This window comes from Camelus dromedarius, chromosome 16 (assembly GCF_036321535.1).
Source record: "Camelus dromedarius isolate mCamDro1 chromosome 16, mCamDro1.pat, whole genome shotgun sequence".
NCBI classification, from domain to species: Eukaryota; Metazoa; Chordata; class Mammalia; order Artiodactyla; family Camelidae; genus Camelus; species Camelus dromedarius.
In genome coordinates this window covers 21320792-21564584 of record NC_087451.1, presented here as the reverse complement: position 1 = coordinate 21564584, position 243793 = coordinate 21320792, and the positions used below count along the sequence as shown (strand labels likewise).

Here is a 243793-nt window from a genome sequence, read left to right as displayed (position 1 = left end):
TACACACACACACACACACACACACACACAGATAAACCACGTCAACAGAGCAGATGGATAGGGCCTGAATATAGGCCCTCAACAGACTGGGTGTTGCCCACCCTCACTGGGGAGGGTGACCTGCTTTACTCAGTGCGTTAGACAAATGACCCAGTTCCTGAGTTAGAGGAATCTCAGTCTTCCTCCTGTGTCCTCTCTACTGCTCACACAGAACACTCACAACACTTCTGGTCACCAACTATATATGTTTTTTTCCCCTACACCAACCGATTCTCCACAACACCAGCTGGGTGTCCTGCAATTTAACCCAATTCTGACGCTATCCACCTGGAGATAGTGTCAGATCCCTCAGGGTAAGGACTCTGTCCTGCAAGACTGCTCCCACCCTACATCAGGTGCCAAGTGACCGCACCTTAGACGCCAGTCACACATCCAGGTTGTCCTCTGTGCTCCTGACTGACTGGCTATAAACTGGACGTTCCCAAAACCGCCTCTCTGGGTTCAATTAATATACCAGAGCAGCTCACAGAACTCAGGGAAACTCTTACTTACGTTTACTAGTTTATTAAAGGGCATGAAAAGGACACAGATGAGCAGCAAGATGAAGGGCTACTAGGGTGAGGTCTGGGAGGGTCCCGAGCACAGGCGCGTCTGTCCCCACAGGGCTGGGGTGCCTGCCCCTCCTGGAGTGAATGCTGTTCACCAGCCTGGAGTGTCCCAAACCTCCTACAATTGGGATTTCATGGGGGCTTCCTCCGTGGGCATGATCAATCATTAACCCCATTTCCGGCATTTCCGGGCCCTCTTTCCTCTCTGGAGCCAGTGAGGGACTGAAAATTCCAAGTTTCTAATCATGGATGCGTCTTCCTTGTGACCAGACATCCAGAGCGCCACCTCGAGCCACCTCAGTGGAACAAGAGATGCCCAGTGCTCTTACCACTGAGGAATTCACAAGGGGTTTAGGAGCTCTATGCCAGAAGCCGGGTCCAGAGACCACTATGTATCTATGTTCTACTCTTTTCTACTCCCTCACCCAGGCCACTGAGTCGCACACTAATCTCCCCTGGAAACGCCCTCACAGACACACCCAGAATTAAAGCGTAGCCAAGTATCTGGGCTCCCCGTGACCCAGTCAAGTAGACGCATAAAGTCCACCACCACAGCGCCGAACGTCAGGGGAAGGTTAGGCAGACTGCGGTACCTTCACAGGACGCTGTCGTGTTCTGAGATCGCCTCTTTTTTCGGGCTCAGCTGGGCCTCCCCACGCGTCTCTCCATCCGGCTGCGGCTGACCTCGCCCAGTTCAGCCTCTCCCTCGGGCCTCCCCAGCATGCACCTGCTCTTTGCCCTCCGCCAGTGTAGCGGGATCTGAGGACACTCAGAAGAGAGACACACACGTGGGCAACCTGCACTGTTTAACTGGAAGAGCGCTGCTCTTACGCAAAGAAATGAGTAAAGAGTGATAGAAACACTCACACTCTTTAATCCAGGAATCCCACTTAATGTAAGTAAATGCTTTTAAAAAACGAAACAAAACCAGATAGAGTTAAAACTAGGACTACTACCACACTGCATAATGGATAGCAATTTAAAGTCCAACAGTATGTCATCAGTAATTTAAAACACAGTGAGTGCCGGCCATAAAAAAGAATAAAATAATGCCGTTTGCAGCAACACAATGGACCTAGAGGTTATCATATTAAGCAAAGGAAGTCAGACAAAGACAAACATCATTATATCACTCATATGTGGACTCTGAAAAAAAAATGATACAAATGAACTTACTTACAAACCAGAAACAGACTCACAGACATAGAAAACAAACTATGGTTACCAAAGGGGAAAAGGGTTGGGGGCAGGAATAAAGTAGGAGCTTGGATTAGCAGATACACACTACTATGTATAAAATAGATAAGCAACAAGGTCCTACTGTACAGCACAGGGAACTGAATTCAACATCTTGTAATAACCTATAATGGAAAAGAATATGAAAAAGAATAGATACGCATGTATGTATAAATCACTTGGCAGTACAGCTGAAACTAACACAACATTGTAGATCAACTGTATCACAATTAAAAAAATTAAATTCCCCTCCAAAAAATATAGTGGGTTCATATAAGATAGTACTGGGTAGCTTTAAAAAAAATATGTGATAAGATGAAATCTGGGGAAATTCTTCTGTTATAATGTGAAGTGAAAAGACTGGTTACATCTGTGTAAAAATTCACTAGCACAGGAGAAAAAACAAGACTGAGAAGAGAGACAAATTCTAGGAATTGTGTAAGACCCCTGCTGTTTCATAGGATGTTTTCTTCGGGACTGAAAACTTTCCCTAATGTTGTCACATTGGTTTTGCAATTAATAATTAAGAATGCTACCATCAGCAGCCATTACAACACGGTTAGTTTTGTGGCTTGAGACACTGAATGAAATGCATTTGAACACGGCCACTGCACGGCTGCCAGGCTTTGGACTGGAGGCCAGTGAGCCTGGCGCCCGCGGCTGGCCTGTCCTCTGCGGGGAGAACGTTTTCCCGCCGGCAGGCACAGCTGGAGCACAGAGAGACCGAGCCCAGCAGACAGTGTGTGTTTGTGCCTGTGAGTCGGTTGTGTCAAAGTACATTGTACTTCACGCCTCTATGCCTCCTGGCACCGAGAGACACACAGTTCCTTCCTTGCAACTTGCTCAAAGCTTTTGTTTTTGTTGTTGTCTAAATGCGGATGCCATCCCGAAATGTGGAGTTTTTCAATACCCAGAGGACACCAGCCGGCTCTGCTCCGAGCGTGCACTGAAGGAAAAGCGTCATTCTTGTTGCTTTCCATGCCGGAGTCTGCACCCCATGTTGTAGCTGAACGAAGCATCCAAGGACTGGATCCCACTACGGGCACTCATGTGAGGAGCAGCTCCAGGTGACGTCCTGATAAGCTGCCCTGAGCGCAAGATGGACCAAAAGCTGGCACTTGGAGCCCAGCTCACCAGCTCCAGCCCACGTGACTCAGACTGGAGCAGAAGGGGAGGTGGAGAGGGCTATCAAAATTCTCTAATCCTGCCTCCTGCACTTTGCACAAACCCTTTTATCTTCCCAACCCCATGAAGCTGTCAGCTCCCTGACCCCTGCAAGGATAACAGACTTTTCAGAGGGCAGCAGACGCCAGAATCATCTTCCACGCGTTGTCCTGCTTGCTGCCTGTCAGTGAGCGCCGCTTCCCAGTCCCACCACACAGGAACAGTGCCTGCTATGCGCCCTAATTTCCTGAGATAGGTGCTAATATTACCCCAGTGGACAGATGAGGACGCTGGAGCCCAGAGAATTTAAGTAACTGGGCCAACGTCAAAGTCAACAGCTGGTAAGCAGAGATGCGGGGACTCCATCCTGGGCCGTCTGACTCCGGAGGCCACTCTGTGGGCCCCGCTCTGCTGCCCACTGAGCCGATGTCCACCTGTAAGACCCGCATCTGCCTTCCAGAGTCAGACCCAAAAGGGGGGCTGACTCCACCTCCACATGCTAACAATTCAAATACCGGGACATCATCAGTTCCTCCACCGTATCGCCCTTCCTCTGCACAGCCCCACACCTGCCTGCCTTCCTCAGTCGCTAAGCGGCTTCCCCTGGCCACAGAGCCCTCAGCACACCAAGCCCTACATCTGCTCGGTCTCACCGCTTCACAGCTCAGCTGAGACTGATCAAGCAGAATCCCATTTGTTCTCAGGTGTAGAATTATTTCACACGGGGACCTCTGATGGCCAAGTCTCCCGAGGATAAACCAGGTGTAGAATTCTCCGTCGCCTCCATCCCAAACCCTCCATTAGGGGATCGGAGGGTCTGAGATCATTCAGAAAGGGAGGAGAGAGCCGTTGATGTGTTAGAATCAAATTTCTCAATCTGATTTTCAAAGAAGACTGGCTTTTTATTTCCCTGGAGACCTAATATAACCACCAAGCGAGGAGAAGCAAAAAAGGGAGTAATAATTTGCAAAGTTCCCAAGCAGGAAAGAAGACACTGCTATCTCGATTTTCCGTAGCGTCCCTGTGAACACTGGCACTTGGCAAAAGTAGGAAGGGTGGTTGTTTTGACTGGATAAACTACCAGATGCTGCTGATAAGCTCTGACTTACCAGTGGGAGCCTCTCTACTTGAAGGCAATGTTTATGTACAGTTTATTTTGCCTTTAATCTTACAGATTCCACTAATTTCCATTTAAGTCAGCACCTCTTCCCTTCATCCCATTCATTAAGGTTGTTTCATACATTTGCAATAACAATTCTTTTGTTATAGTCTGCATTCCACCCTGGGAGCCCCGGAAGGCTCAATGCTAAATGAATGTTTTAAATTTGCATATATTAAGATTACTCTTTGTATGTACTGTGAAGCTCTTTGAGTTTAGACAGATGTATGGTGCCACGGAGCCATCAGTACAACAGCATACAGAATATTCTCACCGTCCCAAAAATATCCTTGTGCTTCACCTCTTCCATCTCCCCTCCCCGAATCCTTCACAACCACGATCTGTTTGCAGCCTCATGGTTTTGCCTCTTCCAGAATGTCATCTATAACGATATGGTATACAGCCTTTCCAGATTAGCTTCTTTCACAGCAATACACATTTAAGATTCATCCATGCCTTTGTGAGCCTTAAGGGCTCACAGGGTTTTTTTCCCCCAGTTTTACTGAGGTATAATTGACAAATAAAAACTAGATCTATTTAAGATATACAACTTGAGGGAGGGTATAGCTCAAGTGGTAGAGCACGTGCTTAGCATGCACGAGGTCCTGGGTTCAATCCCCAGCACCTCCATGAAAGAAAGAAATAAGTAAACCTAATCACCTCCCCCTGCAAAAAAAAAAAAAAAAAAAAAAAAAAAAAAATTGGGGATAAGATATACAACTTCATGTTTTGATGTATGTACCCATCGTGAAATTATCACCATAATCAAGCTAATTAAAATATCCATCACCTCACATGGTTATCATTTTCTTTCTTTCTACTTTTGTGTGTATGTGAGGTGAAAACACTTAGGGTCTATTCTTTTAGCAAAATTTAAGTACGCAGTATAGTTTTAGCTATGGTCCTGTTGCTGCACATGAGATCTCCAGGACTTACTCATCTTGCATAACTGAAACTTTGTGTCTCTTGACCATCAGGTCCCTGATTCCCCCCTCATCCTAGCCGCTGGCAACCACATTCCATTCTCTGCTTCTATGAGTTTGATTATTTTAGATCACACACATAAGTGAGGACATTTGAGCAGTACTTGTCTTTCTGTGTCTGGCTTGTTTCACTTAACATAATGTCCTCCGGGCTCATCCATGTTTTTGCAAATGGCAACATTTCCTTCTTCTTTAAGGATGAATACTATTCCATTGCCCATGCATACCACATTTTCATCCATCCATTGACATTTGTTTCCATACCCTGGCTATCGTGAATAATACCACAATGAACATGGCAGTGCAGGTATCTCTTTGAGATACCAATTTTATTTCCTTTGGATGTATACTCAGGAGTGGGACTGTTGGCTCATCAGGTACTTTTATGTTTAATTTTTTGAGGAATCGTATACACCAACAAATTGGATAACCTGGAGGCAATGAATAAATTTCTAGAAACATACAACCTACCAAAACTGAATCAAAAAGAAATAGAAAACCTGAACAGACCAATAAACAGTAAGGAGATTAAATCACTGATCAAAAACCTCCCAGCTAAGAGTAGTCCAAGATGAAACAGCTTCACGGATGAATTCTATCAGACATTCAAAGAAGAAGTACTACCAATCCTTAAACTTTTCCAAAAAGGAGAACATTCTCTTTCCCAAGAGCCCAACCCACGCTGACTTTTTATTTCCCTTGGGGGGCTGGAGTGATGAGAACATCTTTTCCCCCAATTTTCAGAACTGTGTTTAGACAGAGCCCTTTCCCTGGAGAGCCGACCTTTGTTACCGAGAAGCCTCTCAGTGTGGTTTACAACCGCTCATCTCTCCCTCCTTCTGTGAGGGTCATGAGGGGGTCTTTGTTGGATACCCCCCTCCCCCCGCCATGAGAAATCTGGCAAAACCCCTAGGACGGCCCATGAAAGTAGGAGGGTCCCTAATACACTCAACCCCCAACAGCTCGTCAACTCTGTCGTTTAAATATTCCTCCCGGTCGATGGCTCATGACTTCTGTCCCAGCTGAGCAGATCTTAATTACTGTGTCTCCCTGGACATACCCGAGTCTCCAGGTTTGAGGATGGGACTTTGCCCTCAGACCTCAGCTCTCTGATGGATCCAAATCTATAATGAAGTCAGGTTTTTTTTTTTTTTTTTTTGGTCTATCTTTTTCTTATTTTGAGGATGACAGTGACACTTTGCAGGCTCTTTACATATTAGAGCTAAAAGTGGAAGTCTCTACACTATTTTTATACATCAACGAATCACTGTGAGTCACTAATCCACTTCTGTGCTTTTGGGATAAACACAATATGACCACAGAAGGCAAACGTAATGAATGTAAGTACAGTTGTCCCTCGGTATCTGTAGGGGACTAGTTCCAGGACTCCCCCGGACACCAAAATCTTCAGATGTTCAAGTCCCTTATATGAAATGGCATAGTATTTGATATAACCTACACACATCCTGCTGTATACTTTAAATCACCTCTAGATTCTTATAATACCTCGTACAATGTAAATATTATGCAAATAGTTGCTGGCATTCGGCAAATTCAAGTTTTGCGTTTTGGAACTTTCTGGAATTTTTTTCAAATATCTTCGGCCCACGGTTGGTTGGATCCACAGATGTGGAACCCATGCATACAGAAGGCTGACTGTAGTCACAAACACCAGGGAGCTACAGCGGTGGGATCACTTTACTCCACACGCAGCGATTTAGCGGATTTGGGCTGGGGCACACCCCCTTGCGGTGCTCACGCTGCCTTCAAGCTTTTAGTAACGTACAAAGGAACAGGATTTCTAAGAAAATCATAAATCACACACTTCCTTTTTGTGAAATACATGTTTTTCACAAATAAAAAAGGGTTGTTTTTTTTTCCCTTATTAAGTTTTCCTCTGAAACTGCCAAAACGTCTGTGGATGCTTGATAAAATCCTGGAAATTACACTGCGAGAGTCCTCACTGCATAGTCTCTGCTATTCTCCCTCGCAGCGCGGTGTCTTGTAAGTGAAGACTGCATTAAGGGGTTATTGCAAGAAGGCAAGGTGGTGGAGAATCAGGTGTTCGTTTACATATTCATTCACTTACTGTGTTATTATGAGGTTAGGCTGTATTCCAGATCCCCCAAGGCCCACATATACACCCCTTTGGAGGGGCACTGCACCTTATTATAAGTGTGACACCCTCTCTGTGTGTGTAGGGCTTACTGCAGAGGGAATTCATGTGTTCAAAGGTCTAACGAGCATTCCCTTTGCCTTCAAAGAGGATCACTTCTCTCTCTGGTTAAGCGTCAAAAAGTCATGATAATTGTGCCAACTGTGGCAAACTAACCAATCATTATTGGCCCAGCAGCCACTCATCACCAGCTCTCTTTACCACCATTTGTAGGAATCCCATGTCTTTTGAGAAAAATCAGCGCATATCATCAGCCTTCATTCCCCACCTGACTTCACGGGAAGAAGGGTTATTTCCTTTGCTAAAACTGGGCTCGGTGTTCTGTGAGCAAAACAGTGCACGGTCACTGGTTAGCATGGGGTTGGCTACCCTTTGCTCGGTGTGAGACGGGTATTTTCAAAGCCACTCACTTTCGAAGCTCCGCACTGGCCGTTGCCATCCTCACCCCTCATTCAAGTCTTCTTTTCACCTAGCTCTGCCCCACCCTTCACTTTTAGGGCAAAACGATATTGCTGGTATAAATCTATCTTTTTCTCTGGCTCTCAGCTTTCTTGAGGGAAGCGATGTAACTGCTTCTTATAACTCCAGTCTTTTTTGGATCAAGGAGAGAATGCGTTTTTAAGCTTGCCTATTAGTATAATGGGAATCTTTTGGTCCTGATTCATTTACTGAGAAGTTTAATTATGTTTGTCTCTATACATACATATATAAATGCATACATACACATGTGCATATATACACACATACACACGTACATACATACATACACACATACATACCCCCCACCCATTATGGTTGACACTGTGTCTTAAATGCATGATCTGAGTCTTCATTCTTAGGTCGTGCCCTCTGCAAAGTCATTGGGCAGAGTGAATGAGTCTAGTCTTTCTGTTCATCAAGCTGTGGGCCAGGGGATATATCAGGCAGAGGGAAGCAGATCCTTTTTATAATTTACCTTCCCAGAAAGCAACTGACAGAGCTGACTACATGTGGCCCTTAACGGACGGGTGACATCATGGAAACAAGCTGTGTAAATGGACCTCCCCCACTAGGACTAGGAGGAATGGGTTCTGGAAAAGCCAGGTAGTGATTTCAAATAATGAAGACATGGATGCATCTCTCTTTCTCATTTTTATCTGTACAAATAGACAAGCTGGATGCATGTCTGCCCACCAACGACAGCGTAAATTTAAGGGTATGTCTCTGCGCATTGATCTTGTTACAACGTCAACTACTGAAAGTGGTCTCGGTGGACGATTTGATAATCATCACCAAATCAAAAAAGAAAGCTGATGTCCATTGCTTTAAAATCAAAATCATTATCTTTGGTAGCTTTGTTACCATTTACTTGATTATCTCCAACGCTTTTATTCAAAATTCCAATAATGATTTACCTGTGTGTAATTTACAACGAATTTACCCTAGAGGCTCACCCTAAAGCTACATTGCTAAACATTTGACTGCTTTGGAGAAAATATATACTAGTAGTGAGGAAAAAATCAGTTTTATACAGACTTATTATAAAGCTATGATAATTAAGACAGATGGATATTTCCATAGGATACTCAAATAGAACAATGGAACAGAAAGACTAGAAACAAATCTACACTTGTAAGGAAACTTTATATGTAATAGTCATAGATTTGTGAATTAACAAAGGAAGATTATGAATTAAAAAATGGGGCTGGGCCTATTGATTTTTCATAGTTAAAAAATGAAATTGGAACTTCCCTCACATCACTCACGTAGATTGGCAGAAATCTGATGATGCCAAGTCTGCTGATGCCAAGGGTTGGTGAGGACAACAAATAGGACCGCTAAAACACTGCTGGTGGCATATTTTTTAATTGCTAAAAAAAAAGTTTTTTTCCTAGTGGATTTGAAGATGGGTGTGCCCTACAATCAGAAATTCCACTCCCTACCATCTGTCCTAGTGCAGTGGCTTGCCATCCTATCAGGCCAAATGTGTTCTTTTGACAATAAATCGTTTATAACACCCCTTTACTGGTCCTTATGAAATTCATAAATAATATAACTTATCTACACACATAATTTCAAAAAGTCATCATAAACTAGAGAGCCAAGGATCTGTTGTGAAGCAGACTAAACTGTGGCATGGTTTTTGAGCAGCTGATGGAGAATAAGAAGGAAGTTTTATTTTCCCCTCAGGGTGGGAACATTCTCCTTTGAGGGGCATTAAATCCCATGAAGAAGGAAAGATAATAATTCTAGAAGACGACTTGATTCTTCAATTAAAGAAATTTACAAAGTTATTAAAAAATCAACATGACGCCCCACTGTAATTTTAAAAGGAAATGGAGTATAATAAAATAATACGATTTCAGTATGGAGGTACTTTGTCTTTTTTAAAAGAAAATGTAATTTTTTTATGGTGGTAAAATATACATGGCATAGAATGTATCATTTTAACCATTTTCCGTGGCTCAGTTAAGTACATTCGCACGGTGGTGCAGCCATCACCACTGTCCATCTCCAGAACTTTTTCTTCTCTGTGATCTCAAACTCGGTACCCATTCAGCAGTAATTCTCTATTCCTCCCTCCTCCGGCCCCTGGCAACCACCCTTCTACTCTCTGGTCTCTATGAATCCGACTACTGTAGGTACCACAGGTAAGTGGACACACACAGGATGTATCCATTTAAGACTGGTTTATTGCATTTAGCAAGTTTCATACTGCAGCATGTCAGAATTCCCTTCCTTTTTAAGTTGGAATACTATTCCATTGTGTATCTATTCATCTATCGATGGGCACCTGAGTTGCTTTTATTTTTTCACTTTGTGAAAAACGCTGCTGTGAACATGGGTGTACAAATGTCTGTTTGAGTTCCTGCTTTCAGTTCTTTTAGGTATATACCCAGGAATGGAACTGCTGGATTATATGGTAATTCTATTTAATTTTTTTTTGAGGAACCAACACACCATTTTCTATCGTGGATGTATCATCTGACATCCCCACTGGCAATACACAAGGGTTCCGATTTCTCCATATTATCACCAACACTAATTTCCTGCTTCTTCGAATACAGCCGTCCTAATGGGCATGATGTGATGTCTCACCGTGGTTTGGATTTGCACTTCCCTAACGGTTAATGATGTCGAGCATCTTTTCATGTGCTTGTTGGTCTCTTCTTTGGAGAAATGTCTGTGCAGATGTCCTTTGCCCATTTTTAACAGGGTTGTTTGGTTACTGTTCTTGAGTTGTTGTTCTTTATATATTCTTATGATTATGATTTGCCGTCATATATGACTGCAAATATTTTCTCCCATTCCATGGGAAATGCTTAATCTTGACTAAGCAAATGCAGCAGTTACTCAGGCAGAGACTGACACAGGCATGTTGAATGGGCAGCTCAAATGCCACCAGGGGAATTGCTGCTGGTGACATGATTTTCCAAAATGGTGAATACCTGGTAATGTTCTGATGTTCTGAATCAAAGTGCTTCAAAACAAAACAAAACAAAAAAACTCCATGGAAGTTACATTCTTGGAAAACTCATTTAACTACGTAAAATACTTCGTGTTTTTATGTAAAATAGCATTATTTTCTAGATAATTATAAACCGATTTCTCACCTGAAGTTCAGGTTGGACACACCAAAGTCACATAAGATGTCAGGGCAAGTCTTTGCTTATAAGGGAGAGAGAGAAGTAATTATAAAGCCATGGGTGGGAATGACACCAATTTCCAGAATAGCGGCTCTCTTTGGGAGTAGGGGGTGGGCAGAAGGAGAATCAGATCAGGGGAGAGTGTACAGGGGTGTAAACTTTATTCCTAATATTTTATATCGTCAGCTGGGCAATAGCAACATGGAAATTTAATATGTAACTTACATCTTTTGTGTCTAAAATGTTTTTAAACAAAAAACAAGAACAAAGATTCACGTAGTCTCTGTTTTCAGAGAGACCTGGTTTTGAATCTTGCCTCTATTACTTACAAGCTGTGTAATGCTAAGTGAATCACTGCACTCCCCTAAACGTTAGTTTGCTTTTCTGTAAAATGGGTCAGAAAGTGTATAAAAATAGAAGTTACGGCCTAGAAATGCTATCAGGATACATTTAAAGCTCTTAGCCTACTGCCTTGTTCTAGAATAATTGCACCATTGTGCCAAAGAGGAATAACCTCTGTTTAACACATCTTATATAGTCTCTGTGATTTTTAATCAACAATCTTATTCTTCCGTCTGTCTGATCAGTGTCAAAAATACACATATCAGCCCTTAATGGAGGCACTGAATGGATGTACTCCAGTTACTTGTCCGATAACTCTCTGTTGTCCAAATCCTATCAAAATCCTGTTTATGAGAATAGATATTTGTGGGGGACTGCCTGAAGGACATGCTATTTGTCTGTTCTCTAGAAATGATCGGCTTCACCCTTGGATCATATCACACCATCTGAGAGCTGCGTATCTGGAGGGCATCATTCTGACTGTTGTCAGATTTACTTGAGGGGACTGAACTTGGCTTGCTGTTCCGACGTTGCCCTGCACTGAGGGATGCTGTACCCAGCACACTCTGCTCGTCTATTCATTGCCGGGATGAAGTCCAGGATGTTATTCTCACAATCAAAAAGTGTTTTCTTTACAAAGACCCAAGGGAGGAAATTTTTCTCAGGTCAGCAAGCTGAAACCCTTAAAGAACTGGTTTGTCTTTATCTTGTGGACAATATGGATCTTTTAACTGAGTCTATTTCTCTATTTACTTGAGTCTCCAGGAAATGTACCACCCAATCTGCAGCCCATCTCTGGTTTCTCTATAAAACCATTTGGCATACATCCCTGAGAAGTAGGTAAATTTACCCCTGGACTGTTTCTGACCCATATTATCTCTCTGTCCCAACATTTTCAATGATTTATTTTCCATGCATTTTCGGAAGCTGCCTTTTGTTTATGAAACAAGATAGGAAGAGAGAAAATGGAAAAATGAGGCTAGAATAAAGCTAAGTGGGGGCATAAATAAGTAATAAATCAAGTAGATAAAACTATGCGTTGTTTTTTTTTTCTATTTCCCAGGGCACCTCGCATTGAACTTTACAGCGAGTATATAGTTAGTAAATATTAGAGTTAAAAAAAAGATAAAATCTCTCAGCCTCCAGACCATTCTTTTCCCTGCTTGTGCATAGCTGTAAGATTGGGCTAGATACAAGAAAGGCTGGATTAACTCCTGAGAAGCAAAAGAGAACCCTCTGCCAACTTCTGAGTGATGTCTGAATGATGTCATTTCCCGAAGGAACGTCCTAGCCACTCCTCAAGGCTGACTGCAGTGCCATCTGATTTATGAAAACACCCCCAATTGTAAACAAATAGCTCTCTCTCCTCCAAACCCCTTCAGAACCTACTGTCTTTAAGCATTCATATAACCTACCTTGAGATACAGATTAAAAAAATAAATGACTGATAGATAGATGGCAGGTAGACAGATGCTTGGAAAGGGAAAAGACCACGTTTACTGATATTTCTTTGTGTTCATAAGCATATTAATAATCATATATTTGTTCAACATTTTTAAATAGGTAAATGAAAATATATTTCAATGATAGTTTTTTTGACAAATTTGCATTAAAACTCTGTTCACATGCAACAATACGAATGGTGTTCAAAGGCATTATGCTAAGTGAAAAAAACCAGACTCCAAAGGCCACATACTTTTGATTCCATTTGTATAAGATTCTTGCAAAAGTAGAACTATAAGGATAGAAAAAGATCAACGGTTACCAGGGACTGGGAGTGAGAGGGGGAGCTGACTACAGACGGGCGCAGGGGAATCTGAGGGATAATGGAACTCTTGTGTATTATGATTTTGTGGTAGAGGCTACATGACTAGATACACTTGTCAAAATACTCAGAACTCTACTCACCAAAGTGCGGATTTTACTGTTGTAAATTACGCATAAATTTAAAATAATGAGGAAAAAATTTTGTTGAGCATCTGCTGAAAGTACTAAGTAGATTTTTCATTTTCATTTATCTCGCAAGTTAATTCAGTTCACAGGCCATCTATACACATGCGGCCTCTTCCCTCTGTGCCCACAGGAGATACTGCTAATCAATTATGACACTTTTATCACTCTGAAGCAATACAAAGCGCCATGCAGAATCTTCAACAGAATACGCAGGCGGCCACCAACAATCTTTTAGAACTGACATGAGATGAAACCTGTTTGCTGCCTGGGACCCATGTCATCCCAAACAGGTACTATCATTTGCTTAGTTATGCCTACTCTAAGCGCAGGTGTAATGCTTTCAAAGAGTTAACTTATGACTAGCTTTGCCTTCTTTATCTTAATTTGATGAGTATTAAAAAAGAAAAAAAAAAACGGGACAAATATAAATGTCATCACAGAATCACATTTTGTAAGCTACATCGAAACATAATTTTCAGATAATGTGTCTCCAGCCATAAAAGTAGAGGATCAAATAACTTCAGGGTGTGATTGTGACACAAGGAAGGAGATTTAGGGAACCCAGGAAAGTTCTTCATTAAGAAGTGACTATTAATCTGAAGGCCACAGGAAGTAGAGGGGTTGGACATTCCAGACCCAGATCTTAAAATGGGAGAGAAGACATTTCTGGAAGAGGAGATCAAGATGGCAGAATCACCTCCTCCCACCAACACATCAAAAACACATCTACTTGCAGACTGACGTGGGAGAAAGTACAGAGACTTGGCCTACTAACGGAAGACCATCAGTGTTTAAGAAAAACTGTCCTAGAAACAGGGCAGCTCAAGCTCAGGCAGGGGAGGTAGGCGGGGACCATGACCCCATAATCCACTGAGGATTTTAAATATATCCTAAAAGCTCAGAAAAGCCATGAAATCAAGTCACATTATCATTAATACTCTGGGCCAACAGCCATGATAGCATTTTACACCTATCATTTGCCTATCACTTGGCATGCTGTGTTAACAGGGTATCTACATGGGTCTTCCCTGCTAGACCAAGAGATTCTGGCAGTCAGCAACTACATCTTATAAATTATTATGTCCCCAGGGTTTGAAGCATAGTAGGGACTCAATAAATATTTGTTGAATTGAAATAAACAAATACATAGCACTCCAAAGCCAAGTTCATATATGAATTCGCTGCTATGTCCCAAAGTACCGAGAGAGTCAAAGTTACAGCCGCATCTGCCTAAGGATAAACAGCCTTTGTGGAACTGTCAGAAATGCGTGCTGATCAGAACTACTGTGAGACTCTTCTGCCATGGCTCCAGCAACGTGGAGCAAAACAAAAGACAACGTGGAGATGAAATTGCAGGTTCCAAAGGATTATTTTTGGAATTCATTCAAAAGCCAAGACAGCCACAGCAAGAACACAACAACAGCCAACGAGCGATAAAATTTCCCCTCGATGGATCAGGAAGGAGTCAAAAAAGGCAATGGCAGCCCAAGAGCAGAGAATAAATCAAGGCAAACTTCTCAGAGAGGAAAAGGGACGGGGAGCAAGCGACTGAGTTTTCCAGAGAATGTGGCGATCTCTCACACTAAGCATTAGCAGACGGCAAAAAAGGGACAGAAGCTGCAGCAGACAGAAGTTACTGGAAGGTAATTGTAACAGGTTGACTCGTGTTCCCCACCCTTCTCCAAATTCTATTTCTTATAAAAAGGGGACGTTTAGACACAGTGGTTTTTGTGGACGGAAGACACCATGTGAACAGACATTAAGAGGAGACATCCAGCTACAGGCCAAGGAGAGAGGCCTGGAACAGATCCTTCCCTCTGCCTTCACAAGCAACCAACAGGGCTGATGCCCTGGTCTTGGACTTCCAGCCTCCAGAACTATGAGAAAACACATTTCTATGGTTTAAGCAGCTCAGTTTGTGGTACTTTGTTCTACTAGCCCTAGAAGACGAACACAGTAATCAACCAGAAAAATCCTTACTTACTGGAGGATTAAAAAAGTAAAGAAAAAAAAAAGTAGCTGCATTAGTAGATCAAGGGGCTAAGAGAGGTCTCCTCGGCTCCTATGTGCGTGAAGTACGCTTTTCTGGTAGAAATTCATTCACCAGAAACCACACGAGAGAACACTAAGGGAGATAAACACCAAAAAATCCTCCATCTAGGCATATTGTATTCAAAGTTCAGAAAGCCAAAGGCAGAGAGAAAATCTTGAAAGCATCCAGATCTATATTAAACAAGGAAGGGCATTGGTGAAGGAATAATTGAAGGCAAAACAAAATGTTGTATTTTTCTTATTCTTAATTTGATAACAAGATAGCTGCTCAAAGTAATGGGTGATTACAGAATATGGATAAGTGAGCTAAATGATAGTAATACCACAACGGGTGGAAGGGAGGAACTGGGAATGTTCTGTTCTAAGGCAGCTGCACTACATGTTAAGTGGTATGATGTTATTTGAAGGTGGTCTTCGGTTACTTAAAAATGTACATTGCAAACGCTAAGGCAACCACTAATTTTTTAAAAAGAAGCATAATTAATACGAGATAAGATAAGGTAAACTGGAATCATATAAAATGCTCAATAAAAACCAGACAGGCGAAAAAACAAAATAAAACAAAAATGAAAAGGAGAAAAAAGAAATGAAGAACAAAGGTAAGAAACAGAAAACAGTCGCAATCATGCCAGTCACTGAACTATATCAATAGTTATTTTAAATGTTAATGATCTAAAAACATCAATTAAAAGACAGACACTGTTGGAGTGAATAAAAAATAAGGGACACATTTTAAATATAAAGACACACGTAGGTTAAAAGTATAAAAATAATTATACACCACGACCTAGTGGGATTTCTTGTAGGTAAACAATGCTGGTGTAACATTTGAAAAGTAATCAGTGTAACTCAGCACATCAACAGAGTGAAAAAAAAAAAGAAAATCACATAAAATTTCAATTGACTCAGAAAAGCTTTTGACAGCACCTAAGTCTCATTCACGATAAAACAAACAAACCTCTCAGAAACCTAGGAATACAGGGAAGCCTCCTCAACTTGACAAAGAGCATCTACAAGGAATGCACAGCAAACACGGTAATGGTGAGAAAGCGAACACTTCTCCCTTCAGACGGAACACAAAGCAAGCGTGTCCTCTCTCACCGCTTCTGTTCAACACATACTGAAAGTACTGGCTAGTGAAAAATAAAGAAAAATAACAGAAGTAAATAACAGTATACAACTTTGGAAAGAAGAAATCGAACTGCCTTTGTTCACAGATGATATGACTGTGCGAAAAATTCCAAAGAATTAACAACAACAAAAAAACTCCTGGAACTAACAAGCCAGCATAGCAAGGTCACAGGATAAAATGCCAACATGCAAAAGTCAATTGCTTTCCTATATAACAGCAATGAATGAGCAGAATTTGAAATTAAAATCACAATACTATTTACAATAGCACTGAAAAAAGGAAATAATTGGATATGAATCTAAGAAAATGTGTATAAGACCTACATGTGGAAACTACAAAACTCTGATTGAAAGAAATCAAATAGCTAAATGAATGGAGGAATATTCCATGTTCATGGCTTGGAGGACTCAGTGCTGTTAAGAAGTCAAATTCTTCCCAACTTGATTTATAGATTCAACACAATCCCAGTCAAAATCCCTGGACTCACGTCTCTTACTTTGAGGCAATACTGCCAGTTGGGAATGAAGACATGGTAAGATGTTTCAAGGTCAGATTTATTCCTAAATCCTACCCATGATAATCATTGATTTACACAAATTAAAGCTATTATATAATCCCTACAGCAATAGGAAATGGAAACTTATCCTCTCTCCAACAAATCTTGAGTCTGTCAATCCTCCAGAGCTTCCTTGGTCAAGGTCAACACTTTACTCCGCTGCAGTTCTCTGCCCTCGTCTTATTTCTCTTTGCTGGTTCTTCCTATTCTCTCCGATCTCTCCGTATTGGAGAGCTCCAGGGTTCACACCTGGGTTTTCCGGTCTTCTCTGTATGTACCTACTCCCTTGTGGGCTCTTAGGATTCCAGAGCATTCAAAACTCATCCACGCATCCATCCAATCTGTATCTCTAGCAAGATCTCTCTTTTGAACTCCGATTTGCATCCTCAGCATCTCCTCTTGGAGATCCAATGCACGTCTCGCATTTACCATGTCCTGAACTGAAATGCTACCTTCCCCTCAAAAAACTGCTTCATCCACAAAGCAGTTCCCTGACTCAATACATGACAACTGCATCCTTTCGATTTTCTCGGGTCAAAAATCTGGCGCCATCCCTGACTGGACACTCTGAAACCCAGTATCTCGTCCTGCTGCTTGTAATGCTATAGCCCAAGAGTGACTCAGCTAATCCCCTCTTCCTTCAAGTCCTTGCTCAGATCGCCTTCCCCGTGAGCCCGTCCTGACCAGCCCTGTGCAGTGTTACGTCTACTCAAGCCACAGCCCCCAGCACTCTTGATCTCCTCTATGCCTCTGTTCTCTTCCTTCTTCTCAGGGCACTTACTAACTTCCAATATACACATAACTTTCTCATTTAATTATTTGCACAGTCTGTTTCTGCTGGGCAGAAGAATTTTCATCTGTTTTGTTCACGGGTACACCCTGAGCACATATACAGCAACTGGCGCCTGGGAAACAGCCCAGCAACAATTATAAACGTTAAAGGAATGTAATTATTTCTGTTTCTCAAATGAGATAATAAACTGCCGTTTGGCTAATAAGGAACTGGAGTCCCGGACATGCTGGCTTTCCAAATCTTGGTGCTTCCGACCGCTGTATTTGCCCCACCCTTGAGAGTCAGGGCGCTCCAAAACCGACCACACGTCAGAATCACCTGAGGAAATGGGGTGAGACACTAGGCCCCACTCTCAGCTTCATTCGGTCAGAGGTGGGGGTCCATGTGTCTGTATTTTCACTCTCCTAATGATGAATGTCAGGTTTGGGGACCACTGCTGCAGATCCTGCCCTCTTCTGCGGGCACGTTTTCCTTCCAGAATTCTTACACAGTTACGTGAGTGGGTCCGGGAACAGCTAATGCGTCAAGGCGGCTGCAGTTACGCGGTATGGTACGTGAACAAGCCATTCCATGTTCACCAGAAACTGAAGTCTCCCTTTGTGAACACAAAAGTTTTTTTTTTTAAGTAAATCATTTCAGATCTAAATCTTTCTGAAATGCAATGCCACTTTAAAAAAAAAAAGTGTGTTCAATGGATTTTAGCTTTTTTAAAAAATATATGTAATCTATGTTCTTCATTCTTCCTGGAACTTGCCATGTTCCTGGACAATTCCCACTCATCCTTTATGATTAAACCCCAAGGAGCCCCTCTCTTGGGAATCTTTCCCCAAATCCTGCAGATTGGGTGAGGCTCTCTCTCCCTCTGCTCCCACGACATTTCTGTGCCTTTTTATCATCACAACGATAAATAATATAATAAATGATCAACACATCTTGTTCCCCTACTTTTCCATAGTATCGTTAATAAGGACTATTTTTATTTCAAAAGACAGAACCCCATCTCTAGTTGGCTAAAGGAAAAAAGAGGATCGATTAGCTGTGGAATTGCAACGTTCCTGGGCAGATCTGTCACCTGGGGTCCAGGCGCTGCATTCTGCAGGCAGACTCGTCTCAACGCTCAATCCCTTCTCCCTTGAGCCAGCTTTGCTCTCAAGCAGGCTCTCCGCAAATGGAAGCAAGGATGGCTCTTGGAAGCTCCAGGCTTCCATCCTGCCTCTTAGCACTACTGACAGAAGGGAAACTCCTCAATGCCAAGAGTTCTAGAAAAAGTTCGAGGACTGACTCACTCTGGGACTGACTTGGGTCACGTTCCCTCCCTGAACCAATTACTGAAGCTTAGAAGAAGTGAAAAGTTACTCTGAAAAAACACCTGCCCAGCCCTGGAGCCAGGGAGTGGAAACAGTCCCTTCCTCCAAGTCCCTGGGGGCAGCGGGAGAGCCCCTCAGGAAGAAATGAGAGTGTGATCATCAAAATAGAGAGAAACAGACACGGTGCCAGCCACAAACAACAGCGGCCCAGTCCAACTGGGCACCTTGAGAGCAGCGGCCTTGCCTTCTTGCTCATCCACAAACCTTCACCTCCTAGCGTGGTACCAAGCAACACCCGAGGCAGCTCGTGTTTAATGGATCAGTCAGTGGAAGGAATGAACGCAGTCAGGGTGATCCTGAAATCCACCCCCCACGACCCTGTGCCATAAGACACGGGATGTGGGCTACCTGACTACATGGAACAGACACAAAGATGCTGTAATTTTGTGTCGCAGAGACATCATACTCAGCTCCAAACAGGACTACTGGTAAAAGCACTGTCAGCCCTTTAATTAGGTATCCCTGGAGACCAGGCCCGCGATGTTGCAGGATGACAGAGCCAACAGGAGGGGAAGTGGAAATGTCAGCCTCGTTAGTGGGGTTATTCACAGGAGGAGGGGCCCACCCAGGGCCCTGGTGAGTGTCAGAGGGCAGGTTCCTGCCAAGAAACTGAACAAAGTGTCAGAGACGGCAGCTGCAGGGCCTCGGGGGAGGCTGAGGGAGTTAAACTGAGGAGTCAGGCAGAGGCAGAGAGCAACACCTCCAGGGCAGACCCAGCCCCACCTCCCTCCACAACCCGCTGTGGGATCCTAAGCACTTTTTTCCAAGGTGATCCTGGATTGTGCATGTTGTGGTTATTGCTTATTTATTTCCCATTTATATTAATGTTCTCTTGTTATGTGCAACTTCTAACGATTACAGATTGGAGCCCTCTGACCAAGCAGAAGGACAGATGAAGGTGCTTTGTGAAATGCCATCCCCACCCGTCCCCGAAATCCTGCCAGCGCTCTCCCTCCTCTCTCTGTGCAGACGCCCCAACTGGGCCTCGCTGCCGGGGCCAGACTGCTGACCTGAGGCCCCCTCACTGCTCCCCATCACAAAGCAGAGGGCATGCCTGGTCACAGAGTCGCCAGAATGTTCAAGCTGAGGAGTATGTGGGCTCGCAGCAGGAAGAACAGGGTCTTAACCCAAGTCCTGAGTTCCCGTCCCTGCTCTGTCGCTAACCGGCCACAGGACCTTGGGCCAGTCAGCCCAAAGCCTCACTTCTCAGTTACATTTCTGTTAAAAAATCAAACAAAAACAAAAACATGAAGGATTCTGTATCTATCAAGTCCCTGCCGTGGCACTGATAGAAGCCATGGTAAGTGAATAAAGGCCCTTGCTGACAGGACCAGACCCGGATCTTCTGGGTAAGAAAGTTTTCGAGTTGTAGGAAACAGAATCCACCTCTGGCTAAATTAGGCTCAAGGGATATTGAGATTATGTGGTATTAAAGGGAGCTTGGAGCCAGGCTTGAGAATGGCAGAAACCGAAGCCGACCCAGAGCAGGGGTCCGGCACCACACCTGCCCCATAACCAGGGTGTCTGGCCAGGCCCCCGCCACTGGGATGCAGGGGGGACACCAGCCATTTTCAGGATTACTGTCTCTTTGCCAAGGAGGAATCACCTACTTGGCGTAGCCTGGGTCATGGGATGGCTGGACCCATTAAATTGTATAAACAACGAAGAAACAATCCCTCAAAAGCAATCAGAAGACCCTTGGGAATGGAAACAGATGCCAAGCATCAAGAAGACGTTAGTGAAGATGAGAGACAGAGGCTGCCTTTACAGGAGGAACTCCTCTCTCTCCACGAGTCTAGAATCCCAAAAGGTCTGGACCACATGTGCACCCACGGAGAGCTTTCAAGCCAACTCAGCCCCCAACCAATAGCTCTCCCGTTACCTGGTTCTCTACTGCCCTTGGCAGTTTTTCCATGAAGACCAAGAGTCCCTTGGTCATTACCTCCCCTCCAAGTAACCAAAGGAGAAATCTGCACCGTTAATGAGCTTAGCTGAGCAGACCTCACAGATGCCAAGTGGTCTACCAAGTTGCATTGACAAGTAATACATTAAAACGGTGGGACAGCCTCTCTGGAATTTGCAGATAGGGTGTCGGGTATAAGATCCAGGACTCAAATCAGTCCTCACAGGGGTCTTCTGCTTCTTAGTCCCCAAGCTAGTATCACTAGCCCCTGTCCCTGTGGCTGCCCCACATTCTCCATCTCCCCCACCCTCTCACTCCAAACTGTCCCCACTGCCCCCTGACACACACACCTTCACCTGCTTTCACAGTATTTTTCAGCCTCTCTGTTTGAACCCAGCATCAGTCCCTGAGGCTGAGCCAAGGACCTGCATCTCTGGGTTGATGAGAACAGACAGTCTCCTCCTCCCTCTCTCCACCCCCTGGTCTCCCAGGCTGCCCATGGCCCCTGCAGGTTAAGCAGAGAGGAGATTAGAAATTATCTAAATCACAACAATTCCCCGGCAGCTTTTGTATGATTGCAGGCTCTGGTGAACGAAACTGTCCAGCTGGGTAATTGAAGGCAATATATTCATTGAAATTCACATGCTTACAGTTATACTTAGCCCCTGGGTATCAGCAAAGCTGACCTGAAAGAGAATAAAAAGCCCCTTGCAGCATTCCAAGTAATCATTCCATACAGGCCCTTTGGGGCTTAACTCTCTGGTGGCTTTGACCTTCCACATTCCTGGTGCCTCTCAGCCGCTGCCAGCTGCCAGCTGGGCTGGCAGGGCTCACGCAGGATATGAAAATGAGACGCACCAACGCTGACATTCCCCTCCTCACAAAAGGCTTTGCCCAAAAGGTGTCAGCAACATGGCCTTAGTTTTCAGATTTCATTTTCTGTTCAGGAAGAGGAGGACTTTGATCAGCTGGTGAGTTCACTCTGAGTGACAGCTGCCGTTAGTAGCAGATGGGGCTCCAGCATAAGCACCTAGCACAGAAGAGCCGACCTGGGCAAGGTCACCCTGAGCTCTGCACCACTCCACTGAGACAAGCTGGGAAAATATGAGGCTCAGGGAGAGCGTGGGACACAGCACATACAGACAGACATGCCTTCTTTTCATGTAAAGCGGGATTCACACTGACCTTGCTCCTACTGAGTTACAGAATCACACAACCACTCGAGGTCATCAGAACCTATCTTCTACTAGACATTGGAATCCTCTTCCCGAGCCCCCATGATCTAAATCAGGGTTGAATTAGGTTTTAATTTATAGACATGTCCATTTTGGGTGCTTCCTGCAGTTGAAGTCTGGGAAGCCACACCTGGGTTCATCAGGAAAGGATGTCCTGTGGTGTCAGGCAAGGGCTCTGGCAGGAGCAGTCGCAATATTTCTGCAAGGTATTTGCTCCATCTGAGTTCAGCTGTCAGCAGTGTTGCATGATGACACCTCTTCCTGCTAAAGGGGCCTGGCCCCTGAAGCCACTAGAATGACACATGACAGGCAGAAACCAGCCTGAACAGAGAACTGTTAAGCTTTGTCGGCCCCTTGGCCGGCAACTTAGAAGTAAGTGATAGGACATCTCCAGTCCAAGGATCAGAAATATATTTTGACAAAGCTTTATGTAGGCACTATATCCCAAGTTTGGAGATATTTTCCTTTGAATCCCATCTAATAATCTCATCTTTCTATTATGGGGTTTTTAAAGTACCTTGCAGGAGATTATAGCACTGGAAAAGTCTGAATGGGTCCAGAATCTTGGCACTGAGACTAGTTTTTAGATCCATGCATAATCCTCCAAAACAAACAACAAAAGACAAGACAAACGCCAAGTGGCAAAAATCCTACTTACTAGGGGACCGTGAAAGTAAATATTGTGACATCAAAAGGAATGCAGACTAGAATCACTAGACAGCCCATCTGTACATAAGGAAATGCAGGCGTTTCTTGGGCAGCAACAGGATCTGACCTGAAGCAAAAAGACGAATGAAATGCTAGCCAGGGGAGACTTGACTTCCGACCCGTGCCCCTTAATGGGAGCCCAGGGTGGCTTGCCCCATCTCAGACCTAGTGGTCCCCAGGAAGGAGCACAGGCCCTGTGACTCGAGAGGTAAGAGGGTTCATGGGCTGCTATTTGAAACCACACCTTAATCTTGTTAATTGGACCTCTCAATTGGTAGTAAAGTCCATGCTTGCATTCCCTGCAATAAACTGGTTTGCAAAGTCAAACAGATTGTATAAATCCTATTTAAGGGAATTACAAGAACAAACTGATTTCAAGGACTTTAGACCATTAATCGTTGGAATAAAGATGGATACAACCAATTACCAGCGGGTTTCAGAGAGTTTCCACAGTGGCCCTCCAGGGTCTCCGCTTAGAAATTTGTTGTCAGTAATGAGAGTTGTGTGTACCTGAAACTTGGTATAAGAAGTTAAGGACTTTCAGATTAGTCTACCCCCCCACAACAGGGGGTTTATTCTGCTTTAAACAAGTCCAGTCTATAAACAAAACCTAGATCTATAAAGCAAATAACATACTCTAAGACAATTTGCTGTGGTAGTCCCGTGGACAGTAAAGTATCCTACTAAATCTAAAATTTGATTCTTTCCAAAAAATAGGCTTAAGGACACCTCCTTAGAAAGATGTCACAGAAAGTGACCTGTGTGTATGGGGCCGATTTATGTCAGCAAGTCTGGGACGTTCTACATGCGCTCTTGTGGGACCAGCCCAGGGAAGACGGAATCTGTGGGTTTTCGTGGTCAGTGGCTGCCCCTCGTTTCTATGGGAATGACAGCTCATCCCGCTGGCTGCTGACTGGAGTGTGCGTGTCTCTGTAGGAGGACTGATCCATTTATATATGTAACACGTTTGCAATGAGCACTTACTATGCACATAACACGTTTGTGTAAATGTGCATGACTATATACGCGTGGTGCATGGAGTCCGGGAAGTGAGCGCTGGTCTTTAGGGACTGATGGTGGAATCTTATGAATGTTTTTGGCCGACTGGCATCAATTTCTACTTCCTGACAACATACTAATTTCCTCTAGAGGAGGCACCTCTTTCCTCTTGGATTCATCCTGGAGGGCTGTACCCAGCACTGGTCAGGAACTGGGCCAGGCCAGTCAGGTGTTCCCTCCCCGAACTTAACTGAAAGTGATGGCAGCTCCGTGCCATTCGTGGACCCCTGTTGTGACCAGGTTCTCCCTCCCACAAAATGGTAGCTGTACTTGTGCCCTCTGCCTGCCGGTGTTGAGGGACCAGCTCCTCAGCCTTTCCTCCTTCTATGAATCCCTAATAGTCTTTCGATGTATTTCCTCCTGCTAACGTCAGCTACAGCCATGCTCTGCTGCTTGTGACCACATTGGGCTAGGTCTTGCCCCGCTGCCCCATGCTTCAAAAGCTTCCTCCAGCAGAGAGGTTAAGCCTCCCTCTCCCTGCATTTTCTAGCTGCCTAAAGTCACCTGATTTGAGCCTCCGTTCTTAGAGGAAACAATGTCCCTCCTCCTGGAAATTGATCCCTTCATGCAGTAAGGTGATCAACTCATCCAGGTGTGCTTGGCACACACCCAGTTTTAGCATTGGAAGTCCAGGGGTTCTGGGAACTCCCTCAGGCCCAGCTAACCTGGAGCTTTTCTCCCATCTCCTTCCATGTAGTGGTGGCCGATTTCTCCTCTCCAACAAATCATTCGACCTTTTGCTCTGACGACCCCCATTCTTCCCACTCTCTCAGACACATGATGGAGGTGCTGCTGAAACTCTGCATCTCCGGCCTTAAAGCTTCACCCTGTCTTCTCTCCAACACCTACAAGGGATTCAAGCAGAGATGCTCTGAGCTGACACCTCACACCCAGCACATTCCAGACTGAATCCATCCTCTGCTCACAAACACCGCTTCCCCGTGTGGGTGGGCACTGCCACCCTGGAAGCAATGTGACAGTAAATACTGAAGCTTTTAACATGCATGCCCCATTCAGAGACACACCTGAACATGTATACAGGAAGCAGGTCCAAGGGTGTTCATTACTTACGACGGTAAACATGGAAACTACCCAAAGGCATTTTGGTAGGAAGCAATGTAAAGGTAAACTGTGGTGGATGCCCACTATGGAATCCCAGGCCGCAATTAAAAAGAACAATCACTGTGAGCTCATAGAGCCTTACTAAATTAGGCCACTCTCCTAAACTCTTAAGTGTAAAGAGAAAGGCCTAGAAAACCTCTTATCCAAGTAACAGCAGCATGTGCACCGAAGAAGGGACTTGGGAGTGGTCAAGAATGACTCTAAAGCTTCCCTGTATGACACAGGGTATTTGCACTTATGATCTGAGCAATAAAACCCTATTTTAAAAAGGTGATTCTCCCATTCAGTTCCCCATAGCAGCTAATCTACCGTTCTTCCTTGATAGCTCAGACTCCGATCCACAGTGCTCATCTCCGACACTTCCCTTCCCTTTAGCGCTCCTCTGTAATCAGAGTTCTCAAGCCTCATCAAACCCTTCTTGAGATGGAGGTGGGGATCAATGTGCTGGAAATCGCTCTTAATAGGCAAATGTCACCTGAAAGGAAGAGCTGATTAAATGTGTAAACATGCAAATCAATAACCGATACCTTGGGTGGAACGAGTGTGTCCCATAGGCGCCTGCAGACTCCGCCTGAAAGAAGGGTGGCGGGTGGGAGACACTCAGAGCGGCAGCGCCTGCCCCTGCGCATCTGATGGGGTGGGGACGGGCTTCGGAAGGATAAAGGAGGAGGCGCTGGGGCTAAGTAAGCACGTGGAGGGAGAGGGTGCCTGAGTAAGAATCAGGAGGGTTTTTAAATCTCAGAGCAGAGCAAATAGTATCTGACTGGTGCGGTCCTAGATGCTGCCTCGTCTGACCCGCCACTGCGGACGCAGCCTGAAGGGAAGAGTTGTGACTTATTTCTCAGTGTCCCTAACACTTGGAAGGCCTTGCAAAGACAGTCTGTAATCATGGGGCGAGTGGCTAAAGTACACAGATAAGGAAACCCAGGTACAGGAGGTGCAGTCATTGGACTCGGCTCCCAGAGCAACAGAAGGTAGAGCCAGGAGTCACCCCAGGGGTCCCCACTCCGTGATCCAAGCCCCCACCCCACGCTGCTCCTCGCAGCCACTTCCCCTGGAGCTGCTGGCCTGTCTTCTACAGACAAATCCTTGGCAGGCACGAGGCACACCTGTGCAATATTTTTCCCTGCCCACTGCCCTAAGATTCACTGGTAAAGCATCAGTGTTCTCCACCCATCCAGGAGCCAAATACCAGGACTGCAGCCGCCCCCCACTCCCACTCCCAGCGGAGGGAAAGGACTGTGTGCTCTGTTTTGCTTTATCAGCATAGCATGAGAGACTTCCAGACTCCACAGGGCTCCCTCTGACTGCCTGCAAACTTTCCCAAGGGTCTCGGGGTGACAGGAAATTAGAAAGCATATTCATTCAATGAAATAAAATCGTCCCTCCCACCCTTTCTTCAGCTCTGATCTCCAGGCAGCGAGCAGAATAGAAGCTTTGTTTTGGGACCAGAGGCTTTGGCTCTGGGGGCAAGACTTACACAGATGCCCAAACGAAACACGGTGTGCTCAGCTGTTCCCCCTGCTTCTGAGCCCCACAAAGTCTCTCCTCTCGGAGCCCACAGAGAGATTCTCACTAGCCTTTAGGACCTTTCTTGTCCTAAGACGCCCTCCCTGCCTCCTCTCAAAGCCAAGTGCAATTTGGTCTGTCTGAGCACTGCCGAAGAAAACCCGTTTCTTCTGGAGGTGGGACCTATGTCCCTCACCGCTCGGCCCATCATGCAACTCACTCACATTTTTTGCGAGGTAGAAGCAGACACAATTTTTAAAAACCCTCCCATGATGTAAGAGCAGGAATCGCTGTGTTCTGCTGAATTCTGAAGAATGTAAGTCACCATGTAAAAGGCCCATTTCCTGCTTGGGAGTGGTGGCTTTGACACAGAGAGTCTACGCCTTTGCCTGCAGAGGGCAGATTCCCCTCCCAGGGACAGTGGAGACTCCAGACTGTCCCCAAGGACAAGAGGCTTCAGATCCTGCCCATCCCCCGCTTTGCTTCAGGGCAGGGCTTGGGGTGAACAGTGGTGAGGGAGAGAAGGACCTGCTCTGGGCAGAACTCGGCACTGGGCCAGGACATCCCAGCAGCGCCTGCTCCCGCTGCTGGTACCAGGTCTTAAAATTCAGTCCTCTGGGCTGCTGCCCACTGACACGCTCCCCACGCTGGCTCTCCTCCGAGGACACCCCTAGAAGTCCACCGGCACCCTCCTGCTTCCTGAACCCCCTCAATCTCCAGGGAGAAGCTCAGCTAAGGGCCCGGCAGAGCGCAGTCTGAAGGCACTAATGAAGGCTTCTCTGTAGGGCAACGGCAGCTTGGATACTGATTTAACACATACAGTCAGTATTTCAAGAAATCCAGGCTTCAGTATGAAGAAAGAAAAGAAAGAAAGAAAAGAAAGAAAAGAAAGAAAGAAAAGAAAGAAAAGAAAGAAAGAAAGAAAGAAAGAAAGAAAGAAAGAAAGAAAGAAAGAAAGAAAAGAAAGAAAGGAAAGAAAGAAAGAAAGAAAGAAAGAAAGAAAGAAAGAAAGAAAGAAAGAAAGAAAGGAAGAAAGAAAGAAAGGAAGGAAGGAAGGAAGGAAGAAAGAAAGAAGGAAAGAAGGAAAGAAAGAAGGAAAGAAGGAAAGAAGGAAAGAAAGAAAAGGAAAGGAAAGGAAAGGAAGGAAAAGGAAGAGGGAAGGAAAGAAAGAGGGAAGGAAGAAAGGAAGGGAAGAAATAGAAAGAAAAAAAAGGTAGCTTTCTTAATTTCTAGGCTGACTTTAATTCCTGACACTGAGCCCCCAGTCTTCCCTGGTGCAGGCATATAATATATTTCCTTTAGTGGGCAGGGCATAGCTCAGCAGTAGAGGGTGTGCTTAGCATGCACGAGGGCCTGGGTTCAGTCCCCAGAGCCTCTGACACAGGATGGAAGGGGGCAGGGCACAGTCACTCAAGGAACGACAGCAATTTAACACCAAAATGGTGGAAGATTCACCTCCTAGTTGGCCCTGAGGATCAAGAGATTTGACTTCTAGTAGACCTTGAGCTTCATTATGTGCTCACCGTAACAGCGGGATCAAATAACATGCCCGCAGGCGCCACGACAGCCCCAAGGCTAAAACCAAAAGGCCAAACAATGGGCAGTGGTCCAATTCCTGGTAACCTCAGCCCCTTCCCCAGGGCTGTTGGAATGCTCCCACCCGTAGGCCTGTGAAGCTACAGAGACCATAAAACCTGACAGCACCGCGCCTAGCGGCCTTTCCGCTCCCTCCCCTTTGGAGACGGCCCGCACTCTATGGAGCGTGTATCTACGTCTACTTTAGCCCGAGCACCCAGTTCCCACACCTCTTTCCTTGCCTTTCTCTTGCCTTCCACTCTATGCAGTATGTGACTCTCTAAATAAATCTACCTTTGCTCAACGGTGGCTCGCACTTGAAATCTTTCCTGCGTGAAGCCAAGGACCCACACTTGGTGGAGCGCGTCCCAGCGGCTCAGCTGAGACCTGGGACTCGGCCCTCCTCACGCCCCAGACCCGTTTTCCTGCATCACCTCCATTAAAATAAATAAATAAACCTAATTCCCTCCCCGACAAAATAAAAAATAAAATGAATTGTACAAAAAATAACATAAATGTTATTTTAAAAAAAAGAAGTCCCTTCAGCGGTTTTATTCCAATGTGGTTTTTTAAATTACATTTAAGGTCATTAACTCGTTCCCAGTCTGATTTAAAACCACACCAAAGCGACTCCCCTCTGTATTTTCTTTCTTCTAACTAACCGCAGCACCATCCGGCCACGCCAGCCACACCCGAGGCAACCAGTGGAGAGGTCATCTTCGCGACCGGCTGACTTTGCTGGGGATGAGAGGAAGCGGCTGACTTTGCTGGGGATGAGAGGAAGCGGCGAGTTGTGGTCTCCTGCCAGCTGACCGCTCCCTGGTCCTCTGTGCTCTCAGCACTGGCCAGAGGGCTGGCTCTGGCCACTGGAAGCCAGCGGGTTCTCCTAGGGAAGATTACTTCCCATGGTCCTGATCAGGCCGGACCCTGTATGGCCCAGAGTTCCCTTTCTATACTCACCACACTTCTGACACTAACCACCCAGCGCTAGCACAGACCCCCAAAAATTTATCACAAAGCCTCAAAAATGAAAGCCGTATGGTATTGGTCCTTGAATAGACAGGAAGACCAAAGTGATCAAAGTGGAAATCCAGCAACAGAAGAGTAAGCCTGTCCTACCTAACAGGAGGTTATGGCCACCAGGCACTTTGCGAATCGGTCCCCTGTTCCCTGGAGCCGCGCTCCTGCCCTCCTGGGGCAGGGCTCCAAGTGGGAAGTGAGGCATTGAATGCTGCGCGGACCTTCAGACCCGACTGATCCTAACCCTTTCATTTTAGAAATGAAGCAACTGAGATCCGAACATGGGAAGAGACTTGCTCCTCGTTCCATTACTGTTGGTGGCGAGGTGACGTTTCCAAGTACTAGTAAATATTCCACTTACACAAATACACCAGACACGTGGTAGAGCCCCTCCATGGTCATGCTTTTCTTTCTCAGAGTTGTCCCGGCTACTCTTTTGTCTTTTCTTTTTCCACATGAACTTTGCAATCAAAGGAGTTAATAAGTCGATTGACTTAGTTTGAATTCTGATCTTGAGCATGAAATCTGATCTCTCTTAACATTGACTCATCACCTGTAAGTGGAGATCGTGAGCTCATCTTGCGAGGTAACTGTGAGAATGATGTGAACTAATGCAGTGACAGGTCGTGCACAGAGCTGAGTGTGTGTTCGATGCTCAGTAAACAAGAGCTACTATGATTATTTCTTTGCTGTCCAAATAAACAAAGTCGAAATCACCCGGCATGCAGTTACAACTTCACCTAAAACCAAGTCACTTCCAAGACACAGTTTCCACATCTGCGTTGTATCCAAAAGCAGGACTTCTTGTTCCATCAAATGTGGATAAACGTGATGGCCGGGTAGAAACACTGAACTCTGGCGGAGAAACACTGAAACACTTTCGGCGGATGTGGTTGAAATTCCAGGCACAGGAGGAAGAGGCAGAAAATGGTCCCTGCATTTCCTCTTATTCAGAAAAACAAGAGCTAAAGCGGGAAGCTCAGCTCCTATTGTTGGGAGCAGCAGGGAATGTCAGGGGCTGTGTGTGCTGAATATATTTCTTGCGTATTATCTTGTAAAGAGTGGCAAATTTGGCTTCATAACAGGGAGATCAAGCATAGCAAATGTACTTAAATTCTTGGAGTGCATTAAGGAATCACACAGCCTTTCTATGTATTTCACCCCTGGAAAAGGATTTAATAACCTCTCTGCTGCGTTTTTTGAGTAAAAAGCAATGGAAAGAGAGTATGAGTGGATTTGATGAAATACAGCTTGTCGAGCACAGGACAGAGCTCATCTGGTTACTGTAAAAGCAGAAAATTGGCCACTCCTGTGAGTGAAGAGGCTGGTGTAGCTTAGGAACAAAGGTGGGTTGACCTATTGCCCTGTGGGGTCTTAACAGCGCCGCCTGTGGGCTCCAGCGCTCACTTGGACAGGGGCCACGGGACTGAGCACTGAGGGACGTCCTATTTCAACAGCAGGAATAAAGACAAATGTCTGATCTTGACTCGGAGCTGACTGCAGGGCACAGGTTGGGGGCCAGCCCACTGGCAGAGCTTAATGATTCTTTGATCACTGGGGCTTAGAATTTTTTAGGCTGTATAGGACTGTGCTGAACCCTGAAATCGTCTCCCAGTGAAAACCCACCATGACTGAAGCAGATTCACAATATCCGGCATGTCACTTTTGACCTCTCTCCAGATGAAGATGGGGTCTAAGGGTGTGAGAACCAGAAGGCAGGCAGACATGGGATACTGGCCCAGAGGAATCTTCACAGTGGCAAGCAAACGGCAGAACCTGATCCCCTGGGACCTCCTGCCAAACGTTTGCTGGAGCCTCCACCCTGACTCTCCAGTAGCAATACTGCCCCATTTAGGGAGGACACACTGCCCAAGCAGCCAGAGGTCAGGCGGCCCCGCATCACTGCCCCGGTCCCCCCTGAGTCCGTCCATTCTGACAGAGGGTCAGCTCCTCTACAGCTGGAAGACTCCAGGGTTAAAAAAAAAAAAAAGAAATCAGTTTCTATAACACTTTTGACAACATCTCCAGATTTGCAGGAATTTTCCACTTATGGGAGACTGGTTATTTAACTTGATGAAGGTTAATGGCTCAGGGGGCTTGAATCCGCCTAGATCAGTAGTTCACAGTCAAGACCATCCATTAGAAAATCCCGGGGAGCTTTTTAAAAATGTCAGTGTCTGCGGCACTCCCTCCGCCACTGGAGAGTCTGATTTCGAAGGCCTGGGGCGGGGCCCAAAGCATCCAGAGCTTTTGAAAGCTCGGCAGGTATTTTGTTTCCCATGTGCAACGGCCGGCTACAGACAGGGTGCCTGTGGAGGGAGGAAAGCATTTCTTGCCACATGTGTAAACACCAGCCCGTCAGTCCCTGAACTGCAGGGCCATGGAAATTTGTTTATTTTGCAGCTAATGAAGGAAAACAGACATTTCCTGAAATTTTACTTAGAAGCCCTGAGTGTCCTCATTTATTTAGAACCAACTAGTGATATTCAAGGGTCTAGCCTAAAAGTAAAGGCTGAGCACGGAGGAGGGAACATCCAAAAGGAGTTCTGCAGACGGCTAGGGAGGAGAGTTCAGTAGTTAACACGCTGTACCAGCCTCGTTACATCACTGGACTCAAAGCACAAACGGGGCCTCAGGACCGACCAGGAACCCTTCCGCGTTCCCAGGGCAGCGTGCTCTCCTGCTGTCCAGGCAGACTAGCTCAAGCAGCTTCTCCTGACTTTCCTCCTAATCTCTTGTCCATACCTTCTCTGACTGTCGCTTCCCTCCTCTCTTTCTGAACCTGAAATGCTGTGTTCTGCCCTCCTCCAAAGTCCAAATCGACTTAGACCACAATCAGCCGGGAACCGCGACATTAACTTTAGCAGCAGTAAGTCACAATGGGGACAGAAGCTTTGTTCTTAATCCATGAGAGTTACCGCTCCCCGACAGAAAATGCCTTCCAGTTCAACTGCAGCTCCCCTTCCCCCGGCTCTCCCCGGCTGTCCCCGTCACACACGAGGGAGGGAGGCAGGGCAGGGCTTCCGTGGCATGGAGGAAAAAGGATGCGCACAAACCAGGATCCAAGAGAGAAGCAAGGAGACCAGAGCACATAGGCAAATTCTCTCCACTTTTAGCATTTGGATAAGCTGCTCCTCCTTCCTGGAGAAGGTACAGCAGTGGTGCTGGAGAGAAGGATGGAGGTTTCCTTCCAATGAGAAGAGGGAGGAAGTGGTTCCCCCCTCCACCAGCCATTATGTTCACTGTGGTACGCCTGCAGGACTGCCTTGGGGGCGTGCAGAGGACAACCCCAAAGTGTTCCCTGGAGGAAGAGGAGCAAATTGCTGAGGGATTGGCCTGAGAAGAAAAGAACTTACTACTCTCCTTCCCAGGGCAAAATGGTGGTCCCATCTCCAGGTGGAGAGGATACACGAGACTCGCTAATAAGCAGTCAATTAATGCTTCTGGAGATGTTGTACCCATTAGCGAGATCAAGTGGAGAGAACTCCATCTATGCTTTGAGTTCAGTAGCCAAGGAAACGCACGCCCTCTATTCATGCAGCTCCAGAAACGACAACACTGGGGAGCTGAGGCAACTCCCAGGGACCCGAGTCCACCGCCACGAAGAGAAAGCCACCTTCACAGCATCTTCTGGCTGGCTATTCAGCAAGACTGCAGGACGAGTGGTTCTGCCTTTTTCTCCCCGCTTCAAAGCAGGCATAGTATTAACTAAACCCTTAATATGACCATTTGGGGCTTTAAATGGTTTAGTCATTCTTAAAGGAATGTTTCATTTTTCTGTTCCTAAATGACTCCTCTGGCTCAAAATTGAAACTGCCATGTAACTAAAACTACTCCTTTCCAGATGGGAGGGGAACTCTGGATTTTGACAGAAAGGAAACTGCCTAATTGTTCAGCAGAAAAAAAAAAAAAAACATAATTCTGTTCAGGCTTTCCCTTCCCCCTTTCTCTGCATCGTCAAGTAAGAGGCCTGAGCGGGTATTCAGCATGCTCCCTGTCAAAATGAAAGGGTCTTTGTCAGACTTTCCTCAAGGCTTCACATCCAGGGTCACCCCCTCCTCGATTCTGCTTCCTTCCCTGGCTCCGTCCCTCTGTTCTTTCTTTCTTTCTTTCCTTCTTTCTTCTGCCCTTTCAACAGTAATTTCTGAACCCCCGTGACGTGCCAGCCGCTGTGCTGAACCTGGTGATCCTACAGAGAATTTTCCCTGACCTCACGGAGGTTCAGTCTACAGACCAGAGATTCAGTTTCTCAGCAAATTCATCAAGGCCTCACTGCTGTCTCTTTCCTTAAGATGATGTGCATCCCGGCCCCGCAAACAACAGCAAACAAAACCAGGCAAACACGCAGTCTCCTCCCACAGATGAGAGCAAACCCTGGTGCAGGCTGAGTCGCGAGTCCCCATCACGCGGTGGCGGCAGGAGGGGTGGCGGTGCGGAGGGAAGGCAGGCCGCCGTCTCCAGAGCCCCTCTAAACCCCATTCTCTGCCCTGTGACTCCAGGCAAAGCGCAGCTGGCCTTGTGGGTGTGTCCTGAGACCCTGGCTGCAGTTGGCGGGCAGATGCCCCACCTCCTTTGTCACCTTTTCCCCCACCCCAGAGCCTTCCCGCCTACCTGCCTGCAGGACAACTGACTCTCCCACAGCCTCGAACCCCAGGCCACCCACTCACAGGCTGGTGTCCCAGCGCCGTTGTGCTGACACAGCTGCCACTGTCGGCTCATGTGCGCCCTGATCACAAGAAATCTTGGCGCTCACAGGACTAGCTGAGCCAGCTCTCCGTGAGTCGGTTTCTCAGTGCTCCGGAAATGTCACTGCAAATCTTCTGCCACGCTCCTCATTAGGCAAGGGACCCATTAGGGTGTTAATTGGGAAAAGCACCCGCTTTGCTCTCTCCTCACGCCTCTCTACCCCGGGCGACGTGAGAGCCCCTCCTCTCCCAGGCATCTCTGACAGCAGGGCTGAAACTACGCTGACACACGGACCCCGAAGAGCAGGTGAGCAAGGCCTCAGACACACACACAGCTGGAAAGACCGTCCTGGGATGGACTAGACCCAGACTCATGAGAGCAAGATGGCAGGACATCTGACCATGGACCAAACTCATCAAAAGTGTTTCTGAAGGTCTTGAGTTATATTTCAGTATTTCAAAAATCAGAGGGTTCCCCTTCAAATTTGAATTTCCAGTTTCCTTTGAAAACTCACGCCTGGGCAGGTGACAATGGCAATGGATTGGAGGAGAGCGGTCTTCTGCTCCCTGCTGACAGACACATGCTCTCGAGTCTGCCGCAGTCCCCACCCAGCCCTTTCACCCACTCCAGTGATCTGTCCGGCCCCTGCTTGCACTTAGCTTGCAGGTGCTAACTGCAGTTTTCAATTGCAGGGCTTGTCCTGACCCCTTGCAAGGCAGGATGCGAATAATAAGTTACTAATGGTGGTTAGAGCATCCGTATTTGCAAGTAATTTACTTTTAAACCAAATCACAGCAGCACCAAAGTTATCCTCGGAATAACTGTGTGTTATTCTCAGTCACTTGTTTTCTGATATGTTTTCTGGAGGGAGAGAGGAGAGGGGAGAGTTGAAGCCAAGATGCAGGCTGAGTACAGGTGTGTGAACATCATTTGTCTGTGTTACAACAGGAGCAGGGCTGAGACCTACAGGTACAGAGAAAGGGTCCCATTCCTTGGGTGAAGAACATTCCTAGCAGCCCTGGGGGGCAGGTGGGGCTGGCGGGTGGCCTCCCACGAGACAGCGCCAGGAGACGAGCGCAGCCAGTCCCACCACGTGAACCCAAGGCTGGAGTCCTGAGGGCTGGAGCACGGAGACTGCGCCATCTCACACGGGGCTGGGTCTGACCTTGTGCAGGCCCACTCCTGGTCTGTCTGAGATGTTGTCAAGCTCAGGTGAAGTTAAAAAGGAAAGACGGTGGGGGTTGAGAAAGCCATGTTGTGACTGTCTGCAAATTGAGGTCCTCGGGCAGGTGGAGATGGAGCAAAGACCCCTGTCTGGTTGTTGGCAGCCATCAAGTTCCCCTCCTGCCCAGCCCATTCTGTTCACCTCTCTGTCTCTCCTTCTCGGCCAGAGCTCTTTGAGAGAAGGGACAAACTTCTGTGTCTCTTTACAACCATCTGCCTCCCAGTCCTGTGAATAATTCTGGCTTCTTGTGAGCATCAGATCAATACAAACCCACTTTCCCAGCCTCATTTCCTGTAACTTTAACTCAGTAAATTTCAACTAACTCTTACTGCTGGTATGAGAGAGGTCTGCTGCTCCCCTTTGCAGCAAACTCCTTGAAAGAACAGTCTAGACTCACTGGCTCCAATTCCTCTTCTCCTTTTCTCTCTGAAACCCACTCCACTTAGGCTTTGCCCGCGTCAGAACATCAAAAATGTTCCAGTCAAGGTTATTGCTAAATCCAAAAGGCAGCAGAGAAAGTAGGCGGCAGCTGGTGGGGAACATGGAGCCAATAGATTTTTCTCATTAAGACAGAACTAGTTACAGTAGGTTTGTATACTATTGAAACAGTCCAGCAGAAAGGGGGAGAACATGATGCTGAAAAGAGGGGCGAGGACTGCTGGTGTGATGTCACAGACCAGAGGGGAGGGGACAGAAGTAATGTGCAAGGGCGTGAAGGCATAGAAGACGGTTCATCTATACACGTGGGCAGGGAGGCAGAGCATGCGGTGCGGGCGCCAGTGAGTGGGGGCCTTTGGTGCAGGGAGCCTGAGGAAACCCTCTTCATGTTGCTCACCTTCCCAGTGAGACAGGAAGCGAGTTCCTATCTGAGGGTGTGGATAGGTGAGGAAGTCTGGGAGATTTGGAGGGAAGGGGAGATGGTGTAAAATAGAATCTTGGAGAGAAGGAGAGTGAGTGAACTAGGGAAGTACGATATGACTGCTGGCAGCATTGAGTGTGTAGCTAAGCTTAAAAATGAAAGATTCAGCTCAGCTGTGACTGTGGTTTTTATTCAGCCGCCATGTTCAGCTGCACGGGTGCATGCACGGAGCAGGGACAGTAAAACAAAGCGAAGTGGCAAGGCTGTCAAGGGCACATTCGAGGGAGACAACGTTCAGCCACGGAATTTAAACCAGACAGGAGGGAAGTGGTAACATCAAGAGGGTATGGGCAGGGGGAAGTGGTTGGATCAACGGATTGAGTGTCCCCGCGAGACTGAAGGACGGCTAGCATCCAAAATTAGATGGAGCGGGTTGAAAGATAGGAGGCGGTGGTCATAGAGAGCTGCATGAAGTAGAGGTTACAGAAAGTTACGATCCCTGGTGATGACAAGGCCGTGAGAGGGAATGGCCAGAGGAGAGAGGGACATAAGCTCAGGAGAGAGGAATTTCAGGACTGAGAAAATCATCCAACAATACGTGAAAAGCACCAAGAATAAGAAGGCAGTAGGGTGTTGCAGAGAGTGAAACAGTCAACCAGGACACAAAACTGTCGAGAAAAGAGAGGTGAGGCCTGAGTTGTTGGCAGAGGTGAGCACTGCGGTGGGGCCTGACAGCAGAAGAGTAAAGCGGGGTCTTCATGAACGTGGAAGGAAGGCTGGTCTGCACGCAGACATGAGGATCCAGGAGGCCCAGAGGTATGACGGAGGGGACGGACGAGAAGACAGGCATCAGTGAGGCAGCTGCAGTGGAAACGGTCCTCAGCGAGAGCCAGGTTCCCAGAAGAGCAAGAGAGAGGCCCCCTCCCCTTGAGGAGACGCTCAGGAAACAGAGGGGTTTGCAGATTATGAACCAGGAATTCTGGAAGTCACGGCAGACAGCTTCCACAAGTTGGGGAGGAGTGGGAGATACAATAAAGATGGCGAGCATCTTTGGGGCTTTAAGGAGCAAATTTAACAGGATCTGGGGCTTTGTATATGGTGGACATGAACAGAGAAAGGAAAACACGAGATAAGTGTGAAGGACTCAAGGCAGTTGTAGTGAGGCCAAAAGTGTTGAAACCCAGAGAAGGATGGGTGTCTGGGGCTAACTCTGGATTCTGTCATCGGACACGAGGAGGTTTGGGGAAGCTAAGTCTCCCTCCAGAATCCGAAGTCTCCTTCCCAGTCCCTGTCGTTGGCTGACAGGTTTCCTGGGACGGTCAGGTCCTAGACGCAGTGCATGGGCTCACTCTGGACTCCTGTTGAGGGAGAGGGGAAGGTCAGGTCCTAGACGCGGTGCATGGGCTCGCTCTGGACTCCTGTTGAGGGAGAGGGGAAGGTCAGGTCCTAGACGCGGTGCATGGGCTCGCTCTGGACTCCTGTTGAGGGAGAGGGGAAGGTCAGGTCCTAGACGCGGTGCATGGGCTCGCTCTGGACTCCTGTTGAGGGAGAGGGGAAGGTCAGGTCCTAGACGCGGTGCATGGGCTTGCTCTGGACTCCTGCTGAGGGAGAGGGGAAGGTCAGGTCCTAGACGCGGTGCATGGGCTTGCTCTGGACTCCTGCTGAGGGAGAGGGGAAGGTCAGGTCCTAGACGCGGTGCATAGGGCTCACTCTGGACTCCTGTTGAGGGAGAGGGTTGCCTTGTCTCATTTTCCATGTTTGAAGAATGAGGCATAATCATAACTACTTCATAATGTTGTTATAAGAATAAATGCAAAAATAATGGATGTAAAAAGCTTGGCACATTTTAAAGTCTCTGATGGTTCTCCTTCCTCCCAATCATGACTGCATCAAGAAAAAATGTGCTATTTATTGACGTAAGAGTAATGTTTAGTGAGGACAATGCACAGATAAGTGGGGCCTGTGCTCAATGCCTACTTTTTCTAGGTATGCATTTGGAAAGCCTAACAGCTGGCCTCCATCCACAGGCTACTGTTCTCCAAATGGAAGCTAATCAAAGTGCCTGGGAGGAATTAATCAGTCTCTGTAGGACGGGTTAGGAACCCACACTTTCTAAGTGACATAAATCCCAACTGGTGGCTTTCTAAATCTTGTTGATTGATTGGGAAGCCAGTGAGGGGCCAGAGCCTGGCTGATGGCTCTGTATTGATCGTGGCTCTTAGCCAAGTTATTAAGTGTTTGGAGATAGGGGTTGTGTGGCAGAATCCCACATTCCCCCTCCCCCCTCTCCTTCCCCGGCATTTCAGCTGAAATCACAGCATTTCCCAAAAGGGTATTCGCTCTTGCAGACAAAGGGGCCGACTGCATTAAGCAAGACAGTCTTTAGTGCCAGATCAAATTTTCATGTGCTGCATGGGGTGCCTGGTCTCGTACTCAGAGCAGCTCCCCCCTCACTTAGAAATTCGAGAGCCGTGCAGGAGCCTGTGTGTCTTGGGCATTTTGAGGAAGAGCAAAGAAGTCACCTTCAGAAAGGACTCAGTGACTCTCTAGCCTCCGGGAGTGGAGAAATTAGGATGTACAAAATGCTGCACCCAGAAGTCCCTCTTTCTGGGTCAGGAGGAAATAAATGTATCTATGGGATTTCCCCCTGAACAGAGCCAGCTTCTGTCTACTTAGCATTGATAAAATCAGTATGTCTATCGGGAAATAAACGAAGGGACCCATATGCTTGAGTGGGAACAACGGCTCTGGATTGGCTTGGACATTTTCACACACAGTCTATCGGGTCTGGCCTCTGCACCCGTCTGTACAGCTAGCAGAGTCTCACATTTCTCCTCCTGATAAACCCCGCGAGCTTGTCATCTCGTCTCGTCAGATCTTTCTGGTTTATCTGGACAGAGGAGGCCAGACCCAGAGCCTCTTCCATAATTGCAGTGGGCCTGATGCCGAGACTAGCAGCGCTGTAGATGTGTCTTGCCCACGGGGTCTCCTCTTGGAGGGTGAGAACTACCCTGCAAGAAGACTCCTCTTTTCCTGAGTGTCAGTATGTGGGGGAAAGGTGAATGTGGGGCACACAGAGGGCTATGGATGGGACCCTGCCTCTTTGTTCCAGCTGGAAGACTCTTGACCTTCACATGAAGAGTGGTCACTTCTAGGTAAATCCCAACTCCTCCCTTCTCATGCTATGAGTCCAGCCCTTGGAGACACTTCACAGGCCCAGAGGAGAGTGAGAGGGAGGCGAAATATACTCAGGAAAATTCAGACTGAATAAGATGCAGGAGTTGAGACTTACAGAGGGTGGGATGTGGTGATAAAGCCTTAGCTATTTCAACTGTGCAGTCTGCCCTCTTGCTTCCTTTCTGCAGAATTCCCAGGTATTTATAGCCTCACAAGGCACAGGAATTAAGGGTCCTGGGGACAAAAATCCAGAAGGATTAAGTAACTGAGCCCAGAAGGGAAGAGAAGGCAACAAAAGCTTTCAGGACAGACAGCATTGAGCAGTGGATGCTCACTGTTGAGCGAATGCCCACCCCAACTTTCTCTCATGGTGGGTGGCCTAATTTCTGTTCTTATAAGAGAGTAAGGATTAAAAGAACAAAGATCTCCAGAGTGTCCACCTGCTGACAGGAGAGAGCCTTTCGGCAGGCAGAGGAGGGATACAGGAAGGTGTGGCAGAGCTGTGCCCTATCAGGAGGGGTTGTCGGAGGGCGTGGCACAGCTGTGCCCTATCAGGAGGGGTTGTTGGAGGGCGTGGCAGAGCTATGTCCTATCAGGAAGGGTTGATACCAAAGCCCTGAACAGCCTGAGTCTCCATGGGCCTGGTGCCTGCCAAGTCAGAACAACACCAAGGCAACCAGCCTGAGCACCTTGTCACCCAGGAAGGCATGGATGATGGTGCAGCTTAGAGGTTGCAGAGTGCTCCCTGCACCTGCCGGCCCAGCCCAAGCAGAGAGGAAAATGAGTAGAGCCCAGGCAAGGAGGCTCAGTGGAGGATGCAAAGGGAAAGAACCGTGTCCTTCATTTGTATTTTCTATATCCTCAGTGCTTATTAGCACACAACAGGCCTAATCCAATAGATGTAGTTAATCCCCAGCTCTGATGCTCTTTCTCTGTGTGTGTGTGAATGTGGGTAAGTCTTTAAACATCTGAGACCCAGTTTTTCCACCTATGCAATGGGGTTGGTATTTTCTGTATGTGGTTAAAGGCACATGACATAATATTCGCCATTTTAACCATTTCAGTGTACAATTCAATGGCATGTAGCACATTTACAGTACTGTACAATTGCCACCACCGTTTAGTTCCAGAACATTTCGTGGAAACCCCACACTTATTAAAAAGTCCTTCCCCATCCCTGCCCCCGCCAAGTCCCTGCAACGTCTAATGTGCCTTCTCTCTGGGGACTTGCCTATTCCTGATATTTCATGCAGATTAAGTCACACGATATGTGGCCATTGGAGTCTGGCTTCTTTCACTTGGAGATGGTCTCTGTTCATCGGTACCCTTTGTCACACCCTCACAATAAACTGGTAAACGGAAGTAGGTGTCTCGCTGAGTTCTGTGACCCATTCCAGCAAATTATCGAACCTGACGAGAAGGTCTTGGGAAGCCCTGATTTATAGCAGGTTGAGCAGAAGTATGAGAGACGAGCTGGGACTTGCAGTTGGTGTCCGACGCAGGGACAGTCTTGAGGGACTGAGCCCTGTGGAGTCTGCACTAACTCTGGGTGGTCGGTGTCAAGATTGTTTAACGTGAGGGAAGAACCAACCTAGTTGGTGTCAGAAATCTTTTGTGGGAAGGCACAGGGTTTTCCTTTTAAGCAGTATCTCACAATAAAAAAAAAAAATAGTGTGGGCTAGGACCCAGCAATATAGAGAACAAACTACTAATGTGCATGATGACATGGGTGCGCCAAAGAAGCCAGGCACAAAGGGATGGGCGGGGTCTGCTTACACGGACGGTTGCATTTATGTGACATTCTAGTGCCAATGATGTGGATCTCTGGTGACAGAAATCAGAGCGGCGATAGCTTGTGAGGCAAGGATTGACCGGATGGGGCACCAAGAATGCTCTGGCATGAAGGAAATGTTCTCTGTCTTGCTGGGGTGTTGGTTAAATGAGTAGATACTGTCATCCAAACTCATCAAAGTAGGAGGCTAAGATCTACCTGTGCATTCACTCTGCAAATTTCATCTGAGGAAAAGATAAAATGCAAAGAAAAAGAAAGAATTGGGGAGAAGCACATGATGGGGAGACATTTGACGTTTCCTTGAAGAAATGTCAGATTGCTAGTTGGTTACAAAGGATGAAGCCGCAGAGACACCGTCAAAAGTTTTCCTGCCTGTCTGCATAGTTTGTTTCCTTCCATTCTGTGTACGTGTCTAAGGCCATTCGACCTCTGTCGGTTTAATAACTGCTCCCTGCCATCGCAGGCCCTGGTGACCCGCTTCCACTCATTAGCAGAGGCCACAGAGGCTTATGCAAATCTGGTTCACAGCACATCAACCAGTTCCTGAAACACATCCGCCAGCACCACTCCGCAGTGATGGCAGATGGCATTCTGCTGATAAAAGCGCAAGACGTCAAGAAAGAAGCCGCCGAATTTTACATCACCCATCTAGGGATGTGTTAAATAAATAAGTGAATAACAATAACATCAACGGAAGGGAAACTTAAGTAGACAGGCCTTGATTTCCTATAAATTCCCCAGCAGTGGGAAAGGGAGATCAGGAAGAACGTCGTTTAAAAGCCAGTGCAAATGCACCTCCGACCCCGCACATCACGCCGAGGCCATGTGGGGAATGGCAATGCCTCCCTCCTGTCCTCTGAAGCAGCCCAGGGAAAGGCTGGAACAAACACCAGCTGCTTAGGCTCTGCTCCCCATCCTGTCCTCATCCTTGTGCTTTGCTCAAAAGCTGGAATCAAGATAATACCATGACCCTGTCTGTGAGAAAGGCTCAAATGGAAGTTGTTCTTATTAAAAAAAAAAAAAAAAAAAGACCATTTAAAATGAAAATGCAAACGTGAACTTTTTCACATGAAACCTACTAAACTGGCAGGCTTGCCTGGCTAAAAGGGCCAGAGCAGAGCGCCTGAGGACAGAAGACAACACAGGTGGAGGCTGGTCCTGAGTGAGAATCCCAGCCTCTTGGAGGTGAATTCCCACCCAGCGCCCTGTCTCCCGAGCCCACCTGCATGTCCTGGAGGCGTCTCCATGACACTCCAAGATGGAGCCATCATTGGCTTATTCCTGAACTAGCTAACCAGTTACATCAGTAGCTGATGCTTATAAAATATGACCTCTACTTCCAGGGATGACTGAAAATATATATATATATATTAGAGGAATTTCCAAGAATCAAGGCAACTTGAGCCCAGATATGTAACTGTACAGCTCTCTCCCACTCCATCCCATCCCTGGCCTCCCAAATTGCAATGACAGTTCTCAAAGAAATACCAAAGTATGGGGAGGTTACACCAGGAAGCTGAGAGAGAATGTCACCCACAGGCCATTCACTCAGTAAGTTGCAGGCACTGAACAAGGTGCCGTGCTGTATATCGTGAATGTTCAGATATTTCTGCCAAATGTAGAGCGAGCCTGGGCCTCATGGATGTGCCTTTGAATGGAGAGATGCTCTTCCTGAGATCATCTAATGAACAGTGATCCTGACACCCTGTCGTCTGCCATGAGCCTCCTGACAAGGAGCACGCAAACTTACACACGGAGTCTCTAACGGTTTTTGACTGTTTCACTTTAAAAAAATACATGAAAATAATTGAAAGCCCGGACTCAAACATGTATGTGTATACCCATGTTCACAGCAGTGTTATTCCAAAAAAAGTTTGTAAGGAATATCGGTTTGGAGGAGGGCCAATTAGCTCTGGGGGTGCCCCCACAGCACCATCTGGTCCTGCTGCCAGACATGTGAACAGGAACACGCAAATAGGGTATGTGTGTTATATGTTTGTTTTCGCTAATCTTGTCCAAACATGCATTTTACATTTTACATAGGAAGAATCTGAAGCCCAGATGTACTGAGCCATTTATCTACAAATATACAACTCGTTAATGGTGGAACTAGGGTAAGAATCCATTCCTCCTCCATTCCTCCCGCTTGCTGGCTTAGCTCTGTTCACCCCAAAGTGCTTTGTCCCACATGTAAATGACTCCCTGGGCCATTTCCCTCATCACCTGGTCACCGCACATAAGCATAAGCGTAAGTGGCACAGAATTAAAAAGGCACAACCTTGGGCAGCATAGGGATGCTCACAGTGGATGGGAGGCTGCTCGTGCAAACCAAGGACTGCAGAGGGCTGCCCACCTTCCTGAGGAATGCATCCGGAGAGCTCTGAAAATCCTCAAACTCGCCTGTACCATCCCTTTTTTTTTTTTTTTTAAGTACAGTTGATTTACAATCTTGTGTTAGTTTCAGGTGTACAGCAAAGTGATTCAGTTATAAATATATATTTGTATATATATTCTTTTTCAGATTCTTTTCCATTATAGGTTATTACAAGATATTGAATATAGTTCCCTGTGCTGCACAGTGGGTCCTTGTCGTTTACCTCTCACACATAGTAGTGTATCTGCTAATCCCAAATGCCCAATTTATCCCTCCCCGACTCTTCTTCCTCTTCTGGCAACATAAGTTTGTTTTCTATATCTGTGCATCTGTTTCTGTTTTGTAAATTAGTTCATTTGTATCATTTTTTTTAGATTCCACATATAAGTGATATCTCACTTTCCATCACATCACCCTGTTTTATTTTCTTCAGAGAATATACCACCACATGAAATTGTTTGTTTTCTTTATTTTTCCCCTCCCCTCATCCCCTTCCCAAAAGTACAATCCACGGAAACAGAACTTTTCCATTCACCACTTTATCTCCAACCTAGCATCGGGGCTAGCATGTAGTAGATGCTCAAAAAATATTTGCTGAATGAATGAATTAAAAAGCAATCCTGAAATGCAGAGGCTGGGCAGGTGACCAGACTCACTAACTTGCTAACTCATTCCTGCCCTCCCGGCACAGAGCACATCATACAGTCTCACACTTCAGCAGCCCCATCGATCGCTGCATGCCATGGCTCTTTGGGATAGGATGCATAAAGGAGGAGTCACTAGTGTTAACTCCTCAATGCCAAATATCTCCTACATTATATGGTTGAACGTCGCTCTAACGGCAATGTGGGCAAAAAAAATCCAAGACACAGAAATGCCAGTGAGTGAAAAGAAGTGGGGAGAAAGAAGGAAAGAAGCTCTGTGCAGCCTTGTGCCCTGAAGAAAGGACTGCCAACGTCCCTCTCACACAAGGAGAGAATCTCACTTAGCATAATTAACCGGGGAGGCCCATGGGAAACTGGTCCAGCCTGGGAGGCTCTGGCACCATCCTTTGCTCCGGCAGCTCCCAAAGCTGTCATCTGACTGAACAGGTTGAGGCCCACACACCCTCCCCGCTTCCCACTGCTCTTTTCCCCAGGAGGTGAGGGAGAACTTCAGTTTGTGCACGTTGATCCCATTACCACTCACTACACAGCTATTTCCTGGGGCAGGGAGATAATCCAATTCTGCTCCGTCTCAGCACACAAGCATAAAACCGTAATATATAACATATTGTGTCAGACACAGGCTCTCTCCAGCTCAGCATTCTGTCCCTGACACCAGGAGCAAGGAATATTTTGTGAGCATCTCTAAGACCTGCTTCATGTGACACAGACACCAAGTCCTGCTCTCTCTCTCCAAAGTCCCTTCGCTGTGAGCGACCATAAGATCATGTATATATTTTTCCGTGTGCTATACAGTATAACCTTATTTATCTAGCAAAAAACAAGTGACAATGAATATATATATATGTTCATGTATAAATGAAAAATTGTGTTCTACACTGGAATTTGACACAACATTGTAAGATGACTATAACTCAATAAATAAATAAACAAACAAATAAATAAATAAATAAACTTAAAAAAAAAAAAAAAGTCCCATCGTGTCCTGCTTCCTGCTCGTCCTCTCTCTCTGGACCACCTGTGTATCACCCTTCCTGGTTCCACTCAGCAGATGCCCACTGGCCTCTCACAGTGTTCCAGGATGTATGTTGGGAGCCTGAGATAAAAAGATGAATGAGTCATAGCCCCCGTACGATTCCACTGGACGGCAGAGGCAAGGACCACTTGACGAGAATAAGTGGGAAGTACTTAGGCGGTGGGGAGACAGGGACCCAGGGGACAGACCTTGAAAGAGGAGCAAAGCAGAGAGAAAAGGGAAAAGGATGAGGAAGAGGAGATATGGACACACTTGAGTATCAGGGAGGGAAGCCTGGGGGAGGCGAGGGAGAGAGAGAGAGCATATATGAGAGGGAATTACATTTTTCCTAGAGGAAAAAAACAGGGAGCGAAGGAGTCAGCGGTACTGCTAGAGAGGTTGACTTTGGCAATGAGAAATAACTCCTTCAAATAGAACCATGAAGGAAGCAAATATAGGTAAAAATATAGACAAATTTAGAAGAACAAGGGGCACCCATGAGCTAGATTGTCTCTGCTGGGCTCCACTTTCTCTGCAGAGCTCCAGCCGCCCCACGAGCTGGGAACGGGGAGGGTGACGGCAGGTTGGGTGGAGTGAGTGGAGGCCAGGGGCAGCCACTGAAGGGAAAGTTGGAGAAGGTCAACTAGAGATCATTAGAAGAGGACGGAGCAGTAGTGGCTGGCCAGCAAAGGCTGAGAAGCTCATGAATGTGTAATGGAACCAGTTCAGCATGGTTCTGTGATTCTTCCCTAGGACTGTCCAGCAGCCCTGGGCCAGGGAGAGGGAAAACAAGCAATTGGATTGACACAGCACTGGGGACAGAGAAGCAGCTGTGGAAGGAGGATGAGGAGGTAGGGGTGAGGAAGGCTTGGACGACAGTGCCCTCGAAGGGATGGGTGATTAAATCTAGCCAAAGAGGCAGAGACGGGCAAGGCCACGAGAGGTCTGATACCCTGCAAAGCCAGGTGTCAAATCTATACAGCACATATGTAGGCATAAGGCTTTGCATTAGCCAAGGTTTTCTAGAGAAACAGAACCAATTCCTTATAATAAGTCTCAATAGAAGGGATTGACTCATGCAATTATGGAACCCATGACCTGCCATCTTCAAGCTGGAGACCCAGGAAAACTGGTGCTGTGGTTCCATTCCAGGCCCAAAAGCCTGAGAACCAGGAGAGCCAGTGTGGTAAGCCCCAGCCCATCGCCAGGAGAAGACCAATGTCTCAGTTTAAGCAGCCATGCAGAGAGAAAAAAGGCAACCTTCCTCCACCTCTTTGTTCTTTTCAGGCCCATGACTCAATGGCCACCCACACTGGGGAGGGCCATCTGCTTTCCTGGGCCCACAGAATCAAATGCTAATCCCTTCTGGAAACACCCTCACAGGCAGAAATGATGTTTAACCAGACAGCCGGGCATCCCCATGGCCCGGTCAAGCTGGCACATGAGATTAAGCACTGCAGCTTGACAATACTGGCTCTTCTTGTAATCTCCGGCATGCGCGCACCAGGCATTAGCTACGGGCCTTACGTGCATGGTTTTATCTGCTCCTCTCTCACTTTACAGGGGAGTAACTACAGTTCTAAGAAGTTAGGTCACCCTGGACTTCATTAACCCCAAAGCTCATGCTCTTAACCATCTGGCCCAAGGCGGGTTGCAGTGCTGGATTTCTGAGCATGTGATTTTGCAGGCCGAGCCTTCCCAAGTGATGGACGAGGTCTAAGAGGCAGCAGTGGGTGTGGACTGCTGAAGTGGATGAAGTTGAGTCACCGAGGAAGGAAGAGCAATCTGTGACGGGACAGCTGAGTGGTTCTACAACAAGGATGCTGACGTCGTGCTGGGGACCAGAGTCAGGGACCACAGAGTCACAGGGAGGTTTAACTGCCCAGAAGGGCTCACATGAGGAAGAGCCAGCCTGAAGTCAATTGGAAAAAATTTTGCAAGGGCTGTGGAAACTCTGGAACTTGGCAAGAAGTGGCTCTCTCCCTCTGAAGTGTTCTCAGTGGGATCAGGGGCCCCCCAAGACCACCCTTAGGTTCAGTGATTCACCAGATGGACTCATGGAATTCAGGAAAGCTCTCATACTTACGGTGATGGTTGATGACAGTGAAAGGAGACGGAATTAAATCTGCAAAGGAAAGAGGTGCATAGGGCAGAGTCCAGGAGAAATCACACGTGACCTTCCAGCTGTCCCCTCTCAGTAGAGAAGCGCAGACAGGATGCAATTCTCCCCATAATGATGTATGATAGCACATATGAAGTATTGCCAGCCAGGGAAGCTTTCCTGGACCTTCATGTCCAGGGTTTCCCCTAGGGGTCACACAGGCATAAAATACCTGCGTGACTGACCTTAGCTACTCTGTCTCCAATGCTTCCGGAAGTCAAGCTGATCCAGCATGGCTCAGGACCCCAGGCAAACAAAGGCAGACATTCACTATAAATCACATTGTGGCCATAAACTATTTGGGGTGGCCCAAGGCCCCAGGTATACAAAAACACTTATCAAGCAGAATACTCCAAGGACTAAGATCAGCTCTCTGGTCAAGAGCCAGTCCTTTCTTTGGAATGTTCCAGACTGAAGCCCCCTGAGTTAACCCTTTACAGCACACCAGAACCAGAGATCGACAAATCAGATTTGTACTGCAAGAGACCCATTCAGGCCCAGAACACTTCAGAGACCTCCAGGAATCAAGGATGGCCCAGTCACTGGACAGAGAGCCTTTCATTTAAGCTAGAATGGAACCCTTTGAGTTTGGGGTTCTTGATGAGCTCAGTCTCTGAGGCTGATCCAAGGACTTTCCAACTCTAGATCCTTCTACGCTCTTTCTGAGCAAGGCTCAACTCTCTCAGTTAACATTAAAAGAAGTAAGCAAACAAGTAAACAGATCTCTCTAATTCCCAACCTTGGAAAACAAGTGAAAAAGAAGTCCCTGAGATCCATGAGGCCTCTGCAAACACACTGCAGTGAGGACCAGGAGATATCCTCCCTACACTGCGTGCTGGGGTCGTGTTCCTGGGAGCTCTGTGGATGGGACTCTCCCAGATCCAAACGCCAGGCCGAGGAAGCAACCAGGAAGCAGCCGTTGTGCTTTGGGCTAACTTTTCAGTGGGTTCACCAGACACAGCTGGGAAGGCCCTCCCTGTGGTCCTCGAGGGCACAGGAAGCAGCGACTATCACATTCTCCTGAGTGCACAGGCTTGTAAAGACATGAAATAGAGATGGAGACAGAGATACGGACAGAGAAAGAAACAGAGATAGAGATTAGAGTTGCTGTTTTTGTTAGCATAGCATTTCTACCATTTACTCGCATTCTGAAATGCCAGTTTTTTCACTTATGTGAAATTTTATTCTTTTTTTAATTGTAGTTGATTCACAATATTGTGTTAGTTTCAGGTGTACAACATGGTGATTCCGGTTTTTTTGGCAGATTATATTCCAATATAGGTTATTAAAAGATACTGGGTGTGCTTCTCTGTGCTGTCCAGCACATCCTTGTTGCGTACCTGTTTTATGCGTGGTGGTTTGAGTGGGGAAGCAAGCAAACGGATCCTTTATTGCTGGCTTTCTAGACCATGGACAGCACTCAGCTCATCCTCTTCCTGCTGTGGTCCCCCGACCCCCTTCAGATCTTAAATCAGATCAGTGCTCCCTGTTTATTACAATGGGTGGCCCTTTTGTGGAAAGACACCCCGTTATGGAGGAGGTCCATGAGAGTTCTCTGGTTACTCCGTTATTTCTACCTTCTGGGTGACAGACAGGCCAACAGTGAGGCTGTTCTATCCCAAATATCCTTGAGGAAGGTTGTTACAACAGTTAAGGACAAAATAAATAAATCCCCGCTCAGCATTCATGTTTCAAAGTAAACATTTGAACCCAAGGCAGAGGCGAATGCTTGAGAGAGAGGGATAGGGGAGTTCCAAAGCAGAGCCCATGAAGACCCAGGGCAGAAAGCTGATTTCCAAAGAAACAGGCAAAAAGGATTCATGATCAGTTACAGCCAGTTCTTACGATCATTCTTATTATATTAAAATCCCCTAGGGTAGAAAAAGGGGGAAATTATGAGTGGCCCTGAGTGGGGCTCCTGTCCTGCCCCTTTGAGGTCAAGTCTATGGATGGAGAAAAAACTTAAGGAACCACAGCTCACCTGCTGAGTGGGGTTTAGGAAGTGAACAGGGTCTAGGGATCCTCCACCCCCATCCTTCCACAGAGCCACAGTGATAAAGAAATTGACCCCAGGGTCTAGGGAAATGGGCCTGACCTCTCAGGCCCCACATAGTAAGGTAAGAGGCTGAATGCTTGTCATTCAGTCTTTGGGGCTGGTGGGCCCGAGTTGCTCCTGCTCAGCCTGTGGACATACAGAGTGACCTTTATGGACCAACCCCCAGGGAAAAGATGAGGGCTCAGACATCCCAAAGGAGGCCTACAAGGATAGGCAGTGACAAGCAGGGCCAATGAGAGTGAGGCCATATTGGCAGATGCGGAAGAGAAGCTGTGATGGCCCAGAACCAGACGCCACTCCCAATGCCTGGCCAACCCTCAGGTCTCCTGGAAAGGAGGTGCAATCATGGAGGAAAGAGGAAAGCAGGGAACTGTGAACTAACCAAGAAAACCTTGAATTGGTTACGTTTGTCCTGGAATGACTACAGTTGAATTTCTACAGATAGTGGCGTGAAGCTGGAGATAGAAACCAAATTTGATTATAGAAAAACAAAGAGCCTTATGCTTTATTTTGCAAACCTGAGTTGGAAGTCTACAGAATGAACACTTAACAATATTTTAAACTCCTGAGAGCTCAGAGATGTGAGGACAGGTACAGCGGTGGTAACAGCAGGAACAGCGGGCCATGTATAAATTTTTGTATATAAACATACAAATTTTTAATGCTGTGGACATAAATTCTAGTTTTTCCAAACCAAAACTGGGGGGGGGGGGTGCATTGTTCTGACCATGGAACATGTGTGAAAGGGGCTTCCCCCGAAAGTGTGAAATGTGTGTGTGTCTAGATCATCCTCTGTCTGTATCAGGAGTGCAGCCACTCCTGGCAGGTGACAGACAGAGCAACTGTACGTTTCACAAGAGGAGCTATGTGTGCCACTTCTGGGTATGTGAAGTAGACTGGGCCCCAAAATGTTGTGATGGCTGGAACAATTCAAGGATCAAGTTCAAAGTGCTTAGTACGACAAAGATTTTTGCACGGGGCCGTGCCTCCCTGACCAGCCCCTTGGGACTTCCGAGCTGCACTAGGGTCATGAGGACCACCAGCAGGCCTCGAAACCTGCCATGTTGTCTTGCCCCTGGGCCTTTGCACAAGCTACTCCCTTTGACTGAATGGACCTGGGTATCCCTATGCATCCTTCATGTCTCAGCTTGAACTTACCTCTTCCAGAAAGGCTTTCTGAATTTCCCCAAATCAGTTTCATTGCCCATGCCATGAAGTCCCAACGGCATCAGGAGCTTAGCCCAGGGGTAACACTTCACACGCTGTATTTAATTGCCTATTTACTTATCCATCTCCTCCACTAGACTGTCAGCTATTTAAGGACAAAGGCATGTCTTGGTCATTACCGTATCCCCAGAACCTAAAGCAGTGCCCAGCAATTACAAGGTGCTCTGTAAATACTCGCTGTTTGGACAGGGTTGATGACTAACGGGAAAGGGGTGATCTGGGCTATTTCAGACAATCTAAGCTGATTGGCCCACCTCCATTGGGGAAATGGCCCTAAGCAAATAAACATCAGAGTCGGAGAGTCGTGGCCAAAGAATTTTTCTTCACTTGTTCCCCAGGAGAAATGACTGCTTTGAGCAGCAGTGTTATAAACCTGGTTCTTAAAGGAAGAGAAACCTCTTGAGGCTGATAACTCAAATCAGCAGCTGAACAGCCACCCTCTCTCCAGTCTGTCTGTGCTTCTCCGATGAGGCAGAACCTCGGCCTCCCATCCCCAAGACAACTGTCCTCTCTGAGACTGGGTTTTTCGGGGTTCACTGTGTCGACACCCTCCGGGGTTCCCACTCTGCTCAGGGTCTTTTCTAGCGAGTGCCCTGAACAGAAAGGCTCATTTAGAATCTTCTCAGTGGGAGGCTCCATGCCAGGCCCTTCCACATAGGATTTAATCCTCACAAAACCGTTGTGAAATAAAACCGTTACCCTCAGATTTATGGAGGTGAAAACTCAGGTTCAGGGAGGCTGAATAACTTGCTCAAGACTTGCTTCCAGCTAGTCAGGGGCTGAGTTGTTCTTGGAGGGGGAAAAATAGCCTCTGCTACAAGACTGTTCAATTTTTACACTGCTGTCGCAAAAAATGCAAAACTCCACCCCCTGTTTCCGAAAGCTCTGGGTGACAATACACACACACACACACACACACACACACACACACACACAGCATGCAGAGTCCAGCAGGTGATAATTGGTGTTGTTACAGCACAGAAGAATGACAGGAGCTGTGAAATTCTCCACTATCCTGGGAAAGAACCAGGCATCTTTCTACTTTGATAACCACGGTATTCTCAAGCCAGTACCTCAAATAAGGTAAGAATTTAAGCAATAGTTTCCCATGCTTCTGATTTGAGTTTAAATTTTCCAGGAAGAGCAGAATATGTCAATTAGTTAGTTCTTTGGGTTTTTTTTTTTTTCAGAGATTATGTAAGTTGTTTACTCTCATAAATAGCCAGAAAGAGTCCAAGTGCTGCTCACTGGCCCGCACATCAATATTCCATGCACTCATTAATCATTCACAGATTACTTTATACTCTGCACATGCCCTCAAATGTCCCTTTACCCAGGTTGGGTAGATCAAGTTATAAACGCCAGAGCCCGAGTGAGAAGCAGACCCACACACATGGCCGAGCCCCAAGGAGCACGCCTGGAGGGGTGTCTGGTGACTCGGAGAGCATGTGCTCTGTCTGCAGGGGGCGCCATGACTCAACTCCAGCCAACGGCTGCCATGTGGGATCCTGGAGTCCTTGTGGCTGGGTCTTCTGATTTTCCAAAACAAACAAACCCATAAGTCTGGAATTCTACATGAAATTTCCTGATCTGTAAAACACTATGAGAGCCAAACAGCATATGCCTGTGGGTAATTTTCCATCCAGTCTGTGACCCCTGGATTCAGTCTACCCAGGACTGGACGAGCTCATCACAGTGGGACAGCACAGCCCATACACTCAAAGCAGACGCCGCGGCAGGTAAGGACAGGCAGCGTCGGGGACGACCCCAGGCGGGCTTTGTGTCTGATAAAGTCTTGAGCCTTAAGCCAAGGAGAAAAGGAACTATCTGTCCCTGAAGAAAATGACAACGCTTAACAAGTCCTCATGGTCTCAATTTTAACGTCTTTGGTAATTCTGCCGCAGTAGCATCCTTCCTGCTCGGGCAGTAAGAGACCTGGCTTTGGGAGCACTGGATGACACCTTTGTCCCCACTTGGGTGAGCTGAGCTACAAGCACAACTATTTACAAGCAGACAGTCACAGGGACAGAGCTGTGCCATGATGCCTGGTGCGATTCCGAGGAAATCTGACCGAGGGATTAAACAGGCTTCCAAAACGGAGTGTGAGGTGTTAGAAGAGGCTGGGCTGATGGGAAACTCACGTGTTGATCTCCGGAAGCACCTCTCGCTTCCTCAACAAGGATGCAGTGGGGCTGTCCGTGCACCAAGCACTACGCCAGACAGCAAGGGCACAGCCGTGCGCCACGCCAAGTGTCCACTGGCAGAAGCGAAGAGAGAGCCCCTGAGCTCGGTGCTGTTAAGGCAACACTGCCCTTAGCCCAGCCTCGCCCTTCCAGCAGCAGACCTGCAGGGAACCCCAGGGCTCCCTGCCCCTGACAACACCGCCCCTCCCGCCCTTCCGACCTGAGACACCAACAAGACGGATTCCATCCTCCTTTTTGTCTCTGCTGACATCTGCATAGGAAGTCCTAAGTCTTCGTAAACTCATCCCTCATCACCCTGCCGCTCATCCCTTAGACCTCTGTCCACCCCTAACCTGACTACCCCTGGCTCCCAAGTCCTCTCACTGGGTCCTCTGGAACTTGGGGTCCTTTATCAACAAAATCTTCAGTTGCATCTCTAAACATTTTCTCCACCTTTGTGTCCTAACAGAACCAGGAGCCTGTTCCTGAACAAGAAACGGAGTAGAGAATTAGTTTTCAAGATCGTAATATTGTTAGCAAAAACCAGCATGCACATTTACCATGTTCTAGGCACTGTTCCAAGCACTGTACGTGTATCGATTCCATTAATCTTCACCACAACCCCATAATTAAGCCCATTAGTGCCCCCATTTTCTGATGAGGAAACGTAGGCACAGAAAGGTTACTCAATTAGCCTGAGTTCACAGAGTTAACAAGCAGTGGAGCAGGAACACAGGATTTGAATCAAGGCAGTGGGACTCCAAAGCCCGCGCGTGGATCTGCTGCGACACACTGCATCACAGAATGGTCTTTGGTCAAAGAGGAGACAACTCCTAAAAGGGGTGGACAGGCCGCACGGGAGGCAGCGCTAGGAGGGGTCCAGGTCGGCTTGGGTCTAGAACTTGCCCCTGAGAAAATCTCAAAACTCCTGCTAAGGACACAGCTTCCTCTGCTGTCCTCTCAAGACGTGGCTTTTTTTTTTTTTCATTCCCATACGCCTTGTTCCCCTGGGCCCGAAGGCAGGGCAGGGACCCTCCTCGCTCTTCACTGGCCAGTCTTCTGTACCACTGCCCCCAGCAGTCCTGGTTCATGAAGGTCATGCTGCCGGACCCAGCGGTCCACTGCCCCTCCTGGCTGCAGTCGCCCACAGACCCTGGGGTGTTCCCTTCACTCGACGAGATCTGAGCGCCTGGCCCATCGTCGCTGACCTCTCCAACTACTTCAGCTCAGTAATGTCACTTTCCGTAGAGAGAACCCTTGCAACGCCCTGGACTTTCCGTTCCACGACCTCCTTCCTCTCTTTCCTTCTAACTCGTCCTAACTCAGTCACCCCCTCCGTTGGCCAGACCCGAGACCCTTCCATGCAGGTAACTCACTCCCCCACTGTCTTGATTCTAAGGAGCCTACTTTCCAACCACTATCACTTATCTTTAGTTCGCCAGTTCCAGGCATGACTGACCCCTCTACGCTGATCATTACCTAAACATCACAACCGAAATACGTTGACCATTACCACCTTTTTACTACCTCGCAGTTCCTTCATAGCCTCACATTTTTTCTTACGCTGCTCATGTTCAAATATGCATCATTGTCACTGCCCTCTAGCACATACTCGAAATCCTTTCTTCCTCTCTCCCTAATACTTACCTGAAAAAAAAAAACAACCCTTATAAAATTTCATTGTAACTAATCTTCATCTAAGCAACTGAACGTGTTCTGAAGAGACTTTCCCAGCCTCCCAGCCTCGGGGCATCTGGCCCATACACCCTGCCCTCCCTTGAGTTCCCATGAATGAATGGGAAAGCTCCTCTCTCTAAGGCCAGCCTCTCTGAATCCTATAGCTTCACTCTCTTTTCAACACCAAAGTCACTCATCAGTCATTCGCTTCCCTGGGTGGCTGGATTTTCCCTCTCCCCTTGCTCATTCCCACCAGCTGTATTTATACATGTGTAAACCCTTCCAGCCCCTCCAGTGCCTTCCAGCCCCAACCCCATTTCTCTGATCCCCTTAATAAGGTTGTTTCCGCTCTGAGATCCTCCCCTTTTTTCTTGAACCTGACCTTGCCCGAATTACTTCCCCATCACTCCACCAAAACAGTTCCGACCCAGGTCATCAATAACTTCTAGGTTACCAAATCTGACGATCAATTCTCAGTCCTCACCTAAGGTAACCTCAGAAACACTTGACAAAGGTCGCCCCTCCCTCCTCTCTGAAACCCCTTCATGACTTGCTTCCAGGATGCTCCTCTCTCTGGGTTTTCCTTTGGCATCACTGACTGCGCCCTCCTGCTCTTCTCTCCTGTTGTCTGCTCATACCAGACCTCTGAGCTTCCGAGGCCCTGGCCCGGCCCTCAGCTTTCTTTTATCCATCTACCTTCCTGTCTAGGGACCTCATCATCCAGGCTCATGGCATTTACACTGATGGCTTCCAGGTTTCTATCTCCTGCTGGACCTCTCCCCTGAATTCCAGATAGCTCAACTCAACTGTGTCTCAGTTGGATTTCTAACAGGCTCCTCAAGCTTTACATGAACAGAACCCAACTCCTGAGTCACCCTCAACACACACACACACACACACACGCACCCACACGCACCCGCACACACACAAGCGTCCTGCACAATCTCCAGTAACCAGTACCTCAAGCCTTCCATCCGAAACCTTGAAGTCATTCTTTCTATTTCTCTTTTCCTTACTCCCAACACTCAAACAGCAAATCCCATAGACTGTGTTGGAAAAGGAAGTCTCATACACATAGTCTTTTAACCTCCATATGGTCACGTAAGAATGAGCCTTGAGCCTGGAATACTTCCTTACCGAGAGATGGAGCCACACAGCCTGTGGCAGGCTTATCACCTTGAGTGGGAACATCTCTTCCTGTTTATGAACAATGACTGTTCTTTTGTTCCACTTAAGCGTATAAGTCAGTGGCCCTCAGGCACACCCTCTGCTGTCAGTATTTCCAACCACATGGGGGAGAGGTTAGGGTCCTTCCACTGTGGCACTCGATGGGTGTGTGACACAACTGCCCTGTGTCAGCTGCTTGGGAGGGAACCTGATCGCCGTGAGGGACTGACATACACAACTGGAGCTGATCTTGCTCTGTCTCTTCTCTATGTAAGTGAAGCTTTATTCCATCCAGTGCTTGACTGTGCTGTGTTTTCCTTGGTGACTCCAATACCAAGGTACACTGGGAAGAAGTGTTTGGAGTCCTCCCCTGGGAATGATAACTGGTGCCTGGGACTCTGCCCAACACTCTACCTTCACCATATGCAGAGCATCTGCTTCTTACCACCTTAGTCTAAGCCACTCTTACCTGCATTGTGCCATAGCAGGTCCCTGCCTCCACCTCTGCCCCCATGCCCCTCTGTTCACAGGGCAACCCGGAGAACCCTTGAGATGATCAGATCATCCCACCATTCTGCTCAAGAGTAGCTTCCTGCTGCACTCAGAATAATAGCCCGGGCCACCTGCTACCTCTCTGATTTCATTTTCCATCACTTTAGAGCTGGATCATTCTGAATCAGCAACAGTGGTCTCCTTACTGTTTCTTGGATCTACCAAGCATGTTCCAGCCTCACGTCCTTTCCATCCCCTCTTCCCAAAATGCTCTTCCTCCAGATCTTCATGAAGGGTTCCTCATTTTTTTTTTTCAGGCCTCTGCTTGAATGCCACCCAACCACCCTATTAAATAGTAGTAGTACCCTTTATCCCCATCCCTGGAACACGAATGGAAGTTCTAGGAGACAGGCCATGTGTGCAGGACTCAGAATAGTGCCCGCAATGCGTACAGGTGAGTTATAACTGCATGTGGTACGAATGATTCCTGTCCTCACGGAGCTTACATCCTAGTAACGCAGACAAATTTTGAACCATGGATGACATATAATTAATCACACTGCTGATAAGTGTTGCAAAGGGTAAGTACAGAATGAATTAAGGGTATATAACTAGCATGTTCAAAGTCCTGAGGTAAAAAGGAGACCCAAGTTATGTTAACTCCTTAAGGATCAGATTTGTGCCTTACTTACTTCTGTTTAAAAAAATACAGTATGGCATAGACATGCCCACAATAATTCGTCCTAGGAGTTTCCGTATTCTCAATCATTCACTTAACCAGATGGCTCAGCCTCGGGGAAGGTGGTAAAGGAAAGAGGAGACCCATGTGTCCAGCCCTGTGGTAGCACCGCATTTTCAGTGCTCCCAGATGTAACCATGTCCCCGTGGTATGCTCAGGCCCAGGAAATGTTAGACAAGAAGGCCTCCAGCCTCCTGCGTCTGGAATAAGCCTCCTCTATGTCAGCTCGAACATACAAGCAGACACAAGGGAGAAGAGGAATGGTCCCATTCCATCTGCAATATCAAAACCTCAAGAGTAGGAAGTATGGACCTTGTACAATAAAGCACCTAGTGAGAGCTTGATCAAGGATGGATGGATGGAAAAATGGACAGGTAGATGGGAGGAAGGATAGCAAATGGGAAAGTGTCGGATGGTCTGCTTTTTCCCCCACTCTGGTTCCCTGCCATGCCCTGTGGAACAAGAAGGAGGATTCAAGAAGAATGTACGTCAGCCTAGTGATCAGAGTCTCAGTTCCCACGTCTTGGAGTAGGAATACTAAGGAAAAGGACCTTATCTGCTCGCTCCAACCAGCATCATTTCTGCCTCTCCTTGAACCTCAGCTGGGGCATCATCTTGGGTTGACCTCCCAGAGGTTCCGGAGCTCAAAACTAGCTCATTATGCCACTGGTTGTCACATCCCTTGGACGAAATAAGGGAGCATGGGGGGAGCACTTACTCTGTGCCCCACAGGCTGATGTGTGTGTGATGCAGATCATCTCCTTTCATCTCACCCTCCTCACACCGTATAAAATAAAAATGTATCATGTCTAATTACAGATTAGGAAACAGAGAGTCACCAAAGATAAGCAACTTGCCCAAGGTCACAGCTACAATTTGACAAGACCAAGATTCAAACCCAGACCTGACCCTGGCTCGTTCCAGGTCACCACACCATGGCCCCAACAAGCAGCATCTCTGTGCCTGACAGTGTGTTACGCACTGAATACATTATCCCAGGTGACCTAGTCCTCACGTCAACTCTCAGCCACTTTTCCAGATTAAAAAAAGCGGAGTCTCAGAGAAGTACCTCGGAGTCACCTGCTCAAGGTCATGCTGTAAGTGAGTGGCACAGGTGGGTCTCACCGAGGGCTGTCTGCCATGTCAGACTTCCTCATTTTATAAAAGAAGAAGAAAAGAAAACCCCCCTCAAAGGTAAAGTGAATTGCTGATGGTCCACATCATTCATGAGTGAGAAACGTGGGGCCTGAATCCATGTTGCCACCCTCACAAGCGCATCGCGATGCCCTCCGAGAAGTGTGTCCCGTGTCCCGCTCCCAACCCCCGCACCCTGAGGGCAGAGCAGTTCAGGGACGCTTCCCTTGTTGATGCTGCCTGAGGCTGAGCCAGGCTCCCCCTGGGCAACCACCCTGGGCCAGTCCTCCCCCAGGACTGGGCCCAAGTCAGGCAGACATGGAGCCAGGAGAAGGTGGGGATTCCACTCTGCTTCTGGGTCACGCTCGTTTCCGATGAGACTATGCAAAGGCACCACCCAAGGCAGCACCATCGGCCGAGCACTCGACCCGGCAGGCGTGCTGGCCGGGGAGGGCCGAGTGTAAAATATCTGCTGGACGTGCCCCGCATTTATCTTGTTCTCTGCGCCCCAGAGGGTGCTATTTACTTTCTCACTGGAAGTGCAATTATTTAACGAGGTGCCGAAGCCTGGGAAGATTGCACATTTTAATCAAAGCACCAAAGGAGCGAGTCTAGATGACTTTACAAAATGTTTCTGAGGCGAGTTTTGCACAGCAATGTCTGGGTATCAGGTAATTAAGTGAAAAGGGAAATAACTTCCCAAGGGGTGTAAACAAACACACCAAGTCAGTCTCATTTCAGTGTTATGCTGAGTGGGGAAAATGGATTTCTGAGTGGACTGCAACCCAGGGCTCCTTTCTTCAATGTCAAGTCCGGCTTTGGGGTGTGGTGAGGTGGGAGGAGAGCCCGCGGGCTGGGCTGTGGGGCCACAGCACCTCCTGCAGGTTGAGGGAGGAAAAACAACCCTTGGAGAGAACTTTGTCACACGCCCTCCAGTTAAAGGAGACTGGGAAGCTTGCAGCCCTGAGAGGCAAAGTAACTTTCTCAAGGTCACATGGCACCCAGGGGCAGAGGGCTTTCTGATTCCCAGTCCTGTGTTACTTCTGGTCCACTGGGCCAGGGCTACCGAGATGTCAGCTATCAATAACAAAAAGAGTAATAATAACCACAGCTAACAGTGATAGCTGATGTGCATGCATGTGTGTGCCCCGTGCTATGCTTCGTGACTTGACTATTAACTCACTAAACTCTCCCAAGGGCCTCATGGAGACACCACTGGTATCCCCAGCTTAGAGGTGAGAAAGCAGAGGCAGAAAGAATTTAAGAAACCAGGCCAAAGTTACACGAGTAGAGAGTGTCGTAGGCACAGATTCCCCGACACACCATCTAGCTGAGCCTGGGCCAGGCCTGGGGTCCACCTCTCTGGGCGTCCAAATCCTTCCCCAGGTTCCTAAGCTGAGCCTAGGCCCCTCTGCGTCCAGGGCCCTGCTTCCAAATCTGCTGTCTCTGTTTGGGACCACAAAGATCCTGGTGAGAAATTCGTCTTTTTCTCAGTCCCCACAAAGACAAACAACAAAATCAGAACAAACAAGATGCAGGAGGCATCTGCGTGCACGCTGCAGACACCAGGGTCACAGCGTGGAACACCTCCCTGCAACCCACCGAAACCACTCATCAGACAGTCTCTGCAAAGGCCCAGGGGTTTTGGTTTTTTTTACACCGGTTTCTGACAGGGATTTCTTGCTCTTTTCTCCAACGTGTGTCTCAGCTGTGGTTTGCTGCCCCAGGTCTTACATCCTCCTCTTATTCCCCTCTCTTCTCTCCTTTTTCTCTCTCCTTCCACATGGAACAAAAACAAACAATTCCTTTCCTGGGACATCCACACCCTCGGGGTCTCACCTTCTGCCCTGAGCAGCTTATCAAGATATTTTCTTGGACAGAAGCAATTTCCTTCTCCGAGAGGGATTCTGGAACTAGCTGCTAAGAAAATTCATTATTCACTTTGTGACACCAATAAACATGAGGTTCTCCACTTGCATTTTTTAAGCTCACATATATATTTATTTGCACAGCATATGATTTCTATGTGATAACCCACCCTGGGAACCAGAGGAGTCAAGCTTACTCATCTATTGTGTCTTCCCTGACTTTCACCCCCAAGATCTCATCATGATGGAAATTTTATTTTGGCTGAGGCTGAAGGCTGTCCCCTCACCTACTGACCCCAACCTCTGAGGGTCACCTCTCTCGGACAGCACACACAGAAGCAGCCCCTCGAGGGTAGACACCTCTTCTGTTCAATTCTGCATCCTCAGAATCTAGAAGAGACTGCATCCAGAAGGCACTCATTCATTCATTCACTCATTCATCAAACATTTGTTCAGTATCTGCTATGCACCAAGGTCCTAATCTAGACTTTATAAATAGAGAATAAAGAATATGTAGTCCCTGAACTCAAGGGTGAGTATATATTGGAGGTTCTTAAAATTGGGGGTTAATGGGTTGCAGTGAGAAATTGGCCTGAGATCACCTTTCTAGAAAGTATGTGCATTTTTGCATACAGTCTTTGGTAGGTAGCTGCACTGGCCCCGACTCTTCACTTTTTTCTATATTATGCCTTTGGCCGTGTAACTTGGCAGGACCTTCCACCATGGATGGGGTGGGGTGACTTGCCCCACTACTTGGCTTTGAGCTCATCCTGAGACCCTGCTTTGACCCATGGGATGTTAGTGAGACTGACACAGCAGAAGCTTGAGGTGGGCTTACACTCTGGGGCGTGTTACTCTGCACACCCACCACCACCACAAGAAGGACAAGCCTGGACCAGCTTTCTGGTCCAGAAGGGAGATGAGAAACACGTGAGCAGAGCCCAGCTGCCCCAGCAAAGGCAACAGCTAGGTATCCCCCAGAGATTTAAACAAGCTCACTCAAGATGTGCTTTTCCCCCTGGGAGGTTTGCTAAACCCCTGGGAGAACCCTAGTTGACTCCAGACAGTTCAGTAAGAGTCACTTATTGGAGGAAACCACTGAGATTTTGTGGTTGTTTGTATCCTGTATTGTTGTGGCAGTTGATGGATAATTCAAGATTCTAAGGATTTTATGAACAGCCTAAAGGTTGGTAGATCCAAACAACCCAAGTTGAGAACCCTGGGTCTTCTAAGGGACAAGGTGAAGGACATGGGAATTACAGCACAGCGCATGAAACACCACAAAAGGGTACATCTAGGTGCTTGACGAGCCCCTGCCAAGGACCTGCTTTCACTAAGAGCTGATGTCCAATCTCAGATCTGAAGAGCAGGCAGCAGTTAGTCACTGAAGGGGACAGAAAGGGTCCCAGGGTCCCAGGAGTGGGAATTAGCACAAAAACCATGAGATGAGACAAAGCACGACCAGTTACTCATCTTGGTGGGACTGCAAACATTTAGTTGAGGTTCTTCAAAAATTGAGAGAGAAACCCTGAACACTTTCAATTTTTGAGGATGCTGATATATTAAAAGACAAAGATATGCTAAAGAAGAGTACAAAAATAGTGATATAATTTAAGTATTCTTCATGGAGCAAAGGAACAGTTTTAACATTGGGAGGAGCAAAGCACCGCTGTGTGAGCCTTATCTGGATGTACCACTAAATGCCTAAACACGCCTTCCATGAATGTGAGAGCTGGGCCTCACGGCCTTCCTGCCGCACCCCCACCCGACCCCAACCTCATCTAAAATAGAGGGTGTGAAGACAAAGGGGGAGTTAGTGAGAGTTGAGATTCAATATTTAAAGTGAATTAAAATGAAGTGAATAGTTTTCAGATGTCAACAAGAAGAAAATTCATCCTGGCTTAGTGAGGGTCCTCTCAAAAGGCCCCCTCATGGCTATAAACTGGAAAGCCCTCAACCCCAACTACAGGGCGTGGTGCATGGGCCCCATCTTGGCCATCTTGGTCACCAAGAGGCCCCAACCATCCTGCCGAGCCCTTCAGAATTGGTCCAAGCTGCTCACTTACCCCACCGCAAAGTAGAGTGACGGCGGTGTCGCACTGCCACCTAGTGGCCATGCCTGACAAGCCATGTTCTCCACCCCTGGGATGGATTGATAAGACCAGCCCAGAGGAGTCTTCTCCTTGGGCTTCGACTGACAGCGCTTAGAGTTTATATATATAAGAGTCAATATAAGTACCTGGCCCAGAGCCAGCTTATCACATAGTAACAGCAATTATTAATATCCTCATTATTATTGCCATGATGAGGCAGAAATATCTGAGTCTCTTTGAAATTAACTGGGCTGTGGGACCATGAAATTTCTGAAGACAGTTAAGAATCTAACTAGTGGTTACCAGTGGGCAGAGGGAGGGGGAGGGGATTATGAGGCAAAAGCTACTATGTATAAAATAAATAAGCTACAAGGCCATCTTGTACAACACAGGGAATATAGCCAATATTTTATAACTATACATGGAGTATGACCTCTAAAATTGTGAGTCACTATGTTGTACACTTGAAACTTATATAATATTGTACATCAACCATAACTCAAAAAAAAAAAAGATCCATTCCCCCTTTAATCATTCTGTAAACATGTACTAGACATTTAATATATGCCAGTTCTGTGCCGTGTAACTGGGACAGCATGAAGAAGATATGAAATGATGACAATATGGTCCCTACTGCAACACGTTTGCAGTCCTGGAGGAGAGGTAGGCACATAAACAGCCAGCTCTGCCATGCTGAGTAGAGATGCAGCCGAGAGCTGGCTATGGCAGCCAGAAGGGGCTGTGATTCATTGAGACGCCTGTGGTTTCCCCTGACTCTCACAATAAAACAGCGGTCCTTATCACAATCCTGGCCGCGGCTGCCTGTCGGTGCTGCGTCTGAGCCTCTCTCCAGCACCTTGGAGAGCTCCCAGCCTCGCATGGTTAATGGGAAACCTCTTGTCCTTGTGCAGCAGATGGAAGGCAGAGAGGTCTGAGGGCATCGTTTCTGGAGTCAAGGTTCAAGCCGGATGTCCTGGGCCAAGTTACTTAACCCCTCATCAGTGAAAAAGAGGCTGTTAATAGTAGCACCTGCCTCTCGGGATCGTTGTGAGAGCTGAATGAGTTGATAAAAGGCACTTAGTTTTTACATGCTTTTATTACCAACTGAGGTCTGCACAAATCCTCTTGACTCTTCATTAGATCTGGGTCCAATTTTGTAGTCTTTTGGGCATCTTCCATATTAAAGCTGGGTCCGACCCCATTTAACACTTAACTCTCATAGATGATCCAGCTCCCCGCATCCAACCATTTAGGGCCGTAGGAATGAGGGGTGTAAAGAGAGGCGCCTGGTCCCCTCCCTTCTTTCTCCTCTCCTTGAATTTTCTCCTCCATCATTCTGTGTGACCTGAATCCTAAATGGGCCTCTCACCAGCCTGTGCCCTGGAAGAAAGGAGAGGAGGAAGGAAGATTCCACTCACGTTACTCACACTTGACCCCAGGTGTGATGTGACAGGAGGAGAGGAACTGTGTCTGATTCATTTGATGCTGGTGGCCTCTGTGAGGGGAGGATCTTGGCAGAGCTGGTGTCCGTGGCTACTGTGGAAAGCTGTTCGGCCTCAGGCTGCCCATCGCAACTCCTTCTCAGAGGAAGTCTCTGAAGGCAAACCACGCAGCCCTCCGGCCCCAGTTCCTGCCTCCCCTCCCCCCACCTGCTCTACTGGGCATGAGCTCCCTTCAGGCAGGGGTCGTCCTGGTCACCGCCGTTCTGGCTATATGAGCCTCAGAGTCCTTGTCCTATTTTACGCTTCTCAGGAACAGGAAACAGGTGGCGTTAATGTCTCTGGGACAAAGTAACAAAAGGGACCTGCACATCTTCCGAAAGGAGCACGTGTGGCTTCTGGGAGGAGCGCACACCACCTGCAAGATCTTGCTTAAGGCTTCGGTGCTCAGAGAGGCTGCTTGCCTGCTCTTCCAATAAATATGCCTCTAAAAATGTGTTGGGGAGAAACTGATTTCTTTGTACCCCAATGAAGCAAAGTGAAGGGGAACAATTTATTAAAATGAGACTTTCTCTGTCTCAGGGTTGTGGCCAAGGCCCCCAAAGCTGAGAGCACTGGGTGCAGGGTAGGCCCACAGGTGCTGGGTCATCTCTTCAGGCCTGGCAAAGGGCATCACTGCCAAAAGCTACTTCTTCTGTCATCAGGCCACCATCCATCTTCAGGCCACGTGAGAGGAAGCCAGAAAAGGAGAGGAAGGCGATGAGGGCTTTGCAGAGAGTGCTGGTGAGCTGTGTGGGCTGCTCTCCACACACGGGTGAGGCAAAAGAGAAAGGTGCTTCGTGGCTTCCTCGAGACAGACAAAGGTTTTGGAAGAACTACTCGGGGTGCTGGATACATGCTTCCTTAAGCAGGGACACGAGGCAGTCTCAGGCTGTAAGTGTCTATAGTTAAGAGGTTAAGACTGACCAAAGGGGGCTGCCATGGGAACAAAGTGCACTTCCATGGAAGGTGGGACAAAAAGCACATGCTTAATGGTCCAGATGGAGGCCTGAAGGAAGGAGCCAGCCATGAATCTTCTAGAAAGAGACCTTGTCTGAAGATGGCAAGAATTTTTTAACAGGCAAAGTCTTTCTACGTCTAGTCTCATCACCAAATGTTCTATGGAAGCTCGAGACTGTTCAAGCCATGGAGAAAGGATGCAGATCAAGCCTAAACCAGGACAAAACGGTGGACGAAGAGCCTGGAGTTTTTATTTTAGACTGGGTTGGATTTTGCACGTGACAGGCTCTCAATATATGATGGAACAAAAGGTCCACACTTTATCACTGTTCCCGATCTGATGGTCCCTCTCAATGCACATGCCGATCACGGCTACTTTCCTCCTGGCAAGTCCTATGAAGTCTTCCATTTTACAGATGGAGAAACTGTTGTTCAGGAAGGTTCAATTACATGCCCAAGTTCATACAGATAAAAAGTAGCAGAGATGGAATCAAACCCAAGTCTGTTTGACTCCAAATCCCAGAATCTTTCCACCATGTAAACATTGCCACTGTGGGCTGCTACGGAGATGGGGAGTACAGTCAGTGTCTGAAATTTGAAATGCTCTCTCTTCTGAAATGCCAGATGGCTGCACCAAGAAGAAAGGCCAGCAGACTGTCTACTAAGATGTCTCATAAACTGCTATTCCTTACCTTTGGGAATTTTCCATGATCCTAGGTCTGATACAGACACCTGGACACTACAAATCTAAAGAGGGATCCATCTCTCAGTAGAGACACCTTAACCAAGCACAGAGCACTCATGTATAAAACCCAAATGCTTATTTCTTCACTCACCGTGAGAAATTACTGAACCTAAGACCTAAAAACTAAAATTCTGTAGGATTAGCCCATTCTTTCCCCAAAACCTGATGCCAAGAGAAGCCAAATCACAATCTGAGACTTGCTGGAATACCTGGAGCAGAATGAGGGGAATCTGATCGTCCAGCAGTGATCACTAGCTTTCTCCATCTCACAAGAGGGATGGTCTTGCCAATGGGACCTGAGACACTGCAAGTGTGTGCGCTCCACTCCACCCCCACTGCATGAGGACTTCCAGTTGCTGGTGAAGGCTCCCTCTTCCCTGGAGTGTGCTGGGATGAAAACTGGATATTTGCCTCCTGTACTCCCACATCTTTTTGCTTTCAGAGTTGGCCAGCGCTTCCTTTGATGGACACAACCTTTCTGATGGTAATGCATTCAGTCTGGTGACTGTGGAGCCTGCCTATCTGGGAGCTGTGCCTTCTCCTTCAGCTGACTTTGCATATCTTTACTGTGCTCCATTGTGTTATCCAAAGCTTAACTCCCAAAGGGCAGTCTTACTCCCTTCATTTCCAAATCCGGAAAGACAGACGTCTACTGCACCCCAGGATGACTGAGGGAAAGGTGGGTACAGTCTTTGTCTGAGGACCTTCTGTACCTGAATATTAGATTTTTTAAAGAAGGAAATAGCTTTAATTAAGGGACATACAAGCACTGGGTGCAGAGGACCCAAAAGGAAAGGATGAGTATTAACTCCCAAAAGCTTCATAAGGGCCTGCCTGGTTCTATGCTCAGGGCTTTGAATCAGCACAACAAGCTCGGGAAATAACTAGCAGTGCACCCATTTTACAGCTGAGAAAACAGAAAGTGAAGTGACTGCTAGTTTCGGGAGAGCTGGGATTTCTCCCCTGGCCTGTCTGACTCTGAGATTCCACTGGAAACACAAGAGTCAAAAAAAATAAACAAACTGCTAATGTATGTGAAGATGTTTTGGGAGCTGCTGATGAGGTTACACAGGGAAAGGAAAAGAAAACGAACCACACTTCCCTATCAGCAGGCTGCTTTTCCAGCGGAAACAGGAGTAATTTTCTAGAATGTTTTGCAAAGAGTCTCTGATATCTGAACTGGCTGCATGTCCACAGGGGCGTCACTGAAACCTAGCCAGATGGGGTCTTCCTGCTACAAACAAGCTTAGCAGCTCCTTCACTTAATCCCACCCTGAATCACTAGCGAGATGAGGTGAAGGGTTCCAAGCTCTTCAAACAGAAAAGAAAAAATGAATGTTTCCATCAGAGGCCCTGGGCTGTGGTCACCACCAGGCAGAGAGCTCAGCCACCCCTGTAGACAGAGAGTCTTTTAAAGGAGTCACGAGCCACTCAGGGGGCAGAGACAAAGCCTGTGGCAGGTCATGGCCAAGACGAAACCCACTGGGCATTCTCCCATTGCTCCCATCACTCAGGCCCTGGAAGCCGCTGTCCCGGCAGCTCCTCTTGGCAGCCCCCAACACATCCTGTATTTGGCTCCCTGACCCTGACCATTGTGAGAAAAGACAAACAAAAAGAAACCCTGGGGCGGCTCCCGCTTTAAGAGACAAAAAGACCCAAAACATGGGGAAAAGAAGCAAGGAGAGATTATACACTGTCATCATGACATAATGCTCATTTCTGATTCCTGGCAGGAAGTCACTTCTGCCATCAAGACAGAGTAAACCCTCCCTCACTTGGAAGCGTTTCTGGTGTATTCGCTTTGTGGTTCCAGCCTATCAAGATCTAGAAGGAGTGGGGAGGGTAAAAGCTCAGTGGTAGAGCACATGCTTAGCATGCACAAGGTCCTGGGTTCCATCCCCAGTACCTCCATTAAAAAAGAAATGAATTTAAAAAAAAAAGAAAGATCTGGAAGGAAAGGAAAAGAAAAAGAGGAGAAGTAAGGAGGCAAAGTAGGCATTTATCAAGTTTAAAAAAAATCTACATATTTGATTTCACTTAATCCTCTAAAGAATACTATGATTATCTGTATTTATGGAGAAGGAAACTGAAGCACAGAGAAATTAAACATGCACCCCCGGTCACAGACCTGGTAGGACTGGAACACAAGCCTGGAGGGGTGGGAAGTCCATACTCTTTTCACTGAAGCATAGATTTGGAAGATCTTTATATGTCCATCAGAGGAAGAAAAATTTACAAGGTTCTCATTTAGCACCAAAGTTTTCTAAGCCAAAATGAGCATTTTTAAAGAATGTCAGTATTTTGTTTCTATTTCATCAAGTTACATCTGGAAGGTGGAACGATGGCCACTCTGATATGTCCATGCCCTGCTCCCTGGAACCTGTGAGTCTTTAGGTTCCGTGGAAAAGAGGAATCAAGGTTGCAGAAGGAATTAAGGTTGCTAGTCGGTTGGCCTTGGGATAGGGAGATTAGCCTGACTTATCCAGGTGGGCCCAATGTAATCACAAGAGACCTTAAAAGTGGCAGAGGGAGCAGACGAGAGAGTCGGGGGCAGAGAGGTGAGAACAGAAGCCTTGCTGCCTTTGAAAAGGGGGAAAGAAGCCGGGAGACAAGGAATGTGGGCAGCGGCCTCTGGAAGTTAGACAAGGAAGTGGATTCTTTCCTGGGGCCACCAGGAGGAACGCAGCCCAGCCCATCCCTTGATTCTAGCTCAGCGACGCCAATGTCGACTTGAATTTCTAACCTTTAGAACCACAGGTAACAAAATCATACTGTTTTATGCCCCCACTTGCGGTGATTTGCTTCAGCAGCAATAGACAACTAACACAGCACGAGGAAACCAAATCATCATGCAAGAGGGTGCCGGCCCTTGTGGTGCAGGCCGGGAATCTTAGAAGCCGCCCTGGGCTCGAATCCCCGCCTGACCGTGGCTGCCCGGGACAGCCTGATACCTCCCTCTCACTCACAGCAGGATGTTCTTGCCAAGGAAAACTGAAATAGTCAAATCTGTTGGCTAAAATTCCATCTTAGTTAGGGATGGTTTGGTTGCATGGAACATATCCCTACTCACTGAAGCTTAAGTTAAAAAGGAATGTTATTTAGAAGCAGAGTGAGACTTACAGAACCAGAAAAATCAGTGGGTCTCACTCTCCCCTCCCTCATTTCCCCCCCCCCAGCCTTTCTATGCATATCTTATTTATTCTTCTTCTCTTCTCGCGGACACATTTGCTTACTTCCCTGTTGGTACCAGGCTTCGGCGTGGCCATTCCAAGTCAGTGGTCTCTGTCCCAGGGAACCTTCCAACTTTCCAGCTTGGTCCCCCCCACAGCCAACTGATTCAGTCTCCCCCAGCCCTTGCCCGAATGCTCAGAACACAGAGAAAGTGATAAGCCCAGCTCTAATCTGATATTGGACTGTATTCAGTCCAGTTGGTATTCAATTGGAAGATCAATCTGGTATTTACTCCTGACTCAGCCGTGGTCAGCAGGGACGGGCTGGGAGCAAAGGCACTTGCTACAAAGGCCTGTCACCTAAGAAGGCATCGGGGAGTAGGGAGGAAATGATTGGCATCTTCCGTATGTGTGTCTGCTAACTCTGGGGACAGCCTTATCTCTGGAAACAGAAATGCATCATTTCTGCAGCCTGAGCTGCCCTCCTCCCTGCCCAGGCCAAGCTGGGCCCCCATTTGAAATCGTGACAACTTTTCCTGTCCCTCTGTTCTCTGATTGACATACTGTCTTTTAATATATTAATCTATTCGACAGAGTTACATTCAAATGTTGCTGGTCTGGGAACAATTCTGTATCTTTCCAGTGACTTTGCATATTTCATAATTTAACTCTCAAAGGAAAAGAATGATTGCCCGGTTCTTGAAAGAAGGGGGACCTCACGGTGGGCCCTAAGTTCTGATGATTATAATCATTAATAATAATGATATGAATAATAACAAATACGTTTGAGGTTTCAGAGTTCAGAAAATGCAGCCCTTACAATAATACAATACAGTAGAGAAGACACGCGGTAAGACAGATTGTGAAAATGAGGCTCAGAGTGCTGAGACGTTCCAGCAGGGCCCCAGAGCTTTGTGGGATGATTTGAGCTCAAGAAAATAAGAATGAAGTAGCACCAGTTGCTCTACATTTGCTGTTTCTCATCCTCACATGGGCCCTTCCAGGTAAGACTTTACTAAAAGTCCCACAATTATGGGAGCCTCTGACTTGAAAGCCCAGCATGGTAGTCAAGGACCCCATCTGTGTCCATACATGACAGCCGAGCATACAACTTGGAATAAACCATACACGATTCCTGCCCTCAGGAAGCTGCAGTGTGGTAGGAGAGAGAAACGTAGGGAGTTTAAGTACAGGGCGCCAAGGGGGTGATCCTAGGAGCAGAAGCCCGGCCTGGGCCGCCAAGACAGCTGGCCTCCCCAGGAACTGGCGTTCACGTTGAGACCTGGAGGGAGGGCACAGCACGTGTAGGCGGAGAGGGGGTTTAGGGGCATCCTAGCCAGGGGCAGGACCCAAAGACAGGATGGCATGTCCGGGAACTGGAAGTTTCCCAGGGTGACTGGAACACAGAAAGCAAAGGCGTGAGAAGCCAAAAGTAGGCTAGAAAATTAGTCAGGGCCTTCGGGCCTGCTTAGGAATTTGGGGTTGTATCATAAAGTCAAGGGGAACCAGGGGGTGGGGGTTAACATGATACAAGACTGGAAGATTTGTGGGACATGAGGTCTAAGGGAGAAGAATGTCAGGTGACCATCAGGTTTATGGTTTGACCAACTGGGTGGACAGTAAAGCCACTAATAAAACATGGAGGGCACTGGAAGAGAAGCAGTTTGGGGAGGGTGCAGTGCGGGGAACAATGAATTCTGTCTGGGACACGTGGAGTCCGAGGTGGCCTGTGAGATGTCCAAGTGGAGGTGGCTAGTGGGCTGTTGGATACCTGGGTCTGGAAGAGTGGGTGGTAATTAAAGCAACGGAAGTGAAAGAAATGGCCTGGGGAAACCATGGGGCGTGAGGAGGGAAACGGGCTCAGGACAGCGGAGGGTTCCCTGAAGGGGATTCCAACGTCTCATGGTCGGGGGAGAGAGAAAGAAGCCCCCGTGAGACTGAGAAGGACCAGCCTGAGAGACGGGAGGGAAGCCAGGAGAGTCACGGCAAGGGGGTGGCTCAGAAAGAACAGAAATACTGTCTTTGACAAGCACCACCAAGGGGCCAGGGGAAATGGCTGACCAGAGTCCATTCAGACAATTTTTTTTATTGTGTTATATTTTTCATTAGTGTGTCTATTTCTCTATGACTGGAAGCTCCTTTGGTAAAGGTGTTTTCAAGCCTTTATTCCCAGCAATTAGCCCAGGAGCCTGGCATAAATTCTCAGCGACTGTTCGTTGAATGAATCAATCAATATGTCAGGGGCATTCAAAAATACTAAAAACTGCATCTGGATGAGAGAGACAACAAATCATGAGTCTTTAGTGATTTACAATAAATGGACAGGGAAGCAGACAGGACCTTTGGAAAGAAGAGCCATCTCACCGTTGTCCTTCCTGTGAGTGATTCAAGGATGGCTGACAGGGACTGCCCCACTTTAATTGCCATCAATTCTGTGACCACCATCTAAAGAGCGACTTGGTTGCTTGAAAACAATTTTATTTATGTGCTCTTAGTATTCAAATTGTATTTGCATAATTAAATCAAATTATCTCCAAAGTCAAGGTCATCTTCAGTCTAATCCTTGCCTGAATTATCCGAAGACTCAGCCATTAATGGGATTTTTTCCTGTTTATGAAACCCAAGTGCCACTGTGTGTATCAGTAGACACAGCCGGGGATCAATGCTGGACCCCAGCTGGCTAACCACTAAGATAGAGGTGGAAAACTCTAAATATCATTTTGCTTTTTGTTTGTTGGAAATGTAAACAGACAGCAATTCATAGCAAACGGGATGGGGATGGTCTTCTCTAAGTGCATGGTACCATCAGGGTTAGTACTTATACTGTGTAGCCATGGGCAAGTCAGAGGTACGGATGACTCAAAATGAAGGCCCTGGCAGTGATCCTATGACAGAGGCCCCTGCTGGACCAGACGTCAAGCCTTGGTTGATGAATGATGGGGGGTCCCGGTGAGGGAAACTGCAGCCAGAGCAACAGAGCAGCACTGGGCAAAGGGTGTGGGGGCGGCGGGGGGGGGGGGGGGCAGCGGCGCAGGTGTGTTTTGCCAGTCGGTATGGGAGTATTTCAGCATCTCAATAGCTGCAGCGGGTGTACCTCCTTGTACTTGCCGGCTACGAGCTGTAGGCAGCAGCCGAGGGTAAACCAGCTCGGGGTTTCACAGTCCTACCTATTTCACCGAAAAAGAAACTGAGGTTTAATGAGACAAAGTTTGGATCAAAGCCCATAAGCCAGCGTCAGGAGAACGGGCACTAAGAACTCAAATCTCTTAATGCAAATTAAAACCACAGTGAGGTATCACCTCACACCAGTCAGAATGGCCATCATTAAAAAGTCCACAGATGATAAATGCTGGAGAGGGTGTGGAGAAAAGGGAACCCTCCTACACTGCTGGTAGAAATGTAATTTGGTGCAACCATTATGGAAAACAGTATGAAGATTCCTCAAAATACTAAAAATAGGCTTACCACATAATCCAGCAATCCCACTCCTGGGCATATCCAGAGGAAACTCTAATTCAAAAAAAAAAAAATGCACCCCAATGTTCATAGCAGCACTATTTACAATAGCCAAGACATGGAAACAACCTAAATATCCATTGACAGATGGCTGGATAAAGAAGTTGTGGTAAATTTATACAATGGAATACTACTTAGCCATAAAAAAGAATAAAATAATGCCATTTGCAGCAACATGGATGACCCTGGAGATCGTCATTCTAAGTGAAGTAAGCCAGAAAGAGAAAGAAAAATACCATATGATATCACTTATATGTGGAATCTAAAAAAAAGAGAAACTTATTTACAAAACAGAAACAGACTCACAGACACAGAAAACAATCTTATGGTTACCAGAGGGGAAGGGGGCGGGAAGGGATAAATTGGGAATTCAAGATTTGCAGATACTAAATACTGTATATAAAATAGATAAACAACAAGTTTATATTGTTCAGCACAGGGAACTATATTCAATACCTTGTAGTAACCTATAATGAAAAAGAATATAAAAACGAATATATGTATGTATCTGCATGACTAAAACATGATGCTGTACACCAGAAACTGACACAACATCATAAACTGATTACACTTCAATTTAAAAAAAAGAACTCAAATCTCTTTTTTCCCAAACCTGATTTCGATTCTATGTTATCACCCCTAAATTTTCCCTAGAATTGTTATGAGACACAAATACTCGTTACGAATGAGTATACACAACCTGGATTTGTTCAGCAACAGTACTGGTACAGCGACAGCCGTAAGGTTAGGAAGAGGTGCCTGCCTCCGTGGAAAAGCTGTAATATTTTATTACGGAATTATGCATTCTCATGAAGGCTGTTTCAAGGTTCTCCCCGCAGACAAACTCTGAAATGTTCTCCCAGACAAACCCCACTGTGAGTGATCTGTTTCAACGCAAGGAGGACAGGAGGACCCATCTCCATGACTTTTTCACACACTTAATATTCTAGGCATGAGACACGATCACTAATCGCATGTTCTCACAAACTGGGTGGCAATTACTGCAGAGGTTGTCAGGCAGTCCTGAGGACGCTCACCTTATAAGATGTAGTTTTCATATTCTGTGGCAGCGGCTAGGAAAAGCAGCACATAATGACACCTTGTGGATGAGGCCCCTGCTAGTTATGCTTTAATTATTAACCCAACTCTACAGGCGAAGCAATAGGTGGTAATTTCGGTTCTTCACCGCCACTTAATTCTTGCTCCCTCAGCCACCAGGCTGGGGGACGCTTCAGAATATTTAAGGAGTTTGTTCTAGAATACATCCAGCTCCAATAGGCTCCCCTCTCCTGTGTGAGGCCTCCTTTCCCTGACACTCTGAGGCAGGGATGGGTTGGAGGGTGGTCAGGAAAAGGAGCGATGCGTCCTGGGAAAATGTCGTGATTAAGATGCACGTGAGAGACAGCAGTGGGCAGAAGTGGCCCGGGTGGGTCCGGCTCCGCAGGTGAGGCTGGTAGTGTGCCAAGCACCGTCTTCACACGATGTGGTTACCTCGTTCTCAGTCTTCTCAATTCCAGAAACTTGGGGGGAGGATGGAAAGGGTGGATCATCTGCTTGGATTGGGGGGATCTTCCTGGACGCCCCACTTAAGAAACAGGGATGTGGGTTCAAGGCTTCTGTGCTGAATATTTCTTCCCCTATTGCCTTTCCAGAGCTTTACTGGCCCTACAGAGCCACCCCATTCCCCTTAGAAAGCAAGTGGGATCTATTTAACTCTGATATGTCTCTGCCTCACCAGCCGTAGACCTAGTGGGGAGGATAAAACATGGTGGCAGAAGGAAAGAAGGGAGAGGTTGGGGAGATAGGGGCCCTACACTCCAAGACTTTCCCCAGAACCGCATGGTTGGGAAGGCAATCAACTTCAAAGGTGATTCAGGAAGCTGTGTAGAAGCCCAGTCTTCAAGGCTAGACGCCCCAGCCAGGATGGGGAGGTAAGGCTTAATTCTAAACCCAAATCAGTGGAGGTGCTGAGCTGCTGACGCTACAGTTAGTATTCAGTCAAAGTTGTTCTAAAAAGTGGGACAGGAGAGACATTTGCATTTGTGACCTTTGTGTATGTAAATATACACAAATGTGTATGTATTTAGCAAATGTGGTTCATTCTATACTTCTTACCATTTCGTAAACTACAGAGATTTTTTTTTCATTTAATGATACATCATGAACCTCTCTATATATCTATATTTATTTTGTTATTTTGTCATTTTGCAATTTAGTGTATGCATAGTCTTAAAATGTATTTCAATATATGCCTATTGTGGGACATTTATTTCAACTTTTCACTATAATACACCGGGGGGTTGAACATCCATCTCCTCCAACTGCCCTGATACGCTGTTGCAGTAACAGGACAGTCCCATGTATACAGGGGTTTGTTCTAGACTCTTCTGGGCCATTCATCCCTCAGCCTGCTAACACAGCATATTGTTTTCACTATGAGAACTTTGTGACGTATTTCTCAGCCCCTCCAAACCCGTGACTCTAATTTTAAAATTTCCAGGCTGTTTTTGTAACTTTTCTATTCCAGATGCATCTTTTTTTCTTTAGTTTGAAAAATTCCATGAAAAGTCCTGAGGATTCTTATTGGAATTTCTTTGTATGTATTGATTAAGTTGTTTAGGATCAACTTATAAACAGTATTGGGACGTCCCACCAGGAACACCGCATATTGCTGTTTATTCATGGCTCCCTTTGTGCCCTGAACTATTTTACATATTTTTCTTCATATCCACAGCCTGACATTTTCTAACTGGTTAGCTCTGATATATTAGAATGCTTTTGAATTTTTGAATTTTTGCTATTTTTATCCTCCTGGTTTTTTCTATTGGAGTGTTTATCTCTTTCATATTGGTTCATGTGTGAATTAGGCTTCCCCAGGTTCCAAAGAAGCAATGACTTCGGGTGATGGGGGTGAGACCATAAGAAACATAGAAACAGCCAAAGAGTTGGATCTTGTGGAGGAAAAGGAATGGACAGAGATTTCAAAATTCAAGGTCACTCAAATGACCCGATTAAATGCCCTTCCCGCAACTGTAGGTTCCAGTAATCACAGCCCACACACCACCAGTGTGGTGACTCAGACCCTCCCGACACCACCAGCCTTCCTTCCTCCTGGCTTTTTCCAACTTCCACCCGCCCACTATCAACTACTAAGTCTCTCTGTGTGTTTTACATCCATATTCTCCAAGAGAGAGGGCTAAGTGCTTTGTTTAATCATGAGCATCCCTGCTGAGGACATGAGACCCAGCTCCAAGTTGGTTCTCAGCCTACGGATGGGCTGCCCCAAAGCCAGCACTGGGACCGCAGCACAGGCTCCTGGTGCAGACCAGGGCTTCTCAGAGAGAAAGCACACACGGGTCATCAGGGTCGCTTCTTTAAATGCACAGTCTGATTCAGTAGGTGTGGGATGGGGCCTGAGACCCTGTAATTCTGACCAGTTCCCAGGCGGTGCTGTGATGCTGGCCCACGGCCCAGGGCTTAGAGCAGTTTCCCAGCCTGCGCAGCACTGACACTTGGGGCCAGACAATTCTTTGTTGTGGGGGCCGCCCTGTGCGTTGTAGGACGTTTAGCAGCACCCTGGGCTCTGCCCACTAGATGCGTGAAGTGCCTCCACCCCAACTGAAATAGCTCCTGAAACTGACAAATATTCACTGGGGAGCAAAACCGCCCACGCTGAGAGCACAGCGGACCAGGAGCAAGACACACCACTGGAAGGGGGCGTGTGCGACAGCGTCCTCAAGGGACGGCACAACATCCAGCTCGCAACTTGCTTGGCCGGTCCAAAGCATTTAACGAGAGCTTTTCACGTGTGAGGTGTTTTAACTCTGCTTGGCATATGCATTTCAAATATTTGCCCCTTTTTAATGGTCTGCCTTCTGCTTAAATGATACATTAGTCAAAAGGTTGGTATTTCCTTCTATTTAATCCTGTGACGTCTTAGCCATGAACTCTCAGCTATTTGGGAATATAGACTAGACCAGTATCCTCTAATAGGAAAAACAAAACAAACCCCTGCCAGTGTCTCCATTCAAGTCGCTTGAAAGTTACACCCCTTGCAGTAGCCCAACTGCAGAACTATTTTAAGGAAGCGTAGGAAGGGCCTTCTGCAGCACGCATCTTAGAGCGCACACTGTGATGACCGCCTGCTCCACCTGCACAGGTGAGCCCGGGGATACCACTTCACTGTCCATTAAATGCTACCTTTTCCCATCCCTCGCTCAGAAGAGCTGCAGAGATCAGATAAGCAGGGACCTTCTTAACCTACGTTGTCCAGTGCGGTGGACATTCGTGTTAGGCCGCTATTTAAAGTTAAATTAACTAAAATCAAACAAAATCAAAATTTTAGTTCTTCAGTCAGATTAGCCACCTTCTGTATACTCATAACCACACATGCTTAGTGGGTATGTGGTGGACAGCACACATAGAGGACTTCCCCATTATTGTAAGTTCCACGCCATCCCTGTTCTCAGTGATAACAGCTTCGTGCAAATAAGCAACAAGTTATATCATGATGGCCGCCATCCACACGTGGGTGGTTGGGCTCGTCACGCCACCATCCACACGTGGCCACACACCAGCGAGCACCAGCGTCCGGGACTGCCTAAGCACTCGCATTTCACCTGTGCACTGGAAGCAGTCACAAAAGCAATGAAAACATAATTAAAATCTTGAAAAATAGCAGCAAGGGTCAAATAATTACGGGCTCACTGCTTTCAATAAATGACACCGCCTGGACCACAAACAGACAGCTTCGTGAACCTTTTAATTACAACGGCAGAAAAAGATGCATATTATTTTCCTATAAAACTACTAGTTCAGATTAGCCATTTATAAAAAGTCATATCATCTTCTGGATTCTGACATCCTTTACTCATGTTCTGCAAGACTGGGACACAAGGCTGTGAGCTTCAGGAGAGCTGCCGCAGTTGGAACCCGGCTCAAGGTGCCGGTGCTCTGCGGTGATGTAAGGGAAGGACGGTCATGAATAACATGTCGTCCCCAGGGAGTTAGGAAAACAGTAACTGATGACAACAACAAGAATAATAATATCCAACATTTATTATGCATCAAGGCTTATGCTAAATGCTTAATATGCATTATTGCATTTACTCTTGCCAAAAAAGCAATAAGGTAGGTATTTGGCATCATTTGTAGATCTTATAGATTCAGAGACTAGGCTCAGAGAGGTTAAGTAACTTGCCTGAGGTCACTCAGCAAATAAATATCAGAGTCGAGGAGCCAACCCAAGTATGACTGAACTCCAGAGCCCAGGCTTCAAACTGGTCATGCCTCTTGTCCCCGATCAGCATGGTCGCAGATGGAGGAAGCCATTCCACCTGCTCCTGTGGGGAAGGACTGTTTGGGCCAGGGGTCTCACCCTCCCATTCTTCCCATCCTTGGCTATGTCCTGAGCCATGAGGGCCTCACACAGTGTGTCAGTTCCCCAGCCTATACCTCCAACTCCATCCACTCGCTTTTCCATTCCATGTGAAAATATCCCATGCAGGCCCTGGAAGCTGGCTCAAGGCTGCTTCAGCCCAAAATTCTGGGATCTCAAGTACCCAGAGTTTGATCTAGGAACAGAGAGGATGGGCCCTTGGCCCCACAGACATCCTTCCTTTCGGGGAGGGGCACAGCTAGAACAGGGCCGTGGAAGGATCCTCCTAACAGTTGTTTCTCAGAGCGGGGTCCAGCAGGGACACCGTCCCCGGGGAGCTTTTGAGAAATGCAAATTACCAGAACCCATCCCAGGCCAACTGAATCACAACTCTGGGCATGACCTGTGTTTTAACAAGCCCTCCAGTGATTCCAATGCTCCAATCAGAATTCTCGGAGCTTCTCCGAGGCCTGAGGACCCCGACCTAGGACGACTCTCGCTCTTGCGTGGCCCAGGGACCAGAAGCATCAGGACCACCTGGCAGCTTGTTGGCAATGCGAAGTCTGACCCCACCTGCTGCAGACCTGCTGAACCGGAGTGGACGGCGCCCAGCGATATTTGTTTCAACATCGTCTCCAGGTGATTCTTATCACAGGAAAGTTTGAGAAGCAAGGTTCTAAGGCAGGGCCTCTTCGTTTTCCCCCTCTTCACTGTTGTACTGTTAACATTTGCTTCTAGTCCGAAAGATAGAAACTCATCTCACATGGGCTTAAGGGAGAAAAGGGAATGTATTAGCTTCTGCAGCTGAAAAAACTTGTGAGAATGTAGCCCTGGCACCACTGGATCTAGCAGCAAACTACAGCCCGTGGGCCAAGCAGCCCACCGCCGGTTTGGGTAAATAACAGCTTTGTGGGGACACAGGCACACCATCCACGTGCACGTTGTCCAGGTCCGCTTTGCGCTACAACAGCACACCTGAGTAGCTGTGACAAATACTACATATTATTAAATGTACATAGAAAGCATCCCTTTATGTTCAATTAGTGAATTTCCTAGGGCAGATTTTTATAGCAATATTTGAAGCACTTTGCCCACCACCCTGGAGTATAGATTCCTAATTAGGGAGTATGGCATAAGAAGACATATACATTTTGTCTCTGTCCACAGTTCCTGACTCACAGCTCCTAAAAGCCTTGGGACTGGTAAGAGTGTCTTTTGCATGCTAATAAGATGACCAGTGGCTGGGGCCCCCGGGGTCTCCAGAAAGATCGCCATGATTAGAAGGTTGGAAGTCTAGTGCCGCTCCCTGACCTCCACGGAGGGGACAAGGGCTGGAGACTGAGTTTAACCACCAAGGGCCGGTGGCGATCTAAGCAATCATACCTACGAAATGGAACCTCCATAAAAACCCGGAAGTGCAGAGGTTCAGAGAGCTTCTGGGCTGGGGAACACACTGAGGTGCTGGGAAGGTGGGCGCCTGAGAGGGCAGGCAGACTCCGCCTGCCCCCCAGCAAGTCCCTGTTCCTCGCCCACGCGTCTCTGCCCCCGGCTGTGCCTGAATTGTATCCTTTGCAGTGAGCCACTAAACAGACGTACAGGCCTTCTGGGAGCTCTGGGAGCCATTCTAGCCAATTATTGAGCCTAAGGACGGAGTCATGGGTGACTAGTATCAGAATTACCTTGCACTGTCAGGACACCCAGGTGGGTACCCAGGGATCTGGAAAACATCTCAGAGAGCGCCCCAAACATTAATCTACGTTATTCCAGGAGTAATTACTTTGTAACTTATCTACATCTCACTGTTAATTCAGAAGTACTTGTTACAGACACTACAACAGCAGCCAAAGAACTTGTAACAATGATCCAAAGGTGCTGACACTGTTGAAGTCCATGTGAAGTCACGGGCACTGTTCTTATGTTAAACTTCTCCTCTGCATCTCCAAACCTACACTTTGGCGGGGGGTGATTTGTGGACATCGAGGGGAGAGCCAGATTTCACAGCAGAGTTGTGCAGGGAGGATCAGAGAGACCCCCCCCCACCAGACAACCACTAGATTCAGCATTATTTCAGGTACAGAAGTTTCTGGAGCCGGGGGGCCCCGCGGGATTACAAGCCATGCCCACAGCAGAAACTCGGCAAGAGCAGAAATCATAGGAAGGACTTCGAATTTCTTCAGGATTCTAGAAAACTCTAACCCAGATTTCAAGAAGCCGGGAGATCCAAGGTCATTTTAGGACTCTCAAAGGCAGTACCTACCTTTACATTTGGAGACTCCCAAGCTTACATCATATTAAACGAATTAAACTATACCCACATTGAACAGAATTTATACGTAATGATGTAAGTGTTGGATTGTGTTTTAGTAAACTCGGTGACTTCATGTCACCTTGGCAAAGATTTAATTCATATTTTCTTTCTGTGTTTTGAAGATTTTTTTTTAAACCTCAGTTCTTTCTGCAGGCAGGCCCCAGCAAATCCCGCAGAGCCCTGCCACAGGGGAAGGCCTGGCATGCGTCCATCCCACAAGGCAGCCCCCATCTGTCTGGACTGGATGGAAAGAGACGGTGTGTGAAAGTCACCAGCTTGGTGAAGGCAGGGGTCAGACTCCAAAGTTATGTCCCCTGTAACATTAGGGGGCACAAAGCGGGACATTGTAGCTACTTAATGTCATCATTATCCTTAGGCCAGGGGTTCAGGAGGCTACAAACACTGGCTGAAATTGTGTAGTTCATTTTGAGAACCTCACCAGGGACACTGGCTTGAGTCAAACAGGTCCACAGAGAAAATCAGTGGAAAGGACAAGAGAATGTCAATTAAAACCAGCCACTGGCTTTGCCGCACTGGATGGGGACTTTATGGGCTAAAGAGAAAATGTCCATCCTTTGGGGTTATAGTCCATTGCACAGTCCTCCTCAAAGTCCTTGGTGACATTACCAGCAAAACAAGTGACCTTGTTAATTAAATGGGTTAATACTCTCTCCACGCTTCCCTTAATGGCTATTCTGAGTTCCGGGAGAGGCATTCTCAAGCCAAACTGGGCACCCAGAGCCCCCAGTAATCCATGCCACCGTGAGCCCTGTATGCACAGGACGTGCTGCCCAGGCTTGCTTCCACCTCCAGAGGCCCCCACGTGAGCCCAGCCCCTAAGGACCCGGTCCCATTGCCTCTGTCCTCCAGCCCAGCCACAAATCCAGGAACGCCTTTACCATCATCTCCCTAGAGAAGATATTTAATTTTAATTTGAGCACATGCTCCACTTCCATTTTATTCACTGAGTACATATTATTTGAATACCTTTGATTCTGTTCCAAGAGCAAGAAACAAGCAGTAAACACGACAGACCAAAATCACGGCTCTGGGGGCCTTACGTTCACCATTTGGAGACTTTCTTCTACAACTTTGTTTGGCTGTGGTTTGTTTGTAAGAGAAAGTGTCCCCTTTTCTGTCATGTGCTACCCAGCATTTACCCCTGTTGAACTTAAAAATAGGGACCTTTCATCATTCAAATCTTTCTCCAGTGCCTAGGACAGTGGCTGACACAGAGAAGTTGCATCAATTAGGGACTGTATTCAGCTGTAACAGGGACCCGTCTCTCCAAAACACCCCGGTTTAAATCAGATGATTCTTTTTTGTTGTTGCTGTTCAGTTATTTAGCACAGCGGTGGGACGTGCAGGGTTGTCTCAGTGCCTCCACCGTCAAGGTCTGAGCCACCCTGCAGAACAGCCCAGCACTCATACGGTCAGTTACACATCTACCAGGGGACTCAGGAGTCCCGCTTCCAGGAAACAGAAACCTCTGGTTAACGCGAAAGCCCAGAAACCACTGCTTCTAGCAGTGCTACTCCTATTTGCCGAACACTGGGAACAGCGCAGACGCTCTTGCGCAGGTGAACGGTAACAACATGGGGCATCCACACGACGGACGAAGACTCAGCAATGAAAACGACAACATGACTGACACGTGGCACAAGCCTGAGGAGCCCTGGGGACATCACGCTGAGTGGAGGAAGCCAGTTTACACTGTGTGATTCTGTTCGTATGACAGCCTGGAAAAGGCAAAGTTACAGGGATGGAAAACCAGTCAGGGCCTGCCAGAGGAAAGGAAGGGTGGAGGAGGAAATGTTCTCCACCCTGATTATGCTGGTGGTTACACAAATCTACACAAGTGCTCTACGTTCTAAAACTGGGCATCAAGAGGAAAGACAAAAGCCCTTCTATCATGGAATCCCTTTTAAAACGCAGATATCCCTGGGAAGGGTTTCTGTGTCACCCAGATTGCATTCTGTAAGTGTTTTGAATTAGAAGAAAAAAAAAGTTAAGTGGTTCCCGACCTGGAAATCCTCTGTTCCCTCAAACGGGGAGTATTTACCTATAACACACACACGCCCTGTGTTGGTGGAGTTTTGAGGGGTGACCGGCAGCAGACTGGAGGCCTGGGGCGGACCCGGGCCGGACACAGGGAGGGGGAGGCAGCCAGCAGCAAAGGGGGAAGGAACCAGGGACTAGCCAAGCCGGGAGCCCCTCTCTCCAAGTAGGTCAGAGGGAAATGACTCCTGACAGAGGAGAGTAAAGGACTAGATCCTTCTGTTACCTGGGTCCGGGAGGAAGGGGCTGCCTTTTGACAGTTGTTTCTACCCATTTACCTGTCTCTCTCTCTCTCCCCCCTATGAGACTGTCAGCCCCAGAGGGCAGGGACAGATCTCATTCATCTTTGAATCACCCACATGCCCAGCCTGGCACATAGCAGGTAGTCACCAGTTTGTTGTATTAAAAAAGAAGAAGGAAGGAAGGAAGGGAGGTAGAGAGGGAGGAAAGGAAGAAGGAAGAAAGGAAGGGAAGGAAGAAATACACCTGATTCTTCCTGTGATGGTGAAACCACACATTACAGAAAGAAGCAAGATTTTCAGGGAACAGGGGGAAAGCCTGGGTCAGAGCCAACCCACATTCTGAACACCGGGAGCCAGGGGAAAGAGGTGCTGGTTTCTGCTGGCAAGCCTGGGGGTGGCTGAAACGCAGTGCCCAACACTGAGAGCTCTCTAGCGCTGACTCCGTTCCTGCGATGGGGAAGGGTCTCTGGAGAACCTGCTCCTGGGGCCTGGCAGGATCTGTGCCGTCCAGAGGAAGGGGCTCTTACCCCCAGATGAGGGAACTGACCAAGGCAGGGAGGCCCTTGGGCAGGCTATTACACAAGTCCACGCTAGACTTCACAAGACCCCATCCTAAATGCTGAATGCACGGGAAGAGCCTGCCATTTTAGCAGGAGAAACCAGGACACAGTCTACATACTAAGAGAAGAACTGTTAAACACACTAGATATGATTTCTTTGGGATCCTTTCCAGTTCCAAAAATTCTATAATACTAGTATAAGAAATAAAACACTTGGTTAGAACACATTCTACACATTTTAGACTGATTTCCTTATATACGTAACTGAATGCTTGGGGAATTCACAAAAGGAGAAACAGAAAACTTTATGCCTTCCTATGGTCTGTTCCCTCTGTCTCCTGCCCATCACCACCTCCGGCTCCACCCCCTCCATCATTCCTCCTTCTGGCTCCTAAATGCCCTTCAAGGCTCATCTTAGCCAGCACCTCCTTCAAGAAGCCTCTCCCTTCCTTCCAGCTGCCACTCCAGCCCAGTCTGTTTAAGATGGTCCTCCTCCGTATTCTCAAAGCGTAGCCCCGACACGCCTGTACTGAGGAGCTTTTCCTTCTGGATTGGAATTGTTGGTGTAGTTGCCCTTCTTCTGTCACATAAGTTGTACAGTTCATCGAGGCCACCTCTTAATTTCCGGGCCTAGCCTAGAACACACCTGGCATATCATAATATCCAGACCCACAATAAATATTTGATGAAGCAATGGATACATGAATGTTTCAAATGATTCAAAAGCTAGAAAGTCATCACTCTTTCAAATTTTGAAACTGCGGTGGCCATTTTTGAGAGACTGTATTTATCGGCACACGTTGTGATGTTGACTTTTCCAGCATCAAGTCCAGTGTTAATTACCCAGCCAGAGACAGAGACTCACTGAACTTCGGGTAGCAACACTACCTAAGTCTCACCGCTAGATGGCAACCGCACCCAAGGAGCAGGCGGCTCCTGCCCTCTGACCACACCTCGCCCGGGCCCTCCGACCCAGTCCTGCTCCTTCCAGGGACGCAAACCACCTGAGGAGGAGGGCAGGTCCTGGCAGATATTGATGGCCCTGGGAACCACATCCCAGAAAGATGCTCCTTCCTACTCTGCTCCATTCACTTGTTCTTGTAAAGGCCACTGCTCACTTCCTCCTTCATGTCCCCGGCTCGCCAACCCCCCAACCCCCCAAACCCCACATCACAGAAGTCTCATTGTTTACATGGGATTCCCCACGCAGGAATGGACCCACACCATCGGCTCAATTAATATGTTCTGACAAAGAAAAGGGAAGTTATCTCCTTGAGTTTCCTCCAAGGAAATAGGACGTGTTGAGGACTGTCATGCATGAGAAATAGAAGCAGACAAGGAGGAAGACTGACAGATGGACAAGGAAAAAGAGCATCTCAAGAGTCAAGAAGAGAAAAGCAGAGATGGAGGTGCCGGAGGAAACAGCTTTAAGAACACAGCTCTGGGCCCCATGTGGCTTAGAGAAGAGGGTGTTTGACCAGAGAGACAGGTGAGGGAGATGCTGGACTTCACCGAATTTCTCAAGAGGACCAAGGGGCCAGACTAGAAGAAAGACAGGGCTAGAGTCCTGTTTCCTTGGCCATGGCACCCAGGTGAAAAAGGAAGGGAGGCCAAGATTAACATGGGAGGGGTGGGGGCGGAAGGTGAGGGCCCTGTAAAACTAAAGGGCTTCTCCTGTCTTGGCGACCTGCCCCAAGATTAACATGGGAGGGGTGGGGGCGGAAGGTGAGGGCCCTGTAAAACTAAAGGGCTTCTCCTGTCTTGGCGACCTGCCCCAGCAGGACGGCTAAGAGGCGTACACAAAGTGAGGCCCCGCCTGTGTCACGGGGCCACTGCGAGAGCCCGATGGCACACAGGCAAAAGGCTTCTATAAGTTGCAAGGTGCCTTGTAACGTTCACTCGGCCATTTGTTCCACTTTGACCGGCGCCTCTGCCAAGGTCCTGTCCTGGGATTCCAGGCTACAGCAGAAGTCAAGACCCAGCCCTCACAGAAAAGAGGAAAATGTTAAATGACACCATTTACGATCGGCACTTGAGTCTAGGTCCCAATTCCCATTTCTCTAACAGGAAGCAGCCAGCCAGGTGCAGAACGTGGGTTCCCCAGGTCAGACGACCTGCCGTCTTCAGTAACTGAACCGCGTGAGCAGAGTCAGGGCGAGTGGCCGCTACACGGGAGATGAAGCTTGGGACACTTAGTGACTAAGAAAGAGTAGGGCTGGCACCTGTTAGGACCCTGCTTTGTGGAGACCTGACTGTCCAGCGATGTTTCCGAGGGATCAGGGATCTGTGAGTGTGGAGTGGGTGTTAACGTTCAGGACCATTTACATTTCAAGTAAGATTATGATGCCACTGTGGTTATTCTTTTAAAAAAGAGGAAGAGAAGAAGGAATTGCTTATCTGTTACAGAGATACACATCTCCACTTGCAAGGATTCCATAAAGAGACAGGATTTGCTCTAAAATACTTTAAAAATGTAGAAGGGTGACAAATGAAAAAGAATGAGCTTGGTCACCCTGTACACCGCCGGTGCGTGGACCAGCCGGGTACGGGGCGCAGAGCTGAGCCGGCGCAGCTGCGAGCCACAGGACGGGGAATTAGGGTGCTCTGATGGGGCGGGCCGGGAGCCATCCCCCAGCCGGGCCCAGGCCTGCCTTCTGCCCCCTCAATACAGCTGCAGCAGCAGCCCTGCCTCCTGGGACATTTGGAGCCTACTGTCCAGGGACGAAGCGGACTTCTCATGCCTCCTCCTCTGCCCTGCTGAGGAGGAGCCTGCAGACAGCACAGCTTCTGCCCTGGACACTTTCTCCTGGACCCAGATCACCCCCACCCCCCAATTTGTATATATGTTTATATATGTTCATATATACACATATGTGTACATATATACGTGGATATTATATACATACATACACCATACATTATATATACATTCTATTTAATGTAATCTATTAATTATATAATTATTATGCATTGTGATTCTGTAACATGTGAATTATATATTCGTATACAATATACGAATACATTATATGAATACGTGCGCATACTCACTAAGCACTTGCTATGTGCATTTTCTTATTCCAGCCTCACAAAAACTCTAAGGTAGCAGTTATCACATCCCCTTAGCAAATGAAGAAACTAAGGCTCAGAGAAGTTAAGTAATTTGTGCAAAGCCAGATGTGAGGATGGCAATACAGCTCACATCCCTGCCCGGTAGGGTTACGTCAGGGAATGAATGAAACTGTTATAAAGTACTTAGACTTGGGCCTGACTTGGAGGAAACGCTAAACACGGCTTTGTCTTACTGATGGCTGCAGCTACACCACGTGCCGCGCCCTGCAGAGGAAGCACGGGAATCTGAATGATGATCTGATTATTCGCGTCGCAAAATAACTCTCCCCAGGGCTTCTTCCCAGGCCAGGCCATTTGGTTTAACAAACCGATTTGATATGAAGGCAGAGGCGTCTACACCAGAGCAAGGAACGTCCTCAGAAGCCTCCAGTCAAGTTCCCTCAGACACTGACCCCTGAGCAGAGGGCAGAGGAAGAGCCCCTCGGCTCCACCTGCTCTCGGCAGCTCCGAGGACGGGCTGGCCCCTGGCTCTCCGTTCCTCTACCTTTTATCACCCGTCAACCTCTGCAGAGGCTTCCCAGCCGGGAAACCTCATGTTCATCTCACAAGATGCCGGAGCTGGACGAGCCCCTCTCCTGCCTTGGCCTTCCGCTGCCTGGGATCACTCCTGGGGGAGCCTCCTCGGTGGGCCACAGAGGAAGCCCCTCATGTACTGTTACCATGGCAAGGACCCTTCCTCACCCCGGGGCCACAGCCAGTGAGAAGGTGTGAGGAGGGCAGGGTCCGCCTGGCTTTCAGGATCTTAGGCAGTCTTGTTGGCTTCAGGGTACACACACCCCCAGCATCCTGAGAATGGGCAACTCACCACCTGACACCGAGTCCACAAGCACAATGCCGTCACTGTTCACAGAGGTGGAAACCCTGCCCCACCACTGCACGGACGTTCCACATTCTCTTCTTATCCCCATAAGTGACGTGAAAATGCACAGGGGCACAGTCAGGAGGCGGGAGAAGCAAGGGTGGACGTGCTGCTTTGCCCCCAGTTCAGAGATGTCTGGGCCTGGGCTGGGAGGACCCAATGTGCTCGGCTGACTTTCGGCTGTGGGTTCCTAGCATGCAGTCGCATGGGGTGCCCACCCGGAGGCATTGGAGTTCCCAGAGGTACTCCTGCCATGTTGGAGCCCAGGATGTTAAATAAGTCTACGCCCGCCCTCTCCAATGTCCAGAGCAGACGGGGCTCCCAGACCTCCTCGCCAAGGCCTGCACTGGACACAGCCAGCACGGTCTCTGAGTAATCCAGTTTTTGGCAACCCATCACCACCGCCATCACGAACACACACTCCACCAACCCAGGACCTCCAGGTCTCCTGATTTCTGAGGCTGGATCAGGAAAAGCAGCCCCGCCCGACACCAGCTTCATGCACATCTCACCAAAACTTGAAGACAGACCACAGAGAAGCTTTATTAATTTTTCACAAGATTCATCTAATAGAGGCTGAGCGGAGCTGAGCAAAAGCCACATGACATGAGATGAAGCTGCCTGTGCCAGAGGCCGGCAAAGGGTTAACCCATTAGCCCACATCCTGGTGAGCTCATCCCTCCGGAGCCTGCTCAGTGGCTGGGACTCGTTGCACACCGGCTCCTGGATGGGGCCAGGGAGGCCTCCTCCAGCCGGGATGAGGAACTGGAAAGGAAACTCATTGCCGGCTTCCTCCCGCTGCAAGCTGTGTGCGATTCCCAGGTCCCCCAACTTCCCTGGGGACGTCGAGGACAGTAAGTAAGGAGGGAATCATCCCTTGGTCCTTCCTCCCATTTTCTTGTAGGAACGAGCTGGTTTTAACTTCGCTTTAGAGTGTGTTGAGTCTTTGAACTCGAGTTGGGAGACAAATGTGCACGGCCACCGGCAAAGGGGAGGGGACTGTGCCTGGGGAGGGGAAGGGGTGAGCCAGCTGCCAGCAGGCCAGAGGGGACAGCCCAGTGAGAGTCGTGGCAGAGAGCGGCGGCGGGGAGGAAGGGGCTGCCCCGGCTCTGCACCTGCACGAGGGAAGCTGTGTGCAGGCGGCTGCCTCGGCCCTGCTGTAGAGCATCGAGGCTTCATCCTGCCCAGCCACTGATGGAAGGGGCTGGGCGGGGACCACCCTCACAAACGTTGACAGAGGCAGGAATGAAATGCAAGGCCACCTTCAGATGCCGGAGTGCATGGGCGGGACCTCAGTCCCAGACTGTCCTCCCGAGCATCCCAGACCAGACCTCAGCGTCTGCAGAGCCATCCCTCCCAGCGGCAGGTGTGGCAGGCGCCCGGGGCAGGTGCCAGGAAAACAAGTCGCAGCAGGCGGGCTGCGGCAGGCTCCATCTCGGAAAGGGGGAACAAGGCAGGCGCGTGTGAACCTGGACAAAACACGGAGGGCACACGTGTGCCACGGGGACCCCACATCCGGTAAAAGCAGACATTATCACCTGAGCTGTGTTTCCACCCTGTGACTGGGCAGGGCCTGGACGCCAGCTGCGCGGCGTGAATGGGGAGGTGAGGGGCACTGTCTCGGTGGAGTATGACCTTTGGAGAACTTCCTTTCCTAGAAGCACTGTGAGCAGGTGACAGACGGTGGCCGTGCCCCGGTGACAGCGGCAGCAGATTCAGAAACGCTCTGGCCTCTGCTTTATCAGCTCAGGCACCAGGCACTCAGCTTATCAGAGGGACGGGGTCACCAACGGAGTGTCTTGTTGTGGGGAGGGTCACGACAAGCAGTGACACTGAGTGGGGCACTGTGGGGACTCCAGTGGGGTGAGAGCAAGACCCTCCATGTCTCAGGAGTTCCACATACAAACCCACGCTGGGGTCTTTTGCAGGAGTCATCAATCCTATTTCCATCATTTGCATTTTGCACCTGCCCTTTCCTTTTCTCCCACCAGATGACCCTTCACCCGGGTCCACCCCCCCAGCCGTGGGACAATGGGTTTCACTGCTTGCAATTCCCAGAATAGTCCAGCTCCTATCAGGGGGGAAGCCTGAGAAGGGACAGATAACTCCAGGCCCAAGCACAGCAGGCCTCTTATAGTATCAGGGTTGCCAGATAGATTATAAGGATGCTAGTTAGATTGGAATTTCTCATAAACAACAAAGACATTTTTAGTATAAGGATGTCCTGGGCAATATTTGTAACATTCTTGTAAGACAAAAGCATTTGTCGTTTATTTGAAGCAAATTTAACTGGGCATCTTGTCATTTTATTGGCTAAATCTGGTGGTCTATTAATATTGATGGTGTTAAGTGAAGGGGAAAAGGCGGGCTCCATCCTCGAGCAAGCACAGTGCAGTAGAAAGACCAGGATTCGGGTCAGGCCGCTCTGAGCCTCGGGTTCCTCATCTGTAAAATGGGGATGATAAAGAGGGTCCCACCCAGGATTAAGAGATGCTCCACATGAGGAAGGTGGCAGGTGCCTGGCACTTGTGCTCCATTTGGATAACAGTGGTAGTGGCTCTGTGGCCACCCTGTCACAGGCCTCTTGCTGCTCTGCTGGCTGCTCAGGGCCCCCAGCTTCAGCCCCCATGTCCTCAGCAGCCCCGCCCAGCAGTACTAGGCCTCCCCCCTCACTCAAAGCAGCCACCACTGCAATTCTGTTCATGGCCAGTGTCCCCACTTCAAATGCTCTCTCTGCTTACTGTGCCTTCAGTTTAAAAAAACTCAAAACCTCAAAACCATCCCAAAGGGGAGCAGGACTGACTCAAACTCAGGCTCTGGAGCCAGACAGGCCCCAAAACTCCCCCTTGCTACCTTGGTTCTCTACTTGCCTGCTGAATAACTCTGGGCAAGTCACTTAACTCCTCTGATCCTCAGTTTCCTCACCTTCGAAATGGGGTAATAATCGTCTCCTCCTCAGCAACTTGTCGGGAGGATTAAATGAGGTGACGCAGGTAAAGTGCTCAGCACGGTTCCCAGCCCATAACAAGAGTCCGAGAAATGCAGTTATTATTATTGTACAGAAAATGTCACCCCTCCCCAAATGCACTCTCTGCCTCTTCCACTTTGAGTACCTTGGAGACTTCGGAAATGCCAGCCAGCAGGAGGCAACTAGTCTGGGTGAGGTGTCCGTCCATCAGAGACCAAGGAGTGGAGGGGAAGGGGAGAGGGTCAGAGGGTCCCCCGGCCCCTCACAGCTGCCTCCCGTGCCCCTGGGTAGCTACTCTCATCCCACTGCCCTCGCTCTAGGAGCAACGGGCCCGGTTGACAGTTGGATGGGAAGGAACGGCGGTGACGACATTACAACACTGAGCCTTCCTGCCCCAGCTCCCGTTTATTGAATCACTTAACACGTTTGGCGGCTCCTGAGCCCCAGCAAGGGGCTGAGCTACCAGCTGGAAAGCATGGGAAGAAGCCCCAGGCCCAGCCCTGCGAGGACTTGGAGGGAACAAAGAGCTTCCAGCTCTATTAAGACAGATGTGCATCTGGTCACCTCCAGGGCGATGGCTCACTTATTTCACTTTCAACCACCATCCCGTTAAGTGGTGCATTTCAGACATTCAAAAATCTACTGGCGGGAAAAGTCTGGTCCTTATCATCAAGTACACTCGCTGCTCGCCAGCTTGCACGATCCACACACCCCACCCAACCGTTGTTGTGGGGTGAATCTGTGAGTGCGTGAGAAAAAGCCAAAATGTTCCTGCCCGTCTGCACATCCTCTCCCTCTCATTCGAGACACCGGTTTACCTCATTTGTCAGAGATGCCACTGAGTGGGGAAATGCAGGCACCTGGAGCTCCTCCTTGGAGAGGGTTGTGGTCTTAGTCACGTCTGTAACTCTGCGTCTGGCAGAGGCTGCACGTAGGGGCCGCTCGGAGACTTCGCCGTGGTGTTGGTGAGGGCTGGCAGCTGAGCTCTGTTTAGCAATCTGGGGAGCACAAAGCCACAGCCAAACACTGAAAAATCTGCAGGCAGGGTCTGCAGTACCAATTACAAATACATGACAGATACGGAGGCCAGCTCCAACATGATTAAGAGACAGTCTCTTCTGGATAGAGTTGTTTGGCCGAGCAAACCCAGTCTTTGCTCTGTCCAGGGCCTCCTGGCTCCCGGAAAGTCTGTTTTCCTTCAAGGGAGGGTATCTTTCCAGAGACAAGACGAAAGTCTTGTTCTCTCTTTCCACTCTCTCTCCCGCCATCTCTCACTCCATCTCTCATCTCCACCTCCATCTCCACCTCTATCTGCACCTCCAACTCCATCTCCACATCCATCTCCACCTCCACCTCCTGTCCCTAAATCCCAGTTTCTCCAAGAAGCACCTCCTCTTTCTTTCAGGATCTCTTCTTACTCAGGATCAGTACTCAGTGTTTGCAGGCGACTTAGTGAGCCAGGGGACTCATCCCACAGATTTCCCTTTAACACCTCTGCCCTGCCCTGGGGTCACCGTACCTCCGCCCACACCGCTACTTTCCTTTTCTGGGGTAAAGCGTTTCCTGCTTACAGCCCCACCCTGGACCCCCATGTTCCACCACACGGCTTCAACCGTTATCAACGCTCTGTTATTCTCAGTTTCACTCTACTTCCACCTGCTCCTCAGCCTGACCTACTTGATGATGATGATGATGATGATGATGATGATGATGATGATGATGATGATGATGATTATTATTATTAAGATTTTTATAGTTCTTTTTTTGCAGGGTATAATTCAAGCACATTGCAATGAACAAATCTTAGTTTACCACATTAACAAATCCATCTCCCATATAATCCACACTGATATCAAGAGACAGAACATGTCCATCTGCCCCAGAAAATCCCAGTTAGTTCCTTCCCACCCAACAACCACTGTTTTGAGATTTGCACCTCAGATTAGTTCTCAGAAGGTTCTAGAATGTCAAATACATGGAACCATACACTATAGGTACTCACATCTGACTTCTTTTCACCCACCACATCTGTGAGACATCCATGCTGTGTATGTGTCAGAAATTTGCTCCCTTCTATTGCTTAGTGGTATCTCATTGTGTGAATGTACAGAATTTGTCTTTCCTTCTGGTCGGGGACATTTGGGCTGTTTTCTGGCTTGGGCTTGGGCTGCTATGAACAAAGCTGCTACGAATATTCTTAAACAAGTGTTTTGCGGATGGAGGTTGTCGCTTCTCTTGGACAAATAAATGTCTAGGAGCAGAACTGCCTTCAAAGGGTAGGTGTGTGCTTAACTACACAAGAAACTACCCAACCTTCTTCCAAAGCGGCGGTACCATTTCACGTCAGTGCACATCAGTGCACGAGAGCCCCGGTGTTTCCCCCTTCTCACCAACATTTGTGAGATGTTTAAATTTCAGCTGTTCTAGTGAGTGTGTGGCTGTATCTCCATGTGGTTTTAATTTGCATTTCCTATTAAATACTGATCTCAAGCCCCTTTTCATGGGTTTCTTGTTAATTTATTTGTCTTCCTTTGTAATGGGGATGAGTTTTAATTTTTTCCATATGAATACTCAGTTGTTCCAGCACCATTGATTGAAATGACTCTCTCTCCTTTCCCAGTGGGATTGTTTTGGTGTGTCTGTCAAAAATCAGCTGTCCTTGATTACTGTTTGGCTTGCTGGACTGGTTGCTTGGGACAGTGATCTGACTTCCAAAAAGTCTGACTTACAGACAGCAGAGCAGGCTGGCTTCCTGGGCTGGTTGCTGCCAGTTGTGGGTCGGAGTTCTGTTTTTATACATGTCTGGCCATTGTCTATTTGTGTATTCAGTTTCTCATTTATTACAAACATTTGCAAACGTATGCAAAAGTAGAGACCATAATATAATGAACTTCCACACATCCATCACCTGGATTTAATGATTTTTAACATTTTGCCGTATTTGATCTGGAGTTTGATGTTTTTGTGTGAATCATGGCATCAGGACATTTCATCCCTAAACGTTGTTTCAAGATGTATCTCTGTCTATAAAGACATTTTCTTCTGTGTCCACAATATTATAATCATACCAAACACAAATTTTAAATCCTTAGTGTCATCTAACTTTCAATCCAAATTCAAACTTCCCTGAAAGTATCCCAAAATGCCTTTCTACAATTGGTTCCTCCTAGTCAGAATCCAAAACAGGGACACACTGCGTTTAGTTATATTTTCAAATTAGCTTTATTTAGACTTTGTTTGCTCTTTTACGTAGGCACAGAAACATGGTCATATCATAGTTTTACAGCTCGAATAGTACACACCCACGAGCCGGCTGGAGCCAGACGGAGAGTCAGAACACGACAGCACCCCAAAAGTCTCCACCACGCCCCCCTTCCAGCCACTGCCCCCGCTGAAGGCATCCACTGTCCGAACCCCTAATAGCTTAGGTTGTCTTGCATGTTCTCGAATCTTACGGACGTGGAAGATGTATCTGGTTTCTTGGTCAGTGTGGGTTTGGGGTTCTCTCCTCGTTGCTGCGTGGCCCCAGACCAGGGCTCCCTCACGGTACCAGCCTGCGGCCTGCCCGTCCCGGGTCTGTGCTGCAGACACGTCTCCCCCGGCTACGTCTGCCTCCTGACACTCCAAACATGGCCTCCGGGGGAGAAGGACCCAGTCTCCCCTCTCACGTGGCTGCCCTGGGGCTGGGCCAACACTCAAATCCGTGGTCAGCGCGGGAAGCCGGGCGCCGCAGGCCATCCGCTGTCTCCTCCGGCCCAACCGCCCGGGGCCTCAGCCCTCGTCCTCCTCTGCATGTTGAGGGCAATAAAGGAAGGTGAATGTGTTCACCTTTTAGGGCCACTACCACAAATTTAGTCACGTAAAACAGTAGCAGTTTGTCCTCTCACAAGTTAAACAAATCAGGAGTCCGTCAGAGTCGGCTCCTTACGGGGTCAGTGTTCTGAGAAGAAGCCGTTCGGGGCCTCCCTCTCTCCTTGCTTCCTTGCCTTGTAGAGGTGTCACCCCCACATCTGCCTCCGTCTTCCCGTGGCCTTCCCCTCTGTGTGTCAAGCTTCCTTCTCCTTTCTCTTACAAGGACACTTGTCCCTGGACTCTTCTATCTGAGGATGAGCTTGGCTGGAGAGCCTCACCTTAATTACATCTGCAGAAACCCTTATTCCAAAGAAGGTCACATTCTCAGGTTCTGAGTGGACGATTCAGGGGCCCGCAGGCAGTGGGATCCTCTGAGGCATCCAAACCAAACCCCCGGGAACTGAGGGCCTGGAGGTATGTGCTTCTCTCTGGGCCAGCTCCCCAGGCATCATCCGGTCCCTCTCAGAACTGCAGCATCAGGGCCAAGTCCTTTGAGCACCTGCTGAGTGCTGGGGGTGTGCCGGGTGGAGGGTGAGCAAACCCAGCCTGGGCCAGGAAGGGGGAGAGTCGCAGAGGGCACAGGTCCTCCACTGGGTCAAGTCTGCCCCCAGAAGACACTAGGCAAGGTCTGGAGACATTTCTGATTATCGTGACTGGAGGGGGTTTGCTGCTGGCACACCGTGGGCAGGGGCAGGGATATCACTAAATGCCCGGCAGTGCTCAGGATGGCTCCCTGTAACGGAGAATTATTGGGCCCAGAATGTCCATAGTGCTGCTGTTGAGAAACCCTGGTATCAGAAGAAGAAAACAGGATCTTTTAGAATTTTAATAAAATGTGATAAAACTCATACTGCCCTCAACTGGTGATTTTCAGGAAACCTGGATTCTCAGAATTCAAGTTTGATTCACCACCTATGGATTTATCTAAAATAGTTTTAGAAGCCCCTCAGCCCGACTCCCTCATGTTACAGATGAGAAAACAGGGACCGAGAAAAAATAATTATAACAGCATCCGGGGCCATTTCTTAAACGCCCACAACGTGTCACACAACAAGGGAGGGTCTTGCGAAATTCAATAGTCGCCACAGCCCTGGGAGGCGGGCATGCTGTCACCCTCATTTCATATGTGTGACTAGGAGGTCTCAGGGCTTGAACAACCTGTCAAGGGCCCACAGCTTACAGGAGGCAAACTGGGTTCTCCTGGATCTTTCCGTCACACCAGACGCTGCAAGCAAGCTCAGTGACTTGCTGGAGCTGAGAAGCTTCGGTCATGGTGCCCATAGTGCTCCTGCCTCCTGCCGGGCGGGGCGGGGGCGGGGGAAGCACAGTGTTCAGCCTTGTTCAAGGGAGGAGAGGTGCTTCTCCTTCGGTTACTGCCTAGAAAATGAACCCCCGCCCCAACCATCCACCAGCCCAAGGGCTCACCGCTTCCTAAGTAAGTCAACTAAATGGAAGGCTCCCACTCTTTGGGATTTTGTGAGCTATTACAATTTACATAGATCGACAGATGATAGACAGAGAGTTAGATATAAAGATAGATAAATAGAGAGAAAGAGAAAGGGGGGGAGAATAAATAGACAGGCGTCTACATAGGATCACCAACTCTTTATCTCCACACGTACAGTTACAAACAAAACCAATGATCATCTTCCCTCATGATCATTTCATAAAATGAATATCCCAATGCCCCCCAAAGAGAAGGAAGGATATAATCTTGGAGTAAAAACAGTTTTTTTTAAAAAAATAAATGTAATGTTATGAAAAGCTGAAGTGTTCTTATTTCCCTATTGTAGACCAAATCACTATATAACTCCTTATCTACACCATTCCAGACTCAGTGAGAGGTTACTGTGCTGCAGGATGAAGCCCCAAAGTGAAAAACTCAGGCGTCCTCAGAGTTGAAGGGCCTTCAGGTCATCCTGACAAGCGTGGTCCAGTGCAATGAGCTTTGAGTCCAAAGACCTCAGCCTGGATCCCAACACAGCCACCTATGACATTGGGGGTGGCTTTGGCCACAATCCTTAACCTCACTGGGTCTCAGTCTCTACCCTTGTAAAGGGGAATGAACGAGTGACCTCCTTGCGGGGCCAAAGAGCTTGTGTTAGGTGCGTCCAGCAAGGCGCAGCTGGTCCCATTTCTCTCCCGCAGTCCAGGAAGCCATCACTCCTGCCTCCGTCTTGGCCACCCCACACCTAGATGGCAGCTCTCCCAGGAGCTGGTCCTTCCCCACACGCCCAGTTCTCCTGGGGCACAGCTGAGAATGTGCCTTCCTACTTCTCCATCACAACATCTCCAACATCTGAAGGCAGCAGGCACTTCTGCCCTCGGCCTCGCTGCCAAGTGGTGGCAACGGCCACTCAGAGAGACCACCCTGCTGAAGATGTCAAACCCCACACACAAGAAACCAGGTTGCAATAACCAATACAAGCTGCCTGGCTAGGATTTCACAGCACATGTTAGGATGCCTTCCCTACCCGCAGCCGGCCAGGGAAAAGGAAACATCACTTTAAAAATGACGACTTATGCAAATGCACCACGGGATCCACAGGCAAGCAGGGAGCACCTGTGAGCCTGTATTTACAAAAGCGTGTCCTCATATTTTCCAAAGTCTTTGGAAACAGGAATCCAAATGTCCTCTGTCTGGATGAGTGTAGGTGAATGGAAATACCCACAGCCTGAAGGTGTGGTGATTTTACAATTCCTATTTCCTCCCTGGGAAACAGGGGAGGGGTCTGTAACTGCTGGTTCTGGAAAGGGGCATAGGGAGGGTGCAAGTGCTGGTCCAGTGGTCCAGGCCTGAGCTGCCGTGATACGGTGCTTCACTTCACAGAGCCTCAGCCTTCTCATCTGTGAGATGGGACTAGTGCACTACTGTGAGGTTCAATATGATGGAGGAAGTGTTAAGTGCAGAGCCTGGCACGCTCACTCACACACACATATGCACACAGGCATGCTTGTGGACAACGTATCACCACTCTAACAGGCAAATGATACCACTTAAGGGGAGCTTGCAGTATGCTAGACATGGTTACAGCATTTTATATGTCTTAACTCATTTAACCCTTTTGAAACTCCTATAAGATAAGGAGTATTATTATCCCCATTTTATAGATAATAAAACTGCAGCACAGAGACGTCAAGTAACTCATTCAAGATCACACAGCTAGAAAGTGGTTGAGTCAGAAAATCTGACGCCATTTAATAAACTGTAGCTTTTATTTGTTTTTTTTTTAAGGGCATGACTGTTCTTTGTTTTAAATATTAAAAGCAGTTAATTAGAATGATATAATATTTCTCTCTCACAAGGAAAAAAAATACCAGCTTGAGTGGTTTCTTTTTTGTGTGGATCTCATCTGATTTTCCTTTTGGCTTCAGCACAAAAACCCTGTATTGCCTGCCACTGAGAGCCAGGACGGATGGATGCTGAGAACAGGAAGGGCGTGTGAGGATTCCTCCGGCTTCGCCCTTGCTTCTGTTGCTGGTACCAGGTGCCCAGTCCCAAGGAGCCGTGACGATGGAGGTGCTCCCCAAGGCCCTGGAGGTCGATGAGAAGTCTCCAGAATCCAAGGACCTGCTGCCCAGCCAGACTGCCAGCTCCCTGTGCATCAGCTCCAGGAGTGAGTCTGTCTGGACCACTGGCCCCCGGAGTAACTGGGAAATCTACCGCAAGCCCATCGTCATCATGTCCGTGGGTGGCGCCATCCTCCTCTTCGGTGTGGTCATCACCTGCCTGGCCTACACCCTGAAACTGGGTGAAAAGAGCCTTAACGTCCTAAAGATGATCGGGCCTGCCTTCCTGTCTCTGGGCCTCATGATGATGGTGTGTGGGCTGGTGTGGGTGCCCATCATCAAAAAGAAACAGAAGCAGAGACAGAAGTCAGTTTTCTTCCAGAACCTCAAGTCCTTCTTCCTGAACCGCTGATGGCAGCCTCACCCTCTGTCCTCCCCATCAACCTGCCACCTTGACCAGGAGGAGACCTGATGACCAACGTCGAACATCCCCAGCTCCTGAGGTGGTGAGGTTTGCCATTAAACTGACGCAGACAAACCCTTTTCTTCACTCCATGGGAAAGAGCGAGGTCAAGGCTGCGTCCGCTGCGCGGCTGGGGGCACTGCTGGATGAGCTCATTCAGTCTCTGTTATCACCGATGCTTCTCTTAGATCCTGACTGCAGTCATCGACTTTCACAGCTCTCATCCTGGCATCCTCGCCGGTGCATCCTGGTGTCACTCATCCAACTCTCTCTGCCAAGCGCTGTGCATGTTGGGAAATTCCTTGGGGTGGGCTATGCCCCAAGGACCTCCTGTTTACATATCTGAGTGCCTGAACTGGATTTGCTTACTTCTGTAACCCAAACTGACCAATGGAGGTCCTTCAAGGAGGGGAGGGAAGTTCTGACCATTGGGTTTGCCTGCCCCGGCTCTCCCTGTGGGCAAGATACTGACCTGCATTTCAAAAGACCAGATGAGTCACAAGTATCAAACATTCCAAAGAGTGGGCAGTGAAGGGCGGCCGGGGGAAAACACTTTCCAAGAAGGCACATTTTCCCCTGGAAATGGCTCTGGGAGTCGGCCAGTGAGGTACAGTATTTACACCAGAGGCAGTGGGGTGCACTATGGTGCCCAGTCCCCCCTTGACCTTCTAAGTCCTTCTGCATGGCTACTGTCCCCTCTGAACTTGACACTTCGCCAAACACAGGTGCACATTGCCCTGACTTCTTTCCTCCACCCCTTCTTCTACCCCACGATTCTAGAACAGCTTAGATGGAGCAGCTATGGAGGGATACTGTAAGATTTTTCTCTCCTTCACCTCCACCGAGGATCAAAACCAAGATGAAATTCCACATTTGAGTGCAACAAGTCTCTGTAGATTTCCAGAGATGGAATTTACTTTAGAAAACCCCAGCTTCTGCTCTCTCTGCCCCCTCCCACCAACACTCAGACATGTACTGAGGGCCCTGCTCGGGCCAGGCCCTGGGACGAGAGCAGGACAGACACGGCCCCTGCTCACCAGGTCACGGTCTCACCGTCCTTCTGCAGTGAGAGGCACAGCCAGGCCGACACGCAGTGGAACACCCCGTGCTGAGTACTTGCTGGGGAAATGAGGGTGGGGGTGGGAACGCGGAGGGGCATCTGCCCCAGACCTGGGAGAGGACAGAGGGAGTGCTGGAGGCTGGGCTGTCCAAACAGAACCAAAGGGGAAAGGAGAGCCAGCAAAGAGGGAAGGGCACGCCCCGCCTGTGCAGAGCTGGGAGGGAGGGGAGTGTGATAGTCAGGACACTGCGGAGCACCCTCCCTCCCTCCCGTGTTCCCTTGAGCCCCTCCCTAGGCCTGCCGTCCCCCTGCTTCCCCAAGTGCCTTAGTGCAGTTTCTTGGGGCTCGTCAAGGGCCTACTGGGGCCTGTGGCAAAGACTGTTAAGGGGTTTCCCAAGGGCCCACCACGCAGAGAGCACCTGTGAGGTACGTGCTCCCCAAGCCTGGGCTTCCTTCCTGCAGCCGCCAGAAGCCTTTAGGTGACAGACCAGAGGGTCCCCACCTGTCTGATAACAAGGGGAAAGGAAGTGTCCGCATCACGCTGGCTTGAGCTGACCCCCATCACTCCTCAGCCTTCTGCCCCGGCTCCCCCTCACCACAGCAAGCCCTCTCTCTCTAACAGACTTCCAGGCATCTCCATCCTTCATGGTGGTTCCATGTGCAGAGTCAGAGCCCCACCTTGTTCCCTCTGCATCAGGGGAAATTCTCATGGGACACCCCCTTCCCCATCCACCTAAGGAGCCAGCGCTTGGGGACCCTGTGGCTTTTGAGCTTCACCCGGAATGACCATATCTCTCACTCGGACAGCATGGCTGGGTCCTCTAGCCCGCCTGTCCCCTGCACACAGGTGGCCAGGACCAATCATGGGGACGCTGCAAATACTACATCGCTAACGGTGGCTCCAGGGCCTCAAGTCACTGGGCCTGCCGATCGTTTTCTTTCCTCTGACATGAATGCAGATTCCGTATCGGCCCTACAGTGTCACTCACATTCCTCGAGGCTTTCTTACCCAGGAGCAAATGGAGAGGACTCCCAGCTGGCTCACTGGGAATCCACAGTTTCCACGTCTCATTTCCTCTGCCCCGAAGCTTGCCGTCTGGGCACAGCTATGGGAGGAGGGCCCAGGTGGACGCTGCTCCTGTGTGTGTCGTGGAGCAGGGAAGTTTGGGGACGACATGACTGCAGGCGTGGAGGTCTGGAGTCACCTTGGAGTCTCCGGCAATCTCGCCCACAATCCCCGCTCCTTAAGCTAGTTTCTCAGCAAGAAAAAAAAGGAAAGCTCCCCAAGCCTCCTTCAGCCCCACTGGGATCTCCCAAATGAATGTGGACCAAGGAACACGCCAGCGTTACGCTGAGGGGCTTTTGCCAAAGACCATCGCCGCAGGGAAGCCTGAGAAATGGATGCAGCCCAGGTCAGATTCCGGGTAAAACCATGTTTCTGGATAAAAGCTTCCCCACCATGCCCCCTCTCATGCCTGTGGATGGGAGGTCAGGACCAGCATTCATGTGTCCAGCCAGCTGCATTGTATTATCCCACCCATCGCTGTTCTGTTTAGGAGAGCTCAATTTAATCTGAACGCTGAAAGAATTGACGGGATGTTGAATTATATTCTATTTAACAGTGTCTGCTGTGTTTTCATTCTGTTCCATCAGGAATTCCAGGTGGTACCACTAACTCATTCCTCTAAGAGGATGCCTCGGCACACCCCGTTCCATCACCACATGCCCTTCCCCTCAACGTGCTGTCTGGGAGGAAGACGACAGTGCGGGTGCCTCACAGGAGCTATGGCTCTAATCTGAGATGCTGACGGGGCAGACCGAGCAGAAGCTCCTGACTCTTTCCCTCCCCACAATTCTAGTATTGAGAGATGGAAAAAGAGCCTTCCTGAATGAATCAGTGGTCCAGGGTGAGGCAGGCAGGTACTCCGGGGTCAGCCAATATCCTTAGGAACTCTGGAGAACAGGCCCAAGATGGAGTGTCAGTCCAGCCCCCAGGACCTCTGTGGCCTCCTCTTTCCTTCTAAACCCTTCTTCTTGTCTCCTGGTCCAGCCTCTCTGCACCTCTAAGTCTTTAATCCTGACCCTCTCCCACCTGGCTCCCACCAGACTCACTGTGTCCTTGACTTCGCTCTAGCTTGCTCTGTTCTCAAAGGAAAAAGGGAGGATGGTTCTGGGTCTGGACAAGTGAGCAGTATTTTACTCAATCCCGGATTTCTGCAGCATTGCAGAGTCATGACACCCCATTCCCTCCTGTCCCCTAGACTCAGCCCGCCTTCATTGCTATCTCCAACCCTTAGAGACCAGAAATCCCTGGAAACTAAAACTCAGAGCCCCAGGTATGTCTAATATTAAGTGGTGCCAGGGAACTGCCTGATCACGCACCTGGCGAAGCTTCTGGGTAGCACCAACAGAGGCCATGGGGGCTTTGGGGTGGGGGGGGAGGGTGCGGGAGGGCTGTGAGAAGGGGTCGGGAGGAGAGGGGACAAGTGGCAGTTGGCAAGGACATGCTGGAGTGGTGTCTGAAGAGCAGAGGAAGCACCCGGGCTGAAAATAATGACACTTTCTTGGGTGCTTACCGCACATCAGGAACTGATCCAGGCACCTGAGGCACTAACTCACTTAATCCTTTGCAGAACCCAGTCTGAGGTACTATTATTACCATTTCACAGATGAGATAAGTGAGACATGGGGACACTGAGCTGGGACATCAGCCACAGTGAAAATCTAGGCGATCTGACCCCGGAGGCCACACCCATGACCCCCGCCCAATTCACTCTCCGAAGTCTCTGAGGGGCAGCGGAAGCCACCAGGGTCACCGTGCTGGGCTCCAGGCTGCAGGGCAGGGAAAGCAGGAGTGGAGCTAGGGTCAGTGGACAGGCAGGGAGAACAAAACAAGCAGGAACCTAGAATGCCAACCGGGAAAGCAGCCAGGAAAGAAGTCAGGTTCTGAGCGCCTCCTCAGTGCCAGGCACCATGCTCGGGGCCATCTGCATAGTCAGTGGTCAGAGGCGGGAACTCCCCCAGCACAAGGTGGCTCTGTCAGAGCAGGGTGGCCTTGGTACCCAGCACTGGGTGGCTCTGTCAGAGTAGGGTGGCCTCAGTAGAGTGAGCCTTCATCCCACATCTCACATCCCAGGCTCCTCTGCTGACCAGTGGGAGGATCTGGAACCAGCTGCCACTGGACTTGGACTGATCTTAAGAATAGAAGCCACAGCCAAGGACAGCAGAGCAGAAAGCTAGACGATTCCAACAGCACCGATGCCACCCAGGGAGCCACTGGGCTACCTAACCCCACCTCTTCCAGGAGACAAAAATAAAATCCTATCTTATTTAAGTCACCATTTGGGGGGTCTCTTGCCTGCAGCCAGATAGATTTCCTGTTTACCCAAGTGACAAGTCTGGGGAGAGAAAGAGTTCTCTTTGTCCTATAAGCCCAAACACTGTTTGATGAGATCCAGAAGTGACAGACTTAGAGCAAGGATGATCATCAGTAAGCTCCAAACCAAAGCAGTGTATTTGTCTTCAACCTCAAAGCATTCTCTACGTCTCTAAGAAGAAGGGAGAAGGAGGGTAACATAGTAGCAGAATGACCACGATGGTCCCAGACTTCCTGCCCTCCTGTCCCAGAGGCAGCAGGGACCTTCCTCGGACTGGGCATCCGGTGGTGCGTGCGGGAAAGAGTGGGGTTCACACAGGGCACCTGTCAGGCTCTGTGACCTATCAGGCCATCCCACCTATTCTAAGAGCTGAGGCTGGGATTGGTGGGAGAGGGTGATAAGAAAAGACTGAGTCTGGTGGAGGGCGGGGGGCGCGTCTAGCTCAGTCGTAGAGCGCGTGCCTAGCATGCACAAGGCCCTGGGTTCAATCCCAGTACCTTCTAAAACTAAAACCATTAAGGAGAGGAGACACCTGGATACTCGGTTCTCTTTCTCCCAGGTTTCAATCTCTACATTTGTCAAAATTAAAGTAACCTAAATTCACAAACACATAGGATTCTGTATTGGTTGGGGGCACAGACTCTGGAGACGGCCCACCTGGGCTCCCATCCCATCCGGGTCTTGCCAGGACTTTGACCCTGCTCAACTTACTTCACTACTGCATGTCTCCATCTGTGTTTGGGTCGGGGTGGGGGGGGAGGCCTAATTTATTTATTAAAATTTTTATTGACATAACACTGATTTATAATATTATATAAGTTCCATGTGTACAATCTTATATTTCTACCTCTGTACACCCTACAGCGTGCTTACCACCAAAAATTTAGTTCCCATTCATCACCCTACAGTTAATCCCCTGTACCCATTTCACCCTCCCCCCTGCCCCTTCCCCTCTGGTAACCATTACTCTGTTCTCTGTATCTACATGTTTGTTTTTGTTTATTCATTTATTTTGTTTTTGTTTGCTTATTTGTGTATGAGTTTTTTATGTTTCACATATGGATGAAATCATATAGTATTTCTCTTTCTCCAGCTGACTAATTTCACTTAGCACAAAACCCTTAAGGTCCATCTGTGTTGTTGCAAATGGCAGGACTTCATTTTTTATGTCTGGGTAGTATTCCATGGCACACATACCACATTTTATTTACCCATCCATCTGCTGATGGGCACTCAGGGTGCTCCTGTATCTTGGCTGTTGTAAATAGTGCCATGATGAGCATGGGGTGTAGATACCTTTTGGATTAGTGTTTTCATCCATACCCCCGTCCTCACAACTGCCAAAGGGGTTAATGAAAGTGCCTACTTTCCCCTGAGCACGAACTGGGATAATCCACACAAGGCTTTCCTGTACTGTCCTGAGCATTAGTTATTACGAATGTTAATGGACTGCACAAGGCAGTATATTCTCCCAAGCGGTTTGACACAAGGCAAGAAGGCAAGCCTGCACAACTAAGTGCGAGCTGGTTGGAAAAGGAGACTTTGGGGGCTGGGGGACTCGCTATGTATTGTGGCACCTGGCGAATGAGGCCCTGATGCCAGCCAACAGTATCATTCCCACATTTTTGACTCCTCCCTCCCCCTCTGCCTCACGATCAGTCTCAATCAATCATCAAAGCTTATAATTTCTACTTCCTTAATATCTGTCAGGGATGGCCACTCCTTCTGGGCCAGGGCAGCTCACTGTCCGGGAAAATTCATGTTTTCCTCCCATAGTGAGGAGTGAAGTGGCTGTCCCACCAGCTCCACATGTCCCAGGACCCCTGGTGTCCAGGTGTCAGCATGTGACGGGCTCACAGGAGCAGAAGCGGCACGTGACTCTGCTGGGCTGGGCCTGCCCTCCTCCTAGCTCTGTGCGGAGCCACCGTGTGCCAGGAGCCTGGGTCGGAGCCATCCAGGTAAGCGTCAGGGACTGAACGTTTGTGTCTCTCCAAAATTCATGTGTTGAAGCTATAACCCCCACTGTGACGGTCTGAGGGTCTTTGGCAGGTAACTAGGTTCAGATGAGGTCATGAGGGTGGAGCCCTGGTGATTGGATTAGCACGTTATAAAAGGAGGAAGAAACAGGAGACCCCTCCCTCCCCACGCCCACGTACCCAGGCAAGGCCATATGAGCACACGGCGAGAACCGAACCTGCCGGCACCTTGGCCTTGGACCTCTCTGCCTCCAGAACTGTGAGAGACGAATGTCCGTCGCTCAGGCCACCCTGTCTATGGAGTCTTGCTCCAGCCGCTCTAACTACTGCGACAGCAAGGAAAGCCCCAGGAAGACCACGGGCACCGCATTGGACTGGTCGACAAGCTCGAAATAAACTTCTGTTTTGTTTCACTAATGAAATGGTGGGGTTTGCCTGTCACAGCAGCGAGCACTGCCCCACTCACATGCCCTCTACTGTCACTGTCACTGGCTCCAGTGGTAAGCCGTCGTTCTGAGCACTTGACCAGCGAGCCAGTCTCCCCCTCTTCTCATTCTCCCCTAATCCATTCAGCACCCTTCACCAGGATGACCTTCTCCCCAAATGCAAAATCTCTGCAAGCCTTTTCCTTCCATATCATCATCTTTGCAAAGTCTGAGCTCCCCACCTGCCCTGTGAGGCCTCATCTCCCGCCACCCCCTCCCCAAGCTGAGCTCGAGGCCTGCGGAACGTCTGTCAGACCCTCATCCCCACCTTGCTCCCTGCAGCTCTGCTCTCCACCCAGCATGTTCTCCCCGCTGGGAACATCCTCCCTCTCCGCCCTGGTCTCAGCCTGTCTGACGCCCTGTCACTCCCTCTTCTCTTGTTTCCCATCACACTCTCTCCTTCCTCCAAACCGCTTAGGAGCCTGAATCACAACTGCCCAAGTTATCCAGCTCAAAAACTAACCACCTATTAACACGAAGCACTTACAGTCAGGAAAATCAGAGGCTTTGGCACTAAACAGACCTGAGTTTGAAATCTGACTCCACAAGCTAATTTCTAAACCATGTAATTTACTGCATTTCCATTTCAGACTTCCAGTTATGTGTGAGGATGATAATTACCCTCTTAGGTCCTTGTCTGGATTAAATAAGGAAACTGGAAGTGCTAATGGGGTGCAGTCACGTAGCAGGTGTTCAGTAAGAGGCAGGTAGTTATTATCTTTGTCACAGGAAGAGAGAATTTCAGGCTACAGCACAATGGAGGAATTCCCAAATCCTTGGCTAGACTAGACTTCTGCCTGAGTTTGTAAAACCGTATAGAGTCTTCCAGGTGGGGTCAAGGTATCTGACCTCAAACAAACAAACACAGCATTTTTGCAACTGAGGGCAGGGCTCTCCCTGTAGCATTACTGTAGTTCATAGAGAACTTCTTTCCAGAATAACTCACATGTGCACATTTTCACTTTGAATCCAGGTAAGAACCTCATAAAATCCAGGTAAGAACCCCAAGTGAATAACTGAGAAGAGCTGCCAAACACTCCACTGGTGCCCGTTCACTGGGAGAGGGAAGAAAATCTCCACGTCATTGCCCTTCCTGAGGGAGAGAGTGTGTTCCCTTCCAGGGACTGTTCAGAGGAACCAGACTGAGTGGCGCCCTGTGTGCGTGTGACCTGCAGTCAAGGCCAGGGCAACAGCTTTCAGGTCCAGCCCAACAAAAGGATGAAAGGGAGTGAGGCAGGTCCTGGGTAAGAAGAGACAGGCTGTGGTGCGTGTGGCCAGACGGGCTGTGGGAGCCCGAGCTGGGAGGAGGAAGGGGAGGCTGGACCAGGGAAGGGCATGGGATGGCTCACAAAGCCTTTTCCCATTTGGCCCGTGAAAGACAACATTGTCCCAGTCATCCATCCAACAAACAGCTAGTGAGCACCTCGGGAGTGCTGCCTGGGCGCTGGGGAGAAGGAAGGGAAGAAAACAGACACACAGTCCTGTTTTCTGGCGCTTTCCCCTAGAGAGGCAGACAGGCCATAACAAGGACATCATCCAATGCAGAAGATGGTGCTGGAGGGTGAGGGCTACGAAAGCAAGACACAGGGGAAGGGACGGTGTGGTCACAGCAGGCCCCTCGCAGTGGGGGTGGGTCAGGGTTGTGTTGAGATCTGAAGGAAGAGGAGGAAGTTCACAGCCCCAGTGCAGGTCTGGGGCTGAACATTCCCGCAGAGGGAGGAGGTGCAGGTGGTGGAGATGCCTTCACTCGTCCTCCCTATCTCCCCCCTCTCCCCACGGTGGTGGGGCTTCCACACCAACCCCGTCCTGAAGAGGACCTGGTGGGGACACCATGCCGCCTGACCCATAGCTTTGTTGGGCAGTGGCTTCCATTCTGCTTGTCCCCTGCTACTCTGGCTGCCCCTTCATCACATGGCCTCTCTGGCATCCTCTGCCTCCACCTGCCCATTCAGGCCCCCAACCCTCTGTGCTAGTCACCCCCTCCCCCAACCACCCCACGGCCCTTTCAAGAGACGGATGGTGTCATCCAATATGATAGCCACATCTGGCTACTTACACCTAAATTAAATAAAATTAAATATAACTAAACATTCAGTTCTTCAGCCACACTAGCCACATTTCAGATGCCCAATAATCACACGGGCCTAATTGCTACCATACCAGACAACACAGATTACACAGCATTTCCATCACTGCGGAAATTTCCACTGGACAGTGCTCCTCCATACTGACACAGCTGAGAATCCACTAAAGAACAGAATTCTTTAGACTGACTTACTCCCATATTATACATACAGGACACTATCTACCATAACACTACGTACTATATACTAGGCACTCTATTATATACATAGTTCCTATACTATATTCTTCTCATTGTCTTCCTGAACTTGGAAAAAAATTCTCCATTCTATTTTTTTTTCACTTTCAGTGTTTATCTTTACTTAGCTTTTCCTTTGTCCTACTTTCTTTGGTTCATATTGATTTTTTTGGTAATTTCTTATGATAGTAGCTTTTAAATAAAGCCTGTAAATTAAAATATTATAAAGTCTCAGTTATGCAAGATGAAAATGTTCCAGAGATCGTCTGTACAACCCTGTGCCTACAGTTAACAAGACTGTGTTGTACACGTAAACATCTGCTAAGAGTGGAGATCTCATGTTGTGTTCTTACCACAATAAAAAATGTCATTAATTTTTAGAATTAATAATTTATCATTTTAATTAATTAAACTATTATTTTGTCCTTCTAAGTCCTTAAATAACTATGCTTTGGCTATCACATCTGAAGTTCTGACATTTCAGTGGGATTTTAAATATCTCACTGTAAGGGCATTTTTTTTTCAAATCCTCCAAGCAAAGGCATTGCCCACCTGTTAGGTTTGCCCCCAGCTCTTCAGGGACCTGCCCTCAAGGCCGGCATCTCAGATCTGTGAGTCAGGCTCATCTCGAGGTCCCTGGAGTTCTGATTCTTGCTCCAGACTCCCTTATCTTTTTCTCCCTGCTCTCATTCATCCTACAGGTAAGAAATTCCCACACCATTTTCCTCTGGCCAGGCTCGGCCCCTCTGGGCCCACCTGCCCACAGCCCCAGCAGCCACAGGCTCAGGAAGACAAACAGCAGGTGCCCTGCAGAAGGTTGTGGGAAGACAAGGACATTCTCTCAGAGACACCCCCTCCACACCACCCAACTACACTTCAACTAAAAAAAAAAAGAAAAGAAAGAGAAGAAAAAGATAAGTGGTGACAGAAGATTCTAGCATCTAACCCAGCAGATCGCGTGGTGGTGATGCCTTAGGATTTACAGCTCTGACACGTCTTACTATGTGCCCAGCACTTAACTCAGAGCTGAATGCCAGCGGAAATAGATGGTGAAACTAAAAGGTGTGGGAAGCAAAAACTAGAAGCCCAGCAGACCACTTCCCCTGTGAGGTCAGACTTCAAGGTATTATCGTGGAGGCATTTTGCTTTGGAGGGAGTCGCGGGAGCACTACTTCCGCAGAAACAGGGGGGGAAGTAGGAGATGAAAGCTACGAAGGGACACTGAGTGGGTCTGGGCAGAGCTGGAGGAACTCTGGTGAAACACTCGCAGCTTTCCCAGTAGCTGGGAGTGGCTGGGAGTTGTAAAATGAATCGAGTCAACAAACAGTGGGTGCCGGGCTACAGAAGACGGCAGAGCTGCTGCCCGACTGAAATGGGTGCCCAGCCTAGTGAGGGAGATGCAAAACTCAACAAGTTACCTCCACAAATGTATCAGGTACTTTTAGAAAAGTCACTGTCCACTTCTTACCCACTTCTTACCCATTAGGATGGCTAAAGTTTTACTGGAACACAGCCACACCTCCTATATATATATATATGAAATATATGTATATATTTCCTATGGCCCCTTTGTTACAATGACAGAATGGAATGGTCGGAACAGAGACCTTAAGGCCCACAAAGGCTAAAATGTTTCATATCTGGCCCATTACAGAAAAGGTCTGAGAACCTCTGGGCTAGTTTAATTATACTGTTTCTTTTCAGTGTATATATTCTTAAATACTCATGGTCTATTATAAAACCGTGGTCAGTTTTCCACTCACAGTGGCAATGATTAATTGAGGTAAAAAGTTCATTTAAAGAAAAAATTAACAGAATAGTATAATATTAACAAACTAGTATAATAACACATTAACAAATTCATATAATATTCTGTAACAAATAATAGAAGTAGACCGCAGTGGTGGCAAAATCCAGGGGGTAGCACAAATGTAAGGTTTGATAAACACTGGATTCTGAGAGTAGGGGAAGTGGAGAGATTTGAGAATGACGAAGATAAAGAGCAGCTTCAGGAGAGATGAGAGACTGAGGACTGGACAAGCATTTCATGAGACTAAGGGTGGCACTGTAGCCATCAGGGTGGGCTCAGTACATCCTAATTGGACCTGGTGGGGTTCGGCAGGGCAGGGAGACAGGGAGCTGCAACCAGGTGAAGGCAAGACTGATAAAGAGGAGAGAATGATGGTGCAGGAGAGTCAGTGATGGGTCTCTTTCAATCTGGGGTTTTCCCTACAGAAGCATCATGGCAGAAAGAATGTAACAGGAGATGTTTGGTGACAACCACTCGGTGACTCCTATGTCACAGTGTTCAAGTTCTAAGCACTTTACACCTATGAACTCACTTAACCCTCACAGTAACCCTGTGAAATAAGGGATTGTTTTACCATGAGGCAATTGAGGCACAGAGAGGGCAAGTGACTTTCCCAAGGTCACACAGCTAATGAGAGGCACAGGCTGGTGTGGTTAGACCCGCTCAACATCTGACCCCTGCCACTCAGGCGGTGACTGAGCCTTGGTCATTCAAATAGTCAGGCCTGGAACTGTGACTCTGGGTCAGCTGAGCACTGGCTGGCCTGTTCCTGTCTCGGTCTTGCCTGGTCTTTAGGATTCAGGTCATGGAGAGGCTGTCATACTTGTGACATCACAGGGAGGTGACAGAGCGTGATGACTCTGCCAAGGGAGTGACAAGGTCTCACTTGCCAAGAGGAGGCTGAGCTGTAAGGGAGCAGCAGAAGCACAGACCTCTGAGCCACAGGGGTGGCGGCAGCCTGAGGAGCCTCAGAAGTGTTGGGGTCACTCAGGGCTCCCCACTTGTGGAGGAGGATGAGCACCTTGGGGGGCAGCCAGAGCCCCGGCAGCAAGAAGGCCCTGCACCTCAGCTTCTCCCCCTGTGACACAGGGAATGACCAAGGGCACTCGGTGTCCCTGGGGCTGAAGCCCCCTTCCAGGTGCCGGGTGGAATGGGGGGAGGTGGCGTTTAATAAGGTGCGGAGTTCATAATTATGTTTCGGAAAGCTTGGTTTGACAGTCTAAATTTTCTTTCTATCCACACTACAGCTAAAGCCAAAGGTGCTCCTGAAGCAAACAACTCCTTTAGCTACAGTTACAGGCTGAGTTGTGTTCCCCAAAACTCATATGTCGAAACCCTAACCCCTGCTTCCTCAGAATGAGACCTCGTTTGGAAACAGGGTCACTACAGATGCAAACAGTTATGATGAGGTCTTACTGGAGTAGTGGGGGCCCTATTCCAATATAATTGGTGCCCTTGGAAAGAGGGGACGTGCCCACGGGGAGAATGACACTTGAACATGAAGCGATGCATCTACAAGCCAGGGAATGACACAGACGGCCAGGAAACCGCCAGAAGCAGAAAGACGCACGGAACAGATCCTCCCCTGCGGCCCTCAGAGGGAACCCACCCTGCTGACACCCGGGTCTCCGACCTGTGGCCTCCAGAACTGGGGGGCAATCAATTTCTGTTGCTCAGGGCACCCAGTGTGGGGTTTTTCCTGCATTTTTCTCAGCTGATGGTCACCCTGTACACCCTAGAAGTGGCCTGTTGATATGACCACCCTGTTTCATACATAACGAGTCAGGACTGGATACAGTGTGCTGGAGACAGAAGGCAAACTGGAGCTAGTCAGTCTGGAAAACACACAGCCGGAGAAGCAGGTAAACATTTCCTGACTTTTCCCTGGAGTTGCCTTTTGGTCCACGCCCAGCCTACCGCAGACAGAGGCCACAAGTCCCCTCCCTCCCTGCTGTCCCCTCTCTGTCCTCTCAGTCTTTTTCATCGTTGCCCCTTTCCAGAGTCTGCCTTTATCCCGAAGGGCTGTGCTGAGCCTCACTGTAGGAAGCTCGGGTCCTGAGGTCTTCAGAGTGGAGAACCTACAAGACACACAAACCTTTACCTGCTGACACTGACCACAGCACCACTCCACAATCTACATCAACAAATTCTCTTCCATATCTTTTACATAAAACCCCCCGTCCCCACCCGCAAGAGTCGGGCAGAAGCAGGTAGGGGAGGAAACCCCCACCACACCACACGTCTCAGGAGCCTGGTAGGACTTGCCCAGGACTCGAGAGGCAGAACAAGGGCAGGACAGCCCCTCTGTGGGACCCACAGGCTCCTAGTCCTCTGACACGGCAAGTCCATCCAAGGGCGTCCTGACTCCTCCCCCCCGCGTCATCTGGTTGGCCCTAGCGACGACCTGTCCCGCTAGCAGTGATGTCACTATTTTGGTCAGGATCATTCCTGAGCCATGAAACAGTTAAGAAATATCCTGCCCCACTGGCTGCCGTGCTCATAAAGGGAGATCCACGTGTACTTCCGTGTGGCTCCAAACAGACGGGCAGCTCACTCATTTGTTCACACCCAGCTGGGAGAGAAGGAGGCAGCCAGCAGGACTGCCACCTTCCTGTGCACATCAGCCCCGGGAGAGCGGCTGGGCCCTCCTGCTCCTGCCTCCTGGGCAATGCTCCTGGGGAGGCCCTGGGGAAGATGCCACCCCGGGCGCTGCGCACTCTTCCTCGGCCTGGCCCTCCTGCTGGACACACTGGGCCTGGCCCTGCTGCTCGTGGGCATCTTCGCCCTCCTCGATTACTGGGACTTCCTGGTCTACACAGGGTCCGTGATCCTGGCTTTCAGCCTGCTGTTGTGGGTCATCTGGTATTCCCTCAACATCGAGGTGTCTCTTGACAAACTGGACTTGTAGCCTGGTCATGGGAAGAGGAGGAGGGACGCAGGCTTCCTGGGCAGTTGGAGGAGAAGGAGCATGCGGCCGCTCCCACCCAAAATGCCCCACCAGGGACCAGGTGAGTGCACGTGAAACCTGCCTGGAGGCACGGCCCGGGAGGCTGGAACTCAGTGAGGCTAAATGGGCCAGCAGCCTAAAGACTGCGCCCCAGCTGGGGGTCCTGAGAACCTGGGCTCCAGCTGGCCAGGAGAACGTGGGGCACATGTTTCTCCCCTGGGGACCCTTTTCCTTAAGGCAACTGGAAAGAGGGTCTCCACAGATCCTCTCACTTTTCTAGTCCACTACCAAGGGTCCTGCCGTGCAGAACAGGAAGTTATTCCCTTCAGGTTAAAACCTGGAGAAAAGAGCCCATCTGATTTTCTGCTGGGGAGAATCCTTGCTGAGGAGGAAAGACTTTAGCACTAGGAGAGGATGGAAAGTTCCCCAATGACTGCTTACACCCTTGCCTGCGAGCTGGCTGCTGCAGGAGGAAACAGAGCAGAACCACCCAGGATGGCCTTTCTCATTTGCTTCCTCCCTGCACCTGCCCAGGTGGGACATACTGGGGGGAGGTGGGGGGTGGTTCAGGACCTGCCTCCACCTCCACTCTCGGCGCCCCTGCCCCACCCTCCTCACGCACCCTCCCATGCAGCAGCAGCGCCCCAGGCTGGCCTGGGGGACCCAGAAGTCAAGAGACCACAGCTGACCATTTCATCCCGGCTGGGCCAATACGCAGCTGACTGCATGTAGCCAAGAAGGCAGATAATTGGAAGATATTCACATGGACATGGAACACAAAAGACAGAGTGGGTCTGGCCCTCACAGCCCTGAATGAGAGACGGGCAGCTCTCCCCAGGGGACTGAAACCAGAGTCCTGGTTGGTTTGGTCGTCACCCCCCTACCCGGTGGGCAGGGACCTGCTCTTTGGCACAGCCAGGCACTCCATTTTGAGGGTGAAAAGCAAAGGTCAATGCTGAGTTGAAAGGAGGAAATAATAATCGTGTATTTTCTCCGGGATTCCACCTGATCCTTGGAAGTGAGAGACAAGAGCAGCAATTTGAAGAGGTTTCAGTAGGGGAGGCAAAACCTGTCCCTGGCAGGTGACTAGGGCACCTGGGTCCGGCTCAAATCAGCACCACTTGTTTGCCAGTGACACTGCACAGGTTGTATCATGCTCTGGGCCTCGGTTTTCCCATCTGTAAAATGAGGATAGTATTACCTGCTCCTTCTGTTGCAACGGTCAAAAAGAGGTAAGGCATAAAAAGGCTCTTTGCCCATAACGTGCTTCTTACACATGCCAGGTGTTGTTACAAACATACCAAGGAGGGGGATAAACTGACCCAGAGTCCCAATTAGCTTGGTGTGCCTCAGATTGGTAGTGGTGGGGGTCTGTTTACACGTTGCAACATGAAACTTCAAAGCAAGAAGGGACCCCGTATTTGTTTGCTTATTCACGAAGACATGTCAGGCACTGTGCGAGGCACTGGGGACGCCTCAAAGAATAAGACACATGCAGTCTCTGTGCTCAGGGAGTTCCCATCAGGTGAGGGACAGACGTTGGCCGAATAGTTTGACTAAGAATGTAGGACAGCACTCAGGTAATGACTAGGAAGAAAAGGAACCTCGCTCCATGAGAAATGAATTCAGAAGGTGGAGTCTTAGAGACAGAGAGAGGCAATGGCTTGAGCAAAGGTCCTGGGGTAGCAGGAAATAAAATACAGCAGGGCAACTGAAAGGCAGAGGGCAAGTGCAGGAGAGGGTTAGGGCCCTGCAGCTGGGGGAGGCCAGACCAGGCAGGCCCTAAAAAACCCTCTTAAGGATTTTAGTCATTATTTTCAGAATAGTAAGAATCATTAAAGAGATGTAAGCAGGAGTGGGGACTTGACATAGTTTGATCTCTGTTTCCAAAAGACCACCTTGGTCAAGGCATGGGTGATGATGGGCATGGTCATGAGTTCAAGCCCATTTTGGGAGCTAAGGTACAAGGGGTTCCCAGGTCAGCCTCCCTGTCCTGCGCACCCTCCCTCATCAAACAGAAAGTAGGTCAACAGCCCAGAGCTGAAGAGCATAGGCCAAGACCCCGGCTGTCTGGTTTGAATCCAGTTTTGTCCTCCAGTGGCTATGGCCCCGGGGCAAGCGATGGCCTAGCCATGTCTCATGCCCTGGTTTCGAAATCTATAAAATGGAGAGGGGACCGATTACAGCCTCGGTTTTAAAGCTGAGGCTAAAATAGCCCCTACCTCATAAGGGTGTTGCAGAGACTAAGTTAATATGCTTACAGCACCCTTTGAGTGATGACCAGCAAAACACTGCATCAGCCCCGCCCAGCCGGTGGCTGGTCCACGACAGAGGGATGAGACCTTCCCCACACAGACTCCCTGAAGCATTACAAGCAGTGAGACTTCAAGCAAGTACAGCGTCGGGGCTTCTCAGTGAGTATGAGGGGCGGAGCCGGCCCAGAACACCAGACTTCTGTCTGGCTTGTGAGGACTTCAAAAGCGGTGGGTCCTTTGTAGTCTCCACTGAAAACAGTCATGCAATTATCACCTTCACCTTTTCAGTCCCCAGACTCCAAGTTCTACAGGACCCTACAGCCAGCAGGCCCTTTCATCCAGCTTTCACTCAGTCCCCGCATCCCCCACAATGTCTGGGGCTGGCCCGAGTGACACGTTACGGTGGGCTGGGACCTCCTCTTACAGGGGCTGCCTGTCACCCCCTGGGTGGCCCGAGGCAAGCCGTTTGAATTCTCCTTAGAGGAGGAGGTCTGGTCTCCAGGAGAGGTTTCAAACTGCTCTGAGAAGGCCGCTGGGGGCTGGGGCTGAGGGAGGGAGTGAGCAGGCAGGAGGCCAGCAGCCCCACCCGCCCCACCACACACAGACACACACACACACACACACACACACACACACACACACACACACACACACACACACACACACCCAGAGCCACTGGGTTTTCAGTATTAAAGTTTATACTGAATTTACACGTACGGCTTCATGTGAACACAAATGCTGATGCCAAAAGATATTTCTGAAACGACTAGACTCGACCCCCTTCCTTTCTATGACCTGGATCATATCTGTGATTTATGGGCAGTTTGTAACTGGCTCTGCCAGTTCCCTAAGTCTCGGAGTGGAGGGAAAGGAAGAGCCCCGCTCCCTGACCTCCGAGCCTCATGCTGCCGTTCCCAGCTAGCCCTCCAGAGTTCCGGGGGATGGGTTCGCTAGGAGCCCCCACCCCGCCCACCCCACCCACACCGGGGATCAGCACGTCACATCCCTGGCAAGAGTCAGGACGGGGCAGAGCCACCCGGTCACTAACCCTCCAAGGTCCCCCAGGAGTTTCAGGTCGAGTGGCTTGTTTTTACCACTCAACCATGTACCAAGCGATTTTATCGCTCAGTCACTGTTTTCTGAAGCTCTGTTTGCTCCAGGTTCTACTTGCCGGGCACGTCTTGCCGATGGAGGTAAGTCCTTGCAAAGGCAGGTGAGGACTCCTGTCCTTTTACAGGAGGGTGTGAGGCTCCCCTCCCCCAGCAGACACACACTTGCACACACATCCCTCCACGTACACACACCAGACTCCCTCGTCTGCACCTCATCAGCACTCCCAAAGCACGCACACCCTACCTGCACGCCCACCTCTCCCGCTGCCCCCCCACAGCCCACACACCCAACACGTCCACAATCCATCACAGATACCCTCTCCCCACACCCCTCACATACCCAGATTCCCCTCACCTACACCCCCACACATGCACATAAAAACCTCACACTCTTGTGGCTCCCCACCCCATCCACACTACTGACACACACACACACCCTCACAACCTGCCATGCACCTACCAGAAACACACACCCCTGGAGGCAAATACACACAAACATTCCCACGCCACCACAGTGAACGCCAAGGGGCACGGAAGGCCCCCAGCCCCCAGCCCTGGAGAGTTAACTTTCTCCAACACACGGGCTCTCCTCTCTGCCTCGGAGGGGCCAATCAGAGCAGAGCCAGGCAGATCGGCCCTGGGTCTGCGTGGACGGCCAAATGTTCTTCTAATCCCAGGAGGAGTTTTTAATCTAGAGGGAGCGATACAGCAAGTACACAATGCCTCCCAAAGTACACAGAACATGCATTCCACGAGGGAGGCACAGCCTCACACGGGGCTCTGAAAGCCCAGATAAGGAAGAGGTCCTCTGGCTTGGTGCCGGGGGCAGGGGGCCGGGGGGAGGGGCGTCAGATGTCTGGCCTGGGTCCTGAGCGACAGGTGAGACAGGCAGAGCTGGCCCCTGGCAAGAGCCGGCGGGAAGGACTGCGGAAAGGGAAGACAGAGAGTGGCCTGGAAAGGGTGGGCAGACAGACACGTGGGACCAGGTTGGCCGTGCTCATTGCTGAACTTGGAGGATGTTGAAAGCCAGATGAGGATTCTGACACTTGGAAAGCAAGGAGGAACTTTCAATGACTTTTTTGGACCAGAGAGCAACAGAGCACGGCCCTGCTTGAGGAAGAGGAACCGGGGCTCACATGCAGAATGGGTTGGGAGAAGAGGCCCGGAGACAGGGAGCCCATTTGAAAGTAGATGGCACGTGATAAGAGATCGAGCCAAAAGGAGGGCCACAGGGAGGAGGGAGAGGGACAGAGACAGCGTGAATGGAGGACAGAGGGGCCGGCAGACATCCTGGTCCCTGGCGGGGGATGGCAGAGCCAAAGGCTTCAGAAAGCACTGCCTCCCATGGAACAAGGGCGGTCCGGAGAAGGCACGGGTTTGCTTAAAATGAGGTGTTTTCCTTTGCACACACAGAGCTGGAGGTGCAAAAGGTATCTATGAGCAGAACTACCCAGCTGGTGTTGCATGGGCAGACTTTAAACTCAGAAGGGAGATCAGACGTGGAGGTGGAGGTAGAGCCTGGAGACTTGATGGGGGACGAGATTGTAGAGGGTGGGACGGTGAAGGGAAAACAGAAGAAAATGGGGCGTGGGGATGGGGAATGGCAGGAAGGCAAAAATTTACTGAAGGAGGCACTGCCCGTTATCCCACTGTACACCGTCAGCAATGCCGTGAGGAGAGCGTGATTATCACCACTACCATCATCATCATCATCATTATTATTATTATCGTTAGCACAATTCCCTTTCCACAGATAAGGAGATTACGTAACTTGCCCAGCATGGTGGAACTAGTGAGTAATGGAGCCGGGTTGTGAAACTAGGTGTATCCGCCCTGATTGCTCATCCCCCCTCCACCAGACCAGGGGCCGCCATGGCCCTTCCTGTCTTTCTGTAAGTCAGGCCTTGCTGGCTTGCTCCCTGGCGTCTACCTGCGCTGCCCTGAGCTGGGACGACAGGCTTGAGCGACTGCGGTGGAGGCTAGGTGGCCGGCAGGGCCCACAATATCTACTGTCAGGCCTCGTACAGAAGCAGTGCGCTGACCCCTGGCCTCGCCATGCTGGCCCCCCCGCAGGGGCCCAAGCTGGAACCTCGAGCCATGCCAGCTTTGGGGGCACCAGGAGGAGGAAAGCGGGCTGGGAGCCCACAGAGCATTTTGGCAGGAGGTGAAGAGGACAAGGAGGACGCCGTCCCAATAGTGGGGGGGACCAACCTTCAAACGCTTCGGAGTCGTACGGAAGGTTGCAGCCCAGGAAAGGTGATGGGACTTGGCAATGAGCCTGTCAGGGAGCAGGGGGAACAAAAACAGGACTCGGGCGACTTGTGGAGTGGCTGCTGAGATGCGTAAAAGGGCGCGTGCAGGTTAGTTCTCAGAATCAGTAGCCCGATGGCATGGCTGGTCTCAAGTGTGATTTCTCCAGAGGAGCAGATGCAGAAAACTAGGCAGAACGGCAAGTGGAGGGAAGGAAGCTGACAAGAAAAGAGGATGTTGAAATTACAGGTGGAGAAGTATATCTGGATCCACCCAGGGTGCAGGTTGGGGGCGGAGTCCAGAGCCCAGAGAGCAATAAGCTCTGCCTGCAAGGAAGGGTGGGGAACGGGAACGAAGATGTGCCGAGTGCCTCAGTATCTACTGGGCCAACCACTTATTTTCCTGACCTCATTCGATGCTTACAACTCCGTGGGGTAAGGGTTTGGATCCCCATTTACAGGTGAGGAAACTGAGTCTCACAGAGGTTTCATGGCTAGCCGACCGTCCCATGCTGTTGAAGGGCAGCAACAGAATTCAAACTTGAGTCCAGCGGACTCCAAGAACCAAGCAGGCCTGGGTTAACGCATTCGAATCCTGGCTGATTCATTCTGTCTTCCTGTATTCAGCACAGGTCCTGACTGATAGAGAAGCATCAGAGCAAGCAGGTGCCCTCTCTTGGCAGCACAGCCTGTAGCAGAACCCAGGAGGAATCAGCGGCTGTGAGGGAGGCTTTCAAAGCACCCACTGGGATGCCCAGGAACGGTCATGAGGGCCAGGCTTCTGGCGGATTCCAAGCTCCATCCAGACACCAGCATCCCTGCCCTGGGCCACGGACACCACTGCTGGCACCCAGCTGTTTGTGAGGGCCTGTTTATGAACAGCCCCTAATGTCCTCGCAGTGGGGCTCTGATGGCCATCACCCTGCTGTGGACTTGGGTGCCCAGCAAGAAGTCCCGTCTATCGCTGCTCCTCTTGTCAATGTCCCTGTAAAAATCTATTAGAACCAAGCACAAGAGTCCAAATGGGACCTCCCGCGAGCACATAGCAGCTGAACGGCTGCTCCTTCCGCTCTTCCGCTCTTTGGAGAGACTGTGTGAGCCCCTAGAGGCTCCGCCTCATCCATGCGGTATCATCCACGCGGCACGTGGTAGCGTTATTTGTACAGGCCGGCTGCAAACGCCAACGCTGAGCCAACGCGGGGCGCCGGAGGGCCCCCTCCCTGGGCCGCATGCACGGACCACCAATGCCGCCCACTGCTTGCTCAGCCGGGCCACGCTGAGGGACGGCTCAAAGGAGCTTTTAGTCAAATGAAACCCTCCAGGCATTTTCCTGACGAGCAAGCGAGGCTCCGCTGCGCAGTCCTCGTGTCTTTCATTCCTTGATCATAAGAGCAGGACTCTATTTTTATCTTAACTGCATGTGGTCAAGTGCAGCCTGAACCCTCCCGGGCTCATCATATGCGCCGGCGACCGTCACCTGTGCGTGGGCTGCTCTGCTCCTTTCTGTTTCCCCTGGCCTAATTTTGTACTTTTTATTTATATTTCACCCTGTTCGTATGTGTTTCTTATAAGCTGACTCAGATCTTTCACAGTGTGAGGTAGTTGCCTAAATTAAAAAAAAAAAGTTGATTGGCCTTTTGTCTTAAGATGACATAACCGATTTCTGAGTCTGCGTGGTTTCACAACTCCTTAACTCCCTGTTTCAGGGCATCTTCTCATCCGTTTAACCTGCCTCTGTGCAAGCCCTGGAATTCTGAATTCAGTACAGCACCTCCTGGGAAGAAAGGCACAGAGCCTGGTGGACTGGAGACAGTACATGGGTTAGCCTGACACTATGGAATCTTCTAGAAGGAAGCTCTGTGCTCAGCCACTGGCCTGGCTTCTCAGAATTAGGCTGGACTCAGAAACCTGATGAGATATCACGAAAGAACATTCTAGAGAAGGCATTAGGAAGATGAACAATTCCTTAGGAAAACACCTGTTGGAGGCCACAGAACTTCTCTTCATGAGATCAACAGAGCTGGTGTTTTCATTCTAGAAATAGAACAGGTTTCTGTTTCCTAGGCTGGAGACTAAACAGAATTATTGGCTTTCCCCCGCAAAGCAGCCATGTAATTCAGAATATGCAAATCTTGAAAAACTAGGATCACGCTCAGCCCAGAGCGGATGCTCACATCTGCGAGAGGCTGGAGGAGCTGAGGCTGGCAGAACAGCAGATTCCGACCTCCAACCTCACACTCACTCCAGGCAATCTTCCTCGTCACGTACGTCCCCCTCCTTTACTCTTTCTTCTGGTGGTTCTCGTGCAATGTAAATGCGTGTATGAGATGGTTCTCCATGCAGAGCACTTGCTCCAGTCCTGAAGTGTCTTCTGAATTAGAGGGCACGCTCCCGCAGGGTGGGCATCTAACCACTGCTCTGGAGAGTGTGTGCAGGGTAATTCTGTGATAGAGTAGGGGTGAAGTGAATGCAGTTTCAGCTGACTACCTGCTGGCCTTTGCATTAACCCTCTGGAATAAAAAGGAGGTCCACATGGGAGGGCCTCTCAGAATTTACCTTCCACCATCTGGGGACCCTGGTTAGGAGTCAGAGCTGAGAAGGCATACCCAGGCAATGCATGTGCTAAGTAGGGATGTTCCCTCGGGGCAAGGCTTGGTTTGCAACTGAGTGTCTGCTAGCGCGGTGCTCAGGGAGCCTGGATTGCACAGACTTAGAGGCTACAAGCTCAGACTCAACCTCAGAGATGGTGAGAGCAGCACGCTTCAAACTGTATGCAGACCACCTGGGGATCTTGTTACATGCAGATTATGGTTCAGTCATCCTGGGAGGGGTGAGACTCTGCACTTTCAACAAGCACCCAGGTGCTACCACTGCTGCTTAAAAAAAACCCCAAACTGTCCCTAAGACACTTTGAAGAATGGGATCTCAAACAACCCTGACATTTTAGAGATGAGGACCTGGAGCCTGCTGGGGAAGTGAGCTTCCCAAGTTCAAGCAGCTGAAGCAGATCCAGGACGGGTGCCCGGGCTCCAGGCTGCTGGTCAAGCCCTTGTTCCCTTCCAGCAGCTGCTGACTGGCTTGCCCTGAGCCCTGCTGAGCCTCAGGCAGAGCAAGCAAGCAGGGCAGCACCCGGGCAGATGAGGCACGCTCACACCGCAGGTGAGTCACGGACCAGCACGCCTCAGGCTTCAACCCGGCTGTGAGTGGTGCCTAGGAATGTGGTCCTGACCTGGCTTCCACGCTGCTCTGTGTTGCTGCAGACACCAGAGCCATGAGCCCACAAGCACCCATCACGTGAGGCAAGCGGGTTGAGGAGGGAGGAGGAAACAGGAGGGGCTGTGTTTCCACAGGCAGGGCTGCACAGGGCTGGGCTAGGTCTGATCCGGGCTGTCCTCCCAGAAAGTCCTCTCAACCGACCGGAGATGGGGAGCCTCCCACCGCTCTGCAGGACCATCTCCATGGCCCACCCCCGTATCTGTTCCCTTGAGAGACAGCTGGTCTTTTTCAGTGACCTGACTCAGATGACTCTGCCACATACAAGCTAAGTGACCTTGCAGCTGATCCCCGCCTATTAGGGGATAATAATAATGACACCACAATATTGAGGACAAAATGAGACTCAGCACTGGCCTTCTGAGACTCACTCTCTACTGCCTGGCCAGTACCTTCCAGTGTGCTGTTTCTCCTTTGTAGAAGTCAAAACATAAAGCTGTAAAGTTTAGGTCATCTCCTCAGATGTCTAACGATTCCAAACAGGACCTGTCATTTACAAGGCTCTTTACAGTCCAGTCTGTCACTATAATCAAGTCTACACTTCACACAACCTCGTCCCCAAGGTTTACTGCAGAGGGACCCACAGGGACCCACACAGCCCAGGGAGACGGGCATTCCAGTGGGAAGGGTAGGGCCATGTACCTGCAGCCCATCCCCCATCCATAGCCTTAAAGCCCCTCAGATTCAACTCATCTCTCCGTGAAATTACAGTGGAGTGGAGGAGGTAGGTCAGAAGCCAAGCCCACCAAGGTTGAGGCCAGCTCAGAAATGGATTTGCATGAGGGACTAAAGACCAGCCCTAAGGGGAAGAGAGGCAGACAGACAAGTGTGGCCCGGGAACAAACACTTAACACAGCCACACTCGCTTACTCCATCTCACAACTACTCCTATTTGTTCTCAGGGGAGAAGGGCTGTAGGAAGGATGAGGCAAGTTTGGGGGGAACACTGCATGAGACATTGGGTCCATACGTGATCACTTGCAAGCACCCAGCACAGGGTTGGGTTGTGTTAGTTCCCGGGAGACACAGTGGGATCTGGCAGAAAAGTGACACAGGAGGTGCGAATAGCTGATGGGACTTGTTTACCAGCTGAACTGGCCCTTCCAAGACTCCCAGATATTTCTTGGCAGGGCAGGCACAGAAGGGGGAGAGGGGCCAGCCAGGAAAACTCGGACAACGGTAAATCACTCCTTGTCAGGGACATTTGGGTGAAAGGTTCAGACAGCTAGAAACTGACGACCAGCCTGGGAATGGCAGGGTTTCACTGGGTGAGAGGTGCGTGTACGAGTCCCAGTCTAAACGTGGAAGGCCTTCACCGCAGCCACACGCCTCATCCCTTCCTTCCTTCCTTTAATCAACCGATACTCACCTCTGGCCCCACTCATCCTGGATCCCAAAGGCTGCCCCTCCTGAGAGATGACTCTTAGGAAAGGGGGCTGGAGGGGAGGTAGAGATCCCACAACCTCCCCACCCCCCATCACTGCACTGACCACACCGTGCTGGGCTGCGTGCCCCAAACTCCCTGAGAGAATCTACATACGGACTCTATGTTACAGGGCAACAACCTGGATGCTGAATTTGGCCAGAATCTGCTTCCATACCGAGGCAAGAAGCTCCTTGTCTTTCCTTCCTGCCTCTCCTTCGTCAAGCCCACCACTTCTGCATTAGCCCAGCCACTAAGCAGCCATTTCCTCCTCCCCGGCTTCACCTCCAAGCCACAGGCCTCGCCCAAGCGAGGAGGGCAAGGCCCTCTGGATTCTGTTCCCGGGAGTGGGTGGCCAGCACACACAGCCTCAGCTGGGATGTCCTCTCACCCTGACCCCATTCTTTTGACCGGCCCTCCTCGCTATCAGTCTGGGACCCTGGGGCCAAAGTTTCCAGAGTCCACATCCACCTCCCAACGGCAGCTCTCCAGCCCCTGCCCAGGGCCTTTCCTCCTGAAGAGTCCCGGCTCTGGCACTCAGCAGCCCCAGGCTTCTGCAGTCGCCAGGGACAATGAAGCAGGAATTCTCAACATGCAGCCCTGGGACCAGCAGGTCAGCCTCATCTGGGACTTCTTAGAAAGACAGATCCCAAGCCCTGGCTGGGTGACCAGCTCCTCCCAGCTTGCCTGCCTCCGTCCCGGGGATTTCTATCCCAGACCTGAAATGAGAGGCTCTGCAGGCGGGGCCCAGCAATCCTGCTCGCCAGGCCCTTGGCGGGGGGTGGGGTGGGGGCATTCTGATAGACTCTCAAGTCTGAGAACTTCTACGGGAAAGGAGCTTTGAAGCCGAACTTGTGCTTGGAGGCTGCCCTCCAGGTGCCCCATCTCCTCCACTGTCGCCCTGGGCACAGGACTGCAAACCCTGTCCACTGTCACATGGAGTCCTGGCCCGGCTGTGCCAGCCCCGGCGGCTCTGTCAGCTGTGAGGAACTCCTCATCCTGGCCAGCCCACGCTGTCCTGAATCACCTGCCATCCCTGTCCCTGGCCGGCAAGGGACTAGTTTTCCTCCTGTTTCTTCTGCATTTCAGTTTTCAAGAAACTCAAGTTTCCCACTGTTTAGGAAGAAAGTTAAGAGGGGGAGGCTACTGCAGCTGATGGACGAAAAAGGAGGGAAGAGGCAGGGGAAAAGTCCGGGGGAAAAAGAGTGGGAGGCATTGGGGGAGCGAGATGGTGGAGGAAAATTAAAGGAAGGCTGGGATGGGGCAGGGTGATGGAAAGTCATGGGAGAGAGAAACTCAGATGGGAGCAAATGCGAAAAAAGACTGTGGTTCTTGGACCAGCAGTAGCGGCCTCACCCGGAACCATGTTCTGCATGCAAATTCTTGATCTCACCCCATTCCTTCCCAACCAGAAACTCTGGGAGCTGAACCCATTTGCCTGCATTCTTGAATGTCTTCCCAGTAACTGGTGCGCTCTACAGCTTGAGAACCCCTGGGCTGAATTTCTCTGTAATTTAAGCAGGCACACTGCCCCTTGATCCCAGGTTCCGAGGTTTTCTGAATCTCTGCCTGGGGCATAGTGACTCAGAGGAGAGACTGGGATCCCCCAAGTGTAACTCACATCTACCACCTCTTGCTCTTGGCTTAATGACTCCCTGACTCTGCAGAGATGGGAAAACAGGGCTGTGACATCCCTTTCTCCTCTGTCACTCCCCCCTCTACCATGGGTACCACCAGCCTCTTGCAGCCTTTTCCTGGAAAGAGCCCTAAGGAGCCTCCGATCCTGTGTTACTGCTTCCCAGCCTATTCAATACCAAGACCCTCCTTTATCATTTTTCTCCCATTTCTCCCATACTGTTTTAAAATATGTTGTCTGCCAAAGAGACTAATCATTAAGGAATAATTAATTCATTTCCCCATGATTTATTTATCAAACACGTCCATAACTGGATATGTGGAATGCAGAAAACAGACGTATTATGGTTTCCATTAGAGTTTTTGAAACATTTACAGCACTCCATTTACAACCACCATGAACCCCTGGGGATCTTCTGGGGAAGAACAGATGAAACCAGAGATTCCAGATCTCAACTGCCAGGGTGAACAAAGGCAGAACCAGGAAACAGTAAAACAATAAACTGAGTGCTTGCAGGCTCTTAGCCCACTCAGGACTTTGCCCTTCTGTGGACGCCACCCTCCCTCCGTTTCTGGGTTTCCCCAAAGGGGATCTCATAGACTCCCAAACAAGCCGGGACTAACCCAGTGAGGACTGCGGGCCCGCGGCGGCTGCTGCTGCTCCCTCCTGCCCCCACTTCCCCAGTGTGACCCCATCTCCTGCAAACACCAGAGCCGGTCTTCAGTCTGCACTATTAAATACACCAGAGCCCCGACAAGATGCCAGGCTAACAGGGTCTGTGGCCGAGTAGGAGAGTCAGCCCCATACCCCTCGGTCAGAGCAGCCTCAAAGCCAAGCTGCTTGGGCCACAGTGCAATTCTAGCTGCTAGAGAATTGATTTCTCCCATTTTGGCCCACGGAGCACCTGCTCAGACAGAGATTCACGGCAGAGTGGAGCTGGGGGCAGGTCAAGTGATGGGTCCCTCTTCCCTTCCAATGACTAAGGCTTGGCTGCTGCTCCAGGCTGATGGGCCTGCCTCTTGTTTTCAGGACACTTGTCAACCAAGGCATCTCAAGGCCGAGGAGAGAAGGGACAGGACCGGGGATGGAGCCGGGATTTTCCTACTGAAATGAGAAATTTCTGGAAAACTTTTTATCTTTCAAATCAGTAGGAACGTTGCCATTTTATTCCACAGTAACTCTGTGCTTGTTCACTACTTTAAAACACGTTCCCAGATCTCCAAATAAAATGGGCAATGTTTGACCCGTGGGTTTGCTTTCCCCAGCACGATGACACAGCCCCTGGGGAGCCACGTAGCACGGGTGGGAAGGATCTCACTGTCCCGGGAGGCTCCTCCTCCAATCCCAGGTGCACGTCTGCCAGACAGCCAGGCCAGGCCAGCCGCGTCCAAAGGTCTCCACTGCAGATCAGGAAGCACCACGCTTGTCCAGGCCCGTGTTTCCATGGGAGAAAGATGAGGCCCCAGGTTGCTAAATGACTCAGCCAAGGCCACACCATCTGTAACTGACAGAGCCTGGACCAGAGCCCACGTCTTCTGACTCCCAACCCACGGCTCTTTCTGCCGTCCCATCTCCCTCCCTGGGTGAGGGCAAAGGACGGGCAGTGAAACAGGACCATCTCAAGGACTGAGCACCTGGTCAGCAAGCCAGGTAGCTCAGACTGTGTTCTGTGCCTCTTCTGGAAAATGGGAACATGACTGCAGCACTCTACACTCCAGAGGACTGTTTGAGATGGACTTTGGGGAACACTCAGAGGGGCTCTGGAAAGGTATGAACAAACTGGGGGGTGGCTCTTCCTGTGCTGGGAAAGCTTGGGTGAGGCTCCACTCACCTGTTTCCACACCCCAGTACACACGTGGGGTGAAGTGTGGGGCACACTGACCTGGCACAGGAACCACGTCCCCTCAGGCCGCGCCTCCAAAGCAAACAGAAGGCATCACGCAAGGCTCATGTGACCGCGCGGCTGGGCACGCCGTGGTCTTCGCCCGGGACTGCAGGAGCCACCACCCACCATGGAAACTGGTTCCTGAGATGATACCCTCTTATCATCCTTATCATCTACAGTCGATCTAAGCCAACTGCCAGGGGTCAGTTATTCAGGTGACCTTAAAGCAGCTGCCACAAGGGGTGGACGCTGACAACTCACCCGCCCGTGCCCTGTGCCACCAGTGATTCAAACAGGAAAGAGCCCTGATGAATGACAAACTTACTAATCAATGTTGTCCTGCATTAAATCTGTAATATTTTTATTTCCACTGTCCCTCGTCCCAAATTCCGCTTGGCCTGCTTGACGCGGTGGAGGTCTTGATGTTTTTTATGTATAACTTTTTTAATGAGTTTGGTAGAGCTGGTAGTGAACAGAAAAACAAAAAACAAAAACCTGTTTCCCCATAAACCGAGGAAGCTGACAGAACTCAGAGAAGGTCCGGAGATGGAATTAAAGTGTGAAAGCAAGAAAGGGTAACTGAAGAGGTGGATTGCTTGGAAGGGGTAGTGAAATGCTTCAGACCTGAGCCAAACAAGCCAGCTGAGTGGCCTGAGGCTGTGTGCTTGTCACTTACCTTATCCACACACAGATCCAACCCTGCCTTATAAATAGCTTTACACTTGAAGAGGTTTTGAATGTGTAGGAGGCGAGCAGATGGGAGGGGGTGGAGCTGAGGGAGGTAGAAAAGGAACCAAGTCATAAATCCAGAGTCCTCCCCCCGCCACTTCCAATTCCCTGGATCTTGGAGGCAGGGTGAGACTCACACAAGAGACATCCACAAACGGAACTTCAGCGATGGGGCTTTAATCTGGAGTGTAGTCCAGGAGTAAGCAAAATATAAAAACACCACGGTATGGTGGCAACCCCTCCAAAGTAGAAAGTTAATAACTGATTTCACCCTCATGCAAAGTATAGTGCAGTTTCCCCTCTTCGCTGCAGACACACACACACACTCACTTGTGGTCCCTCTCCTCTTGCTGGGGACCCTCCACCTGTCTCTACTTTCAACTGAGGTAGAGAGAGCTTTGTACTAGAAATCAGACCTGGGTTCTAGTTTTAACTCTGCAACTTGCTGGCCAAATGACTTTGTCATTACAGCTCCCCTGGAGATTCCAATTTCATCCGTGAAATGGGCTCTTGTAACCATCAAGTGAGATAATATAGACCGTAATAGCTAACATGGCGTGTTTGCCAGGTGCTAGCACTTTACATGGTTTCTCTCTGTAATAGTTATTATAACCCTGCAAGTTTGTTGTGATAGGTGATCCAGAGTGGTTGAGTCACGTATCCAAGATTATAGTTAGTAACAAGTAGTTGTCAGGCTGGAACCAAGCAATCTGACCTCAGAGCACTTTGAGGTCTACAGAGAACCCTGCAGCTGCAGGCGGGAGGTGGAAGGAGGTCTAAAGTCAGTGCTTCTGAAACTGTGGTCAGGGTCCTGCACTAGAAGGCAGGTTCTGTGATCCCTCCCCAGATCCCAGTATTACTGGCAGGAGCATCTGCATTTTAATAAGGTCCACTAGGTGGTTCTTACATACCCCGAAGTTTGAGACCCTCTGAGTTAAGAGTAAATCATCAAGTTACACTTCTGGCCAAGATGGAATCGCAGAGACTAGATGTACCCTACTATGTGAGACAACCAAAAACAAACAGAACAAGTGAAGTGACAGTTTTCAAGATGGTAGGCATCAGGCAATGAAAGGCAGTGATACACAAAAGATGGGAAACAGATGAGGTTAATCCAACAACTGTCCCATCTTGCTGTCTTAAGAGAGTTTACAGGCCCTGGTGCAGCAAGGAGAAATTCAAGTGAAGGCTGGCAGACTCCCAAAGTTAAGGAGAGGAAGGTGACAGTCCAAGGAGAACAAGACAACTAGACTTCAAAGAAAAGATCAGAGAGCTGCCCAGAGAGAGATTCGCAGAGGGTTCCAGCTGAGATCTCGGCAGAGTACTGATTGGCGTGTGTGTGTGTGTGTGTGTGTGTGTAGAAACTACCCAAGGCTGGGGGAGGAATCATCTAAGGAGATGAGAGGATACAATGCAAGGTATTCAACAGGGCTGAAGGGGGCCAGTCCCAACATGCCACTTTGAAAACTCAAAAAATTCATGCGCGAAGTAAAGTACTCAGAAGGGTTTTGCCTCAGTAGTGGAGGACAATAGTTCTAGACTAAGTGCTACTTTGATCTTGCATAATAAATTTACAAGCAAAACCCAGTAGGATCAAGTTATTTCCAAGTAATTTAACTGTGTCCCAGAGCTCCAAAATATTTATAGGAATGCAAAAATATTCAGCACCAAACAAGTTAAAATTCATAATGCCTGGCATCCAGTAACAGATTACCAGGTATGCAAAGAAACAGGAAAATATGACCCATGAGGAGGAGAAATACCATCCACAAGGAAAAAAAAAACTATATTAAGGTACATCATAATGAACTTGCTTAATACCAAGTGACAAAGAGAAAAACTTAAAACACCAGAGTAAAAAGATATGTAACAGAGAAACAAAGATACAGATGACAACAGGTTTCTCATCAAAAACGATACAAATGAGAAGACAGTGTAGCAACATCTTTAAAGGACTGAAGAAAAGAACCTGGAAGCCAAGACTTCTATACCCAGCAAAAATATCTTCTAAAACCAAAGACAAAGTAAAGATGTTTTCAGATACTCAAAAGCTGAAACACTCATCACAGGCAGCCCCATAATACAGGATATGATAAAAGTCCCTCAGGCAGAAGGAAAATTACACCAGATGGAAATACAGAGCCACACAAGGAACAAAGAAAATCAAAAAGGGGTAACTCTGTAGGGTTTTTTGGGTAAGATTTTTAACTTATTATTTAAATCTCCTTAAAAGATAATTAAGTGTTCATACAAAAATAATAATGTAAATAATACACATGAAAAATATGACAAAAATTGCACCAAGGCCAGAAGGAGACAAATCAAAGTACAATTATACTATACATGAAGTGGTATGACACAACTCCAAAGTAGATCTTTATAATGGACTTACAGTTAATAAGCCAGAGAAGAGATCAATGGAGTAATAAAATTATTCAATATTCCAAATATAAAGCAGAACAAAATAAAGCCAAAGAGAACAAAGAACAGATGGATCAAATAGAAAACAAATCATAAGGTGAAAAACTGAACCACATCAATAATTAAATTAATTGTAAATGGTTGAAACATTCCCAAGGCAGAAATTGTCAGATTTGATAAAAAACAAAACAAAACAAGATCCAAACATGCTGCCTACAAGAAATGTATTTTAAACATAAGGACACAAATATGTTAAAAGTAAAAGGAGGGGAAGATATTCCATGCTAATCCTATTCAAAGAGCAAACAATATGACCAGAGATAAAGAAGGTCATTTCATAGTGATAAAAGGATGAATTTATCAAGAAAATATAACAGTCCTAAACATTTATCACCTGATAACAAAGCTTCAAAAACTAATAGAACTGCAATGTTAAACAGACAAATGCACAGTGACAGTTCCAAGTTTCGACACAGTAACTGATAAAACAGGCAGCCAGGAAAATCCGCGAGGATATCCAACACCTGAGCAACATCACCTTTCTATTGGACCTTATCGGCGTTTACAGAACACTCCGCCTAACAACAACACACATTCTTCCCAAGTAAACGTGGAACATTTACTAAGACAAGCCATGTTCTGGGCCATGAAACAAGTGTCAGTAAATTTTAGATGGTTCCAGTTATACAAAGCATATTCTCTCTCCACAGTGGAATTAAATTAGAAACCAATTACACAAAGATGTCTAGAAAAATCTCCCAAAATTTGGAAACTAAATAATATACCTGTAAATAGTCCATGATTCAAAGGAAAAAATTAGAAACTGTTTTGAATTGAATAAAAATGACAGACACCATAGCAAAATTCGTGAGATGCAGCTAACGCAGAGCTTAGAGGGAACTTACAGTTCTCAGTTCTTATATTAGAAAAGAAGTTTTCAAATTAATATCCCAAACTCCCATCTTTTAAAAACCCAGCAAAATAAACCCAAATCAAGAAGAAGAGAAAAACTAAAGATCAGAGTAAAAGGATCACTGAAATATCAATTTTTTTAAAACGAAGAGATCAATGAAATCAAAAGCTGGTCCTTTGATAAATAAAATTCATAAACCTCTAGCCACAGGGTTCAGGGGAAAATGAAATAGACAAATTATCAATATTGTAAGCTATAAAGGTGACATACTTAAATTTTACAGATGTCAAAAGAATATGAAAGGAGTAATATGAACAATTTTATGCCAATAGATTTGACAAATTAAATGAAATGGACAAATTCCCTGAAAGACACTACAGCTACAAATGCTTACTCAGGAAACAACAGATACCAGAATAGCCTTCTATCTACTAAAGAAATTGTATTTGTAGTTAAAAACCTTCCAAGAAAGAAAATTCCTTTGCACTGAAAACCACAAAACATTGCTGAGAGAAATTACAGGAAGCCCAAGTAAATGGAAACATATGCCATATTTAAGGATCAGAAGATTTAATATTGTTAACATGTCAGTTTTCCCCAAACTAATCTATAGATTCAAACAATCCTAATCAAAATCCCAACAGGTATGTTTTTAATTGACAAATACACTCTAAAATTCACATGGAAATGGAAAAGACTTAGCATTACCTGATTTCCTGACTTGTTATAAAGCTATAATATGTGGTGTGGGCATCAAAAAAGATAATTAGATCAATACAACAGAACAGGGTCCAGAAATAGATCCACAAACATATTAAAACCTATTTTTTGTAAAGATACAAAGGCAATTCAGCCAGGAAAGGGTAGTCATTTCAATAAACGCTATTGGAATAACCAGATACCCACATCCAAAAAAAACGAACTTTGATCCATATCCCACACCTTATATAAAAATTAACTCAAATGGATCACAGATCTAAATATTATACCAAAAATCCTAAAATTTCTAAAAAAATGGAGAAAATCTTTGTGAACTTGGATTAGGCAAAAAGTTATTGAACACAGCAAAAGCACAACCCAAAGAGAAAAAACTTAATGAAAATTGGGTTTCTTCAAAATTTAAAACTTCTGCTCTGCCAAAGACATTGTTAAGAGAATTAAAAGATAAGACAAGGAGAAAATTTTGCAAATTATTTATCACATAAAGGACTTGCATCTAAAATATATAAAATACTCTCAAAACTTAACAAGAAGCAAGTAAACAACCCAAAATAGGCAAAAGACAGATACTTCACCAAAGAGGAAGGAAAATAAGTGCATGAAAAATGTTCAACATCATTATCCATTAATAGGTAAATTAAACGAAGTATTCCTAAAAAACACTAAGATAACTAAAATTAAAAAGACTGACTTTGCCAAATGTTACCAAGGATGTGAAGTAACTGTAACTCTCACGCATTGTTGATGGGAATGTAAAATGGTACAACCACTTCGGAAAACAGTTTGGCTGCTTCTTAAGTTAAACACACACCTATAATATGATCCGGCCATTCTAGTCCTAGGTTTTACCCAAGGGAGAAGAATGTACACATCCATACAAAGACTGGTACACAGATATTTATGGCATCTTTATTTGTAATAGCCAAAAACTGGGAACAGCTGAGATACCCATCATCCTTCAACAGGTGAATAGATACTGCTGCATATCCATACAGTGGAATAGTACTCTTCAGCAATAACGGATCACTGACACCGCCAGCAAGGATGCATCCCCAAATGATGATGCTGAGTGAAAGAAGCCTGATGTAAAAAAGTGCACATCATATGATTCCCTCCATAGAAAACTCAAGAAAATTAAAACTAAGTTAAAGGGAGCAGAAAATAGATCCCTGGAGGCAGGGCAGGAGAGAGAGATTTCAGAATTTAGCACAGGGATAAAGAGGTGAACTGCTAATACTTTACTCCCCAGTCCCGATTCCGTGGCAGCTGCTGCCAACTGATCATGATGCCTTCCTACACATACAGGCGTGGACAGCCCCGACCAACGCTCGTCTTGAGTCTTTCTCCTCGGGTCTTCCATCAGATAACTGAGCACTTGGGGTCGTCTGCGCTTCTGGCCCTCATTTCTTCATCCTCTCTGCCAAAACGTCAGACATGTCTGCCCAAGGGCCCAGCTCATCCCAGGTCTAGCTTGAGGTGGTCTGGGAAATGTCTGGGAAGTAGATCACTTCCCCCATCTTGCCCACCTCCCCTTGCTGTAGTTCCCAGCCTCCTAGAACAAGGGGGTTGCAGGAGGGACATGCTGGTAACAGCTGACTACTGGGATACACAACTGACGGGTGGGCGAAGTGAACTGTGGGGGCTCTCTGGGGAGATGCAATACGACTGCTTCGGTAAGCCCCACGACGGCAGGGATCATTGTCTGCTCGGTTCTTTGATCTATTCCACATACCTAGAACAATATTTGGCACATAGTAGATACTTAATAAATACTCACTGAAGGAATGAATGACAAACACTCTAAATTCTCCTTGTCTTTGTCCCTTCAAAACACCACTTGTTTTTTCCATTATTTTGTAGCTCTGTTTTTCCACTGAGAGCAGAGCTCAATCTAATATTTGTCCACAGCCTACTGTTGCATTGTAAGTGATTTCAAATCAGAGAAAATCTGGGGCCACTAGAGGCATCCTACTTGAAACATGAGGTCATGGCAGTGTGGAGTCTGGGGGAGACTGGGACAGCCTGAACAGCAAGTGCCAGTCATCTGAGTCCCAGGCTGGTCCAGGATGCTGCACATTGGATTTTGGGGAGTAGGACCCACAGATCTTTGAGTTTTGTTAGCGTATCAGTGACGTGTTTTTGTGATTATGGTTAAACTACATTAATGTTGTTTATAGATTTTAGAGAACTAAGGCAGAATATTTTATGAAAATTCGTCTTAGCTGCATAATGCTAATTACCTATTTATATGAGCTTCTTTACCTTTAACGTGGAATTACTATACACACAAAGAAACAGCACATACATTACATCTGTGTCAGGTGGATTCCAGGACTTTATTTGATTAGGAAACACTGTGAAGGATTTGGTCTCCTAAATGGCTTAAGCACTTGTCCATGACTTTAAGAGGCTTTGCCTAGAGCATTTCAAATCCCAGCCGACATTAGAATCACTTGGGGAGGTTTAAAAAATAGCCAGTGAAAAATGACATGATATCTGGGATTTGCTTAAAATGATCCAACACAAAAGAGTGGGGCAGGAAAGATGAAAGAGGGTCAATGAAACGCTGATAATCATTGGACCTGAGTGATGGAGGTTCATTTATACGATCATCTCTACTTATGTATGTTGGAAAATTACCTCCATAGAAAGATGTGTGGGAAGTTTCTTGGCATGGCTGTAAGAGTACTGGCTCCACTCAAGCAGACCTGGGGATGTGGACGTTTCAGTTACTGGACAATTTTATCTCTGCTTGCACACCTGCATTCCCTGCCGCCAAAACAGTTCTCAGTTGTTCTGTCTGTCTGTCTATCTATCTCTCCTTAGACCAACTGAATCAGAACCTCTGATGGAGGGAGGCCAGACAATCTAAGGTATCCAGGTGACTCTAAGGTGTAGCCTCTGTTGAGACCCACCAAGAAGGGAAAGTTTCTGAGGATGAACCTCAGGTCTATTTTTTTTTAGAATAAAACACGCTGCTTTGACATGTCTGTTGGGCACAGACTACATACAGGGAGGCCCGGGTGGCAATACTAATCACCACCACGTATGAGGGTTCTCATACGTGCCGCTGGGTGAGTTCCGTTATATACATAAACTCACGTACTCTTCACAGCTATCTTATGAAGAACTGAGGCTGGAAAAGGAGAAGTAGTTCTCCCAGGGTCAAAGGCTCCCAAGTGGCTGAGCTGGGATTCAATCCCTATGATCCAAAAGTCTCTCCACTCCAGCTTCTCTGAGTGTTGAGACAGAGGAATTCGGAGGTCCGTGGCTCTGAGACCATCGGCCATCTGTCCAGCCATTCTCTGTTTACTCAGCTCCTCAGTCGCCCTGGGATAACTCACGTCCTCACTCTTCTCCACTTTAGCCAGCGTGATTCCTTTCCCTCTGCTTCTCCAGGTTTCCCCATTCCTGCTTACAAATGTCCAAGACCAGTTACAAAAGGGTAGCATTCTGTTGCCCACACCCGCTTCAGGCACAGCTGTAAGAATCTGTCCTAGAAATGTTTTTCCTTTATTTAAACAACTTGTTCACCACATTCCACATGTCATGTTTATAGCCACGTATTTGGTCAGGTCTCAGAGCAATGTGATAACAATCAAACAGAGGTGAGTAACCGAAATTAATTCCGAAATAAGTCCTTGATGTCTAACATCCGCAGGTGTAAGATGTAAGATGACTACGGGGGAGGGTATAGCTCAGTGGCAGAGCACGTGCTCAGCATGCACAAGGTCCTGGGTTCAATCCCCAGCGCCTCCATTAAAAAAAAAGTAAGATGACTACAACATAAGGGCGAAGGGCAAAGGCATCTGATTGTGAGAAGGTGCCTACGTTCCAGTGGACGTGGTGCCACACTTATTCCAAGTAAACTGAGAAAAGGTAAGCATGGTGTATATATATATTATTATCCCTAGAAGCAACCACTAAGAACTATTTTAAAAGATATAGTCAGAAACACAAAAGAAAAATTAAAATGGAGTATTAAAAAAATACAAAAAGGCAGAAAAATGGAAAATGAGGAACAAAAAATAAAAGAGAACAAATAGACAATAAAATGGTAGACCTAAATCTAGTACACAAATCAAAAGAGATGGTGCCAATGGATTTTTAAAAATTATCCAACTGTATGCCACCTACAAGAAAGTCACTTCAAAGATGACCCTGGCACATTAAAAGTGAATAAATGGAAAAAGACGTACCATGCAGACATCACCAAATGAAAGCTGGAGTGGTACAGCGATGACAGACAAGGCAGCCTTCAGAGCAAAGACAAGCACCAGAGATGAGGAGGGACGGCACATCCTTGTAAGAGCGTCAGTTCACCAGAAGGCAGAGCAATCATAAACGTATACACGCCTAATAACAGAGCTTCAGAAATAGGATTTGGGACTTCATCAAAATTAAATACCCCCTCACTCCCAGTCTTCAGCTGCGCTCGCCTGGAGGCCCGCCCACTCCCCTTACTTGTTTCCAGGTGAAAGAATGCCTTCCAGACCCACGGCAACCATAAAGAGGCCCTCCCTCCAGGACAGGGAACACTGGGGGTAGCTGGGACCAGGTTGGAAATGGGAATAGAGGTGAGGTGGGGGAAGAGCCAGGAGACCCGGGCATTATGGGGTCCTAGCATTAAGATGTATTAAAAGCTCTCCAAGGTGATCTTCACGTGCAGTCAGGGTTAAGAAGCTTCCCTAGGTCAGAGGTCAGCAAACTTTTCCCATAAAAGGCCAGATATTAAACATACTAGGCTTTGCAGGCCACGTATAGTCTCTTTCATTTCCCCCTTCCCCTCCCCTCTCCTCCTCTTCTCTCCTTCTCCTCTTTCAACCTCTACAATCCTTTAAAAATGTGAAAACTCTCCTGGCCCGTGGGCAGTACAAAAGCAGGCTGTGGCTGGCTGACCCCATCCTAGGTCAACAATTGTCAAACATCAGTCCTTGGACCAGAGAAAAGCAGGGTCAGTGCCGTGCTGGAAAACTGGCTCTCGTAAACCCAAACCCTCATCTGCAGCGTTTGCCAATGTCCACGGTGTAAATGCTCCCACCGCGCCGTTTCAAGCCACCAATGCGATGTCCCTGAACCAGAGTCGTGAAGAAACGTGGGGAGTCGGTTCTCGCCAGCCGGGACCAGGCAGCTCCAGCACATCACCTAATGGGAGCCATCTCGGAAGCTGCTTAGCCAAGCGCCCCGGGAATTCTGGTGCTGCCAAGTCTGGGAGACACCGCTCTCGTTCTATGAGAAAACAACTTGCTGATTCATCCATTCAACAAACGTTTCTACAAGGCACTGTGCTAAACTCTGGGACCTGCAGGTGAGTAACACAGGTCCCCACCCTCAAGGAGGCCATAGTCTAGAGGGGACTTTCCAAGCGGGCACTTATAATATGCAGACAGACCAGGTGGTAAGTGTGTCCAGGTGCCACGACGGCACAAAGGAGGGGCACCTAACCTGGACTCCCGGGTCAGGGAAATGTCTGTTTGGGAAAATTATCCAAGACTTGGAAATAAGACAAAAAGATGACTGTGTGACCATTTAGAATGTTTTCTAAAAAGCCCACTGGAGGGTCACCATCACCTCTATGGGAATGTACCTTTGACAAATTCTTGATTAGTGCTCAGGCAGAAAATGAGAAGTTGACTTGCATAAAACTGATGAAAAGAGATGATTTTTTTTTCTGTACAGTAAATTAGAGATAAAAATTGACACTGAGACTTCCTAATTCCAGTATGATTAAGTCCTTTATACACCGCAGCTAGGAAGAACAACAGAGTGAAAGGAGCTGATCACCTTCTTTCCCTCTCACCCCTGACAGCATAAGACCTTGGCCATTTCTCGTGAACCTGCACCCCCAACAACACCCACATACCCTTGACTTTTGTTCTGCTGACATCTGAAGGTATGCGTGACCTTTGGGTTATGATAATGGTCTGAGAAAGCTGATGGTTTTCACCATGGAAAGGCTAACATAAACCTGGTAACCTTGGTGATCTTGCAATTTTTTCTTCAATTGTTCACAGTGTTCTATATTTGGCAAGCCAGCCCTTCTGAAGTCTAACTCCCTGACACCTTTGAAGGTAAACTTTTTCTTTCAAGTCCTAAACACTATCCTCTCTGAGTCTTTGACAGAAGATAACTCAAGGGATTACTTTTTAATTGCCCTGTTGGATATTAACCAGTTTTTTGCTGAATGGGCCCTTTGATGTCAGCATTCTTTTTTCCAATTGAGTGCATAAATCCCAATTTCTCATATTGCTAGTGAACCAGCTATTTTTCTTTCTGCTGATTCCTTCATGTATTATGTAGCTTCAGCTGTGTAACAAAACCCCAAACTGAGTGACTTCAAACAAGGGCCATTTATTTCACTCATGATTCTGAGTGTTGGTGGGGCAGTTCTGGTCTGGGATGGCGTGAGTGATCTCTACTAGACATGATTATGCACCTGGGGTTAGCTGGCAGAACACCTGGCACCTGAGGGATTCAGTGGCCTCAATGACATGTCAGGCAGGTCAGGGGATTAGCCAGCTACTGACCAGAGCAAGAGAGACACCTGGAACTGTGTCTCCCGTCACCCAGCAGGCCAGCCCAAGCTTTTTATATAGTAGCTGCTAGATTCCAAGAAAAGCAAGTGAGGGCCAGCACCAATATGCAAGTGCTTTTTGAGTCTCTACTTATATCACATTTGTTATCGTGTCATCGGTCAAAGCACATCACAGAGCGGGAAGGCACAGGTCCAGGGAGGTGTGGGTAAACTAGAGACCTTACTGTAACAGCCTATTGCACCTCACTCGTGAGCTGTATGCAAGTTAGGCGCATGCTAACAAACAACTCTGCTAGAGAATGGCACTTTACAGGGTGGAGAGATGGCCCAGGAGAACCCTGCAAAAAACCGGGGTCAGAGAAGTGAAGAGGCAGTGAAAGGAAGTGTGCTCCAGGCAGATGGAAGGGTACATGCAAAGTTGTAGAGGTGAGACAGCAAAGCCTGCTCCAGCCAGCAAGCTGCTCGCTGTGGCTGGGACAAAAAGCAAAGCTAGTGCATTGTGATCTGAAACATCTGTTTCATTCAGACGTACTTTTATTTAAACACAAAGAGGTAGGCTATCAGTGGCCAGACCACTGTAAGATGAAACTTTAACTTTTTGTTTTTGCTACTCCTCTCTGCCTTCTGAAAAGACCCGCGTGCCCTGGAGGAAGGGAGATCTGGTCTTTGGTGGGTTGAAGATCAGGTCTAAAGGGCCATCGTGGTCTACAATGAAAGAACTAGTACAGAGAAGGTCTTGCTTCTAGGGAAAGGAAGGATTGCTCAGAGACTTAAAAGGAGGGTTGAGGAAGAAGCGAAGAGAGGAAGGTGTTATAAGAGGGGACTGGCAGGAAGCTGGCTGTGATCCTGGAGAATCTGCCCAGGAAGGGGGAGAGCGTGCACCTGGGAAGAGGTAGGGATGGGGGAACCTGGCAAAGTACCACTGTGAAGGGCCTTGTTGTAGAGTCCAGAGCTGCACAGGCTCCCTGCCTCCACCCAGTCTCCACTCAAGCCATTGGGGCCAAGCAATTTCCCAGTGACCCTCACCTTAGTCCCTGTCTGAGTGCCTCATCTGGAAAATCCACTCTCTACGCCCACCCCACCCCACCCCACCAAGTTCCCATAAGCCTAAGAAAAGGACCACTGGGGACCTGGACTGCTAGAGAGACAGTGGATTAAGGGGCATCCCTTTCCTTCTGTATTTATTGTTTAGGGTCCAATGGAGTGAAGTAAGACTGCACAGAATGAGCCAAAGAATCCCCAGGCCTTTCCTATCATGGGAGATTTTACAGAGCATGGACCAGCTCAAACCCCTAGTCCCCTCCCTAGAGGCAATCATTGTAAACTGTTTCATGTGTGTTGTTCCAAAAGCTTTGTGTGTATTTACACCCACGGAGCCATAACATCCACAACTTTGTATTTCAGACATGTTTTCAAACAGTTAAAGAAACAGCAGAGGGAAAGACAAAACAGCCTAGGTTCTTATAAGAAAACCTATGAAAGCTGATGGCTGGGCTCTCTGAAAGGACTGAGTGGTTTTATGCAAAGTGACTGGTACCCAGGGGTTAGGTTCAAAGACAGCGGGGATGAGTGATGTAGCTTCATCTCCAAAGTCGCTCTGCCTTAACTGAAGACGTGTCAGCCAGCTCCTACAATTACCGCCTTGACACCTCCATCTCGCTCTCCTGATCACAGAGAGGAAAGGAAGCTAAAGTAACTTGCCAGGAATGGGCCCCTGGGAGAAGAAAATGAGATTCTCCCCCTTACATGCCAGGAATGGGGGGTGGGGGGAGGGTGCTGCATAGAAGCCCAGATTGACAGAAGAGGCATTCAAGAGCTAATTAAGTCTGCACAGGAGCCAAGCGGGCCTCTTCCTGGTTCACTGCCAGCAAGCAAAGCCTTTTGATGTTGCTCTGAAATCTGAGAGGGCAGAGCCAATCTGAGGCCCAGGCACGCAGGTTGATGTTACCAATGCCGGGACGGCCGGGAGAGGAGGAAGTTAAGGGACCTCTGGGCAGAATGAAAACCACCGTCCAGTTGTGCAAAGGCAGTGTGAGGGCATTTAAACTCTTATCTTGATACGGAAATGATAATGTCAGCAAATAATTTCACTGTAATCAAAGGGGGCCAAACGTCCCCAAATGAGACCCTGGAGGTCCACGCCATGGATCAGACACCACCTAGTGTCCGCTCCCGGAACTACAAGCACAGGTGTTAACTGGATTTGGCTACTTCAGCAAATCTTAATCACAGAGAAGCAACGGTCCATGCCCGCAGCCTTTTTTCACTACAGCCTTGCTGTAATCATACATTCACCTCTGGCCTCACTCTTTTGGTCTCTACAAATGGAAAATACAAATAATGCTAATAATATTTCCTTGCATTGGATAACCTTTCAGAATCTACAAAGCCCTTTCACATAACTGGCCTCAAGCCACCGGCAGGAGGTGGGCAGGAAGGTGTGTAATGATCCTCATCTTACCAGGGAAGGAAATGAAGGACCAGAAAGATACAGTAACCTGCTCAAGGTCAAAGACGATTTAACGAACCAGTGCGGCCACCTCTAAGTTCAGAGTGGTTTCCTCTGGTCGTCACTGAAGCCTCACGATGCACAGCTCACAGGAGAGTACGGGGGATAACACCTGGGCATCGGTACTCCATAAAGCTCCCCAGGGGAGGTGACGTGCAGCCAGGACTGAAAACCACTGTGTCCACAGGAGATAAAGCCAATCTGCTTCAGTCTCAAGAGAGCTGTCCGGCCACCAGGACACCGGACACATCAGATCTCAACTATCACAGAGGCAGAACCCAGAACTGCCTTTCTGATGCCTGTCTCCTCAACACGCAGACAGATCTGGACACACACACACAACACACATGGACACACAGGCACACACACACACGTATGACAACCTGACAATATGTAAGGGACACATTACGCTTTTCTGGATTAGGACTCGTCCTCTTTTCTAAATAATTCACACCTAAACCTAAACGGGGATGCCAGGTTTCTACAGCCCCTCCAGGATTGTGGCCCCCTTTTGCATTTACTGGACACTGTTCATCACAGAAATGAGAAATCAGAAAACCTCCCAAGCTCCAGCCCAACCCTGCTTTCTCTGCTCAGAGGACCACAACATCCAGAAAGGTCTCAGGTCAGCCTGTTCACCCCACCAGGAAGAGGCCACCCCCTAGAGCTGCCCACACAGAAAACTGGAACAACGGGATTTCCTGAACTGTGAGTGTCCCTTTGAGTAAGTCACGCAATGTTTTCCTTGCCTGGTGAAGACTGGGTTAAAGTCAAGTCTACAGTCAGATACCTGCCACCCTCCTCACCTGTCGGGCCACCCTGCACACCTGAATAGAAGCCAGTGATGCTGGCGTTGGGGTAGCTGTGTGTTCAAGTCTGGTCTCAACTCCATACCTGGGGCTAGGAGATAGCACCCCCACTGAGGCTTCAGGTCCCCTGGGCATAACTGCAGAGCATTCGTTCACTCATTCATTCAACAAATATTTACCAAGCCCTTGCTCTTTGCCAGGCTCTGGTATATATAACAGTGAACCAAACAGACAAAAATCCCTGTCCTGGTGGAGGCTGCATTCTAGTTGGATGGACAGACCGAAGACAAGATAAGAAAGAATATATGCACATATTAGCTAAGCATTGATGCTAATGGGAAAATAAGGTAAGAAAAGGGCAGGATGAAGTGTTGGAATTTAAGATGGATGGGAGAGACGGTGACATCCCAGGAAGGCATGAAGGCAGTGAGAGGGCAGCATGTGGGTACCTGGGAGAAGACGGGAACGGGCGACGCAAAGGTCCCGACGTGGCAGCAGGCTCGGGGAGCTCAACAAACAGCAAGGAGCTGAGTTCAGAAGGAGGAGAGAAAGTAGATTAGGGCCATGTCTACCTCGCAAGAGCTTTGGCTTTTACTCTGAGTGAGATGGGAGCCCTACCGAGGAGAAAGGGGACATGGAAAGGAAAGAAAAACAAATGGAAGATGAGAAATATAAAAGAGGTCTGTCTCTGAGCGCAAAGCAAAGGCGACAGGACATTAACACCCCCGATGGGCTTGCTCTTCCCTCCACAGCCTCCGTCTCCTCTGCTTGTCCTTCCTGGTTGACCAGGTGCCTCAGAAGGGCTGCGCAGGCGCTGCCTGTCACTCACTGTTGCAATGTTCCTAACTCCCCAGAAGGCAGCTGGTTCCTTCTGAAGCTGGGCGTGTCCCACGGGCTCAACCTTTCTCCTGGGGGCTGATTGCTGCTGGATGTTGGAAAGAAAAAGTCCCAGAAAGTAAGGGGGCTAAAGTATCTTTGCTGACGCAGCTGGAGTTCCAGGGTTTCACTATGCCTTGGAAGTTGGGTGTGGGAGACCAGGGAGGACCTCGCCCACACCAGCCTCTCATCAGGGCCTCGCCCAAGCCCCACAGCTGAGTGCCAATGTACCCGCTGGCCCCATCTCAGGGCCAAGAGAGAATCTGAGATCAGAAGGATAGCTCTGGGGCCTGACCCTCCTGACAGTGTCCCAGGTCCACTGACCCTTAATGTCCAGACCTAAACAGTTCTGAGGTCACCGGGCAGAAGGCAGGCAGGTGGGACCAACCACTGACCGAGGCCAGTACATCCGAATGGACCAGGGGGAGAGATAGATGCTTCCTCTCAAACTGCCCCACAAACTCTGGGTACCCCAGCTTGCCCCCACTCTTCCCATAGCCTGGCTCTGCGGGGGGCCAGAGCCCTGCTAAATTACTCAATACTATGAGGCTCTTCTGTCCTATGGGGAGCAGGGCTTCAAGTCTCCAGCAACCCCCTGACACTCACTGTAAGTTCTAACTCGGAAGAATGGACACTTTGCAAGGACTTGTTAATCAATGCACCTTGATACCTCTGCAACTATTCCAAAAGTATGGGCTTTGGAGTTAGTCTCAAATGGGACCAAATTCAGTACTGCTGCTGTGTGTCTTTGGGAAAGCTGCCTAACTACTCTGAGCTCAGTTTCCCTAGCCTGCAAAGTATGGAAGGTACAGAACTATTGAGGATGAAATGATATGTTCTGTATGTACAGTGCCTAGCGACAGAGCCCGGATGTGGCCGAGCCGTGCGTGACGCTGAGACTAGTGCAGGTGGTGGGACTCCGCAGACAGGGAGGCTGGGACCACCTGGGCATGCAGCTCTCTCACTGGCCTTCCCTAGATTCAGCCACGACAACTTCTGAGCCACCCAGTCCTGCCATGGCCAGGCCACACCTGCACCATGCCCAAGGTGCAGCTCGCCCAGGTGTGGCATCCCTGGACGAGGAGCCCTCTGTTCCAGAAGGTCACCGTTCCATAGCATCCTGCAGCTGAGCTAGGGGAGCGGAGGAGTCTAACGGGATTAGGTTAATGAGGTCGTGGCCAGGGTGGCCGCCTGTCTCTTAGGTGGCTGCATTTTCCAGCTGGTGATTAAGAGGCAGGCTCTGCAGGACTCAGGCTCATTACCATGTAATTGAATCGCCTCCCAGGCGCCAGCTGAGGCATGGAGAGGTTAAGTACATTTCCCCAGATCAGGGAGCCAGTCAGGCTGCCATCAGAGCTCCTTGGGGACAGTTCCGGGATGCTGGGAAGTGTCAGGCCCACTGGGGACAGTGCCTGAGCAAAAACCTCTTTCTGTCAACTGGTGGCAGCCCCAGCAGCTGCTCAGACAAGGACTACAGATGAAACGCCAGCCCCTTCTCTCAGCATCCACCCCACACTCAGCGCTGCCCCTGGGCCTCAGGCTCAAAGTGCAGGGCCCTGGAGGAGCCACGGGAAGAACCCTGGAGGTGGGGCAGCTGGACTGGGGTCCTTCAGCTGAGTTGCCGGGGACCAGGGCTGAGAGGAGTGAGAGGCAGCGTGACTAACTGGTTAGGGGCCAGGCTCTAAAACCCAACTCTAGCATTTACTAGCTGAGTGACCATGGGCAGGGTATTAACCTCTCTGTGCCTCAGTTTCCTCATCTGCAAAATGGCAATAATAGAATTACATATCTTACAGGTTTGCAGCAAACACTTGAAAAGTAACTGGCATAAAACTCTGTGCAGGTGCTTGTGGCTGGTCTCTCCCGGCTTCCGGGCTCCCGGGGGCTATGCCAGAGCAACAGCTCACAAGAATACAGGTGGCTTTCCATGCCTTTCTCAGAACTGAGCAGGCAGAGATCAGCAGCTTTAGCTGAACACACCCGGGACTCCATGCGGATGTGTAACAGGCACTTACTGTGTTCTAGACCCTGAGCTAGGTGTTTACTCATGAAGTCCAGCACACACTTCACGGCGTCCCAGGGGACGTGTTACATGGGAACAGGCTCAGAGACTCCAGGAGGAAAGGACCTTGCCCGGGTTCTCACACCCACAGCCAGCAAGGGAAGGGCCAAGGTTAGGACCCAGGGCTTCATGACTCCACCGCTCCTGCTCTTGCAGAGCACATCTCGTGACGCTTTAACTGACGAAGGTCTTGAGTTCCAGGAGAGAATCAATAGGCGGGCAGTGGAGGAGGCTCTTGTTCCTCCTGGTCGGGGGAGCACAGAGGTCTCGGGACAGGCACAGGGGCACTAGACACTGCTCATGTGCCATCTGTGGTTGCGCTGCTTTTCTTCCTTTCTTCTCTATTCAATTCTGACCCAGGCGGCTATGTCCTTTATCACACTGTCTGCATCGCTCTGTCTCTGGGTCGAGACTAAATCTGAAAAGGCATTCCAGAGGGATCATGACAGAGACATTAAGGCAAGCTGTCTTTAACGAGTGAAACCCTGGTTTGCAATGTGGTAAGTACGAAAAGCAAAAGGGATTTTTAAATTCCACAATTATTTAACACAAAGTTAAACCTTGTGCACTAACCTCCACACTACTGACATCTTGGGCCAGGAATTCTTTGTTCTGAGAAAGCCCTGTGCACTGCAGAATGTTTAGCAGCATCCCTGGTCTCTAGCTGCCAGGTGCCAGTAGCACACACCTCCCTTCCCACCACAAGCTGTAACAACCAAAAATGTTTTCACACACTGTCTAGTGTCCCCTGGGGGGCAACACCACCCAAGGCTGAGAACCACCATGCTAAACTGTAACTCTGCCATTACAGTTTATATGAGATAATGCAATTTACATAGTAGAACCCTGTAAGTTGTAAATTGTAACCCACTGCAACAAGATAAGAAAATTAAAGTGAGTTAGTTACATAAGGAAGTTAGTTCACTTCCTTGTGTAATATGACAAATTAGGTTTCAGATGGATTAAAGAACTCAAGTTTAAATAAACCAAAAAATTAAAAGATACGGATATTTATATCTGACCATGTGGTCTAAAAATTAACACCTTTAAATCAAAAACAGCATAAATAGAAGATAAAATTCAATGTGGCATATTCTTAATGACCCATAATGTATATGAATATATAACAGTCTATATTCTATATGACTCAAGGGATTAATAATCCTACAATAAAAGTAAATGTTACAAATGGGTAATAAAAGATACTGCCTTGGGAGAGGCAAAATAAAACGCAAAGAGCATGATGAACTGGATATGCACAAAAGAAGGAAGGTGAGTAGTTGACAAACTTTAAGATGTCTGCTATTTTTTGTATCCAAAAAATGTAAATTAAAGCAATTGCAATGTACCTTTGTCTATACAATTGACAAAAACTGGTTTTAAATAGCAACATCCGGTTATGAGGAGAGTATGCAGAACCTGGCTCTGCAGATGGGAATACACATGGTTTTATCTTCCCAAAGTGGAGTTTGGTTTTAAACTTGGCACATTTTTGACCCAAACATTTCACTTCCAGAAATTATCCAGAAAAAAAAAATTATGATTGTGCACAAGATGTTTCATCAAGATTGCTTTTCACAGTAGAGGCAGTTGGGTGCATCAGTGACGCTATATCCATAAAGATGAATGCTGTAAGTCTGTTAAGAGGATGTGCAGACAGTGTTTTCCAAACTGGCCTTTGCCAGTTCCAAGGGGTTGCCTGAGCTGCTTCAGCAGCTGCCTCTGGTTTGGGGGCGGGGTGGGGTGGAGTGCAGGGAGGGAGACTATAAGAGGGGAAGGGGGCCAGGGGACTGGGAAAGTCCCACTCCTATTCCAACCACTCCAGCTCCACTTCTATCTGCTTCACATATTAGGTTTATAGAAAAAGTCCCTTAAAGAACGCACCCCAGAGCTAAAAGGGTTTGCCTGGCGTTGTTGGAGAAGAGTGTCCTAGCAGAAAGTGCGTGGGTTTGGGGGTCAGATAGATCTTATAGTCCTTGTTCTGCCCCTAAACCAGCTGTGTGACCCTGGGCAAGATACTTTATCCCTCTGTGCTTCGGTTTCCTTATCTGTAAAGTAAGAATAATAATGGTACCTCTCTCACTGTTACTGTTGTGAGAACTGAGATAATAAATGTGAAGTGCACAGACCTAGCCCATGATAAACAACAATGAAGGGGAGCTATTATTTTTGTCTAATGAGATGTGGAAATGTTTACAGATACGCTGAACAAGGATCACACATACAAAGAAGAAATAATCACATGCATGCCAATGTATAATGGATTGTACGTGAGAAAATACGCACACTAGTGCTAAGGTTTGCTGGGGGTAGAATTACGGGTGGTTTAGAGTTACATGTTTTTGCTTCCTCTCCTAGAAAGTGCTTTTTTGGACTCCCAAGACCCCGCGTCGCTTTACGTGTAGGAGGGTCATCTGATGTGGACTCATATTTCTTCTCACAATGTTCCGACTGTCTAGACAGAGCTCGACTTCATCTTTAGCCTATTTGATAGGTAGGATTTATACCATCATCAGGACTCCTCTTATCTGCTAATTCTGGGCATTTGGGAGCTGATATATTGGTGTCAGGATGTGGGGATCATTAAATCCAGCTGAGAACTGGCTCATGGGAGCTGGTGGAGGATGCTGTGTATCGCAGGCAGCCAGCATCTCATAAGCCCCGAGGACAAATATCTCTGAAGTGGGGCACAGATGAGACAACCATCTCTCCTGCCTCTTTTGATATAAATGCTGCTGCTTATTATGGGATGTCCTGGATAATGCAACAGGAGAGGGCAGAACAGGAAGGAAATTTTAGCATGTGAGAAAGGGCACAGCCTACATAAAACTATCTCAGATTTATCTCTTTTGAGCTGTGCTGAGGCCAGGTTATCTGGCAGTCATCGAGAGGGCAGCGAAATGTCCAAAGACTCTCCAAATGGGTCTGACCCCTGTCATCGCCACCCCAGAAACACCACAGCTACTGATGGGAGTGCCTTTGTGTGTTTTGCAAGGAATTAGGGGGCTGAAAGGGCCTAGGTCACAGTGTCCGGGGGTTTGGCTGAGCTCTCCCGCAGAACTCTGATAGGATGGACACGTTCTGTATCTGTGCTGTCCAGAATGGTAGCAACTGGTGGTACGTGGGTAATGAGCATTTAAAGTGTGGCTCGTGGGACTTTGTGAATTTTTAATGTTATTTAAGTTCGATTAATTTATATTTAAATAGCCGTGTACATCTGTGTGGCTTACTGTACAGGAACCATACCACAATAAAGGTGTTAAAATAAATAAACAAATAAAAAAAATAGCCAGGTGAACCTCGGGGCTACTTCACTGGAAGGCTCAGCATAACGGCGAACAACACAAAGCCTGGACTCAGACCGCCTGGGTCTCAACTGCAGCTGCTCTCGCACCGACTTTGGACAAGCTGTCTAACCTCACTTTACTCATTCGTAAAATGGCGTGATGCTAGTGCCTAAGCTGCTTCTGAGAATCCCAGGAGTTGCTGTACGTGCTGAGTGCTCGCAGTAGCTCACAGGAAGTGTTACGGAAGTTCCTGGGCTGCATTTCCTCCACCTGCCCCTCCTGACCCGCTCTCTGCTCTTTACGTCCACCTCGGTCCTCCGGGAGGTTGGCCTTCATGGACCACGTCAGTGGCTCCCTTGCCCTCTGTGTTCCAGCTGGGTTCAGCCAGTGAGAAGGGCTGAGAGGAAGCTAGAGGGCGGGAGGAGAGAGAGGTCAGGTTGTTGATCCCCTGCCCCTCCCTGCGCGGTCACCATGCTGCGTCCCTCCGCTGAAGGCTGCGGCCGCTGTAGGGCCTCTCCCACAACGACCCTCTCCCGTTTCCAGTTTCAGCTCCATCTCCTGCCCCTCGGGCTCAGAGGCGGTAGGGATTTGCTCCTGGCTGCTTCACCAACTCTCTTAACTGGTTTTTCTTCATGCTGCCCCTGCCTTGGGAAACAGTCCCTGTAGTAAGCGCCTCTCAGTGCCTTCCACTTCCACCGGCGGTGCCTTCCACTTCCAGCCAGGCCTGCGGGTACCATTCTTGTTCCTACTGCTAGCATCTCGCTACCCCCACCACTACCTCGGGTGGTCTGCAGGTGCCCCTAGGCTGCCCCTGCTGATGGGCTTTCTCTCTCTGATGGACGCCTAAACCTTACTTGCTGGTTCCAGCTGGTTGGATGGTGGTCTCTAGAAGTGGGAAGACGATTGTCAGGGAAGGGGCGATGTGCTTTCTCCACAAGAATCCCCTCCCCCAGAGGACAAACAGATGCACTCTGCTAGCAAGCAAAGCCAGAGAACACTCTAATTGCTGCTGTTCAGTTCTGTGCATGGCAGTCGTGAAAGCCTGAATCCATTACCGTGTTCCAGTGGGAGCAGTATTCTCTCCACCCCACCAGCCTGCCTACTTGTCACACCCTTAACCACAGCCCTCACTGAGGACAGGCTGAGATTAACTCTGTCTCCCTAAGGAAGAAACACAAAATATGTCTCTGACGACCTCAGGACTCATTGGCTGGAAAGATGGCCAAGGTTGAGGGTTGGCCACTGGATGCTCAGGGTGAAGACCAAGGATGGACTTGAAAGAGGTGAGGATGAAGGCTGGAGTTGATCCACCGTATCAGCAAACATTTGATATTTGAGAGGCGCTGGTGTGTCTATGAGGGTTTGTACATGTAAGTCACAAAATAAATCAACTCTGGTTGATTTAAAGAGAAAAGTAATTAACTGAGAGGACATTGAGTGGGTGCCAGGATGGCCACAAACCAAGGAGAGCCAGGTTCTGGAAGTGGGCAGCTAAGAGGGAGGCTGGGCCAAAATCACACCAAAGATCAGGTCATGTGGCTTCTGCACCCGCATCCCGGCTTCCCCAGCTTGCTCTGCTGTGCTGCTGCCCCTGGGAACTGGATCTTGCAGGTGCCACCACCCAAACACATTCTCCCCTGTCCCTGCTTCTTTGGGTCACCAGCTCCTGGGTGAGGCTGCTTGGCTGAGTCTAAGCCACATGCCTGTGTCCCCCATGCCAGGCAGCTGGAAGGGCAGTACCGAGACCTTTTGGCTTCTGTGGGCAAGTAGGTTTTGTCTCCTATCAGGACAAGATGGCTGGGAATCCCCCAAACACAGGAAGGAGGTGGGATGCTGGGCAACCCTTCCCACTGGCAGTCCGTGAATGAATGGCACAGCCTGCAGCTTGGAGGAGCCAACGATGTCCAGACCAGAAAGTGTCAAACATTAACGCCAATGTGCATAACACAATGTGCTGGTGTGGATGCTAAGCAGATGCCGGAGACGTGACCAAGGTGCTCTGAGGGCACAGGGAGGCTCTGACCTAACACATCCAACACACGGGATGAGCTGAGTCTTGAAGAATGAGGGGAGGGGAGGCGGAGACGGGGGGGCTGGAGGGGAGGACAATTTGGGCAGAGGGAATGAGGTGAGAAAAAGCCCCAAAGTGGGAAGAAGGGATGCCGGGGAGGCAGGCAGGGCCCGGGTTGAAGGAGCCTTCCGTGCTGTTCCCAGGGAGTTCCGCCTGTTCCTTTCACCTGGTACTTTTCAAACAAATCATGACTCAGTGGAGAACAGTGAAGTCAGTTCCCTGGGTCCTGGCCAGAAGTTTTAAAAGTGATATAGAATAGAAACTCAGGTAAGCATCAACTCTTGAAATTTTTGTTTCGGTTTTATAATAAGCACATTATAAAAGCAGTCACAGTATAAGGTAACTTTCTTCCTGTGAGTCAAGGTCACAGAAGTCTGAAAGCCGTGCTTACAGGCAGAAAGGTGCTGTTTGAAGCTTTTTAAGGAGAGGAATGGTACGATCAGATCTGCAGTAAACAGAGATCCCTCTGCTGCTGGTTGGGTGTGGGCAAGACAGAGGACAGAGCCTTCAGGAAAAGGAAAGATGCTAAGGGCCTGAACCTCAGCAGTGCTCCTAGGAACGGGGGGAACAGCTACAGGCAAAGCAGAAGTTGGCACCGATTAGCTGGGGGCGTGGAGAAGGGGAGGGCTCCCCCGTGCCCAGTGTGGGTGACCAGGAGAAAGATCATGACATTACATTACCTGAACTGGGGAAGGGGCGGGGGTGGGCTCTCCCTGTGGGGGTGTTACCACACCGAACTTGGGTCCTCTCCCCCTGAAGCACAGCAAAACCAATCTACTGATACCAGGTTGTAGTGAAGGAAACAAAGCATTTATTGCAAGGTGCCAAGCAAGGAGTATGGGCAGCTACTGCTCAAAAGACCCCACCTCCCTGATGGCTCTCAGGGAAGGATTTTTAAAGGCAAGGTGACCCTTGATCAGCTCGTGGACAGTGTTCTGATTGGTTGGTGGTGAGGTAACTGGGTGGTAATTCGGGAGTCAACATCATTCTGCCGACCTCCCGGGCCCCCACCCTCGCTCCACCTTTTCCACTCTTCTCCCATCAGCCTTCTGGTTCCAGCCAGTCTGGGGTCTGTGTGCTGGTGGTCAGCACGCAGTTAACTTTTTTCACCAGGTGGGGTTTTAGTTTCTGCAAAACAACTCAAGGACATGGCTCGGGATAGTATCAACAGCCCTTGAGGATGAACTAAAAGTCCTTGACTTTGTGTTGTGGCTAAACTACTACTGTTTTGTCTTATTTGACTGCTTTCCTTTGTTTCTGCATTTTCTCACTTCTCTAATTATATTTGCTCTTTGGAACTCAGGGAAGGCCTAGGAGGCTAAAGCTTTTCTACAAACAAGAGGCAGAGCAGACAGTGGGCTTGTAGAGGGCTGGACTTGGTGAGGGGCCATTCAGGACTGCTCTTCCCAAGAGGCACAAAACTGGGCTCTGTACCCGCTCCCTCCAGGAGCCCTGGCATCTCTCTGCAACTGGACCTGGGCTCACTTCTGTCCTCTGGTGAGGCCATTTCAGTTTTGCCATGACAAATGCTGCCCTGGGTGATGAAGCCAAAGGGGTGACCAGAAGCCCTTCCCGGTTTGCAAAGCAATCTCATTCTGCCTCCAGAAGGCCTCCAACACGCCATGTTCTGTGCTCAGACAGGGGTTGTTTGGGGATCCGCCTTCCAGTGTGAGAGATGGGAATGTAAAGAGAGAAAACCACACTGCGAACAAAGGTTGGACCAAGGTGTAATCGAAGGGCACAGATCGTCAGGGAGAGGTGCCATCCAGAGTGCACCCTGTCTCAGGGGGCTGCTGGGAGGGAAAGCAGAGCCTCAGATGGAAGAAGAGGACGAAGGGGAAGAAGGGCATCTTGGACAGTCTTATTTACTCCTCACGGCAACCCTGAAAGGTAGTGTTGACGATCATCTCTGTTTACTAGATGAGGAAACTGAGGCTCAGAGAAGTTTCAGTAACTTACCCAAGGTCACACAGCAAAGACATGGCAAAGCGGAGGCTCAAAGTCCTCAGGAAGGAACCCATGCCCTGGCTGGGAGCATGGAAGTGACTAGACATCAGAGGGGGACTTTCACTACTGGGGTCTGCAGCAGAAGAGCTGACAGCCCTCTATTTACAGCAGCAACCATAATATCTTCACCCCTTCCCCATCTTAATTCCTATAATTTCTCCTTTACAGTAGGATCAGCCAACTGAGACAAACAATCATTCTGAGTTTCAAATAAGCACAACCCTGGTAGGTGAGAATTCTTTCCTAAGGCTTTTCTCAGTGCAAGACTTAGCCAGGGACACAAAGATAACCGCTCCTGTCCTCGTCCCCACCCCATCGCCCCCAAGATGTTCGAAACTACAAAGTGCTTCTTCCTTGGTAAATTTTCCTCTCTGCCATACTTTCTGCTGGATTGCAAGAGTGACCCAGAAATTTTTATCTTTGTGATTTAATTAAAAGGTGTTTGCTTGATGGTTAAGAAAGACAAGCTTCACCACTGTTCACACTTCTTCAGGTGTTCTTTTCCAGCCCTTTGAGGGATCCCCCTGCTGCCCAGGGCTGCCCAGCCCCAATGTGTGGGGACTGTGGGCTCTTCCAGAAAGGCAGCTGCAGAGCCCCCGACTGCCTGAATCAGGTCAGTACAACTTCCCGCTCCTGCGTTAAAAGAGCAAATGAGATGCAAATACCACTTGCTCTCTGGGGGGAAGGAAACTGCCTAAGCAGCAATGGTTTCCTTATTGGGTGGCTTTGAGCTCATGGGAGATGAAATAAGTGGAAAGAGTAAGCAGCAACTGTCTCCAGGGCGGTCCTTCCCCGCTAAGCCTTCAGTAGACAACCACAAACTCCTGGAAGTCGCCAAAGATCAGGGCTGTGGGCAGCTGCCCGAAACAGAGTCAGAAAGGAGGTTACCAGGCAGCGTCCTAAACAGACCGCTCCTGGATTATTCTTTGTCCGGGGTGATTCACACACCCTCACCCAGCTGCACACAGCCCCACCCAGCTGCAAATCAGCAGGTGCTGGAGGTGGGGAGATACAGCACGTCAGCTGGCCTGAACGGTCAAGGTCGAGCAAGTCCCAATTCCCAAGTCCCTGCTTCAGGCCTGGCGCTCAGGAGAGCACGTTGTTTAGAGAAGTGAAGGAGGGGTTTTGAGGACGTGCTGAGGCCAGCCACTTGGACCCGGTCAGAGAGCGCCTGGAGCCAGCCACTTGGGCTGTGACAGAAAGGGAGACAAAGCCTCGCCCCATCCAAGCCCTCTTTGCCTTTAGCAGTGGAAATGTGCTTGGGCATGTTCTTTGATTTCCTGAGCTCCACCTGAGACAGTCGCAGCTCTTCACGGGACTGAACTGTGCTAAGCGTCCCCCACACCTGAGGTCCCCCATGCCCCACCCGCACCATCACAGACCACCCACTCATTTCTCCTGCATGTTTATATTGTTCTATAGCTTTCCTGGGAGTGAGTGGTTTTCCCAGCCAAATAAAAAACGTCCTGGAGGTCAAGATCCATGTTTTAAACTCCACCCTCACACAGCATCTTAGACCAATGTCTCAGCAAATTTCATATTTCCAGAGATGTACACATATTAGTGTCCTGTTTAATATACATGGTAGAGGCACAACATATACGTGTTGAATGAATGAATGAATTTAGCCTCCGTGTAGCTCTTCCTGAGAAGGCAGAGCCAGAACACCTCCTCCCCAAGGTCTTTTCTCAGGGCCTTTGCAGCTCAGAGCTCTGACAGACCCACTGAAGAGGGCAGAGGCCAGTCTGCTGGCCCCCAGCAAAGACAGCCCACAGGGTGGCCAGGAGCTCCCGGGGCAAACACTCACACAATGTCCCACAATGAGCACGCAAGACCCTTTGTATCCTGTGCGCTTTGTCCACACCCAGTGCTGCCCCGGAGCTGCCGCAGGCCTGTGCCGTTGCCAGGGAAACGTCTCACTGAGCTTCCAGGGGACAGAGGACCTGTGGCCACCAGGGCTGAGAAGCCCGTGCCTGCTCCTCACCTGGACCATCACCTCTACTGAGGGCTTTCACCTGGTCCCACCAAGCTCTGGGTCGGGGAAGGTCAGGTGCCCACGTCCTCCCGGAAGGAAATGACGGCTGCCGTTCCCTTCCCCACGAGGAGAGAGCGGCGGGCACTCCGTCCTGTCCAGAGGGGAAAGGTGGCGGTGGAGGTGGTGGAGGTGAGATCACAGCCTCGGAGAGTCTGGGAGATGGTGGGTGGTGTTTGTCCCTTGGTGTGAAATCTCCAAGGGAAGCAGAGAAGTTCTTTTATTTTCCCTCTCTCCTTTCAGAGTCACCGAAGTCAGAGGTTCCCAACCAGGAGTAATCTCTGCCTCTCCGCCCCCTTGCAGACATTTGGTTGTGTCTAGAGACATTTTTGATTGTCATGACTGGGGGCTGCTACTGACGTCCAGTGAGTAAATACCTGGAATGGTGCTTAAATATCCCACAGCGCACAGGACAGCCCCACAACAAAGAATCAACCAATCCAAAATGTCAGCAGTGCCGAGAATGAGAAACTCTGAACTGAATGAATGAATGGACGCATGCAACTAACATCTGATTGCCATACAAGTTGTAGGCATCTGTCCCTGGAGATATCCTCTGTACTGTCTTGTGTGTCTCTCTCTCTGGGCCTACACAGACACACACATATCACCACAGTGAGGTGGGGCAGAGGTGAGGATGAGGTGGAGAAAGGGAGGAGAAGAGAACATTTACTGAGCGCCTACTCTGTGCCGGGAGCCACACCAGAGGGTAGGAATTCCTTAGAAAGCATAAAAATTCAAGAATGTGGGACTGCATTCCTACTCCTCAGGGTGAGAAAAGTTCAACCTCAGCCGTGTGAGAAGACCCTTTTCCCCTAAGTGACTTCATACAAGGATCCAAGGAGGCAGAGGGGTTCCACGGTGCTGCGTCTGCATCTGCCGTTTGACACACCGTCTGTCAGCAAACCCCACACCTTCGTCTGGCTGGCAAGCCCCGATTCTCCAGGATGGCTCAGAGGTGGCCTTCCGGGGAAAGGAGCCCCAACCATGGAGGTGCCCCTGCTGCCCCCCAACCTCCATGGGCACAGGTAGACAACACCCCCATCTGGGGGTTGCATGGCAGAGGTTCCTCCGCTTGCCCAAAGAGAAAACCTCAAGCCTCTCCCAGACATGGAGAAGAAAATAGTCTTTCCAACCGTCCTCCCCCTGCCAACGAGTCTCCACCTCTCAGACAAAACCTGGGAAACGTCTGCTTTCCTCCCTGAAGCACAAAACGTATTGCAGCCCGCTGAGGGGAAGCAGCCTCCGCTCAGAGCAGACGACCCACCATCCCTCTCACACGGGCACCAGACACTGCAGCCCTCAGGAAAGGACAGAACACAGAAAAAGATCTTCGCAGATCATCCCACCGCCGGGAATTTGATAACTATTAGTTCCTTCAATCCTCATGACAACCTACAGTGTGGGTATTATTATTCCCATTTACAGATGAGGAAACTGAGGCTGAAAGCATTGAGTGGACTTGCCTCTGGGTACTGTTGCAGGTTGGGTTCCCAGGAAGCAGACTCAGAGACCAGTTCTGTGTGCAGGATGTATACTAGGGACGGGAGCAGGACTGGGCAGCGGGAAAAGCTGAGCTGGCCCTCTGATGATGTTCCAAGGTTCACAGATGGAGCCAGGCCCAGGTGCACGTCGCAGCATCCTCCCCACCCTGGTCACCTGGCTCATGAAGGGGAGAGCTGGAACCGGGTGCCACATCCTTTCCCCTGCCATCACATCTACCTGCACGCCCTGATTACATGGGGGCTGAGGGGCTCCAGGAAAAGGACTCACATCCCCTCCCTGATTGGATTCTGCATTCTGTCTAATGCATTCTGGTGCAACGGGAACTGAAGGGTGAGAGAGGAGCTCAGCTGCGGGGGTGGGTGACAGGGCTGCAGGCCTGAGGAGGAGGCACAGCAGGGCCACTCTTCACACCCTCGGCCCCCCTCGGCCCCACTGGCCTCACTGCACTGTCACCCCGCCATCCTTGCAGACCCCCGCCAGCCACATCTCACCCCTGCAGGGCCCAGAACCTAGAACTTACAGAACCACAGGATTTCAGCACTGGGCAGAACCTCAGCAACCTACAGGGTTTTCTGCTGAGGAATTGAGACCCAGCGAGACCCCAGTGCACACAGCGGGTGCCAACGAAGTGTGAGTAACTCATCTGGGGACGCACAGCGAGTAGAAGCAGAGGTGTGACTGGAACCCAGGTCTCCCCACCCCCCGGTCCTCCATCGGGCCCCGCACTACACCCACCACCTGCGGCGCGAGACAGCCCGAGTGGGCACCACGCCTGTGCCGTCCTGTGTTTAGACTCCCATGCTCTCCAGACAGTCCCGATTCTTTCCCCACCTGCAAGTCTCTTCCTCCTCTTTGCTCTGAGAGTTCCCGTTCGTTTTTCAGACTTCCTCCTCCCCAGGAAGCTTTCCTGGACCCCCCAGGCCAGGGCAGTTCCCACCTCGGCCGCTTTTACTCTCTCCTGGCACTCTGGACTCCTCCGTCACACAAATCACTGCCGTTGTTAAGTCAGTCGATGGGCGATTGCTGATTCAATGTCTGTCTCATTAGAATATAAGCTCGATGACAGCATGGGCCAGAGCTGTCTTGTTCGCAGTGCACCCCCAGCACCAGAATGAATAAATCAACAAGTATGTTCAGTGCTTCTCTGTGCTCTTCTCCAAGTCCTCCATTTCTTAGCACAGTTGTCCTAATGCCTTCGACAAATGCATGATGCCTCAAAGGTACACAGTGAGACTTAATAAGCATCACCCTCCCCACCTGGTACCCACTCCCACTCCCACCCCCACCCCGGGCACCTAGTCCAAAGTCAAGCACTGGCGTGGACAAGCAACAGCAGTCTGCTGACTGATGGGGGCCTGCCGACCACCTGGCCTCCAGCACACCCCTGCTAGGAAAAGCCGTGGAGGATTCCCCTGCTTCCACAGAGACAGAGGGCAGGAGCCTGCGGCGGCTCTGGACCAGGGCCCCACACAGCAAGGAGGGGATGAGCTCAAATCACATTAACATGGCTCTCAGGAAACGCAGCTGAATTAAGGGTACAGTCACAGCGGCTGCCTCCCTTTAATAGGACACTAATGCTCATTCTGAGCAATTACTCTGTGTGCAATGGTTTCTTAATGTTCAGCTTCCGGAGCCCTGGGAGGAAAGGGCCCTGTGTTTCCAGTAACCAGTTCTCCACTGGCAAGGCAGCATGAGCTGGGGAAATGCCCTTCCTGGCCGGACCTGGGGACCCGTCCCAGAGAGCCTGGGGAAGGGGCTAGCGGCTGGCTTCCCTGACAAGGGGCCCTGCAAAGGGTGGGCCTATCCAGGCCAAGGGCTGAGGCAGGAAGGTCTCTGTGCCCCAGAGACCCCTGAGCCTTCTCTACTGCTCCCTGAGGGCTACCCAGCGCCCCAGAGCAGGGCCCTGTAAGTGCTCCTAACAGCATCCCGTGCTTCGCCTGGCATAGCACTCATCGTGCTTATTGTTTTGATTTTAATAGCATTTCCCCTTGTGATTATTAGAGCAATGTCTGTTCATTGCCAAAATAGGGCAAAGCGTAAAAGAAGAAAACAGATCACACTGCGCGGCACCCAGAGATCAGAGCGCTCTACCACATGTTGTTCTATGCACAGGCAAATATAAAGATCCATCAACACCATTTTTGAAAAACAGGGCCGATCATACCATCCACCTGCTTTCTAACAATAGGATGAACATATTTCATTGTCATCACTTATGTAGTTGTCTGCCTTTCCGGATGAGTTTTAGCCTCAGTGTGGGCAGGCCTTCCCATTTAGTTATCCTTAATAATAAAGGCGACTCTGCATCAAGCAGGTCAGTCTCCAGGCCTACCCCGCCCTTGGCCTGTCTAAGGACAAGTGCCCCAGCCACAGTCCTGAGGACGGGGTAGCTCTACTCCAGCATGTTGGGTTCAGCTGACCTCCCACCTCCAGGGAAAGGTGCACACCCATCTCAACTTTGCCAAGGCTGACTGGACAAGGGTGGTCAGGTGACCCGTGAGCAGCCAATCCCAGGCTGGCAAGCGACCCACGGCATGGCCTGGTACAGTAAGGGGAGCTGGACCAATCAAATGTTCTCTCTCAGGACTTTGATCAGATGATGATGCTCCTAGTGATGGGAGAAGAGCGGAAAAGGTGGAGAGAGGCGGGGGGCCGGGAGGTAGGCAGAATGATATAGAAGAGAAGAAACAGAGCAGTGGGGTGAGGAAGCCAGACAGGGGTATGGGAGGAGTGGACGGTGAAGTAGCTGAGTCCCTGTTAATGATGGACAGTTGCTGCGAAGCCCCAGCAATTCCTGCTTCTGCTGGAATCCCAGACCCACACTCCGCCCCCAAGCTCTGGGAATCACACCACACTGGGTCCTGGGATCAAGGACCCACCCCAGCCCTGTTCTGGGATTCTTGTCTTCTGCTTCTGCCTGTGGCATTCTTACAACAACCACTCCCCTCTCATCTCGTTTTACTCGTTTCTTGAGCTGTCCAGAGTGCTCTTTCTCCCAACCAAGCTCAGCGAACTGAATAAAATGTCTCACGTGGACTGAGCATCAGTACTAAAAACAAAGTTATGGGGCTGACAGAACTGCTTATTGAAGGGAATTCTGATCCTTCACTAGATTAGCTGTTTGCAACAGCTGCTTCATCTAACCCGGGTTTCCCACTCAGAGTTAAGGGCAGACACATGTATTGAGTGCCCTACCATGGAATGTTCCTTTTCTACATGTTTTACAGATATCTATTCCTTTAACACTCTCAACCCTATGAGCTAGTACTGTTTTCATATGGCTGCTTGCAGATGAAAAAATAAAAATGGTAGGAGGCATAGCTGGGATTTGAACCCATGCAGTCCAGTTCCAGAATCTGTGTTCTTAGGTGCTACATTTTACAGCATCTCAGTAAGGACTACCCTTTCTAATGTACCCTAAATCTGTAGTCGTTTCAAATATTTTTCTGGTTAATATACGACACAGATCCATAATATAAAAATGAACCACAGAGGGAAGGTATAGCTTAAGTGGTAGAGCGCATGCTTAGCACGCAGGAGGTCCTGGGTTCAATCCCCAGTACCTCCTCCAAATGTAAATAAATAAATAAACCTAATTACCTCCCCCTCATAAGAAAAAGAGAGAGAGAGAGAGAGAGAGAGAGAAAATGAACCATGGTGGAGCTGCTTCAGTTGAAAATGGGGTGGTTCCCTCTGTGTTGTAAGCATCAGATCCCCTTCTGTACCTCCGCAGTGGCCCTTGGAGAATCACCACCTCCCTCCTCCACGACAGGGAGTGTAGTCTGGAAATCTCCAGTGTGTGTGTTCGGGGTAGGGGAGGTGGGGGGAGAGAGGCTGAGCATCTGGACTGAGGGCTTGCAGGGGAGCTCTGCCCCCAACTCATTCTGTGATCCAGCAAGTCACGTCACCTCTCAGAGTTCAAGGTAACCACCACCAAGGGACCAAACTGTCTCTGCCCATCCCAGGATGCTACCAAACCTCTCTGGCAAATCATCTTCTGCTCAGGTAGTTCAGAATCTAATAAAGGAAAATGAAAGGAAGGAAGAAGCAAGCCTCACTCGGCCCCTAGCTCCCAGCTCACCAACTAAATGCAGAAGCAAAATAAAGTGACACCCACATCAGCTTGAACATCAGTCATCAGCTTGAACCCCTGGGATTACGTTCCTCAGATAGGAAGGGTTTCTTTCTCTCTCTCTCTCTCTCTCCCTCCCTTCCCCTCTCCTTCCCTCCCCCCATCTCTCTTCGTGCAGGTGTGTTTTCCTCAGTCTCCTCTGTCTTGCTGCTCTCTTTCAGGCATTTAAATTTTATCAGTCACAGTGATGACATTATCAACCAAGTCGGCGCTCAATATTTGTTGTATGATTGTACAACTTAAAACCCCCTTCCTAAATGAATCCTGATTCTTTCCAGAGACTATGATGTCTTAAAACACACTTAGAATGTAATTTGATTTTTAAAAGAGCAACAAGGCTGGTCTCCTCGCAGAGATCAAAGGCCTTACTTCCTGCAGGTGGTACAAAAGGCTGAATCTGTCTGCAGAGATAAGAAGGGCCGATATCCAAGCTGAACTAATTTCAGAGCGTGCCCAGTGGACTTCTGGTAAGTCTTTTAGCTGACTGCTGAAATGTATAATTGCCACCACTGGAAAGCTCTGTGCTCTGGGTGATGGTATGTGACGGTCATTTCAAAGAAATGCTCCCCAGACAGAAACAGGGAATCAGGAGCCAGTGAGGAAGGGGCATTAGGCAGGAGGACAGACTACTGACCGGGAAGTGGGGGCAGGCATTTCCGGGTCATGTGACACTCCAGCTTCCAGGTTGGCAAAGCAGCCTCTGACCCACACCCACAGGGAACCTGCCCAAGGGATTAAGGCTTTTTCCCCACTCTGACTCTCCAGTCTTTGGGACCAGAGTCGGGTCCTCCTTCACTAGTTCTGTCCTTTTTCTCCATCAGGGACCATCATCATGACCATGGAAATCATTCTGTGGGTGCACTTCCCAGGCCAGCCCTGGGCTAGATGTCACTCCACTTGTTCTTTGATCCTTGAAATCTTTATTGGCAAACTCTTGTTCCAGACTCTGTTTTAGGTGTTGGGGATACAGTGATGGGTAAAATATATAAAGTCTGTGTCCTCGTGGGGCTCACATTCAAGTAGGAAGAGAGATAATTTTAAAATGAGGAGATAAATACACAAGATCAAGTAATGAGAAGTGCTTAGAAGAAAAATAAAGCAGAGTAAAGGGACAGAAAGTGAAGATGGACAGAGGAGTGCAGTCTTTAGGAGAGGGTGCGATTTGAGAGACACCCAAAGGAAGTGAGAGATCAAACCACTGGAGGGGGAAGAACAGTCCAAGCAGAGGAAATAGCACGGGGAAAGGTGAGCGCTGCTCGGTTTGTTGGAGGAAGAGCTAGGAAGCCAGCAGGGATAGTGCGGAACAAGCAGGGGGCGAGAGGCAGGACACACAACCAGAGAGGCCATGGGCTGTGTAGGAAGGTCACAGACATGGGGCTTTATTCTGGCACTACTGGAGAGTTCAGAGATGGGGAGAATCTTGATCTTTTTTCTTTTCAAAGAATGGCTCTGGCTACTGTGGGGAGAACAGTTTAGGACAAGAGTGGCAGCTGAGGTACCAGGTGGGAGACGTTAGTGCCAGCCATGAGGGTGCAGAGGAGGGGCCCCACTGTGGATAGATCTCAAGAGTGGAAGCAACAGGATTTGTTGCCAAAGTAAGTATCAAAGAGAAAAATAAGTTGAGGATGATTCCAAGGATTTTAGCTCGAACAATGGAGAGGATCAGCACTATTTACAAACTGAAGACTCAGAGGAGGAGCCAGTGGGGAGGGATCAAGGGTTTGGCTTTGGACGGGTTTTCACACATGGGAGCTGGGTGTAGGGAGAGCAGAGAAGGCTGAAGACGGAGCCCAGGGGGTAGTTAAAAGTGCGACTGGGAAGAGGAGGAGGACTGGGCGAAGGAGGCTGAGGACTGGCCGGGGAGGCTGGGAGTGACTTAAAGGAGACTGGTGTTCCGTGCCTGAGGAAAGTAAGTGTTTCCAGGAGGTTCTGATCAGCTGTGTCAAAAGCCGCTGGTAAATGGGACAACAGAAAACGGGGATCGACCTTGGAATTGACAAGACAGGCCAGGAGAGGCATGCAGGGCTACATAACCAGGGAGTGGTGGGGACAGGACTGGAACGTGTATCTATTCAACCGTCAAAGTCATCACACCCCAGTCTTCCAGCCTCCTCACTCCTGAGGCTCCTGAGAAGGCAGCCTTGAATTTACTGCAGACGGGGTAGTGTCAGCATGCCGTCCTTCTAGAAAGTGGCTTGATCCAGTTCAAAGTATGAGCCTGGCATTTCATTTCCAGTGTTCTTACTCCTAAAACTTACTAGGCTTTTTCTTGGCTTAGCTTTAAGATGACATCTTGAAAATGTCATCGTTTCTAACTGGACTGTAGGTGAGCAAGTTTTGAAGGCTAAGTCTGCCACCCTTGATGCCTGGTAGGGGAGTGGCTGCTGTCTATTGTTCACATTCTTTTTTTGGGGGGGAGGGGAAGTAATTAGGTTTACTTTTAATGGAGGTACTGGGGATTGAACCTAGGACCTTGGACATGCTAAGCATGTGCTCTACCGCTGAGCTATACACTCCCCACTCTATTGTTCAGTCTCAAATTCTATAACCACTCTAGGAGAGGAGCCAGCCATCTCCTCTCCGAGGTTCTGCCAAGATTTAGTTCCAACCTTCCCCGCCCCTTCTCTGTGCCTATCATCCCCTTGAAATTAATGCAAAACAACGAGTAATTTTCTATTCCTGCATCTTTGGATTTTCTTATCTATTACATCAAACATTAGCTACTTTTGAAATAACTTTTTCAGCTTGTAATATTTTATTTAACATCTTGTTATGAACATTTTCAAACATAGAGCAAAGTTGAAAGTACTGTGCAGTCAACACCCATATACCACCACCTATAGTCTCCATTTACCTTTTTCTGCTTGCTTGATCCCACATCTCTCCACCCCTCTGTCCTTTATCAATTCGTCTTCTTTTTGATGCATTTTGAAGTCAGAGGCAGACGTTAGTACACTTCACCTCCAAACACTTTGATGTGTATATCATTAACTAGAGTTCAACATTGGCTTTTGAGTTTCTTTTTTGAGATAAAGTTTGCAAACAGAGCAATGAACACATCTCAGGCATACATATGCCAAATTTGGACAAATACATACACACCTGGGTAAGTGAAACCACTATCATAATACGGAACATCGTCCTCACCCCCAGAAAGTTCCCTCCCCAGTTGGTTCCCGCCCCCACCCCAGAGGCAATCGCTGATCTGATGTTTTTCACCATAGACGACTTTGCGTATTCTAGAATTTCACATAAATAGAATCCGGGAGCATGTACTCTCTGGGTCTGGCTTGTTAGGCTCAGCATGAGGGTTCTGCAATTCACCGATGGAACAGCGTGTTATTGGTAGCCTGCTTCCCTTTCTAGCTACTCGTATCCCACTGACTGTATCACAGACTGTTTCTCCATCCTCCTGCTTACTGCAGTGGTTATTTTAATAAAGGAAATTATTCTTCAATGAATTTCTAGTTAGGATGCTTCCCCCTTTCTGTTAAGCATTCACTCGTCATCTGGAGCAAACTGGAGCTGAGTCATGGCTGTTAAGAGCCTCGCCTGTGAAATCAGAACGTTCTGGGTTCCTAGTTCTGTTCCAGCTGTTCTGGAAGCTCTCGGGCCGATTACCTGGCCACACTGCACCTTACTTCTCACACCTGAACACTGGGAATGAAATTAAAGGGTGTGAGATGCTTATTGGTTTTAGAGCCCTGAGTTCATTCCTTTGCTCGCTCATGTCCGGCAGTTAACAGGTGCTTGCTATTCTGACTTTGCAAAGTGCTGGGAAAGCAGCGGGGAACAAAAACAGGTCCAGATCTCATGGGGCTTTCCATCCTGTGGGCTACAGACACCAAGCAATAATGGCACAGTTAACTTTAATTCCCATCACTATCAGTGCTGCAAGCGGAGCTCTGACGGCTGCTAGGGGCACGTAACAGAGTCGCTGGAGGAGCTGAGAGCGGTAGTGTGAGCAGAGTGAGGTCGGCAGAGGGGAGCCTTCCAGGCAGGAGTCCCCCGCAGAAGGGCCAGAAGGTGCTGTGCGCAGCAGGGGTTGGGGAAGGAAGGGGGCAGGGCATAAGTGGAGGTGGACAGGCTTTGCTTCACGGACAGTGTTCAAAATGTGGGGCTTTAACCTCAGAGCTGTTGGCAGCCAGGGTGGCTGCGCTAAGTTTCACGCCAGACTGTCAGGCCTGAGTCGTCTGTTTTGTTCACTGTTCATTCCTAAGTGCTCAGAATCCCCCGTGGCTGGATCAGTTTGAGGATGGTGGGGGAGGGAGTAAGAGGGGGACAGAGAAAGGGGGAGGGGGAGGGCGGAGTGCCTACAGCAGAGGGTTGAGGTGTGTGTCCTGCACAGGTCACAGGCTGTGATGCGGAGGTGGGAGGGAGGAAGCTCAGAGCCTGTTCGTGCCACCGTGACCAAATACCACAGGCCTGGTGTCTGGAGCAGCAGGAACACACTTTCTCACAGCCCTGGCCACGGCGAGTCCAAGAGGGAGGTGCCGCCAGGGTTGGTCTCTGGTGAAACCTCCCTTACTGGATTGTCAACGGCCAGCCTTCCGCCGGGTCCTCACATGGCCTTCCCACTGTGCGTGCACGGAGAGAGATCTGACACCTCTTCCTCTTCTTAAAGAACCCCAGCCCCATCACTCTTATGACTTCATTTGACTGTATTGACCTCCTTAAAGGCCCGTCTCCCAGGATAGTCACACTAGGGGTTAGAGCCACACTACAAGAGTGGGGTGGGGATTGGGGGGACGTAGGGAAACCAGCGGGAGGTTAGGGCAGAAATGCCGATGGCCCGGACTCAGTGTCGGCAATGACGGTGAAAGGACACTGGGCAGCGGAGTCTACCAGCCTCAGCCGTGGATGTAACGAGGAGTGAGGAGGGAGAAAGGTGTCAGGGTAAGTCCTGGGTTCCTGCAATGAGTGCAGTGAGTTGAATGGTGGCCCCTGAAAAGATGTGTCCGTGTCCCAAGCCCTGGAACCTGTGAACGTGGCCTTGTTCAGACAGAGGGTCCTGCAGATATAATTAAGTTGAGGCTCTCGTGGTGAGATGACCCTGCATTTCCCGGGGAGCTCTAAGTCCAATGACAAGTCTCCTTATAAGAGCCAGAGAGGAGAAGACACAGACACCGAGAAGGCCATGTGGAGGGACAGAGACTGCAGTGATGTGGCCACAAGGAGCCCCCAGAGCTGGGCGAGGCAAGAGAGGGTCCTCCCCAGAACCCTCAGCAGGGACACGCTGATTTTGAACTTCTGGTCTCAGAATGGTGCGAGAATAAATTTCTGTTGGTTTAAGTCACCCGTTCGGTGATCCTTTGCTAAGGCAGCCCAAGGCAACTAACACAAAGAGTCAATGAATAGGTGTCACTGCCGCTCTCGGAGGGAGGGGAGCTTGCGGGGGAGGTCCTGTGGGATTTAGAAATGCAGACTCTGAGATGACTTTAAGATGCCAAGGAGTGGAAGGGGCAGCAGCCGGGCTGCTCGGTAACTGAGAGCTCTTATCGCCACGCTTGTGGAGCGCTCCCACAGAAGTCATTGCTCCTCTTAAGCACGGCTGATTTTCCTGGAATCTCAGGACGGACACAGCAAAGCTCAGCTCTACCTCTGCAGCACCCCTGCTTGGACACAAATATTTCCTGGTACAAAGTTCTGTTTGTGCCACTTCACCTCAGGCTGATGGCAACTTCATACCCACCCAGAAAGTCCACATCACAACCACCCCGGGCGCCGAGGGCCGCAGGGCCCCTCTCGCCCTCCCTCCTCACAGGGCCTTTGGTAGTGAAAGTCCGCCATCTCATGGACACCCTCGGTTCTCAGACTGGTCCTAAATCAGAGTCAGGATTGGAGAGACAGAGACGGCAAAGTCATTTACCTTTTCCTACCTCTGAATACAGCTTCATCTAATCAAAAGTCAAGGTTTGGGTGGAAGAATCTTTCTGGTCTTAAAAATAGTAAGAAATAAGCATGATGGCATCAAAGCAGGCCCTGAAGGACTGCCTCTTCAGCCTCTGGTCTACGGATGACCCCTGAGGTCCTCCCTCTCCAGGCTATGGGGCAGGAGCAGCTGTTGAGTGAAATACTTCACTTTCACGGGTGGGACAGCTTTGGGCCTACCTCGCTCACTGCTGTCATAAACCCACAGGAAGCCTCTCTCCATGGGCTTGGAGAAGTTCAATTCAGACTCACGGGTCAGAGAGCTGGGGGTCTTTCTCAACCAATGTATGTAAAAAGCTAGTCTATGCTTCAGTTTCTTCATCCATTAAATGGGGGTAGCATCTAAAAACTGATCCGTTGTGGCCATGAAATGAGTTAATCTATACAAAGTGCTTAGAATACTGACTGACCCAGCAGGCTCAATACATGTCAACTATTACAGCCCCACCCAACAGCCAACCCAACTTCCAGCAATATGCTTACAACACTTCAGTGCCTCCCCACTCACTGTTGGATACCAGTGGTATTCAGGTGTGCCAGGTACTGTGGGAGAGGAATAAAAATAGGTAAGTCATAGTCCTGTCCCCCTGCAATCTGCACGATAGCCCTGGAGCATGAACAGCAGGGACACACGAAACAATCAGTGCAACGTGGACACTGAAAAGCGCTATTAACACAACAAAAGCCAAGCGTGAGGAGAAGCAGGAGAAGAGGGCTCCCATCCCCACCTGAGGAGATAAGGGAGCCGAGGCCACGTGAATGACTAAGCCCTGACCCTCCCTCGAGGGAAACCGCGTGGAGCAAAGGCAGCATGGAGGAGGGTCCCCACACGGGCAGATTTCCTCGATGAGTTCACCTGCCTCCTGTGGCCAGTTCTCAGCCACAAGGCCCAAACACTTAACTGTGTCATCATGTGGAGGGTACACTCGGTTTTTATTCCCCAAGCACAGCCTTGTTGGTTTTATCCCCTCAACGTGGCTCACTGGTGCTGCATCTTCCTGGTCTCCTGCAAGGACCTCAGAGCCAATCCTCGCTTCTTCTCTGGGCTCTCCCAGCCACGGCCCAAACACACCTTCCATCCTGTGAGCCCCCTGCTCTTCATCACACTCCGGAGAAAACCAGCCTCATCTGTCTCCACTCACCCCGGCCCTGGAGAGCTCAGGGCCTTCGCACACGCTCCTCTCTCCACCGTAAGCACAGTCCAGCCTGCTTCACCGCCCTTAGCCTGCACCCTTCAGGCCACACCTGAAAGTCACCTCCTCAGGAACTTTCTCAAAGCCCCTGGAAGAGGTCCAATTCCCCTCGTTTCATCCCCCTAGCAGTCCTGGCATTTCCTTCACAGCTGGAACCACAGTTACCTGTGGGGACCACGTGCCTGTCTGAGTGACTCCTGCGTGATCTCTGTCATAGGGCAAAGGCTGTGTTTCTGCTGCACACATGTCCTCAGGTACTGGCTCAGTGTCCAACACCCAGTGAGGCCTGGATGAGTGTTCAGTGAACGAATGAAATAAATGCTCGATGAGCATTTCTCCCTGACAAGGAGCACAGTGATGGAGAGACACACATGGAGGGTGCCTTGAACCCGTGTGTATTTCCCTACTGGGGCTGGAAGGGACAGCCAGGATTTTGAGGAACACTGCACCAGGTACCTTTCAGTGTCAGTTGTCAGAGTGAGCTTTAGGGCTTTCATGATATGGTCTAAGTTTTGCTAACAGAAGAAACCTGAGTCCTTCATGGAGACCAGATGAGTTTGGCGGAAATCAATCCCGTGGCGGTGAGGTGTGTATCTGATTCCAGAGGCCTCAGCCACAGGCTGTGCAGCCCAGGGAGAGTCCCTCTGCTGTCTAGTCCAAACTCCTCCCCACCCCAGTGCTTCCTGGACACAGACCAGCAGACGGAGAGGCGGGAACCTCTGCTGACCCGAGGAGTGGACAGAGGAAGGTGGATGGGGCAACGTCCAGCACAGGGCAGGATTCTGATAAAAGAAAGTTTCATACATTGAGATGTAGGGAAGTCATTACACATATACTAGAGTTAACTTGAATTTTATGCTAACTAAAGTAGCCTATTTGTGGCCCATCAAACGTACATTGTACATCTGCTTTAATTATTAAAGAAAAGGGCACATTGAATGCCCACGTTAAAAATAAAGATTAAAAGCCCCTCTTCCTGGGGCACCAGTGCTGGTCCTCCTTTGATAAGACTCCCTTCCCAGGTGCCAAGGCGGTGCTGACTTACCGTGTTTGTGCTGATGTGGGTGTTTTTCAAAACCTTGAAGAAATATAACCTTGACTTGTTTAATGTTCTTTGTTCTGACAAGATATAAAACTGTGCTGAACACCCTGCTTCTCCAGAGCAGTTTCTCCGAGTCGTCTGGGAAGCAGGCTTCCAGGCTAGTCCTCAGTTCAGCTCAAATAAAATTCTTTTCTGTTCTGATTATTGATTGTTTAGTGATTATTTTCATCCACAATTCTTATGCTGTCATCCCTGTCCCCAAACACTTCATCAGGTGGCCATCACCAACACCCAGGCTGGGGACACTGCCCAGAGAAGTTCCACTCACTGGTGACGACCCTCTGCAGACTGTCCACCGCTGCTCCCCGCCCAGGGCAGAGAGCACACCTGGCAGGCCAGCGTGGAGAGGGCTCCAAGCTAAGAGTCCACTGCAGAGAATGGCATTCTATCCATGTGTTCTCAGAAATATGCCCGGCTCCCTGACCAGGCTGCTGGTGCCAGCAGGTCAGCACGTGCTCCGCTCTGTCGGCAAGCCGGGTATGAGTTCCCGGGTCACAGCAAAGAAGGGGACTGAGCTGAAGCGCCTCCCAGCCATATCAGCCCCAGTGAGGATGGCCTGACCAGGGAAAGTGAGGGTCCTCATCCAGCGGGGCAGAGCACCCCTGGGGCCTGGGCTGGGCTAGGCGGCCCTGCCCTTGCCTCCTGGGTGGACATGACTGTGTGGGCTTTCCCGTCCCATCAATCCCCCTCTGCCAATGCTCTTCTTTTTGATAAGTTCACATCTTCATCAGCTCTCTCAGCCCTGTGGCCATGAGAGGCCACCTGAATCTTCGTGTGAGCTGTGTTGGTCTCCGTTCCATCTCTCAGCACTGGATGTATGACCCCACTCACAGGGAACAAGCAGGCACCTCTACTTCCAAGCTCTCGGAGGACACACGTCTGCACGCCGCCAGGCACTGTCAGGCTCTGGCAGAGACGTGAGTCCCCCTCGCCTGGCACCGGTGGCTCCAACTGCTTACACAACACTGTCACCGACCTGACCGCCTGGGGGTAGCCCAGCATGAGGAAGGCCCTTCGTGCCGCCCTTTCAGCAGCTGCAGCTTACGTCCCACAATCTCAACACATTCAGCCGAAAGGAAGCTTCTCTTCAATGGTCCGGCTAGTGTTAGCAGATCAAGCAATGATTTGGTACACACGTATCCTAAAATACTAATCCTTGTCGATCTGAAATTCCAGTGTAACTAGCATCCTGTATTTTGTCTGGTAACCTCACTCCAGCACAGGGCCTAGGACTGACGCTGGGAAATGGGGGTCACATACTATCCCAGACCCATTGCTGTGGTCAGGAGGATGGGTGAGGCCAACGGGCAGGCCAGGGTCACCAGCCTGTCTCTGGAAAGGGGGCAACATGTCAGCCCTCCTAGTATGCAGGCCCTGATGGGGAATTAATAAAATGGCCACATTTAGGCTAACAGATTGCTTATTCTTATGCTTGTCCTTAAAACGGTCAACTGACCTGACTGGCCAGTTGCTACTCACAGCTCCAGGCCTGTTGTTAAAATAAAACTATTAATTTTACTGTTTCTGCTTTATTCCAGTAATCAAAAGTAATAATCATACTTGGTTTCTGAGTTGTTCTCCAGGGAGAAGGTCACAGAACTGTAACCTTACAAGATAGGCTAAGTACCAAGAAGACCACGCCTTGGGCGCTTACGAGATAGAGACCAAAAAGGGGACAACCGCTAGCCTCTACAGAATTGGTCACCTGAGGCATCATGACGCCACTCTAAGTCTTATGATGAGAAAATGATTCTGTTGAATGTTTATTATTTGAGCTATGGCTATATAATCACCCTGCCCTATCCCCAGGAGGGTTCACAGTTGTGAAGGCACTAGTGTGCTGTGAGTCCCCTCTGCACGGCAAAGTAATAAAGCTGCCTCTTTTCGTCTAAGCTCAAAGACCCTGTCTCTGAGTTTCAATTTGGCTCGTCTGGGAGGGAGGCCGATCTTTCAGCAACACTGACAGTGGGAGATGGGATCCTTCCCCAATAGCTAGGATGCTGACTCTACAAGAGAAATGAACTGTGCACCAGCAAAAACAGCACCTGTCCACACAGTGACCAGGAGTGTCCCAGACAATGCTGAAAAATCTAATACTCCAGGGCGGTTGGATGGCACACAAGTTTCCAGAGCACTTTCACACCACCCCTTCCCTGCCGGCCATACCAGGGCTGGGTTGGCAGAGCAGGCATTATGAGCACTTCCTGTTCTACTTTGCTAGGGAGGCCATGATGAAGTTCCACAGACCGGGGGCCTTAAGTAACACATGCCCATTTTCTGACTGTAGTTCTGGAGGCTGGAAGGGCAAGATCAGGGTGTCAGCAGGGTTGGTCCCTCCTGAGGCCTCTCTCCTTGGCTTGCAGGTGGCCTTCCTCTCGCTGTCCTCACATGGTCTTTCCTCTGTGTCTAAATCTCCTTTGGGACACCAGTCTAACTGGCGAACAGCCCACCTACAGCACCTCATTTTAACCTAATTGCCTCTTTAAAGAACCTATCTCCAAAGCAAATACAGCTCCATTCTGAGGTCCTGGGTTTAAGGCACCAACATATGAATTTGGGGAGAAACAACTCAGACCAACACACCCTTCCCTCTCCCCCACGTCCCCAGATAAGACACAGGACAGTGAGGGTGGTGACGGCGTGTCCCCAGGCTCAGGGTGGATCTGGTGGTGGAACTCAGTGTGGAGCCTTATCCAACTCCACGCAGTGGCAGCCCCAGCTGAGCCTGCTGAACCCCGGTGGCCTTCACCCCCAGTGTGGCCGTGTTCACATGTGTGCCCGCTGGCCCGCTGGCCCGCTGCCAGCCAGCAAGCCCACCTTCATGGTCCCTGCACTGAGCACTGGGCCAGGCAATCAGGCAGAGGATGTTCTTGAAGTAAGCATTCTTTGAAAGGCATGAAACAGAGACAGAAAAAAAAAATTCCTGAAGAGTTTTAGGAGATTTAGCTAAAAGGAGAGGAGCTCAGGAGGAGCACAGGCTCCTGATCTGAAGTGATAAAGACTCTTTAGAACAGCAAAAGTGATGAGGCCTGTGGATGTGTAAATGAGCCCGGGGAAGAACTAATCAGGAGGGTAAATTACAAAACGGAAAAAGACTGTGAAACAAGTGGGGAGAATGGTGAGTATTTCAACCGCCTTTAGTTCATAAGAAATTCATGAGCAACGCGTGTGATTTTGTTGGTTTTGGTGGTGGGAAAGAATTGTAAATATGTATAATATGTAAATACCTTTGATAATAAAAGCCCATGAAAATAAACGAGCCTGTCTACAGAAAAGCTGTGAGCTGTATGAGATGCTAATATAACTGCCGTCACTCTAAGAAATTACCATAATGCTTACAGGGCTTCCAAAGTTCCAGCGCTTTGTAAAGAAATGCATAAACACCAACCAGAAAGCTAGCGAGCGCGCGCACACGCACAGGCACGGCTTTATTTTCCTCTTATTTCCTTCCTCCTTCCCTCCCTCCCTTTAATTTTCTCTAATTTGTTTAAAATGTGAGGTCAGTTGTCTTAGTGAAAACAGGTATTGGAGTTGCGCCTCTGCGGGTTCAAACACGGCTTCCCGCCCCCACAGACGAGCTGTGCGATGCTGGGCGCGCCATCCCCGCGCTCCGGGACTCGCTCTCCCCGTCGTGCAGTGGGGATGCGGACGCTTTCACCTCGCCACGTTTGGGGAGGGGGAGGGGGGTCCCACAGTCAGGACCCGTGTTTCCCTCCCGGCGTGAGCGGGCCAGCGGCCGCCGGATGGGCGAGGGCCTTCCGGGGGGCGGGGCGGGGCGGGGCGGGGCGGGGCGGCGGCGGCGGGAGGAGGGGCCGCGGCGTGAATCGGAGCCACCGGCGGACCCGCGCCCCGCCCGTCCCTTCCTGTCCCGTCCCGTCCGGTCCGCGCCGACCAAGCCATGGCGCCTGCGGCGGGAAGCTGGGCGCCGGGCCTGTGGCGCGCCTGCAACTGGCTCATGGGCGCCTTCTTCGCGCTGGCGGCCTACGTGCAGGTCAGCGCCCGGGCCGGGCGGCGGGAGTGGGGCCCCAGGCTCCCTCGGGCGTCGGGCTCCGAGCTCTGCCCCCAGGTGGAGGAGCGGTGTAGGCTAACCCGCTGGCGGGGTCGCAGGGGCGGGCCACATAGGGGGAAGGCGGGAATTAGAGTTGATGCTTCCGGAACCCCCGCTCCGTCCCCAGCTGGGACACACGTGTGTTCACATGACCCCTTTTGCTCATATGCTGGAAGGAGCTTGTTCAGCGAGAGACGCTTCGCAGGGACCTGGACAGAAAGAGCCCTGGCACCTTCCTAAACAGGCAGCCTGGGGACGAGGCTGAGCATGGCTCTCCTTATTCCTTGAGACAGGAGGGCCCTTATAAAAGCACCCATTCCAGGTTTGGCTCACCCTTTTCGGAGTCCCCGTGCAGTTCTTTACGAATAAATGTGGCTGTGTGTTCGAACCATATGCTGGGCTCAGCCAGACGCCCCTTCTCCCATCACCGTCACTAAACTATGTCTTACTCCTGCTGGTACCCTCTGTGCCTGTTGCAGCGTCTGGCAGTAACAAGTGACCGAAATGAGTAAAGAGCAGACTGGATACTGGAAGGGAACAGAACAGCCTGTCTACTAATTCTGTTTTGCATTCCAGGTGAATGATCCAGATGCAGAACTGTGGATGGTGAGTATGAGCTGCCTGCTGACATCTGAAAGAACTGTGGAACTGCACGAAACAGTTTTATCTATCTGCTTACCTCCCTACTTTGTGTACTTAAAAACTTAGAAATCAAATCCTTTGTAAGCTCTCTTTCCTCCAATATTAGGAGAGGAAGGATCATACTGATAATGTAGTGTGTGTGAGAGAGAGAATTCAGAATTTTCCATAGACATGGGGGCCTTTCAGCAGTATTCCCTCGGAATAAATGAGTCAACCAAGGACACTTTTCTCAAGACAGACTAGACCTTTGAGGTCAAGTGAACCAATCCTCTTGAATTTCTACCCAGAAACTCCAACATTTGACCAGAAAATGGCAGGCTTAATGTTTGTGGTTCTGCTAATTCAGTAAGCTATATTCATAAAAAGTAACTGAAGTCCATAAGACCTACAGCATACATTGAACCAATGATGACTGAACCATTTAGAGGAGGGGGAGATTGTTTCACACATTTTCTAAAATACCTGGATTTTGTTTCTGTCAATACAGATACATGAGACTGTAACAATATCACCAATTAGATGATTTAGGCTTTGGAATAATGTTGACTGTGTACAGAGTAGCAACAAGTGAAAGCATTTGGAATTATATTGTGAAATTCTAGTCATTTTTTTTAGTGCAGTAGAACCACATTCTGATAGTCTTATTGTCCATATTCACAAGCCCCTACATCAAATCAAACTGCCTCTTCCTCAGCACTCTGGTCCATACCCGACGCTCTAAATGTTATTTCCCTGAAGACAGGTCTCAAATATCCACCTTAATGTTGAATTTTCAAATGACTGCTCGATCTCTTGGCCTGTACATCACACTGGCTCCTCAAATACGCACCAGGTCTTATCCAGCATCTTCCCCTCGGAAACCCCCTCCTGCTCTTGACTCACCATTTCCATTATCAGTAGATTCATTCTAACTAGCATCAGGTTATAAAAATACAGAGCACCTCACAAGAAGTCCAGAGGCAGCTGCTTCATGGTCAGCAGTGTCATCAAGGACCTGGGCTTTCTGACTTCCTTCTCTGCCAGTCCTCAATGTGTAGGTGATATAGCTTCTCATGTTTACAGAATAGCTGCTGCAGCTCCGAACATCTCATTCCCAGACAAGAGCACATCAAGTAGGAAGAAATAGTTTAAAGGTTTGCTTTGTTCATGTGTTTAAAATACACTGAAATAAGATTTTAGACTCCTTAATCTATTGTTCACAGATATCTGATATATTTAAATGCACATTTAAAAATCTCTGCCAAACATTTCTGATGGAAAGCACAATTAAATATTGTATGGTGTGTAAGTGTTTAACTTCTCTCTGTCTCTCTTTCTTTCTCTCCGTAAGTAGCTAAGTCATGTAGTTTTTTGCTAGAGGAAAACCACCCCTTACTGTTCTAAGTGTGGTCCTTGGACCAACAGCAGCAGTGTCCCCTGGGTGCTTGTTAAAAAAGCAGAATCTTGGGCCCTACCCCAGACCTCCGGAATCAGATCTGCATTTTAATAAGAACTCCAGGTAATTCACATACACGTTAAAGTACCAGGACAGTCCTTGCAAATGTTGATATGATACTGGCTGATATTCCCATCATCATTAGGGACAGATTGGGAAAGAGGAACAGAGTCCGTAATCCAGATGCTTTCTCCCCCCAAGGTCAAGACAGCCATGTTTTCATAGTGACAGCAAATCACTTAAAATGTTCAGCTCTGACAACTTCCAAATAAACTAAAGGTTTCTAATTAAGCATCACAGCTGGTGTGGTTAAGCAGCTAAATTTCTGGGGAAGCCCTAAGGCTTCTTAACACCCCCTACTTGCCCCCTGCCCACGACACATAAGCAATCTTCCCAATTCCAAACCAACTTAGCAACAGTTTCCAAGATGAAGAGCCTGATCTTATTGGGCACACCTGAGCCACACATTTTTAGTAAACTTCCTGTGGTCCCACTCGTAGAGACGGAATGTTGGGCTGGATGGTCCATGGGGATGGACCCAGCAGGGCCATCTAGCTAATGAAGGCTGCTCCTGCCCTACTCTTCAAAGAGCATTTTTTGAAAAGTAGGGAGAGGCCATTTAGGCATGGATGTTGCTTGGGAGAGATTAGGAGGTAGTGTCTTGAGATCAAAACTCTGCTCAATGCCAGAGCTGAAGATGAGTTAAGTCTTTCCTGGAAGAGCCTATAGTCTAGGAGGAAGGCAGATAAAATTACAACCAGACACGCTAAGTACCAAAAAAAGCAAAGGTTACCACTTCCTCCACTGTTACTGAAACATAGTAGGTAAATCAGGGAGTGTGGCAGCCACTGATGTCATTTCTCTTTACTTCCTAAATACCTCTGAACATCTTCTGCATTGGGCATGCTCATAACCCACGTAATCTCCTTTCTGCTAACAGGTTGTGTATACGATTCCTGCAGTGCTCACCCTGCTTGTTGGACTTAACCCTCTTGTCACAGGTATGAACCTTGGATTCTGAATGGAGATACAGCAAATCAGATTTCCTTAGAATAATGAGAGTCTATCTGCCCAACTCCCAGGAGAAAAATGGAACACCCCATGCCTTTCTTCTCATTTCTGATAAAAGGCAGTGAATTCTAATCCAGATCATCCTCATCCATCTTCAGGAACACGTGATAAGGACTTGCCATACTGAGACAGTCTTCATAAACTTGGACCCCAGGGTCTCTCATGCTGACGTGGAACAGCAGTTATGCACTTTAGCCCATGAGAGAGAAGGGCTTCAGTCACCGCACTGATTTTTTAACCCACCAAGCTAATGAAGAATCAGCAATCAAACTGCTAACCTTGCGTCTCCATACTAGTGGTGATCAACGTCTATGTATTTTCTCTATACAAATCCTCTCAATACCACTCCCATCAGTCATTTCCTGATTTTGAATTCATTCAGCACCTATGTATATGAACTGCTGCTTCTGTATAATAACTGTCCATAATGTCTGTAACAAACCTCTAGATTTTTCATTGATACATGTTGCTCTCTTTAATCTCCCTGTGTACTGTCACAGAAACTCCAACAATCTCTTGCATGTTTTTATTTATCTTTTTTAAATTATTTTTTTTCTTGCTTTTTTTTTGGGGGGGTAATTAGGTTTCTTTCTTTCTTTTAGGGAGGTACTGGGGATTGAACTCATGACCTTGTGCATGCTAAGCATGCACTCTACCACTTGAGCTATATACCTACCACCCCCCTTGCATGCTTTTATATGTTTCCTCCTCCTAGGTTGTAAGCCCCTGAAAAGCAGGGTCATGTGTAACCCACCTTTGCCCAAGCCTAGCTTAAACATGGCCAGGAATATGGTGGGTACCCAGTGCTTGCTGAGTGACTGAATGGCTGTAAAACAGAGGCTTTATCATATATTTGTTTTGTAACCTGCTCCACAGACTCCTTACATATAAATCCCAGGTGAGTATACATATAAAAAATTCATTTAAAATAGCTTGTTTGTATTTCCACAAGCCACCTACCTCAATTAGGGGCAAAATGTAGCTGCTTCACCTTTTATGGCCCTAAAAACTCAATAAACCTTGGTTGGACAGTTTTATTCCATGAAATAATGTCTTATAACTGAAAAAAAAACCCAAACATTTTACATTGTTTACTAATATTCTCTTACTAATGGGGGCTCTTAGTCCTATAGGTTATTTTTCACTTTCTTTAAAACTGCTCCTCCTAGTGGGGCTTGAAAGCTCTCAGGGCTTTAAAACAAAGATAATGATTCCCACTTGGGTGAGGGAAACTCATGCCCTAGATGCATGGGCTCCTTGTACAGGCGCCTAGAACTCTGTTTACATGTTCAAGGTGTATCACTTAGGGCCCTGTTAGTTGCAAGCAAGGAAGAAACTCAATCAAGGGGCCTATAAGCTAAAAGGAGATAGACTGGGATCCCTCACTTTTAAGGCTCAGGGTGGTGCTGGCTTCAGGCACTGGTGGCAGCTCAGAACTTAAACCATCTACTGCACTTCAGTCCTGGGCTCCACGCGGAACTCTGCTGCTCAGAGGTCACATCTTCACCACGCTAGTTCCAACAGAATCTAGAATCAGCTTCCCCAATAGCTCCACAAAAGCTCACAATGCAGCTGTTGGCCCTGATTCATCATCTGTTCATCCTGAGACAAATCACTGTCACCGAGGAGATAGAATACATTGATTGACGTCACTAAGGCCCACTTGTCTGGGATACATGGACTGGGAGTGTGGGATTGGTGGATTTCCAGAGAAAATAAGGGTAGTTGTCATAGGGATGGGAGATGCTGACAAATGAAATAATGGATGTCTTCTTAAGTTTAAAAATACTGTTTTAACCTCTATGATGTCCCTCAAAACAAAACCCCCACCCCAGCCTTTTCTGAATGCTTTATCTGAAGGCAGATTACGGCAAAGCAAATGCAAAGAGATCATTTTTCTCTGGGATGTGATTCCACGGTTAACAGCACCAGGATATCTATTTTTAGGTAACTTCATTTGGAAGAGTGTCTCTGCAATACACATATTCTTTTGTATCGTGTGGACTGTCGGCTTGGCATACAACCTCTCACTTCATACAAAACAGAGCATCTTACACGAGGAAGAAGGCAGGTGAGCAGTGACTTCTGCTCTTTGGAAGGGGTGGGGAAGGAGTGAGAAAATCTGTTCCTTTACAATAGCTCATCTGTGCATGATGATGATTTTATTCCCCCAATGACGCCATGAGGAGGAAGATATTATCTTCTTTATAAGCTGAAGAAGCTGAGGAAGCGATGGAGCCAGGATTCAAACCCTGCACTGCCTACCACACTCCATGATCACTACTGCACATCACATATAAACGTCAGGCAGTTGGACCTTGGCCCCCTTGTAATGAGCAAGGATAGCATACAGTAACACTCAGTCCAGTCTAATGAGGTAAAAACTCCATCAGCATTTGGATTCAGTCCCATTCAAGCCAAAATCTTATCTACAAGAGTGATCAGCCACCTCAGAGGTCAACCTCTGCCAGCCTTGCCCTTGTGTGTCTCATGTCCTCTCCTCCCTTTGTCACGACCACTGGCTCTTGTTTTATCACCTCTTCCCTTGCTTCTTCCTACCCATGACTCCCTGGCCTCATGAACAGCCCTGTTCCTTTCCTTTCTGTCCCACTGCTAACATCTGTCAACACTGAGATTCAGAGACCTGTAGGTTAAGCACCACTGGTGAGGTGCTCCTATGTTACAGGCTCTAATCCTTGGAAAACTAGATCAGGTTAGCTCAGATGATGGGAGTGGAGACTAAAGGGTCTGAATCCCCTCCACCAACCTGAAGCCCATCAGGTGTGGTGAAATCAAAGTGGGGTTCCCAGTGGTACTTGGCCAAGTATGATTGTTTTCTACTCTACGGAAAAGATATGTCTTTTTAAGACACATTTCTAGCAGCACATACCTACCCCAAGATCATTAGACTGACTCATATTCCAAGTCACTCCTCTCCATCAAGACCCAGCCTCCTGCAGTATCTACTTAAATTACTGACTTGAGCTCAACCTGCCTAACACTGAGCCCTCTAAAACAATGTAGGGTGCCTGGTCAAATCTGGGGTTCTCTTCTCAGTCATAGTATTCCTCCCCGTGATGTGAAGTAGGTGATTTATCGATGTTTTTGTTGCTTTTCTGTTCACCTGTAAGTTGAGGAGCAGCCATTGAAGTTCGTATCAGCCTCATAAGATATAATTTATGTTCATATAGGGCTTTATTAAAGTGTCTGAAAAAGTAATTTATGAGGCATGGCCAGATTGAAAATATTCTGTAGATGCCGTGTATCTTGGAGGAAGTCATCTGAAAATCAGAAGCAAGTGTCAGGCAGAGAATGGAATGATGTGCAGTCCCTTGCAGCCAGTTCAAATATGAAATTTACGCTATTTCACAGGGAGCTGTTGGGGCTGGTGATTATCACAGCATGGATGAGCCTCTGCCAGACTGCATCAAAGTAAGTTTCCAACTCATCAGTTAAAATCAGATTGTGTTCAGGGTCGGTCAGATCAAGCAGGTGAGAATACTGACACACAAGTGTAAACAGAACTCTTTTCAAAGAAATCTTTCCTGTTACTAAGGCTTACAATAGGTGATTCAGTGTTTCATGATCACGCATACTTTTATGAATACCATAGTTTTCTGTGTGGCCCAGGGTAATCATAGGGAGTTGCCAGTCTAAAGGGTGTTCTTTAGGGAGCAGGAAAGTGATCTCAAAAGGAAGCTTGACGATTTAGGAAAGAGTGAACAGCCAACAAAATATAAAACTGTGGGGACATGTAAGTGACTGTTAACTTTATAAAACAATAATAGGTTTAAACATATAAAAATAAAAATACATGACAACTGTAGCATATACGTTGGAAGGGGATAAATGAAGCTCAAGTGTTCTAAGGTCCTTGAGTTATCTGGGAAGGGTAAAAGTACCAGTTTATATTAGACTTTGGTAAGTCAAGGATTCATGTGTGATCCTTACAGAGTAACCATTAAAAGGAAAGAAAATGAGTACAAGAAAGGAGAAGGGAAAAGGACATAGAACAGATGGGGAAAATAGGAAGATGTTAAGAAAAAGAATTAAATGCAAATAGATGAGAAATTACATTAAATGTAAATGTTCCAAATATTCCAATAAAGATTCAAAGATTTTTCAAAATGAATAAAAAGATTAAAAACCCAAGTAAATACCTGCTTACAAAAGGGAACCCTTAAATATACAGAAACAGAAAGACTGAAAGCCAAAAGACGGAGAAACCATACTATACAAACACCAACCAAACAAAAGCTGGTATAGATAAAGTAGACTTCAAGGTCAGCATTAGAGAAAAGGAGGACTTTTTTAGGTAATTAAAAAAATTATTGTTTTAATATTTTATTTTGAAATATTCAAACATATACAAAAGCAGAGAGACTAATATAATGAATCAGATGTACTCATCACCCAGCTTCAACAGTTACCATTATATATCCAATCTCCCTTCATCTATCACTGTCCTCTCCACACTTAGATTACTTTGAAATAAACCCCAGACGTATTGTTTTATATGTAAATATTTCAGTATGTATCTCTAAAAGATAAGCACTTAAAAAATAACCATCCTACCATCATCACACACAAAAAAATAAAACAACAGTAATTCTTCAGTATTAAGAGTTTTTCAGCCAGTGTTTACATTTCCACTGTTGTCTTATAAATGCTTGTTCCTCTGTGCTCTATATTTCATATAAATTGGTGGTAAGATCTAGAGGCTTGGCCAGATTCTGGTATTACCATCATCATCACTAAGCAAGACTACTTCATTGGTGGTGCTATGTACTTCCATCACAATGTACATAACACCTAGTAGCTACTTCTCTGTAATGTTAATATAAAATCTTTGATGATCATTGCCTAAATCCACTAAGTCATTTGAGTTGCAAAGTGGTGATACTCTAATTATATGATTCCTTGATTATCATCTAGAAAACTTCAATAAAGAGAAACTTCAACTTATTTGTTCTTCGACTATTCAGATAAAGATCGTAAGAGGAAAAGGAGTTGATTCTCTCCCTTCATTTGTCAGTTTTCAGAATAATGAGTTCTTCTTGCCAAGGCATCTTCCAAAAGTGACCAGTGAGTTTTGCTTATCTGCTGTTTTAATAGTACCATTATAAAGTCATAGGTTTCAACAAATTTGATGTTTTTCAGTTCATGGCAGCTATTGTCTTTACTGATGCTTAAACTGTCCCATCTTTGACCAGTAGCACTTGTTCAGGCTGGCTCCAGAATTCTGTCTGATATGACCCTAGTAAACTTTGATTGATTCCTTGCTTTCTGGATAACAAAATGTTCCAAGCTAAGGCTGTACATTTTATGGCCCAGACCTTGAATCAACCATTTTTCCTAAAGCCTTCATTACTTTTGGTAGGTAATGGTATTTAGAGGTCACATTCGGGGCACAAATGGTGCTCACTGCTATTGGGTTGGGTTCTTTTTAGTGAACAGAACTAAGAAATTCACATGTATGTGCATATGTATGTATATATGTGTGTATCATAAGTATATATGCACATAGGTATATATATTTGTATATGCCTATGTATTACATATACACTTAAAGATAAATATATATATTTAAAAAACATGTATATATATATTTAAGGATAAAATACCTTATGAGTTCATGTTAATCCTAGCAATTCAAATTTAGAAACACAAGTTTCAACCTTACCAGCAATCTTAAATCTGTATTTCCTTTTAATCATGTCAAAAAACTCTAGTCTCAGTGACCTCAGCATAACAACTCATTTGACCTATTCTACAATACAAACACAGTATCAGAATAACAAAAATATTACTGAAAACAGGTATTTTGTTTGTGTTGTTGTTAAGGAACATCTAAGAGATGTACATTAAAATTATTTGGAATTTGTTTACTCTGCTAATTCCACCAAGTGAATACACAGTTAAGTTCATTTATTTCATTTTACTTTCAATTTCTCAGGATATCTTTATTAATAATATAGTAATTTTGTTTTATAATTATGTAAAATGTCTACACAGTTCTAAAGTCAAATCTACAAAACAAAGTACATTCAAAGAACTCTAGCTTCTCTATCCTCCAGCCCTACGTCCTCCCTTTCTATGTAGGTGAAACTTTTTTTGAATTTCATGGTTTATCCTTCCATGGTTTCTTAACGGAGTGAATATATGCACTTACTATTATTCCTGCTTGTCTTAGATAAGCGGCAGCACATTAGTCACAACTGTATCCCTGATTTTCCCCTTACTACATCCTAGAGATCGTTCTGTGGTATATAAAGACTTTCCTTATTTCCTTATTTCACTGGTAGGTCCACAGCATATTCATCCAGTCCTCTACCATTCAGACTGTATCCAATCTTTTGCTATTAAAAATAGTGCCAACAGAGTGTATTGTCAAAATTTAAAATTTTTACTAATCAGATAGTTGAGAAATGGTAGTTTTCATTTGCATTTCTCTTATTAGGAGTAAAGGTGAGCATATTTTTCATATGATTGAGCCATTATCATTTCTTTTTCTATAAATGTGGTTCACCTCTGAGAAAGCTTTAACCAATTTCTAAGATTGTTGGTCTTCTGTGTTTTTAGAAGCTCTTTACATGCTATGGCTATTAACCCTTTGTCTGTGATATTAGCTGAAAAATTTTTTTGCAGTTTCTTACTGTCCTTTTACTTTGCTTATGCAAAGTATACTTTGCCATGAAAAAAAAATTTCTTTAATGTAACCGAATTTATCAATCTTTTCCCTAGCTTTTGGATCTGGAGTCATAGTTAGAGGGGAAAAAAGAAATTACACAGCAGTCTCACTCATGACCACAGATGGAAAAACTCTAAACAAAACATTAGCAAACCAATTCCTGCAACATATGACCTAACTACCAAGACGGGTTTATTCTAGGAATAGTTAGTTTAACATTCAAAAACCAACCAATGTTTTACACCACATTAACAGAGTAAGAGAAAATAAACTATTTTCTCAAGCTATACAGAAAGAGCACTTGATAAAATTCAACATCCATTCATGATAAAAGCTTGTAGAAAACAGATATACAAAGGAATTTACCCTGATAAACGATATCTACACCAAAGCATACTTAATGGTGAGCAGCTGAACACCTTCCCTCTGAGATCAGGAATGAGATGAGGTTAGCCACTGTTGCCACTTCTACTCAACGCTGTTCTGGCTCTTGTCAGTATAGTAACGCAAGAAAAAGAAATACAAGGCCCAAGGATTGGAAAGGAATAAGTAAGTTTTCCTTATTCACGATGACATGATTGCATATGTAAAAATCAAAAAGAATCTAAAAAGTTATTCACATAAGCATGATTGTTGGATACCAGGTCAGTATACTAAAATCAACTACATTTTTATTAGCAAGTAACAGAAAACGAAAAAACAAAAAGTTAACCATTTACCATAACATCAAAAAATCAATTCCCTAGGAATAAATCTAGCAGAGATATGCAAAATCTCTACACACAAAACTAGAAGACATTCTGGGAAAAATTAAAGACCTAAATATTAAAGAACACCTAAATAATTATCCTATAGCAGTACAGGATAAACCCATACTGACAAAAGGATTCATAAACTAATGAAACATAAAGTCTAGAAACAGATCCTTACATACGTAGACCCTTGCTTTACGACAATGGTGGCACTTCAGGATAGCAAAGAAAGGCAATCTTTTCAATAAATAGTGCTGGGTCAACTCAGTATCCACAGGGGAAAAAGTGAGACCACCCCTACACCTTACAACTTTCATAAAAATCAATTCTAGGTGGATTATAGCTCTAATGTGAAAGCAAAACAAGAAAACTTTTTAGAGAAAATTTAGTATCTTTAAGACCGTGGGAAGGAAAAGTTTTCTTAAATAGGACACAAAAAGCATTGGGAAAAGATCCATTTTAACATTGCTTAATCAACGACTTCAGTTCCTCCAAAGACATTGTTAATAAGTGAGTGGGAAAAGTGCAACACACATAAAAAACAAGGATTTGTAGTAAGAACATACAAAGACCTACAAGTAAGAGTTAGATTTCAATTTTTAAAAATTCAGGAAAAAGGGCTATACAAAAATGTAATGATGTGTTTTACCAAATGCAATCTTTATATTTGTTTCCGAAGTAATTAATAATTTTATTGGGTTTTTATGTATAATACTTTTTGTATCTTTGTAGGAACCCAGTTGGTGGAAGGATTCAGTTGGCTATTGCTGTGGCAGTTGCTCTCTTCCCACTGATCTCGTGGGTCTACATATACTTAAACAAGGAGATGCGGTCCTCCTGGCCAACTCACTGCAAGACAGTAATTTAAACACAGTGAAGAATCCTGTTCTTAAAATGAGTTTTCAATTTTTTATAAACATGGTTGTAACAAGCCAGTTTCCCTGGAGTTTATTTCAGGTAATCTGAGTTAATACTAGAGATGATTTAAAAAAAAAAATCCTAAGAACTTTTTAAGGCTGCCTACAACCCAGGACTGGATGGGACCAGTAAGAGAGACAGGCTATGACATCCTGCTGTGTCACAGTGCAGTGGGAAGGGCAGTAGAGCAAAAGTTAAGAAGTATGAATTGTAACTCAGCTTCATCATGATCCATGTGACTCTGGCAAATATATAAACCTCATGTAGATAATTCTTTATCTATAAAACATGATGGATATGAGACAGCTTACTTACACAGCTGCAAGGATTAAACTAGATGATATGAGACGCCTCTGAAGATATGAAGTGCTTACAAAGGGCTGCATGCAATAACATAGAGGGAAGCAGGGTTTGAGTAACACGACAGAAACAGCAGTGTTAAGAGAGGGCTGTACCCCGAAAGTAGGCTCATCATACTGAACTGGTACCCAGCCGTGAATTAAACGAGGACTCCAGGTGAACCAAATGAACAAGCATGTCTTGGAAAGAAAGAAAAGTTAGCTAGAATATAGGAATTTGGGGACAAAAAGAAGGAAATAGAAAATATTAATTACTTTGTAAATGAAAAAGACCAAAAGCTAGACACATATTTTGTAATGAATGTCAGAAGTAACCCTGGAGAGATTGTTCAGAGCTGTACAATCTGGTAGCCATCAGCCACTGCTGCATTGAGCACGTGAACCGTGCTTACTGAAGAAGTAGTTTTTACTTTCTTCCTTTTAATTTAAAAACATCAATTATTAGAAAACTTATGTGTGTCTGGAACACTTGTTTTAAGTCTGTTTGTAACATCTTGGATATGTGAATCTGCTTCTTCAAATGCAAATTTTATATCTAAATACAGACCAAGTATTTCCAATGAAAATTTAATGTCCAAATGGATGGATTATAAATATAAAATACATACTAGATTTTAAAGACTTAGTATAAAAAGAATGTAAAATATTTTTATATTGATTACACTTTGAAATAACATTTTAGATGTACTGGGGTAAATAAAATGTATTAAAATTAACTTTATCTGTTTCTATTTAGTTTTTAACATGTAACTGCAAAAATATTTCAAATTACTTATGAGGCTAACGTATTTCTGTTGGTCAGTGCTGTTTTAGAGTATCTGGATGGCAACTCTTTTACATATGCCAGCATCAAACTCCATAGTGAAGATAGTTTTGTGAGATTTAGGAAATATTCCACTCAAGAAGTATTAGTACCAACCATACATGAGGAGAGTGAAAATGAGTCTGGTAGTCTGTCTCTTTCTTTCTGTAGCCTTTAACATGATAGAGTATTCTCTCAGTAGTTGTTAAAGGAGGTATGTGTGTTTTTTGTTTTATACAGTGGCCACTGGACAGTCAGAAATTCTCAAGATTTGGATGAGGGTAAAGCGGAAAAAATCTAGTTGATATTTAAGCAATGAAAGTGAGATTTATTTTAAGGGTCAGTGAAATGCATATAAAGGATTTCAGTGTCCTGGTGTACGTTTAGCTTGCGTATTTGTGGTCTTTACACCTCCTTCAGCATAACTGTGAGTCAGACATGAAGACACAGACTCATCTGCAAAGTCAACACGGGAGCTAGACATCTTCCAAGCAATGATTGATTCTGTGCTTAAAAGACTGTACTGCAATTAAAAAAAAAAAAAGTAATGTTCAAGATATTCTCACAGCCTATCTGCACCTCCCGTATCACACTGAATTCTGTAAATATACACAGTTCCTTTTTTATCGCCATCAGCACATCAAATGCACTAATTTGGTAATGTACCACCTTTCGTAAAGAATATTACTGAAATTGCTTTCAAACTCTATTTTCCCATTGAATTTAAGTATTCACAGTAAGTTTAATAGTTCTATTGTGAAAACCTCTATCTTCCCAGGCCAGGAATCTTTTTCCTCCCCATTGTCACTCTTCCTCATCTGCCACTCATTATGCACTACCTGGACTGAAGCTCAAATTTCACCTTATATTTCCCAGCCCAGAAACCTGAGGGTTCCTCACTGTCTGACAAATTAAGTTCTGAGTTTGGACTTGTCATTCAAGGCTCTTCCTTTTTCTGCTTTATTTCTTACTGTTCCACCAGCACCGTTTGGTGAATCCTCATAGTTGTTACTTACAACTTCTAAACTCGCATATCCTATGATAGTGTGCTATTCTGTCTACTTGAAATGCACCTGCACACCTATTTAAACCATTTTCCTTCCTCTTCAAGACATCCCTAGTCCCTTCAAACAAAATTAAAGTCCTCCACCATGTACCTACAGTTCTTTCCTCACACATTTGTATCTAGGGTTGATTCTCTCTCTCACTCATGTAAAGTCAGTGAATGCAGGGAGTGCATTATAGTCGCCTCTGTGGTGGGCTGAATAATGGTCCCCAAAGATATCCAAGTCCTAATCCTCAGAACCTATGAAGATATAGGGTGACCTTCATATATCATGAAATGGACCTTCCAGGTGTGATTAAGGATCCTGAGATGGGGAGATTATCCCGTCTTATCTGGGTGGGCCCTCATGTAATCACAAGTTAAGGAAGGCAAAGGGGGATGTGACTACAAAGACAGAAGAGGAGAAAGGGATGTGACAACAAAGAAGAGATTTGAAAATGCTGTATCGTTGGCTTTGCGGATGGAGGAAGGGGGCCATGAGCCAAAGAATGGAAGACGCAGCTCCAGAAGCTGGAAAAGGCAAGGAAACAGGTTCTCCCCTCCAGCCCCCTGAGAGAGCATAGCACTGACAGCACCTTGATCTCAGCCCAGTGAGAACGAACTGTGAGAGAACAAATATATGCTGTGTCAAGCTACCAAGTTTGTGGTAATTTGTTACAGCAGCCAGAGGAAGCTAATACACCTCTATACTCCACAGTGCCCTGCTACTCAGCAGGCATGCTCATGTTGACCAGTACTGGTTTTTTATGTCTTCCTGTTTTTTAGGCCCTGAATCAAACTCTTCCTACATTTGAACAGTCTCCACTCACCACTGAGTGTTTCTGCAAATAAGCCTTAGGACATATGACAGCTGAGTTAAACATGTCCCATTTGTCTTTAAAGGAAGTCATAAATTCATTTATCTACTAGTGTCATATAGCACCAACTGGGAGCCCAGAGGGAAAGCTAGCAGGCACCCAACTGTACTGGCACTTGGTCCTGTGTTGGTTGGAATCACAAGAGGTCTGCATGGGAGACCACACGTTCACGTTTGTGAAGGGGCGGGGGGGGGATTTGTTCACCTGTGAAGTAATTGGCGATATTTTTCATTTACAAAATAGGACTATAAACCTATAAAAGTAAAAATATGATGGGTACTCTGAGCAAAAAACATCCAAAGCTCATTCACACAGCTGGGTAAATGGAAAAGTTTACCTGAGCTTATTTTTTTTATTATGTATATTAAGTTACATAACTAATACATTGAATGAATAAACTATTTGTAAAAAGTAAAAAAATCTCAGGTAAAGCTAAATACTGTCTATTTTGAGGACTATATCCCCCCCACCTCAGTCTCCCTGGTTTATTCATGCTACTTTCATTCATTTTCTTTCCAATTTTCAGCACAGGATATCCTATCTAAAAATGACATTTCAGAATATCTTATCAGCTAACACACACTGAAGCCAGTTATGGTTGTTTCTTATGCAAACAGAATACTAAACAATGAGACTTAGGATTCGGGGAGGGGAGTGGAACAAAACCACAAAGCTTAGTCATTCTCTTTCTATAAAAGTCAACAAAATAAAATCTGACTAAAAATGGAAAGCTTTCTCCTTCTTGTAATTCATAATTCTGTCTGGAACTCTGCCCTTCCCTTTCAACACCATTCTATCAGGATAGACATGAACTGTGCCAAAAGCCTGGCTGTCCGGAGCTGTTTCAATAACCCCTTCTATGTTGACGTGGTGCACACCAAAGGGATCCTCAGAGTAGCCACCATCATGCGTGTGACCGGCGAAGAAACACACCACACACTCGTGAGACCAAATGACTGCCAGGACGTCTCTGTAATTCCAGGCCAGGCACACACTGTCAGAGGCCGCGGGGTAAATGGGAAGATGGCCTGTTAGTTAAAGAGAAGAAGAGTTATGAGCCAATTAAGAAATAACTCTTTCACCAAAAAAAAAAAGAAAGAAAGAAAGAAAGAAAAAGGGTAAAAAATAGTACTCAGGAAAAAGAAAATGTGTATTGCTACTCATTATGGACCGAGATCAGAAAGAATCTACACATACATGAAAAACTAGATAATCTACAGCCACGTGTCTGGAGCATAAAGAAGGATGAGACAGTTCACGTCCAAGGGGAGAGAGGACACTGTACAGGAAGAAACCCTGAGATCCACGGCCTACAGAGTCTCACGATGCACAAATGCCACGGGAGACTAAGAGCATCCTGCGCAGGGCGGTCTGCAGAGGCAGCCCGAGACCAGGCAGATGCTGCACTGGAATCTGGTCTTGCTGACTTCCCTCAGGGTAACAGTGTTACACACACGGAAAGAGCCACTCCTAAGTAAAAGGACAGTTTAGGGATGGGCCAGCGAACTATATATCATTTATGTAGACAGTGTTTTATAAAGAACTGACTTATGCCACTTTAAACACCTCCATGAGATCAAGGCGGCCATAGCAATGTTGCAGACGTGAGAACTACGTTAAGGCCGGGAGCATTCACACTAGGTTCCACAGGGGATACGTGCAAGTGGAGCTGGGAGAATTTCAAATTCCTGATGACAAGACGCAGGTGACAAGACATCAGGCCACAGTTCCACTGTGAAGTACAGGTACGACAGCTCACTGGTCTTTCCTTCTTCCCATTAAATCACTGTCCTTTTTTCTGTCACTGTTTGTTTTTATTCTGAATATTTTTGCTCTGTTTAATATCTATTACTATATAATACAAGTAAAAAAAGGGGGATAACAGAGCACACGTATGCACACTCACACTCACATACACACTGACAACCACTCTTCAAGCTTTAAAAAGGGCTTGAATCATGAATCAAGTCCCTGTAGCATCCGACACAATTAGTCACTCCCTTCTTCTTGGAACACTTGGCTTCCAAGAACGTCACAACCCCCTTGTCTTCCCACAACCTCATTGCTTCTGATCCTCACTCTCCTTTGCGGCTTCCTCACTCCCCCAGTCCTAGCAGGAGGGCCAAATGCCTGGCACCTGGGCTTCAGTACTACTTCAGTATCGACAACTTATGGCTTGGTGAGCTCTTAGTAATTTCCGTAGTTTTAAGTATCATCTGTATTCTTTTGACTTCCACATTTATATACCCAGCCCAGACTTCCGAATTTCAGACTCATGTGTACGTACTGCTAACTCGACGTCTCTGCTGATGCAAATAAGCATCTGATATTTAACAGGCACCCGAAACTTCGTATTTTCAAAACTGAACTCCTGAACTCTTCACCCAAAATGCTAACTACTGCACTGCCCCGCGTCTCAGCGAACAGCAACTCTATGCTTCTAACTGCATGGCCAAAACTGGAGTAGGCCGAATACCTGAATTGCCAGAATGAAGGTGAAGAAGCAAACAGAAACAATAGAACATATCTACTGGCCATCTTAAACTCTGCTAAGGAAAACCCGAGGCACTCAGTTGTTACAGGTGTATTCACCCGGTGTCTCAGCAAACAGCAAAAGGGAAGAGGTAAGAGGCTGCTAGTGCAGACAGGTGCAGGGACAGAGTGAAGGGAGATGGGAAGAACGCGGGGAAGGTGGAGGGGGGCCTGGGATACAGAACACGGACTCCAGTCCCAGTAGCTGTATGATTTGAGCTATGCAGTTTAATCTCTTTGAATTAAAATTAAAATGTCTGACTCTATGATCTATAGGTCCCTTTTAACTCCAGTATCCTTTAAAGTAACAGGTACATCCTGGCAGTGGGAACTAAAATGCCGAGATGAGAGAAGTATCCCATTTTTGAGACCACTTATTCTAGAGCCAAATAGTGTCACAAGATGCCTGTAACCCCTGAGGGCACCTTAAATTTTCCAACCTTGAATGACAGACATTTGATATTCCAATGGCAGTAGCAACATCCCCATTCCATCTCATGTCCTCACCACATCAGTGAAAGATTAATAAGGAAAAACTACATTTATAGAAATAAAATTTTACATACTCAACTATCTGACTAGCCTGTCATTTTCAAAGGGTTTTCATGTTCATAACTTGGTGCAACATGGAGAAAACTGCAGTCTGTATGTTCAACATTTGTCCAGTCTCGGAGCTCATAGAAACAGGAGCCGGAATGGAATCCAGTCCCTGTGACCCTCAGTCCCAGCCCGTCCATCATGCCACACCCATTTTAAACAAGAGAACTAATCTCAGCCCCTAAACCAAGCACAACAGCCATACTGCAAATCCAAACTCAGTTCTTCATGTGTGCATGTGTGAGTGTGTTTGTCAGCACACGCACACATCTGCACGTAAGTATATTCTGAGCAACTCCAGATTCCTGTAATATCTGAAGGCAGTATGTTTGTGAAAAATGATTCTAAACAAAAATAATAAATTTTATTTCGTTACAATCACATGGTGGACACAGTTGTAGACCTGCTGGATGGCTCACACACACTCACCTCCTGTAACATCAGTTTTTTTCACCTGGGCAGCAGAGGCCTCTCCTTGGTGGCCACTGCACTCATAGGTAGGTCTCCTGAGGCTAGGATTTGGTCTGGGGCCTGGACGGCATTTTTCACTTAAATATTAGTACATAAATCGATCCCATTTGGGGAAATTCTACTTTGAAACGTAAAAGGCCAACTTACAGGCTCTAATATACGGCAAGATGTTTTTGTTACTTTATAATTCTTTCCTGAATCAAGCTTAAATGTTAATTTTATATTCAGATTGTTTTTCAATAAGAAATTTTAAACTAAGCATTCATTTTATAGAAAGGGGACACCACAGTATTAAATATTGGTAGTATGCTTTAAAACCTAACTAAACCTATTCTCTAAAATGCTAGTGTAACCAAATAATGTAAATACTTACTCACAATCACCACCTTTTCTTGGTTTCTGTCAGAGAATGTAAGAACTTCATTTAACCAGTTCAGCTGTTCTTGGCTGAATCCGCCATTAAACTGGACAAACTGGGGCTCAGAAAGTCCTGAAATGAATTCAGTATTTTAGACCCATCAAATGTCAGTTTTTCCCTCATTTGGGCATTCAAACTTAGCTACTCTGGGGACATATATATTTCTTTAGCAATATTTGGCAGCAATTGACTTAAAATAGGAGACCACAAGAATTTAGAGCAACATCAAGCACACTTTATCTTACTCCTAATCCTGACGCTCCTCTGCTACTTCCCTAGCCTTCCATTACGTTGAAAATAAAACAGACTGTTTACTATGTCCCCTGACTCACTACAAAATCACCTTTTACCCCACGGGCTCTTCTGTGTCCTTCAACAATGTCTCACTCTGCTTTGTGCCTCTGTATTTCCGTCTTGAATACTCTGCCCCACCCGCTCTTCTCAAGGATGACTGTCACTTAGGTTTCAGCTTCAATGCTTTTCTCCTTACAGAAGCTCTTTCTGGCCACCTAACTAAAATGGTACCCTTAGTCCTCTTCTATAATATTATTATTATTACTTTATTTTCTTGGTGGCATTAATCACTTATTTGTTTCATTTATCATCTGTCCTGCCCACTTTCTTCTCATTTCCCCGACTCCATCCATAAAAAAAGTGGTAGTCAGTACTGCCTACAGCTCTGAAGAAGCTGCCCTAGAAAAAGCGCCCGGCCCAGAACAGGCACTCAGGTATCTGTTAGATAAAGGAATCTTGAACCAACTGCCACCAATCCATGTGCCATGAGGCTTGTGAGAAATCCTGACCCTGAACAACACGACAATATACTTTTACCTTAATTGTCCATCTTCCTGCTGAATAAAAGGTAGCTGAAGAATTTAAAGACAATGTATTAGATTCTCAGCTCAAAGGAATAATTCACCTTGAGGACTATTCAATTCCGTATTTGGATTGTGCTCCCTCAGTATCTTCAGACACTGCTGGAATTTTGGAGAAGACTGGTCCACACCCAACACACTCATGTCATAAGCATCAAGTAAAATGAACCGGAATTTAGGGAACGGCACAAAATGATAAGCGTAATAACTCTCTGAAGGCATAGTCTCAGGATGACAGGCAATCTGGTCTTCTAGAAACCTTGTGTTAAGTTTGGAGTTTGTTAAGTAGTCTCTGCTGAAGTTATAGAATTCATGATTTCCCCACGTGTGATGAACTGGGACTTTCAGCGTTTGGAATGTGTTCAGAACAAGTTCCAGTGACTTTTCTGATGCTTTATACTGTGCATTATATCCATCGATGATGTCTCCAAGCTGAAGTACACAACAGGGTGGGCTGCTTTCTTTATTCCAGTGTTCGATAGCACACTGTAAGTGAAGAAGACTGTGCCTGTAGTACCTCCGTCTGCTCCCCTGGAAATTATAGCCGTCTTCTAAATCAGCATACTGAATGTCTGCTATAACGCCAAAGGAGAAGAGTTCTGAACTCTCACTTAGGGGTCCAGGATCAGGCTTATCATCCATAACCTCCAAAGTTTTCTAAATAAAGTGAAAAAGATAACTAAGTTATAAACATCTTAATTTTCTAACTGGACTGGAGAAAATGGCTAAATGAATATTAAACTCAACAGTCAATCCACTAGGTAGCTTGGTATAGAGAAAAGTGTATGGACTTTAGAGTCTGATGGTCTTAGGTCCAAATTGCCAAGTCCTAAAAATGCTTCAATTTTCTCATCTGTGAAATAGATGATAACCTCTGTTCTCAGAAGAGCAACAATTTACAAAAGGGTAATTTATTGATGAACAGCCCTTCTAATTTTAGTAAAGTCAAATACAAGTCTGATGTAATTTATCATTTTTAATAAATATACACCAGTTTTAAACACACACACACACATATGCACATCTTCCACAAACACCAAAATAATTCTATCAAAAGTTCAACATTTTGCAGGGGGTGGGCTGGAACTGAATATTACATGCATCTACTCTACTTTATACATCAGTTCCTGCTATGGGTATATTGTGTCGGGCTAGATCTTTTCTCTTTGCTGATGGGTAGGTCACCTGAAATAATCTTCTCATATTTTATATCTGAAATGACAGTGAGAGGCAAAAAATATACCATTTTACAATTTTAAACAAACAAAAAGTCCAACACAAAAACTATGATGTTGAGGTGACTATTTTCATTTCTGTGAGTAGTGGTTCCTGGTTCTTTAACAGGTGGATTCAAATTTGAATCAGCTCTTTAAATACCAAATATACACTCCCCTTCTCTGTAACCCAAACAGGAAATATGTAGTCTTTTTCCCTTATACAGGATCTCTGCCCTGCCTCAGTGGCCGACAAGTAAGTACACACAATTTAGACTTGAAAAAGCTATTATTTTATTAGATTGTTAACAATCTAAATTTATAATCATTTGTAATCTCTTAAAAGAGCCAAGAACACTAAAGACTAAAATCAAAATCAAAGGCCAAGATCCTAATTTATCAACCATTCATGTTAGAAAGGCTACAGTAATAAACTGTGCAGTGGTGTCTAGGTTTATTAAAACCTAGTTGTTTTTAAAAATTCATTTGGAATTTCTGAAATTACTTTCGACTCCTGTTCTCCAGTCGTGTGCCCAGTATTCCTACTGAGTTCATGTTAACCCTCTACGGACACGTGAAATCCCGCCACAGTGTGCGTATCAGAGGTGGAGGGGACAATTCTACGACTGGCCCTTAGGGCCAGACTTTGACATTTTTTGTGAATTAGGGGCCTCTTTTCACTCTAAAACTGTTGTCATTAATGACACACTTTCTATCTGATCTACCCAGTTATAAACTTAATTTCTCCCTTAATCTGGTTGGGTATAATTAGCCCTAAATAAACAGGTAAAAAAGCACCAGAAAAAGATGGAAATGCTGAAAAATGGCTTAGTATTCTTATACTGTTTTCCCCCCCAATTTGTTCATTTCTTCCTGCAGTCCCCACCTGAAAACCCCACTAAATACCAAGTCAGTTATTATGTATGAGGGTTAGCATAGATGAGATTATCTGATTTGAATGGTGAACTGAGATACAACTACATAAATACAAAACTCATCTAAGCTGAAAATCTCTCGTCTTACTAGGTTTCAATATTTGGAATTTCAAGTTTAAGTAAGGAGAATCAAACCAGAAGATAATTTAGCAAGTGTCTCACTGGAACACTATTACCAATGCTTAAGAGAAAACAGCTTCTGGGAACGGCTTTTATCCCCTGCCAGATAAGCTTGTTTTTCTCTCTAAACTCGGGGACTTTATACTGAAAGTATGTACTGTGGATCCCCTAGAGGGCATTTAGTCCCAATTAATTTGATCTTGTCCAGGAGACAGCTGTCATTCACTTCCTGTTCTGGTAACAGCACTCCAAGTCTCCCAATTCCTCACTCTCAGTTTGTGTGGTTTGACCTCAACCCCCAGCGCTGGCCTATAAAAGCCCAGTTTCCCTCGGGTCAGTTCGAGGTCAATAAGCGTCAGCTCTGGGACTTTTGTGGGAACTACTAGCAAAACTACAGGAACAACTCCTGCTAAACAGATAACTGTGTAGAGGTGCCGGGGGAAAAGTTAACTGAAAGAAACCCAACCGAGAAGAAACGAATGTGCATGATGGAAGGAAACCAAGTCCTGGAAACATTAGGTGAATACCTGGAATCGCCTGTCCCTGCCAGAACTTGTTCACTTAGTTCTGTAAGACAATAAAATCTCCTTTGAGTAAAGCCAAACTGAATCGGCTTTAAGATTTCTGTCACATGATTCCCAAAGCCCTGTCAGACAAACCTTCTGCTGAAACAGTTTAATTTAGGAAAACTCCAGGACATATGAAGATTTGCCAACTTTTTTTTTAAGTTAGACAATGTGCAGGGGCCACATGCTTCAAAGCAGTAACGTGTTCCAGAGTAGGAAAGAGATCCAAAATGCTCAATACATATAGCTTTTAAAGATAAGGTCAAGAATACAAAGTATGCAATTTTATTAAACAAAGAAATTATTTTGAAAAAACAGGGACATATTTATACTGTGATCTGTTAAAGGAAAGATAAAAGGCATGGGAGGAGAACAAGGCCATGTTCAAGGAAAGATAATTGGGATCAGGAATGAGTGAGTCAGGGCAAAAAGAACCAAGTGGGCAGGGAACCGACTCTCCTGACTAGTTCAGAGTCCTTTATGATACAGGGAAATGCCAGAGAGACTGACTGTGGTGGACAGAGAGATCAAAAACTCAGACACCTCCAATGGCAAGATTAGAACAAGCATTCCAATGCCACAGAACTTTTTCAAAATACTCCCCATCCTTCACCAAGTACACACAAGAAAGGAGATGAGTACAGGATAACTGTTGAAGCTCCTAATGGGTACATGAGGTCTATTATCTCTACTTCAAAGCATGTTTTTAAATGTCTATAATATAAAGTTTTTAAAAAGCATTCTGAAGTTTAGGGAAAATAAAGTCTAGAAGAATTAGAAGACCTAACGAAACAATCTGCTTTTGAAAAGAAAGCAAAATAGCAAGTTTTGAGAGAGTTTCGCCTGCACTACTTACAGATGCTAAGTCAGCCTAAGTCTCAGTGCAGAGGTATTATGATGAACTGCTGAAAGCTGTGAAACTAAAGGCCTGGAACTGATTGGAGTCCCAGTTTTTTCTAGAGCAAAACAACCCCCACCGCTTGTGAGATTTGACTGAGTTATAACACAGTGATCTACTTTGCATATCATAAAGCACTATATGCATGTTAAGAAAATTATTTTTAATTATATATCTGAAAATATATCTGCCTGTTGAACCTCAAGATGAACAAAACTACCATAATTTTTATAGACCAGGAAAATGTGGAAAACTTTACAAGACTTCCTCAAAAAATTCCTACAAAAAAGGTCATGGTGCAGGATAAACCGACAGCATTCTGTGAAAACCACATTAGGCATTAATGATTTTCAAGAAGGGAAAGAAGTACCCAGAGATGCTTACTTGCAGAAAACTTGCTACAAGATGATACAATAACACTTCTATAATAATTAAGACTGGCAGAAGGCTGAAGGTTCTTGTAGTAAGCCCTTAAGAATCTATGACGAACTTGTGAAGACAGACAGTCCTTCACACTACTGTCAAAGGAAAAAACTGTGACAGTCTAGACATTAGTAAGGAGAGACTTTGTTAAGAGGAACTATTGTAATAGATGCTCAAAACCTGAGACAAAAGTATCTCAGGGAAGGGATGGGTGAGCCAAGTTTTTATACACTGACCCCAAGGGACAGGTGGCTGTGGAAAGAGGAAGGGGCAGCCTTGAAACTCACTTGTACTAAATACTGCAGTAACAGGAAGGGTGAGGCAGGAAATATTTGGGGATAGGCACACTGTTGGGGGAAAGGGCCGGGAAGGTCCCACAAAGTCAGACCGAGCTGTCCTAGTCAAAACAGCCTAAAGTTATGTCAAGAACAAAATCTGATCAGCCTTGTCACTACTGATAGAACATCAGATATTATCTAAATTGGAAAATCAAAACAAAACTCGGGTGACCTTAGCGGTTTAAGAGTAGTAATAAAAGTGTGCCAACCCCAAAACAATGCAGGAGACTACAAATAAAGAGTTTATTTGGGATCTTAAGAACTGCATTCGGGAGAGACAGACTCAGGTAAAACTGAGTGTTCTGGGGAAGAGAAAGAGTCAGGGGCTCTTAAATACAAAAAGCCAGAGTTGCCTGGTGGGAACTGACTCTGATGTGAGTCAGGAAGTATCTGTCCTTAAAGAATCACGAATTATTCTAAGATAGGGGTCCAAGAAGTATCGAGTTTCTGGCACATTTCTGGAGAACTTCATTAGGACAGTAAGTGGTCAAAAGCTCAGATTCCATCCAGACTGAGACGTGCATCCTGCGTAAGTCACACGTCTTCAAGGGCCTCCCAGCCCCATTTCAGAGCTCTCTTAGCAATGCCAACACCATTCTGATTTTCCTTTCATAAGTGATAGGTTTACACCAGTGTTTTAGGTATCCTTTAACACTAAAGTTTTATGGGTCTATGATGTCAGGCTCAGATGTGCTGTTAGCAATTCATCCAATGTCTAGTTATAAAATACCTACTTTCAGTAAGGAACTGTTTTAGATGATAGTATTTTATTTAATATTATAAATTTAATATGAAAGAGCTGTATAAAAGTGCTCTGGTAAATAAAGGGTCAACCTATTTAAAGAAAAAAATCACTCTGGGAAATAAAACTTAACAGACCTGAAAACAACACTGAATTCAGTTTTAATTTTGTATGATGTGTGTCTGATCGGTTAACCTACAACTGAGCAAAGTGATGAGTGATAATTTTATATGTTCACTGCCTGACTAAGCAACTTACTTTTGTGTCTTTTTTGTCCATTTAAGGAATAACTTCCCCCTGGGGAAACAAGTGCACAGAAATAAGAGGGTACAAAAAAATCTTAACCATAGAAACTTCGTTTGATTAAAAACGATTCCAAGTGCCGAGCGAGCATTTACTTTGAGCAGATTTTCCAGAGAATTCCAACTCAATCAGGGCATCAAGAAACATGGGTAGTGACAGACTACAACCTTACTGCGTTAGAAAGCAGAGCAGCACACTGGCTAATTCTGCCAGTTCACAGAAAATACCATGTTCCAGCGCCACCATCACGGGGCACCAGTTGCTTCTGCCTGTCGGAGCACGCAGGAGTGGGATCCGAAGTTAAGGAAGAGCATCAGAAGGTGATTTTTTTTTCCTTTTTCTGTATTTTGCAACTCCACCAAGGAGGCAGGGAGGGAAAAGGCTAAGACTGCAGATGTTGAGACAGAAACAAGGCAAGACAGTATGAACACGAGTTAAACTTTCACAAGGAATGAAAAATAAACCGACGAATGTTCTCTGCCTCGTTAATAGAGAGGGCTTCTATAAATACAGGCATATATAGCTCATGCAGTTTACCCAAACAAGATAAGCAGCCCCGGACAGAGAACCCATCAGCAAACTTTCAACCACCAAACTGAAGGGGTCAGGGGCGTTGGGGGGCGGGGGGCATTTTAAGGAACTGGGGCCCAGGGACAGCAAGTGAAGGCTTGGGACATGACGCAGCAGAGACACTACTTCGTACAGCGTTGTTTATAATTATGTTCCTTATAACCTGGGAATTAACTGGAAGTTCAGGCAGTTCAGTCATACAAGCCCTTGTCACCCTAACACTCAGATCCTGGTCAGAAATGTTTTTATAAGTCAAACATTTCAAGCGCGAGGGGTCCGCTTCTTCGTTAGGGGTGAAGAGCGGTCAACGACCCAGCAATGCCCCTTGGCCGACCTCCAGCCTGGCCTGGCCGAGGGCGCCTGAGAAGGTGGGAACGCGGGCTGCCGCGTCCCGCCCGTCTCCAGGCGCTCTCTTCTGAGGCCGGGGGAGCCCTGTGGGGAAGGAGCGGCTGCAGTCGCCGAAGCCCTGGGCCCCGCGAGCGGCGCTCAGGCCCGCCGGGCCCAGGCCCCGCCACTCAGCCCGGCCCCGGAGGCTACCTCCTCCTGAGAGCCCTGCTGCCCACTCTGCCGCCCGCCCGCGCAGCTCCCGCCCAGCCCGGGCCGGGCCCGCCTCCCGCCGCGAGGAACCACCTACCGCGCGCCAGCTCCTCGGCGAACGGCTCTTGACTACCGGCTAGGGTACCGCGTCACCAAGGAGCGAAGCGGAAAGAACGGCTCCCCCTCACTTCCGGAGGAAGCGGAAACGGCGCCGGAAGCCGAGGGGCGGGTCAGAGGAGGCGCGGTCTCACAAGCTGATGGCGGGGCTGTTGCAGGCTCCCGGCCGGGTCATGCAGCTTCCGAGTCGCCAACTTTGGCGTCTCTTGCCTCGGGGACTCGGGGTTTGGGACCCGGGGGAGGGGACCGCGAGGGTTTTCCTGAGGCGACTCTGCGCGCGGCCAGAGGAGCCGTGGCGGGCCTCGGGGCTCGCTGGCCGCTACCTGAGGAGCCGGCCCCTCAGCACTGCGATGCCGCCACCGCCGGGGTCGTCGGGACCTGAGGCGAAGGGCAGCAGAGACCCCACACGCCCCTCGCAGCCCGGGGTGAGTGCACACCTGGAGCCCTGCCTTTGCTTGTCGGGGCTGTCAGTCAGCCCTGTGGCCTTCCCATCTCTTCCGGTAGTAACCTCAGAAACCGCTCGACCTGGCCTGAAGTTGTCCTCAATTCCTGTGTCCTCCTGGGTCACAGAATCTCATCCCACGTCTCCCTGGGTTTTAGTTAGCATTGCGCCGAGAAAATAAGTTTCAGGTGTTCTTAAGGACCTCCACCGTGAGTTTTCCGTGACTGAGTCAGAGCTTTTTTTTTTTTTTTTTTTTTTTTTTTTTTTGGTGTCAATTGACTCTCCCTTCAGAGGTTTAGTAAATATGTTGCAACTGAGCACAATGTGGGTTGTAGTTCGTGCTGGGCATGCTTTTCCTCTTTAGTTCTACTTCTGACCTCAAAAGAACTTAGAGCCACTACCCTCTAGTACTAGGTAAGAGAGTTGGTTTTTGGGGCTGGAGGAAAGTTAATGAGGTAAGCCTAGGTAGCGGGCATTTTACTTACCGTGGGATTTGGAAGAGTACAAAGAAGTTGTTGACTGGGGGGGGAAAAAGGCCCAGCCTAAAAGTTGAGAGTTATGCTTTATTTGGCAGACTTTCTGAGGACTTCAAGCCGGGGAGGCAGCCTCAGATAACTCTGAGGGACTGCTCCGAAGAGGTAAGGGAGGAGCCACGACATATAGGGAGTTTTGCAACAAAGACCAGGTAGTTAGAACATCAAAAGATTACTGTTAATTAAAACCACTGGCAGGGAGGGTATAGCTCAGTGGTAGAGTGCATGCTCATGTGTGAGGTCCTGGGTTCAATCCCCAGTACCTCTGTTTGAAGAAGAAAAAAAAAAAAAACAAAAAAACAATTACCTCCCCCACCAAAAACACAAAGTAGTTAAAGGAAATCAGAGAGCCCTAGTTAATGAACTTAGCACTTTTCTAAGTATGGGAAGATACAGAAGTATGGGCTCATTGAAAGCATTCCATTGATATGCACTTTAGCTATCTATGGCCAGTATCCTGTTCTTTCCCATTCTGAGTCCCCTCAGGGTGCACCATTGCGGGTGACAGCAGTGGTTGAGGGCTTGGCAGTGGGCAGCCCACTGTCTCCATCTTGAGGTCCCCTGGGCTCACTGTCTCGGGAGGCTGGAGTGGCTGATGTCTTTGCTGATACTGCAAGCAGCATTTTTCATTCACAAAGTAATGATGCAATTTGCAAAAGGTTCCACTTTTAGATCACTTCTACTTTGGCTTTGTTACTTCCTGAAGCCTAGTTGGGTTAACCTCTCAAATTTATTTGGTTTATTTCTACGTAGTCTCAATATCAGCACAAGCAAGTAATTAACTGGTTTTAAATCAGCCATTCGGATCAGGGTCACACGTACTAACAGTCACCGTACTTGAGCTTTGGGTCATTTTTTCACTTGAAAAGAAATTGACTTAGGGAACATTTCCTTGGAAATAAGTGCCTTCATGATTGTGTTAGGAGCCCAGATGCCACTGCAGCCACAGAAACTCTCGGTGTTTTCTCATCTCAAACATGAAACATTCTGCCCATTTAACGAGATCAGGGCCTGTGTATGGCTATATTTTAAACTAATGTAATAAATTTAGTATGACTAAATGTTTGCATCATTTTTATTTTTGAAATCTCTGCCCCAGTAGCCTGTTTCCTGGAAGTCTTTAGCCGTCACATTTGCTATTGGAGGAGCTTTACTGGCTGGAATGAAGTACTTCAAGAAAGAAAAGACAGAGAGTAAGTACATATCATCTGGTCAGCTCTGAATCAAATCCTTCCTGCCTATGGACTAGCATCTTTCTGTTGTTGTTCTTAAGCTTTTTAATCTTGAAATAATTTTAGATTTACAGGAGAGTTGTTAAAATGACAGAATTCTCATATATGTTTCTCTTACGTTCCCCTGATGTTAACATCTTATGTAACCACGGCTCATTTATCAAACTTCGAAATTAAAACTCATACAATACTATTCACTAAACTACTAACTTGACTTGGATGTCACCTGTTTTTCCATTGTCTTTTATTTGTTCAGGACAATACTGTCTAACATGAAAAGACATAGCGTGGACAGATTTGACTGTGGGTAGTGAGAAGTCCAGGGAGTACAAAGATGACTAAGGTGCAGTCCAGCCATTGACATGCACATGACAGTGAAACAGACACCGAAGTAAAGGATTTCACTCGATGAAGTTCTGCCAGGCCAGAGGGAAATTCACAGTCCTCAGAGGGCCAAAGGAAGGCAACGTACTGCAAACCACTGAGTATTAGGGAGGGACAGGCCAGAGGCTGTCCACGGATGATAGAGAGAGATGGGAGAACCTGGCTGGGATGCCAGGAACTGCTCTGGATTACCACTTGAAGTGTTTAGAAATTGTTTACAAGAACTTTATATTTTAGAGACTATTTCAGGACTTCTAAGATTTGTTTTAGAAGTTTCTAGTAAGTCTTTACAAAGTAGAACTTAATGTTTTGAGTCTTTAGAGAGTCTCTTTTGATGCCATTATACAAAAGACAATGTTTAAGTCTAGGGGTGAGAATTCATAGGCTTTAGAACCTTAGGAATATAAGATCCGTATTGATATATAGACGTATTTCTTTTGCGTAACAAGCAGTTTCACAATGAAACAAAACTGACAAACTAGGAAAGTAGTGGTACGGTTCTAGAAAACGCAAGCTTCTTTTGACTTTAGTTTGGGATTTCATCTTCAATTAATAACATTTTGTTGTGTAAGGAATTGTATTATGAAGTAGTATTTAAAAAGTGTACCCAAAGTGCTTCATCATCTCCAAATACTTTATTGTGTGTTTCAGTCATTTCCCTAAAAAGTCTTAGATCCTTTTAGTGGAGGATGGTATTTAGAAGTTAGGATATGAGCTCATTGCTATTGGAGTGTGTCTGCTCCTGGGTCCTTTCAGTGGACAGAGGTAGGAGTCTTCTCCTGGGTCCTCTCAGTGGACAGAGATAGGAAAGAGATGTCCATTTACAGCTACACTTATTTCTGTTTCTATATATATTGAAGCTGTAAGTTCATACTGTACCTCCCATTTTCCCCAATACCTCATGGTTCATCCTAGTTTTCTCTCTTTCCATTTTTCTAACTCCTTTTCCACTTGTAACTCTCTTATCTCAGTGTATTTACTTATTTGATCAGTCCCCTGTATGTAACTAAGTTTCCATCGCTGCTGTCCTCCCCGGTGCAGCTGCCCTCCTCAGCACACTCAGGCTCAGGCACCCACTGCCAGGCCGCCCGCCTCGCCCACTTGGGCTCAGACATTCTGCTCTACCGTTCGTTCCCCCTCCCTCCCTCATCGTGGCCACGCCTAATGGCTAAGGACTGAATTGTTCTGGAAGAGGAAGAAATATTTTTACCACTTTCTTTTCTTATAGTCTTTAATATATACAATAGAATTTTATTTTATTTTATTTTATTTTATTTTATTTTATTATTTTATTTTATTTTAATTTAATTTTATTTTATTGTTGTATACTTATTTTTTTTAAAGGTTTTTTAAGCTTCTTGAAAACTGAAGCTATTTCTTCCACATTTTGTGCCCTCAGTATAGTATGAACCATAGATCAGTCATTTGCATATTGGTGGTTAGATTCACTTTTTTTTTTTTTTGGTGTTTGTCTGTTTAAGAGCTGGAGAAGGAACGGCAGCGAAGCATTGGAAAGCCTTTACTTGGGGGCCCATTTTCCCTCACAACTCATACTGGAGAGCCCAAAACCGATAAGGACTACCTGGGTCAATGGGTATTGATTTATTTTGGTTTCACTCATTGCCCTGATATCTGTCCAGAAGAACTAGAAAAAATGATTCAAGTCGTGGATGAAATAGGTAAGAAAGCCATCTCTTACTATAAAAAGTACATGTTGACTTGATGTCCTTAATGTTACTATGCTTTTCATATTCTTACACTACTGTTAGTTGGAGGGTTGTAATTATTTTGTTTGTGAAAACGTAAGATCTCAGTATTAGATTTGTTAGCTGCTATGATTCCCTGGACTTTATTCTTTGCCAAAGGAAGCTTGGTTTTTGTGTGTGTGGTTTGTTTTTGTTTTTTGTTTTTTGTTTTTTATTTTTTATTTATTTATTTATTTATTTATTTATTTATTTATTTATTTATTTATTTATTTATTTAATGGAGGTACTGGGGATTGAACCCAGGACCTCATGTATGTTAAGCACGTGCTCTACCACTGAGTTATGTCCCTCCCCACAAAGGAAGGTTGTTTTGATGCTAAATGTTTAAAAACGTCAGTGTGGTCTGGGTCTCCCTTAACTCTGCTTTGTGTCCCTTCCTTTTTGTAGCCTTCCATCACTGACACTGCCATTGCCTTTTCCCCGGTGACTGATGGTTAGACTAGGAAATCTGTGGTATGGTCTATGATGTACATCCTTCCTAAAAAGAATTGCTCCAGGAAATTCAGTCCTTAATAGTTTACCTCTCCTTTGAGAAATGGTGGGAGGGAATCCTGCAAACATTGGATTGGATTAGGAGACAAGATATGCACCTGATATGATTTGAGTAACGCATGTATGCACCGGTGCAGGGATTTGGTAGAATATTTGTCTAATCGCACCACAGATGTGTATGGATCTGCTTTTCCCAGAGGCTGTCCCCTCCCCTGTCATCTGACATCAGTGTTAGATGTCCCTCTGTGTTGCTGTAGGGCACTCCCTCCCTACATGCTACCATAATTGCTATTTGTCTTTTCCCTTGGAATGTGAATGCTGACTAATGAGAGTTTTCTTTCAGATAGTATTCCAACTTTGCCAAACTTAACTCCTCTTTTCATCACAATCGACCCAGAGAGGGACACAAAAGAAGCCATCGCAAATTATGTGAAAGGTGTGTTCGATTAATAATGCTTCACATCTGTTTAGCTCTTAGAGTTTTTGAAAGATCAGCTCATTTGAACCTTGCAATGCCTTGTGAGATAGAGAGGACATGGTACGGTCACCAGTTTTACAGGTGGAGGGTAAGATAAGGCTCAGAATTGTGACTACGGCTGTTAAGTAAATAAATAAGAGGTCTCTCAATTCCTGGTGCAGGGCTCTTTTTAATTTTGTCACAGAGAAAGGGTTGAACTTGGCCTTCATGTATAACAAAGTAAAAGAGCCTTGACTTGAGAAGATGTATTTCTTCTGCCTCCAGCTTAGTACCTCATTCTCTCCTTTGTAAAATTAGGACAGACAGACATATGCCCTGAGGGTATGTTCATTGGGAGATTAAAGAAAAATTATTAAATATAAACATATTTTGAACTCAGCACATATATTGCAAATCAGAAATAATAATGATAAACATAATTATTAATGGAAGAATTTCATTTCCTCTCAATGTGCAGTTTAAAATCTTTTAGAAGTTACTTTTAAAAACTAAATTATGGTCGAATTAAAGGGTGAATATGTAAGTTCTTATGAGCTTGGGCAAGTTGCTTAAATTTCTGTGGATTCAGGTTTCTTCAGCTGAAAAACGTGACAAGAATACAATCTGATCAGACAGGTTTTATACTAGTGTGGGGAGCATGGGTGCTTAAAATTCGGGAGTTTGAATTTTAGTTGTGGCGAAATTGATTTGAGCTACTGGTCAGAAGGACTAATGAATAGTTTTCTATTTATTTTTATTATATAACACCTTCTGATTGCATATCCTCCAAAATTTTGAGTTATTTTAAAATGTGTTTTGAGTAAGACCTGCTGTATCTTTTAATTATTTAACACATGCTGAGAAAGAGTTGACATACAGTAGAGGACATATTTAAAGCGCAGTTTGTTACCTTTTAACACGTGTGTGCACTTGTGAGATGGTCACCACGGTCAGAGAGTGAACATATCCATCACCCCCAGCCAGCTCCTTGTGCCCTTGCTAATCCCTCCCTCATGTCCCTGCCCCGCACCCACCTCCTGTGTCCAGACAGCCACTGGTCTGCTTTCTTTCTATGTAGATTAGTTTGCATTTTCTAGAAGTTTATGTAAATGGAATTATATGATATGTTCCCTTTTTTTTAACGTCTTCCTTCAGCATAATTATGTTGAGATTCACCCATGTTACAGTGTGTCAATAATTCATTCATTTTTACTGCTGAGTAGTATCCCATTGGTGGACGTTGGAGTTATTCCCAGTCTTTGACTATTACCAATAAAGCTACTAAGAGCATATGTACAAGTCTTTGTGTGGACACAGGCTTTCCTTTCTCTTGAGTAAATACGTAGGGGTGGAGTGGCTGAGTCATGTGATAGGTGAATGTTTAACTTTTTAGGAAGCTGACAGACTTTTCCCAAAGTGGTCATACATTTTTACGTTCCCACTGGCAGTGTATGAGAGCTCCCACTCCTCCACATTCTTGCCACATTTGATAGGGTCAGCCTTTAATTTCAGCCACTTCAGCAGGTGTTTGGTGGGATCTCATTGTGGTTTTGATACGCATTTCCCTAACGACTTTTAATGTTAAGCATCCTTTCATGCCATTATTTGCCATCTGTTTGTCTTCTTTGGTAAATTGTCTTTTCACATCTTTTGCCCATTTTTATGGGGCTGTTTATTTCATTTTCACTTAACTTATTTGCTTCTTATTTATATTCTTTTTAACATTTTTTATTGATTTATAATAATTTTACAATGTTGTGTCAAATTCCAGTGTAAAATATTTTTATTTATTATTGTATTATTTAATTATCTTGCTTTGGCAGTGAGGGGGGAGGTAATTAGGTTTATTTAGTTTTAGAGGAGATACTGGGGATCTAACACTCATGCATGCTAAACATGCGCTCTACCACTTGAGCTATAACCCCCCCCCCGCTTCTTATTTATATTCTTGATACAGTCTTTTATCAGGTGTCTGATTTGCAATATTTCCTCCCAGTCTTTGGCTGGTCATGTCAACCACGTCTCTTGAAGAGCAGTTTCCCGTTGTGATGAAGTTCAGTTTATGAGCTTCTTCTTTTGCGGAAAATTCTTTTGTTTTGTATGTAAAAAATCTTCAACAGGAAAACAGTACCTAACCTGAGGTTACAACAGTTGGTTTTCTCATTGAAGTTGTAGTTTTTAGTATATATGAGCAGAATTTATATCCATGGTTTGCAGGCTTGTCAGAAATTTGGGCAATAGCATAGTTACTTTTGAAAGCACTAAAAAACAGGTATAACCCATTGGGTGATAAGTGATTTGCAGTTTAAATGCATGTCACTGGCAGTTACTTATTATCACACATTAACCGAACCGTAAACACCCGCAAATCCGTACCTGACAGAAATACCACAGCCTTACTGTAGTAATGTTATTTAACAGTGCATACCTGCATGGCTTGATGATGCGATCATTTCTAGTTGTATTTGGAGGGGAGGGAGATTTTAAAATACTCAGTTTTAGAAGAATCACTGCAGTTTCAACAGTGTTTTTAAAAGGTTTGGATGTGTAACTAATGCAGGCTTCATTCGCCTACCCTTCATTTACTCACAGTGGAAAAGAAAGACAAGCTATCTTGCTTTTCCAGTATCTGAGCAGTTTTTCAATTTAGAATGAATTAGTCCAAGGGAATGAAAATAGTCTTTATCTACCCTTGGAAGAAGGTTCTACTGTTAAATACTGGACTCTCAGCTCGCTAGTCTGATGAACCCAGGTATTCTAAGAGGCTTTCCCCGGCTTACTTACATAAATTCAAAAACTTAGCAGTAAATGCACACTGTGAGATTATTTGCTGGAAAACGAGATACAGGTATTTTGACCTGGTATGAACTAATTGTGAGCAGACTTTTTTCTCCTATGATACAATGGAAAGCTGTACTGCTTAATTCATAATAATATTTTTAAACTTAAGCACATCTCAGAACTACATCTAAGTATTTAAAAACAACTAAATTAACAAAAAATGTGATTTAAATAATTGGAATATATTCCCTCCAGCTCTTCACTAAATAGTCATGAGAGAATTTGATTTACACGTTACAAAGAACTAGCTTTTGGTTTCATTTCCCTTCTCTATTGATGTCGTTTTCAGTTTCATTGATTTCTACTGTAATTCTTTCCTTCTGTGTACTTCAGATGTTAATTTGCTCTTTTTCTAGATTCTAGATTTACTGATTTTAGATCTTATCTACTATATGCATTCAGTGCTATAAATTTCCCTCTTAAGCACTGTTTTTGCTGCAGTCCACAAATTTTGATAAGGTGTATTTACACTTTTGTTTTATTCAAAATATTTTTAAATTTCTCCTGAGATTCCTTTGACCTGTGTTTACTTAGAAATGTGTTTGATCTCTGTGTGTTTGGGGATCTTCCAGCTATCTTCCTGCTGTTGGTTTCTAACTTACTTCCAGTGTGATCTGTCTTGGTGGATGTGACATGTATTACATGGGAGAATTTTCATTTGTTGTATGTGAATTTCTTCCTTTGAAATGAAGAAATGTTTAGGAAGAAAGTGGAAATAGGGCTGCTTTATAACTGATACTGTTCTTTGAAGTAGAGATGGTTGTTTTGCTTGCTTCTTCTTTTTCACTGTGTTTCTCGTTTTTTATTTAGAGTTTTCTCCCAAACTGATTGGCTTGACTGGCACAAAAGAAGAGATCGATCAAGTGGCCAGAGCATTCAGGGTGTATTATAGCCCTGGCCCCAAGGACGAAGATGAGGACTACATAGTGAGTAAATGCTCAGCTTTCAGCCCCTGGTCCCAGACATTCATGTCTCTTTAAGTGATGACTGGCTTTAAAAATGAAATGAAAATGAAGGATAACCTGAGATTATGGCAAATTCTGTAGGAATTAGGAATGTTTAAAAGAATAGTAGAAGTATATATTTTTTAAAGGGTGATTGTTTAATTTCTATTCACTCTTCCCATGATTTAATTGCCTGTTTTTCTTTTCTGGTGACATGTAAAATTACAGGGCAATATGAAATCAGTGATACATTAGATTTAATAGAATATAGTAAAATCATTTGGGGGCAAAGCTTATTTTAGTTTATAAACATTGTATTGGTTCTGTCTGTCCCAGTGAAGAGGCATAAAAAATATGCTCCCTTTGAGAAGCAGTGTTAGGCCATGAGGAGCTGCATTTTTGTGTTGAATGAGTAAGAATTCTGAAAAGCAAGGGGAAAGAAAGCTATAGGCACATAGACTTTTTATAAGGTTTGTTTTCATATCAGCTGCATGCATTTGCATGATTTTTGTATTCAGTTGCATTTGTAACTGTTATGCTCCGCATAATTCATCATTTAATACATGCTTTTTAATGATGAGGAACAAATTCTGTGAGGTTGAACTTCTGCAGCTCTCATATTAAAGAACCATCTTTACATTCATCAGCACTGCTCTGGAGCCCTGAGCTCCTGCCCAAGCCATCTTCTTCCTCCTCTGGTCAGCAGTTTCACAGTGAAGCACCAACAAAGTGCGTAAGCACCGCCCCTGCCCGCCCCATTTCCTTCTCAGTATGGACGTTTTCTCCTGTCACATGAAGAGGTGACAGTGTGTTTTAGTGTTATTTCAGGTCTTTTCCTCACTGGTGCTCTAGTTTCTGTATAATATTGGTTGGACACAGTGATTAACCATCAGAGCCTTTTCAGCCCCAGAGCTGGTTTTGCAGAAAGAAAGATAGTCAGGACCCTGAGTCGTTGATCCACCGGCTGCTCCCAACCAAGAGTGATGTGCAGAGGGGCGTCTCACAGTGGTGCTTTGTCTCTATGGCCCAGTGTGGTTTCACCATCACCTTTGAACCTGGAGTACACTGTGTGTCCCTATAGCCTTTGGCCTAAATTAAAAGCTAGTTTCTGGTCCCTTTGCCTTAAGCCCATATGGTAATCTTAGTTTCTAGTTCTGGTGCCTCATAGACCTAGGGAAACTTGAATTCATGGGCGAAAAAGATGAGAAAAGTTGGCATTTTTCCTTATGCCCTAAGTTTAAGTAAGTCACTTAAACCCGACTGTCAAAGCAGCAGCTTGAGGAGGAGGGGGACAGAGCAGAGGGGAGCGGTGGCCGAGGGGACGCCGTGGGCAAAAAGAGCTTTGCAGACTTTACTCTCTGTATGAAAGAGCGCTGCATTGACTGGTTTTGAGTTTAACTTAGGATACTAGTTACAGCGGTTGGGTTAGTCAGTCTGACCTCCAGTGTTGAATTGTTTACATCCGTGCAGTGGTAAACTAGTAACAGTCCTTAGTCTTATGCTTGTATAGCTCATAATTCTTAATTCAAATTTTACAGATTAGACCAAACAGCCTACAGAACTCAAAGCATTCAGTTAATGTTACAAGAGATACTTTGCTGAAATCAAAGCACTGCTCACCACAGGAATGTGATTTGGGTCAGACTGCTGTCAGATACCCAGCTCTTCAACTGCCCCTCATGGTTTTTTATTTGAAATACTTGGAAACCTTTGATTGTGTAGCCTGCCTGGACTGGTTGGTCCTGACTTAGTAAGAGTATATCATTTTCTCATCTGACCATAACCAGTAAAGTATAGATAGGTGCCAGTGAGCTCATTAACATAAATCACAGGTTTGGGTGCTGGGATTTGTACTGAAAGGTAGTCATGCAGATAATCCAGAATATGGATATTAATTTTTTTAATCTTAAAAATTAAAATGCAAATACTTAAGTCTTATGGAGACTTCTTAGACCCTCTAGAACACATCCCAGGCCCCATTTTGAGAAATTACTGGTCTACTGCTATGACAATGTGTTGTTTCGATAAGAATCAGTGAGTTCATTCCTATACATTTCCTAAATCAACCAATAGAGGGAGACACTCTCCAGCTTCTTGGGTTTTTCAGTAGTATGACTTATGTCCCTCTAGGTCACAGATTCTCATCCACAAGATGGTATGGAAACTTAAGATTTAAGGACACGTAGGGAGTGAAGGAGTGCCTTAAAGACTGAGATGTAAAGGAATGAGGTTTTCTCAATCTCAAACAAAAGCAACGAAGATGAGCGTCTAGCCTTGAATGCTAGTGGAATCCACAGACCAGCGTGTGGGTAACCCGGGCGTGCCAGACTGTTAGGATTCTGCTGAAAGTTAACTGTGCACATCATTGCGTTATATGTATAATATTACAGTTTTGTGTTTAATAAGGAAATACTTTTGCAAAAGAGTACAAATAGTTCTGAAACCTACAAAAAGATGTTCAGTTTTAGTCATAAAAGAAACGTGAATTGTATAATGTGATGGCCAATTTTTTCACCTGTTAGATCAGAAAGGCCAAAAGTTAGAAATACATTGTCAAAATCAAATTTGGGAAAAGAGAAAACTCTACAGCATTGGAGTGAATTTGGGACAGCTGGCACTTTCACGCACTGTGGTGGGAGTTAAACTGATAGGCCTTCTTCAGAGGGCGGCTTGTCAGCATCATCGATATTTAGAGTGGAATGCTTTTTAGGTTGGAGACCCCGCTTTTTAGAATTTATCCTACAGATATAACCTGCAGCATTGTTTGTAAAAAGACTGAAAACCAAGCAACCATTTTTTTAAAGGCCGCTGTATATGTACTGATAGAGAACAATGCCTAGTGTGTTGCTAAGTGAGAAAACAAGTATGGTGTGTTGTTCCTTCTGTGTAAAAAGAAGTAGGTGGGTGCAGACATGCTGATATATGTGGGAGCGGGGTTCTTTGGAGGAATACAGAAGGGACTGGTAGCAGTGGTTCCCTTTGAGAACTGGGGGACTCGGAGTCCGGAAGGAGTGGAAGACTCATCGTCTGTGTACCCTGGATGTTCCTCTGTTCTTAGTTATGTGCATACATTACCTTCCCCAAAGGCAAAAATTACATCTGGATGTATGTGTACAAACTTGCACGGTAGAAACAGTGTCTCATGGCTCTCCAGCGTTCCTGACAGAGATGGTGGCAATGCGGTGATGTGAAAAGTTTGTGGACTTTGCAGTGGGGCAGGTCTAGGGTCAGAGCTTGCTCTGGCACTGACTAATTACATAACTTGCCCTTGAGCCTGTTTTGTCATTTGAAGGGGAGTACAGTACCCGTGTCCTGGGTTAAGGTAACACGTGAAAGAGCTTGTCAGCCCACGCTAGTTTCCCTTTCCTGTTCTGGGGATTGCTAGAACTTTGCATTAGAAACAGGTGGTGGTCTGCTCTGCCCACAACCCAAGTGGACACTGAGACATGACCACTGACTAGGCTGACAGATACAGGTAGAACAGTATTATGTATTAGAAAGTAATTTATACGAAGAACACTCATAAGTCCAGCACACACTGAAATTCTGGGTTTTGAAGGGGAGAGAGAACAGATAATAGAAAGAATAGAAAAAGGAAGAAATTGGGAGAGAGGAAGGTGTAAGCTACGAAGTAAGTCTTGATGAGACATCTGGAGACCTGATTCCAACTCTGTGTCAGACGACTGCAGAAATGCAGGTCCCCGTCCTCCTCCCTCAGTGAATTATTCTAAGACATGCGAAATCCCCAGCTGTCTGAGCCCTTTGGGTACACATTCTTTCCTTATGTGAGGAGGCAAGTGGCTCTTTGCATTTGCTGCCTCTTCGTGAATGGGTGTATAAAAGCACGATAACCTCACAGACGTATCAAGTGTATTCGAGTATGCTTGGGGATGTCTCCAGTTTGGTATGTGTGATCACATTCCTGTCTCTCTGTCTTGCCAAGTAGCAATCAAGCCTGGAATGAATTCCAAGGATTCCAAGTGCCAAGTCTTCTGCTCATTTAAAATTGGATTTGTAGAAGCTTGTAACTAAAAAAAGTCAATGTCTGATCTAAACTTTAGGTAGAGCTAGCAACATTTTAAGAACTTTGCCAGGAAAATGGTTAATGGATTTAAGGTGACTCCTAGGAGGTGGAGCGTTTATGACTTCTGAGGAATTTCCATGTGATTTGCTTCAGGTTCGACTTTTCAAAGTAGTTTAAATATTCCCCAGGGAGAACACTCATTTCCGTGTTTCCATTTGATATCAGGACTAAGTACTGTATTAGAAGATATATATATAGTGGTTAGTTTTCTGGCTTCCTTCTCATAAAACATGGTAAGCAGAATTTAGTCAGTAATGATTGATAACCAGTTCTTCTTAAAACATTAAAGAATATACCCAAGAACTTAATTAAAGTAATTTCTCACCAGCACTTTTAGTTCCATGTGATATCGCTATCTCTCTGTAACACGGTTAAGGGGTCAGATGAAATGTTCCACTCCTTCCCAAGCAGGCATTGCTGTTCCACGGGCACTGGCGGTTCTGTGAAGACCAGCCCCAGCCGTTTCTTAGACGTGTGTTCTTTTCTCAGAAATTGTGTGAATGAGTATGTTAAGGGTCGAACCAAAAGAATTCCAGGTTCTAGCTAACGTGTCAAGCAAGAGTTAGGGCAGATTTTGGTAACACCGAAGGTAACGTGTCACTGTGAATTTACTGTAAAAGGCTTAGGCCCATTCGGTAAATTGATGCTACAGAGGTTACTTCCCCATTCACATGAAGCCTCTTATCCTGCAGCGTTTCTTCAGTAAAATAAGCAACTTGTTCTGGTGATCTTTTTATCATCCCCCCTCCCCCGCCTTTTCTCTGCAGGTGGATCATACAATCATCATGTACTTGATTGGACCAGACGGTGAGTTTCTAGATTATTTCGGCCAGAACAAGAAGAATGCAGAGATCGCTGGTTCAATTGCTGCGCGCATGAGGGAACACAGGAGAAAGAGCTAGTGGCCAGGGCGGTGCGGCTGCGCAGGGTTCTCCTGCTAACGAGGAAGGAAGCTCTGTCTCCACCCCGGAGCCGGTATATACACACTTACACATGCAGCCTATTGAGTGGCCTTCGTACCACGAGAACAGCTGAGTTTTGGACAGGGTGTGTTACCCTTGGGTTCAGCCAGGATGGATTCTTGGAACTGTAAAGATTAGAACCAAAAGTCTCCCAAAAAGTCACGTTGAGACCAGAGGACCAAGTTACCATGAAGCCAGTGGAATGGACCTCGGGGAAGGACCCAGCCAGAAAAGGCACAGCCAGCACGTTTCCCCATGAGAACAGAGCCCTCTGATCGGCGTAGCTTCCTCTCCCGTGTCTTGGACCCTTGCTCAGAAAGGCTGTACTGCGTTCCCAGGAAGAGCATCACTTCCACAGCGCCCTTGCTTTCCTTTTTGAGTTCCTGGTGGTTGATAACAATCAGTTTAGGCTTTCTGACATTCGTAACCAATCTTTGCACTTGAAAGCACAAGTATGGTCTTCCCTGTTAATGAATCATTGTGTTCCCCTGTCAGCAGGTGCTGGTTTTACTAGTGGAGAGGATGTTGTTGGGCTGAACCATTAAATAAGTTTCCTTAGGGGTCTTTCATTTGATTTTTATCTAAATCCTGTGCCAGGCTTTCGGGGACCTGCCAGTGGACATGAGAGGATGTTGATCATGTGATACAGGGTACTTTCCTGCCTGTGCAGGATTGCGTTGGGTCTGAAATAAAAATGTGCTCAGTTTTGCAGCTTGGACGAGTGTGACCTTTCTCTTGGGTGCAAAAATGGCAGTACACGGCTTTCAGGGGCTGAGACCCCCAGACTTGAGGGGACAGGTAGGTGGGTGCTTGTTAAAGTGCAGGTTCCCAGGCCCTGAGATGGAGAAGGACACAGAGACCTGACTCACACCTGATGCCCCAGGGGCCTCTGTTGCAGCGGCCTGGGGACCGGGGTCAGGAAGTTGTTTTGTGGGGGACAGGTTTCAGTTAGGGTGAGTGGGGACCCAGCTCATTTTCCAGCACATGGATCCGTAAAGTGCTGGGCACACAGCCATTCAGGAAGACGCTGGCTTTTGTTTCTGAACTTAACTTCCCTGGTGTCTGGGCTTGACGCGGATCACCGTTCTCCTTAAAGCTGCTGCAGAGCCCTCTGGAAGTGTCGGCACATCCTGACAGGTGTGGCCCCCCCCCGGCAGACAACAGGCGCGTCAGCTGTGTTCTCCAGACTCATGACACAGGGCTGTCTTTTGGGTTTTAAATTCTCTTTTCAATATTTATGTTAAACCGACTATAGATATTTATGTCGAAGTATGTGAAAAAGAACCATCTTAAACTAGTGTTTATGGGCTGAGTTATATCCCCTGAGTGTCTAAGTCCTAGCTCCCAGCGCCTCAGAAAGTGACTGCGTTTGGGGATAGGGTCTCTAAAAAGGTGAGGAAGTTAAAATGAGGCCTTTAGCGTGGGCCCTGATCTTAGGAGGAGAGATTGGGACACAGGCAGAGGGAAGAGCATGTGAAGACAAGGGCCTGCAGAAGAAACAAGCCCTGCCCACACCTCGATCTCGGACTGGGAGACAATAAACATCTGTCACTGAAGCCCCGGGGCCGTGGTGCTTGGTTCCAGCGCCCCAGCAAGCTCATCCAGTGCTGTTCTCCTTTTGGATTCCTTAATAAAAAAAACTCCAAGATTTAGTTTATATTAACTTCAACTCAGAAGTAGTTGGCTTGGAATGACTTTCCTAGGAACCTTGTCAAGAAGGTGAGGGACTTAGTGATAAGACTAGTCTCATATAACAAAGAAGATCCTCAGTATCTAAAATGCCAGACATTTAAAAAGATGGTCTGTTTTAAGCCACAGGACGTTTGTGTGGATCACTGCCGCAGCTTGCTCCGGAGCAGAGTCTGTCTTCATTCTCAGCTGTCGCAGGTTGGAGCTTGTGTAATGGTCCAGAAAAGGAACAGAAGCTTTTGAAGGATCCTTTTGTTCTTCATTCCAGTGTCAAGTTTAAAGGCGTAGAAGTATGGAAAATGACCTCAGAGATGATGTCCAAATATGTTTACTCAAGAGGGGACAATCCCAGAGATTAAGATGTTGGCCTTACTTCTGAACCTACATTAGAACTCAGGCCCCCATTCTAGTCATGTCCCTGCTTGTCCCACTGCTGCGGGGGCGTTCATCATGACCTCGTAAGTCCAGACAAAATGGGGGGCACCATGTGGGGCATGGGGCAACCTTTCAGTTGTGAATCTTGGGAAATTAAAATCAAGGCTGCCTCTCCACAGTGTATCACTTGCAGACCTTGACCTGGGTGGGTTACAGTGTTTTCACTGGACTCTTCAGTGGAACTAATATGTTAAGAAATGGCATTTATTTGAAAATTAGCTGTCTGTGCAATATGCCCAGAAGTACTTCCTGCCTCTGGCTGTCCGTGAGTTGTAGGAGTCGAGAGTCACTGAGCACCAGTAAAGTGCCCGTGTGGACTGGATGGCTACTGTGAACCTATTCAGTGATTTGAAATTGTGAATGCAACCTGCATAAGGTATTTTAAAATATCTTTTACTGTTTTTAAGTACAAAGTTAAAAAATTAAATTTTTCCAATTACCCACTATAAGTAATTGTTTTCTTGATTTTTGCATATAGCCCAGTTTAAGTTTGTGTGTGTGTGAGCTACCCTTTCAAAGAACAGTCACACACAAGCATTTTTTCATTCTTTCAGCTTATACATTCTACTCATAGGTGTGAGTTACATGACTCTGTAAAGATATGAGTAGTTATTCCTATTTATTAACAAGGTGCTATTAATAACCTCCTTGGCTATGTATTCCTTAATAACCCCTTTAGAACTTAGGAGGTAATTTTTTTTGGCTTTTGTGTGTGTGTGTGTATATATGTATATATATATATATATATTTTTTCTATTTTATTGAGTTATAGTTTACAGTGTGTCAGTTTCTGGTGTACAACCTAATGCTTCAGTCATCCATGAACATACATACATTCATTTTCATATTTTTCACCATAAATTACTATAAGATACTGAATATAGTTCCCTGTGCTATACAGTATGAACTTGTTTATTTTATATATGTTAGTATCTGCAAATCTCCAACTCTTAATTTATCCCTTCACCCCCTTTCCCCCCTGCCCCACCTTGGTAACCATAAGTTTGTTTTCTATGTCTGTGAATCTATTTCTGTTTTATAAACAAGTTTGTCTTTTTTTTTTTTAGATTCCACGTATAAGTGATATCATGTGGTATTTTTCTTTCTCTTTCTGGCTTGCTTCACTTAGAATGACAGTCTCCAGGTCCATCCATGTTGCTGCAGATGGCATTATTTTATTTTTTATGGCTGAGTAGTATTCCACTGTATAAATATACCACAACTTCTTTATCCAGTCCTCTGTCAATGGATATTTAGTTTGTTTCCATGTTTTGGCCGTTGTATATAGTGCTGCTATGAACACTGGGGTACATGTGTCTTTTTGAATTCAGATTCCCTCTGGATATATGCCCAGGAGTGGGATTGCTGGATCATATGGTAAGTCTGTTTTTCGTCTTTAGAGGACTCTCCATACTGTTAGATTGTCGAGGTTTATCTCATTGTTCGTTCTTTCAGGGGACTTCTCTTGTTCTTTTAATTGGGAGTGGTTCCTCTGCATCATTTTACTTATATTTCTCTGGCTTTGTGGATTTAGGAGTATCAGTTATTACTGTGGTCTTGAAGGGCTGTTCTCTTTGTTTTTATTTAAAGTGGGGCTGTTCCTTTGTAGACTGTGTGTCTAATAGTTTTGTTGCGAGGGCTGTTCTTAGTGTGGATGGTTGCCACGGCTGTCTTCGTGAGTGTTGGCTGTTATCTCTTTGACTGGGGATGTGGCTGGTGGTGTGATCAGAGCCCGCCCTGATTGCTGCTGTTGAGTGGGGCCTCCTGTTTTGTTCTGTGCTTGTCACAGCCTTGACAGAGGCTGGGTCTGCCCCCCTGTTGCTGGAATAGAGGGTTCTAGACTCATTTCTGAGCTGTGGAGTGTGGTAGGCGGGGTTAGAGCGCTTCAGCTGGGAGGAAGAGTTGCTGAGTGTACGTCCGCAGGAGATGTCCACTGGGAAGTGCCTTCTGTGGTGTTGTCTGTCACTTGTTATACGGGCTTACAAAGTACTCTGTTGACACTGTATTCGTCCCTGCCTTAACTGCTGGAATGTCAGCCACCCTCTGGTGTCCCCCAGGTTCTGGGCCCCCAGAACCACCAGAACAGATCCGCCAGTGTCAGGTTCTAGGATCTACCGTAGCATGAAGTCACACACCTGAATCTGTGGTGTGCCACAGGGTCAGCACAGACCCCAGGCCTGCCTCCGCGCACAGGATGGTAGGCCGGCCTGCTGTAAATCCCGCCATGCGCCGAAACCCTGCTCACTACCTGTCCCAGAGACATAGGTTCACAAAGGCACCAGCAGAGCAAATCCACCTGCTCTGCCAGAGGTTGTAAACAAATCTCAGTGCCACCTGTGAAGCTGCCCGGCCCCTGCATTTGGATTCAGCTTTCAACCCCGCCTCCAGGCAGCATGGCCCAGCCCCACCTCTCTTCTCGAAAGAACAGAGCAACAGTGGAGCCGCATGCAGACAGCAGCTATGGTGAGGAGGTAATTATTTTATATTCATTTTTAGAATGTTATTTTAAAGTTAATTCGTCCTTCCATGATGATAACATAAAAATTTGGAATATATGGAAAACTTGAAGAAATTCTCGAATCACCATTGTTCCACCACCAGGGAACCGTTTGGATACATGTCTTTTGAATCTTCAACTTTAATCTTTTCTTACACCAGAAATCCACCAATGTGTTCCTTTAAAAAATCAGCCATGACAGCTCAAGCTCAAGTCTCTTTAACCACCACTCCCCTCCTTCCTCACAGTCACCTGCTGTTTAGTGTTGGGTGGGCATCATCCCAGCGTATAAGGGGTCTGCTTGGGCTGTGTCCAGGCTTAGGGTATGAACACTCAATTAAACGTGTCACCACGTGACTAGCACAGTTACTGCTCAGTCTTTATGTGACTTATTTTTGTTACATTTCTGTATAGTTATATTCTTGAATTTGGTAAATATTGAAGACAGCCCAAAATAGCTCCCTCTTGCCAATGTTAGGTAGTGGATTAACTTGAGAAAAAATTAGTTTTCAGGGCAAACTTCTGCTGTCCCCTCACTGCTCAGCACAGACACAGCCACACCCATTACTGAGTGGCGTCGTGGACCACAAGGCCAGCAGCCCTCAGAACCGCAGGAGAACCGCAGGCCTCGGGCTTCCCTGCAGGTGCTGGCGGGTGCGCGGCGTGTGCACACGGCCTGGCTCCACCGTGGTGCGTTGCTCCTCAGGAGTTCATCGCATAGAAACTAGCCTGGTTTCCATCCTGACCGTGCTGGCTCAGCCAGCCTCTCGAAGCCTCACTTTTCTTACCTGCAACCTAGACATAACAGCACAGGTGTCACAGGGTGGGTGTGAGGGTTAAATAACAGCACATGCTCAGTGACGGCTGCCGTTAATTTTGGTCCTGATGAGGGCTTGCTTGAGAGGTGTCAACAGGGCGTTTGTTATGAGTGTTCTCCACCCTCCCTGTGTCCCCCCCCCCCCACTTCAGCCTGCCTCGCGGATCCTGATTCCTGAAACTCCCGCATCTTCCGTTCCCTAGTCCCCCCAGGTCCTCCACCCTGATGCACTTATCTCATAAGCCTGCAGCTGTTTCGTCACCTTGTCTTCATGAACTGTTCATACCTGCTTTCTTAAAGGGTATTCAGATTTAGAGAAAAGCTTCTTGGAAAAACCATGAGGTTCAAAGCAGAAAGTTTGGGGCGCTTGGTCCTGACACAGGAACAGCGGGGCGTGAGTGTATCTGTGGTGAGAGCAGGCTGCTCGGCGGGGTCCTTCCTCTGGGGCCTGGTGATCCATCCTCCCGGCACCAGCTGTGACTGTGGCTTTGATTCACTTAAGAGTCTGAGGGGGTCATAAAAGTCACTCACCCTGTGTCCTATTTCAGGAGAACATCTCTGAGGATATTTAACTGAAAGAAACCTTGAGTTTTCTTTTTTCTTTTTATTGTGGGAAAATTTAAAATATTCAAAGAGTGGAATAGTTCAGTGGACCCAATGTGCCCGTCACCAGACTTCGGTAGTTACCACTGTGGCTAGTCCTGCTTCACCTCCGCCTGGTCCCGCACGTGTGCCCATCAAAGAAGACCACCTGTTTTTTGAAGACAATTTCACTGTCACACCAAAAGAGGTTTATTTATTTGGGCTTGATATCAACTGTCCTGTTAGTGAAAAGTTTATAATTGGGTCCTTTGCTTTCAGGGAGCCAGGACACCTCATTGTGGAGAGATGTCCTGTCCACACTGCACGTGTGGCTCTGGGTTTGTACCCAATCAAAGAGGACACGAGGGGCTTCCCACCACTCCCACTCACGGGGGGGCGGCATTCGAGCCGGATGGTTACTGAACCAAACTGGGGTCCCGGCAAGTTCCTGTAGGGTCTTGCTCGGTTACAGGACCAGGTTAGAAAGCCCAAACCAGTAGTCTTGGTTTTTTAATTTGTGGAACAGGGATAACTGATGAGCTGCGATGCTGTGAAAACAGGGAAAGCTAATCTACAGTCGTAGTCAGAACAGTGCTCACCTGTGGCAGGAGGTGGGCGGTTACTAGTTGAAAAGCACAGGGAGACCTTCCGGAGCCATAGAAATGCGCCATAGCTTGATCTGGGCAATGACTCATGCAGCTAAAAATGTTTTAAGTATAAACTTAAAAAGATGAATGCGTCTGATTGTATGTGATCTGTAACTCAAAAAAAAAAAAAAAAAAACGGAGGAAGGGGAGAAGAGTTCCTGTGAAGGGTACCCTGCGAGGTGGAGAAGGCATCGGCCGTCACTCAGCAACTCGCTGCAGCTCCGGCGGGGACACAAGCTCAAAGCTCCGCCAGGTTGCAGGTAAGAGGGGACTGAACGGAGACTCGGCGGGCTTTGACAGAGCAGTGGCGGGATGCTGGCCAGAGCGGTCGGGCTGGGTGTGATGTGGGCGCTCTGGAGAGGGTGACCCCTCATCCCCGCTCAGCCGGAGGACGCGGCTAAAGCTGGCACAGCCCTGAGAGGCGGGGTTTGGTCAGAGTTTTGTTGGGGGGTGGGCTTGCGGGGACCACAGCGAGGAGGGGGAGCAGGCATGGTCTCGTGGGCTGTGAGAGATGCATGTACAGGGCTGAGGCCAAGTCCCTTTATATGGAAAGGCCAGAATGCTGCCCCATAACTGAGCCCCGGGAAGCATTCTCGGGCGAGTCCGCGGCTGGTGGCCCCCTGTCCACGCTCCACTCAGGCCGACACAAAGGTACAGGGCAAAGCCCGACTCTAGACGTGTGGAGAGCCTCCCAGTCTCGAGGTTGTGCTAAGTGGCTCGGCCTCTACATCTGCTGGGCACCCAGGTTTCTGCCGTGACCTTGAGGGTGTGGCGGTGTCAGACGTGGCCCTGACCACCTAGGACGTCCTCACCATGTAGGAGAGGGCGGGCCCGAGCAGGACTGCCTGCAAGTTTGGAGCAGAGCTAGTCTCGTCCTAGAACTCCCTCTGCAGCCTTGCTGCCCACGCGTGGTCCCTGCACGGCCAGGATCATGTCACCAGGAGCTTAACAGGGACGCCGAGTCAGGCTCCATCCAGGCCTCCTGAATCAGAATCTGGTCTAACGAGACCTCACGTGATGCTCATGCACATTAAGGTTCGACAGCCACTGCTCTACAGCACATCAACTCCCCACCGCACTTCCGCAGCGCCCACTAATCCTCCCCTCATAGAGAGGAGAAGAGAAAAAGAATACAGTAATTCATCGTCCCCCGACCAGGAAGCTCTTTAATTAATTCTGCTTCCATGAAACATAATTTGAAAGCCTCTCAAGTAAGCAAATTCCATTTTCTGGTAATTATTTGATCACACTCCATTTAAAACTTTTAATCAAAGACACGTTCCCCAGCAGAACTTCTGCTCAGCCTAGGTTACCAAGGGTTTCTCTACTGAGTTACTATAATTCCAGCAGAAAGCAGAGAGAGGCTGTTGGGCTAGCCTGCGAGGCCTTCTCAGGGCTAACTGCAGTCTTTCCATTTGAGCGTTTTCACATTTTGAATTGAAACCAGCTGGAGGGCCATTTGACCCGCAGTCCTCCCTCCAGCAGTCAGGCTGATGAGAATGGCTGACAATTAAAAGAAGCTGGGAGAGGCTCAGCCTGCCCGCCCCCTGGTCAGCTCAGGCTCGGGGAAGACTCTTAGTTACAGAAGAGAGTGGGGCCATGGAGCCCTGCAAGAATCAACTTCCACGCTTAACACGGACAGCACACAGTGCCTAATTTAGTACGCACAACGTATACCTCAATCAACTTTAAAAAATTTGCAGTGGCATTTTTTGGAGGCTCCACAAAAGGATTCTGAAATTAATCTGGAAAAATGAACGTGAAAAATAGTTCAAGGAAAGATACAGGAAAGGAAAGGCAGGAAAAATCAGAGCAAGGAGAAAAGACTTGCCTCACCAATATTAAAATGTTACTAAGCTATAATGATGTTTTGAAGTGCAGTGCTCACTCAGCATTTAACAGACAGATCAAGTCACAAACAGAAGTGTAGACAGACGGGTGTTTCATAAAATTTTACTGTGTAACCGACATAGTGTGTTTTACTGGTGGAGATGACTAACAATAAGTATTGGACCTTAGTGAACTTCAGAGAATGAAAACAAGGGGTTCTAATGCTCTATTCTCCTTTAAAATGACCACGCCCCCCCCACGTGGGATGCTGAGGGGCCGCATGGTCGGCCAGCTCACAGCCGGGCTGGCCAGAGCTGTGCTCTAGAACGGGAGCAGAGGAAGGTTTGCTGATCAGCAACGGGAGCTGAAGCAAGAAGGGCATGATGAACAGGGGCCAGAGGTGGCCCCTATGAGCCACGTGCCAACTGCAAGGATGAGTACAGACCAGTCAGCAGAGGAGGCCTGCGGGGAGAGCAGGGAGCAGGTGCACGGAGATTAGTGAGGGCGTCAAGGTCAAAGGTCTCACGTGCAGCATCCAGTATACGTGCATCTGGTTACTGGGAAGTTGTACCCGTGCCCCTGCACAAACATGTTTGGCAGGGGGTGCCAGGGACTGCATATGGGGGGGGAGCCAAAATTTGAAAGGATGAGATAGCAAATAAATGGTATTATTAGCACAGGTGATAGATGCAGGTATTTGTCTTACTGTTCTATAAACTGAATGTATATTTTTTATATCTTACATATGTTTGTTCTATTTTCCTTTAAAGACTTAAAACATATATGAACATAAGTAGAAAGGCAAATACTTTCTGCCCACACTCCAACGCTGTGTGTGCTCCTGGGTCTGGAGGCCAGTGCTTTAGAGTTCCTGGGCATCTGGGTTTAGATCTAGCCTACATCTCCTCTGACAATATCTCCCCACACCACTTCCTTTCCCCGGAGGTTCAGAATGAGCTTTGTTGTTTGTTTTGGGGTTTTTTTTGTGACAGTAAGAGGGCAACTAAAATGGTAGCGAAAGCTTCCGTAACCATGATGTAAGGCAGGAAGCACAGAATAAATAAGTCATTGCTAGGCTTGATCACAATCAGACATAACAGAGTTACCATCACTGACGTGTAAAGAATATTCACGAATCCATAAGGAAACCGAAGAGGAACACACCAAGATAGAGCTAGGCACGGGACATAAAAAGTTCAGAAAAGAATACCAAATAGATCACAGCTGTACATACGTCTCCCCTCCCTGAAGAAAAGCATTACTAGTGATGAAATAATGCAAATTAAAACAGTGGGATCTTTCTCTCTCGGGTTGACAAAATGCTAAAAAGAACGTTGCCCATTAAGGATGAGGGTTTGGAGAAACAGCCTCATGTAGAACTGGTGGAATTTAAAGTGTGGCAGCCTCTCCGGGTGGCAGTTTGTCAACGTACAGCAAGTCCACTGTTCCATCTCTATTCCTGTTTTCCACAAAAAGAACCATAGGTTTGCCCAAAGATCTGTTAACTGCAACATTTTTGTAATAGTAGAAAGTGGGAAGCAGCCTACTTGCCCAGCTATCGGGGAGCTTTCAGATAACCCAGCTACAGGGGATAAATAAACCTTGGTACATTCATCAGTGAAGTGCCACAGAATCATGAAATGGAGCTGTTGTTTCATGTTTAACAGTAAGGAAAGTTATCCACCATATGCTTCAGTAAGTAAGCTGCAAAAGTTTCATCTTTTTTTTTTTTTGTATAAACACAAAAAATAAATACCAAAATGTTTTCAGTAATGATGGTATGTTTATGAATGACTCTTATTTTCTAATTTTTTTATCCACTTTATTTTTAAATGTTTTTCATTTTTCAGTTTTATTAGGTAGAATTGTTATAATTTGACTGCACATGTACAACATATTGCATGTAAATACATATATACAATATACTGCACATTTTTTTAGTTTACATATATGTACTGTTCATTGTTTCTAAGAACAGTTTAGAACTTTAGCTTTTTAAATTTACATAGTTATCAAAGGAATAAAGCCAACCACAAAATAAAAATCAGCAGAATGCAGTAATCCAATCATAAAGGACAGTTAAATGTGCTTACACATATTCAGTAAATCAGTCATCTAAGTTATAAATAGCAAGTAGTTCGTGTCCTTTTTTTTTTAAGAGTCCACATATAAGTGATATCATGTGGCATTTTTCTTTCTCTTTCTGGCTGCCTTCACTTAGAATGACAACGCCTAGGGTGTCATCCATGTTGCTGCAAATGGCATTATTTTATTCTTTTTCATGGCTGAGTAGTATTCCATTTTATATATTTATATATATACACACAGACATATATACCACATCTTCATTATCCAGTCATCTGTTGATGGACATTTGAGTTGTTTCCTTGTCTCGGCTATTGTAAATAGTGCTGCTGTGAACATTGGGGTGCATGTGTCTTTTTGAAGTATATTTTTCTCTGGATGTGTGAGTGGGATTGCTGGATTACATGTTAAGTCTATTTTTAGTTTTTAAGGAACCTCCATATTGTCCTCTATAGTGGCTGCACCAGTTTACATTCCCAGCAACAGTGTAGGAGGGCTCCCTTTTCTCCCCCTCATCTCCAGCATTTATCGTCTGTGGACTTTTTAATGATGGCCATTCTGGCCGGTCTGAAGTGATACCTCATTTCGTTTTGATCTGCATTTCTCTGACAATTAGTGATGCTGAACATTTTTTCATGTGCCTATTGGCCATTTGTATGTCTTCATTGGAGAATTGCTTGTTTAGGTCTTCTGCCCATTTTTGGATTAGGTTGCTTTTTTTTTTTTTTTTTTTGATATTAAGTTGTATGAGCTGTTTGTTTGTATATTTTGGAAATTAGTCCCTTGTTGTTTCTCCCAGTCTGTAGGCTTTCTTTTCATTTTGTTGATGGTGTCCTTAGCTGTGCAAAAGCTTTTAAGTTTAATTAGATCCCATTTGTTTATTTTTGCTTTTATTTCCATTACTCCACGAGCTGGTTCAAAAAATATATTGTTGTGATTTATGTCCGAGAGTGTTTTGCCTATGTTTTCCTCTAGGAGTTTTATAGTATCTGGTCTTACATTTAAGTCCTTTATCCATTTTGAATTTATTTTTGTATATGGTGTTTATTTTCTAATTTTTGAGGATCTCTTTTCTAAACCTGCCTAAATGAACATATGTTAACTCTGTAATAAGAAAGAGGCGTTATTAGAAAAAATAACCTCATAGCAGGAAGACAGAAACTTCCCCCCATGTCGGTTTTGCTCCCACAGTAGTTGCTCCCTGTGGTCCAGTGTTCAGGAGGAGGTTGAAGCTGTGACCAGGCTCTGACAGTGTGTGCCCTGATCCACTGGCGACTTCTGCAGGGATCGTGGGACGAGGCAGTAGCTGCCGTGGTCTAGTGCCCTCCAGCCATGACGTGGAGATGCTGGGGTTCATCGCTGTTGCCCTGTGTGTTTAGTGATCTGACAGGGAGAGACACGGCCAGACGCAAGCTACCGGGTCCAGCCTGGGGAAGTCTGGTGAGGAGAGGCTCTTGGTGACGTGCTGTCGTGGACGCTCACCCTGCACTTCTCACGTGGAGAAGGGCAGCCCAGCCGCCTCCCCCGGCCCACGTACATGCTTGGAGGATGAAGACAGTGCTTTCATGCAGGTGGACCTCTCTTTGGCCTTAAATCACAGAATCAGAAGACAGTCGAGCTGAAGACGAAAAGGATCATTTGGTTCAACTCTTTTTTTTTTTTTAACAGAAGAGGAAACTGAGGCCCAAATACTTGAGACATTTTAATTTGTAGAGGGGAAGCATTTCCCCATAATCCTGAAGGATGCCATCAGGGCCCTGGTGGAGCAGTAGGACAGCGGGGCGCACCAGACCCGGAGCTGGGAAACCAGTCTTCCACGGCCCTCTCGCCATCGGCCAGAATTCCTCACTGAGTCACAGTTTCCACGTCGATTAAGTGGGGATAATTCCACCTGCTCCGCCAACCCCTGGGGTTGTTAGGAGGCCACACGAGATGGGGAACAAATGGGGAGAACGTTTGCAATAGACAGGAGAGATTTCCAAAATCTCCAGTATATGAAAGCTCTTAAAATAGACTAACATCTCAAGAGAAAAGGGACAAAGGACACGAAGACCAGTCACAGAACCGCAAGTGACCGGCAGCAACAAGATGAGGTTCAGCCTCACCTCACTCATAATAGAAGCAAAGTAAAGCATCAGTGAGTGACCTTGTTCACCTATAAAACTGGCACAAGTGAGCGATACCCAGAGACGGCAAAGACGTGGGGAAACTAACCCTTACACGGTAGGAGGTGGGGCTGTAAATGGATAATCCTTCAGGAGATTAATGTGATTGTAGCAAAAGCATTAGATTCTGTAATCCTATTTCTGGATATTTATCCTAAGGAAATAATTGGATAAATGTTCAAAGAGACGAGGATGTTCCTCACTAGGATATTTTTAAAGGTGGGATTTATTCAATTATGGCACTGCTGCATAATGGAATCGTGCGGCCTTTTTAAAAATAAGGATGTAAATCTAAAGTCCCTGACGTGGACGTCCACAGTCCATCAAGTAAATTGCATTTCTGCATAATAGGATTTTGTTTTTATAGTGAGCATGTGCTGCTTTAATAAAAGTATGTAAAAATCACCCCTTTTATTTTGAAAAGACAAATATGAATAAGCATATAAAAATATTTGGAAGTAATGTATGGTAGTGATTGTTAGCTCTGAGTGGGAGATTATGATCTGCCTTTATCTTAAATTGTTACATGAATGTAATTGTATCATCAGAAGAAAACCTTGGGAACGGGACCATTTCCCCACAAGGTCTGGTGGCTAAATAATTTCTAAATTAACTTGTCACTGATTGTTATTTCTGTTTCCTGAAGAACCCTCAATTTGCTTTTCTAGAACTGACTGTCCTGCTAGAGGCATGGATGGGTCCCGTCCTGGACTCGTGCTTTCGGCAGAGCCCCTGGCCCCAGCCCAGCGACGGGAAAGCGATGGTGCCTCGCACTTGGGGAAGAGGAGTGTGGTGGGGGAGAGGGCCATCTTACTCCTTGTGGAACATGCCCAGCACAGACGACCCCTGAAACGGAGCATGTGAAGTCACGTGGTGGGAGACGGGGAGGTTACTGACCAGCTGACAAGTGCTGTGGTGACAGGAGGGTCGTGGCAGGAAGAGCTGGCATCTGAGGCCCCCCGGTGCCATTGGCTCTGGAGGGCAGGGCGGTGGCCCTTACGGTGCTACCTGGAGAATGAAGGGCAGATTGGGCGTGGGGGTTGGAGGGCCATGAGATGGAGAGGGTGCTATCTGGGGAGGCAGCTGGGGTGAGACATCTAAAGAATTGTCTTGTAAGGAAATGTGTACTAACCCTGCCTAGGGGACAGCTAGGCACCCCCAGGTCTGAGATGGTGAGAAAGCTCCTCAGCATGGCCAAGAGGAGAGGAATTTAGGCTCCCTGAGTGGAGGGCAGTCAGTGGACTCTGGAAGGAGGGCGAGTAAAGTGGAGAAAGGGTGTCCCGGCCTTCCCCTCACATCTCTGTAAGGTTCACGCAGCTGTGGAGCGCTCACAGTGGCTGGATTTCTTGTGGCAAGCAGGCAAGGATGGCGGTTTTGCATTTAAGCTGACGGGGGTAACTAAGGGGACACTGATGTGCCGGGACGAGGAGGCCTCCTGCCTCCCTGCTCCTTCCTGAGCTCCCTGCTTGTCCCCTTTGTAGTACAAGAGTCAAAGATCTGGAATTCATCAGTCAGTTGCACAATCTATGTTTCACATCCGTCTTGTTCACCACTTGGCTTCGTGGCCTGACACAGGCCTGAGCACATGTGTAGGGGCTTCTGTTTCAGGGTGGAGGGGTGAAGAGGGGTGACCTGGGGTCTGGAGGCCATGGTGACGGGACAGGTGGGGACAGGGCCACCTCTCTGCAGAGACCGCTGCAGGCAGAAGGCAATTGTCCACCAGCGTTTCCTCTCCCAACCCCCAAGATGAAACATAGGGCATCTCCTCCCTGAATCTAGAGCACGTTGTGGAGACAGAAAGGAGAAAGGGCAACAGGCAGCATCCTGAGCTGACTATTTACCAAACTAAGCAAATTCTGTAAGCCACTCAGTTTTAAGAGTATAGACACAACACTGGGAACTCCAGAGGAGGACCGCCTTGCCACCTGCTTGTCCCCAAGGCCTCTGGGCTCCAGCTGGGGGAGGGGGTCTCATCTCCTAGGGAAGGGGCTGCTCAGCCCTAGACTGGGGAACAGGCCTGTAAGTGTGGGGTCACGTAGTGCCAGGGTGGGAAGGACCAGAAGAGGTCACCTGGCCGTTGTTCCTAATCTGGGGTCTCCGCCAGCTACCTGGGGGGCCTTGGAAAGCCCCACACTCCTGATCTAGCCCCCGGAGAGTCTGACTGAATGGGGTTTGGGTTAAGAAGCCTCCTCTAGTTCCACTACAGTTTACAAGAGGATGTGAGCATCCCTGGGCCCGTCGCTTTGGTTCCAGTCCCTGCTGTTTGAGATGCTCCTTGACGCTCCCTCCCACCCCCCCACACCTGCTGACTCGGGGTCTTCTTGCTTTTTCCAGTCACTATTTGGGGAAGTATCTGTGCTCTCAAGTCCACCTCCTCACTTCAGAATCCTATTTGTTTTCCGCCTCTGCCCCCCGGAACTCCGAATGGTGAGTTCTCAGCCGCGGGTGTACATCAGAACCTGGGGTGCCCGAGACGGGGGAGCTTCACCCATCACACCCAAGCCTAGAGATTGCGGGGGCGGGGGCGGGGCTAGGGCTTTTTTAAAAGATTTGTTTTTACATTCTCCCCTCAACTTTGAATGTTTTCAAACCTTTAGGACACAGATTTACCCTTTCCCTAGCGTCACCTACTGTTAATTTTGTCATATTTGCTTTGTGTGTGCACATTTTTCTTTTTTTTTTTTTTTTTGGCTGAACCTTTGAAGTTCGTTGTATAAGATGCTATCTCCCTAAATACCACAGTATGAAACTTCTAGAAATAAGGTCATTTTCCTACACAGCTGCGATCCCATTTTCACAGGTAAGAAAAGTAACAGTAATTCCATGAGTATCATCTAACATTCCATTTACATTCGAATGGCCTCAGCTTGTCCCCTTTTCAGATTATTCTTTCTTCTTTTCCTCCTTTCCTTTCTTTTTTCCAATCTAGAATCCAACCGAGGTTCATATGTTACATTTGGTTCTGTCGTCTCTTTTAACCAAAATAGATTTTCTGAAAAAAAAAAATAACATTGATTCACCCTGAACTGTCCCAGCCAGTCTTCTTACATGATGCCCTACCTTTTGGATTTGACTGATAGTCTCTTCATGGCATCACTTACTTGTTTGTCTCTGTGCTTCAGGAAGTTGTGAGCCAGAGGCCTGAACAGACACAGGTTGAACATCTGGCAGGACCCCCACAGGGGCGCTGTGATTGCATCCTGTATCACCTTGTTAGGATGGGCAGGTGTTGCTGTTGGGGTGCTGTGTCCTCCCCTGGTTAGTGGATATCCTTCTCCCCAGAACCCTTTCACCCAGTGCTTTTAGCGTCATTGATGATCCTTGCCTAGATCAGTTGCTGTCATCAGGGGTGGCGAAATAATCTTCATTTTCTCATTCTGTCTGCATTTATTAGCGGCATTCTTCCATAAAGAGGAAGAGCTTTCCTTCCCGCTGCCCCCACCCCCTTCCTGTCTCACCACAGAACTCACAGATTTTTTTCCTGCTCATTGTGTTGATATTTAAATACAATCATTCTTTCAGGGGCTCAAGTTGATTCAGATGAACAGGTCCAGTTCATTGTTACGGGGTTGTTCTTACCTTCTTTTATTTTATATTTGTGTATTTTTTTCTCTTAGAATAAAAATCTTGGTCCCTGTAAGATGAATGTATTTATTTAGTTTAGTGCGTTATCTAAAAACATATAAGTTGTTTCCACTTTTAATCTAGGTTTCAACCAATAATAACCTACTGAGAAAAGTTCCCAGTTTCTTTGCAGTTCTTTTTATGCTTTGAATACATCTCACGAAGAATATTCAGAGCACTTTTCAAAACTGACAGAAATTAAGTCTTTTCTGTGTGGTGATGTTATTAATTTGATATACATTGTTTATTTGTGCTTTCTGTATTCAATTTTAGGAATTGATTTTTTCCCTTTTTTAAAATTTATTTTTGAATAAGCCATTTACATGGTTCAGAAGTCAAAACCATGTAAGAAGGCATAGCTCCCATGGTTCCCTCTGCGGGGAACCGTTTTCATCAGTTTCTGGTTTACCTTACATTTCTTTTTGCAAAAATGAGCAAACATGTATAGATATTTTTATACCTTCTTTCTTACACAAGTTATCATTCTGTATACACTGTTCTGGTCCTTTCTTTTTTCACTAACAGTATATCCTGGAAATTCCTCCATCTCTGTTTATAGAGAGCATTCTATCGAATTCTTTTTCACAGCTGCCTGGCCATAGAGCCACATACTCCGTCATGTGGGTACAGCACAGTGTATTCAGTAAGCTACCTATGGATAAATCCCTGGGCTACTTTGAATCTTTTGCTGTTATGAGTGCAACGTCTTAGTACTTGTGGACATAAATATCTTAGGGGCTGATTGCTAGAAGTAGCTTTGCTGGGTCAAAGGGAAATTGCATACTTAGTTAATTTTTTCTGAACTCCCCTCCAGAGCAGTTCTGCAATTTTTCACCCAGTAGAAAAGTATGAGTGGTTGTGTTTCATCACAGCTTGCCAGCAGAATGTCTTGCTCAGCGTTTGGATTTGTTCCATTCTAATTAGTGAGAGAGCGTGGTTTTAATATGCATTTCTCTTAACATAAGGATGAGCATTTTTTCACATGTTTGAAGACCAACTGTATATCTTTTGGTGTGAGTTTTCTGCTCGTTTGCCATTTGTCTTCATCTGAGGTTTTTCTTAAATCCTTTTCTTCTCAACTTTTAAGAATTATTTCTATAGTAAAGCTCTTTGTGATGCAAATTGCAAATATTTTCTCCCAATTTGTAATTTGTCTTTTACTCTAATTTTTTTGCCATAAATTTTTTTTAATGATTTTTTTTTTTTTTTTTTTTTTTTACTGCTTGAATTTTGAGTCATAGTTGGCCTCTCCCACTCCCAAACTGGAAAGGAATTCACTCATGCTTTCTTTTAGTACTTGTTTCATCTCTTTACATTTGGATCTGATACATTTGTTATTTAATCTAGGGTGTGGTATGAAGTACGGATCCAAATTTATCCTTTACCAAGTGCCCATCCACTTGTCCCTCCACCGCTTATTAAAGAGTCTATCTTCGCTCCAGTGGCTTGAGATGCCCCCTTCATCCTGAATCAAATTTTTCCTGGCCTTTCTAGGATGTTCCTTTGGTCAGTCTGTCTCTTCAGGGTGACATTCTTCCATTATGTAGACTTTATTGTGTATGTTTTAATAGCTGTTAGAATGTCCTGCCTGTGACTTTTCTTTTTTCAGGGTTTTCTTTACTGTGCATGCATGAAATTTAGAATTAACTATTTAGCTCTAGAAAAAAAAGCTGGTATTTTTATTGAGATTGCACTAAATTCGTATATTAATTTGGGTATAATTGGCATCTTTAGGATTTTGAATCATCCTATCGAACAGCAAGGAAAACCTACGTTTTTGTCTTTCAGTACTTCCTTAAGGTTTTGCACGTATCTCTTTAAGTTTCTTCTGTGGTGCTTTATCTTATTTGTTGCTGGTGGTCTTTTCTTCCATAGGAAGTCATAGCTTCTAATTGGTTATGTAAAGTTGTTTTTTTTTTTTAAGCAGTTCTTCAGGTGATTCTAAGATAGAGCCAGATTTGAAAAACACAATTTTTAAAATTTTTTTAAATTGAAGTATAGTTGATTTACAATGTTGTGTTAGTTTCAGGTATACAATAAAGTGATTCAATTTATGTACATATTCTTTTTCAGATTCCTTTCCATTATAGGTTATTATAAGATATTGAATATAGTTCCCTGTGAGTTACAGTAAATCTTTATTTATCTATTTTATATATAGTGGCTTATACCTTTCTAATCCCAAACTCCTAATTTATCCCTCCCCCACCCTTTCCCCTTTGGTAACTGTAAGTTTGTCTTCTAAATAAGTTCATTTGTATCATTTTTTAGATTCCACATATAAGTGATAACCTATGATATTTGTCTTTCTCTGTTTGACTTACTTCACTTAGAATGACAGTCTCTAGTTCCATCCATGTTGCTGCAAATGGCATTATTTCATTCTTTTTTATGGCTGAGTAATATTCCATTGTATAAATACACCACATCTTCTTTTTCCAGTCATCTGTCAGTGGACATTTAGGTTGCTTCCATGTCTTGGCTGTGGTAAATAGTGCTCCTATGAACATTGGGGTGCATGTATCTTTTCTAATTAGAGGTTTCATGTTTTCCAGATATATGCCCAGGAGTGGGATTACTGGATCATATGGCAGCTCTATTTTTAGTTTTTTAAGGAACCTCTGTACTGTTTTCCATAGTGGCTGCACCAGTTTACATTCCCACCAAGAGTATAGGAGGGTTCCCTTTTCTCCACATGCTCTCCAGCATTTATTATCTGTAGACTTTTTGATGATGTCCATTCTGACTGGTGTGAGGTGATACCTCATTGTAGTTCTGATTTAGATTTCTCTAATAATTAACGATGTTGAGTATCTTTTCATGTGCCTATTAGCCATCTGCATGTCTTCTTCAGAGAAATGTCTACTTAGGTCCATTTTTTTATTGAGTTGTTTGTTTTTGATATTGAGTTGTATGAGCTGTTTGTATATTTTGGAAATTAAGCCCTTGTCAGTTGCATCAGTTGCAGATATTTTCTCCCAGTCTGTAGGTTGCTTTTCGTTTTGTTTATGATTTTCTTTGCCATACAAAAGCTTTTAAGTTTTATTAGGTCCCATTTGTTTATTTTTGCCTTTATTTCTATTGTTTTGGGAGACCTAGGAAAACACTGCTATGATTTATGTCAGAGAATGTTTTGCCTATAGTCTCTTTTAGAAGTTTAATGGTGTCATATCTTATATTTAAGTCTTTAAACTATTTTGAGTTTATTTGTGTGTGTGGTATGAGAGAGTGTCCTGACTTCACTGATTTATATATGGCTGTCCAGCTTTCCGAACACCACTTGCTGAAGAGTCCGTCTTCTCCATTGTATATTCTTGCTTCCTTTGTCAAAGATTAAGTGGCCATAGGTCTATGGGTTTATTCCTGGACTCTTTATTCTGTTCCATTGATCGATATGTCTGTTTTTGTGCCAATACCATGCTGTTTTGATGACTGTAGCTCTGCAGTATTGTCTGAAGTCTGGGAGAGTTATTCCTCCAGCTTTGTTCTTTTTCTTCAGTATTGCTTTGGCAATTCTGGATCTTTTGTGATTCCATATAAATTTTAGGACTATTTTTTCATGTCTGTGAAAAATGTCCTGGGTAATTTGATAGGAATCACAAAAAAAAAATCTGTAGATTGCTTTGGTTAGTATGGCCATTTTAACAATATTCTTCCAGTCCGAGAACATGGGATATCTTTCCATTTCTTTAAACCATCTTGAGTTCCCTTTATCAGTGTTCTGTAGTTCTCAGCATATAAGCCTTCCACCCCCTTGGTCAGGTTTGACTGTAGGCTTTTTTTGGACACAATTTTAAAAGGGATTTTTTTTTTTTTTTTTTTTACTTTCTCTTTCCGATGCTTCAATGTTAAATGTGAAGAAGTGCAACAGCTTTCTGTTTGCTAATCTTGATTCCTGCTACCTTGCCTGAGTTCACTTACCAGCTCTAATAGTTTTTGTGTGGTCTTTACAGTTTTCTATATGGAGTATCATGTCATCTGCATGTAGTAGCAGTTTTGCCTCTTTCTTTCCAGTTTGGGTAACTTTTATTTCTTTTTCTTGCCTGATTGCTGTGGCTAGGACTTCCAATACTGTGTTAAATAGAAGTGGTCAGAGTGGCCATCCTTCTCTTTTTCCAGAGTTTAGCAGGAAAAGCTTTCAGCTTTTCACTGTTGAGTATTACGTTGGCTGTGGGTTTGTTGTAAGTAGCTTTTATTACATTGACACACGTTTCCTCTGTACACACTTCGGTGAGCGTTTTTATCATGAATGGATGTTGAACTTTGTCACATGCTTTTTCTGCCTCTGTTGAGATGATCACATGGTTTTTGTCTTTTCTTTTGTTGGTGTGGTGTGCAACATTGATCTGCATATGTTGAACCACCCTTGTGACCCTGGAGTGAATCCAACTTGATCACAGTGTATGATTCTTTTTATGCATTGTTGGATTTGGTTTGCTAATATTTTGTTGAGAATTTTTGCATCTATGGTCATCAAAGATATTTGCCTGTAATTTAATCTTTTGGTAGTGTCTTTGCCTGGTTTTGGTATCAGTGTGATGGTGGCTTCATAGAATGACTTTGGGAGTGTTCCCTCCTCTTCAGTCTTTTGGAAGAGTTTGAGAAGGATTGGTATAAATTTTTCTTTGTGTGTTTGGTAGAATTCCCCAGTGAAGCCATCTGGTCCTGGACTTTTGTTTGAAGGGAGCTTTGGTTTTGTTTTGTTTTATTATGGATTTTCCTTTATTTCGAGTGATGTATCTGTTCTAATTGTCTATTTCTTCTTGATTCAGTTTTGGGCTGTATGTTTCTAGAAACTTGTCCGTTTCTTCTGGGCTGTGCAGTTTGTTGGCCTGTAACTTCACAGTGTTCTCTAATGATTCTTTGTATATCTGTGGTATCGGCAGTTATTTCTCCTGTTTCATTTCCTATTTTGTTTATTTGGGTCCTCTCTCTTGAAGAGCACAACCTTAATGAAAATTCAGTGTTATCCTTCAATTTAAAGATTATGCCTTACATCTTAATCGACCATCAGGCCTCAAATTGGTCACCTTTCTTCCAAGTTCTCTACTATCACAGAGCCATTTATTCTCCGTTTCCTCCCAGTGGTGACCTCCCGGTGATCTCTGATCTTTACCTTCCAAGCCACATACACCTAGCGGGCCAGTCTGTGCGACGCCATCTCTGTGCCGTTGTTCAGACACAAGCATTACTCTTCGTTCCCATCCCCAAATCCCCTGGCAGGGCCCCGGGCCACGCCTGCTCTTTATAACCTCCTTTCCCTCGGAATGCCCGTCTCCCCCGTCCCTCTCACAGCATTCTTCCCCGGCTCAGTCATGTCGCCCCAGGCTCCCAAGCACAGGGCGTCTTCTCAGTCACGTGCTGACTTGTGACAGCAGAGCACCTGTCCCACCTCAGGTATGGGACTCATCTCCCCACTGCCGGCGACTGTCTCTGAGACCTCCTGTCACCCTCATCCTTGGTCCTCTCCTTCCGTCTTTCAGTGTGTGTGTGGAATCCTCGCTTTACCTGGTCACCTTTCAGCACCAGCTGTCCCTTCCACGTAGAGGCTGAGGTCTGACGTTTTTCCAGAACCATCCATTCCCTGAACTCCTCTCGTACAGTCAGTGAGGTGGTTCGTGACATGGCTCTGACATCAAGTCCAACTACACTGTACCCCTGGATGTTCGGTGCCATGCTTTGTGCTTATGTGCACGTTTGACATTGCTCATAATAGAAAGCTGGGGAAAGTGGATGTTTGTTGAACTGAATTAAAGGAGATTTACAGGCCATCTCTGCTTGAATTTCCACCTGGGGCTCTGGGCACTGGCTTAGGATCCCCATCCGCACCTCAGTGGCAGGGAATGGTCCTGGCTCAGAATAACTGAATTCCCTGCTCCCAGTGACACCTAATCCCCCTCACGTGGCCATGAAGAAGGCACCTGATCCTGGAGGCATCTGCTCCTGAGATGACTTCATGCTCTGGCAGAAAGCAGTCCTGAGCAGCCCCGTGTCCACATGGGAGCAGACATCAAACAGAAGTGGAGGAAAATAGCTCAGGGGAAGCCGCCGGCTCCAGGAAGGGGGCTCAGCTGCTCTCCAATTAGCGCCTCCCGAGCTGCCCACATTCCCGAGACATAATACATGTTTTTCCAGCGCATCCAGAAATAAATGCAGTTCTGTGTCCTGGCGGTGAGGATTAGCTCTAGCCGAGTGATGGCTGAAGGAACGAGGACTCCTCCTGTTCCCATAAAGCTGGCTAATAATATACAAAGTCATCTGTCCCCCGCTGACGGGGGAGGGGTTCCACAGCAGCCCAGGACCTGGTTGCCCCCAAAAGCTGCCTATTTGAGCACCAAGAGTTCCTCTCCTTTAAGATTTCTCCCTCTCTGGATGGAAACCTCTTTAAAAAACACACGTATGTGTCCCTCTCTCCCTCCTCATCTCAATAAAACAAATCCCTTATGATGTCCTCAGGGTCATCAAGACAACCAGTCCCACCATACTGTAACACGTGGAAACCTCCAGATGCAGAGGAAAACTTAACATCTACAGCGTGCAGCCCACAGCCCCAGGCATGCGCGCCTGGCATTTTAATATCCTACGGACGCGTGTAACTCGTCTGCGAGGCAGCTGCATCACCCCCATGTTGCAGAGGAGAACACGGAGGCCCAGGGAAGTCGGGCGCGGGGCTCGCCATCACACAGGTGAATGGTGAGCGGTGGGATTCAGGCCCAGGCCGTCTGGACGTGCAGTGCTTCCCTTCCCTACGGAGAACTGCCCAAACGGCAGTCCTTGTTCATTCCTGATCTCTGGTTTTAAAATGGCTCTGGAGAGCGGTGTCTCCACCCTCCTCACCAACTCTGACCCTCTTCCTGTAGCCTCGGGCAGGCTTCCCACCCTCCCACCCTCCATTTCCTCATGTGCAGGAGCAGGTTGCCCAGCAAAGGACCCGAAGATTCCCCGCTGGATGCTCCAAGACTGCCCGAGGAGGGAGCTGACGGCAGCAGGATGGGGTGGTGATTCGGGGAAAGCCGGCGTGGGAGGCGCCAGCCTTTCAGAGCTCGAACTGGGCTCAGTAGCGGGACCTGTGATGTTTTATGAGGAACTCAAAGGAATCCCGTATGGGAAACGTCCTCGCAGTTTCCTGGAGGTGGGTATGAATATGGTTGTACAGGAGGCGGGTAAACTGGTGATGACAAAAGCTAAAAGCTAACTGGGCCTTATTTTGTGGCCCACAAAACCCCACCCAGCAACAACTCTGGGTGTTTAAGAAGGAACTGCCAGCACCCCTCCCCCTGCCATGGCCGCCCTGCATGTGTCACCACCTGAGATGCAGCCCGGGCCCCTCACACTGCCCCTCGGCCCCACGGGGCCTGCCACAGGCCCTGCTCCCACAGGTGACACGAACCTGTCCTGACGGGCCTCCCAGGGAGATGGCCGAACGGTGGCACAAAGACTTGGACTGACGGGTCACTGGGCAGGTGGGGCAGGACCTCAAGGAGACCAGTCCCTCTCAGAACACGGTGGACCCTTTCGGAGGAACGGGCTCTCTTCTTGGAGGAGGAGGGGCTGCAGGGAAGGGGCTGTCGGTCCCAGCTGGAGGAGGGGTGGTGAGGTGCAGCAAGCCCACAGCGGGCAGGTTTCGGGCTTTCTGACTCTCCCCCTGGTGGCCACTCGCCTGCCTGGCCTTCACAGAGCAGGCACTTCATAAATGTGTGCTTTGAGCTAAAATCACCTAACTCTCAAAAATGATTCACCCACCCTGTGTCCTAGAACCTGTTAAGGAGAAAGGCTACATTTCCCATTTCTTTATGTTCTCAACGTGCTCTGCATTAGGGCCAGCATACAGCGGGTGTTTAATTAATGTCCCTGCATCTCGGGGACAAAAGCCCTGCTCCGCCTGCCCACCCACGCCTCTTCCAGTGGCCTCTGTGTCCGCGCTTGGTGTGGGTCCGTCGGGAGGGGCAGTTTTCATTCTCAAGTGGGGACTGCTGACATGACTCAGAATGAAGCACGGGATGCCCACCTAAAGATCTGTCAGCAAGAAGGGGAAAAACTAACAAACATAAAGGAGAACTGGGGCCGGCAGAGCCTCAGTCGCACCCTCACTCCTCTCCTGAGGCTTTGTGTCTCCCGCCCTGACTTAGAAACAACCACGCTTGCTAGACACCCCTCGCCCCCCTTTCTCTGCGGGGCACCCCCTCCCCTGCCCCCCCTCAGGCAGCAGCTGGTCCTTCCTAAGCGGTGATGTAGCTTAATAGCAGCAGGTCCTTAAGCAGCTGCTCTTGTGGATTCTGGCTGGTTGGGATAGCTCCCTGTCATTAATTTGCTTGTTGGTCCTGCTGGTGCTTAGGGAAGGATCAAGTTAACAATGACACTAATGAGACAGCGTCACACAGTGAGAGGAGGAGATTATTATTGTTGTTGTAGTTATTGTTGTTCTTGTTCCTGGCACAAGTTTTATAGGCACAGTCCTGTCACAACCCTGTGCTGTGACAAGAAGTCTTGCTCAAAACTCCAAGAGGATTTTTACCTTTTGTGTCCTCAGTTTCATCCCTTTTCCCACAGATAAAGATTTTTAAGCCCCCGCTGTCCCCAGGGCGCACACTGATTTCCGAGCGCGGCACGCACAGGATGGAGTCAGGCGGGACCCCCAAGAGCCTGTCCCATCGCACTGCGCGAAGACACACCAGCCCCAAGTCCAGAGAAAGGCATCTCAGACCTCCAGCCTTCTACAGCTGGGCGGCTGCCGACCCTGCCTATTTCTATATATACCTCTCCCTTGGCAGTGACCAAAAGTGAGGAAGGCGCTGCGGCTCAGCTTGTGGCGTCGGTCACCCTCTTTCCAAATATAGAGAAGGGCTGAGCGGCGGGGCTTCGGGGGGCTATAAAAGCCCCGGGAGCTGCCCCTCTGTAGCTGCGCCGTGGGCAGAGGTAAGTCCCTGCGCCCCTCACGCGACTCCCAGACTCCACCGCGTGCGGCCCTGCCCGGCTTCGGTGAGGATGAGTTAGATGTGGAGCTAGTGCTCCGGCCCAAACACCCCCTCTAGCCCCTACTTTCTCCTCCCACCCTCCCCCGACCCCGTCTTCGAGTGCCTGCTGGGCAGGGCCGCTTCGATGCTCCCTGACCACGGCCCGTCCACCACGGCCCAGCGATCCCCTTGGCCTCTCTGGTCTGTGCGAGGCCAGGGGGACTCACCTTCCCGACCTGGGCTGTGTGCCCTGCAGGTGTCTGTCCTCGAGGCCATGCTGGCTGTGTGTCAGTTGGTCAGTTTGAGATTTCTCCCCATTCACGGAGACGGGGCCTGACCATGGCTTGGTCCAAAAGCTTTTTAAACAGTGTTCTGTCCTTGCTGCCCTGAATGGGAGGCACTGCAGAGTGAGGACAGAGCCGTAGTGGGCTGGGAGGAGCCAGGTGTGGGGCGGATGTGGGCTTTTACTGCCTTAATGGCTCCGCGGTGGGTCGAGTCCCACCTGCTCCTGCAGCCTGCCTCTGAGGTCAGGCTCTTTTCAAATTATCAGTCCTTACCCTTTTTTAAAAAAACGTCTTTTTTGGGGGGAGGTCATTAGGTCTGTTTATTTATTATTAGTGTTTTGTTTGTTGTTTTAATGGAGGCACTGGGGATTGAACCCAGGACTTCGTGTGTGCTAAGCACACACTCTGCCACTGAGCTATACCCTCCCCTCCAGTCCTTGTCCTTATTTAGTGAATCCATCAAGACCCAATTCAGAACCGAACCAGACACTCCCACGTGTCCTGAGCTTGCTTTTTGCATTTTTATTGCAGATCCGATTTCCCACGGCTGCTGTTGTCCGCTGTCCTGCTGTGGCTGTGACTTTCAGGTGAGAAAGCAGGTCAGGTCCCTTGGCTTGGAAGTCTCCTGGGGACCAGTCCCTCCCACGTCCAGTGCCTGGAGCACAAGTCCTGTAGAGCGTTGAGCAGGACAACCTAGGCTGGAGAGGAGGAGAGGAGGGAGCACTTGGGGAGACCTTCCAAACAGAGGTCAGATGCTACTGCTGTTCTTAGGACAGAACCGAAGGAAGCAGAGCCACTTTCCTTGTGCAGAGAGGTAGCTGCCTTGAATCAAAATGGTTCCAAAGTTCCTTAGCTGGTTACTATCAAGCACACTGTCTGAAAAATGGCGTTTATTTGTGATGGTGTTTATTTTTAAATCTGCCCTCGGCAGCACCTGGGTTTACAGAAGAGGAAAGTGAGGTCCCAAGAGCTGCGCCCAACTCTAGGGTCCCCGCGCCGCGCCGAGCCCCGGCGAGTGCGAGAGCTGGGGCTGCGCGTGCTCCGTGCCCCCTGCGCAGGAACTGCGCCTGTTTGATTCCCCGTGGGTGGGGCTCCCCTAGGGAGGCTCCTGGGGGACCGGGCTGGCGCCTCCGGGGCTCACCGGGAGGGCTCACCTTCCAGCTGACGCCATGAGCAGCGACACTGAAATGGAAGTGTTCGGCATAGCCGCTCCCTTCCTCCGGAAGTCGGAAAAGGAGAGGATTGAGGCTCAGAACCAGCCCTTTGATGCCAAAACCTACTGCTTCGTGGTCGACTCAAAGGAAGAATACGCCAAGGGGAAAATTAAGAGTACCCAGGATGGGAAGGTCACGGTGGAAACGGAAGACAACAGGGTAAGCCTCGTCTGCGCCCCCTGCAGGCTGGCCGCCCTGTCTGTTCCTCCCAGTTGCCCAGTCTGCATGTCGGCCCCACACCCAGCCATTCCCGGATGTGGCTCTGGCTCCGGAATGCCTCACCTGCCGTCACTGCCTTAGCTTCCCAGGTGTCCTTGGAGAGAGCAGAGCGAACACTGGCCTCAGGTTACAGGGTGGGAGAAGAACCTGGCTGTGGCTGCTCAAAGCAATTCACATTCAGGTGCCTTTGTCAATGTTCATGTCACTCTAGGTCAGAGGAGGCCAGCTCTGTGCATCCCAAGGGTGTGGGGTTGGGAGGCCCCAGGAGGAGGACCTCTTTTAGAACACCCTACTTTGGTGGCCTGTGTTTTTCCTAACTGATCTAGCAATAGCTATCTGACTGAGGAGGTTAAGGAAAGCGGGTGAGGGACCCTAGCGCCCACAAGCGCAGTGTGAAATAGCGGCCCTCCCATCTCACAAAGGCGATAAGCAGTGTAGCCCACGACATTCTGGCCCAGGCTACTGTGGGAGTGCTCAGAGGATTTCTGGACTTCACTACTTTCTGGAATCTAGACCAGGAGAATCTGGAAATGCTCTAAGAAAAGTTTTAAAAAAAGGGGGGGGGGTGGAATCCACAAGAGAGAAATAAAGGAAGTAGTGTCATTGGGTTGGGCATGAAAGGAAATTGCCCTGCGGCACTGCAGGCACTGAGCTCCGGAGGGTGGCAGGTGGCACATTTCAGATGACGGAGCTGAGAGCAGGCTCACAAAGCCTGGGGGAGACAGAACAGACGTAATGAAGATGATCTAAGATACTCTGGACCCTCACGGGGAGGGCTGGTGGGCATGGTAGCTTAAGTGAACCCCTGCTTGAAGGCACATTTCACGCCACCTTGCCCAGAGGCAGGACCAGGAAACCAACCATCTTCCAAGTGGTCTCAGAGAGGAGGTGGTGAGGGCCAGACAGGGACAGAAGCCCGGCTCCCAGGCCTCCAGTGCGGCGAGCCTGAGGGCGCTGGGGTGGGGGCTCCTCCTCTAGAGGGGAGCACGAAGGTGCCCACCAGTGCCCAGGACCCCTGCTCTGCCCCGTGGTTCCCTCTCCTGGCTTGTGACGCTCCAGCCCCAGAAGGGGAGGGGGCTGGGTTCTCTCTCTCAAGCATTGAGGGGGGTGGTTCTGAACAGGACAAGATGTGGGCTCAGGGGCTGGGAGCTCAGAGCTGCTTTCAGGGAGCCAGACCAGAGATCCAAGCCACCTGCCTCCTTCTCTGTCCCTGCCCCAGGGACACCAGTGGACCCGCCGTGCTCGCTGAGTAGACAGCAAAGACCCATCAGCTGCCAGAGCTGGGTTTCGGCCCGGCTGGCACTGCTGGGCTGAGGGTCCCGCTGGCTCCCATGCCTGCGTCATCCCCGCATCTGCCCAGAGACCCCCCCGTCTCATTTCTGTCATCCTCCCCTCGCTTCAGGCTCGCTGGAGACAGGGAAAAACAAAAGCCCTGAGTGATGGAAACAATATCACACCCTGCCACCACCACGCAAGCCGCCCCCCAGCCCTGTCTCCCGGGCTGTCAAACAGGCATTTCCTCCCACGCGTTCTCCCTCTCATCTGGGCACAGGACACAGATACCCACGGCTGCAGGCAAGACGCACAGAGAACCCTAGATGCGCACTGCACCCCTTCCCTTTCAGACCCTGGTGGTGAAGCCAGAGGACGTGTACGCAATGAACCCCCCCAAGTTCGACCGGATCGAGGACATGGCCATGCTGACGCACCTGAACGAGCCGGCCGTGCTGTACAACCTCAAGGACCGGTACACCTCCTGGATGATCTACGTGAGTGCTCACGTCTGCGGGGTTCCTGGGACGTCCGGGGTGGGGGTGGACACGCTTGTGGGGGGCATGGGCTTTTGAAGGATGAGTGTCTGGCTAAGCTGCTCCACAAAAGAGGGGGATGAAAAAGAAGAGGAAGAAAGGGGGGCGGGTGATGGAAGAGGAGACAGCAGAGATGAATGGGGCAGGGGCAGAGGGCTGGAAGGAGGAGGCTGGAGTTGGGGGACGAGCCGGGCAAAGGTGGGGTCCAGGCCTCGTCACTTACCAGCTGTGCAAGGTCGGCTGCACCCTCGTCTGTAACGAGAAATTGTATCCTGCCTCCTTTACAAGTTTCTTGTAAAGAAGAGTGAGATGACAAAAGGCGTGGGCTTTGCGCACCCGTGCACACATGTGTCTTTCACTCTCCCACAGACCTACTCGGGCCTGTTCTGCGTCACCGTCAACCCCTACAAGTGGCTGCCAGTGTACAACCCCGAGGTGGTGGCGGCCTACCGAGGCAAAAAGCGCCAGGAGGCCCCGCCCCACATCTTCTCCATCTCTGACAACGCCTATCAGTTCATGCTCACAGGTAGGTTTCCAAGGAGGAAGCCTGGGAGGGCAGGGCTCCGGGAGGGGCCCGCCCCCTCCCCCTCCCGCTCCCATGTGCAGCTGCCACACAAAGGACAGAGGGTAAAAGTGCTTAAAGAAGGAAAAAGAGGCCAGACGTTTTAGGGCCTTTTAGGCCCTGGTGAGGAGTTTGGATTTAATACAATGTGGGTTATACCATATGAAACTGACATCTTTGTGAACCAAAAACAGAGGTCAACTGTTTCCCACTTCTAATAGCTGGGAAGCCGCTGGCTGGTTGTAAGCGGGGCCTTAACCTCTGAGCCTGTCTCAGTCTCTCCGTGCTCCCACGTGGGACTAAACAGAATGGCAGTGGGAAAGGGGCTTGCGCGGCAAACTCTGACTGCTCGAGACGTGGAGGAGGACTGGGGGCTCTTTCTACGCTGCCAGCAATGCTGTTTTCTTGTTTTCCTTTGGCAGATCGTGAAAACCAGTCCATTCTGATCACGTAAGTGTCCAAGGCGCAGAGCGGTTCTATAGCTGTGGCTCTGTCCCCAGCGCAGGATGGAGGGCTGCCCCTCGCTGTGTTCTGATAACGACGCAGACTGTGATGAGGAGGTGGACGGGGCGGGCAGGAGGCGTGCGAGGCCTCGGAAAGGGAGCTCCCCGTCCGGGCCAGCTCCGCTTGCCGGTCTCCCCTGGGCCCCTGCCTCTCCGCGGGGTCTCACGTTGGTCTGGTAGGTGTGTGTGTGATGTGGCTCAGGTGACATCTCAGGGGGCCCGTTTACACTAACAGGACTTGTTTCTTTTTCTCTTTCATTGAACCCGAACAGCGGAGAATCCGGGGCAGGGAAGACGGTGAACACAAAGCGTGTCATCCAGTACTTTGCAACAATTGCAGCTACTGGAGACCTTGCCAAGAAGAAGGACTCCAAAATGAAGGTGTGGAGAGAGGAAGGCTTTGCTTCCACTGCTAAGCTCTGTCTTAACTTCAGAATGAGGGGGCGTGGGGAGGCGGCATCCCACCTCTTCAAGGAAGGGAGCGCAGGCCAGGATTTAAAATCTTGAAGGACGGCCGGTATGTGGCTGACCTTACTAAAGGACCAGATCCTGTGACTGCCTGGAACGTAAGCCTGCAGGCTCCACTCAGAAAGGCCAGTTTGGGAGCAGCTCACACACACCAATTTGAGAGAGCTGTAGCGTCTACTTGCCTTTGAAACGAATATATAACAACAGTATGAAATGAACACAGATGACTGGAGAATCAAGGAATGGAAGAGTTAAAGGGGTTTTAATCAAGACACCCCACTAGAGGCAAACACAGTAGTGGTCAGAGTGGTCTGAGTGAGATGAGCTGGTGACCTGGTTGAGCCTCAGGTTGGAAAGTCAGGGAGGGAGGGACTGGCGTCACCCGGGGCTGGAGCCGCCAGGGTGTGAGGAGGACGGAGCCCACAGTCATGGTGTGGCTTCTTCCTGCCTTGACTCCTTGCGCCAGGGGACTCTGGAGGACCAGATCATCAGCGCCAACCCGCTGCTGGAGGCCTTCGGGAACGCCAAGACCGTGAGGAACGACAACTCGTCCCGCTTTGTGAGTCTGCGTTCAGTCAGGCTGGGATTTCCTCTGAGGCCTGCAAGTAGGCGAGAGAGCCTGCGGGCCTGGGGGTGGACAGCAGAAAGGAAACAAGTCAACAGGACAGCTGGGACAACGATACCTTCGTAGACAGCTCAGGAACGAGGGCGTGTGCTAGGGTTACTGGGAAGGGGCCTGGAGCATGCGAGCGTGGAGGCCAGGAGAAGAGCTGTGGGTTTCATTCAGGAAGCTACTGAAGGACCCTGTAAGAGGGATGGTTTGATTTGCATCTTGGTCAGACTCACTGTTAACTTTGTTGACTGGACGGGGAGGGGTGGGGGGGAGGCAGTGCAGAACAAGGGGGTGGACGGAGGAGGCCCAGCAAACCGGGAAGAGCAAGGAGAGAGGACGACATACTTAACCGCAAATTCCCGGAGAACAAGGCCCCCAGTCACGCTACCCAGGAGGCTGGTAAGACGACGCGGAGTCCGGGCACACCCCCTCCCTTCCCCCACAGGGCAAGTTCATCCGGATCCATTTTGGTACCACCGGGAAGCTGGCCTCTGCAGACATTGAAACGTGTAAGTAGGTTCCTGGGATCGGACGATGTCTCAGGACATCAGGGGAGCAACTGGGAAAACAGTCCCGTGTTTGTGTCCCTAGATCTGCTGGAAAAATCGAGAGTGACCTTCCAGCTGAAGGCTGAGAGAAGCTACCACATCTTCTACCAGATTCTTTCCAACAAGAAGCCTGAGCTCATAGGTGAGGACCTCCCCAGAGGGGCAGGTCTTGGGCACTGCAGCCCTTCGATGACCAGAGAGTAGTTGTGTCTATGCAGAGGTGACCCGACGGCCAGCAGAGGAAGTTTGTTTTAGGGACGGGATGTGGCTGCTTTAACGGTGACGTGCCAATGTGAAAAACAGATGCCAATGGCCAGTAAAAGACTAAGCCACCGCTGCCTGCGCGCTGGTTTATGGAGCCGGTCTGAACAGCTGTTTAGTTGTCCTCTAGCGCCCCCTTGTGTTCTGGCACAGAAACCACCTTTCACCAAACACTGAGGCCAACGCAAAACCGGCTGAGCTTGTGGATGTCCACCCTGCCCGCTGCTCCACACCTAACGGGCCGTGTACACGGTCTTCTGGGCCCACCCAGAAACGGGCCTGCAGCCTTCCAAGAGGTTTTAGAAAAGACTGTGGTTTACCAAACGACCAGCACTTCCCTCAACGTGGGCTCTGTCCTGGCTCACACTCGGCCAGCTTTCCCTAGTAGTCTTTGCCAGCCTACATTGCTACGTGCTGTCTGCATTTAAATATTCTCCCAGGGGTTCTTAGCCTGTGTTGCATGGACAGGCTTTATATTCAGCCACAGCCACAGCCTGAGTACGAGGGCTGTTTAAAGGAGATTCTAATTCTGCACTTAGCAAAGTCTCAGCCCAGAATACAGGAGCTCAGAGCCTCCAGGGAGATGTTTTCTTTGCGTCCTTGTGACCTCCTCTAACTGTTCATCATTGCAGAGCTGCTGCTGATCACAACCAACCCTTATGACTACCCATTCATCAGCCAGGGTGAGATCCTGGTGGCCAGCATCGACGATGCCGAGGAGCTGTTGGCCACGGATGTGAGTAGGACCTGGAGGGAGGTGGGGGGACTCCCCCACTGCTGGCAGCCAGCTGACGTGCCGTCCTCCAATGCCAGAGCGCCATCGACATCCTGGGCTTCACCCCTGAGGAGAAGTCTGGGCTCTACAAGCTGACGGGGGCCGTGATGCACTACGGGACCATGAAGTTCAAGCAGAAGCAGCGGGAGGAGCAGGCAGAGCCGGACGGCACCGAAGGTACAAACCCACCGCGGCGGGGCCGGGTGCCAGAGCTGGGGGGGGCCGTTCAGCCGAGATCACTAGGTGCCTCTTCTGACAGTGATTAATCCTGCTTCTGCCTGGAGAGGCGACCTCTCCAGGGCTAAGGTGCCTACAGGCTCAGTTCCCGCCCCGTTTGCTGAGTCACTAGAATGATCCTGTTTCAGATACAAAGACAAGTGACCAGGATTTTCTGGAACCCAATGCTGCCTTTTTATAAAATCTATCCTATCCTGAGTGACTTAGCTCCCACCGGCCACCGATAAGCAGTTTAGAGACACAGAATGGAGATTGCACGGAGACGAGCTGGCCAAGCGCTGAAACACCTGGATGACTTTCAGAGTGGGTCTTCCACTTGGCCAGCCATCAGAGGTTTTCTCTTGTATTCAACCTTCTTTTCCTGCCAGTGGCTGACAAGACAGCCTATCTGATGGGCCTAAACTCGTCGGACCTCCTGAAAGCTTTGTGCTTCCCCAGAGTGAAAGTCGGGAATGAGTATGTTACCAAAGGCCAGACAGTGGATCAGGTAAGTGACTCCCACGAGGCTGGAAAGGGACAGGGGCACCCGATGTCCACTGCCTGGGACTCGCTGGCTGACCCATCCCTAATAGGTTCACCATGCTGTGAACGCGCTCTCCAAATCCGTCTACGAGAAGCTGTTCCTGTGGATGGTCACACGCATCAACCAGCAGCTGGACACCAAGCTACCAAGGCAGCACTTCATTGGCGTCCTGGACATCGCAGGCTTTGAGATCTTTGAGGTTTGAGTTACTTATATCCATGTTTTCATGTGGCTTTGTACAGGCGGTTGGTTTTCATTTCAAGATGTCAAGGCAGTCCACATGTCACAGCATCACATCTTGGAGAAAAACTGG

The 243793-nt window shown here is 47.5% G+C and overlaps 5 protein-coding genes across 7 annotated transcripts in view; 4 read left to right on the top strand and 1 right to left on the bottom strand.

The window, feature by feature from the left end:
• Positions 1–1209: 1209 nt before the first annotated feature.
• Positions 1210–196081, bottom strand: ADPRM (ADP-ribose/CDP-alcohol diphosphatase, manganese dependent). Of its 3 annotated transcripts, XM_031467614.2 has the most exons (6): positions 195984–196066; positions 195007–195167; positions 189285–189897; positions 188325–188437; positions 90057–90236; positions 1210–1367 (listed from the first exon to the last, which is right to left on the bottom strand). In XM_031467614.2, exons 2-6 carry the CDS (start codon positions 195007–195009, stop codon positions 1248–1250), a joined length of 1029 nt encoding a protein of 342 aa, XP_031323474.2. In that variant the 5' UTR covers positions 195010–195167; positions 195984–196066; the 3' UTR covers positions 1210–1247. The 3 variants fall into 3 exon arrangements, with proteins under 3 accessions (XP_031323474.2, XP_031323465.2, XP_031323476.2); XM_031467605.2 differs by lacking the exons at positions 1210–1367; positions 90057–90236 and adding an exon at positions 184676–185375 and having other exon boundaries at positions 188321–188437; positions 195984–196060; XM_031467616.2 differs by lacking the exons at positions 1210–1367; positions 90057–90236; positions 195007–195167 and adding an exon at positions 184676–185375 and having other exon boundaries at positions 188321–188437; positions 195984–196081.
• On the top strand, positions 96041–97129 carry PIRT (phosphoinositide interacting regulator of transient receptor potential channels). The gene is made up of 2 exons (XM_064494922.1): positions 96041–96055; positions 96524–97129. The coding sequence occupies exons 1-2, from the start codon at positions 96041–96043 to the stop codon at positions 97010–97012; spliced, it is 504 nt and encodes a 167-aa protein (XP_064350992.1). The 3' UTR covers positions 97013–97129.
• On the top strand, positions 169520–182338 carry TMEM220 (transmembrane protein 220). Its single transcript, XM_010988096.3, has 6 exons — positions 169520–169697; positions 170331–170360; positions 172772–172832; positions 174850–174973; positions 176275–176334; positions 181078–182338. Exons 1-6 carry the CDS (start codon positions 169605–169607, stop codon positions 181211–181213), a joined length of 504 nt encoding a protein of 167 aa, XP_010986398.2. The 5' UTR covers positions 169520–169604; the 3' UTR covers positions 181214–182338.
• A 29-nt stretch (positions 196082–196110) lies between the features above and the next one.
• On the top strand, positions 196111–210851 carry LOC105095882 (protein SCO1 homolog, mitochondrial). The gene is made up of 6 exons (XM_010988095.3): positions 196111–196428; positions 198081–198171; positions 200076–200273; positions 201196–201288; positions 204961–205076; positions 209946–210851. Exons 1-6 carry the CDS (start codon positions 196144–196146, stop codon positions 210078–210080), a joined length of 918 nt encoding a protein of 305 aa, XP_010986397.3. The 5' UTR covers positions 196111–196143; the 3' UTR covers positions 210081–210851.
• A 26059-nt stretch (positions 210852–236910) lies between these two features.
• LOC105095877 (myosin-3) overlaps positions 236911–243793 on the top strand; it is a 19367-nt gene continuing 12484 nt past the window's right edge. Inside the window, exons 1-12 of the mRNA XM_031467623.2 lie at positions 236911–237122; positions 238808–238951; positions 239360–239516; positions 239975–240002; positions 240328–240436; positions 240990–241082; positions 241582–241645; positions 241728–241826; positions 242578–242681; positions 242759–242897; positions 243326–243444; positions 243530–243679. Of these exons, the coding sequence (XP_031323483.1) occupies positions 236919–237122; positions 238808–238951; positions 239360–239516; positions 239975–240002; positions 240328–240436; positions 240990–241082; positions 241582–241645; positions 241728–241826; positions 242578–242681; positions 242759–242897; positions 243326–243444; positions 243530–243679 (1410 nt within the window). The 5' untranslated portion in view covers positions 236911–236918. The remainder of the gene's footprint in view (positions 237123–238807; positions 238952–239359; positions 239517–239974; positions 240003–240327; positions 240437–240989; positions 241083–241581; positions 241646–241727; positions 241827–242577; positions 242682–242758; positions 242898–243325; positions 243445–243529; positions 243680–243793) is intronic.

Bases quoted from the DNA above. Each gene is read 5' to 3' on its own strand.
- LOC105095882 (XM_010988095.3), top strand. From the start codon at position 196,144: ATGGCGGGGCTGTTGCAGGCTCCCGGCCGGGTCATGCAGCTTCCGAGT. The intron at 196,429-198,080 runs GTGAGTGCACAC...CTGCCCCAGTAG, and splicing joins CACGCCCCTCGCAGCCCGGG to CCTGTTTCCTGGAAGTCTTT. The intron at 198,172-200,075 runs GTAAGTACATAT...TGTCTGTTTAAG, and splicing joins CAAGAAAGAAAAGACAGAGA to AGCTGGAGAAGGAACGGCAG.
- ADPRM (XM_031467605.2), bottom strand. The intron at 188,438-189,284 runs GTGAATTATTCC...AATTCATTTCAG, and splicing joins GGAATTGAATAGTCCTCAAG to GACTTTCTGAGCCCCAGTTT. The intron at 185,376-188,320 runs GTAAGTATTTAC...TTTAACTAACAG, and splicing joins AGAAAAGGTGGTGATTGTGA to GCCATCTTCCCATTTACCCC.
- TMEM220 (XM_010988096.3), top strand. From the start codon at position 169,605: ATGGCGCCTGCGGCGGGAAGCTGGGCGCCGGGCCTGTGGCGCGCCTGC. The intron at 169,698-170,330 runs GTCAGCGCCCGG...TTTGCATTCCAG, and splicing joins CGCTGGCGGCCTACGTGCAG to GTGAATGATCCAGATGCAGA. The intron at 176,335-181,077 runs GTAAGTTTCCAA...GTATCTTTGTAG, and splicing joins CTCTGCCAGACTGCATCAAA to GAACCCAGTTGGTGGAAGGA.